At 40.4% G+C, this 286,259-nt stretch overlaps 8 protein-coding genes across 17 annotated transcripts in view; 5 read left to right on the top strand and 3 right to left on the bottom strand.

Moving 5' to 3' along the window:
- PIK3CD (phosphatidylinositol-4,5-bisphosphate 3-kinase catalytic subunit delta) overlaps positions 1-16,033 on the top strand; it is a 23,027-nt gene extending 6,994 nt beyond the window's left edge. For 2 of the 4 annotated variants that reach the window (XM_074161536.1, XM_074161533.1), the window contains exons 8-22: positions 2,019-2,115; positions 2,505-2,635; positions 3,544-3,603; positions 3,801-3,971; positions 4,767-4,888; positions 5,052-5,195; positions 5,946-6,045; positions 7,568-7,746; positions 7,939-8,048; positions 8,673-8,751; positions 8,977-9,144; positions 9,922-10,045; positions 11,718-11,863; positions 12,120-12,252; positions 12,808-16,033. In XM_074161536.1, coding sequence (XP_074017637.1) covers positions 2,019-2,115; positions 2,505-2,635; positions 3,544-3,603; positions 3,801-3,971; positions 4,767-4,888; positions 5,052-5,195; positions 5,946-6,045; positions 7,568-7,746; positions 7,939-8,048; positions 8,673-8,751; positions 8,977-9,144; positions 9,922-10,045; positions 11,718-11,863; positions 12,120-12,252; positions 12,808-12,945 — 1,902 coding nt within the window. In that variant the 3' untranslated portion in view covers positions 12,946-16,033. The remainder of the gene's footprint in view (positions 1-2,018; positions 2,116-2,504; positions 2,636-3,543; positions 3,604-3,800; positions 3,972-4,766; positions 4,889-5,051; positions 5,196-5,945; positions 6,046-7,567; positions 7,747-7,938; positions 8,049-8,672; positions 8,752-8,976; positions 9,145-9,921; positions 10,046-11,717; positions 11,864-12,119; positions 12,253-12,807) is intronic. The other 2 variants (XM_074161535.1, XM_074161537.1) reach the window with 2 other exon arrangements.
- Positions 16,034-20,466: 4,433 nt separating this feature from the next.
- On the bottom strand, positions 20,467-58,304 carry CLSTN1 (calsyntenin 1). The gene is made up of 18 exons (XM_074161515.1): positions 58,165-58,304; positions 48,140-48,262; positions 39,640-39,835; positions 37,447-37,655; positions 36,277-36,426; positions 35,993-36,178; positions 34,550-34,798; positions 32,711-32,832; positions 31,108-31,270; positions 28,890-28,940; positions 26,984-27,141; positions 25,944-26,092; positions 25,214-25,440; positions 24,622-24,792; positions 23,888-24,033; positions 22,348-22,483; positions 21,438-21,622; positions 20,467-20,747 (listed from the first exon to the last, which is right to left on the bottom strand). Exons 1-18 carry the CDS (start codon positions 58,268-58,270, stop codon positions 20,553-20,555), a joined length of 2,922 nt encoding a protein of 973 aa, XP_074017616.1. The 5' UTR covers positions 58,271-58,304; the 3' UTR covers positions 20,467-20,552.
- A 17,360-nt stretch (positions 58,305-75,664) lies between these two features.
- Positions 75,665-109,132, bottom strand: CTNNBIP1 (catenin beta interacting protein 1). 3 transcript variants are annotated; one of them, XM_074161550.1, is made up of 7 exons: positions 108,915-109,032; positions 108,244-108,290; positions 105,046-105,125; positions 93,319-93,408; positions 90,345-90,466; positions 89,766-89,856; positions 75,974-78,302 (listed from the first exon to the last, which is right to left on the bottom strand). In XM_074161550.1, exons 5-7 carry the CDS (start codon positions 90,438-90,440, stop codon positions 78,244-78,246), a joined length of 246 nt encoding a protein of 81 aa, XP_074017651.1. In that variant the 5' UTR covers positions 90,441-90,466; positions 93,319-93,408; positions 105,046-105,125; positions 108,244-108,290; positions 108,915-109,032; the 3' UTR covers positions 75,974-78,243. The 3 variants fall into 3 exon arrangements, with proteins under 3 accessions (XP_074017648.1, XP_074017651.1, XP_074017650.1); XM_074161547.1 differs by lacking the exon at positions 108,244-108,290 and having other exon boundaries at positions 75,665-78,302; positions 108,915-109,095; XM_074161549.1 differs by lacking the exons at positions 105,046-105,125; positions 108,244-108,290 and having other exon boundaries at positions 108,915-109,132.
- Positions 109,133-116,789: 7,657 nt separating this feature from the next.
- On the bottom strand, positions 116,790-124,013 carry LZIC (leucine zipper and CTNNBIP1 domain containing). Of its 2 annotated transcripts, XM_074161506.1 has the most exons (7): positions 123,930-124,013; positions 122,960-123,103; positions 121,700-121,835; positions 120,533-120,631; positions 119,932-120,027; positions 118,082-118,163; positions 116,790-117,345 (listed from the first exon to the last, which is right to left on the bottom strand). In XM_074161506.1, exons 2-7 carry the CDS (start codon positions 123,058-123,060, stop codon positions 117,287-117,289), a joined length of 573 nt encoding a protein of 190 aa, XP_074017607.1. In that variant the 5' UTR covers positions 123,061-123,103; positions 123,930-124,013; the 3' UTR covers positions 116,790-117,286. The 2 variants fall into 2 exon arrangements, with proteins under 2 accessions (XP_074017607.1, XP_074017608.1); XM_074161507.1 differs by lacking the exons at positions 118,082-118,163; positions 119,932-120,027; positions 123,930-124,013 and having other exon boundaries at positions 117,319-117,345; positions 122,960-123,060.
- A 69-nt stretch (positions 124,014-124,082) lies between these two features.
- NMNAT1 (nicotinamide nucleotide adenylyltransferase 1) lies at positions 124,083-132,620 on the top strand. The gene is made up of 5 exons (XM_074161505.1): positions 124,083-124,121; positions 127,214-127,388; positions 127,866-128,049; positions 128,548-128,693; positions 130,049-132,620. Exons 2-5 carry the CDS (start codon positions 127,265-127,267, stop codon positions 130,447-130,449), a joined length of 855 nt encoding a protein of 284 aa, XP_074017606.1. The 5' UTR covers positions 124,083-124,121; positions 127,214-127,264; the 3' UTR covers positions 130,450-132,620.
- Positions 132,621-135,460: 2,840 nt separating this feature from the next.
- Positions 135,461-140,306, top strand: RBP7 (retinol binding protein 7). The gene is made up of 4 exons (XM_074161625.1): positions 135,461-135,584; positions 139,217-139,395; positions 139,651-139,752; positions 140,059-140,306. The coding sequence occupies exons 1-4, from the start codon at positions 135,512-135,514 to the stop codon at positions 140,107-140,109; spliced, it is 405 nt and encodes a 134-aa protein (XP_074017726.1). The 5' UTR covers positions 135,461-135,511; the 3' UTR covers positions 140,110-140,306.
- Positions 140,307-145,004: 4,698 nt separating this feature from the next.
- On the top strand, positions 145,005-186,348 carry UBE4B (ubiquitination factor E4B). Of its 3 annotated transcripts, XM_074161516.1 has the most exons (29): positions 145,005-145,205; positions 151,162-151,348; positions 155,735-155,870; positions 156,412-156,499; positions 157,891-158,035; positions 158,883-159,111; positions 159,580-159,990; positions 160,854-160,967; positions 164,427-164,568; positions 165,056-165,156; positions 166,370-166,484; positions 168,346-168,429; positions 170,023-170,079; positions 170,854-170,970; positions 171,091-171,189; positions 171,662-171,775; positions 172,753-172,951; positions 173,182-173,320; positions 175,643-175,742; positions 176,518-176,645; positions 177,011-177,109; positions 177,897-178,132; positions 178,840-178,966; positions 179,251-179,395; positions 180,479-180,613; positions 181,128-181,319; positions 183,637-183,811; positions 184,081-184,227; positions 184,999-186,348. In XM_074161516.1, the coding sequence occupies exons 1-29, from the start codon at positions 145,182-145,184 to the stop codon at positions 185,058-185,060; spliced, it is 4,047 nt and encodes a 1,348-aa protein (XP_074017617.1). In that variant the 5' UTR covers positions 145,005-145,181; the 3' UTR covers positions 185,061-186,348. The 3 variants fall into 3 exon arrangements, with proteins under 3 accessions (XP_074017617.1, XP_074017618.1, XP_074017619.1); XM_074161517.1 differs by lacking the exon at positions 160,854-160,967 and having other exon boundaries at positions 145,027-145,205; XM_074161518.1 differs by lacking the exons at positions 159,580-159,990; positions 160,854-160,967 and having other exon boundaries at positions 145,027-145,205.
- A 5,021-nt stretch (positions 186,349-191,369) lies between these two features.
- Positions 191,370-281,671, top strand: KIF1B (kinesin family member 1B). Of its 2 annotated transcripts, XM_074161427.1 has the most exons (49): positions 191,370-191,662; positions 197,354-197,542; positions 213,774-213,850; positions 214,913-215,092; positions 217,188-217,253; positions 218,793-218,971; positions 219,713-219,824; positions 220,228-220,305; positions 220,527-220,592; positions 221,513-221,530; positions 221,795-221,870; positions 222,150-222,228; positions 222,765-222,907; positions 224,068-224,109; positions 226,525-226,736; positions 227,816-227,895; positions 229,878-229,953; positions 233,089-233,168; positions 234,594-234,700; positions 235,217-235,300; positions 236,916-237,096; positions 237,511-237,583; positions 250,268-250,361; positions 251,147-251,295; positions 251,888-252,066; positions 253,078-253,215; positions 253,965-254,213; positions 259,645-259,763; positions 261,561-261,646; positions 261,795-261,924; positions 262,424-262,583; positions 263,178-263,268; positions 263,853-263,971; positions 264,956-265,011; positions 267,713-267,821; positions 268,461-268,527; positions 269,786-269,870; positions 270,136-270,241; positions 274,491-274,605; positions 275,093-275,226; positions 275,762-275,823; positions 276,539-276,684; positions 277,058-277,297; positions 277,703-277,774; positions 278,042-278,163; positions 278,930-279,079; positions 279,582-279,774; positions 280,443-280,561; positions 281,351-281,671. In XM_074161427.1, exons 2-49 carry the CDS (start codon positions 197,437-197,439, stop codon positions 281,391-281,393), a joined length of 5,448 nt encoding a protein of 1,815 aa, XP_074017528.1. In that variant the 5' UTR covers positions 191,370-191,662; positions 197,354-197,436; the 3' UTR covers positions 281,394-281,671. The 2 variants fall into 2 exon arrangements, with proteins under 2 accessions (XP_074017528.1, XP_074017529.1); XM_074161428.1 differs by lacking the exons at positions 221,513-221,530; positions 224,068-224,109; positions 250,268-250,361; ... (24 more) ...; positions 280,443-280,561; positions 281,351-281,671 and adding an exon at positions 241,774-246,943 and having other exon boundaries at positions 226,603-226,736.
- Positions 281,672-286,259: the final 4,588 nt, after the last annotated feature.

The following is a 286,259-nucleotide window of genomic DNA, read 5'->3' as shown; positions in this document are numbered from 1 at the left end:
GCTTTTGTTGAACAGAATATCTGATTCATCCCCAGGCTGCATTTTTGTGGTCACACTGGAACAATTTTCAGTTTTGAAGCAGTCAGGAGGAAATCTTGCTATTCTGATTGACAAAACAAAACCAGCCTGGCTAGCTGAGTTGGTAAGAGGATCTTGTTCGTAGGTACTGGGGAAAGGTGGAGCTCTTGATATAAAATCACAGTATTTGCTGGAGCTGAGCTCTGCAGAAATGGATTTTTTTCCACATGCTGCGACTCTGAATAAGGTGCCCAGATCTGATTTAAAATGATTGGTAAGAGAAGGTTACAGTCAGGGTGCACCCTGGTTTTTGGTTTCGATTAATAATCTTTTTGCTTGCTTTGCTTACAGTACTGGGAAGCTAATGACATGCATGTTGTTTGTCTGTGCAGACTGTCCAGAGCAGATAGGTGGGACTTAATCATTTGCTACCACAAAAACAGGCGTGCTTGCAGACTGACTGGGATGAGTCAGAGAGTTAATGTCACCCAGAGGGCTGGCTTTCAGTGTTTCTGTAAGTCATGCAGGAGATATTTCTGTCCTTACAATGCTGAATCGTTGTTCTGCTGGACCTTATCCACCAAAAAATCTTGCCTTGTGTTTTGGCAGGCTCTGTGCTGTGGTTTTGATGTCATTTACTGTGTTAGAAAAGGTTATTGCTGCTGGTGGTGTTTTGTTTGGCTTTTCCCTATGATCTGGAAGCTGATGTCTCAAATGGGATTTTACTGAAGATACTTAGTCTAATCAAATCAACTCAAAGGTTTGCGAAGAGGCCACTTGGAAGTGATTAATTTTGTTGCATTAGGGGAAAATGCTGACTTTGCTACCTCTACAAAGTCTTTGGTGTACCTTCGGAGCAAGCCTGATGTATTCTCTAGAATGTCTCAGTGGAACAAAATGATGTCTCACTGTGGTTCCCTTCAAATATTACACTGTTTGTGGGTGCGTCTCACTAGAATTTTGCCTCCCGGCCTCTTTGCAAGTCGGTTTCTGTGCTAGCATGTGCTTAAGCCTTGGTGTTTTCTGGGCAGCCGAGTGAAATGCTGCTGTTGCTGACTGTTACATGAAGTAAACTGTTCCATTTGGGGAACCTGAGTGCAGGAAATCTTAGGTCACTTGTGGAAAATATGTGTGTCTGCCCTGGTGGCAGGGAACTGGGTTAGAGCAGGGAGACAGGCTCTCTTTTCTTGGCTGTGTCCCAGTCACTTTACTTTCTGGAGTCTCCCACCTCCAAAATGAGACTGGTTTGTGTGACTGGGTTGAGCTTTTGGGTTTTATTTTGTGGGATGGAGGGGCGATTTGCAGCGTAAAGTTTGATTTCTATAGATAGTGTTTATTATAGTACCAAGGCGCCAAGCCTTTTCTTCCCATTATCAGCTATATGTAGCATTCTTTGCCTAGTTTTCTGAAGTCATCCTGACTCTGTGTTCCCCGTTTCAAAATTAAGGTTCTTCTCCCTCCTCTCAAACTGTGAAATATATGAAGTATATATGTTATAGCTCCTTCAAATATCATTGAGTGTAGAGTTTCAAGACCTTACGAGAAACTTAGAGGTTCTTCAGCCATGCAAAATATTGGGTGATGAAGCTTTAGACATATTTGTGAGGAGTGTTTGGTGCCTTTCAGCGCTACACAAAAGACCCCAGGTTTTGGCAAATATCTGAATTTGATGCTGTCTTGTACTCTGATTTTAGGAGAATTTGAAAGGTAAGGAGACAGTCATGGCTACCTGGGGTGGCATATTCTTTACAGCAGCTCTTTGGTGAGGGGGTGCCTACATACTTGTGAATGGAAGGTTACCAGCCTGCAGCATTCTGTGTGGCAATTTGCAGAGATCAAGATAGTATATCTTGATCAAGATAATGTATTTTCTTATTCCTGGCTATGGTGAGGGCTTTGCTTTGTATGGGGATATCTCACTTTCTTGTTAGTTCTTTTCTTCCCTTCATCCAGCTTGTGCAGTTACAGCACCCGTGTGAGCTTCTCTCTTTGCTTTGCAGGACTGCCCCATCGCCTGGGTGAATGTCATGCTCTTCGACTACAAGGACCAGCTGAAAACAGGGGAGTGCTGCTTGCACATGTGGTCCTCCTTTCCAGGTATGTTGGAGATAGGGCTACTGTATTGTTTTGCATCTTTAGTCTCCACTGCGATGCCCTGGGCTCTGCATTGCTGTCCAGGAGGCTGCAGGAGGGGCCGTAACAGTTCAGACTAGCAGGCCCAGTGCAATTACTGCTCTGGATTATGATGGCATCTAGAGTCCTGCCATGAAGGCCTTGTTTTGCTTGGCATTGCACGTATGACATAAGAGGTTGCTGCTGTCCTTAAAATGTCATATATACTTCTCACGTGAGAGGTCAGGGAGATGAAGGGGGCTGCTGGGGCCAGGCAATGTCCAGTACCAGAGCTGGAGCAGTCTGTGCTCTGCTTTCTGGGCCCAAAGCTTCAGGAGAACAGGGTTCATGGGTTTATGTACTTTGCTTTTCAGATGAGAAAGGGGAACTTCTGAACCCCATGGGCACAGTACAATGCAACCCCAACACAGAAAGTGCCGCAGCTTTGGTCATCTGCTTCCCCAACGTTGCATCGCATCCTGTGTATTATCCGTCATTTGAGCAGGTAGGGGACAGGGACGCTGTTTTGGGGGCACAGAAATTCTCCAGTTTCGCTGGTGCAGGAACATATGGTGTCACTGTCTCTTGGGCAGCTGTCGACAGAGACTGGGTACAAGCAGACTTGATGAACAGATATTGTTAATTGAAAATTTGACTTTTAACTAAAGGACCTTTGAGTGAATACTTTTGCAAGCTGTGAACTACTGAGGTAAAGCTGCTTTCATAGATGAGCATTTGTTTAAGAAAGGGGTTTAACCGAGCTGCCTTTAAACTGCAGGCAGCATTAGGCTGTATAGGAAGGAAGAGAAATAAAAAGGGAAATGAGTGAAAGTAGACAACTCCCTCCCTTTCAACAGAGTGATAACATGCCGTGTGGTGTGGGGATTTTCCATCTGTCACTGCAACTGGCCAAACATTTAAAATGGAAGAAGAAACGTGGCTGTTACAGGAAAGAAAGGAGATCTGCTCTGCCAGGGACATGTACACATGCTCCCCCATGATGCATGTTTTGGCTCGGGAGCTTTGGTGCGTTGTGCCAGTGTGCGTCATGGCTTGGGCAGCGCTGTCTGCCTGGCAAATGCACGCCAGTTCTAAGAATCTGGAATGGCTTGTGTTAGCCAGGAGCTCGGTGACCCAGAGCCCCCATTCACAAACTGTTTGGGAGGAAGGACTCCTTCCTTCATCCTTGTTACTACCAGGGAAGGGGCTCTGCGGGCAGTTAGGTTACTCCTCTGAGCAGAGGGGTCCTGCTGGGTACATTTACCTACACCTGGGCTGCGAGAGGTGGGATTCCCTTCTCCAGACGTGGCAAGTGACTGATCCCTAAAGCAGCATAAATGCCTGAAGTGATGGTGAGCTAGAAGTACAGAGGGTAATGAGGAGCCTTTCTCAGACTCTTTATTTGTGTCCCAGCTGCTGGAGTTGGGGAGGAATGGAGAACAACCCCGTGGTGCACTAGAAGATCCCGAGGAGGTGAGTCTCCTGGCATCAGTTTTCCAGCTATGTGCAAGCCTGGTTTCATAGATCAAGTTATGTATTTCCACTGTACCCCCAATTCACTTTTTTCACCAAACTGGGTCAATGCCCAATTCTACAGGGTCTCTCTGGATTGACTAAGCCCTGGGTTGAGACTAAGCCCAGTGTATGCTCTTTCCTGTGATTCCCATGAGCAGAAGCTGCAACTGAAGGAGATACTGGAGCGGAGGAGCCACACTGAACTATACGAGCATGAGAAAGACCTGGTGTGGAAGATGAGATATGATATCCGTGACCAATACCCACAAGCTTTGGCAAAGCTGCTTATCATCACCAAATGGAACAAGCATGAAGATGTTGCCCAGGTGAGGATGCTGGGGTGGGCAGCCAAGGCTGCCTTTTTCATCCATCTTTCAGTGCCTGCATTCCCCTGTTGTGTTTGGGAGGCCAGCTTAGCAAGGGATGTTTCACAGTGCAGGTAGGTTTCTGAAGCTGGGGAAGATTTTCTGTTCTCAGCCAGTAGCTGTGAATGTATGCCGAGTGGTACACAGCTGAGTTGAGGTTTGGCTATTCTGGGCTCTGTTTGGCGCTCTGCACTGTCCCAGGCTCATTACTGACCAACAAGGTCTTGCTTATTCCCTCTGGAAACTGGAGGCCGGAAAAAGTCTTTTTAATTCATAGCAGAAATAGGATCTGGATTGGATATTCTTAACTGATGGTGAGAGACCAGCACAAGCTACCTCAGGGTGTCAGTGAATCTCTTCCACTCAGAATGTCAGTTACGGATGGTCTCGGTGCTGCTCATCCCTCCTTACTTCGAGAGCTGTGACAGGATCTTTTAAAGGTCCCTTGCTAGTCTACATTATATTATGCTGCAGAAAAGTGCTTTTCCCAAAGAACTTATTCCACTAATTGTGGTACAGCGAATGGTAACCCTGCTGTGGACTTGGATGGCTCCTCCTGTCACCCTTCTAGAAAGTTTAGATGGATGGTTTTTGACCTGGTGCCTGCAAACTTGCTCTGAGGCATCTATAAATAATGACTAAGGTAGAGGGTTTGCCCACCACAAAGGAGCTGCTCTTCCATCAGTAGAATTTTAGATCTCTATCCATTGTCATAAAAACCTTGTTCCATTTTGGTTATTTTTTTTGCCCTTACAGATGATTTCCCTGCTTCAGAGCTGGCCGGAGTTGCCTGTCCTGAATGCTTTGGAGCTGCTGGATTTTAGCTTTCCCGACCGTTATGTTGGTTCCTTTGCTATCAACTCATTAAAAAAGCTGACGTAAGTGTTATCCACAAGGGATATGCAGAGGCCCTTTCTATTTATGTTTAGGGCTGCTGAGGGGGACTGTGAACAAGGCTGACAGTCTTGTCTTTACAGCTTTTGCAAGTACACTTCTGCAGTAAAGATAAGGGTGTCTTTTATTTTTCCTTTCGGTCCACAGAGATCATGAATTGTTCCAGTACCTGCTACAGCTTGTCCAGGTGCTCAAGTATGAATCCTATTTAGACTGTGAATTAACCAAGTTCCTGCTGGACAGGGCGTTATCCAACCGCAAGATCGGCCACTTCCTCTTCTGGCATCTGAGGTAAAGAGCAAATGTTTTGGGCTTTTTCTCAGTTCTCGAGTGAAACCAGCGTTTACTGGTTTCCTCATTGCTCTGTGAAGCGAGACAGCGAGCATGTCTGTATGCGTAGATGCCAGGGGATTTATTTAAAGGCTATTGGCTGTCCTTTAGCTTGTGTCTTTCATCAAAGCATTGGTGGGATTTCCTTGCTGTGATTACTAAAACCCAGGAACCACTGCTTTTTATTCAGGAGACTGAATAAGGGATATTCCAGGAGGACGCAAAATCTTTGTTTGTTTTTGTTTTTTTCTTATTGTGGTGGGGGTTGCATTAAGTTCTGTTTTAAGAATTTATATTTATGTATGTATACTTACGCCTTTGAGTTGAAATTTACTTCAAATATCCATGGCCACCAGCCAGCCCTGAGCCATAGGTTCTGAGCTGTTCTTGCTCCTTAAGGAATGTTCTCAAAGGCGTGGTTAGCAATTTATCCATTTATTAATCCAGAAAGATGTCTCATCACTTCAAGTAAGGGTTTTTCTACATCACCTTCTGGGGTGGGTGAATTTTTTTTTTTTTTTTCCCTCCCCAGGGAAATTATAGAAACTATTATAATTATTATATTATATAATTATTATAGAAATAATTTAAGCAGCAGCTGATACCCTGCACCCTCCTCTTCCCCCCACCCCCTCTTGTGTTGGCATGAATGGGAGAATTAGTCACTCTCTGTGGTGAGTCAGAATTGCTTTAACCTCCCTTCTTCCCTAGGTCAGAGATGCATGTTCCTGCCGTTGCCTTGAGGTTTGGCCTGATCCTGGAAGCGTACTGCAGAGGCAGCACCCACCATATGAAAGTTTTGATGAAACAGGTAAAAATTATGTTTTAGCCTTAAGGCTGACTTCCCTCTTGCTTGGAGCTGGTTCTTAGCCATTTGCTTTTCCAACTTAATGTTATCAGCAATACAAAAAAAGCCTTTTAACTGCTATATTGGTTTTGGCATATCCTGTTAAGAGCCTGGAGTTCCCCATCACATGTGACTTTGCTAATCTCTTACTCACCCACACATGTCCCAAACTACACTATGTGTCTAGAATGGTTTGAAATGTTCAAAGGCCACTGCTGTTATTAGAAGAGTTGAATGAGTTACCATTTAGTAGGAGCTGATCGCAATTGGGTGGCTGATTCAGAGCAGTGCACTCTCCTTCAGTTGCTGTGTGGAGGTAATCCTCTCTAGAGCTGCTCTGTTACCTATCAAGGATCACTGTACCTAATTGGGACGTGAGGGACTCACTCGTGTATGCATGAAGCCGTATCTAAGATGTGCCCACAAACCAGTGCTGCTTCTCTTTTCAATACTGAGTGGTGCTTTTGCATAACCAGAACTCCCCCAAAGCACCAAAGGGCAGGGGCTATGTGTCTCATACGTCTTTGACTTTTCTAGTCAGTGCACCTCATTTCTTGCTTTTGGTACTTGATAATGTGCATTTTTCCTGGTATTTGGGACTGCAGCCATTACCTTGCAATGCATTTGTGCCCAGCAGAATATCCATAATTGATTATAGATCTCCCTCAAGCAGATACACTACTATACTTGTTTTGTTGCAATGTGTGTGTCCTGGGTTGAGCAACACAGGACTAACTTTTCGTCTAATGCTGGGGAAAACTGCACTCTTAGAAGACTCTAGTGTCTAAATTCATGAAAATATTTACTTTATAGCCAGCCAGGCTCTGTGGGATTCAAGGTCTCGGTATTTTCGAGCCTTGCCAGGTGCAGGGATGAGGAGAAGCCAGGCCTGGGCATTTGACCCAAGCTGCCAACAGGATTATTTTGTGCCATGAACATCACATTCAATATAAATTAGAAAAGTTTGCTGCATAGTTCCCTCTTCCTTGATGGCGGTGGTCCAGACAACTCCTTGCCCCGGTGCCGGACTCTGAGCCCTTCCTTTCCTCCTGAAGCCGTTGCACTCGCAGTGTCTGACATTTGCTGTCCACTGCTGGGAGTGCACAGCTTCCTGCTGATAGAATTGGCTGAGTATAATTCTTGTATATCTTATATCAACAATATTAATATTGATTCTTCAGTATTGCTGTTAATTATTTAGTCTTATTCTGTTAAATCTATTTATATTCCAACCCTCGTGTTTCTTTGTGTTCCCCCATTCCCGTTTACGGGTGGGAAGGGGTCATTGGGTGATAGAATAATTGTCTAAACAACAATAAATTGTTATGGGTTTTCTCAAACCATAACAGTGTGAAATTGCTATAAGTTGAAGAGAAGGTAAAAGATAAAACCATGGTTTACATTTCACAAGAAATTTTAATAGTTTTTTAACTTTCTCCAGGCATTTCCTATTTGTTAACCCTGTTCCACCCATCCCTTTTTTCAGGGAGAAGCACTCAACAAGATGAAAGCCCTGAATGACTTTGTTAAAGCGAGTTCTCAGAAGGCCACCAAGCCTCAAACCAAGGAGATGATGCATGTGTGCATGAAGCAGGAAACTTACCTTGAAGCACTTTCCCACCTCCAGTCCCCCCTGAACCCCAACATCATCCTCGCTGAAGTCTGGTAAGGAAAATAGCTGTGGCTCTTAATTTCTGCCATCAGCTTTGTCCAACAGTAGAGCCAGGCTACCAAGGTCCTTTTTTCTCATTGAAGTCACCAGTCTGTTGGCACTGTTGATGCTGTTGAATTTGCAGCGTAGATGGCCACTCTTTTAATAGATGGAAACTCTGATGGCAATATTTTTGTTTCCTCTAGTGTGGATCAATGCACCTTTATGGACTCCAAAATGAAACCTTTATGGATTGTGTTTAATAATGAAGAGACAGGTGGAGGAGGAGTGGGTATTATTTTTAAAAATGGAGATGGTAAGTCTTTAAAGGTTATGTCTTCGCAAGCATAAATAGTCTCAAATATTTATTGTGGTGAGTGGGCCCTATATATGGACCATTCAGATTTTGTGTAAATGAGGGCCATCAACGTGTTTGAATTTTTTGACAGTAATCTGAAGATATAATAAATTCTCCTATTTGTTTTACTTGATGCCCTCTTCATCAAGGTTTTAGCACAGTAGTAGCTGGATACCCCATGCACAGGAAAAAGGACCCTGATGTGAGGTCTGGAAGAACTACAGCAGTCCAAGCTCCGTAGGGCTGGAGTGGCTGCTGTTCACCGTCATGTCCAGACAGATGTTTTCTAAAGTGCTACATGGGGTGCTCCAGGAGGAGCTTTGGCAAAGCGAAATAGGGTGTACCTCCATCAGTATAACCATGTCTGAGTTAAGGTATCTGGTGTGGTGGCTTTACACTATCACTGCACCAGTATATATCACTCTGATGTTCTTCACTAGCTAGACACAGCAAGTGACAACATGGCAAAGGCCCGTCTACAAGCCTGCTTCAGGGGCAGAACAAGTGCTGCTTGCAAGAGCATGAGAGGAGGGGAGAATGGAAGATACTTATAACCCTTTTTTCATTTGTAATGCTGCACAGATCTTCGTCAGGACATGCTGACTCTGCAGATGATCCAGTTGATGGACATCCTGTGGAAGCAGGAGGGCCTGGACCTGAGGTGGGTGACGTCCTACTGCAATGATAAAATGTATGCGGTGAGGCCATTTTGTCTGCAAGCTTATTTTATCCCCAACAGGTCTGTCAGTATTCTGTAGGCAGCTGGTGGGGTTGGGTGGTACTGAGGAGTAGAAGTGCAGAGTAGATCTGGCAGACAAAATCTGAAAGTCAACACAACGCCATTCTGGGTGAGATTTCAGTGGAAGGGTTTCTTTCATCTCTGCAGGATGACCCCTTATGGCTGCCTCTCCACAGGAGACAAGACTGGGCTGATCGAGGTAGTCATGCATTCGGACACCATCGCCAACATCCAGCTGAACAAGAGCAACATGGTGGCCACCGCCGCCTTCAACAAGGACGCGCTGCTGAACTGGCTGAAATCCAAGAACCCCGGGTGAGTGGGCTTACCTTGTACTCGGTGCTGCTTTACGGCTTCCTTCCAGCTAGAGGCGTTTCTTCTGCTTTACTCAATTTTTTTCCTTCAGTTATGCTTATTTCCAAGCTGTCCCACACTATCTGTGGCTGCTTCGCTGCCTGACACACCGGGAGGCATCGTGTGGGTCTGGAGCTGAAATGGAGGCATCTGGGTTACTGTTTGCAAGCTTTTTTGATCTTTCATAGCTTAAGGTAGCACTGTCCACAGGCTGGATCCAAACCTTAATCTTCCCCTCGGTCCTGCTACCTTCTCCAGAGATAGATAGTCAGTGTGGTGGCAGCTGGAAGAGGGGCAGAAGGAGTCATGCCAAAACTGGGAGGTGAAAAAAGAAAGCATCAGAAAAGTGTGTAGCTGGGGGTTTTACTAGATACAGAAACAGGGAGCAGCAGGGCATCGGTGCTACTCTGATGTAGCAGGGCACCAACAGGAGGCATTCTAGGAGCCTACTTCGTGTTTTGGATCTGTGGAGATCTAGAAATGAATTAATTTAGTTGAGACTAAACCATTTTCATTGAGACTGTGGACACAACCGTACCCAGACCTCTCCAATTGCAGATAGCTGTTATTGCCGCTAGTTTTTGTAAAGCCTGGATGGGAGTAAAGCCTGTACTGCCAGAAATCTAAACATGTCATCCCCATACCTTTTCCTGCAGGTTATAAAAACAGCTTTCCCAGTGGTGAAGTACTGGTGTTCCAAGTAAAATTCTCTTCCAAATTTTTTCTCGCCCTCTTCAGTGACGCATTAGAACAAGCTATAGAGGAGTTCACTCTGTCCTGTGCTGGGTACTGCGTGGCGACCTACGTGCTGGGGATAGGCGACCGGCACAGTGATAACATCATGATCCGGGAGACTGGCCAGGTATGGGAATCACTGCTGCTGTGACGTGCTGGAAGAGGGGCAGGAATGCTACTTAGCAATGGCCAGATATGTCCCCATGCAATCCCTCTGCTGAGGAATGTACCTCACCTTCCAGCCGAGAGGCAGACTGGACAAATATTCTCAATAGCTTCTCTCATTAAGAGGGTAAATACAGTTCTATAATTTGAATTACAGTTCTGTGAGCATCACTGCCATCAGCCGCCACTGATAATACCCACTTTGAAATTACAGTGGAGCAATTCATAGCGTTCAGACCTAAAATTGTCTGCAGACACAAACACCGGGCTCATCAGTCTGAAGACTTACTTGGCTTCAGCAGAGTCACAAATCGCTTGTAGCTCCTAGAAAAAAATGTTGTAGTGTTTGTTTGCTGTTTTTTTTTAATGCATGCAAGTGTTCAGCATGGTTCTGATTTCACATTGATACCTGTACTGATTCCTTTGCTTCTCGATTCTGCAAGAATAGCTACCAGAGTTTGTATCTTCTCATACGCTGTTTGGAAGATAGAGGGCAAAACTAGGAAAAAGAAAATCCCTTTGATAACAGGACACGTACTAAATTACATCAGCAATATTTTGGTAAAGGGGGAAGCCTGAGTTACATTTCTTGTGTAACTGTAATTCTACAAAGCCATAAAACAGCCCTGTGCTAGACAGTGCAAGGTAAGTCTCCTGCAGGGCCAGTGAAGTCAGCTTGGCAGTTAATATTTGAAAGTGAGAAATTGTTTGCTGGTGTTTTGAGGTTCATCTCTCTCAGATATGCACAATTCCCTGCCTGTGCACTCTCTGTGTAGCATCCCACTCCTCTACCTCTTATTCCTATAAATCAAGCAGTCACGGTCAAAGAAACCTAGTGGTGCCTTTTTTTTGGTCACAGCAGGGACAGAGATACGGTGTCGTTTGCTAACAAGAGACTACCCTCCCTCCCTGGGCTGTGAGAGCAGCAGCCCCTATCTAGGACAGATTCTTTTCCCCGTTATAAAAGCTGCTGGGCAGGGAGGGAGGTCACAGAACTGCTCTGCAGAGCAGAGGCCGCTCGGTGGTTTGCCCACTTGGGGGAGCTGATGCCCCGCGGTTACAGCCTTGGGGTTTGTCTGGGTTTTTCCAGAGGCTCTGCAAAACTGCCAGCGTGCAAGGTTCTGCACATCATCCTCTTCCCATCACTGCACTAGTGGCGCGACCACTTCACTGTGCTTGGTATTAAAAAAAAAAAAAAAAAAAAAAAGGGGGGAAAAAAGCCCACCTTACCTGAGCAAGTAATATTTTGTAGCAACTTCAGACAAGGACATCTTCTTTCCACACGCTGGCCAGGACTGCAGGCTGCCCGTTTTAGTTCTGTTTTTGCTTCTACTAGTGACACACTAAGGCTTTACAAAAAAAAAAAACCCAGAAAATTCTTCAGATATACAAAGTATTGAAGAGGTAAGTCCCTTCTCTGTCCTATCCAACATCTAATTACACTGGAGAATATCTTGGCAAGTAAATGTTGCCTCTTTTGCCAAAGGAGTGCTGTGGAAGAGGTCATTTTTCTCCCTCCCAAAATCCTGTGGCCAGTATCTCTTGAATACAGTAACTGTGAAGAGAACTCAATACTGATCACCTAAAATAGATACTATTCTGAAAATGTTTTTTTTTTCCTTCCTTATTTTCAGCTGTTCCATATTGATTTTGGTCACTTTTTGGGGAACTTCAAGACTAAATTTGGTATTAATAGAGAGCGAGTTCCTTTCATCTTAACCTACGACTTTGTGCATGTCATCCAGCAAGGCAAAACTAACAACAATGAGAAGTTTGAAAGGTAAATGTTAGCTGTTAAACTTGACTTAAGCTTTTTAAGCTCTGAATTTTCGTAAGTTATTTCCCCCATTGATACGTAGCCTGTAGCCGTCTATACACGTGAAAGCAAATAAATTATTATCTACTTGTTAGAGAAGGTGGAGGAGCTTGGTAGTTATCGATGCGGACACCACGGTTCAGACTAATACCTGGTCTTGCTGAAAAAAAGGTACAGTTTACAGTCTTCATTCCTTTGCCTCATCTTCCTTTCTGAACAGATTCAGGGGTTATTGTGAAAAAGCCTATATGATCCTGAGGCGTCATGGTCTTCTCTTCCTGCACTTGTTTGCACTGATGAAAGCTGCTGGCCTGCCAGAACTCAGCTGCTCTAAAGACATTCAGTATCTAAAGGTAAGAGAAGCAGAGCCCAGATAGGGTTACAACTGAATACCTGGTTTTGTAGCTCAGCGAGGAGGAGTTCAGGGGGGACAGGCATATTCTTTGAATCAAACGATCTCCAAAAATCATGAGTAGACACTCACCGTTCACATGCAGGACATCAGAAATGCCAGATACTGGTGCTCAGGAAATAAGTTCAGATTCTGCAGCAGAAAGACAGTAGGTACCGTGTAGAGCCAGCTCACAGGGAAGGGGACAGCACTTTGGTTGTGTATCATTTCCTGTTCCCAGCTTCCTTTGAACTGAGAGACAGCAGCTTTGTACAAGAGCACTAAAAACCCTGCTGTTCCCTTACTCCCAACACAGGAGTAGGACACCTGTATTCATCAGAATGAAAAAACCTTGTGCAACTACCGTAACTATCTAAAACAATTAATGGCTACTCGTTTCCTACTTGGTGCTCCTTTCAATGGAGTAATTTCTTAGTAAACACCTTAGTAGTTGAACAGTTAATTGGTCAGTTGCACTTTCAGTGAGCCTGCACCAATTTCTGCCCCTTTCCTTCAGGATTCCCTGGCTCTTGGGAAGACGGATGAGGAGGCACTGAAGCACTTCAGACTGAAGTTTAACGAAGCCCTGCGAGAGAGCTGGAAAACCAAAGTGAACTGGCTGGCACACAACGTATCCAAAGACAACAGACAGTAGAGGAACATCAGCCTGCACACTTTCTCTGGGAGAATGTAATGCCTGTGCTGAGTCCAGCAGTTGCAGATGGGTTTCTAAAGACTGGTGAATGTTGCTCTGTTGAAGATCCCACACCCAGAGATCAAACATTTCTGCAGGACTGAAAAATTGTTGGACTGTCACCAGCCACACACCCATGTCTGCTGTAGGTCTTTGGGGGGACAAGGGAGAGACGTGAGGCAATAAAATTACTGCATACAGTGAAAGGTAGGTAGATGTTCTGTATCCCTAAGAACCTGTAAAGCTTCAAATACATCTCCTAATGGAAGAGTTCAGGCAGTGGTAACATCCTTCCAGTGTGTTAATGTGTCTATTTCTGTTTTCTTGAAAATTTAGCTGAACACTGAGAACCTACTGTCCCTGTAGCTCTTATCCTTTAGCCCATCTTCTAGGTCCCCACCATTACAGCCCAGAGGCATTAACTTCACCGTGTGGTTGCTCCTCCTGCCCTGTTTCGGTGTGACCAAGGTAGGTCAGTTTGAATCACCGCTGAAGCTGACGTGGATGATTTGTTTTACTCTGTGTTGTGACAGGGTGAACTCTCCATGCTGTTGTATTGCTCTCTCTGCTACAGAGGCCAAAGTGTTCCTCTGAAACTGAACTGGAACCCAGCTATTGCTGTCAAAAAACCTGATGCCACAAGAACAGGCTTGGATTGGCCAATGGGTTGGGTATTTTTCTTTGCTTTCCTAAGTCAGACTTTAGTTGAGCCTCAAGAAATTCTGCGTTCATACTGTTTTTAAGCCTGAAAACAGTAAGATTGCATTTTTCAAAACTGGCACGTAACGTTGGTTGTTACACATACCTCCTGCCGGGGTGCTTTGGAGCTAGGTTGCCACCTGGTTTCCCCGTAACACGTGCGTGCAGGGCACTGGCCTGCGCCTGCGTAGTCCCTGGGATACAGCACTGCAATTCCTGTGTCAGCTGGGACAGATGGTACCGTTCTGTGCCTGAGCTACTTGGCCGGTCTGCTCTCCCCCGTGCAAGGGTAGAGGGGTGCCAGATGAGTGGGTTTAACGCTGAAACACACACTTACACTCAGTTGCCTCTCGGCACTGATCTTAGGAATTTGTTCCCTGTTCCTTTCCACACTCTTCCTCCTCTCAACCATGGTACGTGACTCTCTGTCTGTTATTAGAGCTGGTGTGTCTGTGGGGGGGGTTCAGCCAAAGAGCAAGCTGTGGTCATCCCTGCCGGTACTTAAATGAGGACAGTCTGCTCCAGCCGCCTCCTGCTCTCACTGCCGCCTCCATCGCCCTCCCGAGCAGAATCTGTCCCCTCTCCCACAAGGTGCTGTAATCAATCACGTGTTCCTACTCGTGTGTCATGTTTGTGTCTCCAGCCTGGTGCCCTTACCTGGGGAGCCGTTGTGAGCACTGGTGTTGCACAGGGACAGGTGAACATGAGCCACTGCTGCCGCTCGGTGCCTCCCGTGAGCGCAGCTGCAGCCCACAGGTCCTGCTGGAAAATAGGTGGAGTAGCTGGTTAGTACCTTTAGCAGTTCCCTGGGGTGCTTCCCTCCATCTCCCCGTGTTCTGCACCACATCGGGTTCCCACGGAGGTGCTGTCACTCCTGCCTTTTAAAGAACAGCATGGTCTAATTTTCAGCACACCCCCGAAGCTGAATCCTGTATTTGAGTTGTGTGTCCTTAACTAGGTTGAGCAGTGTCCTTTTACTCACAGAATTGTTTAAATTTTAAACTCTTTTACTTACTCTTATTTAGGCAGGTAAAAGAACCCACACAGGCAAGGGATGTGTGTATTGTCGCACGATGGATTGCTCTCTCCTAAATTCAGCTTTCACGTCTGGTTTAAAATTCCCACAAAAGCAGTGAGTTTAGGACAGAGAGTGAACTGGCCTGTTTATTCTTACCAAGTCTTCCCTGTCACGGAATAAATTTGATTTGACCATATTTTTGCATCCAGCACATAGGTACGATGCTTTCCCGACTTTCAGATCTTTATAGTACTTTAAAATTACTTTAGTAAAGTACTTTAAAACTACTTTAGTGCTTACCGACATGGTTTTTTATCAGAGTTAGGTTGATGGTTGGACTAGATGATCTTAAAGGTCCCTTCCAACCTAGAGAATTCTATGATTCTATGAAAATTAAAATAATACTGCCCTATACTGGCTCTTGAAGTCCACTTCTGTTTTTAAGAGGACAAGTTCAAATATATTTGTTCTTTACCAGCTGCACAGCTAAGTTACCACTGCCTTAAAACCAGTAACTCCTACCCTCAGCAGAAGTGAGCAGCAGCAGGTAATCCGAGGTTTGGTCAGGGAATGGAGTATGAACCACCTTTGGCAAGGTGTTTGTTCCCTCCTTACCTTTACATACAAACAGATACAGGCGGATTATGATTTGGTGTCAGGCTGTTGCTAATGTAAATTCTGATTTCAAGTACTTACTGGTTCTTTTCATAAAAGACGTTATCCTGTAGAGTCTGTTCTGTACTGGTTTGTGTATATTGATATAAACCAGGTTGTCTCTCAGAGCACCTGTTCTATAGGAGCAGTTATAGAAGACAACTCATTTTAGCTGTATATAACCCTCGGAGATCCCCTTTTTCTACACTTTTCAGTGACTGGGAAGTGGCCAGAACATTTCAGGACAGAATGGCAAGTACCCTTCCACGTCACCCAAATTATTTATTAATACATTCCTCTAACAGTTCTTCAGCATATTGTTTAACAGTAATACTGAAAGTGTAACCGCTTACTGCAGTTACTGCAGCAAGTAACTGTTTTTAGAATTCCTGCTGCTTCTAGAGATTAGACTAAAAGAAACTCCCTGTAGCCTTTGGGTACTCTCCTCTCTGGAAGACGAGCTCTCCTCAATACACTATAAATTGCTTTCACTGATGTGGCTCCCCCGAGTCTAAAATACTCCTCACTGTTTTCTTAAACTGAACAGCAGATAGTGGGCTCGGCTTTAAAATTAATCTTAAACCGGTGAATTCGTATTTGCAATTGTAAATATAGTATTATGAATATGCAATTATAATATTTTGAAACTGAACCAGTCAATAAATTACGAGAGCAGACCATCAGGTGTATTTTTTTGGCCGTTTTAAGTATTATAAGTGTAATTTTTCTTTCCTGTACCAGATGACAGAGCCTCACGCTTCACAGGGTAAGGAGGGTGCTGGCTGTCAGTTTAAATCGGGAGTAGAAAGATGCCGGTCTCTCTTACATCCAGTCAAACAAAAACTCCATTACCATAAGGAGCCGGTTCTCCCCCAGCACGGTGCCGCTGCTCCACACGCCATCGGATGACTCTGGTGCTTGTATTTTCCCCCAGAAAAACAGGTCATGTGATGCTTCCCCCCGTTAAGGCGCAGGAGTAACGCACACGGCCGAGGGCGGGTAAGCACCGCACCGTGTCTGTGCATCAAACCTCTGCCTCGCCCGCTCTCTGGGATGATGCTTTTACAAGGTTCCACCACTGTCCTCTAACGACTTGATGTCTCCTTTTGTAATTCTTCGAGTTATTTTTGAAGAGCCAGATTTATGGAGACCAAGCACCCAAACTTAGTGGAATATAGAGAAAATTTGCCACAATCCTGGAATAAAGTAAGGTTGGCAGGGATCCTCCTGAAATGCTAAAAATGAAATGCAAAAGGAGAACAGAAGCCCAACGCTCAAACAGTAGTTTTGATATTAGAGGAAAATAACACAGGATTTGGAGCTCTTTGGATGCTCATCAATGAGAAAACCCTACGGCACCCATCCAAACCACTGCTCCCCCGTGGGGAGAGACAGACAGTTACAGCTTGTGTTCCCTCCCTTGCGGTGCTGTCTCCAGGCTCCGCTTGCAGAGCTCCTGCGGCCGCACAACTTTGCTCCATAACAGCTAAATATTGCCATTTCCTTCCTTGGAGAACTAATTTACGGAGCAAAAGTACATAAAAATACCAGGGCAGATGCAAGCCGAGATGCACTGACACCAGACCCCCCCCGCGGTGGTTTGTACATCCTCGTGGAAGAAACGTACTACAATCCCCTAAGTGTAAAAGCAATTCTCCTGCCTTGCCACAAACCGATAACCCAGGCTCCTGCCCGTCGTATCGCCGCGAGGCAGCGCTTACCTCACCCTTCCTTACTCCCTCCCAGGCAGGCGGTTTGCCGGCTCGCAGCAGTTCTTACCCTCAGCCCGTGCTCCGGGAGGGCGTCCAGAAAACTCAGGCGGTTTTACAGCAGTACAAAGCAGCAGTGGCTCATGTCACCTGTCCTTCCATTTTAGAAGTGCAATAAAATAAAAAGTTGTATCGGCGTAAACTGTGAGAACCGAGCGATTCCAAAGGTGTTTCTCAACCCAGCACAGTTCTGCAGAGAGGTCACCGAGCCTAGAAAATGGACTTACCCACCAGAAGTAAAAATACCAGTGAGCCGGCAAGTGGATCTTCTTCCTCGTCCGCCCCTTGAGCCAAACTCCCAGGGCTCTGTCGGGTCGGCAAAGAACCTCCGACTCCAAACTTACCAGGCGGCAGCTCACCTGAGAGCTTTCAGCGAGCTGAATTGTACTGAAGCTTGAAACTTAAATCACCTTCAAAAATAATTACATTTCACTATAAATAAGTAGCTTCTGATTTTGTAAATCTGCTCAAAGCGGGATCCCTTTCTAGTTCTATTTATTTAGAGATGTTTCTGTGATTATTTTTTTTAACTCTGTACAAACTGATTGTGCTTATTCTGTTGCCTTTGAAAAAGAAGTATTTTTTTAAGCCAAACCGTGGTTCTGTAAGAAGAGAATGTTTACATGTGAAACTTCTCAGTTGATTTAGGTACACGTTTTTTAAGTCAAAAAATAAACCAAATGATTGATGAATTGTACACACAGGCGCTGCCACAGTCCTTCTGTGCTTGAGAGATCAACAAAACCAAACCACAACTCTTCAACTGCCCCTATCAGAGGCAAATTAACACACAATTAATATAACTCGATTCAACTCTGTTCCATTCAGTAAGAAAAAAATGCCAACGACCTTTAGAACCAGAAATTTATTGTAGCTTATAGACTTTCCAAACTGACCTGTTACCGATATACACATCTGAAAAGTTATACCCATACTGGCTACAAACTGCATCAGGACATTTACAACCTTTCAGTATTAATTACCATTAAGTCATGATCAGTTTTGGTCTAAATACAGCAGCTACAGCAACAGTATATGGAAGGATAAGTCTTCTACACATTAACACAGGACAACTGTCAGACATAAGTTAAAAGTTTCCCAGTTTACTTAAAACTAGCAGTTATATTACCACGTAAGTAGTCAAAACCATTTCCCCATTTTAGAAATCTAAAATTTTACATTAAAAAAAAACAACAACCAAAAAAAAAACCCCAAAAACAGTAAGCGAGTTGTGTGGGTTCCCTTCCCTGCTCCCAGCTCCATCACTATTGTAAAAGGCACTCCGCAGTCAGGCGTCACCCCAGGCAACACCCGCCGTTAGGTCCCGTTACACACATCACCAGGTGACAATAGGTCTGCTCTGAACACCAAAACTACAGGAACACTTGGATCCGTCCTTATCTTTTGTCTCTTTGAATTATGACCCTTCGTGCCCCACCTTTTGGCTCCCGCGTTGCTCCTCTCGCACACTCACCCCGTGCAACACGTCCCCGTGCGAGCTGCGGCCTCCCCCCCCCCGCCCCGGCCCACAGTGAGCCCCGCGGTCCGTGCACCCGGAACAGAGCAACAACCGGAGCTTTGCTTACCCTGCCGAGGGGGAGCGGAGTCCTACCCTCCTGTCACAAGCAAAACAAGTTACTCTTTTTAATCCACCTCCAAATGTAAAAATATCAAGTCAGCAGATCCTCAATTGTTCAAGGCTCTGCGTAAAACCAAATAAAGTTGAAATAACCGAGACCTGCCTTCCCAAAAACCAGCCCTCTCCACCACGGGTCATAACTTCCTTTTCGTACCTTTCAGCTATTTCTTTAGAAAAAAGTCCTTTGCAATTCCAAGTTAGAACTTCGATCAGAAACAACCAAAATCACCTGGACTTGGAATAATATTACCAGGATTCCCAAGGTTTTCTGGTCGGCTAATTGATGCTATAGTTTTTCACCAGCAGGAAAACACAATTACTAAGTGTAAACAAAGGCTTGATACACCAACAGTCCGAGTTACTGTACAAGGGGCTACAGGGAACGAGCAGGAGTGCGTCTGAGAGAAATTAAATCAGCTGTGCCCCAAACCCTCCCACTACCGGGTTTTGAAAAACTGAACAGCCAAAAAAAAAAAAAAAAAAAACCCAACCCCAAACCCCCCTGTCTCTGTAGCCTGGAAGGCAGAGTGCAGAGGTACACAGGGCTCCCCAGCTGCAATTAGCAATGTAACAATCAACGCAATGAGTGACCCAGCCCCTCAGCTCTGCGAACAGACCATCGCTCTACTCCAGGCGGCCTCACCGTAATTCGTCGGAGCTGTGACACACACCCCAGCGACAGCACGCTGTTTGCCCACCATCCCAGTAGCGTTTTTTCCCTAATAACTTAAAAAGCCCTTAGGCCAAGACTTAATTGGAGAGGGAAAAAAAAAAAAAGAAAGAAAGAAAGAAAGAAAGAAAGAAAGAAAGAAAGAAAGAAAGAAAGAAAGAAAGAAAGAAAGAAAGAAAGAAAGAAAGAAAAAGAAAGAAAAACTAACAACTGTATTGCACAGGGCAGCTGAACCTCCGCAGAGGTTCCTAAAGCCTTTACAACGTCTCACAAGCTCGTCTGTTCCCTCTGCAAAAATAAAGGAGATAAAAGAAAAGGAAAGAAAAATGAAAGAAGGAGCAGAGCGGGGCGCGAGCGAACACGGCAGCCCAGGCCAATGACACTGTGTTACTGAAACATCTACACTAGAGAGCTGTGCCCGTGCTCCTGCTGCAGTGCTACGAGACTCGGAATAGTTCATGCTGCATGATTTTTAACTTTAGCATGTTTTAAACCCCAATCCCTGTTTTCACTACCACAAATGACATAATTACATAATTCCAATATATTTACAAAATATTAAAAAGTCTGTTAATCTTCTACATATTAACCTCATTCTGCCACTTTTACACATGCACTAATTTGGGGGAAAAAAATTAAAAGAAATCAACAGGCTGAAATGAGCAGCTTTACCCTTTGTCAACAAGCAATCTTTGCATCTTTTAGAAAGAGAAAAAGGAACAAAGCCAAGTTTGTTTCACTGAGCCAAAAAAAAAAAAAAAAAAAGAAGACAGTTCAGAAATTCATGTGCAATGGCTACAGAACCGTAGAGTCACTCAGCTGAGACGACACGAAGATAAAAGTGCAAGGTGGTTCCTCACATAGCGTAAAAAAACTCCAGTCACTGAGGCATGGCTGAAGGAAGAGGCGCTACCTACAATTCTAGGAACAGCAGCGGGAACAAGCTGACGGAACACAAACACTGGGATGTGTCAGGGTTGAACCTACTGGCCAGAATGATTTTTTTTTGTGTGGTTTTTTTTTTTTTTTTGTTAAACACCATGAATCCTTGGTACAATGGAGTGTGTTACAGTGGCGTCTTCTAGAGCAGAGACAGAAAGACAAAGGGAACAGCTAGAATCAATAACTGAGGGTAGAGTCATCCCATTCCAGCTGTTGCTGTCTATTGACATTCTGTTGGTCCTCCTCCTGCTCTCCCTCTTCCTCCTCGCTGCTTTCAGACTCTGCACTAGTGATATCATCTTCTTCTCCATCTTCACTTTCTTCCTCCTCCTCCTCCTCTTCCTCTTCACTGCTGTGTTGATCCTCGTAAGTCTGTTAAGACAGAAATTAGCTGTTGGTATCACAATGAACAATATTCTTTTGAATTCAGGCACAAGGCACTATATTGAGGAAGAGCTGTTACAGGTTCCTTAATAGTTTTAGATGTTCAGCAGTAATTAGGCAACCAGAGAAGAAAAAGGAAGCGGCGCTCCTTAAAATGGCTTTGGAACACCGCTCTCAATTCCTAAACAAACTAATTCTGAAGCCTGATCCAGTATTTCAAATTCTACTGGAAAAGGATCTTGCGGTAGAGTCACACACATAGCATTAAGGCTGCACATCTTGTTCCTGATTTTCTAAAAAATTCAGATGTCAACCACAGCAGAAGGAACCACCATAAACACAGATGTTTCAACAATAAATTACTTCTTACAACTTTGGGAAAAAGCTGACCCATGTTGAGGTTGAGGGGGCTGACCCAGGTTGAGGCAGCGTGCAGCACGATAAACACGGCTGTTGGACACTGATCTGTAAAACCCAGTTACGCATCATGAAGCTCTAACCCACACAAGATCCCAAACGTCACTGCTCTTGGGATTTGTCACTTTGGCACATCCCTTAAAAATTCACAGTTAACATCTCTGCTGTGTGTTCGGTGGTTGGTTTTGCTCTGCTGCCCCGTCCATGCACAATCATACCCACTGGAGCTGGAAAAGGGCATTTTTTGGTGAAGTGCTTTACCTCCATGGGGTTCACAGTGATGGTCAAAGCAGAGTCATCCCAGTCCATCTCATTTTCCTTCCCAGTGTCCTGGTCACGCATCGTTCTCTGATGTGCAGCTCGGATTCGGAACACTCCCAGAATAATCATAAAAACCAGGAAACTGACACAAACTACAATCACAACAGTGGCTGTACTTGGGACAACTGCAACAAGAAAATACAAGGAGTTTCTTAGATGATACTGATAACTAACTCTTACCCGATGCTAATAACTAGTCCTCTGTCCCCGTCACCCGCAAGAAGGAAATGGCATTACACAGATATTCTGTGTAGCTACACAGGGGCAGCTTGTCTAAGGCCACTTAAAAAGTCAGTTGGAGAATAAGAAGTAAAGCTTAGTTCCATGGTATAATTACATCAGTCTGCAGGACTGACAACACATGGAAAGCAGATTCCACCACACACAGACTCCTTTCTAAAATGCCTGTGTTTCTTCCTCTCACATCCTACACCCACGCTAAATTAATATAATTAAAACAGAAAGGACGGATAACACAACTCATCAAGGGAATAATGCTGCAGTTCTTCCCTCATGCCATTCAGAAGAAATGCTGTCCCAGTTCCTCACATCCTTTATCTGGGACTTACAGTCCCCTCGAGTCCTCGTACTCCTCCCGAACTCCAGTGCACACACCAACAGACAGCACACACAGCTCTCCTGCTGGAGGAAAAGCTGAAATAGCTCTAGTGATTCACTCCTCCCTCCCTGGGCAACAGCAGAACCAGACTGAGTCGCTGCTTAGATTGTTAGTCCAACGCACTGCTTTAAGCTCTGGGGAAAAACCTCTCTGCAGCAAGAAGCCCCTGTGATAGTTTAACACCAGAAGAAAAAAAAAAACAACCGAACTTCATTGACTGAGAATTCTTACCTGAAAACGGGTGAGGGTTGGCCAGGTTGTGGCCAGAGAGATCAACAAAGGTGTGATGCACTGGATGAACAAACTGTGGTTGTGCAGCGATGTGATTGGCGTGTTCAACAGGGTTAGCCGTGTGGATAACATTCACCTAGGAACAAAGCCAAAATGTTAACCAAAATGTTAAACTACTTACTTCTGAGGAGATAAAAAGACAAAGAAAAAATAAAATAAAAAAATAATCATCTGTTCCCCAGAGCAGGCATCCAATTCTCCTCCAACACAGCAACGGCTTGTCTCAGGGGACAATCACCCCGATCAGTAACTCCTCACACACTACAATTCCTTGTCACAGCTCTCACATCTGTTCGAGTTAAGCCTGGCAAGTTTGTGCACAGACACCAGGACTTCAGAATAAAACAGATAAAGCCAGTTTATTTTCAAGTCTGGTAGCCAGCCATTTTAATCCCAAAATTAACAGTATGCACTGTAATAATGTATAGTAATACATTAATTACATTTTCTTCATTCCCACCTTTTCTTACCCACATTGGAGTCAAAGGGTTAAGAGAAAATGATTGTTTAAAGCTTAACCCCCACTTAGCAGAGCTGGCTTTTAGGTACAACTGCAAGCTCATCATTTGCACAGCATTTTTCTGGTTTCCTTGCCAAACAAGCAGAGCTAAAAATACCCCTCCTGCGGTGGAACTCTGCGATACCGGGTACCTGACCAGCTGCACAACAGGAAGAGAGCACGTTTACTACCCAACACGGAAAGCATCTGCAGTTCAACTCAAGCTCACAGAATTTCCTCAGGAAACAAAACCACATCACTTAACACAAAAATTTCTATTCTGCAACACAGGAGGCTCCCTGGCCCACCGTAACCACCCAACTAGTGGGAAATACAATCAACTTCATTGTCACCCCTTTAGTCAGCTTGAAAATGTAGAAATTCAAGCTCACAGCTGAAAGATGCAGAGTTACGTGACAGTTCCTCTCAATATAAGTAACTTAATATTCTAGCACCTGAAATTTTAGTGCCTTTTATGTTATCTTCTGCTCTACTTCCATATATTTGATGTAATTGTACTAAGTCATAAATAACATCTGTTCTACTGCAGAGGAAAAGCAATTTTAGCCTGTCTGTGCTCTTACAGAAGCCCTCGGTATCAGGGATTTTAGCATCACCCAAGCAAAGCAGTAAAGGGGCCGGCAAGTTCATCTGCAGAACCCGAGGAGTTACACACAAAGGCCACTCAAGTCTACTCTTACTTTATTTGCTCGTTTTTTTGCTAAATTAATACACTGTTTTTCCAATTCAATCTTTTTGCCTTCCATTAGCCACACTATTTCTTCTACAGCACACCAGTTTCACCTGTTTAGACAGCCTTATTTAAAGCGGAAATGAAGGATTAAGAACACATTAATACATAAAATACAGCCTGAAATGCACACATTTACTAATATTTATTTACAGGGCAAAAACCTGAATCAGTTAAGGTAACAACTTCCATCCTCTAAAACCTCCCGGCGATCAGCTCAGCTCACATACCTCCACTTTAAACTCATTGCTGACATAGCGTCCATTAAGTTCAGAACAGACTAATTTGAACTTTCTGTCAAAGAGAGACACAGTGTGCCAGTTCCTGTAGCGTATCAAATGCAAAACTTCTTCATAATTAGCCATAGTATCAACCCCTGTGGAGAAAAACAAACAAGTAAAGCATTTACTTTGTTAAAGACTAATACAACATCATATACTCGACAAATATCACTCCCAGTAAGTTTTCCTGGCTGCCAGATTTTCGGTCAGTTGAAAAAAGTAACATCACAGACACACAAATATGTGGCTCCACTGAAATTCCGTGGATTGATTCCGTGATAAAATCCTAGACCCAGTTAGTCCTTAAAGGGATTCTGGCAGCCTTTCTTTCAGGTATATTAATATATTCTGAATATAAAACAGGAAGGACTGGTGCATGCTCCCAGGCACTGGATTATCTGTGCAAGGAACAAGCCTTTTTCTAGGGCAAAGTGTACTGCATTTCTCCAGAGGCAACCCACAATTCGGGACATGAGAGAAGAACAGAAAGGAGGTTCTAGAATGGCATATTTTCTAGAATCGCAGCTTTCCACAAAATAGTTGTAACACCTCCAAGCAATAAATTCTTGTCAAAAAGAAAGTATTTGGAGTAAGGTGTGACATACCACCTCCCCAGCACACTGTTCCCATTATCACTGTCTTCAGACCCCTGCTACAGAACAACCAGAAGTGGTAGCCCCTACCTGTGATTATCATGCCCAGGTTGGAACTACTCATCTCAATGCCCTTCTGCTGCAACCGCGTCATGTCGATCTCCAGGCTTTCTTGTTCCTGATTTAGTTCCTCTCCCAGCACTGTCACCTCGCATGTATCCAGGTTATGCATGATCTCTTCAGATACCAGAGACTCTTGTACTAAAAAGCAGAGAAAAAGCCAAAGAGTTAAGCAGAAACAAAGGTTAAGGAGACAAGAGCCCAGGAGCTGTAAGATGTCACATGCAAACTCAGCTCTTCTTCCAGAACAAACATTAAGATCTGGGCCCAAAGTAAAGAGAGCAAGGATTCATGAAACAGTCATTTTAAAAAAATACAAAATACAACCAAGGGATATTTACATTAAGATAACGGCCTGGTCTTACTACCACTTCAAGGTAAACTCTTGCTAGCCCAGAGCAGAGTATCTACACCTCACAAGAGATATACATCTTCTTTTCCCCTACTAGATTCATTATTAAAAGAGAAATCCACGCCTCTTTGCAGGAGGAAGATCCTCCAATGTGATCGCTGAACGGGGTGAGGGTTGGCAACAGTTCTAAGAGGAAAAGGATGTTGTTACCTGTAGGATCTTCATCTCCATCTCCCTCTGGTTCCACTTCCCGTGTAATGGTGCTTATTATGCGAAGCTCAGGAAAGAGGGAAACACCCTCAGAACTCTCAAACTCTGAAGCAGAGCGGGCAAAATGGTTGATGCCACTAAGGCTGATTTTTGGTTCCTCTGGTTGCAAGACCATTACATATCCCTCCACAGAAGGAATGGAGACACAGGCCTCTTCATTGAAACACCTACGAGATACAGAAGCAGTTTTGCACAGTCAAGGAGACTATTTTAGAGGAAGGCACAATTATGCAGAGTAATTGCTTTATGAATTTTTAAAAAGCTCTGTCTCAGACCCAAGAGTCTTAGATAAATTCATCAACTGCATTGGAAAGGAAGAATTCCCCACCAAGGGAGCAATCTTACAATTAATTTTTACTTACCGTTAACATTTGGCCCCATTTTCTACGCTCTAACAGGCACAGATAACACCTTCAATGAAGGCTGTGATACTGGAGACGTAGAGCACACCCTTCCCAGCACACCCCTGCCGTTCCTCCCTGTCTTACACACTCCTTACTGCAGTCTCAGGAACAAACTAAGAGTGCTGGTGCACAAAACTTTATCCATATTCAAATGTGTGACAGTTACACACAGCAAGACTCCTTTGTTTACCACAACTGAGATACAGGAACATTGTTTCAGGCTTCACCACCGTACAGAGACGTGTTATTTCAGCACTAGGACATACTTGACCACGCTGGTGATTTTAAGCCGCCGAATGCCAGGTGTTGGGAACTGGCGGGAATTCAGGTAGGAAATGTGCTGCATGGCCTTATCCACTCTGTCAATATCATCCCCTTCTAAGGTCAGCGTTGACTGACTTGGGTTCATGTGGACCTGAAACAAGACAGAAAATAATATAAGAGAATACTCAAACAGTAACATGAACAGGTAATTAAATCTGGAAGTTCAGCACTGCGTAGCCTGGTAAATGCCAGGATAACGACATCTGCATTCAAAGCAAGAAGGCCATTATTTACCAGCCTTGAGTACACTCTAACTTCCCCATTCCCTTCCTTATTCCAGTCAAATATATTTAGCCTTTTGTTCTTTAAGAAAAAAATCTAGGCACTTATATAGTTCTGATGTGAATATTCTAGTAACATGGAAGAGAGACAGCTAATATAAAGGAGAAATTCAGCTCCGTTCACATAATCTTGCTATTAAAAAAGGCACACAAGTTAGTCTCCTACTGAGCTGCTTGTTAAGAATCTCTTATCTTTTCTTAGACACCTTTGTACAGCTGGTAAAAGAGAGGCTTGCAAACATGGAATTTCTCTTCAAGACTTAAAGAGAACACAGTAACTTTCACTCCTAACCTCCACTAAGACCATGCCTATACAAGAAAGATTTCCTGGTTTTCCTGTCATTTTAATGCACAATAGATTAGCTCGTTTTATTTGGGACACCCCCACTAACTAGGTTCAGGTTGGATATTACGAAGAATTTTTACACTGAAAGGGTTATCAAGCCTTGGAATGGGCTGTCCAGGGCAGCGGTTGAGGCACCATCCCTGGAGGTGTTCAAAAGACAGGTTGACATGGTGCTGGGGGACATGGTTTAGTGATGGTTTTTATCAGAGTTAGGTTGATGGTTGGACTAGATGATCTTGAAGGTCCCTTCCAACCTAGATGATTCTATGATTCTGTAACCGTGCCAGCAAAACTTGTAACTATTATCAGCAAAGCAATAAACACGCTCCCCTTTATTCACGTGCAGCAATTTTACCTTCACGCCTTTGCCAACACCATCAGGCATTTGCAAATCCAGTCCCTCTTTGCAAGTGTACAGGCAATCTATCACCTTCTTGTTTTCCAGTTTACCAGAACGAATCATCAGACCTGCCAGATTGCCTCGGAAAAACTGCGCCATGTGGAGCTCACCACCTTCAGAAAGGGAGGAAGGAAAAATCTTTAGATATTTTGATTCCTTTAATTTTTTTTTCCTTTTATAAAACAAATATGCCTTCTGGTACCACAAAGTATTATATGCATGCGGGTTAGTTTTTATCCATTCTGGGTGTTAACCTTGTGATTATGCTCAGGCACAAAGAAAAAAAAAAAAATTAAACAGTTCACCATGCACATGGCCTTCAAAACAGCTGGGGCCATCTCAAACTGTGAAACTAAGGCTGGTATTTCCATAACACACATTTCAAAAGAAATGTCCCGTACAGCGAGGTGGTGTTCTTCAGAAATGGAAGACAGACCCAATGAGATGAACTATGAAACCTGAACCTTCATGCTGAGGTAACGCCTCCTACTAGATGTTCTCTATAAAACGGGCAATGCCCATCAGCACAGAAGATGACGGTGTGCTTCCTCTAGATGTTCATTATCTACATCTAACGCCATCATCACAGGCTCTTTGCACTCAAAGGACAGAAAGAAACTTCACAAAGTGATGCCGCTCGTTCTGAAAAAGGTGTCTAAGAATTCGTTGCTCCCCTGTAAAGGTGTCGCCTTTTCTGTATGGACCCAAGGGAGCAGTTTAAACTCAGGTAACTCACTTTTAGATATCCGAGTTAAGTCCAATGAATTGCAACCCAACAAGCCCCTTTCTGCTTATATTTTCTGAAGACGACATCATGATGTGTCTGTATCTTGCTAAACAATGGGGGCCACAGAACGCTACCCGGAAATTTGTATTTCAAGGTCACCATTTACTAAGCTACCAGATTTTTAGAAAGATGTCTAAGCTTGTTTTAAAGATTCTAAGTGATAAAAGATCCCTGGCATAATTTTTAGTAGTGAATTGTCCTTTTACAAATCATATAATTTCCAGTTTAGATCTGTACAGCTCCAACTTATAGCCCTTGGATTCTGTTACATCCTTGCCAAATTAAAATGTGATGCACAGCTAGAAACCTCTTGTCAATTATATCTAGACCATTCCAGGAATTCTTTACAGAAAGAGTACTTATCTTGAATACACTGTTAGAAATACATACTAATTTTAAGCGTCTCAAGACGCAAAACGCACCAAACTATCGCTAAAAATTTCTAAGAAAATAAAACCCTTAGCCAACCTGAAATACCCGGTAGCCGAAGCTTTTATGCCCATTCACTGTAATTAGAACTTTCTATCAATTTCTGACCAAGTGAGTACCCGCTGTACATTACAGCTCTGTTTGAGTTATATACAGGCAACCCAATCTAAATTTGGAATCACTCTGGAGTGGGGAGCAGAGCTACCTGACTTCCAGACGTCCTTCCCAACCTACTGAATAATTCTATGATACACACCCCCCTACATACATATATATACACATATATTTATATAGGATGAGGTGCGTTTATGTTTTAACAAAACTGGATTAAAGAAATTATAGCTGATATTTAACATCAGCAACTTACTTTACACCACTTCACTGCAATCACAATGGTTGCAGATTTGTACATGGATGTGCATTTGGGTGCAACCAAAAAAAACCCACCAAAACCCAAAAAGAAAGCAAAACAAAAACAGCTGATGAAGCTCTGGAAATAGAAGCACAATGAAGAAACAAGCCTAGGAGAGGATTATGTGAAGGTCAATGGCCTGAATGCAATGCCTGCATTTCATGCTGTGTGCGAGATGAAGCAATGTCTTGGCTTAAAAATGAAATAAAACAGTAGGGAAAAACTCCAGCAACCTGCAGAGGTCTCAGGCACAGTTTCATTGTCATTTTCATTTCCTGTATATTCTGTAGAAAAGCAAGACAAAGAATAGGACAACAGGGAAAGGATCAAGTAGTTACAATCTGGCAAACTCTCTTATCACAGAAAATACCCAGCAGCACTTCCCCAAAAAAGCCTTCTTATACTCGACCCAGCGTCTCAAGGATTGCGAGTCCTTTGAAACACTAACAGCTGCAATGCAGGGAAGAAGCATTACCGTGTTGGTAAAGAACATAACATTCAGGACAAGACAACCTGAAGAGCCCCACACGCAAGCTGCAGTAAAACAGTCATACTGGAGAACATTTTAACCACAGATACCCAATCTCACACAGACCACTATTAGTAATGAGATACAGCTCTATCAACTGCCTCGATTTATTTTCTCCTCTTCCAACTACTAAAGGGGACATTAAGGTGAGATCCAGCCTCTACCAGCAAATCACCAAAAGGCATTAAATGGTGATCAAAAGGAGCCATGACCAACAGAGATACTTTTTTTTTATCGTAACAATATATCATATATATTATACAGTCAATTTATCAGAAGGAAGCATCTGGGGAGAGAAGCATCAAAAATGAAAAACAGCTTTTAATCTTTTAAAAGAAATGTTAAAAGAACTTTTTCAAAAGCATAAAATATCTCCTTAGAGGTGAGCTGTACATACAACTCAGTGCAGCCAGATTTATTTTAAAATCTTGGTAAGACAAAGAGGATGGCCTTAAGCACTCACTTCACGCCTTTACCATACTTTTTTTCCCCTGTGTTCCAATCCCCTAAAAATCAGGCTTTTAGGGGAATTTTTAAAAGGTAGTGCCTCAAGTTCTCGCCCTCCAGACTTTTAATGCTCCTATTCCAGTCTGGTGTAATTAAAAAAAAAATTCATGTCAGAAGAAATCAAGGAATCATATAATGGTGCCAATATGAAAGCACAGGAGTTTTTAAACTAAATGTATATACTTTTATTAGGATGCAGAACATATATGGAAGCCACTATACAATCCATATACTTTGCTGGAACAGAGTTTCCAGGCTCCAGTTTCTTGAAAACCAGCCACTATAGATTCCCTTTGAGCTAGAAGAGATAGTTGGAAAGTCACAAACAGAATGAGATGAATTATGGAGAAAATAATTGACTCAAAGGAACGAATTTGGCACTGAAATAACATTAACACTGAAAGACTGAACTTGCCACAAAATAGTAAATCTGATGGAGAGGATATTTTGATAATTTAACCTTCATTCACACTTCAAAACCTTAAAATTCAAAGAGAAAAGAGACACTGAAGACAGAAGACTGTTCAATTTGATTAAAATGTCTCAAAGCTTTCCATTTGTCATTCATTCACAAGGTACTTCTGTGCATTACTGTGGATCACAACTACAGTCTATATTCTGAACTACAATAAAACATGAATGATTTAACACCGTTCTATCTCCAACCAAAAAGACCAGCTTTATACCAGCCAGGGTGAAATTTAATCATCAAACATTTCAGTGCAGGATTGGGAAGCAAGACCTTCGTTACATCTTTGTAACGTCTCTGGTCATCAACCTCCATGTTCGGATGCATTATTCTCCTTTCTCTCAAGCTCTTAAAAGTAGGTTTCACAAGTATTAAAGCACATGAATCGCCATTTTACAGCTTGCAGAGTAGCATGTTTTAATCCACAGTCTGCATACAATAAAGCAGATGCTTTCTATGTTTATTTTTGTAAGCAGAAATGCTAAAATACCCAAAAGACAGCATCAATGTGTTGCTTCACTGAATTGTCTGCTGGTCATGCTCCCATTTATGAGAACGCTTTTCCTACAAGACCCTTTTCAACCTACCTGAAATTAAGCGTTCTGCTTAGTAATCAGAAGTATATGATGAACTCTTACAACTGTTATTAAAAATAAGATATCTGCTTTCCCACAGTTACCACAAAAGTTACTTTGATGGAATGCTGCTCAGTGAGTAGCTCTGTATTTTATACACACCTGTGGCCAACGAGCAAAAACACACTCACGGAAAAAATGACTAAAAGAGGAAATATGTGATACTACCTAGGAACCAAAATAATCTGCAAAAGACAAAACAAGTTCTCTTTCACGCATTAAAAAAATCTGCGATGTACTTCTAGTTTAATCACAAAGATTTCACTTAAAAAAAAAGTTAATCAACAGTATTAACAATTGTAAATAATTACCTTGCCAACACGCTCCGACTACTAGCTGCGTTTCTATCTTTGAAGGATGAAGTGGGTAATCTTCAGTCACTGGGAAAGGATCATATGAAACACCGTCTACATAAAGAGTTACCGCAGGAAATTCAACATTGAGGACATAATGATGCCACTCTTTGTCACACACCTGAGTAAAGAAAGTTTTAAAAACACTACTTTAATTTTTTTTCTTAATTACAGTTGAGTGATTGATCTGATACTCATTTTGCATATACCTACATGCAGACATAGGGATAACCTGTAAACCTATATAGACATCCTTTATGTTTCACACACAGCACGCATCTGAAAAAAGCAAACTGTCAAATATCGTTTCTTCTTTTCTATTGCCAATAAAGGAAGCTGCATGTATTTCCATTCGTTTAATTTTTATAATATCTAATTACAGCATATTTCAATTTAAAAATACGTATCTACATGCAAACACATTCTGAAATACTATTATAACATATTGCTTGACAAAGGACCTGTATTTGCTGAGGGGGACTCATTTTGAATAGAAAAAAGCCTTCCATGACAGAATCATTTATAGTGAAAGCCGATTAGTTTTTTGGAAAGTAACAATCCTCCAAATAAGGACATATATGGGCATTTGACCATTAAAACAGTATAAACTGCCCTGCACAGAAAACAGGATATAGTTAGCTATGTTAGAAAGTAACTCGTTGTTTAGTAGCTGGAAAAACAGTTGCAATAGCAACCTAAAGCAACTAGAAGAACTTTGTAAATGTACGGATACACAGGGTTATTTGATCACTCCGATTCAAAAGCCTGGAAAAGCACACAAAAAACTTAGTCCCTTCTGTCCCATTCTTCGTATCATAACACCATGAATTCAGAGAAAAAAGTTCTGTAGATCTTAGTAGGACCAAACTAAAGATTAGTTAATACTGCCTTCACTTTCAAACATAATTAAGAATACATGACTGAAAGAATAGAACCAGACAGCTCCTCTCTGTAAATAGGAAGCAGAAACGACCTGCATCCCTCAGAGGCCTATTAACTCTATTTTTGCAGAGTAAAATCTAATTAAGAAAACTGATTTGTAGCTACTGCTTGCAATGTGTAAAAAGTCACAAATTTTATTTCAGTGTGAAAATGGATTAAGATGGTAAGTTCTTCTGTTACCCTATTGACACTTTGATCTTTAAGAATGTCGCATGCTCGGAAGTAGTTTAATGCTATAAACAAACTGGAATAATTCATGTTTTTTCACGCACGTTATCTTATAGTGTATTTAGTGAAGATAAATCGCAGCTAAAAGACTGACATTGGATTTTCACATATAAATCCACGTTTTACTACCTCTCAGGACAATGACTGAGTACCCCGGTGGGTTTAATAAAACCACTAAAGCAGCATGTTATATTCCAGATTAAAAGGGATAACTCAAATTATCTCTGATACTTGATCACAAATAAAATAAGCACTGTTGGGTTCTAGAAAACATAACATAAGGAGTCTGGAGCTGCAAAAAGTATTTATTAATAATTATACTACAGGGAATATAGTCTCCGATGGTCTTCACTGCATTCTAACACCCCATCAGCCATCCTTCCAAACTTACTTGATTTAGCTTCCAGTGAAATTCAGCAGGTTTGTATGTTTTTCCCTCTGAAGGATCTTGGCGGAAGAGGAAAACAAGTCGGCAATTGTGCACATAGAGTGTGTAGTGGTGCCGGTTCATATCTGCACAAGAGTTTTAATTAGTATCATTGTTTTCTGTAAACCTTAAGAACTTCACAAAAATGGCCTATTCTGTAATTTCATACATAAATCCCCAAGCAACTGATAGGAAGAAATAAACGTAGAAGTAAATCAGGCGTGTTAAGAGGAATAAGAAACATCTGTAACAGTAATTAGGGCAAACATTCTTGAACAACCCATGAGTAATACACTGTACAATAAACAGACACGTCTATCTCCAAATCCAATCTAAACCAAGGCATAGGACTAAAGACTCGGGGAGATAAACCTATCAGTGGGAGAGAGAGTTCCATTTGCAAATAGAAGAGCTTTTTTGTTACAAATGAGTAGCTTCTATCACATCTAATTACTGTTTTGGAACATGTACACATGATGGCAGGTGGACATGCTTTCCTAAGAGGAAACTATATTGTCGTAGCTCTAAGGGATTCAACATTTAAAATAAATACAAAAGGTGAGATGCTAGAGAAACAGGTAAGAATAAGAAACATTTTAGCTACATCATCCATTTCGTGGCATGGATGAGTCAAGAAAGGAGGGAATGAAAGAATACTAGAATCACATCAATCTCTCAGCCTGTCAGCATTAAATCTGACTGTATTGTTCCAGTGCAATATATTCTAAGTTGCCTCCCTCCAACAAACCTAGTTCCAGTCTTTCAATATTGTATAAAACACCATTGAAATGAATTGCAAATGGTATTTCTACTACCAGAAAACTATCTGTTGCAAATATTATATAGTTAGGTCAAACCAAGGAATAAAAAAGGAAAATTTGTTTTAAAGGTCTGCTTCTTTAAAACAGGAAAAACTCTATTTAAATTTGCCTTTTTTCTCCAGTTCACTCACTTCCATGAATCCGAAGTTTTGGGGCTTGATTAACAGGAATGGGTGAAGGTAGGGAAAAGAGAATATTTGTACCTGGTTCTGAATGACAGTCATTTTTCTCCTGTTCAAACAAATGCTTTTAGGATATTGCTAATACTGTTAAATCTTTCTTATTTTCAGATAAAATTTAATTAAGGGTGAGGGCTGCTGCATTTACTCTATTTTCAGCGTAATTTCCTTTGAAAAACCTAGCAGCATTTGAAATAAAGAATCCTTCTAATACACCGAACAAATGAATTGCTCCAGCTAACAAAGACAAGAATTCTTTTACCCCTTTAGACAGCAATTATGGAAACAGGGTTATCAGATTTCCTCCTTATTAATAGTATCTTCAAAATGTTTGTGTCTGTAGCACTCACAGAGACTGAAATTATGCACAGGGTGAAAAAAAAACTCCATCACTGGAGAAAGAGAAATTATCTCCTTCTAGAAAAAAAGAAGATATAGTAGCAAATGCCGCCACTAAACCTGATATACTATCAATGATTTTAGGCAGCATCAAGAATAAGGCTATCTTTGGAGACGCAAAGATCGAGACTGTGTTGCTGGAATAAGTCATCTACCACAGCAAAAAGAAATGCATAAAATAACTGAAATAGAATTACAAAAAAAAAGTCTGCCTAATCTAAAGCTAGATAATCTAAGGCCATGCCTTTACAGGTAAGCACAACAAAGAGCGATTTTTACAGTCCATTTCACTTCCAAGACAAACCTAACCTAGAGAAAAAACTTAAGGTGCTGCCACAGCATATAAAAAAACAAATAAACAAACCCCAACAATGAGACTGTTTATGTTTGAAGTATTGACAAACCTGTCTTGTCTGAATTGCACAGAATTGTCTCTTTCTCTTTGGTTCCAGGCCCATGCCTCATCCACACTGAAATCATGAAGGGCTCTTTTAGATTGACTGTGACAACGCCATCTGGAATCTTCACAGCTTGCGTGCCATTAAATTCAAAGACTTGGTCACTGTCATGGCCATTATCAGTGGGAAGTCCTATTGTCCAGTTAGCAGCACTACTTGGAGGGGGAAGCAGCTCAGCTGTGCCAGAAGAAGCACCTACAATAAAAACACTCAAATGAAAAAAAAAAAATCCATAGAAACTAAAAAGCTCACAGCTAGTTTCAAACCAAACTGTTTTTCTGAGCACTAATTTTTCAGCACCAACTGTCGGGATTATGCACTACCATCACACAGCAAGCAATTCTCCTTTTAATAATGTGGCACTAATAATGAACGTCTAATGCCACGATGACTGCCATAAATTTAACTTCTGGATAGACATCTAATCTCACTGAAATTGTTTCGCTTACTATCTCTGCAGCTGTAGAACCTTATTTTGCCTCTATCTCAGGAACAATTACATTAATACCATTTCTCCCTCAGGCCCATGAAAACGATGCCTTTCTCTTCACACTATACTAGTTTTAAGACTAATACACATCCAGTTGAAGAGAGCTGCATAAGCATCCCCTCCCACATCAGTGTCTAATAATATAGTCAGGAGCAAAGATACCCAGCAGGTACACGGTTGCTGTTTTTTCCCCCCACTTCAAGCCTAAATCATTAATGTCACAGTGACCTCGTCAGGGAACAGCTTAGGAACTGCCTGGGTCTCTAGGGTTACACTGTATTCACACTTTGTACTAACTTCAGCTGAAGCTGAAGACATAAATCATCAGTGGTGATTTGTCCTGTAATCAAAATTCTTCCATATTGGCTACAAAGGATTCATAAACTTTTCATAAGACCTTCAGCCAGAACATACAGGGATGCCAAGGCGCCCTTTATTCCTAGGGCAAGCACAGTGTACATTTAACTGATGCAAGTAAACTGTTTTTTCCAAACCACACTTCCTTGGTTTTCTCATCTACTTTTTCACCATGTATTTCTTACATTGCATCCTTCACATCCATCACGCCTCAAAAAAACAGAGAGGTTTTAATAGCTATACCCTTCCAAGTCTGTAACATTCTCTCAGCTCTTGAACATGAATCTCATGTGAGGGAAATTATTAGTCTATATAAGCTACTGGAGAGGCAGAAGAAAGAGATTCTTTACTGCATTTGAGAATTATTTTAAAAGTCACCTGCAGCCAGTTTCATGCTTTTTATTGCCTGCTGGGAAAAAAGCTGGAGGAAACTACATGCAAATAAAGACGATATCTACTCACTGATTTGTGGTCTAACATAACATTCAAAGAAAAACTAATAAGCAAGAGAGACCACTTTATTTTAACAAAAGCATTCTTACCACAGAGTCTGTGAATGGATTTCTCAGAGTAGGTGTCTCTATCACAGCCTTTGCCAATATGGTTGGTTTCTAGCTCAACCGTTGCTTGAATTGAGGTTATTGGCTCATCACATGTCTCCAAACGCATACTGGGGAAGAGAGCTAACGAACCAGTACCAGGCTCATATTCTATTCTTTTGCTCCAACCTGTAGATTTACCCAAAAAAACAATATTAAAAATCTCTCATGTTAAACCGAAGGTACTGGAAAATGCTAAAATAAGATAGAAAGGAGATCAAACTAACCTTGCCAGCCAGGCTTGCATGTAGGCTTAATGCTAATTTTAACCAACACATCCTCAGCAGCTCTCTTCTTCCCACAGTCATACGCTGTTACTGTCAGTTTATACTGATGCTCTTTACCATAACTTAACTTTTCTGTGTTTTTTATATAACCTGAGACCAGAAAAAACAAACAAAAAGCAATAATCAGACATCAATATCTAGTCATTTCTCATGGTCACTGCCGCATTAAATGCGCCCAGGTACCACCTATATACTTCATGCAGGTACCAAGACTTTAAGACACACCTGCAAGTGAACCAGCCCTTTCATTATTTGACTTTTTGATGCCAGACATTAGATCCAGATCCTTAAAAGTTACATACATCCAGAGATGAGCACACATACACAGAACAGCAGAGGTGTATACTTATCAGGCTCTTAATATGTATTATGTTACTCAAAATGAAACTGTTCATATGTGGTAACTGATAAATAAACTCTTTGGCATGTACCACGACTCTCAACTTTTTTTTAATTCGCACACTGATGGAAGTTATCCATTGGTAACACAGATCCTCCAAAAACTCAAACTAAAGCCCACTAAATATGGTCTCACTTTGCTTAATCAGCTTGCTTGAACCCCTAGAAGTAGTCTAGAGATTTTGAAAGGTCACAGATCAGTGGTGGAAATGAAATTACCTAAACAAATCACTAAATCACTACACTTCAAAGCCAATAACCATGATACTGTAATCTCCAGAGCCACATGAGCATCTCAAATGTGAAAAGCACACACATGGAATCCCATTTTTGAAAGCTAATTAGCAAAAGCTATCCTAATACAGAATAGAAAACTACAGGCAAAAAAAAAAGCAAGGCTACTAAGAGCTGGTTTAAAACATAATAGAGCTACCGTATTTCCTTCATTTTGAAAAGCATTTTTCAAGAAACAACACACACGCAACAGACCATCTGCTCCTTACCTCAGTAGACAGAACATGGTATTGGCACTGAAAGACATCTCACTTTTCATTACCAATTCAAACTGCTAAAGTGAACACCTCCTTTTAACTATGTTGTAGGAAAGGGTCAAACCAGGGTTGCTGTGGTTTTATGCCGACCAGTTTGAAGTCCTATTCTTAGGGCGGTAAATTATAGTAATTCCCACTCTGTCTCGCATCGCGTTCTTACCATCTTTGTCAATAGCGAAAGGTACATCTGGAGTTACAATTTCATAATTGCAAATCTGGCTGAACTGAGGCGAACAATCCGCATCCACTGCTTCCACTTTCAGGATGTTGTCGTACCTCTTCCCTTCAATAACCGTTGCCTTGTATGACTTCTCTTTGAACACTGGAGCGTACTCGTTAACATCGTTCACCTGAATATGTACTGTTGCTCTGGAAATAAAACAGAAAGGTCAGTTTCCTTTATATTGCAAAACTCATAATCACGCAAGGAATCTGATAAAACAGCTCCCTCTGTTAAAGACGAAGTTATCCTTCAGAATTTAAGCTCCCTGAAAGAAATTATTTCTTACTTTCATTAGTCACTATCTCAACTAATCTATCTAGGAAAAAAGCGGATGGTTTTCCAGTGTGTTGCTATATAATTCAGTGTAGTTCTAGGTTATTGCTTACTATTCCTGTTTATTTGCAAATAATATTCAAACCCTTTTAAATTGCCGCCATTTTACAGAAATACAACAAAATACAGCGGTGACAAAATAGGCTTTTACTTCTGTTAAAACAGTACAGTCCTTGTCGCTCTTCCCTGCTGTCAGAGTATTTGACAGAAAACACCCAATTTTTATTTCATGTGAACAAGAATGACAGTTAAGACCGGTCTTAGACTAAGAGCTCAGTCAAGCGCATTTGATTACCTTTCTTTTGCTAATAAAGTACTGAGCTTTTTTAAGTCGGTGAAAACTGGCTTAGTTCTTGGATGTAGGAATGAGATATCCAATAATTTAAATGGAAGAATCACAGAAGCAGAAGACATGCTTTAACACACCATATAGCTAGCTAATGCTCAACAGATTGGTTCTTGGATTCCGTCCGTTCATGGTTGTCACTGATTGTTGGTATGCAGAGAATATGAAAATAATACAGTTTCTGTCAACGACCAATGTAATACTTATGCTAAAAAAAAATAATATATATATAAAATCTTTATGGTTTTATTTTATCTTACATGCTAAATAAATGCAACAAAAAATGGCCTTCTGTACCAAACGCGTTTTATATTCCTGACTCTTAAGAGCTAAACTCCAAGATGGTTAAGAACCACAAAAAAAACATAACACAGTCATGGGGCAGAGAAATTTCAACAGTGGTTTGTAGGCGTAGATCTTGGAAACCCATCATTCTGCTGTGGGGAAAGACAAGTTGCAGAGCACGCTGCTAGGCCTGTACTGGTTCATTACACAGCCATGAATATGGATGGCCAACATCAATTAACCAACACAGGTAGAAACATATATAGGTAAGTTCTCCAGTGCGGAGAAAGAACCATACGCTATGAAACAGAACAAAGAATCTAATTCCAGCCAACCCAACAAAACATTTGCTGCCATCTTTCTCTTTGAACTCTTTCTTCAAAAGACACATAGAATATAAAGTAGAGTTTAAGGGCATACTTATTTTCCCTAAGTGTAATCCTTAAGGAGATAACTTTCTGCTGTGTATTTGAAGCACACAGCTCTAGAGTAACCAGCCTGTATAAGTCACCAGGATGAGTGCTGAACGTCTACTCCTCACTTACTTACGCCCTTCTTTGCTTCCCACAAACAGTAATCTTCCACATGTTCTGCAGATGTTTACACCAGGGTGTTAAACAGTTATTTTCAAGTGGATTTTCTAGAGAGCATTTTACATTGTGGTTTTTTCTTTAGATAAAGATTAGCTAAAGATTGCTTTGTTCCCATTCTTTAATCTAGGCAGAGAAGAACCTCATGCTATTGATCTTGCTTTTTTTTTGCTGAGCCTGGCTACAAATGACGGCAACATGTATTCTCTTCCATTTTGTGAAGTTTAATATAGATTGACTTCTTGAACCAGTTTTTCGATTTTAGCAACCGAATTCCCATGCAAACTTTGTCGACTCAAGCCAGATTTAACTGTATCAACAGTTTTCCTGCTTCTGTCCCCATACTATTTTCTAATGTAAACCCAGTGACATCAAGGGATAAATCAGTATCATCTACAATACAGCTAAAGAGATGTCAAAACAGTTTCATTTTGCTGCTATTTTTATTACCATTACACGACAGTCTTCCAGCATTCACACTTGGTTTACATTTACATATACAACGACCATAAATCACTACGAGCAGGAGATGGCTTGACACCAAACTTCCCCTCAGCCCCCCACAGCTTTACTTACTTGTGGGATTTTTTTGCGTTCGCTCCATCTGGTCCCTTTCCGCAGTCGTAGGCCTGGATGGTGAAGCTGTAGTCCTTCTGCAGTTCACAGTCAAGCTTTTCTTTAGAGCGTATTATTCCCTCACCAGTGGATTTATCCACTACCACTGCTTCAAAGGGAACATTTTGCCCGTGAATTTTAAATCCACAAATCTCACCTACAGATTCAAAGTAAGAGAGGTTAGAACTGGTCAAAATTCTTACATATTTTTTAAAATAAATGACCGAATATTTTGCAGCCAAGGGTTTGTGAGGGTCTGTGGACAAAGCAAGAGCGTTGTGCTTTAAAATGGGTGATTTCTGGGAACTTTAGTAAAAAAGAAGCATACGTCTGCCTTCCAAGCAACTTGTTTACTTTGCATCCATTCATGCAGGAATACAAAAGAGAAAAAGAGAAATGTAGACAGGCATTTCACAGGAGTACTTGAGATAGCTCTAGGGTAAAAGTAGATCTTATAAGAGCGTACAGCCAAGGCCACTGGTAACGTCTTCTATGCCAAGCTACTGGGAATAGCTGGGCAGCTTGTTTGTTTTGACCAGAGCAAAAGGTTAAAATGCACAGTTACAAGTCAAGGGATGAAAAAGCTTCAAGTACAGGTTCAGCACCATAATTACAGAAATTCTGTCAACAATCAAAGAACAAAGTCTTCCTGTGCAATGTACCTGGCTAAAATTAGGGAATCAAAATAAACTACTAAATGAGAAAGGTAGAAATACCAACTTCTCAGGCATCCATTTCAACTGCTATCTACTAACACAGACCAAATATGTTAGTCAAAGCAGCTCGCACATGGAAGGATTTAGTAGGCTTTCCTTTCTATGCCAACTCTTCATCCTAACGAACTTGCGAGAGAAATCCTTAGTACATCATTTTAAAACCCGTCTAAGCCTAAGACTACACTCCGAGAGCTCCGTTATGCGGAGGGAGCCCAGCACACCTCGCTGTGCTAACAAAAGCCACTCGATAAACAGTTTCATCACCTACACTGCGGTTTCACCTGTTTAACTTGTTACGGTTTGAAGGTGATTTTCTCACACCGACACAAAAGACTCTTTTGCTATTACAGTTGCAGTGGTATCATAGCACCACGAATGCACTCCTACTGTAAACATTTCTAGAGGTATTGAGAAGAGGTATTTGATTCAGATTTTAAACTACTGAAGTAGGTACTAAATGAAATTGTACTGCAGGGAAGGTGTTACAATGCTTCGGTAGTTAAATATTAATTTACAAAGCATATGAAAAAAAATTAAGATGTCCCAAAGAAGTAAGCTATCAGTGAAAATATGAGAAAATGCTAATTTCCCCAAAACCAACTTCTTCAGTGTCCATAAAATGTACAATAATCCCGAATGGTTCAAATGGATGTCTGATTTACAGATATTTCTAACCAAGGGTTTGGTTACATAACAGTTTTTATCAATAGATTTTAAAATAGAAAAAAACTGGGAGAATAAATGGGACGAAAGAGCATGACAGGATCTTCTGTTTAAGTGCTGATTCCCCATTTCATAACCGAAGTTAGTAGGTTAATATTCATAAAAGGGATAGAAAGAACCCTTTATCACCTTCTTTGGTGACTGTCACCTCAAAACTCTCTAAAGGGAGAAAAGATAAACCCAAGTCAGTAACAGGAAAGGTTGAAAAGGAGCAAATAAGGAAAAGGCAAAGATGCACACATTACACAGAAAAGCTTTGGAAAAAATGTATTTTAAAATTCCAGTGGTGATTTGCTGTAATTGTTACAATTTTAGAGTTTTAGTTATGTTAAATATGATTTACTCTTTTAATTCCAGGTTGTCGTTCGTAGAATTTTGAAGTATTTAATAAGTTTATCAAAAGGCTTTTTTCTTCTTCATTAATAATACCAACTGCTAAACAAAAGGTATTTTCAAAATTCCATGTTGATGAAGAATTATCCATAAAGCAGAATTTATCAGAATTTACTTATGCTATTCTATTTAAAGGAGACATTAAGTAATTTAAACAAGCTTTTCTCTATTATACTGAAACCACCATGTTTCTACAGTTAAAAAACTTCATACTCCCCTTTTGAGTTCCAGAAATTTTTAATTTTTTCTTTTAATAATCATGGGATTTTTGTGCTTCCACATAAATTTTTATTGGTATAGGTTGTGTTACACCTAGCATTTGTAAAATTTAAATTCTACATCAAACTCGACAGTGTTGCCATAATTCATGATTCAAACACGTACACATTAAACTGTGATCCTAATGAACACAAAATCTTTAATGTAAGGGGGGGAGTTACGTATTTTCGTAGCAGTATATTGCTTTTCCAGGCTAAATGAGTAATCGACAGCTTCTATCATTTTATTCTACTGCTGAAATACTCTAATGCTGGACAGAAGAGATTCAGGTACTCAAATATATCCATCTCCCAGTTCGGAGGATGCCCTGGAGCAGCCTGCCTTGCCACCCCCAGCCACTCCAGAAAAGCACAGGCTTCCACAGCGCCCTGCATCTTCCACTCTTATGAGGAGATCTCGGATATAACCGAGTTCTACAATGGGATTAGATGACTGTGACAGGCACCTGGAATGGTTTCACTGTTTTAATGAAAAGACAGTTAACCCTGTTCTTCACTCCCCTGGAAATCGCTGTTTGTTAAACCCCCAAACTATCACCTTTTACATATCATCCAGCATATCAATTTTTTCCTCATTACCAGCATCTTTGACCTGAATTCCAGTACAACAAAGCAGACCTGTACCCTTAAAATCACTTCTGGCACATCTCCTGGTAATTTTCACACTTCCAGTAACAGAGATATTCCAGTCTCCATTCTAGATTGGCCTTAAAAAGAGATGAGGCACTATAGTTACAGAGAAATACTTTTCTTTAAAAGGCAAATTCACGATTTAATATTGAAGCAGAAATATAATTAAGGGAAAATACCTTATAATGTGCCGTGATTTATAGTCCTTCATTTTAAAAGGAACCAGTTTCTGAAATAGCTCTTATTAGGTTCTTCCTGAAACTCACTTCAGGTAATCCCTAGATTTATAATCAGCTCTTTATTTTAACACACCAAGTATATGGACTCTTATGGCACCCACATGATTTATTTCGGTCTATTCTTACACAGGATATAAATATAATCCCAGACTTTAAAGCGTTTTGGCAATAGGATCATTCAAGAAAATTCTGCACTGCATAAATTCGTGGCTGACACCATTGATCCGCCACAAATGACATTCCAACTGCAAATTTCTAAATATTCCACATCTCTTACACCCACCTCCCTGCTCCCTTCTAGTAACTCTAACCTTGAGAGTCAAGCACTGGGTGTGAAACACTAAGATTACAGGGGAAAAAAAAAATATATGGCAGGGAACATTAAAGCAGAAAGCCTGCTAATGGAGAGAAGAGGGAGAAGTGCACTAATGCGGCAATTACCTATTTGGGTAAGGGGAGGCTGTTTAAAAACTGGCCAGTTCTTTATCATCGGAAATGACCTTTAACTCTGGCACCAACCCCAATTTGGCTGCTAGGAAGTTCAGGCATTATATTTTTGGCTCCTAAGCATAAGACATAAACAAGTTCTCTGGTAAATAGCTGTGTGTCTCCAGATGCTTTTTAGGGTGTAAAGCTTCTGTTCAAGGTGTACTATAGCTCAATTCCTGCCAGATGTTTCTCAGCACAATAACTGACCCGATGCAATCGTATTTTCCACTTCACACACGAGTAAGGTTAACAAAAAGCCCTTTTATAACTACACAGACACGGGTCTTGTGACTGAAAAAACTTATAATGCATAAAACCTACGGTGTTAGTTATGATGCAAGTGCTCTAAATAAGCAAATGCAGAGCTCCCAAACTAAGAGGCTTTTTAAGCTCCCTTCTTCAAAGTGTCTCTGCAATGAAAAGAAGCAAAAAGGAATAATTCTCTAAATTACAAAATATTTTGAAAAGTAAAGCTCCCCCTCCTTTCTCAAAAATGTATTAGATTCTTACACAGCAGTTTCAAGACAAGTAAGACAATTTACAGATTAAAATTCTCATATACAGATGACATTCATTGTCATCTCAGTTATGAAATGCATATATTTATATAGTACAGGTAACGCTCTTCTACAACTATAGAATTCTTGGCAGTGAATTTTTTCTACTGCATTTAAGTAAGCTGAGTCCCATACCATGCTCCCTGAGGTTAATGCTTTTTCTCATTTCATTCTGAAGTTGAGATACACTACTGAAATAGATTTCTACCTCTCCTAATCTTAGAACAGAAGGGTGATCAATCTGTAAATTAGTTTATATTTGATATATTAAAAACTGTTCAGTTAAATAAGCTGCAACTAGGACAGCACTTCACAGTGTTTCACTCAACTGTAATTACCGTTGAAAAAAACGTTTCATTTTACAGCTAACACAGGTTTGTGGAACTTAGGTTAGCCAGAAAACATACAGTAATTCCATATCCTAAGGGCATTCTGTATTTCTCCTTTCCTGTGTAGCACAAAAAAACAACAATGAGGATTTGGTAGAATTTTAAGGTTTTGTTGAGTCTAACTGTTTTATCCCTTTCTGTAATGTTATGATATAATGATGTAAAATACGTAATTATGTCATATAGCTACAGAAAAGGTTCATAAGATATTTAAACTTGATATGAAGTGTGACTAGACACTTTTCAAGCTCTGGAGTCAGCCATCCCTCTACATTGCCAATCCACAGTGGGAGAGGCAGTGTATTCTCCCAGCTCTAACCCTCCAGCATCCTACATGAGGATCATGGAGAGCATTCAGGAAAGCCTCCTGTTTAAATACCTGTAGAATGTCCTAAACAAGTATTTCTCAGTACCATACAAAACTTAAAAAACAAGCTGATTTTTAATTTCACACGTAGTGGTACCTCCATTTCAGTTTGTATTTGGTATGCGTGGTAGGTAAAAACCAAAATGTCATTTCATGAACGCCTTAAATTTGATGCAAAATTGGCTGAAATATGGCAGCAAAATTTTCTCTTAGGTTTGACAACCGGCTGTGGAACATATTTGTTGTACACTCATTGGGTGTGACAAGATCAAAATCTTTATGTGTTTGATTACACAGTGCCAGTCATCTTCTCTACGTATCATTTCTTTACAGCCATCACCCAGCCGAGCACGGCATCACCAACAGGACGTCAGCGCAGCTCCCTGCCCACGGCGATGCCACCTGGACCCCCGGCAGCAGCGCTCGCCCCTGGAACATGGGAACCCTGCACACTGCCAGGGAGAGGCCGGCAGAAAGTCTTGCTGGATTTTTGGGGTTTTTTTTGAAGCATGCATAGAGATTCTGCAAGGTCATTTTCAAAGCTCTATGCATATTCACGCTCCAAGCTGAAAAATTCCTAACCCCCACAAAAATATTTCTTGCATCCTAGATCAGTAACGGGAAAATAAAGTATTGTGGCAGAGAAGTGGTTTTCTCTAGGGGTGGGGGAAGAGGAATTAAAACCCTACCACAGACACATCAAAAAACACAAGGAAGTATTTCCTTCCACAAGGGAAACATTTCAAACATCTTGCTAGCGAGACCCTGCGTTATACTCTCAGAACACATTTAGAGATGTGAAGGCATCCGGATACAACACTGTTAGTTTCAAACGCAATAAAAATTCAGTTCCTTTTTGTATAGTAAAGGGAAATTCATATCAAGAGCTTCAGACATTAAACTGGTTTTACACACGAATTACTGTACAATAGAAAATGTAGTTGTTCTTTTATTTTTTCAGCAAAACCATTTTGGATCAAATTCCAACGTGACTCCATTTGTAATGTAGAAAACTTTCACTGAGGAAGGAGAACGGGCACTGTCTTCTCAGGCCGATCTGTAACACTCCTGATACAACAGACTGATTCCACAGAGTCTGTACGCACCAGGCAGTACAACCACACAACCTGGCATGACTACATTCAAACTCCGTTTTCAAAAGTGTGTCATTTCAGATGTAAAACTAATCAAATTACCCCAGAAATAAACGTCTATATAACCCTACTTGGTTTTGCACATCTGAATTTTAGGACCCTACCCACAGCACCGGGGAAGCAAAGCAATAAAATAATAGTTTTACTTGCCCCACAGTTCATCTACTACAAAGCATTTAAATGAACTAGTTTCAAGATGTTTCAACATGCTCAAAATTGAAATAAAGCAAAAAGGTCTATTTAAAATATTTCAAACCTGTAGACAGTTCAGAACTTTCACAGCTCACCTAGGGGGCACAGTTAATTAAAATATCAACCTTCTGAAACATGAATAAATTTGACTTATAAGTAAGAATATACCAGTTAGGGCTGAAACAGCCGTTTAATCCTGAAAATGCTTTGTTTTGCTGTGAAAACATGTCACTGATCTAATGGGTTTCTCACACTTAAACACCCACAGAGATGCTGCTGGACAATAACAACGCTATTCTTCGTCCTAGGACACGACTACGGCACCACCAACCAGAATCGATAACGCTGATTCAACACCACTCCCACACTTGGTCTCCTCAAAGACAGATTCAAGTATTGTTCCATTTGATGGTAGATGAATACTTTTACAGATTCCTATGGCACAGTCATTCAAAATTCACACAATTCAAATCCAGCAGAGTCATATCGAGGAAAGTTTCCTGACATTAGAGTGCTATATTCAGAAGTTAAATTAACTATTTTAAATCTATTGCTCTGCAGCTGTTTAACAATTGTTACTTTTGAAAGCCAAAATATATCATATTTATACAAACGTTTAATAAAACCAACTTCCAGTTAGTAAAAATGTTCATTAAATGAAAGTAGGTTCATACAATTTAGATCAACACAATGGAAAAGCAGTCTCATTTAAAGAGATTGCTTTGACAGTGGATTCTCCTCTGCAAATTTGCCAATATATTTGAAGACATTCTGCCAGTACTTTCTTAAAGCTCCATCGTACTCAGCACTCAAGAAAACTTTACTATTCACCAAGAGGTATAACACAGCCATTTCCAAAATCTGTTCAACGCTGTGAAACTACCAGCACCTACATTTAAAGCACTTAAGAACTGCGAGAGATGATTCATATTCCCCTAATCACCAAGCATGCAAGTCAGCCTTCCTATACCTTTTCTTACTTAACAGATTTTGTGTATCCCAACACAAGCTTCTGCATTTGGAAATGAAAAGTTTTTTCATTCATAGGCAGCAGTTTTATTTCCAGTTAAGATCACTTAAGACCTTCTGCCATGTGTACTCAATATATGAGGAAGTTTGAATTTCAGAGGTTTACCACTCTCTCTGCACTTCCTGAATTTGTAAAGGCAGCCTTGGAGACAATTACAGCTTTATGATAATGCAACAAAACTGTTATTTTAAGTACCACTTCAAGAAATTGTGACCAAATTGCCGTAATACCATAGCACCCAATGCTGTAGGCATGCTGAACGTTTCAAATGGCTGTTAATTTAATCACTCTCTTTTTCTGCCACTTCCTCCTTCAAGCTAGGCTAAGCAATGTTCCCAGAAATGGCTAATGTCACATCCTCTAGGTATTTTACGAGGACTCAAAAATTTTACTTAACCAAGTAAGCTTCTGCAAGTATCTAATTTAAGCTTGAGTTATCCGCTACAACTAATTTAAATACCTGCAAATGCCCGATGGTATTCTTCAAATACAGTTTTCTAACATCTTGTAAAACAAAAAACATACTTTCCATAGTACTGCATTCAATTAATGAATACAGTATTCTTAAGCAATAGATTCCAGAAAAAAAAAATTACGGCAGGAGTTTGTAAAACTGTCATCTGTGAGTCCTACGTTGAAAGTCAAGAGTTAGCCTACATTTTGCAAGTGACTTGTGTATCATTCTTTATATTCTGTTAGATGAGAAAAAGACTTTTCTTCAGGTAGAAGAGGCCATTCATTTTTTAAAATGCCCCAAACCGCTAAGCAAGCTCATCATAGGAAGCCTAGATTTCTACAGGAATTCTCAGTCCAAATGCTGCAAAGAAGAAATGCAATCTTAATTCTACTAATTACTATTAAGACACAAATCAAAAACACTAAGAAAACCAAAAACTCTCTTCGGAATAGTAAGAAAATAATCGTTTCAGAACTTCCAGACTGAATGCTGTGAAATGCGGAATCCAGAGAACTGACGAAAAGGTCAGACGCTATGCAAAGAAAAAAAAAAAAAAAAAAAAACAAACTCCAAGGAAACAGAAAAAATTAACATATATACATGAAATTGAAAGAAGCATAGAATATCTGTAATATAGAGTAGTCTCTGGTCTGGATATTTGGATACAGCTGTATATTGATGGCTGTAAACATGAAACAAAATTCTGGTCCATGTACAAACATTTCCTGGGGTCTAAAATCTTTGAAACATTATGTGACTGTTAGGGAGAACACACAGCAACACACAGCATTTGTCATCAAGAAAGCAATTCCACTTGTTAAAAAAGAAATGCAGATGAATTTTTTACCTGCAAAACGCAGTGGCGCATCTTTGTCCAGAGCTATTAAAGGGGGGTCCAGGAGCACGGTGTTGTCATTTTCTGTGACTATACCGTGATAGGTTGTTTCAATCCATGGCTTGTGCTTGTTCACTGAAAGGAAAACAAAGGACAAAGTCAAAACCTTCGAAACTGACAACTTCTTTAAAAAATGCTTTATAATACCAATTTCAATATTTTCCTCTTTCTTTTTTTCTAAATCTGAATCAGCATTTTACTAAATTAAAAAATTTGACATAAAATCCTGGCTAAGTATGTTCAGAAGAGTTCAGTGTCCCTGTAGGCTTTCAAAAGTTACGTGGAGAATCTAAATTAGTCTCTTAACAATGCTGGGATCTAAGATGCCCCTGAAGTGCAATACAAAAACCTTCTAACAGTGACAGGGAGCCACTGCCATCAGTGCCAGGTGTGACCAGAAAAATCTATATTCAGCACCAGACAAAAAAAAACGACTGGCTAACATGGAACACAAGGGTTTGTTCACACTTTACTTCTCTCCAACTTGGAAAACGGGACCCAGTTGGTGGACTATTCTTCAGGATAAGGCGGCTTTTGCTAGTTTCAGCATTTTGTCTTATATGGGTTTTTTTATTAAGAGAACGGGTGGAAAAGTATCAAACTTGCCGAGGAAACAAACGGGGTCACAGTCATTTCTGTCCCATTATAAGATCTATACCTAGAACCTTTGGTACATTTTACCAGTCATTTACACGGCATCCCAGGCAAAGGAGGACTCCAGGAGTTCTGCTGAACCTGGGGAACTATGTAAAATGCAAGAAAGGGAGCGAGAGAAGAAGCAATCGAAAAGGGGAAGACACCAGTTTGACAGCCCCACACCTCAGCTGCAGAGACACAACACAAGCTCCCAGCACAAGGTTCCAGGCCCCGCCGGGTCGGAGGACTTGTACGTTGTAGCCTTTAATCCAAAATATGCCTAATGCAGATTTCTAACACTACTGGAAGAAGGGATCAAAATCTCAGGCCTGTTCTGTCATCTAATAGAATGCCTTGAAATATAAGTAAATACTGACTACTTTTTATACCACTTATTTAGTAGCTGCTTTAAGACACTGGGAAACTCCACTAAAAGATCACCCATAAAAGCATTCTCCAACTCTGCATAGAAGAATCTGCAAACCAATCACTTGAGCATGTTTAAGATGATTGGTCTTCTTCATCCGCTGCAAAGAAATGCAGAGTCTTTCCTTGTCAGCTTGCAAAAATCACGAAAGATGCAAGACAAAATCTTGTGCTGCCTACTAGGTTATCATCTGCTACGTGACAATCCAGTGTGAGCGAGCCTTGATTATTAAATATTTATCTTTATGTTATGCTCTCCGAAGATGAACACAGCTCGTCCACAAAACCAGTATTTGTGGTGTAACAACTAATTCTTCTTGACAGTTGATATACATGGCTTCTTTTGGTCTAGCTCTCTTCATCCTGAGGTTCTACATGCATCGGTGTCACTTATATTGTTTTGGGCAATATATATCTGCTCCCTCAAAAAACCTCTTAGGCTAGCACATACTCTTGCTTCTTAAATTCATACTATTTTCCCAGATCTAATGCTGGAAGGTGGTATGTATCTAGTTGCTAAGAACCTATGGAAAACATTCATCTAGAGGGCCTGAAAACTGCTCCTTACCATACAAAACCAAGTCATCATCAGCAAATGATGTATATTCACATATAAGAAAGCTTTGATAGAGGTTGTAACAAACATACCAAACGGCATTCAGTAGATGACATCACCCAGATTTTGGTCTTCACGAGAAGGGTTAAGGTTATGAGTTCATGAGTATGTACTACTCCTGAAATAAAAGCCTGTGCTATCACAGCAAAGTATATACTACAGCTAGAACTCTGTTAAATAGACGGCTGAGCCCTGCTATTTCACCATTCTGAAGAGCTATATAAGCCGACTGGCAGGAGAGCCAGAGACGTAAGGTTAACCTAGACTTCTGAATCCTGCCTCTCCAACAAACTAAAATGGATTCGTGATGTCTGTCATATGCTTACCCAGGGGAATTAAAAAAAAAAAAAAAGTGATAGAAGGACACTTAAACAAATGATTAATCCTAGAGGTAGAGAACTCATAGAGGAAACCATTAATACTCTCCCAATGCTTTCATCTGCAATCTTTGACTGGTTAGTAGCAAAGAACTGATAGACAGGATATAATATCTTCATGCATAATAATGCATCAAAAGAGAACTCACAACAAACTATTTTAATGCAAACAGCGTTTAATTGCTACCATGTGGTTTTCCTCAATATGGCAACACTGTATCTTTATTGCCTCAATACACTCACATGGGCACGCTTTCAATATTCAGCATACCAAACAGCCAGCTAAACGGCAGCCCCACTGTTCTATTTACCCAGAGAAGTACAGTGCTGCAGCACCTTCCAAGGAACGCGGTGTTTTAAAACAAACTTCATCATGCTCCAAGGGACTAACACATCATTCCTCCCTCGGAGGGAAGGCACCAAGAACTGCTGAAGTGCGAGTCCCCAACCGAAACATGTCTCTCAATTCAAATCTGGTCTAAAGAAAAGTGTTTCACTAGTACAGTCACCCCTCAACTGAACATACCAAAGTCCTTTCGTGTATTCATCTTAGTCTTTGCAAGGACCTAGAATAAAATACCAGAACAGATCTCCGTCAGAAAACACTCCATCTCCATTCTAATCCTTCTGAAGGTAGATTACAATTTTTTTTTTTTTTTTAATGCATGGAGAAATCTCCTAATTTAGCAACCCACAGTAAACCCCACTACTGTAGGGTAGGGAGATCTATAAAAGCTTTAAGTACAGTAACCACATCTGTAACAGAATTATGAGCATACTAAGTATCTGCAGAGTCTAGAGAACCTTCAAACAACAGGCCCAGTTAAAAGCAAAGTCATCTCCTTTTATTGTGCTCTAGACAATAAAAATCATAAAGCTTAAACCCCTTTGTGTTTAGGAAGGCTAAAACATCACCAGATTTTAAAACATAAAGCTTAAATCCCTTTGTGTTGATGAAGGCTAAACATGACCGGATTTTAAAACACCAACCTTAGTGCTGAATATCCAGGAAAGGCCCGTTATCCACATTTGTGATCTACTGACTCCAGCATAACCACATGCTGTAAGGAATTCCCAAGCCAGCGTTTGAAATATGAGGCAGAGCTCATGAGCGATACATTACTGCTTCTCTTGAACCAACTGCAGAGCTGAACCAACTATTATTCTGATCTCACTTGGCTTAAATACTATTAAATGCTGGACTGAAAACTATGCTTTCACTTTTTTTCTTCTTTAATTGTCACAAAACTCCTGAAATCTACAGAGAAAGCTGTTCAAAGCCAGCCTGTTAATTTCAAATCAAAACAGTGGGCCTATTTCAAGCGTGACACTAACAAAATGCCCTGAGCTGTTAATCTCTTGCCATTTAACTGGGATAAACTACACTGGTTTCCTTGAAATACAATATTCACGCTATTTCTAAGTGCCTCAACTGGAATCTGTTGTAAATCCCAACTACCATTTAATCTAGCCAAGTGGGGGAAGCCACCCTGGCACAACACAGCAAGCTGACTTCTACTTAGTTTTTAATGGCCAAAAGAATTTAAAAGACAGCTAAGGCTGGCTCGTCTTCCAGGGAGCACACTGAATTGCAGAGCTCATGCTAGAGCCTTCACTGCTGCCAAGCAATGATTGAACAGGCACGGGCAAGGTGAGCACACGCCACCTGTCTAACTTGGTTTATCTAAAGATAATTGCCGCTAAGCTAGAGGAGGAAAGGGAATTGGTGCCTGATGTGATGTGCGCCTTGAACACCCATTTTTAAAATACCATTCGCTCTACATAAGCGTGCTCAGTTTCTCAGGAAACTCAACAGACCAGGCTCTAATACCGCCTGGAACTACTGCTGACTGTTCTGCAGAAAAGCAATGTCCCTTAAAGAGAGGATGCTTCACCAAGAGCAACGGCTGATGCTGCAGAATGCAATCCATCAGATGAACTGGCAGCAACATTTTCCTGCTGTTTAAAAGAATTAACAAATCTAAATGAGTATGTAGGCAGAGCAATGGGGTTTAGGGCTAGTATGGATACTTCAGTTAAAAGCTATAATCTTAAGACAATCGGAATTCATTCAATTCTAGCATTTGAAGGTGAACATATCAAAATTCAATGTACTTATTGAAGTCCTTCCTAAGGACTTCAGTTACCTTCTTACAAATGGTCAGAAGTTCATTTCATTTAAACAGCATCTGGCACCTACGTAACTGAAGAGTTAAGACACACCTCAACCAGAAAGGGCTGTAGCTGAAAATATTTTTCTTTCTGGGTAACTGCTTCTAGTATATAGTAATGTTTAGCCAGGCTACCTATCTTTAGAATGAGATCAAGATGATTTATGTCGAAACAAATTCTTAAGAATTAAGTAGTTAAAACAGGTTGAATGAAACTCAGTAACAAATACTAGTGACAGCAGATAAACATACAATATTAATTTTTAAAATCCACCTTTCAGACTTCATGAAAAATCCAGAGGTTGCATAAAGAGAGAATTATATTCTCTGTCAATTCAAATGAACTATGCTCAATGAACTGAGTAAACAATCCCTTACTCCTGTCCTGAAGGTCTGACAAAAATTTTGATTACTGTACATCTTTTGTTTAATTGTCTTCCTCTTGATGTAAGAGAGCACAAGCACGCCTTTCAGCGAGACAATAAAAACTCTAAAGCGTGTCTTATCTTGAATATTCATAATTTAGTACTGTTCTGATGCAGTTTCAAGCAATACCGTTAAAAGAACAAGTTTTTGTAGTATATAACCACAGAAGAATATAGCTCAGCCAAGAAGTAAAGATCTACACAATAAAATATGCCTTCTCCACCCTGAAAGTAAAGTTTAGTAAGAAAGGGTGCAGCATGGCCTGATTACAATGTGTGCTCTGGTCCTGCCCTGGACTCACCAGCCTGCAATTCAGAGCTGTGCCCCTATTCTCAATTAGAAAAGGGTTAGGATTAACTTTGTATATAAACAACTTGAAATATAACAGCAGTAAAAAAAAAAATATTTATTTTATTTGTTTATTTAATTGGGTCTTCTCATACATAGAATTTTATCAAAAATTGTCATTTTATAGCCAGGTATAAACAATAGGATAAAACCGAACACAAGTTTTGCTCAAACGCTGAGTTTCTTGATAGCATGAAACTTTCCTTACCTGTAGCACGGGCTTCTAAGAAAACTACAATTTCCATTACCGGGACATAAAGAGCATAGGCAGTAACAAAATAAAGGGCGATTAATCTGCACCAGGAGAGCGATTAAGTAAGGAAGGGCATGGGCATCCACTAACAGAAACCTCTACGGGTCCTAGATGAAAGAAAATGAGGTGGTTGAAATTCATCCCACAATTTCAGATCTACCTTGGATTCTTCACCACAGTTAAGGAGCACTCATCATTTGGGCTCTGGAAGCTCAACTGCCATACACTGGGAGCACAAAGTAATATTTATAAGTTTTCAGGTGCCTACAGTTTAAGCCTGTAATTAAAAGTAATTCTACAAATACCATATTCAAACTACTGGCTGTAGGAATTCAACAGATTTTATTAAATTATATTTCACCTAGGGAAAAATCTCTGGTTTATTACCACTTACACAGAGTTTCCTGTTCTACGCTGAACCAGTTGCCTAAATCTGATTTCATTTGTACAAAGATACGTGGAAGTTTTAACTAAAGTATATGCAAATCACTGACTAGAAACTAGTTACAATTTTTACTAACCACAACTGCAGCAGAAGTTTAGAGTACCAAAGACTTTAGACAGAGGATACAGTGACCAAATCTCAATTTTGGTCTGGGAGGGAAAACAGCAAAACAAAAATATCCCACCACAAAACAGACTAAATAGGATTAAGGCACACAGAGCCTTAATTTTTGAAGTGAAATTTAAAATGTTTTAAACTAAACAGAACACTGAAATAGGAAACGTAAGCCTCTAACTGTAAACATCCATTTAATAAATGTTCTCTTAAATGTTGCTAATTATAGTGCAAGAGTGGAAATCGTTTACTTTCTAACTGTTGTCATATTTATAAACTTCACTCCTTGAAAGGGAACCTTATTTTCAAACACAGCAAACATCATCTCAGTATAGCTGGCACTTCTGGCTCTACTTGTTGACTCCATTTAAAAACAGGGAAACCAACTGGGAGCAGTAGCAGCAACTTGTTTTCAATCTGAATACAAAGCAAGTGAGATGAGACCTAATACTATAAACAAAGGACAGACAGACAGTTCTTCAAAGGCGCTGAGGTTTTTGATAATCCTTTCTAAAGGCTCCTAAGGAGGTTTAGTCCCTACTGAAGCCAACGTGAGTAAATCAGTATGAATCAAATAAATTTGGAGTGCAAAACAGTATTTATTTAAGACCGACTTACTAAACTCTCCCATGGTTTGAGGTATCGCTTCTGTCTTTGACAATAACGATAATGCTACAAGATATATGCCCCTTAATATCATAACCAAAATTTCACAGACACTTGTTTGAATAAAACTAAACAGAATGAGAGATAAGGCTCAGAAAAATGGGAAAAGTGCTCTGTTCAGAAAATGTAAATGACTACAGAAGTTTTTTTTCCTCTGCAGAACAGTTTCATAGCTATGAGCCCCTAAGCCACCAGACACTTAGATTTTCATGGCAGAAAATGCCACTTGATCCAGAATATCACAATTCTAATTTAATCTGTTTGAGATGAGATGTTCACATTATGCTATCTATCCTGTGGCCTGATCTGGGTTTAACTTCAAGCCTTCTAACGTCCATGAGAAATAGAAGTCTATGATCCTAGATTATGTCCTCCTCCTTAAAAAAACCTCTTCGCAATGATCTGAAACTGGTGATTTCAAGTCTGCAGAAGCATTAAGACCTCCAACCAGAGATACATTTGCAAGTCTAGAAACATTTCTGTTGATAAATTTTCCTGATAACTTGGCACAGACAGCACAACCTGCAGTCTAGCAATATGGGAGAAGGCAACTGGCATTACAGTATTCCAAACACACGAAGTAAACCGTGCCTGCCCAGACCATCTCTCCTCCATTTCAATTTCCAGAGCAGTGTATTATTTTATGTAATACATACAGAAAAAGAGATTCAAATTGTTTGCATGAACAGATGGCTGTATATTATGCTTTATGTTATGCGTTATACATCATAGAAAGGTCTAGCACTGGTTAATTCTGTCTCTTCTCAGTGGTCTCTTACTTTCATAAATCCTTAGAGGAAAAAAAAAGCAAACGGCCTCCGTAAATAGTCAAATTGTCTCTTCATAATGCTTTAAGGTGGTCTTAAATTTCCTTGCCTCTAAAAAGGAGATAGGAACCTAACCACCAGCCCTGTATTATAAAGGCTGTTCCTGTGTCAAAGAAACATCTGCACTAAAACCATGGTCGTGAGAAAGTGGTTTGTGGTTTGGATTTAAGACATGCATAGCACCACATAACTTCCTGAAATAATCACAGATCAGCAAAGCTTCCTCAAGATAGTATTATTTTGATCAATACCCTTCCTATATGACAATAAGTTGGAAGAGGCCCAAGGCAACAGAGGTACATTGCTCTGCCTGGTCAGTAACTATGGAAGGAGCAGCCATTAGATGCACTGTCTTCTCCTCCGAAAAGTCACTCCATTCCACTCCCCATTCAGCTCTGTTGATAAACATCCAATTGCTTCACTTTGGCAAGCCCTATCTGAATGCACTGCTAACTATTGCTTTTCCACTGCTACACTAGGCCAACAAGCTTTGAGATACTGGTCAACTTGACTGATTATGAGGTAAATTCAGGTAAACCAAGAGTTCTGCATCAGCTGGACAAAAATATGCCTCTCTAGAACCTGAAATCACTCTTTGTACCCCTTTAACTACAGGGAAGATGGTATGTCAGCTAGCTCACACTTAACTTTGGTGTAAGATCACATCCCCGCAGAGATACTTCCATTTCTTTCCATCATAAGATGGAAACTACGTTGGAACAGGAGTGAGAAATGGTTTCTTTTCTCATGAATATGCAGGACTGGAGAGTGGGACTCACCACCCTGGTGTAGCCTTCCCAGTCCTTTTCCGCACATTACCGAACCAAGCACAATTCACTTTTCACCACTTAGGTTAAATCTTAGTGACCTCGGTAACTTAAAGTCACAGATGAAAAAGAATGAAGCTGTACTTGAAAAAAAAAAAAAAAGGAACTGACAATACTGCGCCAAAGTGAAAGTTTACCATAAATGTTTCCAAACAAATGCTCCTCCTAACAACAGAGAAATAAAAGTGAGTTGCTCTAGCAGCTTTCCAGGTGTTCTCCAGAGATTACTTGCCCTTAAATGCATCCATGTAAGATTATTAACAGGCCTACCTAGAACAGCCAAAATGTCGTGAGGACTAAGGCAACTGCACTCGCTCCGCCAAACCAGAGCTCAGACCGTAATTCAGTTACGTGTGATGAAGTTTAGCAGATCAGGACCTGCAGCCCAGCAGCTCTGCAGATTAGACAGAACAAGTAAACTGCAGAAGAGCTGACTGACAGAGCTGTCCTGTGCAGTGCTGTCTAAATTTGCCATTTGTTTCCAAGTATACATATCAGCTTGCTTTGAAAATTGTTTTTGATGTTACGTTTTATTCATAATTTCAAATGGTGGCAAAGCCTAGCAATTCAATGAAATTGTGCTTCTGTACTGGTGTGGTAAACGTTACATTTAATGGTTCCAAGAATACTAGTGAATGTGTTGTACCTAGAAGATCTTGTGCAGGTAAATTATGGCCACTACCTAAACAGCTGGCAGATGACTTACTAGAGCAGCAGCTTCTCGATCCTATGTAGGGAAATTGCAACAAGATGTGTCCTTAATGAGTTCGTTTTGTTTAAGATCAAGAACTTCCCCTCAATGCGTTTGCAAGCCATTTTAAAAGCCACACTTCTAATCTACATTCAAATTAAATGCACGATCTCAAATCTCCTCATCTGATCAGCTAAATCTTGCAGAAATGGCATCCTCAATTCAAGGGGTAACCTTCAGGTAAGGAAGCCTTCGCAAGCCTCTTACTGAAATCTGCTCAGGAGGAGACCTGCAATGCGTATGCTTTTACTCCACCAGATCAATCAATAGCCACAAGGCCAACGTTTATAAATGCCGTATCCCTTACGGTTTAGCGAAGCTGCCCGTCCTCGCTATCAACAAAACGAGTATTCTTCACCTCAGCCCGAAGGCCAGGGGCCCTCCCAGCTGCTTTATTTGCCCTCCCCAACCCGCTGGCCATGGGGGCTCTCCGGCCAGCCCAAACCCCCCCCGCGGCGGCCCTCCCCGAGCCCTGAGGAGAGCGGCGCTTCCCTCGGGCGGCCCGTTGCAATCCTGGCCGGGCAGGCGGCGGGTCTCGCTGCATTTCGCCCAGCGAAACCTACCCCTGCAACAAGTGAGGACCCTCTGCCCTCCTCGGGCACGGCGGCCGCAGCCCGGGCCGGCGCCTGAGGGAGGCAGCGGTTATGCAACGGGCGGCCGCCGCCGGGCCGCAGGGCTGAGGGGACCGACCTTGGGGTAGTGAAGGCCCCGGGGAAGGGGACGCAGGAGCCCGGCGCAGGTGAGCGGGGAGGGCCAGCCATCGCCGCCGCCCCCCCCCCCCATCCCTCCCCGCGGCGCCGCAGGTGCAACGGCCGCGGCGGGGTCACCTCAGCCACCCCCGGGGAAGGGCGGCCAGCGCCCTCCTCCCCTCCCGACGACCTCCTCCTCCTCCTCCTCCGCGCTCCCTCCCCCTTCCGAAGGACGACGGCAGTCAAGGACACCGTTCCCCCGGCCCAGCAGCTCCCCCCGCCCGGGTCAGAGCCCCTCAGGGAGCTCGGGCGCCGAAGCCGCGGGGGGGAGCCCCGGGACCCGCCGCTCTCCCCTTCCTCCCCCAGTGCCGGGCAGCCTCCCCCGCCCGCCCCGGCTCTGTTTACCTCGAGCGGCCGCTGCTCCTCCGCAGAGCAGCGCGGCGAGCAGCAGGCAGGAGGCGGGGGCCGGCAGCGAGCGCGGCATGCCCGGGCGGCGCGGCGGCGGCGGCATGGCAGCGCGGAGCGGTGCAGGGCAGCGCGCAGCCCCGGCTGGCGGGGCGGCTGTGGCGCCCCCGCTGGTCCGGGCTCCGCTTTGCGCCGGGCGGAGGGCTCAGCTCGGTGCCGAGAAGGAGGAGGAAGAAGAGGAGGAGGAGGAGGAGGAGGGAGGAGAAGCGCTGCGCTGCCCCCTCTCCGCTCAGCCTTTTCTCCCCTCCTCCCCTCCCGCCCTCCCCCGCCGGCGGCACCTAAAATGGCGGCAGCGAGAGCGGCCCGTCCTCCCCCCCCACCCCGGGCGCCGGGGAGCGAGGGAGGGAGCGAACCACGGGCGGGGGGCGCGGGGGGGGGGAGACGGCGGCGGGAGAGCCCATCTGCGCGGCGGGGCGGGGAGAACCGCCTCTCCGCAGCCCCGCGGCGACACAGGCGCCCCCGGAGCCGCGCCGGGCACTGCGGCACCGCAGCGGGGGCTTGTCCACCTCCGAACGGGGCGGGGGGGTGGGGGTGGTGTTGGTCCGGGGGATGGGGGCGTTTTTCGGGTTTTTTTTTTTTTTTTTTTTTTTTTTTATGGTTCTCTTGGTTTCCTTCAGATTTTCTTTTTCCACCCGCGTTGCCGCAGCTGCAGGCGGTCGGTAACGGGGGCTGAGCTGGTCCCCCCCGCGAAGCCTCACGCAGCTGATTGAAGCAAAGGCTGATTAAAGCCCCCAGCATTTCAGAAAGAGTTAAAACCCAGGGAACGCCATTGAAACGCTTTCACCCTAAGGCTCACCCATCTTTTCCGCAAAAAGCTGGTTTTTAACCTCCTGGCCCAGGAGGAGGAGGCACAACTTACAAGTATTACCTAAATGAAGGAGTTTCTTAAAATTAATTAAGTTGCATAGAACCTGTCCCGTAATACAAAAGTTATTTGCTCTTTGGTCAGAAATTTCAGTATGAAAATGCTCCAACAACAGGAAAAAAAAAAAAAAAACCAAACCAAAAACCACCACGATCAGAGTTTTGATAACTAAAACACAACCAACTTATTTTATAATTAGATTATGACTACTCATGCTTTGTACCTATTAGCCGTTTCACTCCCACAGCAAAATAAAAATAAAGTCCAGAATGTTCAAGATCCTAGAAGATGCGGTATTTCTTTATTTTTTGAAACACTATGCGATTTAAATACCAAGATTGATCTGTTCCGGGAAAACCTCCCCCTCCCTCCCAGGCAAGCCCGGTCCCGTCCCCTCCCCTGCGGGCCACCTACCCCCCCTGGGCTGGAGATGGGGGACCACAGAACCAAAAGGTGAGGAAGCCCCTTATTCAGGGACCCCCGTGACCAGTCCCTGAGGGCTTGGGAAACTGGGGGAACGGGGCTCGCAGCAAGCCTGTGCATTTGGATATTCAAAGGCAAACTGTTCTGCCTACCCAACAGCTTCTTCCATCCTCAAAACCTGCTGGATCTTGCTCATATGAGCAATTGCAGAGCGGAAAAGGAATTTGAAGAGAAATACGCCGTGGTCCGACCCAAGGAACACCCCAATCACTGTGCTGTGGAGCTACCCCTTAACCAGGCGACCGAGTTAGTCCACACTTACTTCATCGCCTGTGCCGAAGGCCACCTGCTCCATCAAGAGCTAAGACATCTTTCTGTTTTTAAATAAAGCTAAAGCCTCAGTCTAAAACCCCTTGATTTCTCAGCCTGTCTAACATATGCTGGATGGCAGATCATGTCAGAAGAAGCCTGTAGCCCATCTGTTGCCAGAGAGCTGAGTCTTTACATTCTGCCAACGCAGCTCCAGCTGACATTATGCTACATTAGGTATTTTTCATTTGTATGGAGAGTCAAAGGACCGTCCCGCTCAGTAGGACTCTCCAACTCCTCTTATTAACCTAACGCATGAGTAAGAACCACCCCATTAGTAAAGATTTGCAAGGTAAAAATGTCATCACTTAGAGATGATTGCCCGTTGATGAATACATGTTATCACACAAGTCTATTTGCCCCAATACTGGATTTCGATGAGGAATATAACTATGTACAGAGCTTGAATGTCAATAGAAAAGTACCTGAGAAGGGCTTGTAAGTCAGCGGCCAGATGACATGCAAATACACACACTCTAAACCAAAATAAATTATTATTACCTTTAAACTGGAGAACAACCTGCGTTCGTTATGTGTGGCAGAAAAAGACAGTTTAAAGAGCAAAATTTGCTCTGCAGTCCACATCATGGATTACAGCGGGGGAAAGCACACTGCCATCGACCACCGTAAGAGCATCGGGACTCATTTAAATGTTTCTGATTCTGCAGAATTAGGAAGGAGAGACATTTTTAAGAGAAGAAATGCCATGTCCAGGTAAACCTTATTTACTGCACAATGACACTGCCAGCACCAGGTTAACTAATCAGCTGAATCAGTCACAATGAAGCTGGGAAATTTCCAAGGAAGGAGAAGGCATCGATTGCATTTCACTCTCTAAGCAAAACTCCTCCGAGTCAGTGGTGACTCAGGCACTGATTCAGTAAAGCCAATAACTCTTTAGCCTGTATTTTGAGATCAGTTAGATGATTTTGTTTAGTTAGATGACTAAGTGGTTTGAACTGGCAGTTGTTGAGGACACAGACATTATAGGTCCTCCACCAGTGGTGGAAACAGCAAAATGAGATTCTGACCTGTATCACCACTGATGTTCCATTGGCACTAACTCTAGAAGTATGGCAAATACAACATCCTCTCAAATTTTGTTCACAGAACTGCATTTGATTTAAATTGGCCACTGTGAGACCTGCTATGCCCCAGTCCTATTTGCAGTTAAACAATAGCTGTACTGTTTGCCAGAGGTAACTGCATTTCACAAGCTGACAGAGATTCTCACTTTCTCCGAAATGCCACATGCCACTATTTCAGAGAAACTCCGAGAACTAACTCCAGCACCTTCATTTCTACCACCTATCTCACTCCTACTCCCTAGCCTGCTTCTCAAGCTCCAAAAAAGCATTGACTTTTATTTTATTAGTAAGCAACAAAACTGGAACAAATGGCTCCTGGCAGAACATGTTTTCTGTTACAGCTGAAAAACTATCGGACTGATGTCCTTGAAATGCACAGTGTGACTAATGCCCGGCTTGCAAGGACCCAGGAGGACACATTTATTGCACTTGTCAGAATGGAGCCGAGCAGCCAGAAATGAAAAGATAAGGTGATAGGTAAAAATGAACGCCTTTGCTTGCTACTTAAAGGAAGCCAGTGCATACCATAAATACAGAGAGAAGCGAGACGTGCTCAGTTAAGTCAACAGCAGATCTGGATCTGACTGATAGAGCTCAGGATCATAAATGATTTTGAATACATGCCAAATATGCACCATTACTTCTAGATGTTAGACTTGGACCCTTGTTCAGAAGGGGGGTGGGGGTGGGTATTGGGGAAAGGGTCCAAACTTCGAGTAGGCTAGAACTGGGCTGAGAAAACGGTCCAGTCTTTATTTAAAGAGGCTAGAACTGAGTGCGGGCTTCTTTTCATCTCAGTACAATTCATGTCTGCACAGTAGTTTGTTCCCAAATTATGATTGCTTTTAATGGGAAGTCAGAACTCAGAACCATGCTTTGTCTTCTCTACCGGGCATTTGGTCTATCACAGCTGCCTGAAACCACTTCTGAAAGGGGACCAATTGCCATAGAGACTATGCAGTAACGTCATTAAGCTCATGAGAGAGTTGCATGCACAGCCAAGCAAAATATTAGCTGAAGGCAACAACAGACCAGTTTCCGAGCGGCTGTACTGCAGCTCCACTCCAGCTCCTCCCAGTCCCACTACAGAAAGCAACAAGAGAATCCCAAAGTACTTTGGGAATTTGAATTAGAATATTTTTTTGGTTCTGATACGGCTTTATCAGTCTAAGCCAAGCAGGAAGAATGAACAACGATGTCACTAAGAAAAAGATAATTAAAAGTGAATATAAAAAAAATTAATTCTTCACAGCGAGATCTATGAAACGACAGAGTAGTCTTGTAAGGCAAGAGGCACAAGTGGCATCTTTTGGGTCATTCAGAAGAAAACTCCACAACAAAACACTAGAGCAACGCCCTCACCAGCCTGAAGAGAAAACACACAGAGATGACCCATTACATCTTTTCTAGCCTTGCTGTCCCTAAATACACAGTAGCAATCTTCTCAACATAGAGAGGCATAAAATTCATGTGTTTTTTGATTCAGTGGATGAAGATTTTTTTAAATTATTTTTTAATGCTTTGGAACCTGACTGTATATCTTAGAGGAGAAAGAATTATAGGACTGGTTTTCCCCACACTTGAAAATTTCCAGAACTGCTTTGATCATGTGTGAGAATTGATTTAGGGGATGCAAATGAAGGCCTTGGCAATCTGAAGAAGAAAATCTTCTCCCCTGACATTTCTGAACGTTCAGAGAATTCTCAACAAGCCATTGAAGTATGGGTTCATCAGAGAGACAAAAAGAAAATTCAATAAGCAAAGAAGTACATAAAAACAACTGGCTTCCTCACAAGAAAACTAGCAGCATTAGCAATCATTCTACCTTGTTTAATCCTTTTTTTTTCCTGCTAAGACTTACCTTCTATTGCAGAATACACATCTAGAAATATAAAAAGCAATGAAGGAAAGATGCAAGTATTTCCTTACAAAGAGAGAGAGACTGAATATTCTGCAACATCATTATAATATTTTACAACTCATTAGCACCTTCCATCCTAGGATCTCCAAGCATTTTACAAGCGTTAATTAATGCACCCTCACAATACTTCTGTGAAGTAGAAAGGCAGGTGTCTAGATATTGTGATGACAGGTGCATTACAATTGAATAAGACAGAATTCCTAGGCTTTTCATTTGCATATTTAGGAAAGCAGGGCACAAAGAGGATAGGTAAAATGAATAAGTACTGCAGTATCTTGAAATACTTTGAATTAAGAAATACCGTAATACCTTGAAATACCTTGAACAGACTGGCTTTCAAGCGCTTAGCTAAAAAGCAGTACTTGACTTAAGGACCTCAATAAAATTTAGGCTTTATTAACATAAGTCTTTGCATCTGATACCACAAGGGCTATTTGAAGCTGTGTTATATAAATAGAAGTGGAGTCTGAATGAAACTGGACCTGTTTCTTAAAAATTTATTTCCTTACTTGGAGGGGTACCGAGGTCTCCTAAGTCTCTGAAACCACTGTGGCCTCTGAAGAGCATTAAGTAAATTATTTGTTAGGCTTAGTAGGACACCACTAAAGGCAAAGAGGGAGAGAGTACAGAAAGTGAAACAGCATCAGAAATAAGTTACTTCACTAATCACCTTCTAACTCAATAAAACAAGAATTACAGTCAGGGGCTCTGGCTGAGCCTTTCTACGACTTGTGTCCACAAAAATACAAGGACTCTGGTGGTTCGATGTTGTTTCTGCATGTACTGTACTAACCTGTTCTGAAGAGCAGGATAATGGGCCGTGGCCTCATTAACAACTGCTTTAACTCCCTAATTTATATAAAAACTCAACTAGTGATTTATGCTGTGGCGGGGGGAGAAAAGAACAAAGAATGACGGGTTTCCTTTCCAGTTCTATCACATATGTCCCTTTGGGTCAGTCACCAGCCCCTACCCAACCTGTTGTCTTATCTTACAACATAATACAGTAACATACCACATATAAAAGGATGGACGGATAAACCAACTCAAATATTTTCACCAGGTACTGGTGACAATGTTTAAATTGCTCAGCTTACTGATTTTTTGGGTGTTCTTTAGGATCATGGTATTCAGCGAACATCTGGCCCTACAATAAGGTTTTCCTCTCCTCTATGCCTGCTTTCCTGCAAGGGAAAAGAGAAGAGCCATGTGCATGAGTATTCCCCTCCCTAAGAGCCATATGGGAATGTAAAGGCATTCTCTGAATTCATTACCCTGCCCCACAATATGATTCCGTCTTTGTACAGGCAAGAAAATGGATGTTAATTTATTCCTTATTGCTAATTTGAAAAGGAGCACAAACACAACAGTTCCATTGCAGAGACTTCTACCAAGGGTGTAGTTTAAGTCCAATTATGTGCTATTAGTACATTTGCTCTTTGTTCCTGTGGCATATTAATTACATGTCTGGTATTCTGATAATTAACACAATTATACTCTTATTTTCCCCTTTCGTTAGACAATATTCTTGCATTTTACTCAGATAAGTAATTTTCTGTAGGTAAAAGGAGCCAAATTATTACGTATTAATAAAATCAAGCAACGTGAGCTTATACAGAGGAGTTCCAGCAGTTTTCTACAGCAAAAAGAAAAGCAGATGCTTCTCCTGTTGGGCTGCAGTCTCTCTCAGAGGCTTCTAAAAGGAAAACCAAATTACAAGCCTCCAGTTGCGTATCCAGCATTATAATCCCTGGCTGAAGCAGCAGGGCCCTACGACTGTGCTAGTGCTGCCACACACAGCAATGTCATCGCTGCTGCTCAGAGGCTCACGGCCACCAAGATCTTTCCTCACCCACCGACAGCCATGAAACTCAATGACGTTTAGCAAATAAAGGTAAAAAGGGTCAACCAAAATGGTTTAAAATTGCAGAGATCACCCATAAACAAACACCAGATATTCCAGAGAGGAATTAAGGAACAAAAACGAACAAAAAAGCACTTAAGACAGTAAAGTGGGTAAATTTGGCTAAATTAAGTAGGTATAGATGCAATCTACAGACACCACAAAGATTATTTTTTTTTTTCCCCTCTCCAAGACAAATTATTGTTCCTTGGAAAACAAGTTACCTTTTCTCTATAGTTTTCTCTAAAAACCTACCTGAATCTCCACTAGGTCTCATATGCTCCTATGGCTAAAAAAGCCCCACTGTGGGAAAAAAAAGATAACCAGCAGTTTCCTTATATAAGTGCTTGTTTGGGAAAGAAGAAGGAGGAACAAAATATTACATCTTCCGGCAACAGGGTAGAAACTTCGTAGAAGGTTGTCTGAAGTGCTTGGCCCCCAAATCCCTCGTGTCCAGATCTCTGGTGGATCTGGCTGCAGGACAGGGGGGTGTCACCCAACAAACTCAACAAACAAACAATGTCACTCGCTCCTTCCCGGAGGCGACAGCTCATTACTTACTGCTCTCCAGTACAAGTTTTACCAGTGAGGCTTGCTTATGATGGCAAAGCGCCTTTAGTGACTGCCTCCATTATGGGGGATTCCCCCCAGTTGTACTGCGCTGCCATCGGGCCCCTTGGGGAAGAAGAGAAATAAAACCTCAGCAGGCAAATATTAGCGTTGAAAAAGCTTGTTCTGCCTTTCCTGAAAACACCATCTGGAATATTTTTCATTTTGAATGGTTGACTGGTAGACCAAAATTATCTAAGGGCTTTTTTAAGACTTTTTTTTTTTTAATTATTTCCTATACAGTCCAAAAATCACAGCAAGCCCCCAAAACCAATCTTAGAAGCCAATTGCACTGACCCTTTTCAGAGAGCACAGAGCTCTTGCCCTAAGTATTTGCAAAGCTAAGATTTTGAGACAGGACAGAGTCGCTACGTTCTCTTCCTGATGATGCCACTGACATTCTACCCACAGAGAAGCCCCTTAATCTCTCTATGCCTCATTTATCCTCTCAATTTAAAGCAACTTGCCTATTCCACAAGGAGGGAGTAAGACTTCATTAACTGTATGTAAAGCACTTTAAGATGCTAGGATGAAAGCCTCTCTAGAAATGTAGAGTATTATTATTTTAATTAAAAAGGCAGCATTTATAAATACTCTGCTATTAAATCACCATATATATTATAAACAGTCCCAATTTCCAAATAAATCTTGAGAAACACAGTCTGATACTATTCTAAATACACAATGCAATAAGAAATGTTCAGAACCAAGAATATTACAGAGAAGCACAAACCTTGACTGTTCCTTGGCTTGCAGTCAACGTCTAGATTTACCTGTATTTTCTTGAGAAGGTATTTTGAGTCAAGATTGCAAACTCTTCACAATACAGCCTAGACAAAAGCTGTCACGTTTAACTTGTTTCCTGGTATTCACGGCCTCATTATTAAACTGTATTGACAAAAATTACAAGGATACAGACTGCAAAGCTGCTTTTGTCTTTCCTGCCTAAATGCAGATATTTTTTTCTGGAAAACGTGTAACACTTCTTAGAGCAATTACTCATCTGCATCCAATGTTTAGACTTCAGACTTGCGCTTGAAGCAGCTTTAGAACCGATGTAGGGCATGGAGAGCTGGGAACAGTGGAATGCCAGAAAAACAGATTATTCAATATCTGATTCTTTCTCCAGTACTACTCCTTTCCAGTCCTCGTAACCAGCCTAAGAAGCTGAAATTATACCACTGCGTTACCATATTCACATGAGAAAAGGAAACTTGCATCTCCTCTTTTTCCTTTTAATGCTTTTAGCAGACCAAATCCAATAATAACAAAGATAAGGTGGCACAACACCACTGCAGGACAGAAAATCGGCACTGGTCTTCCCATGGTCAAACCTCATTCTATTGAGTTCTCCTGAGGGACTGGAAGAAAGGTCAGCATAGAAACTGGTTTATGAAAGACATCGGAAAGGAGCCTGTTAGGGTTAATTGTAGGCTGTTCATAGGTAAATGAAATCAAACTATCCTGCAGCAACTGAGAGATTCAAAAGACAGAGGGTCAGAACTAATTTTTCTTCTTCACCCAACAATGCCCAGATTTTCCCCAGAGCTCAGCCTTTTGAAAATGGGGCATTTTTAAACATTTGCCCACTTATATCTTTTAATAAAAACCCAATAAATAAAAGGTCACTATGTTCATTAACTGTCTACACAAAAACCATTCAGAGTAAAGGCTTTTTATTGCCCGTGCAATTCATTCTTCTAGGGAATGGATGCTCAGTGGGACAGTACAATAGGAGCCGATGCTGCAACCGGTGTCCCAAGAACAAACCCCTCTGTTTGCCCAGACCCCAGTTAAATTAGTGGCATCCGTGAATTGATTGCCAGGATCTGGACCACGGATTGTAAGCTTCCCAGATTTCCCTGGATCTTGAAGGTGTAATTTGAATACTCATCATGCAATAGTAGATTTCATATCATTAAATGCACGTGCCTCCTATTCCCGAGAAAACAGGGAACGGAATGGTGCTGCAAATGGGCCCAATCTTGCCGTCTCCAAAGCTGATGTGAACGCTATTATTTAGATGTGGAAAAATGGGATCAATTTTACTAAACAGTTCTTCTAAGACAGGGTTCTAGTTGCCATATTTTCCACATCACATATTTTTGTTGTTTAGAAAAAAAAACTAAGTTACAAACACGCCATTGTTTGTCTTGCCATCGGCTTCAAGCAAACTATTGTTCTTCCTCTACTTGTAGTATCTGACCCAAACTCCTCTCCACTCCTGCCCTGCTCAAATTCATCACATCCGGCAATAGCGGGCTGCAGCATTGCTAGACATTTTCCGCATAGTCTCAAAGCATTTCACACACCGCTGTATTAAAAGCTTCACAAACCTCTGCAAGGCACAGTCAATACCTCTACTGTCTGGCTGCTGAAGAAGATGATGAAGTTCTTGTGTATCAGTCACAAAAAGCGTCTGGGGCAAAATTCAGAATTGATGCAGACATCTCAGTTTATGTAGCTAAAACATGGCCTCAGAAATTATCTCCGGTGCTTTAAAAAGTCCCTTTCAAAATTATCTGGTCCAGGAGGAAAGCCCCTTTTTACTCTTTTTTTTTTTTTCTCCTTTTCTCTAGAATTCCAGTGCTCCTAGCTTCCTCCTTGCAGTGCCTTGGCTATTTAAGGTACAGTCTCACCAGACAGGAGTGCTGCTAAATCCTTTGTTATTTCACATATTTGTTTCTGCTCTGAAAGATACCCGTTGTGACCCTTCCTTGCAGTAAGCCACTGCCCTCCTGACCTTCGCTCTAATTGCAGATTTGCTAATCATGTTTTGATCACCCACCCATCTAATCGCTGCCTGCAAGCCACAGAGCCGGCCCTATTTTCAGGGGAGAAGAGCACAACACGCAAACGCCACGCTTGTGTTCGCGTCCGTATGGAAGGGATCAGAGGATTAAGAGGAACAGCCAGCCCTGATTAACGCTGCCGAGGGAACGAGAGCTCCTTGCCAACAGCAGGGGCCAATGGCCTCCCAGTGGGGAGCTCCAAGGCAGTCTCCCTACAAGGACACGTCTGTATGCTGTTTTTAAAGCTAGATGCTGCTTTCCATTGCTACTCTGCAATAGAAAGGGGGTTAAAAGCTGACAGCAGACTGTCCTGGGGTGGGAAGGTTGTGTTGAAGTGGAATACTCTTCTGGGAACGTACCGAAGATAAACAGAGGTTTGTTTCCATCACTGACCTACCACCAGCAGGAAAAGAGCAGAATTCGATTCAGGGGCTTTTGGACAGGCTGAGTAGGCGTTATGAGCATATTAACCTCAAAAGGGAGCCAGCAAAGAGCTGTATCATCTTAACAAAGCAGGAAACAAATACACTCTCAGAGGTAAGGCTCACGTACCCAGAAGAACCACCATCGCCATGGTTTGTACTCAGCAGGAAGGTAAGGATGGTTCCCCGCCCCCAACCAACCTAATACATGTAAGAATCTGAGTGATTTAGAGTAATTACCCCATCCCAACATGTGCTGCTTAATGTATCCATTAGATTGTTAACTCCATGTTTTCCTCTATCCAGTGAAGGAAGATAAAACATTTCTAGTGAGTCCTTTTGTAAAGGTTATGTGCCCACGTCTCCCGTGGGATCAGCTTCTGCTGGACCCAACGGGATCTCAAGGACCATCCTACAGCCCAGACAAACATTCAGCAGCCATGAGTTTCCATTCCACCTGTACCTTTTAACATTTCAGGGTTTATCCTGTTTTCAGTATGGACAATGAGCCTCCGATGGAAGACTTCTTATGTTTTCTCCTTCTGCTCTCTCCCATGTTCTTCTGTGTCCAACGTGGACCAGCTGAAGAAGTGGAATGACAAACTGTCTTCTGCAAAGGAAGTGGGGTGGGGATGAGGGGGGGGCTCTAAATCCCATGTTATGTTAAATGACTGAAGCACAGCACTTTTGCACGGTGTTCTAACAGCACACGTTTCTTCACGTTTACTCTGCTCCAATGATACATTGCCCGTTGAGTGTAAGTAAAAAGCTTATGAGATGAGACAAGCATATCATCCCGTCTGGAGATGGGCTTACACAGGCAGCTTCCTGCAGCCCGAGGAAGAGCCTCTGGGAACGACCGGTGTCTCTGTAACATTACATTAAAACACAGCTCAGGATAGGTCAAGTATTTATTGCCCTGATCTAAAAATGAATCCGAGTGCTCATTTTTTTGCCAATTTGAACAGGAGGGGTATGATGACAGGTAGAATTCCAGGGGCTCTGCAATGACTGAGGAGTCTTCAAACTGAGCAAGGTGCACAGGAGTTAGTCTTTTCTATTTGTTAAAGCCCTGCTTTACATTTAAGATTATCACATGGCATTTTAAATCCTAATCCTAGACCCTGAAGTAGCAGCGTAGAGTTTTTGACCGTTTTCTAGAGTAACATCACTAGTCACCAGTGAGACATCCCAGACAGAAAAGACATTTGAGCAATGAAGGGGAAAAAGATTCTAAATATCTGTAGAATAGCCTTTTTTTTTCAGTTTAAGGCACACAAAGCCCCGCATCATACACTAGATACGCACAAGAGAGTTCAGCATTAGAACATCTTCATACCTTTTTCCCTCAAGCATCTCTGCTCCCTTTGCTTCCCTGCTCTCATTCTGCCTGACAGCTCCTTAATCACAGTATCTCTGTCACATGCATAAAGTATTATTTAACCTCCAGCACAGAGGAAAATGCATTTATAACCTACTGGGTTTTCCCCTTTTATCTCTCTCTTTCCCCCCTTACTGCTCCCCCTCTCTTTTTACTAGCTCTAAGCAAGAATGGTGCTAACAACCTTCAGAAAGGTTTATTCAGGTCCAGACAGGAACCAATTCTCTGCTCTGTCAAGACAGGAGACTAAAGAGACGACACAAATGACTCTTCTTTCTGCCACTATCCCACCAGATCACAAAAGCAGCGTGGCCTCTCCTGCAAAGACCTCAGTGTGTGTCATTTTAGAATTACAGAACAAATTTAATTGTGGCTGAAGCTCAACCAAGTCACCACCCAATCCTGCACGTGGAATGTTGCTTATGATCCATAAGTGATATCTATCTAATAGCACTTGTGCTTCAGAGGTGGTTCTGTGGCTTTGCTCTACAACAACCCGACACAGTTGAATTTAATGCTCCTTCTGAGCTGAACTCAAGGTGTTGACTTTAAGCTGTGAGCAACTACCAGGTCTAGGATCTTAGTACGTCAAACACCTCATTAGCTGTGATCCATCTCACCAGTACTTAAGCCACGGTGCTTTTTCTGACAGATTCTCTATTTAAACCTCTAAGGCCAGAGGAAAGGTTGTTCCCTACAGGAGGATATGAGCTGTGAATCGTCACATACGTAGCGGTGTTGCTATGCTAGTCTACTGTTTACTATAACAGGTACATACCTGAGCTCTGCCAGTTCTGTCTGCAAAACCCTTAGAAAGCCTTTCCTGTTTGTTACTGGTCTGTAGTTAATCTCAACAATTCTCCAGTTATCTAGGCCTTGCCGCCTCCTTTTGACAATGGCACTGAAAGTGAAAAGATTTCGTTTAATTCCCTGCATCGCTCCAATCCTCTGACACCTAGACATTGCTACATTTTGAGGAGGTAAAAAAAAGGAATCAAGTCAAAATGACCATGTAGCCAGGAGAAGTGCAAATGTCCCCTTTAGTTTCAGAAGACCACGACCTGAGGGTGAAGGCCAGACTAAAACAAAAGGCTGTACTCTATGCCCATATGGCAGGAGCAACTAAGCATGGTACAGAACCAGCACGCAGCACAGCTCCTTTTAGAGGGAGGCTGTGAAGTCTGGTGCTGCTGGCGAGGCAAGTTGAAAGCTTAAGATTCTGTCTAGTTTAATTACCATCTTTCTCCAGGCTCAGAGAAGCTTATGAGAATACGCTTCCACCTACAGGAATTCATCCATTCCAGACCTGTCCTTATCTTCCTCCTCACGCACCCTTAGAGATTGAGCAGCATCTAGCCATTAAAAAATAACCCATAAAATAGAGGCTGCACTGTGACCTGTTCTACTTGGCAGGACAAAACTCCATGCCCAGCTGTGACCAGGCACAGACATCAGGCATTCACTGCAGCCATCGATCAGGGGACACACAGTTAATGTCTGTCTGCTGCAGGCACTCGAGGTACATGACAAAAGACGGAAAGAAAATGCTTGGCTGCCACTGTCCACTCCAATCACATTCAATGCAATTTACACTGTGCACCCTGATTAGGAGGTCACACGTAAAGCTGAAAATGGATTACAGTGCACAGTCAGCAGCAACACAAGCTTCTTCCCCTGCTTCATGGGATAAATGTATGTATGCAATAAAAAAAAACACCCAAAGTTACTCTCTTCTGAAGCAGCACCCTTCCTCTGAAATCACAGAAAGCTTTCCATCCCTTCACACAGCTAAAAACCCAAAACTAACCCCCCAAACCATCAGTGACAAAGCAGTGAAACCGTCATAGTCCTCACTCTACATTATAAAGACACCAACTAGTTCCAGGGACATCCTCCCTTGCTGCTGCAGCTGAACACAGGGCTCCCGTTTACAAACTAGACACGATTAAGCTCCATTTCAGTTCCAGTCACAAGTTGCTCTGCAGTCTTGGATCACGATGATGCATTTGGCTTCTCTGGAGGGAAAGATTATGGGCAGGAAACAAAAGCGACTTTTGAGGTCTCGTGGCAGCTTAAAACCAAACCCCACAGGTAGAACATCTAAAGAGCAAGGCTTTAGGAGCCACGTCCTTATTCTGGTGTATCTCTCCATCGAACCTTGATCGGAACTTATCCAGTTCAACTCATCTCACAAAGTCTCCCTCACTTTCAGAAAAATATTTTCAGAACAATCATCCTTCTTTCTTACATCAGTTGGAATATTGCAAGCATCAGGACAGCACCCAGTTATGGCCATAGACTGTATCTGAGAAAAGCAGCAAAATCACTTTCACTTGACTGCAAGATGGGAATGTGTTTTATGTGACACGTGGACTACAGTGTAAACACCAAACCCTGCATGCTTGAATAATTATAACTTGAGGAACTTAATTATGATTTGTGCCTTCCAAAATTTGAAGTTAGGTATAGAAAAGTGGTGTGCAGTGCAAGTAAAACACAGGGAACGAACTGTTTATTTGGGGCTAAGACCCTAACAGTTAAGCCCAGAACATTATTAAATACCTATTCAAACATAACTCTGGCTAAATGGGTCCCTAATATTGTAAGGCTCTCAACTCAGAACATGGATCTAACCTTAGGATTGAGATCAACCAACGTCAAGCAACAGGTTAATCAGAAGTATTTTAGAGCCTTGGAAAAAGTAGTTATTAGCCACCTGTGTTACTCACAGAGCAGGTAAAGGGCCTTTTCCTCTGGGGGGTTGCAAAGAGCTCAGGTGCTGGGTAGCAACGACACTCACAACACATGGGGAGAGTCTGCTTGCTATGAACCCAGCATCTCCAGCTGCTCCCATCAAGGCTACAGAAGGGACCTTCCGACCCCGTAGGGATTGCTGGATTTGTAATTGCATCAAAAAAGGGCAGCAATAATCACCTATGGTGAAAAACTAAAGAAAAGTATAGATGCATCAGTGCACACCTGGGTTGTTTGTTACTACTGTAATTGTTAAACAAAGGCTGAAAGTTTATTTTCTGAGTTTCACAGGCCTCTGGTCACAGATTAGCATTTAGTAGCAAGGAGAGTTAACCCAGAAAATGTCAAGACAGCAAAGAACTCTGTGCATATAACTATTTCATGCTGATACATGAGGCAACTTGTGAGCCCGCCAGGTTAGAAAGCTTTTAAAAAAAATATATAAAATTTCTCTTTTCCAAAATAAACAATCCCCAAAATTGAAGTGCTTCAGGCTACAAAGGAAACTAGCCAGGTTGTTTATAACATACTGCAGGAATTCTGCTTACGGCAAATCAGCTGCAAAGAAAATGAAAGCAGAGCTCAGAAGACAGAAGGTGATTTCTTTCCTGTCTTTGTATGGGAACCTAATACAGTCTGACAGGGAATAGATTCCAGCTCCTCTCTTACCTTGGTAACTAACAACAATGCTCCTCCCTGTATACAGCCCTTTTCTACATGTAAAACTGTGAAAAGCATCAGTAACAAGAGGAGGTTAAAGGGAAACTGGTGCAAAGTGTCTGCAGAGACTTGCTGTATTCACACAGCAAGTCCCAGGCAGATCTGGAAGAGCCACAACAATCCAGTGACCTATTTACTGCCGCTTGGAAGAAGTCACAGGATACGCAGGGTACAAAATCTGCAGGATGCAAGCCCTACAACTACACCTGAGGTCGCAGGAAAATAGTCCAGCCAGCAAACAGCTATCAGCACTATGCCTGGCTCATGACTACCAAAATCTGACACATTTTAACACCCTAGAAGCTTTATGGAAATAATTCATCCAGGCCTAACTGACATGTTCCTTAACACTACTCTGCAGCAGAAGGTGAAATGCAAGAAGCGAAAACACTTATCTAAAAGATAATAAAAAATAAATGTTACTTGCTGTTGATGCTGTGAAGAGGGAAGGATTTGCCCTGCACACCCCACAGACTGACTGCAGCGCCGGGGAACACACAGTTCCAGTTTCACTCAAGTGTTGAACAGGCTGATGCTGACGCTATGTGTACACCGTATTGCAATCCCTCGATTTAAAAACCAACTGCATTCAGCAAATATCCCACCAAGGCAACAACTGTGCAACACGTTACTGCTCCTGTTCCTCTTACACCAAAAACAACTATTCTGCAATTTTAACAAAGCTTCTTAAAAGCTCTTTATTAATAACTAAGCTTTGGAATACTTCATTACTGATGAGTACCAGTGGGAAGAGATGCTTACTCACTACGGACTCTTTCTTTTGTAGAGACTGAATACAACTGAAGATTTCTTAAGCCTCCAGAAATTGTTCATACTGCACTGTTGGTTTCTGCTGGCTCCGACACCCCGCAGCCTTATTTGCTGTCAGCTCTGCCACACAGTCCTTCAGGAAGCAAGAGACCAAACAGAAAGCTGAAGGACCTATCTTAAAATAATCCCAATCATGCATTCCCCTCAGTGTCCCGGCACTCAGTATCTTTCATATAAATTTTTGATTCAAGGCTTTCAACTTCTGGCCTTGATTATTTTTTCTCCTCTTGCATTATAAAACACCGATAACTTTAAAGATGGCACTGCTCTATTCTTCTAACACATTCTCAACACCCATAGAAATTTATCCCACACATGACCCTCAAGTCTTATTTAGGATGATCTCTTCTGTAGGTGACAAGGGTCTTTGAATTTCATGGGCCATTTAACCTTTAGCCCTCACCAGAACTATTTAGGCTGCTGGTGAAGTAGAAATATAGACCTTCAGAAACTGAAACAGATTTAATGGTAAAGCATTAGAAACTTTCACACGGGCCACTGAACAGCCAAGAGAAGGAGACAACTTACAGTAACTACTTACCTTACAAAGGAAAGGGAACAAGAAATCCAAGGAGCTTATTTTATTTTATTAGCGGTCCAGCCTCTTTCAGGCAATAGCTCCTTCCAAAAGTTGCTGCGCCACCAGCTCATATGTTCCATTACTCCAGGGTTTATTTTAGGACCTGGGAGAATCAATCTAAAGGCCTATGTGAATGGTGGAATCTCATTTTCATTCACAATGGGCAATGCTCACAGATACAATGACCTACCGACAAGTACAGCAATTGCCACCCATCTGGAGAGAGATGAGAGGAGTATCTGATTCGGCTCTAAATCTTTTCCTCAAGCTTTGGAAAACAGTGTGTTGGGAGAGGTTGTTGACGAGCTTGGTAAGAGATGAAGTACAAGAGCACATTTTGAGTATCTAAAGGAACATTTCTCCCAAGATAACCGCCCAAAGGATGTGTGCTTTTTTGGAAGATGCCTCTTAAGTTTTTCCGTTCCCTTACTGAACGCCTTAAGCACTATTTGGCTGGTAGTTGAACTATTCAGCCTTTTCTACTTACAAATATATTTCAATTTAGATTTATACTCACCTTTGATCCCTAAAACATTAGATTTCTTATTTTTAATCAGTAATGGTTTGCTTGAGGAGGCAAAAGCACAAAAGTAAAGCTAGAGAAATGTGTACATACAATAACCACGTGAACCATGCTGATGTATTCTGTGCACATTTCTCTACCTCCCAATTAATCCAGGCACCACAGCGGTAATAGGATTTAGTTTTCATAGCAAGAAGATAAATACTTAGAAATATAATTCAAGGGGAATATCGGAAAGCTCTCTTGTCCACTACTTTCTCCCTGGTTTATATATGAATTCTTTATTATAAATCTTCTAGCCCCGGTTTAAAGTTAAGAAATTGCCAGCGGGGAGGGTGCAAAGGTAACGAAGCAAGCACAAATATTCTCAAGAGACTCCATCTCCTCCAGTTTCTGAATCCCAGATCACGTCGTTATACAACACATCGCCATTGCTCAATAAATCCTTCTCAACATATTACTCAAGACTCCGAGTTTGGGAGTCTAAATGGAAGTTTTCCACAAAGGTGAGGCACGTATTTTCCATTTGACAGTTGAGCAATATAATAAATCAATAAGAAACAAGAGGAGCTATTAAAAACTGTATTTCTCCCCCCCCCCAGCAGTTACATTTTTAGTGAAAAGATTAAACCACATAAACACTTCACTTTTCTCCTCAAAAAGATTTAACAGCTCAGAAATGCCATAGATACACATGGAGGATGCATGTTAGCTTGACAAGGACAGGCCACCACAACCCAGCCCACTCCTTCCAGCCAGTGGCCAGAAACACACACAGCCCCTCAAATTAACCCTTTAGGGGCCGCCCCCCCTTTGCGCCAAAGATAACATTAAAGTGCCTCTTGGGCAACCAGGTCAAAATTTCAACGATCTTTTGGGCTTATTCCTGGTTTATTTTAATAAAGAAATTTCTTAGCCATCCCCAACAAACAGGGGTAAAAGATTTACTTTCACATTGATCTTTACAAAGCTGCAACTGAATCAAAAAGGATCTTTTTCACAAATAGATGTACAGTTGTTCTCATTACACAGTATTTATTTGCTCAAGATCACTTCCCTCCTCGTGCTCACAAGTCCGTTCTTCCTTTTGCATATGTTCCATGGTTTCTCTCAAGCTTCTTCCCCATTTTGAGCCCATAACAGCATCCTGTCATCATAATTTCTTGCCATGAAAACAGTCACATTGTCACAGTCAGATTCTGGAATTGTTACTTCAAATAATTAGCAAACATATGAAAGGAACCGGGAACAGGTGAATGGAGTTCTGCTTTAATAGATTTTGAAACATCTTAGAGTCAGTGCAACCCACAGGAAAATCAAGAAGTATTGTAAAAATGACCTGCACATACGAGAGAAAATGAAGTGCTAGGCTTTTTTAGGCAGCAGTGCTAGAAGTGTTATGTGCAGATTCCTGAACAGTCAGTGCACTTCGGGAATTCCACTGCAGGTTTTTCAGTTTGTAAATGCGCGCGTGTGTGTGTGTGTGTGTGTTTTAAGGCCCTGCACCTACTAACAGAGTAAACCTCAGTGTCACCTGTACACTCACTACTGGACAGCTTAACCCAGCGCTACTGCCTCTTGGAACAGTGCCTGAAGATGGTGTTCTTATCTTAGGGTCCAGATTATCTCCGTATCACCAAACGGTTGCAAGGAGCCAAACCACATGCAGTTTTTCAAGTGACTAGAAACTTAGTTTATTAAAGCCCAGTGCAAGTTGGATCTATGGTAACGATCATTAACTTTTCCTTATGCGAGAGCTAGTCTTGTGCAGCAATCAAAGGGTTAAAGTGGAACTATATGTAGTATTTTAAACAAGTTCACATACTCTCTATACAAATTTGGCAAATTCATGTCACAGCCATAGATCTCGTTCTTGCAATTCCTGCAAAATATCTACAGCTCCTCTGTCAGAAGCAAAGAGAGAAGCCACCTGAACAGCCAGGTCTACCAGGAGTTCGTGGTAGAGCCCACCCGGCAGCACAGAACGGCTGGTGATCTCCCTGTTCCAGCTAAAACAGGTAGATTTATTGAACTAAATATGCTTTCGACACAATGCTCCCAAAGGAGCCCGAGGCCACAGAGCAGATGAGTATGGAAAAACTGATTGCATCAGAAACGCTGCAGCCAACAGGAAATCAAACACATGATCTCAAAGCCAATCAAAAAAATAAAACCAACCCAAAAAAGCAAGCATTTATATGTGTGTAGATGTAATAAATATTGCAAAGCACGTTTGTCTTTTTCCCCCCCCAAGTCAGTAAGTATAAAGAAATAACCAATGCACCAAAACCATCAGCTTTCTGCAATGAAAATGTCGAAGTCAGCAAAATACCTGCAAGCAACTGAAGAGAAAGCATTTGCATTGTCAACCAATCACAAGTTGCTTCCAGTTCTATGCAGCCAAATCAAACCCTCTTCAAATTCACAAGTTTGACCTAAATAAGCACCACAGCATGAAAAGCTTCTTTAGAAGTAGGATGTCAAGAGACTTTCTTTAAAATATAAAATAAAATGTGAGATAAAAGGTTTTCATTGGTCAAGTTTGAAAAACTGTCTTCCGTTAGCCAATCACAGTCTGTCCCTTTGAGCCAATCAAAACCACACCTTTAGGTTTGTCCTTAATTAACACAGCCCAGCTGAGTAGCAAAAACTTACAGGAATAGACGGCTGTGAGATGCATTCTGAGGGTTGGGCGAAGGGAAACAAAATTACAAAGGAGAAGGAATAGCAAGGAACAATTAGGGTGGGCAAAGGAACTTATTAATGCTCAGCCATCCTCCTCTAGCTTCAGGAATCTCACTGTCCTCTCTAGGTCTGTGTTGTTCAGGTATCCCGTAGTTACTGTCTTCTGTCTTCTGTCTCTGATCTGGAAAATGCCATCACAACGTCCTCAGCACCTGTAATGACAACAGATACAGGAAAACGTGTGCCACAATTACTTCCTTTAACGAACTGGGGGTAGATGCACTACCCAAACTGCTGTTCTACACATCCATGACATCAATGGGAAAGGAGAAAGAGGACAGAAATAACAATGTCCTGTGTTTTCTTATTTTTCTGGGACTGGAATCTGAAGTGGTCTAAACATCTCAACAGTAGATTTAAAATGATCCTTTGCAAGCCTAAGGAAATAAATTTGTTTTTAAAGAAAACCAAGAATTCCTTGCTTTCACATATTCCTAAGAAGCAAGATTTAAAAAAAATTAAGTTCATAGGATTGTCACCACAGGCATGTAGAGATAATCTTTTTTTCTGGTTTCATTGCCCTGTAAACTCTGGCACGGCATAAGAGACTTACGGAGCTTCTCTGAAGTATAAGGAACTCAACCGTTCAATAAAATTCGTACTGCTCTATGCATCACATTGTCCTTTTAAAATGACATTTAAATGTTCTTTACTTTATCTTTACATCTAGATATTCATTACCCTTTGCTTTTAAGAATAAAAATTGTTTTAAACAGGCCAGCTGAATGGTTTTTGCTTTTCTCCCCCCACCACTGAAAATCACTTAAACAGCCTTCATAAACTAACATGTCTTGAAAATGTTCCACTCTCTAATGGAAGCGCAGTATTTTCTTTCAAACTGGAGGCTTCCATTTGCCCAGGGAACAGACACAGCTTTGCGAAGTAATGCTTTTATCCTTAGCCTGAAGAAATCTTTTCCAGAAGAATTCAGTGTGTGGACTTTCTCAGTTATTAGATTATTTTTTTTCCCCTTCAATTGAGGCTATCAACTGTGTATAATTACCAACAAAACCCATGTCCCCTAAGCACAGAAAGATGTTATTACCTTCCTATAACCATCTCCAAGTCTTTAGAAACTCATGTGGTCTTTCAAGTGGGCATTTATAGCAGAAAGACCTGAATGGCTTGAGAATCACGTCTGATACAGGCTTGTAAAGTACATTCCATGCTAAGCTCTCATTCTTCAAAAAGATACCTTGAGATCTTCAGAGAAAAAAAAAAAATCAATCAGCTCTCTGGACTTTAACTATAGAGCGTGGCCCAACAGGCACTTAAAAAGTAATGTCTTCAGGACAATATGGAAATAAAAATACATCATACATTATCGTCAAAGCAGTGGTTTAAATCAATCTCCCTAGTTTAGACAAGAACTTGAAAACAACCCTGAAGGGCTGAGTGCAATATTTTTAATTTCTGCAAAAAATTTGATCCCTGAGAAAGTCAGATAAAAGTAAACGCTTCTTTCATCTCTAGGTGCTCTAACAGCATTTATCTAACTGATTAGAAACTGAGATGAATCCTCCAGTCACTGCCTATATAATTTCTAAAAATGATTTCCTCCATTCAAATGATCCTCAGTGTTTAAGTGCAACAGATGACTCACAGTGACCGTTTTGGCCTTCATTAATTAATTCAGTCTGCTTGGGATAATTTTGCTTAACAAGTTTCTCTTCAAAGCTTCTATTAAAGGATTAGACAACAAAGTAAGGAATGCCCAGAGCAACGCCGCCTGCCTGTCCCACTCAGGTAACTGATCAGCTCCATAGAACTGGACGGAGCATCAGCACATAAAAACTCTCCAGTCTCTTACTTGAAGCTTATCAAAAAGCAGATTTCAGCTTTGTGCCCCGAGCAACTTCTGCCTATACACCTGCATACAAGGGAAAAGAAAGAGCACTAATAAAAATTCCTCATCTGGTATAGTTATATGAATTCCATTTTTCAGTTAACTAATTTGCTCTTTGGTTGTAATATAGAAGGGAAAGTGGCCAAAAAAAAAGGGGGGAGAAGAGAAGGTTGTAAATTCCCCTTGCTAATATCCTTTAAAAAAATAAATAAATGCTTACGGAACACAACTACATTCCTCTTTATACATTTCAAAACTTATTTGTTATTCGTACTCAAAGGAGGAAATATTAAGGACCAAGCAGCCGTTTGTTTTTCATATGTAGGACCCATATCTTGTAGAACTACATCAAAAAAACTGCTCTGATGCTCCCTCTTGCCAACACTCGGAAGCCCTGCAGTCATCTCCCTTTTCATCTCCCCTCCACTAACTGTTTTTTTCCTTGATCAAAACATAAATGATATATAGCACTAGGATCCAGCTCTGAATTAACAAGTTGCCATGTTGATTTCTTTTTTTAAATGCGTAAGAGCTACCAGCCTCTACAAAAAGAAGCATTTTTATATGCAAGGATTGTGAAAAACAAGTCTATGCTAAAAAGAGGAAGGAGTAAGGACACTTAGAAGTGCTAACAAAGCAAATGCATGTAAAGCATAACCTATGTCACTGTGTCGTCCGTGCATCCTCCTTTTTTCTATGCATCCCCCTTTTTTCCATGCATCCCTTCAAAGCCAGGGAGGCATTGCTATGGGAGCCCAGAGCAGCTGGAGTAGCCTAGCAACCACCAAATCACAGCTGACGTCACATCAGCACAGGAGATGAGATGAGCTGGATTACTTAACAGATGTTGATTGTTTTCCCGGGGTCTCCCCTTCCCACAGTCTAAATATGAAAAAAAAAATAAAATATGTATTTCTTACAAGCATCCTTACAGGTTTCAGGCAGAAAAAGGAAATTTCATTCCAGACAGTCACGCAACCCCCCCCCAAACACACGGGGCAGTATTTCTGCCTGTCCCCAACAGTTCCAGCTCTCGGCACTGTTCCTCCGCACAGCCCTTCAAACACATGACGAGCAGAAATAGCTTTCTGCACGAAGGATGCCGGGAGGGAATTCTGCAGTTCAGTTTTTGGGTTTCACAACCCACGTAGCTAGCGCCGAAGAGCAGGTTCACACTCAGCCAGCTCCTCTTCTCATTTTCTAGGCCCGCTTGGCGCAGCTTCAATACCAGTGTCGCTGTCGATAGAACTTGCCGCTTGCCTGGACTTTGAATAGGAAAAGAGAAGGGAGAATTTCCAGTTCCTTTGAATAGGAAAAGAGAAGGGAGAATTTCCAGTTCCTTTGAATAGGAAAAGAGAAGGGAGAATTTCCTATTTCTTTGAATAGGAATAGAGAAAAAAAAATACAGCTTGTCAATACAACAGAAAAAGCCAAATTTTAACAGTATTCTATTTGGAGGGAGAAGCAAGAGTACAATAAAGAACACGGTGTGAAAATGTGGAAAATGCTTGAATACCTGTAGTATTACTGAATTATTATTATTATGTGCATCCTAAAGGAAGAAGTAGAACAGTGGATGGAGAATGGGTCTAGAATTCGAGATTTTGGTCTTTGACAGCCGAACCTAATGGCACAGTCAGTGTGCAGTACCCCCTGTTTTATCACCGTAACTACATTTTTTAAATTACCCGAATTTGTGAACAAAGTGCATAGGGGTTTTACTATTATTATTATAACAGCATCAAAAAGCATGCTGCCTCTCTGATGTTCTTTAGCACTTTATAATACACGGTGTCACATACGGTACTTTTAAAATTAAGATGGGCAATCAGTACAAGAACCAAGGTGGGTAAACAATTTAAGGAAAGATAATGAATTCTCTTTGAAAGGATAATCATTGGGCTGAAAAGGAGAGTATGACTGCACTTCCTCAACGGTTGGCCTTTGCACCAATTTTACTTAATACTTTCATAAGTGATCCTGGAACAGAAAAGTAGTCATCTATTAATGAAATCTGACAGCAATACAAAGTTAGAAAGTTCAGCCAAAACACCAGGGAGCAACAAAACAATATACAGGAACGAACAGGATGGCAGAGAAGAGCAGAGGTGGCTAAAGGGGTTTAGCTATTCATTTTAGAAAGGAAGAAAAAAACAAAGATCAAGATTAGAAGTGATATATTTCTATGTCCCATGGTAGTTTTAAACAAGATTAGTAAAGAATGTATTTTATGCACAGTTCTTAACAGTTTCATCTCCTGCTCCCTCCTCCTCCTCAGCTCCTAGCTGGTAGAACCGCCAATGTTTTCATTTGCGGGAATTACATTCTAGAGCATTTGCAAGAGCCTCAGGCAATTGCCTTTAAAAAGACAATTTGGTCTATCAAATAAAAGATACTTGCCTACTTTGAAGGTGGTATTAAGTGGGTGGCTACGCCGTGGGCACAACACCCAACAGAACAACATCTTGCAGTAAAGACTCAGGCCTATGACGATTTCTTTTATTCCCACATTAAAGATCCAATTTAATCCTTAGTGAGGTGATGCATTCTTACAGAGAGGAAGCCATCCTTTGCCCAAACAACAGCAGCCACATCGAAAGTTCTTGCAGGCTCTCAAATCTGACACTGGCATGATGTTATGAGTCCAGGACCATCTACTTCACGCCAAAACCGATGGTTCCCAGACAGTGTCAGCCCATCACTTTCAACACATGTATCACTGCCCGCCAAGTACTGCGCCTCACGGCCTTATTTTATATTCACTAACAAAAGAGAGAGTTCATTGTTCAGCACTTCTCCGTTTCATCCAGGAGCACTGTGACTCTTGATTGGGATATGAAAGGCAATAGTATTTCCCAGATCACAGAATGGTTGGAGTTGGAAGGGACCTTGAAGATTATCTAGTTCCAGAACCAGTTTGTCCAGGGGACTTGCAAAAAGGGAAGATACCTTCATGTCCATAAATCAAATAGTTATAATATAATGATGCCACAACCTCTGAAGGGGCCGTTAAGTCCTACTGGTTTTAGCTGAGCATTTCAATGATCTGAAAACAGAATGGAAAACTTCTCTGCTGAACTGGAGTAAGTGAAAGAGTGTAGTAGGCAAGTGACAGGGATACTCTCACCAGTGCTTTCAACCTTCCAGAGGCCACTTGTGGAACATGATTATTTCTGAAGATATCCTGTAGCAAAAAAAAACCCTGGGTGACATTTGTCCAGAAAAAGGCCATCCACACCCTCATTTCTCAGCACAAAAGCAGGTTTTGTTTAAGTCCCGTCCTACAACCCAAGCTATCCAGAGCTAAATGAAACCAATCTAACAAGTCTGCTCATTAAGCAATTCTACAGTCGCCTGTGCTCTTGTACAAATACAAACATTTCCAGAGAATAGAGCAGGGATTTCTATGCGGTGAAAGGAAAGCAGGGATTAAAGTACTAGTGAATAGAGCTTCTGCTGCAGTCCCACTTGGCTCCCACAACGGATGTTTTCTTTCTAATCAAGTAAGAAAAAAATTAAAAAGCAGAGCACAGGTTATAAAGTTAAGCTGCACATTGCCAAAAGCCTGAAACTAAGACAATAGGACGGTGAACCATGTTTACTTTTAGCACATCCTTCCCTGAGCTCTGCACTTCCAGTAATTAATGTATAGAACAATAAAAAAGGCACACTTATACCTGACCTTCTACATTCTATACGTACAACTTCTCTCTCCACAGGCTTCCCTTTTCTGAGCACGAATTTCTACACCGAAACACTTACATATACCCAATAAGATATTCCCCCATCTTCTTTCATGAGCAAAGCATTAATTGCCACAAACTTTCAGACATGCAAATACTTCTCCCACTTCTTCTGCCTTACACTTTCCCACCCTCATCCTTCCTAGAAATTAACAATAATTAACTGGTAGGCCTATGCAAAAAGCAATAGCGACAGTCTTACCCCACTGACTTTCCAAAAAATCCTGCTACAATTATGTTCTGATTTCAGTTGTCTGGATTGCTGAGTTTAGTAGTTCTTCAACACCACTTGGACGTCAGTCTTAGCAAGCCAAGATGATCTGAAGGGCAAACTACTTTATGGCACAGCAGTACTGTAGAGAGCCACTGAGCTCAGCACAGACAACTGCTCATCACCTAAGTTCCAGAAACTGTCACCGAGACGACTGAAGCTCATGCTTTCCACAGCAAGTACTCAGCTGTGGTGACATCCAGGCTGTAGGGTACAAGCTGGACTAAAACCACACTACCTTAACACAAAGACACTAAGTGAAGTGTCTAACAGCTGTAATTTACAAGAGTTCTTTGAATGATGAATAGATACACGCACCTGATTTGTTTGTAGTCACCAGCAAAATGAATTAAACCCGAAAAGCCTTTAGAGATCAGAAGGTTAAGCCTATCATGAAGGTCTGAAGGCTGCCAAATTAAAAAAAAATAAAAAATCTTTACTTCCCTCAAGATCTTTGTATACACACATTTCTTCAATCACCTCCCAGCAAACTATTCTATTCTATCTTCTGAACATTAACTTTTCTCTGAAATTTCCAGCATTAGTATCCTAGTCTGGCATTCTAAAAAAACACCATGTGCTGCCAAGAGGAGGAGCACATTAAAACAAGCCTTGCCTTCCAAAGAATAGAACTACACCGAGAAGGGCTCTATCTCCCTTTCTCCACCACTACCTGATATTTTACAAGTATGGTCCCCCTCCTCAACTCCACAAGCAGCCTGGGTTCGTTTCTAATGCCCTGCCACCCAGAGAATGCCTCTAACCCAGCCCAGGCACGCGTCTGCATCTCAGCGATGCCCTCCCCGAGGGACCAGCTCTCCTCACGAACCAGCACGACACTCCTGTTGCTATAGGAACAGGAGCTGTAATCACCAAGGTCTCAGTATAATTCACATACCACGCTTACTCGCTGCGCAGCTTCCATTTACAGATTTGCCAGAGCAGCGACTTAAGAAAGCCAAGTGCCAGCCTACCATTTAGAAATGTAAATAACTGGCAAACAGGAAATACGTTTTTTTTTTATGCAGAAGATGCTTCTGTGCATATAACTTCCTGAGAGGCATTTTGCACGTATTAAAAATATGTGAGAAAGCCTTAATTTCATCATTTCAAGCTGAAGAAACCTAATGAGTCTGAGCTGCGTTAGTTCTTGCTGCAATGCAGGGAAGACAACTAATATGTTAATATCCCAAAACAGCTCATGATTATATCCACCCTCTGGCATAGACCCTGGTTGAACAGAGATGCCTTTGGGTTCCTCGGTTATTCTTGGAGCCATAAAAACAAAACAACAAACAACCCACAGATGTCAGCTAAAAAGCTCCTTGAGTAAAGAAAAATGCCCTGTATTTTGCACTTCCATATAGGTGTTAACAACATTACAGCGATGATCCAAAAATAAAACCGGTATAAAAAAATGTGAGCATGAGATTAATGTTTAGTCTCTTAATTAATACTAAATTTAGGTATTAAATACATCAGCCTCGAGTTTTATAACTGTTGTTCAGGCTTTCCTGGGTTACCGAGATCTCATCCCCTCTGATAGCAGTTCACCTTTCAATGGATAATAAAATATTTTTAATACATCAGATAAGCCTCATAACTGTCATGGATCCAGACAGTAGCGTTGCACCAGCTGAAGAACAGAATGGGTGAACAGGCCAAAGCATTAATAAAAATAGCTAAAGTATCAGGCTATGAATGGAATCCAGACATCTGCATTGCCTGTATGTTCCTTGCTCTTGGTGGACTACAGCCCGTGAAACAGCATCTGTAGATAAGTGCATCAAAGTCAACACACTCTGGGACTAAGCACTTCCTGAGATTCTGGAATACACTGAAAAAAAAAAAAAAAGAGCAAATAGTGCTGGAATTTAAAATAATAATAAAAATAGATTATTTTAAGACTGGAATCCACGTCCTGGTGATTCAAGATGCCTTCACAGATCTGTTGCTCTAATATAGGCTGTGGCTATCAGTGTAAAGAGCTCAGAAAGATGTGCACTAATGTCAATTTGGTATCTGCTACAGCACTTTATAGAGCCCTGGGCGTATGTCATCATTACCTGATTTACACAAAAGATATTCAGTAATGCAATCAGAACAACTTTGAGCTTCCTGTCGAGAAAATAAGATTCACTTCAACAGTATACAATGTAGGTGCTTTCAAGAGTGAAGGTATTCTAAATGTACATTTCAAATGTAAATGGAGATCTGTAAACAACCCTAAATCACAGTGATTTCGTATGTCTGAACTGATACATTCCTTTTGAAAGCAAGATGGGAAATAAAAAGATAAAGAGTTTAATTTCTCCTCTTCCACAAAATAAGCACAAGCTGAAGGGGAGTCTTAGGCTTCAGGCTTGCTTAAAAATGACTGAGGTATTCTAAGATGCTTCAATCAAAATTCGCAATTAACTTCTATTGCTGAACCCAAAGACAGTAAGCAGAGTATCTTGGAGGAATGTTAAATGCCAACAAGACTGTTATTAACAGTGGCTCACTGAAGGTTTATGGCACAAGCACGTGAATTCATCGGGGACAAGTGTAAACTTCTTTCTTCAATGTAGAGTCACATTGGTGCAAATTATCTATTGGACACGTAGGTTGCAGTGACTCCCTGTGGTCAAACAAATAGACTCAAAGAACCTGACAGATCTTTATCAGAAGCCATAGCAGGGAGCACCACATAGCGATAAGCTCAGCCATCCTGCCCCAGGTAATAACCAGGAGGCCACCAGCCAGCTGAAAAAGAAAAGCATAAAAATAGTACTAGAGGATGTGATACACTTACAAAATTCTAGATCATCCATCCTCTATGCTCTCCCCCCCAAAAAAAACACCTAAAAAACAACAAAAAAAGAAAGGAAACAACCTTTCACTAATTCTGGAGCCAGACCAGAGCATTTTTAAGTGACAATGCAAAAATCTGCAGGTCTATAACAAAGCTTTTAGAGTGCTAAGGCCAAGAACGTCATACCCTTTTTTGGCACAAAATGGGGATATGAAATCAGCTTTCTGCCTTTTGTGTGCCTGCTGGAGGAAAATGACTCTAAAGATAGGTCTGCTCTCAGCCTGACTTGTCCCAATCTGTCCTACTATTGGAAGAAAAGATTGTGAAATGCACTAACTCTTTGTAAGTTACTCCTTAAATAGCAGAAGTTTTAGTTCTTGTGTAAGGCAAGTTGCATAAAGGCAAAAAAAAAAAAGAAAAAAAGTCCTCCAGAGGAGATTCAATGAAAACAGCAGAGAAGTAGGGAAGAAAATTCCTTTAAGCAATCTTGAAGGACACAAAACATTAAAGTGCCTCAGTGTGTGGATTTGGTAAGAGGTTTTTCAGCACAAGGTAATGCCATCTAGTGGAGACAGAATCTCCCTTACGATGACAAATTAGGTACCTCTGCAATTTGTATTCTGTATTTCCAATCATTTCATTATCAACCCTTCCTGTTTCACCAACACCAGGAGACAAAAGGTACAGCCAGACAGCAACAACTGCTGCCGTGTCAGCTACCGTGCTTAAAAGCAAAAAGGAACATCACCGTAACTGACTGTTTGGTTTCCTTAGAAATCTCTCCAGATCTCTAAGTCCTGAGCAATAGCTTATAGTTGCTTCTGTCTATACAGCAAACTGCAGTTTCATCTTTCTCCAAAGGACGAAGGATTTTGCTGGGTTTCCTCATTTTCATTTGTTCTTCATGCTATTCACTATGTAATTTGAAGAGAGAGCATATCTGAATATGAGAAGAACCAACATCCTTTCCCACCACTCTAAATATTGAGCCATCATCTGTCTTTGTTCTTTTTTCCCCTACTAAGAAAAATCTTAATGGTCAGACCACCAGTTTAATTATAATTTGGGAGGATTGAAGGTAGATTGTGGGGTCAAATCTCCCAGGAAAGACAGCAGTCTCTCAGATTAGATCAAAGCAAGCATCAACAGAGAGAACTTCACTTCCCTATGGTCAAAGTTTTTGGAATCATCATGAATTTTAAGAAAAAGATGACAGAAAAAGATCAGTTAGTGTCTGTTCAAATATGGCACAAAGACAACTTTTTGAAGAATGTATGAAGTTCTTACATTTCCTGTATTGCGTGATTAGCGAGTCTAGAAACAGACTAAGTAACTGTTGGTCTCTGTTTTGATTCCATTTAAAAGTTACAACAAAATTCAATTTTTTGTGTCTCCGAAGTGAGAAAAATGTAATTTTGCAAATAACAAAACCAGACAGTTTAGACAGGAAATTTAGATGAAGCTGTGCGGGAGTACAGCCGTACAAAGTATCTGTATCCCCTGGCCGGTGCTCCGATTTTATTATCTCTTCTTTGCCAAAGCGCGGGTAACTGAGCATATATTTTCATTGTGAGAAATGTAACTATTTTAGGGATAACGCTGACAAATGCCAGCTCCAACTAAGACAGTCTTTCTTAAGTTAATGTCTACCTCCGTTTTTGACGAGAAACCAGCAAATTTTTACTTTAGACCAGCAGAAAAGTTAGAGAATTCTGAGCCAAAATATATGAGTATATTTATCTCCATCAGACACTGAGCTATGTGAGGAATGAACACACAGGCTTAAAACCGACGAGCAAGTTTGTGCAGGTTGTGTTTCTAATGGTTTTATAAGTGTCTTAGATCTATATTAAATTTCTGCTCAGCTCAGTTCTTTCCGGCATACACGTCTGACAATACTCCTTCAATACCAAATCCTACATTACGGATGTGATCTGGCACCAGGCCTACGAAGGGGAGGAAGCAAAGATTCAGGTTCAGAAGAGATTAGTCGATTCAGAGCAGCGCCACACAACTGTTCACCAAGACTTTCGCAAAGAATTCCCAAAAGCAGCACATACTTCATGCCCTTAAGGGGAATCTAAACAAACCAAAGCAGATTTGTAAACTTATTTCACATCTACTGCCCCTGTCGGGGAATTATGTTGCGCAAATTAAAGAAATGCAACATGAAACAAGTTCCTCCTATTGCTTGCTCTGAACATTGCACTTCCACACTCATGGAAATGTGAGAAACCAAAGATGTCATTAGATGATTCCTTTTTACTTTGTGAGAAAAGTGTTATCAAGCAACTAGAGTCACAGTAACTAAATTATCATCTACATAAATTGCTTTTGTACTTTGGAAATCCGTATCTACTTTACATCTTATTTTGTTATAAAACTTCCAGTTTATAGTGTGCAAAGAAAGTGCTTGCCACCTCCAGTCTTGTTCCTTTTTAAGCACACATGTCCAGTTTAAGAATAAATCCAACATTTAGATGGAAGTTGTCTTATGCAGATGATTCACAGTGAATACAGTCAGACACACTCAGAACTAGAGAGATCTATGCATACCTGAATTTAACTTCACCTATACCAAAATATCAACCAGGTTAAAATATATTTACATCTCATGTGTTACGTAGAGTAGGAAGCTGTATACATGCATTTAGTTCAAAGGACTTTGGCCATCAATGTTTTGAGTTATCAGAGAGAATAAGATGTTGAGCAGTGCTCTTCATCCTAACGAATCTTGGATATAGCCAAGACTTTACCTGGTGAAATAAAACCGCCTGTTGAACAGTCCACTCTAGCTCTGTTCCAAAGATACAGCAGGCAATGACTTGCAGATCCCAGATTTCAGGAGGGGCTTAAGTGGGTGGCACAGTATTACAGAAATACAGGACCCTAAATTCGCTATCTTCCGAGCCTGTTTTCACAGAATTAAATCAACACAAGGCACACAAAGCCAGTACTCACCCTGATCAATTGAGTGTTGAGGGAGCTGGCTAAGTTGGCTATTCACTACCCCTGCGTACGTGCGCAAGAACTCCTCTTCGCTAGCAGTCAGCTGGAAACGTACAAAGACACAGCAAAAAGGAAAATGAAGAAAGACTGAAGACGTTATCTCCCACTTTCCAATAAGAAACATCACAGTTGCCTCTATCCTGCTCTTCAGCAGTTTAATCTGACTGTTATTTGTGCAAACGATACCACCAGCAAGGACACAGCAGCAAACTGGGACATCATGCACTCATGGAGAGACTCAAAGTAGCCTTAAACCAGTTGCTTTATTTGGCTGTTTTTCCAGTAATTAAAACTTTACTGTATGTAGAGAAATGATCAGATGCTCAGATTTAGTTTCAGGCATCACAAGCCTCATAATATTTAAACAAAAATCAATTGCATTTAACTGCAAATAATGGTTAAATCAATGATGGCTAAAACAATCCAGCAATAAAGCCAGACCGTCACCTGCCCACCCCAGTAAGCACTATCCCAGTTACTACAAAATTGTGTGGAAAGCCACAAAATATGGGCAATGACAGCGCATCTTACATTTGATCCCATCTTCCTCAGCATGAGCAGGACTCTCACTTTCTGCTGAATATACATCTCCTCCGGACTCTTTCCGGGGACGCCCTCACGGTTCATTCCCCTCCTGCCAGCTCCTGGATTTCCTGAAGATAGATGAGAAAAAGACAAACTCACATAGGTAATGGGGTATAATAGGAAAAGTTTCAGTTCCAAACTACCTATTTTTCACCAGTGGGCAGAGCACTTCATAAGCTGGGAAAGTAAGGAATCAGATGCTACATCAAAAGAAATCCTTGAAAATGTGAACAGCTAAATGGGGCGTTACATATGCAACTCAAACATTCAAAGAGGCTGATGCTCACATCCCTACTAGCTCATTATCTGTTGTTACATTACGGCATGAGTAGAAAAAGAGAATTCTAACAACTAGATGAAAGAATCACACCGACAGAAGAGTCTGTGGTTTCGGGTTTTTCCCATAAATAAGCACAACCAGAATGAAAACAGGATGCAAAATGCACAGCCATTAAACCTGCAATGGCTACACAAAAGCTGGATGATCTCTCAACTCTTACGTCTTTCTCCTCTCTTTTATCCTATTTGTATTGTATAAAAAAGGCCCTTGAACTTTTACAAAAGTTAGTACAATTTATAAAATGGTTTTGGAGACAAAGAAGAGTTAAGAGGAGCGGGGAAGCAGTAAAGTTTATCATCCTTTCTCGGATCATTTAAAGGCTAAAGTTTTGCTTTTCTGTTTTAATAAATAATAATTACGTTACGGAATAAACAGACTGTGTTATCTGAAGTCTATAGCACAGACTATGATTATACTTTGTTGTCTGAGTGTCTGGTAATTATTTAAGTTCCAGATTATTTAAGGGTGTTTACCAAGACAAAAAAAAAAAAAATTTGTGTTCAGGCATACTCTTCAGCTACTATTAATAAACATGCTCCAAGGTAATTTTTAAGTCAACAGTAGTAAAAATGTTAACTTCAAATAATACACTAGTAGAGCAGCATAACAAACGAAACCAACGCGTCAGAAGTACTGTGTTGGAGAAATGTAACCTCTATTAAGGAATCTGTGGATGGAGGTGTAAACCAGCCACTCCTCCATCACACACAGCTCAGAGAAGCGGCTCCAGAACAGTTCTCCGATTAGTTTTAATTCACAGAACTGGGTCTGGTCCTATATTAATCTAGAAATCTGCTTTCCTGAACCTTAGTAACCAAGGGAATGCACCACACACAGGTCATGCTTAGTGAAGCCTGTACCACAGCAGTTCAAACACACTGTTTTCCATGTAATGTTTTCCTGTAGTCATTACCAAACTCTCCCCTCTCTTCATTTTCATTAGTACTTTTAAGGGAAAGTAATCTGGGTGTGGAAGCAGTTTAAAATTATATATGGTCCCTCCTGAGTGAGTCAGAAGCAATGCAAACTTCAGTAGCAGCCACTGGGATAGGCTTTACCACCCACATTGCTCAGCACGAAGATAAGAGGAGTAGAAAGTGGAGAAAGCTCCATCACCAGTCCTACTTGCTTAAGTTTCCAGTGGGAAGATTTGCATTATGCTGATTTCCTATAGATGGAAACCTGCAACCCGTAAGCGTGCAAGGTGATCATGTGTTTTGGCTATCAGCAGCAAACTGCTTTTTGGAGAGGGAATAAAACCATCCCATATTTTTGTGTAGTGTCAACTAAAGTAAGTAGATTGGATTATGTCACTAAGCATACACTCCACAGTGCAATTTACTGAGCGCTGACAAGTGATGTCAATAGTGAGACAATTAACAAAACAAGACAGTGAACAAGAGACATTGTTATGCATACACAGAGATTAATACAACAATATACGTTTATCAAGATACCAACTAAGTTTGAAAGGTTGTGACCAGTTCTTAGTATTACACTAATACATACTTTTTTCTTTTTTCCCCCCATTTTTTTCATTTAATACTGTTACTTTTAGAGGGAAGGTGCTGCACAAGTAGCCAAAGGGATCAATTTAGAAAAGAAAAAGCACAACAGCACAAGCCTGAAATGTGCTAACACACCTATCATTTATAAATGGAACAAATTATATGGGGTATCTATCAATAGGTGGCACCACACACAAGGACCAAGAAAATGCCACAGCTGCCCCCATGCCAGCTTGGGAGACCACATTTCAGCATTCCTCTACACATCAGATGTAACAGGAGATTTGTAGTCTATACATGTCATTATTCATCATTTTCCATTATAATAGTCTTCCAGTAGTTTATTAATTTTTCTAACTTTAAAAAGGGGTGATGGAAGTTCCTGTCTAAACCCGGTTCTTCTAAAAAAAACTTCAGCCAAGATGGATTTATCACGAGGCTACCTATTTAAAAGGAAGGATACAAATACTAAAGCCTGGCCCTTCAGTGACTGCTTCACAAAGTTAGTAAGCAACATGGGGGAAAAACAACACTCAATATGGCTAAAAAGCTACCAAAATATATGTACCAATACGTTGAATTAAGATTACAGAGCAACAACGATTTGCCCCTCATACACTGTGCAATTATTTTGGGCAATAGCCTCAGCCACCACAGCTTTTCCCACTCGGTGACGCCAGAGCAGAAAGACAAAAGTCTTAAGACAGTCCTGAGACCCCAGCACGAAAAACTTCACCACATCTGTTCCTGTTACACAAAGCTTTTATAAGACACGGTTTAGGATGACAATAGCATCCAGCATATATTACATCAAATATTACCCATCATGTATTACATTTTGGTGTGCAAAACCACTTACAAAGCTACACAGCACAATCCATCTCTATTATGAAAATCTTCAAGTGTTCATCAACTTTGCTTTCCCAAGAAAGCTACATTAACATGCTACACGTAACAAAATGTTACTTAAGCAGAATTTCCCTAACCCTGCAACTCTTTCTGGCACATAGATGAAGTCGTCGTCCCCCCATTCCCAAGCAATAAAACAGCAGAGCTTTCCCTGCCAACGTACCTGCTTCTAAAAACCACAGAAGATCAGATAACCCACGTGTTCAGTCCCGATTAATGATCGTAGCTGGAAAAAATGTACGAGGAAACTGCCCTGTGAAAACAAATGAGTAAAGCATTACAGAAATATACAAAGCTGAAAAGCAGAAAGACCCTTCATTCAATGCACTTTGAACCACAGTCTGCTTTAGAACACAGTCTAGCCAAAATTCCTAAAAGTGTAGGCTTATCTGGAGTTTGTAGACCCTTTTTATTTTTAAAGAATAAGTTTTTTAAAGGTTTACACCCTGGCCATACCAATGCCATTCCCAATCACTTGAGAATGGAATGCATTCAGGCTTTGCATTCTTTAAGAAGCTTTCAGCATAAAACCCAGCTCCCTGGAAAAACCAATAAAGGTTGTAACATGTAACTAAAATAGGCATAAGCTTACCAAAGATTTGAGGAAAACTAGAAAGAAATGTTAAGCATGCTGATTTTGACCAAAATTATTGTTTTGAACCATGCATATGTTATCTGAATATAGCAATTGCAAAAACCAACTGGAAAACCCTCTGCATGGAATTTTCAGACCAAGCTCACTGTTCAGTCAGCTAACACTTAAAGCCTTTTTTTTTTTTTTTTTTTAAAGACTTGTGACATATTTCTGAACATATTTTAGAACTGACACCGGGTATCAGGGCATGGTAAGAATTTGTAACTCTTCCTGCCCATCACATTAGGCTCTAAGACAAGCAGCTCAATCTCATAAATGAAGTGACAGTTCAAGCCCTCTAATGAAACAAGAAGTGCCTGCTACTCAGGACAGCATCACAGCTAGAATCATGTAATTAATAGCATATGTTGCTGTACTTAATTAATTAAGAGTTTCTGATTAGGGAAGATATGCATACTGACACCATTTACTAATAAAGTCCAGTTTAAGTTTACCAAACATACTTTTTTGTGTGTGTGGTCAACAAGGGAAGGCAGACCTAGACTAATTCAATTCCTTTCATGGCTGTTCACCACCACGTGCAGATGTTGTTACCCGCAGGGAAACCAGACAAGAGTAGCTCGAGTTCCTCAACTGTTCTGTATCCTGGGTTCATCAGAGAAATGCTGAACCCAAAACACCTGCTACCTTCACCCATAGGTTCTCTACAGTGCCTCTTACTAACAAATGCTGGAAGCAGCAGAGCTTTATCAATGGCTTAAAAGAATCATTTCACCTCTCCAGGGGAGAGAAATTGCCTGCTCTGAAAGGATTATTTAAGCCCTACCTCACTAATTAGTTCCCACTGTTCTTGCCCTCTAAATATGCAATGCAGTCCCAAGTAAGATTATTTACAGCACTGACAACAGGACCATTTGCAGTAACTAATTGCTGTTCTCTTTTCTATGGACTTCAAAGACACCCCACCATCACCACCACTGTACAAATACTCACCATGCAACTGTGCCAACTCCTTCCAAAAGGAAAAGGTTAGAGCATGGGAGGTAACCGCTTCCGAGACACCGTTCTGTCCTACTGATGGCAACAGCGTACTCAAAGTGACCATTAAAATTCCCCACACACACCCCAAATTGCAAATAATAGTAATCTATGCATTTGTTACATTTAACACCGAATGCAAACAGAAAGATCAAATGTCTTCCTAACCCTGTAAATTCAGAGGAATTCAGCTGAGAATGGGAACAGCCTCCACACAGCCCTTCTCCATGACCAGCCAGAAGGCTCATACCATAGACAGGTTCCCTTTCAAGCACAACTCCAATGGAACATCAAGCTTGCACACCAGAACCGGAGAATTTCTCTGCTAAACCACAAGGCGTACCCTCTGAATGACAAGCACCTTCACTGCTAAAGGCTCCAAAAATGACTGGAGCAAATAAATGAAAACATTAATCAGGTTTCAATACTTTTTCTTAAAAGCATGAGAGAAAAGTAAGACTAAAAGGCCTCGTGACCAGTCCGAAGTCACAAAAAGGTTCTCCTACCAACTCCTTCCTATCTATTCTAAACGGCAGTCCACACCTCCAACGTTTTCAACTGCACATTCAACATTTCCACATTCATCTCTAACGAACCCTAAGAAATAAGATCTAAAAATATTTCGCAACTGTGTATTTCGGGGATGGGAGGGAAGAAGTGCAAAACACGAGAAAGAGTTTCGCAGGACAGCTGAGGAACAGCTGAACCACTGCAAGCACGAGTCCTGCTCACAGTCCTAAGAGCCCCAACTGACCTGTGTGCTACACAGTGATCCATCCCGAAGCGGTTGTCAGGTCAGGCAATTCTTTGCCTCAGCTGCAATTACCAGCTGTGAATTCTCTTTCTTTGCTCACCTACACCCACCCTCTATTCCTGCAAGGTCAGAACATTGTTTATTTTGCCTACGCTCAGTTACAATCAAAATTATTCTTGTAAGTGGGCTTACATTCCCAGCCAGGATTTAAGAACAGATAAAACCATGCAAGGTCCTTCACCACGGAAACGAAAACTATTCTAAGCACAAAGACCCCAGTTTCCATCCATCCTTATCCTTCTACTTCCTTACAATGGTTTACACTTGGTTCAGAGATTGTTACAAAGAGTATTTTTTAATATACAGAAAAAAAAAAACCTTAAAAGCAGTGAATCTCAGAGATGTCCATATGGGAAACAGAAAAAGGTCCAAGTCTTAGCTTTAGTTTCTATCACTTAAGAGCTCATACTGCTTCCCCAAACATTGCTAGCTTAAATGAGTTTCAGCTAAAACGTAAGGCACGCTGAGAAGAAACCTGTTTTTAAAGTACATGTCAGTGAATTACAACAGAACGAGGAAACTGAACCAGCATCAGGATGCTCCATGCCAAACGCAGGATGCTAGCAGCCGCACGTCAGCCGATCAGCAGAGATAAAAACAAATTTCACACATCCCGTACGTCATAAGCAAACTTCTACCAACAGCACTAATGAATCCTAGTGTTTGTAGATAAAAAAAATACCTATTCTTGCCAGATGTATTATATTGTATGAGAAACATTACCTGCAAGGTAACATTTCAATCTGTATTTTCAGCCCAAAAAGCCAGACGGGGAGATAGAAAAAACAAGAACCGCCGTGTAGTGGACTGAAGGAATCCCCACGGCAGCCACAGAACTCAACTGGAAAGCTCTTCATTCAAAGGAACAAAGAGCCAGAGCTACTCAGAAGCCCAGTTAGACGTTTACTGATACTTACTGGCCTAAGCGGAGGAATACTGGGATCTCAGCTGCATTTCTGGTAATCATATCCCGAATTACCAGCACCAAAGGAAGAGATGCCAGAGGCTGATGAAGCCCTACAGAACGCGCTGTTCCATCGAGTCTGGAACTGGTCTCTCCAGGTATGGGCGAGGCAGATGCACAAAGCCAACAGGGAAGTCCGGGCTGCCAATACCTTATCTACCTTGCAGCCAAGCTGGTTCTGCTCTCCAATGCCATTATTCAATTCCTTTCTCACGAAAATGACTAACCTGTGCTGGAGTTTTAGTCTGAAATGATTACATTCTTCACTAAACTCTGTTAAAAGACAAAATCCTACAAGTTTGTCCTTCTGCATCCAACACACTGAAACTGGACATAATTGGGTCACCTAATTTTCCCGTGTTTGGCAGGCATAGGGAATGAAATTTAGTTCTCATTTATTTTTAATACAATTCACAAGACAGAATAATAAATGAGAAAGATCTATATATTACAGCCAACATTTGCCAGCCCAGCTGCCAAAAAATTTTGAGTTTAAAAACATTCCCTGCCTTTCCCAAGCAGCAGAGGAGGTTGGTTAGAAGAAGAAAGGAAAAGCTGTCCTGTTCTTCTCCGCTTCATCCCCCGCGGTGCCTGCAGCGGGGCTGGGGGAGGATGGATGAACGACTTCTGCTTCCCAACGCCCAGCGTGGGGACCAGGCAGAGCCCGGCACATCCCCATTCTGATCCTTATCTGCCCAAACCCACCTCTCAGGCTGGGGAAAGAGCGTGCACAATCCTGTCCCCTCGGCAAGAGAAAGTATAAGTATCGTGCAAAACACACCAGGTTGAAGTTACACTGTCTAGCAAGGCAGTTAAGTCAGAGATGAGAAGAAACTGGACATGGGTTTGGATCCAGAAGATGCGGGTATGTCTACGTCGAAAAACAGCTGGGCTACTTTGCAAGTATGTTATCGAAGGGGATTAACTATTTTTAACTTTTCCACTAGTATCAAGAGATGCTTCCCTCCTCTCCACACTTGGCCTGAACAGTTTATAATGAAAATACAATATAATCCTTCCCAAAAGCGAACTAGGAGACCATACCAACTATCTCTTCAATTACTGACCCTGGACACAACAGCACAGGACGTAATGAAAAAATATTGCCTCCGCAGTTAGCTTATCCTCTTTTTTTTCTTCACTAGATTTAGAACATCAACTACTGCGTTTTCACTTTATAAAAAAACATAGACAGGAGAACTCTGTACTGAAACAGAGTTCAACTACTCTGTTTTATGAGCAGATGGAAACAGCTCCTAAGGAAACTCAAGCTCACTGGCAAGAACCGTTTTGACTGAATGCTTTCAGGAGAAGGATTCCAACACACAGCAACTGAAAATGACAGTATTTCCCTCACTTCTGCCCATACTTTTACCAATTCAAAACCGGGAAGGCTTCTCTGTTGGACATTACCACAGACGGGTTCATAATAAAGAACTTCTAACTTACTCCCGACTCCCCTCTCATAATCCCTTTTTAAAAAAAAAAAAAAACCAACCTGAAAATTCTCACATCCCAACAGGAATAAAAAAAAAAACACTTAAACTGTATGTCCATAAATTTTGCATAAGGCAAACTACTTAAGTATCCCATTTAATTTTAAAGACATCCTTATTTAATGCAATGAGAAAGCAACACAAGCTTTTGTTCCTTCAAATTACCTATTTCCCCCAACCCTGTAGTCCTCTGTAACGCTGCAATTCCTAACATCCACACTTCATTGATATAGGGAAAAAATAAACTGAAGTGGAGGAATTTGTACAGCCTAAATTAAGAAGGGAAAAAAAGGCAGTCAACTGTCAGTAAAAGTGAGTAATATTTTACATATTTGGTCTTAATATTTTAGGGTACTTACAGTGACCATCTGGCAAGCCTTTTAAAATTTAAGTCAGAGTTGACTACCTCTTCAATATCGTGTATCATTTCCAGTTATAGCCAAAAGAAATTCAACAGGAGTTGGTTCACCTACAGTGTGGTGTGTTTTTTTTTTCTTGAATCTATCTGGTTCTGTTCAAGGTGGCTAAAAACCTCAATTAATGGGACAGGATTATAAAAGCTCAGATAAGGAGTTATGGTGAATAAAACCAACCGCTGCAGGCTTCCTTTGCGCTACACAAATTGAGTTAACAGCCAGCGTGAAGAGGTCCCTTTAGCTCCACGACATCATTATCCAAGGTTAAGCTATTAGCCTCCACAGTTCCACGATGGAGTACTTCAGTGGTTAAAACACGGTCACACTGGGAAGCTTGTCAGTGCAAGGAGATGCTGCACCTTTAAGCCTTGTTAATTTGCAGATGACATTTTACAGAGAACAGCTAGAGCCCTAAAAACCTTGCAAGCTGGAGCCTGAAACCTGAAGTCAAAACCCTGCTACAAATTTTCCTCTAATTCAGTCTGACTCATGACCTTCAGTCACAGGCAGCTGGAGACTGGATTAATTCCCATCTCCAGAGGGATACGACAATGAAGAATTCATAACAGCTCCCTATTTATAGGTGAACAGTGAGAGTTGAAATATTTAATGTGGCGGGTTTTGTCTTCGTTTCTATGCTCAGTATTACCTTTTAGCTGACTTTAGAATCTGAACCCCAGTGTCAGATTTTGGTCAATTTACAGCTGGAACTCCAGGCGCAGGTTCACATCTCTTAAATGTTAGATTTAAATTTTTTAAACAAAACAGTACAGCCCTTCCTCTTGAAGGGCGACGAGAAACAGCCCAAAACACTGCCATTTAAACATGAAAAAAAAAAAAAAATCAATAAAAACAAGCAGGTGGGTTTCTTTCCAGTGCTGGATCACCTTTGAGGATTTCAAAGATGACTTCAAAATTAGTAACAAAGTGCATTCAAAAACGCTTCCCAATATACTAATCCAGTTCTTACATCAATGATCAAGCTAACTGTAAAAAACAAAATAAACCCTACCATTATAATCACCATTTTTATGAAAATTAATGCTTGCCTCCTGATCTTCAGGCACACACAAACCAGATATTTATTTTTTAGCAGCAATCTCTCAAGAAGCGAGATCTCACGTCTCGTACAGTTAAAAAAGACAGCACAGGTTTTTGGGTGGTTCACATCAGTCAACTTGAAGCCTCTGAAATTTAATGTAGTAACAGCAACAAAACCTTAAAAAAAGACTTTCATTTCACAAAGGCATTCACACTTCAAAGATGAATTTGTCAAAAATTCTTTAGAAAGGTGACAAAACTCGGTCACCTGAGTGAGCTACAGCACTTTATACACAAATCCTATCCCACTCAAAGTACCAATTCTGAAAGAATATTCAATATTCAAAATACGATACTTTACTCAAGGTGGTCTTCAACAGCTGGACTGAACGAGCGCTGCTCTTGTCCTCACCATCCGCAGGGTTCACAGAGGCTCCTGCGCCTCTTCCCCTATTTATAACAAGGCTACAAATCCTCCTGACAGGAAATTGGGCACTAATGATAGATAGTCCGTGATGTTAACTACCAGGTATCCCACACAAGAATTACTGCTGTTAAAAAAAGTGTTACGTGTCCCTCATCAAAACCCAACTGCACGGCAAAGCTTTCTATGGATCATCAATATCTTGCCTTTTCAGAAACAGCAAATGAAGTTTCCAGCAGATAGGCATAACAAATTTGAGATAATTTCTTAAGAACAAGGAAAAAGCATCTTTATTTTCACAGATGGATTTTAACCCGAATCATAAACCAGTGAAAAAAACAGTAAGTAAAAATTTTATCAACAGCTTACAAGAATCAACAAATTATTTTCAATAAATCTATCCCATTTCATATAGTAGGCGTGCTACACACATTGTACAAATATGCTCCCATATAACACCTCCACCTATGAAGTATCACCTTTTTTGACCATTAATTATCGACACCAATGACAGAGGAGCACGTCTGCTCTATGATCACTGCAGAAACTGAACCAAGGCCAATACACAAACACACGAGAGCGAGACCATTAATTGTGGTCGCTTCGTTTCTCGTAATGTCAATCAGCTTTATGACCAAAGTCACGTTTTCAGAGACGCTCTGTAAGAAGTGGTAACGCTGCACCCACGGTCCTTCGAAGACTTATAGACCATTAGCATTAAAACTGGCCTTTACTGAAGACTGCCATTTATATGACAGAAACTAAACTCAACAGGCTAAAAAAATAACACATGGACACGAACACCCTACACTCCTGAAGCATAAACACTGATAAAGAATTAGTTGACTGTAGAAGCAAGAAATTGGTTCCATTCTCATAATGAACCTAAAATAAGCCTATGCAGAGTCCAATATCAAAACTGATGCAGGTATGTGTGTGTATGCGCCAAAGGTGCAGAAGGTTTTTTTCTGCCTTCAGTAATTCTCAAGTGGCTTGAAATGGAACAGGAAACAGAAACGTGCATGAACAAGGACACATTCAGAATCACCAGCAGCGCTAACGGAGAAACACATCAGTATTTGGTATGCTTCCAACCAAATTGTTTCATTAATACTGCATTTGTACTCAGATTTTTTAAATTAAACTGCCTTGAAATTAAAATACGTTTAGTGCAAAAATTTGACGTTTCAGTCAACTGCAACAAAAAGGCAAGTGACACCACTAACCAATCACAAACCACTACAGAACAGCCTACAGCCAGAACAGGCCAAATTCCAGTAACTATCTGTAAGCAGTTAAAATAACAATAACATTTAATTCCAGTTTACAGGGATGCAGTAAAAGCCCCCAAAAAACACAAGTACCATATTTGGAGTTGAACTGCCTGTGGTCTAGTGACCAACTTCTCAGCAGCTTAAGCACCGCATTGTTATATTTAACCAGAAAGGGCAGTGACCGTGAGCAATGCCCACTGGAAGGGCTTCTCTCCACTCCACCATCGTATTTATAGGCGTTTCTTCGGTACTCACCCACAGAGTATCTCCCTACAGATGCCCAGCATATTAGAGATAGCTTGCAATATTAAATCGTGACCTACGCTGCCCTGTAATTTATACTGACATCTGAACATCATTAATGCCAGATCATATACATTTTTACACTGAAAACGCCTACAGATCTTTTACGGTCAAGAGATTATGGTTAACTAGATTTTTTAATTTTTTTTTTTAAGCAATTAAGACTTGAGCTGTTATTAGGTTGGTGACTACTTAGCACTTTAATATTTTGCAATATTCTATCAAAGTACAGCGTTAGGACCACAGACTCTTAGATTAATAGTTCTTGACTACCAAAATTGCCTAACCATTGGACAACATGACATGTTGTGGCCTCGTACATCAATAAAGTTTGCTGCAAAATAGTGACAAATACAGCCCTTACGACACCTACTTATCTTGCCCTTTTAGAGAAGGAAAACAAAAAATTTTAAAAATCTTCTGTGCTGCTTTCCCCATGAGTGCTCTGCATAACCCAAAACCAAAAGTAGGTTCAGTTTTGAATCAATGTATGCTTAAGTTTTTAAGCTATGTAGAGAGGTATTTTAGGAATAACTCTTGCTGAAAGTCAAACTAAGAATTAAGGGCTATTTGCGAAGATGAATATATTCCTTGGTCATCCTTTTTTGCACTAACCACAACACAAAACCTTTGCCTCCCAAGTGACATGTTAGCACCATTAATATTATTGGATGATATGGGCAAGAGACCCCTGCTCCTAGGACCTTCATACAACAATATTCCTTGAGAACTTTCCTCGGTAGCGTTTCATAAACTGGTCTGAATTGCCATTCTAATCATATGCGCAAAACTATGGCAGTTCCCCTCTTCTCTGAAGGACTTACTAAAACCAAAAATCACAAGAAAAGGATTTTTGTTACCTTCTTTAGGTCACCAAACAAGACCATGCTGCAAAGATATCTGATGGAGAGAGGAGGAAGGAAAAAAATTCTTGTGAATTTCAGGAGATTTTTTACCTTCACAAGTTTAAAACAAATTCCTAATTACACACCGATTTTGCCAAAGACATTTTGCTTTCCACGGTTTTTGGTAAAGTAGGATTACAAGAAAGGAAACCTTGCCTTCAAGAGCTTTCCTATTTGTCAGGAAAAGGGATGCAATTTCCTTCCTCCCTAGCCACAATTTTGAATGTTACCTTAATTACATTAGCCCTGAACTGTGAAATAAACCTGTCTGAGGTCATTGGTTTGACAGCACAGATCTCCTTTTAGCGCTGCTGTACAGACACACACACGAGCTGGAGAGAAATCAACCACTGACTGCAGAGCTTTTTTAAGGGTTATATCAAGCCCCAATCAGTGCTGTATCTGATTGATTTCAGAATACAAGGAAAACTGGAAGAATCACAGGCAAACCCAAAAACGCACATACGTTGAAGGCGACCACGTTGAGCTGCATGGAAAACTGTATGAGGAATTGCATGACAAGTTTGATTTATTCAGAGCTCATCACCGATGAAGTGAAATACTTAAAACTGATTGCTTCAAGATCTCCTATATACGTAAAATTCAGTGCATTTACAGGACAAATGGCAATTGCTCCCCTGAGAATGGGAGCATCTGCAGATGAAACAGTAACTATTTTGATTAATCCAACTCCAATATATACCAATAATAACAAAGGGTGTTAGCCCAGAGACCATTATCAACAATGCTCGAGACAAGTTAGAAGTACTGTAAGATTCCAGACAACTTGAGAAAGTTTCCAGGAGCAGGACTGTACGCAACAACCACCAATTTAAGGCAAGAGGGGGAAGAGAATTACTGGAGTTTTAGACAGATTTCTGTACTACCCACACCATTAGAACAATTACAGTACATCTTTATTATATTTAGTTTCTCAACAAAAGGCAGGAGCTTATAGCAGTTATGTCAAAAATTGCAGCTACCAAGAATAGAACAATTAAATGGGTATATTAAGAACAAGGTGCCAAAACTGTATTTCCTCACACACACACTATTACACATACAGAATTTTATTTAAGGTTTAGAACATATTCACCTTGTGAACTAAGAATCATGACAGTGAAACATTAAGAAAACTGTTACAGTGTTATGTGAAACGTGAAAGGTTTATTTTGCAGAGTCCCCTGTAGCTGCTGACCAAATCTTCAGTAATAAGAGTTCTGTTTAAAAAACCTGATGTCTCTGACCCCTGAAGTAGAGCAAAACCTTTCACGAATTCCACATAAACCAGTGAGTATTATTTGGCATCTACAGACATTCCTGAAAAAAAGCAGCTAAGCAGATGTGAATGCTCCCATTTTTCTCAATTTGGCAGCAACTCCTAAAGTTAATTATATTTTAAGTGTGTTATGGCTGATCGTTTTTGCATAAACATTCAGTTACTGTGTTTATTTTGAAGTCTGACATTGCCTCCCCTGACCAACTAAGCCAAGCTGCCAGCACACAATGAAATTTGCAGTTTTCCAGCACACTCAAAGTTAGGAAACTCTCTTAAAATTGCATTAGTGCGGCAACAGGCACCAGAGATCCCCAGAGATGCACTAACCCCTTCTCATTTCGACAAAAAGCCTTCCATCTGTAGTTCAACTGAAACTCTTTCAGTATTTGGGCTGCTGCTCTACAGAAACTCTCCTGCAAAAATTTAGGTCACATCTCCTTTAAGTGTGGATGGGGGTGTGTACATGTATGCTTACTTAGAGCTCAATGAAATTAATTAAAAGCTCCTCACCAACTTCAATGTGCATTGAATCAGGACCTGGATGAGTTCAGAGGCAAAACAATTACACTTTTAATTAAACACCTTAACATTCTTGTGAAGCAGTCAACTAATTTTATAGAAGGATAAACTGAGTCAGAAAGTTTCAGAGCTTGGTCATGGTCATAAACAGAGTTGATTGCTTAAGTTGCTTCCATATATCTAGTTACCCTCATAACATAGGGAAAATGGACTTTCTGAAAAATATCAAGTAAATTCTTGGTCTACATACTTGCAGAAAATAAAACAGAATAACCTGAGGCAAGTGCAATGGTTGTACAAATCTACTGGCTCCATTTCTGCTCCCCAATCAGCAGCTAGTTTAGTCAGTCACAGGAATTCCAATAATGCAAGAAGTTGAAATTTTTAGGAGTTTTTTTCATGGTTTATCTCCAGATAGGATTTTTAGGCTGTGGAGTCTGTTTGTTTGTTTTTAAAACAGCATTAATAATTATGATATATATCTGTATTATTTTTTTAAAATGAAAAATAGACTTGGCAGATTTGATATTCTGTAAAACAGAAAATTCTTGAAAATACTTACTGAAAAGCAAGAAGTATGAGTACACTTCCTAAATTCAAACGAACATTTACAGCACACATAAGCACTGTGACATCCTGTCACATCACCAGCAGCGAGCAGAAATAAGACATTAACTTTCCTCACTTTTTTGAGCATTCATTACATCATGCTTCCCCAACACCGAGTCTGAAAACAAATCCCAGAGTCAGAAGAACGTTCTCCTTATTCAATTACCAATTAACTTTTTTCAGTTATTTTTCTGATCTTTGGTTTCTTCTCACCTATTAACACTCCGTAGTTTTGCTCATTCTGGTCTATCTGCTCTCTTATGCCAATCGAAGTTCACAGACGGGCCACGGCTCTTTAAAGGGAAAAAAAACTGTAAGTCTCATCCATTCTCAGAGATCCAACAGCATCAACAATGCTAAACAAAGTGTTTTGGGTTGGTTTTTTTCCTAAATGAAATTAAGTTTGTTGGTAAAAAGTTTTTAGTACATTTAAAAGCTATTTACGTATCATTTCTCACACATATGTCATTAGAAAACCAATCATTAAGACCATTAGACTACCAGCATTTCTTAGCAAGTGGAGCAAGTGACAAAATGTTTTCATTCCAATAATCTACGTCTTTGGTGAACATCAGCGTCAAAACATAGACAGTATCTGGGCCTATTCGCGTACTTCTATACATGCAATAGCTTTACTGGAATTAAATTAATGGATACGATTACTTTACCAGCAAATCAGAACTCTCAAACTAAACGAAAAATAATCTCTCTTTAATATCTGTGATGCAGAGAGTTACTTTAAAAGAAAATTTTTAAAGGCACAATGAATATGAATTACGTATGGTTTCTGCTTATATGATTTAACACAGAAGACAAGAATAAATCAAAAAAATACTTATATATGTATACATTCAGAGAATCTTAGAAGATATGACAGATTTCAGTTCGTCTATAGGAAAAACATACAGAACTAAGCGCTTTTTTAAAGAGGACTCAATTAAAACTATTAAACACTATGATTTTTGACATCTTTCTTATTACAAATCAAGGTCTATTTTGGGCTGAATATCCCACCATACCATTCCAGAAGTACCCTGTTGACAGTTTAAATAAAGAACACGATCAATCAGCTTTACCATCCTGACTATAAAAATACAGCAGAAAAAGTAATTTACTCTCACTATCCGAAAACTGAATTACAACCACCTTCTAGCTATAAGACTTACACCAACTCCCAGAATAGAAACATTCGGCTTATTTATTAGGATTACAATTTTTCCAATTAAAACCACTAACATCGGGTTCCACCGCTTCTGCACTACGTACACAATGGTGTGGTACAGCTGTAACAGCTGCTACTGCCCTTGTTGCATTTCAGCAGGAAATCCAATCTGATGACAGCTTGCGATAAAAAGAAATACAGTTTTGCATTCGCACATATAGAAATATTCCTGAAGATAACCAGTCCTCCTTTTTTGGAAAAAATAAAAAAAAAAAACCTCTACTGGAAGTTTCTCCAAGCATATTCAACAGCAGCCTCCAAAAGCCTACTGCCTCTCTGTAGGCACAGCACTCGGGTGCATTTTTGATGCTTAAAACTAGGTCAGATGCTCAGGAGCGATGCTTTGTAGTCAACAACAAACTCACCAACTGAAATCCTTCCTAAAAATCACATATGTTTATGTTGGTTACAGATGACAAACACTCTGGAGAGGAACTCATATTAAACTAATAGAAATAGAGCTATTTCACAGAAGTTGTTTCCCAGGCAAAGTATTAACATTAGTTTCACCGTATCAGTCGCGTTCAGACGTCGGCTTTATCTGCCTGTACGCGACCGCAGGACAATTTTTAATTTTTCACAATAGATGTATATCACAGTCAATGTTTGCAATTACAAAGCTTAGGGTTTATTTCAGTTCACTTTTGTTTTTGTTTAGAAAATAACCCAAAAATTGTTTTGGAAACTTTTCTCTCCTCTTGCAAAGTTACAGTACTCTCCAACCCTGGATGGGGGAAGGAGGGAAGTGGAAGAAATTCATATAACTATAGATTTCCCATAAAACTAGGGTTCAGAACTTCATACTTAACAGGATTATGTTATGTATCTAGTGAAGTACAAGACTATTAACCAATTCTCGTTAACACAACAGACACACACTTCAATTCACACGGTGAGCTAATACCCCTCTCTCCCCACACCCCTGCACTGCCGGTGCGCTACACGGAGCTCCTGCGCACAACCGCAAACAGGCATTCAGGCAAACCACAACTGGGATAATTCCTGATATGTACTTATTACAATGACTCCTATCAGGTTATGGGATGATTTTCCTGGTGAAGATTTCAGTATCTTCCCACTTGGATGTCAAAAAGAATCCTGAAAGCACTTTATGTCCCATATAACTTTTCCTAACTTTTGTTGCAGTACTTAAAATGAACTAAAAGAGAGCTACTGCTTTGAAGCAGTTTTGGGTAAGCCATGAAACTTCAGCCAACCAAGTCAACTTGTTCACAATGGCTTTTACTTTTGCATTTGTTCAATCCTCCATGCTTCCTTGGAGATTTACACTATTACAATGCACCACACCAACTAAGAGAACGTGCAAATCATTTACCAACAATTCTAAATTATACTGAAGAAGCCGCCAATTTCTACCAAGATGCCAGAGACACAATAAAAGAGATGATGCTTTTTTAGCTAATGTCAACCTGAAGCAACTCCAATTTATCTCAAGTACCCCTGACACCATTTTTCACGCAAATCTGTTTGTCAAGGCAAACAGTAGCTTTTAGACTGATAAGAAGATGTCTGCATTAAAAAAAACAGTAGTTATACATTGCTTCCTATATGCCCCCTCACCTTCAATACCCTTACTTTCAAAATAACCCCCCAAAGTACACAGTGTAGCCTCACTTTTCACAATTTACATAGCATTTATCCTTCATCAGGCTATTTCACATCACACGTGAGCTCCAAAATTACCAAGCTGACAGCTTGCAACTTCAGTAGCCAACAAAAATCAAACATAAAATTTTGATTTTTGTAAGTGTATTAAAAAATTATATTCGTAAAACACTCAACAGACATGCCCACCGCCACACTGGAGCCAACTCAGATCAGAACACCTAACTTGCCTCCAATGTCTGTTGTTTTTTTTTTTTTAGTTTGGTGGTTGGTTTTTCTTTTCAAACCACCACATCTGCAGAATGTCTCGCTCCCATCTCGCAGAGCATCAAAGCTTAATTTGTTCAACGTGCCAAGATGAGGAACGGTCAAATAAAAGATGATATACAACAGAGCAAAATAGTCTCTTCTTGAGGAGAAAGCAAATGCAAGTCTGGAAGTCAAACGTATCCTGATGAAGCACATCTGGATGTTCAGCAGAAACTAATGCCACCTCTCATCTGCTTTCTGGAGCGCTAATGTATTCTGATTTGGGAAGTGAGGCTGTTAATTCTCTCGCTTACCTTTCCAAGAGATACAGCGCTATCGTGTGCCAACAAATACCGCCCATCTGTACACAAAATTAAAAGTTGCAGAGTGCTGCTTCAGATGCTCTAGAAGCACAGTTTTTAGCCAATACAGAAATTACCTCCCCCTCTATTAAATGCTGGCCAAGAAGCATTTTTCCCACGCGGGTGACCGGCGTCTCACGCCGAGGGCCGGTCGCCGTGCGGTATCACACACTTTTTGTGAGATAAACGGGGGCTGCCCGGAGCCGGCCCGTCCAGATGTTGTGTTCTATCGCCTGCTGTCGCGACACCTGCCCTCCCGACGGCTTTACGGGGGAATGACTTCACCTGCCGCAGAAATGCGGCCATTGCTGGGGTGGGACACCGCCGCCGTCAAACAGGGTGCTACATGACGTAAGGGATGATGCCAGAAAATTAAAAAAAGGCACCTCCCGTACCTGTGCCGCGGGGCCCACGGCCTGCCAGCGCCCACCGCCGCCGCCGGGCTCCGGGGAGGCGGGGAGCCGCGGCCGGGGAGGGGGCGCGGGAGCCGGCGGAGAGGAAGCGCGGAGGCCCGGGGCCGGCGGAGCGGCGGCCCGGCCCCGGGGTTGGGGGGGGGGGGGGGGGCGGGGGGAGAGCCTTTGTTCGGGGCCGGGCGGCCGCGCACAAAGGGCGGCCGCGCTCACCTGCGTGCGGGGCCGGGGCGGCCCCGGCGGTCCTGCGGCACGGGCGGCGGCCGGGCGGGTGGATCGGAGCCGTGAGGAGCCGAACGGAGCGGAGCGGCCGCCTCCTCCGTCGTGACTCAGGGCGGGAGGAGGGAGGTGCCGGGGCGGCTCCGGGGGAGGGACCCGCCGCCTCCCGCCGCCCAGGGCAGCGGCGGCGCCGCAGGCACCACCCGAGCGCCGGCCGGCAGGAAGGGGCGGGGCCGGGCCGCCGGGGGGCGGGGCGAGGTGGGGAAGGGGCGGGGCGAGGCGGGGAAGGGGCGGGGCCGGGGCGAAGGCCGCCAGCGCGCCCCGGGGAGAGGCTCGCCGGGAGCGGAGGGGGGGATCCCGGTGACGGACGCGGAACAGACCGGTTGCCGGTGTCAGCCATAGGCTCACCTGAAGGAATATCCTCTGAAACGACGTGGTGAGGAGCGTCCCCGTGAGTTCCCTCAGTTCAGCAGGGCCAGGCTGAGGAGCACAAGTTCCCCGGGTAAAATCACATTAATGTTGAAACAGGCGACGAGACCACTGCTCATTAACACTGTGCTACGCAAGTTAGAGACACCGCAAAAACTCAATACAGCCGAATTCAAGCTAATCCAGCAAATGCCATCTTCCAAGAACCTCCAACCAGAATGAATATCCACTTGGTCACCCAAGCACTCAAAAAAATAAAAAGGAATCCTTCCCCTAGACAGACTGGAGCAGAGCGAAACCGCAGTGAACGTGGAGAGAAATTAATTATTAAAAAAAACTTAAAAAAAAGCGGAAGCCATCAAAGGCTAATCACCCCTGATGTGCATTTTGGCTTCCCAATGGGCTGAACAGTAATGCTGTGTACCTATAATATGCATTGATGGGGTCAGCAAGAATATATATAAAACGTAGAATATACACATTCTATATAAAATATAGAATATACATATTCTATATAGAGAATTCCTGTAGAATATAGGAAATACATAATTCTCTCGAATTCCTGAAGATAAAAAATGCTTTGTGCAGTAAATGTCATTCAGTAAAACACATCTGTTTCCTACTCAGTATTTAACTTAATTGGATGAAAATAGTCACAGTAATGAAATAGGTGGCACTTCCTTTAACAGCTTGGTACTTAACGACATCAAAGCCCGCTGCCACTGAAATCCATACCCCACCGCCAGTTAATGAAGGTCTTAACATGAAAGGCTCGGCAAAGAGCGAGCCCAGGAACAGGAATGGTGCAAATATGCTGGGATCCGAGATCACTAGCACATACCCACAGCACAGCAGGCAGTAATGATTATTAATTATTTAAGAAAAGAACATAAGAGCTCCAGCATAAGCTTGAAAAAAAAAAAAAATATGCAGAAGCATTGCTCTGGGATCTGCCAGTTGGATTACTGTTAATTAGCGTAGTACCGAGTCTGAAGGAAAGATCTAAAAGCATCTTATGCTGGTAGGAGCGTATAATTAAGCCATCATTTGCATCTTTGCAATAGTATGAATTTTCTTACTGATAACATCATGGGCAAAACACCATTTTATGACTAAGTATTGTCTGGCTGCCCGTACAACAGCCCAATGCAACCTTCTACAGCAGCAATTTAACACCCTGCACTTCTTTAGACAGGGTTTTAGCAGACACAGATACCATAAGGCTTCCTCTGCCCTTGGAGGATTTTAGGTTTATTTGCTTAAAACAGAGTCTAAACCAACTTCTGCCCCACCTTAGTTTGTCACCACCAAGCTTACCGAGATTTAGCTATCAAGCAAGGTGCCCTCTTGCCATTGTAAGAGTCTCTTTTATCACCGTAAAACACGACAGATGCTCAAGAGACCTCAACTCCCACCTCTGCAGCAGATTCAGCAGAGTATTGTTCGTGTCTCAGGGGAACGCACAGACCTTCACGAAGCAAACAGAAGACACGAGTGCACTGTTACCTTACTGTCACCCTACTTGCCCCAACTGCAAAATGGGCATCCTACAGCTTATCAGCAGCAGGGAAACTTTAGGAAGTGTAATTATCTAAAGGTTAAGCCTTTCTAACATTTTTAGAAGTATTGTATAAAGATTGGATATTATTTTATAAAAATCTAACAGATTAAAATGGATTTTTCAATATCTTCTAATCTCTTCTGTTTCATGAAGCTGCCGTTTGTCCTAGTAATCCAAAACTTCATGAAACCTTCTCCTCTGAATCCCTGCTTGACTTAGAAAAATTCTCTCAACTCACCCTGTCCTTTTTCTTAATCAGCTCTGAAATTCATTTAGGGTTCCTTCACAGTACAGCTGCTTCCACCCTCCAAGTCCCTCTGTATTTGTTGGCATCTCCCTCTCATTAGGGGCTTCCAGCAGCATCTGTAGACACAAGCCCTGCTTTCATTGCCCAGCTGATTTAACCACAGGCAACAATAATGCAAACTCTTGTTACCCTCCAAGATGCGTGTGGTACCCAATGAGGGGATTGTTTCTGAGTGGGGAATCTTTCTGCTTTTGGTAATCTTTTATATTTCAGACTTCAGTCTGACAATGCCAATCCATCAAAATCACACTCAGATGGGGAAACAGAAGTGTTTCCTGAAAAGTAAATGCTGTTCAACCGATCAGCTCTTTGCTTACTCAAACCGGGACAGACACTCTAGTAGGTGATGCAGGGTCACAACAGGCAGTTGACATTTCCATGACAAGTGGCGAGCACAACTTGCATGGATTAAGAGAGACTATATCAGAAAACTAAAGAAATAGTTCAGCTGCCTTAGTTGCAACATTTAATGTTTCTACAGACTGCAGTGGGGAGATATGCAGAGATAATTTGATGGATAGACAAAAAAAAGCCCTTTAGTGTAAAAAAGGCTATGAAGGCTATGACCTTTTTTTGTTAATCCAGACTTAGTTTGTACAGTAAGAAGCCTCAGCTGCATATTTTATTCAAAACCAGAAGTGTTCCCAGATTAAATCTGGCATTTACAAAGTTGCAAAGCACACTCTCTTACGACAACATCACAGAACTTAATTTCTATCTCCACCTTACAAGGATATCAACTGGACAATGAAAAGCGATTTACCCAGACGTTAACGCTTCTGTCCATGGGATCCGCAGGTCCTGCCTGATGCTTTTCAGTACATCTGCAGTTATTAACGACTCATTTTTGGAGGCGTGTTGAAAACACAATCCTAAACATTATCAAGCAGCAAACTATTATGATAACAAGATAAAAAGATATATCCATGATTAGAACTTGTTTTTAAAAGAAATCTGCTATTAAATGTATCTTTATCACATTAGTGTGTTAAATTATAGTAGACATTTCACTGCATGATACAGCAACGGCTTACAAGTAGTTATATCCACTAACCTTACGTCTGTATTTCCTCTTTTAAGACCTTATTTTAGAGAGTACATATTCTGAAACGTTTTTATTCATCTTGTCAGCATTAGATACTTTAGGCCACCTTTTCAGACGCTCTGAACATCTGCAGCTCCCGCTTGACTCAGGTGAGAAGCCTGGATGGTTAAAAGTTATGGGAGACAAATCTTGGGCAACATCAAGTCCAGTAATTCCCCCCCCCCTCTCCCTCACAACTGTAAAAACCCTATTAAGGTAAAGTTAAAAACCCCTACAACCTCATAGCAAGGCAAGGTGTCACATTTTCCATGACTCCTAAAGAAAAACTCCCGTATGAGCACTCCTATTCCCCTCCTGTGGGTAGCTCAGACAGAATGGAAATAAGAGCTTACTTCCCTAATAGAAAAGACTTCCCCAGAACACAGAGAAGATAATTCAAAAAATGATGGAAGTGGAGAAACTAAAAGATGACTGCAGGGTGACTTTATTTGTTTATGATGTAAAAATTATATTTGTCCTTATATAGAAAGGTAATGGCCATAACGGAAACAAAACCAAATGGTTATATTTTAATTTGCCTACCATTTGAGTCACTCATGACACGGCCTTACCTGTCTGATCAGTAGAGTATCATTAATACAGAATTCTGTATCAAAACTAATTTGATTTTAACAGGCAAGGTAACATAACGAACTAAAGGATCTCTTAAGAAATCTGGTATTTTTCCTTTAAGACAAAGCTAACTTGCTACTTTTCCATTCAAGATCAAAGAAGGGAAATAACACAAGGAGACAAAGAAGAAAGAGAGACGGAGCATTTGAAGCTTCAATTGTCTAACACTTTTTCTTTCAGATGAGTACAATCACTAGATTCACCCTATAGACAAAGAAGATTAAAAAAGGGAGGTTATATATGGCCAAAAAGAACTCTGGGCAACTTCACTGATGTGTTTAAAGCCACTGTACTTTACAATTCTTATTTCAGAAGTAAAATGATAAACAGAAAACAAAGCACTTTTAATCTTCAAAGCAACATATGATCAATAACAGCTTCATAGCACTCAATATTCAAGTATCATACTCTGTATTTTACTCCAGGAGAGAAAGATGTGTAGAGAATAAGCAATCTGCCTGGGCCTAATGCCAAACCAGGGATGGAACTCCAACCTCACCTGCTCGTATGTTAAACCATAAAACCATGCTTTTGTTTAGCAGTTGTTCTTTTCTTACCAGTTTTTATTTGGGCAAATGATTATTGTAATAAATAGCTTATGGACTTATTTCCAGCCCCTGCAGAAACTTTTGAGATACTAGTGGAGGTACATCCCAGGATTATTTGGCAAAATATTTAGCACAACACACCAATTAACTTACTATGCCTCTGAAATTAACCTAACCTCTTCAAGTGGGTTACTTAACTATTTGCTGGGGTCAACACAGGAACAGCTTCATAGTGGCAACAGCTTCCTTGTGAAGTTACATTTACAGTCAAGGCATATCAAGCCACTGGGTTAGAGCTACGCCTTCTGACCCTTCACAAATTTTGGGGGGAAGTCTGGCCTGACATACTGAATCTTGAAATAGTATTGGTCATGGATCTCAATCCCATCTTTGTCCCTCTAAATCATGAGAGATCTTTTCAAAAGCAGGAGGACCACAAGGTTAAAAAGATATTCAGTCAAGGATCAATTTAATAGGAATTTTACTACTGCCTACAGTACTGAAATATTGAAAAAAAAAATAATGAAATATTTGCAAATCAATTAAAAAAAAGTTTCTCCTGGAAACATACACCTCTGTAAAACTACAAGGAAAAAGATTTCCATATTATTGTACTATACACATAATGCAGTCTGTGGTAGTGCTGAGAGATTTAATTTACATACTAATGCTGCCAGCAGGTTTAGGGGTGTGGGGGGAGAAGAGTTACTTAGCACCAGTAATGAGCAGACAGGAAAAGGCGCCAGCTACAGTCCCCATGGACTGTTTTGTTCTCAATAATTTTAGACTGCCTAATAAAGTCTTTTAATAAGCTGCTCTCAGCTATAAAGCTGCAATCAGCATTTGTCACAGAACACTATACTGCCCCAGACAGGAAAATAGTTCTGATATAATGGACAAAAGACCCCAGCCAAATAAAAGCTTCTTAAAAAAAAGGAGAAAAAAGTTCCATCAGTGAAAGACATAGATTATGCTGTCGATAACGTGTATCTTTTCATTTCTGAAATACTAGACTTCAAAATTATATCTATTAAAGCAAAATACATTCTAAAAAGCCTACATTTTCTGGTTTACTCTAGTCCTAGATTACTATTAGACAAACTTCTTCATTTATAGAGTATTTATGCCCTATAAGTGCAATCTAAATTACAACTGATCACGTTAATTTTCTGTTTATAGTCAATGCTACCCACTTCTAAGCAACTACTACATGACACCGAGATTAACGCTGCAATAGGCTGTCTAAATTTAAGACTATTTCTGCTCCACTCACTCAATTTAATGGGAGCTTTCACTGAAGCTCAAGTTTAGCTATAAAAGCCTAAGATATATATGACAGGTAAAACACAGATCATCTACTCCATTAAACACAGGATTCCTCACAACAACAGGTAACCTTCACCGCTGACAAATGAGGGTTCAACTCCATTGTTGCCAAAACCAGTCATGCCACCATACACTGGAACTGAGTCTACGCACTTGGGTTTAAAAGTTGGTTTATTAACCATTACTAATTCTAAAAGAATCCATCCTTTCAGTATATCTATTTCTTAATTTTTATAGTTCAAAGCACTAACAAAATGGAAGCAGATCACTTTTTTCCTAGGAATTCTTCTGATCTTTCCAGTATTATCACCATCCTTTTCTTGCCAGCAACAGACTTGCTGTGATGGCAGTTATCACATTCTACAGATCAGTTCAGAAACATGCCTAGAACTTAAGTAAGACACGTTGTCAAAAAACCACCCGATCACTAAAACCAGCTACACCTATCACTTTAGCAATATAGGCAGAGATCTCCGTTTAACCTCTTTGTAATGCAATGCGCTGGAGACTCAGCATCAACCACTGTGGCATTTGGTTATTGTACTTTGCTCTCATCTAAAAAAAAAAATATCACTTCTAAAAAACAGATAAGCTGTGGAGTTCAAGCAGCAAAATGGTAGCTTTCTTCTCTTGATACATTTCTGCCCCAGCTTATGGGAAAGGGAAGTGACTGTATCTGTGAGTGGCAAGTCACACTTTCTCCGAGGGGTGCCAGATAATAATAGCACGTCAACACGCTCACAGCCAACCGCTCCTTTTGCCAATGAAATTTCATAACGCTTCCTCCACTTCTGAAGCTCCCTAAAGAAAGGAAGTGTGAACTCCCTGTTAAAACATATAGTCCAAAGGACCCAAAACTGTCTAATGCTTGAACCCTTTTTGCACAGATAGAGGGAAATGACTTAGTTTTTTTAGCATGGAGTTACTTTTTTTGCATGAAATTTTTTTGCCCTTTTTTTTTTTTTTACAGCTAGAAGCTGTAAGCTGAATAGATATGTCTACATGCAGCTACACTGTGTTAAAAAACGTATGATTTACGGCTTCTAGTTCCAGACAAAGCAACACTCATAAGGAAACATCAAGCTCTTCTTCTGTTCAGAGAAAGAAGATACAGTTGGTTTCTTCCCATATCCTTTTCTCTAGCTAGGGATAAAATTAAAAAGGGAACAGGTATGAAATTCAGTTAAGAAATGTCTTTTTTTTTTTTTTGATTGCCAGAATCATTCTATCAGTGCCTGAGTTTATACCAAGGGTAGAACAGACCCGAAATGCGCATTTCTCAAGCTGAAAAAAATTCTTAGTGGAATACAGGCTTCCAATCAGCTCAGACAAAATGCTAACAGGTACTGAATTAAAGTAAGAAGCTGCCAGTACTTTAAGAACAAGATCCCTCATATTGATTTTACAAAAAATAGTTTTATCAGGAAGTTAAACACATCTAGAGTCCCAAGTAATTTCTTCACACTCAGAGCTAAAAACTCAACAATAAGAGATTTTAAGTCTTCCTACAACGTGAGATTACTCAGGATTCTAACTTCTCTGTGGAGGCACAGACACACACCCCCCCCTCCACAGCACCACCGCCTGATAAATAGACTGAGTAACACTCGTACTGATCACGTTAACGAGAGCTTTCCCTCCCCTTTTTAAACTTGTTTCTACTCACAAGCTATTTCATGCTGTCTCAGCAATACTGGGAAATAACAGTAGCATGTAGTTATAGCGAGAGGTCGCAGAAAGGGCTTCTCATTGCCATTTCCTAGCAATTCCCTGTCATTTCGATAGACAAGGTTAAGCGACTCCAGAAGCCTCCCTACAGGGCTCCCATTGTTTGTCACTCAAGGCTAGGACACAATGACACTCATTCATGCGCACAGCAAACAGGCAGCTCAGGGCCAACGATCACCACACAGTCTCATTTTGGTTCTTCTGCAAACAGTTTGTAGAAAGATGGCATTTCAAACAAACTATGTCAGTTTTTCAAAGCTTCAATGCATTCCTAGTACAAACTACTTAGTAGGGAGTCCAGACAAAAATTAAGATAACTTGACAGCAACTTGGAAGAATCACCCAAAAAAACCCACTTGCTTATTAGGACTGCTCCTGAAAAAGATCTCCTTGCTACAACCACATGCAAAAAGACTACATTTTAATAGTTAGAGAAATACACATTGAGAAAAGTTCGAAATAGCTGATTCTTTCCAAAGACAGTCATACCATGCTTTTGTTGTTAGAGTACCACTTAGTGTTCAGCCTCAGAGCTTATGTTACTGAGGGGTACAGACACCGAGGTTCCAAAGTGCACTTAAGGCTGTTTACTTCATATCTTCAGGTTAAGAACCCAAGAGGTTTAGGGTTTGGGTCTTTTTGTTTAGCTTTTCTTTTTTTCAGCATGTTAAAAATAGAAAAAACCAAATGCAATACGACAGAAGTCCAATGCTGCTGATAACTGGAGAGACACAAGCCTCACGCACCTCTTCATTGTTTTGCCTTTTCTACTTCAAAATTTGCTAGAGCAAAGACTTTGTCTCCTGAGCCTATGGGAGAAAAAAACATTTTCAGTAAGTACTAGTAGCAATTGTGAATTTCCTTATATACAATTTAAATCAAAGTAAAACATTTAAGATCAAAAGAAATCAAAACTACTTTTCTGAAAACTAGAACATCTGACTTATTTAAAAAAAAAAAAAGAAAAAAGATATACTGGCTTGACAGGTCTGAAATCAGCCACGTTGTGTTGAGCTTGGCTGGGATGGAGTTAACTTTCTCCATAGCAGCTCTCCTAGTGCGAGAGTGCTATAACGCTGTATTTTCACAATGTGCCAAGAATTGCCAAATTCTCTGCATCAAACAGAGGAAAAAGCTCTTCTAAAGAGAGTCATTAATGCAAAATGTGCATTAATCTGTGTTTAACTGTAAGAGCAGCATCTCTGCTTGAGATAGACCACTCAAGCCTTCAGCATCTTTGGCAGCATTAGGTTGATGGTTGGACTCAATGATCTGAAAGGTCCCTTCCAACCTAGACTATTCTGATTACGGGCAACACTTGGCATTTTATGGATATTTGGCACTGGATTTATTTACTGCATTACTTTTTGTTCACAGATAGTGTATCAGAGTTTCATCCGTAATAAAACAGAAAAATGTACATAAAAATTTAATGGCATAAATATTTTGTTCGTATTTTCTCTTTCATAGGGGAATCACAGGTATTTCTATTAACCAGCGTTCAATGGGGCAAAGAAATTGGAAGTTGTGAGAATGAAAACTTACCAAGGTCAGTAGAGACTCTCTCAAACTGGCTGAGGGCTGTACCTGCATTTGCTGACAAGAACATCTCATCATCTGAAGTGAGCTAAATCAAAAAAGGCCGTAACTGTGAACTTGGTACGTTATCTGTGCATTTTTCCCACCTTTGTAATTCCCACCATCTACATGGGCACATACATGAACTATGACACGTTGCAGCAATTGTGAATTTGCAGTTTAAGTGGTAGCATTAGCTAATGTATTAAAAGCCAAACTAAAAATGCAAGCCACTCCCCCCACCACTGAATTTTTTCCTCAATGGCATCTGTCAGCCCAGAGAGGCCAGCACATCTGACATCAGACATGCCTCTACATGCACCACTAAGTTTCCCGCTGACCTCCAGTGAGAATTCTTTTTGAAGAAGTCACACTGTAACTCTACCAAAAACTATGCAAAGGATGTCAATTCCTTTCTGTCACGTGGCCAATACAGTAGTGAGCTCCCTTCATATCATCTACTGAGGAACGTGAAAATAAGCAGTCACTGCCAGCTTTGACCATGTTAAGAGTCAGTGACCCAGAAATGGTTCTCTTCCTTTCAAGTGACATTTGCACATGTATGTTTTGCATTTATATATGTGCTCTGTTGCCTTGTGACAGACACCCATAAAATATTTACAATAATTAAATAGTAACCTACATTTGAAAGGTTCTGATATTCCAAGTTAAAACTCGCTTATTTAAGTAGCCTCAGATATATATCCTTATTAAAGCAAAGCGTGTGTCACACTGTTCAGTGTTTGTGTCAGTTTATTTATTAAAAATATAAAAATCAGGTACAGACATTCAGAATGATGTTAGAATAAAGGAAAAAGTATTAGTCACCTGCCTTTGCAAGCAAGCCTCTACTTAAGACTCTGCAGTACTGTGCAGACAAAAGTGTAATATTTACCATAATTTTTCACATTCAGGACAGATGTGACACTACTATCCAAGCAAGTCTTCTGTAAAGTAGGTTACTGATCATTTCAAAAGATAGAGAGGCTACACCAAAGCACGATGAAGTGGCTTATCTGAAGTGAACCAAGGAACTCCTGCCAGGAGGATTAGATATCTTCATGCATTCAGTTCACAGTCTCAACTAACCTTTTAACCTACTTCCAAAACATTTTTTTCCTGACAGTCAAGCAATAAAAATATTCTGAGGGGAAGCATTTGCTAATATTGTCTACCTGGAATGCAGCTCCTTTAAGTACTGCATTTGATCTTTTCCTAAGAAAGTTTAAGTACAGAGATACACAGCAACGCACTGTCTTCATATACCATCAAAAAAAGAACTAACTTCTCTTCCTCCCTCTAGTGGTAAAAAACCCAGGGATTGTTCTGCCACTGATGTACTCATTGGGGAAACAATCAGTTTACCACTCATCTCTCCAATTTACCTCACACTAAGAGGTAGGTATGTATTATCACCAATATAAAAGTAGGTAAAGCTCAACATGCGTCAAAAGTCTTGGACGGTTCCTGCCAGGTGGCAGTTAGCCAGTAAAAGAGTTGTTTTGTAGCTTTTACAAAAATCATCAGCTTGTACCAGCTTATAAGTGCTTCATTCATACAACCCACCAAAGAAAGCTTTTTATAGTATAAACAGCCTTATATAAGTGCACAATATATATAAATGCACTACTTAATACACATTCAATAGTGAGTGCTTCAAAAAGCTTAGCGTTAAAATGGAAGGACATTCACATACTACAAAAACAAGCTGCATTTTATCATTTGCTCATAAACAAATGTTGTAATTTCTTATTTTAATGATTTCAAACTCCTCTTCAATATATAGATAGACATTTCTTATCATACCAACACCTTACCTTCTCACCAAGCTTTCTGAGGGCAGTCAGGATTTCCACTTTCTGCTGTGTGTACAGGTCTCGTCCCAACTTCCCAACTATTAAGTCTCGGTCCATCTGTTTATCAGGGGAAAAATACAAGTCAAAATATATAAGCTCCCCATTAGTTTCACTCAACACAACAGCAAGAGCAATGCAACAGCCTAAAAACATCATGGTACCCATGTTAAGTGATGGACAGAGCCACCCATTATTTAAAAAACGGCCATGAAGATTTTCTGACCATTCTGCAAATACTCTTTGCACTTGATCTTCGCATTCTTGATATCTGTGAACTTGAATCTCTTTTCATCAAAGACTGCTATTCATTCAGAACTATGAATTCATCTATCACTGATACATAAAGGAATCACATTTCATTTCACTTCATCCCGATCTCACGTTCAGTCTAGATCTCTGAAACAGAGTGCACTCTCCAGCCCCTCAATACAATCACAGATTCATACTCTTCAGATTTTCTATTTGCAGTTATGCTCAGTTCACATCCGTTAATCACATTTTTCTTTTGAAGCAGCAAGATAAAAGATAATTCGAGAATTATTATTATATTAGAAACCTTCACCTCTGCCAACCTTGTCCTCAGTTGCCTTGGTTGCTTCTTCGCAAACATCCTAATTACTTCTGGAGTTTTAAACGCTTGGCTAATGGCTGCTTGTATTGCCTACAAGGAAAAGAGCAAGAACGACCAGAATAGCAGTCACAAGCTATAGCTGCATGACAAGATCAATGAAGGCTGGAAAGCATCATTAGTATCCTATGCATCGTTTGATAAAGACAGCTTTTCTTTCTTTGCTTAACCATGAAAGTGAGATTAAAAACATCTATGACCTTTATGCAAGGCTTGAAAAATCCACTGATTAGTGCAACTACACTGAGAAAGAGCTGCGAAACTTTTCATTAGAGTCCAGGTCTTAATTTCTAATCATTTTCAACACCTTCCTGATATGAGCACATTACAAGCGGATGTACTGTGCTATCTTTAGCAGTTTTAATGGCACACTGATGATTACAGCTCTTGTAAGGGTAAACAGAATAAGTGACGAGGCACAGCTACTGTTACTCAAAATCCTCCATGGAGTACCAAAACTATTATGATTAAATCTCACCACAGTTATGTTTGGATAAATCATGATCTTTCTGGAAACAAAACCCTAAAACGTATGGCTCAGAGGGAACAAATAACGCTTTAACTAAACATCTGAAAAGAGAGAAAATAGATCAGAAGTCTGGAAGTCAGCATAAAAAAAAGAACACTAGAACAACTTTAAGTTACACAGTCACTCCTACAGCCTTCTCATTTGGACTGGTATATGAATCTCTGAAAAACAAATCGGCGAGAAGAGCACAGGAAATGCTATTGTTACACTTTCTAACAAACAGGCATGAACTTCACTTCTCACAGTATATATTGTCCTGGATTGTCCCTCGCACCTTCTATATTATTTTGTATTGTTTTATGTTATTTTCTACTATTAAGGATCTGATCTATTTAGTACCTGCAATTTCCCACTTTTTCCTACTGTTATTGTTGTAATTCTTCAATTTTTTTTCCTTTTAAAATGAAGAGACCTAATGAAGTTTTTATACATACACACATATTAAACAAGATACATAGATCTAGCTTTCACACGTGCCTGTCTAATAATTATATTGAACCACTTTTATCTATTTTCTGTTTCATTGAGTCCAGGCAGAAGACGAACTATTTTTAGTAACATATTATCCTTACCAATTGCATCCCGCTGAGCTCGTCCACCAAAGTCATATCTCCAGACATAATCTTCTTCAGCGAGTCATTGATCTCACTCAGCTGTTCTAGAGTTTCTTTTTTGGTCTCTTCATACTCATCTGCATCTAGCTCCTCTCTAAAGAGAATCCAACAAGACATATTAATTCATAGGACTAAGCCTGAGATGTAACATGGAAGAAGGGACGTCAGGGAATATCATGAAGCATGCTTCCTCAGATAGCAATGAAAACATTCATACCACTTCAGATTATTCTCCTCTAGCCCTCTTTGCTGTAATTTAGCTAATGCATATGTAGTTTTTTTGGTTTTGCACCACCTCCTAGCCATCCATGCACTTGTGGTGTTTGTATAAAGTCACTTGTACTAAAAAGGCCCTGACAACTATGAGATACTCAACACCTGGTGCAGTATTTAAAAGTGTATTTTGGATCTCAACAAAAATATGCGGTGAGATTGTCTTGCTCAAAGCTATGGTGAATTAAACTATCCAAAAAGTCCATCTCCTCATGCAAAAACCACCAAGTTATTCAGGAATAACTGATCCCGTTATCTAAACCTTGCTCAATTCAAAGAGCAGCACTACTAACCCTTGGCAGTTATAACTGTTCTTGAAAAAAAAAAAAAAAATGTACTGTGTGGATAAGTCAGAATTACAGTTAGAGAAAACATCTAAAAACCACAAAGGATGTTTAAGTGCAAGTAACAAAACAGAAAAAAAAACCAAACCAACATTTCCTTGGTAATTCAGTGTCTTTCTCAAATTTTATTAACCCACAAAAAACTTCACACAAAATTGCATGAAACGAATCATGTGAAAGTGTTAGACAAGCTAAAAAACCATAAACCCCAACATCCCTAATTATAAGACAAAACAGAAAGAAAAGTTATTTGCTAACTGCTATTAAAGAAAACCCATGTGAAAATAGTGAATTTTGTGAACAGCTATTAAAAGTTTAAAAGTCACACAGAAATACAAAATTTCAAAGAGAACAGTAACAAGTATTTCTGCCCGCATGTTACTCAAGAAGAAGATAAATAGAATGATCTTAATAAAAAGGGGTTTTAAACTAATCTTTACTACCTAACACAAACATCCTACCTAATTTAAAAACATAAAGCCACAGCAAAACACAAAATAAAACAAAAAACTCCACAAGATTTTTTAAACATATCACTTTCTTCTGCCAACCAGTTCTAAAAAACATTACCATATAAGAGGAAATCATCTATTTTTATTACCTGCACTCTTCCAGATCTTGAAGCTGCTGCATTAATCTATCCAACTGCTCTTCCAAGTTTTGTTTTAGTTTACTGGTCTCCGTTGTTCCTCTTGAAGCCATTTTCTGTTTTCACATGTAAACTGTAAGTTGTTACATGACACGCCTAGGAGAAACAAAGCTTATTTTAAAATGCTCCAAGTATCAATAAAATTATGCAGTATCTTGATGATGGAATGTCTAATCAAAACACTCTCGAGAGCCTTGCAGTAGAAAGACAGAAAGAAATGTTATGCTGGGTCTATAGGATTACTCTCTTTGTAGCAAGAGGCAGTTCACCAAGGCAATAACTCAAACAGCCACAGACAATAAAACCAAGTCAGTCTGAAACCAAGCAGCAATTACTGAAACACTGAGGTCCCGCTACAGGAAACAACAGATTCCACTCTTCAACTGCCCTTTGGGAAACTATTTCAGAGATAACAACCCGGATGCAGGTGTCTAAAGCATGCAAACACCTTAGAATCATTAGCTGTAGAAAAACAGAGAACTCTGGAGACAGCTGGTGCTTCCTTGGTTACCGACAGAAGCAGCCAGCCAGCCAATCCATGGGATGTTCATCCGTGGGATGTTCATCCCTGGGTCACACACCAGCACCTTCTGAAGTTTGCTTTAAGGCCAACGGCTCCCGCAGCCAGAAGACGATGAAGGCAAGACGACCCTCCCCCGCTGGAAAGGTGCGAGAGAAGAGACCGAGCAGGAGGCCCGGGGAGGAGAAGCGAGAAGAAGGAACTCGGGCACGGTCCGGGAACAGCCCGAGGCCGGGGCTCCAGCCCGGCTCTTCCTACTTCGCGGAGGTGAGCCCGCCCAGACCCACTCCTGCACGCACAGGAAGGAGCCCGAGATACCCTAAACGTCCACCTCGGCCCTACGGGCCACCTGCCCGCCTCCCAGGCCCAGTTCCGCCCCGCCTCGGGCCCCCACCGCCTCACCTGGGGCAGGCCGCGGCGGGTGAGAGCGCAGGGCGAAGTGAGGGAGAGCGGGCCGCCTCCCTCCAGCACCGCTTCCGGCGCGCTGGGGCCAATGAGGGCGCGCCGGCGCAGCGCCTGGGCTAATGAGAGCGCGCCGACGCGGCCCCTCCCAGTGCGGCCCCTCGGCGCGGAGCTAGCGGTGCGGCCCCGGCGGTAAGCGCGGCGGTGGTGGGGTGGCCGGGCGCGGTAGCGGGGCCGGTGGCGGGGGCGGGCTCGCCGGGCTGCGCCCCGATCCTGCGGCCCGCAAGTTGGGGGGCCGCAGCGTGCAGGCCTCTGGCGGCGTGGAGCTGTGGGGAGGAGGTCGGTGAGAGGGACCGAAACCAGGAGTGCTTGGCACGTGAGAGCCTCCAGCGACAGCCTGCGCACTGAAAACTTAACGTGTAATGATGTTTATATGCTGCAAGTATATTATTAAGCGTGCCTAATAACTATTTACCTCTGAAATATAGATGGGATTGACCCAAGTACACTCAAAATTACTGGCTAATCCGCAGAAGCTGACAGGTTGGTGGTCAGAACCATCCCAAAACCTACTGCCGGCGTTATTTGATGGGTTTTAGTACAAATGCGTGTCCAATCCAGCTAAGCACCAGCAGCTCTGCAAATAGCACACACTAAATACTGGTAAGGTCATGTGTAAACATGATGGGATTATACATGAGCACATATTTAAAGGGCACGTGGCAGGACACCTAATTTTTCCTTCTGAAGGAGAAGGGAAAACGATCCAGGATGTCCCGCGCTTAGGGACAATCTGAGTGAAGGCCATATGACTTTCTTTTCCCTTCTTAAATCTCTGTAGGGAGGGTTTACAAATATTTCAGGTACTAGTTGGCATAAGAGAGCATTCGTTATTTCAAGACTGACCGTTCTCAGTTTTGTGAAACTAAGCACTTACCTGGATCCGTGTCTCTCTCACCTCTGGAGAGCAGGAGCCAGGCTGCTCGTTTGCGTCTTGGGGTCAAACTGCAATAATTAGAGTTGTGTCAAGCAGTGCCAAATGATACGTAATTAATCAAAACTACTTATGTCAATATACAATACAAATAGGCATAATTCAAGACACAGCTCAGGCAGCGGCTGGGCTTTAATCATCACTGGAACCCACTCTTCTTTTTCTTGCCTGGGATGTGCAAATTGCATCGCTTTCCCCAAAAAAGCTGGAGCTCTGTGAAGGTGAGTTCCTACCAAGCGGATCCCAGCTCCGACGGTGCGGGGTTGGTGACAAGGATGAGGTGACAGTGAGGGTAATCGTGGGATGGTACCTCTGTTGTTTCCTCCGCTCTCCACATCAACTGGGCAGCTCTTTTCTAGGCAGAGTGCTAGGCAGAGGATGTCAACGCAGATCAGGAAGCTGAGGGTATGTGCAAACTACCGAATTATTTATATTCTCAATTTCTAGGCAGATAGGAAGCGCTACAAGGTGAATTTGTGGTGCAACAATTGCCTGTTTCTGAAGACTGTAAATTCTGCAAGCAGCATGCAAAAGGACATTTGACCAACTCCAGAAAAGGCACTATATATTTTCATCTCAAAATTTTCTATTATTTTTGCCCTTGCTTTTCTTTTTTTTAAAGGAGAAAACCCTTTTCAAATTTGCAGCCTGAGTCACTTTCTTTAGAAAGTAGGGCTTTATGCATTACAAAGGGAAGTGTAACTCCTTTCCTTGCCTGTTCCCATGGGAACTCCCAGCCGATGCCCCCGTGAACACTGCATTCCGAGCGACACCAAACCCTTCAATGCTGAACTACTCTGCAGTAATAAAGAATGTTTTAAAAATCTGTGAAACTCTTGAAAGCTCTGAAAAGTACCAACGCTTGCAAAATGCGAAGCCTTGCGAGGCTTCCTTTTATTCAAGGGCTATTTGATGTTGGTAGATAGTAGCTGTTAAGAGATTTAGCTGTGATGGTGTCTGAGCTGCTCTTTGTAAAGGAGAAGGAATGTGCGGGTGACCTTGGGGGGGTTTTGCAGCAGGGATGTTGTAGAAACAATGGGAGACTCTTCAGCGCCCAACACAGATGTCACGCATCTCACAAACAGCAGGCAGGAGATGGGCCCATAACATATTCCAGTTGTCATTTGTTCAGGGCCAGGCTAGGAGAAACCATCTTGGCAAGCCAGAATGTTCTCATGAAAGAAAAGAACATCGAGAAGCAAAAATCCACGTAATGGTGAAAAAGACAAGTAGTGACGTTTCCTTATTTTCACCAGTTCTTAAGCAGCTTTCTGAAACTGAAGTTCAGAATCGGAACAGTGCTGTTGTATTTTAAAAAAGGGAAAAGAAATCTGGTATTTAATTACAGCTTTCACTAAACTTTTTTAAATGCAGTATTCATCTATCAGCTCTTCGCTGGTACATCTACCATATACTTTCTGCAACGCAAAGTAGTTTGGCTGTTTTCATGTTTAGTCCATAGCACTCTCTTCCCACATACCGAGAGTACGTAAAATGTAAATAAATCCCGAATGAAAAATGCTAATGCTCCCTTCCTCCAGAATTTAATACAATATAATGTTAGTTCTAGAGGTTTTGCTGAAAAGACTCACTGTGATTTAGAGTAGCAGCTCTGGGAACTGTCACAGGATGTTCTATTGCCCCCTGGAAGCGCTACAACTAAGGAAGTTACTCAGAAGGAAGTTATTTGTAAGGAAGTTCCCTGCAGATGTGTCTCTTGGCAGTTGATGGCGTTGGCCTCTTAAAAAAACCTGCAAAGTTGTAATAAGGTTTGTCCCGCAATTAGGACCAATAACCTCTCCTCCTGCAGTTTTTTCTGCATAGTGGGCAGAACGCGGTCCTCTCTTTAGGCAAACAGCCTGTTTTCAGTGATTTCATTTTTAAAGATGTTTCCCCTTGCGTATGGGAGGGAATCGCAGCTGCTGTGATAATATATGGGCAAGGCAAATTTGGGTTCATTTATCTATTACATATAACTTCTTCCTAATACACTCTCTTGTCTCTACATCCTCGGTTTCCGAAGCCTCACAGAAGAATTTTCCTCCTTTCTGCAACATAACGCACTGCTGTCTCAGCTCCTTGTGTTGTACCTCTGTCCAGGGATAACCAGAAAGAACTGGAGGCAGTGGCTTTAATCTCTTAAAAATTGGATAATGCAGTATCACATGAACAATCGCAGGCCAAATGTTGATGGAAGGAAAATACAGTGTTCAGTTTTATCTTGGAATCTGCTTATTGGCAGCACAAATAAGTAAGAATAACTATTTTTTAATCTCATCTTTTCTTGTAGCAGCTGATAACTAGCACCAGCCTTCTCCAGTTGGCTCTGTAGCTGCGAGGAATGGCTATGGAAGATCCTGACAAGAAGACTGAAGTTGTACTGCTGGCCTGTGGGTCCTTCAATCCCATCACCAACATGCATCTAAGGCTCTTTGAGCTGGCTAAGGACTACTTTCATGAAACAGGTAGGATGGTCATTTATATCGTTCAAAACCGCTCTGATAACTAGACACTTCAGGTGAATATTTTGTGTGTGTGAACACCTGTCTGACAGTGACAGGTATTTTTGGAAATACTAATAAGATATTGAAGCTAGAACGCTTGTATGGATCATACAAAATCACATAGGCCAAATACATGAGAGAATGGTCTTACATATGTGTTGTTTATTACTAATTTTAATGAGCTAAAACATGAGTTTTATAGCTTTTCTTTATAGAAATATATCTTTCTAATATATCTTACTAAATCTTTAATCGTGCTGCCCTGTGCAATGGCAGTTGCATACCGTACTTTTCCACTGGGCTGGCTATCGGAGCTGGCATTGGTGTTCTTAGAGATTGCAGTGAATAATGGTTATGCAATAGCTTAAACACAATACAGTGGATGTAACGTCTGCTCAACCGCTTTTCACATTCTTGTGTGATGTGTTTTTTCCACAGGAAAATACAAAGTCATCAAAGGAATAATTTCACCAGTAGGTGATGCGTATAAGAAGAAAGGTCTGATCAGTGCGAATCACCGAGTAACTATGGCAAAACTAGCTACAAAAAACTCAGATTGGGTGGAAGTTGATGATTGGGAAAGCAGCCAGAGTGAGTGGTTGGAAACACTAAAAGTTTTAAGGTATTCTTCAGCCAAACCCTACAAAGCCTCAAGAACCTGTAGAAGGATAAGGAATGGTGTTACCTCTAACAAGTTAGAATAATAGCAGCCTGATCCAAAATCACATGAATAGACTCAGTGAAGTCTATTCCATTTATATGAGCATCGTAAATGAAAGCTGTAGTTAAAGGCTGGCATGAGAATTGCCTGAAGGAGTATCTTTTTTTAAAAAGTTTTACATTTTCCACTCTTTCAGTCACTAATACTTCATTGAGGTTCTTCTTTTTAAAAAGAATTTTCACTAAAAAGAAACAAACCAACCTTGTAGTTGTTGCTTTGAAGTCTTTGCACTTTGACCATTTTATGACCCAACTCTCACAAGTCCCTGCTCCAGCAGATCAGTTCTTGGATGGATTGTCTGGGACAGAACTGCAGGAGAAAGTGGTGAAGGATTATTTAGTAGCTCTTCCCTATATTCTTCTACATCTTTAAAATACCTAAAATACATCTGTTTTGCAGGTACCATCATCAAAAGCTTTTATCTCCCGATGCAACTAATATTCTGCAGAATGCTGTACCTTTAACTAAGCCAGGTCGGAAGAGGAAACAGGAACCGAATAGGCATGACCCAGTTAAAAAGAAAAATCAGAATCCCGATATAAAAAGTTAAGTCTGTTTGCAAATGAAGTGCTTAACAATACTTGCTCTTTCAAGGGAATTGCGCTGATGAGTAACTTTTTTTGGATGCTATTGATGCTAGTTCTTGGTTCTGATTTCACTGAATGGGTTTATTCCCTGAGATCCCACAACATAAAGCAGTAGGCTTTGTAACAAGACAACTGTAAGGATAACATATAGAGGACATGAAAAACACTCAAGATAATAGAAATTTGAACTGAAACAGGTGTGTGCTATCCATTTACCTACAGAACTTTGCTATACTGTAGTTACAGCTGGAAATTTTGGATCACATTATAAGTTGCTGGAGGAAGAAAGGACAGGATTAAGTCCTGAAATTCAAAATGTATATGGGCACAGGATCATTTTAATAGTAATTTAAAATGTCATACAGCAGACATAGCTTGGCTTTGTAATTTTAGGTAGCATTTATTTTGCTTATTGCTTTTAGAGCTTAATTTTAGTTCTTTAGTTTAACATGTACAATTATATGTATTCATATAGAATTTGAATGGCCTTGCATAATGACCACCTTAATCCTTTATATTAGCAAATCTTGACTTTTGCCTGACTTCTTCCCTTGAACCTTTCCAAATTTTACTGTTTAATTGATAACGTTTTAAAGCAAATGTATTCAAAGAAGAGACCAAAGAGACCAACAGCATCAGGCAAGCTTTTTTCGTGTTGTGTGGACAGATGTTTTATTACATTTACTGCATTGACTACTACCCTCTGACATTACTGGAAGCTGCAAATCTGTAGCACTCTCCATTTTGCTTCCATTACTTTAAGGTGGTTTCTATCCACATGCTTCTCTAGATTCCCGATAAAACATAGTATGGAAGAGACTCCCCTGAAGTCAGGTCACACTGTCCATAGGGGGGTTTTTTGGTCATATTTGGTTTTCTTTTACACAATGCCCTCTGTCCACAGTCCCTTAAAAGCTAGCTCTGCTTCTGTAACTATGGAATGTCACATAAAGTTTTAACAGCATTACAGGATCCTTTCATACTTAGCTATTCTGGAATTTTCTCTATATTTTCTTTTACTTTGATCCTCACAGTGATTGATTCACCCCAAGGCTAAATGAGCATATCAGAGTTTATTTTCCAGTCCTTTTGAACAAAGGGAGTCCCACAGCCTTTTTTTCAGAAAAATTCTATATTGAGACTACTAATTATAAATGTTATGCTCTGAATCTTTTTTTTTTATTTCATTCCATTGTCTCATCTTAACCATTAAGTTACAGAGATGTAGCCTAGAAATCAAACATCCCCATCAAGTTAGCTAAAATCTGGTGGCCTAAACCAAGCCCTGTTTCTCACTTATTTTTCTTTTTAAGGTGTCCCACAGGTTAAACTGCTTTGTGGAAGTGACATGCTGGAATCTTTTGGGATCCCCAATCTGTGGAAGTTGGAGGACATCACTGAAATTGTGAAAAGTTATGGCCTTGTATGCATCAGCAGGGCTGGAAACAGCGTTGAGAAATTTATCTATGAATCTGATATTTTGTGGAAACATAAGAATAACATTCACCTTGTGGAAGAATGGATCACGAATGACATTTCCTCCACCAAGATTAGGAGAGCACTGCGGAGGGGCCAGAGCATTCGTTACCTAGTACCTGATGTAGTTCAAGCATACATAGAAAAAAATAATCTCTATAGTCCAGAGAGTGAAGACAGGAATGCTGGGGTTGTCTTGGCTGCTTTACAGAAAAATGCAAGTGATTCCAAGAACTAGCAGGCACTATACAACTAACTTTTTGCTGTGAAAAAAGCTAAAGTTCAGTACAGGAAGATGTGGGTTTTGGGTTTGGGGTTTTGTTTGGTTTTTTTAAGTAAATAGTAGGCTAATGCTGTGGCTTTAGTACATATTAGTTGCTGTTGAGGTTTGTTGCACTCAATAACTGAACCTGCACAATCGTTTTTAAATCCATCAATAAGATTTTCATGTTTAAACATTTTTTCACAGTGCAATGAACTAAGTACAAGAATTCACACTTGCATGTGAGAGTTAACAAACAAACAAAAAAAATGTTCTGATTCGTTTTAACTCAGACTGCTCTGACTGCTATTTATAAAATATTTACACAAGTATTTTTAATAACTTACAGTGTCTTAACAAAGCCATTTAATTTCAAAATGGTCCGCTTACTGATTGTAAATCTATGTAACTCATTTTTTAAAGAATTGCCACATGTGGTGCATCTCAAAGAAATAACTTAGATCTATAATAATTTTAGAGGGAAATATTTACTCCTGGCTGAAGTGGTGCATTGCCTGCCTTTCAAATATGCAGCCTGTTCATCTGCTGTCATGCAATTTGCTCACAGAAATAATTTGTGCTTTACTTTTCCACTTAAGTTCCAGAGCTGTACGTTAAGCTCAGCACTGTTTCTCATGGATGAACAGATATACTTCAGAAACTGGTTTAGAGCCATTGATTTAATGGGTAGAAATTAATAATAGTATCATTGCACTGATTCTCAGGCAGTTGTCCCTTTATTTCAAATAATAAATGAGCTTTTACATTTGAGCCAAATGTATATAGCCAGAATTGTTTTCTGCAACTGGAGTTGAGAAGAAATGGTACAATATTAAGACTGTAGAAAAGTGAAATGTTTTTCTTTGCTAGAAATCTGGTTTTGAATCTAACAGTGTACTGTCTATATTATGTGAATATAAACTAGAGAAGCACCGTGAGTATCATGGTGATAGAATTCTACCTCCTTTTATTTGCTGTCATCTCATTTTTGTTTGAATTATGTGCCTTTTTAAAAAGGTTTCCAAGTTGCTACCTAATGGGTCAACAGCTTTTTCATGCTGTTTCCACAAGATGACTCTGTTCACATTTTTGACATCCACAAATCCAGCAGAATGTAAGACTCCCAGGGCAGGAAGCCTAAATGCTTCTTGTTGGGCAATTCTAGAACCAGGGATATGTTCCAGGATCATAACTGTGCCAACCCGCTTCCCTAGGAGCTTAGGGAAAGTGTGGAAGCCAGAAGCCAAACACAGAACATCACAGGTGGCCCTAGGGCCTGCAAGGCTTGTATAAAACCCAGCAGGGGAGTTGAAACGCTATTGGGGAAAACCTATAACACACGGTGGAGCAAGCGTTGGGCATGCAAACTTTGGAGCCCCACATAAAATTCTGCAATTATGATACACTAGAACATCCATGTTCTGCTAGCTCCAGCCTGTAAAGGTGACTGTCTGCAGAGAATCAACAAGGAGATTAGTAAAATAAAATCGTCACAACTTAGAAGTGCATCTGTAACTGCACTGTGATAGAAAGGAGCGTCAAGAATTCTTAGGTTTTTTGTTGGTGATTCCTGCATCAAATGTGCTGGCTGCCATTTGTTCCTCTAGAGCTCAGGCAAGCTTGCACTGTCCTTCCATAATGAGGCTTTATCATCATAATGTATCATCAGTAGTAATAAAGGTACTGAGGCGAAGTATAATTTATACCCCCTGTGACACTTTAGCAGTAAAACTGCCATAACTGATAGAAGATAACTGCATTATTGATGGACAAGATTTACTTCTCTCTTTTGCTTACTGTCTTTATTTCTGACAAGAACAGAGGGCAAGAAAGATTTATTTTCAGCACTGAAGTAAACCAGTGTGCTTCTGAATAAACAGAGCAGATCTTTCTAATGGGAAAGCACCCTATTTATGTGGCCACCTTTCAGAGTAAAACTGCACTTAAGCTAAGTTTATTCTTCTAAATAATGATGCTGGTGTGTGTTGGTGCACTTTGTGTAATTCTAGAGAAACTTCAAATTCAATAGGATGTTTTATAAAGGTTTGGTTTAACATATTTCACTGGGTTTGAATGTAGTTACGTGTGATAGATCTTTCAAAAAAATAAATATAATATGCTACTTTTAGTCCTCCTGTTACTAACCCAATCTGATGTCTGATGACTGTGTGATTTTTAAGTAGACAGAATGATGTCGGTACAGTTTTGTCTTTACAAAATAGAACATTGTTCAAAAATTACACTGACTGCTGAATATGGATCTTTTGTTTTACTAAAGGGATCCAGAAACCTGCCTGTTACAACAGTAGAAGTAACCACACACTGACAATCTACTGTCCCAATCAGTTATAAATATCAGCATCACAGTCAGTGATGTGGCCTATTCAAAAGTTAGACAGGTAAAACTTTCAAGAGTGGACTAGATCTAGAAGAGAATCTATATACTTCAAAATGTAAGGTTTGCGAATAATGCAGTTCAGTAACTTCTTTATAAAAGTTATAACGCATTCACAGATGTTCTACAAACAAAAAAGAGGTTTGGGTTTTTTTTATATCACTGCATTTGGTTCTCCTGTATTAAGAGAACATAGGGCCCTTATGCCACGTGTAATTCAGACTCAAAATATTTTATAAATACTGGAAAAGCAGCAGAAGCCACTTTACCTCTGTAATGAGGCCACATCCTTAATGCAACGTGTTAGATGCACAGTGCTGCACAGCAATTAAGATGGAAATGGAAAAAAATTCTTTCCACAAAAAGGGATTTGTAAGGGAGAAAGAAATGAACCATCACAGGACGTGGCCAGGGCACTCGGCAGCTTTTACAAAAAGGCCCATAGGCAATTCTTTGGCTGAGCCTTGAAACAGTAACCCTAGTACTCTTTTGTAAGTCTTAGTTTGAGATCAAGTACTGATTTACAGAAAGAAGCACCACATCCCGGACAATCTGCATAATCTTAGTTTTAAAGTAAAATGTCATAGCCAGGCTTTCACACACCACTTATCCAAGTACTAACTTCTCTTTACTTGGAAGAGTCAGTAATATTGCAACAGTGCTTTACTACCATAACCTCGTAATAACAAATTATGGGTGAAATGTTACTGTTTGAGTCCAGAGGAAACAATTTGCATTTCTCTGTGTCATTCCTAGTTTAGTATAGGTTAGAGAACAATATCCATCTGCAAACAGGAAACAAGCTTTGACGTCCTAATTTCCTAGTCGTGTGATTCTATGAGTCATATAGGTCAAACTGTCAGCTCCAAAAATGTAGCTAAAGTTCAGAGAAATTTAATTTTCTCTGCAAAATATTATCTTTTTATTCAGCCTAACCAGAGTCAGTAAATAGATAAATGTAGTAGCTATAGGTGAGTTTCCTCATTCGAGATTCAGAATACCAAGTTCCCTTTTCACTGTGGTAGAAACACAGTTAAGATTTCCCTTGCCCATCAGTTTGGGGTTTTTCTTTTAATGTAGCCTGCATTGTGGTGCTCATTACCGTCCCATCTCACCCCTTAAAATGTGGGATTAAGCTAATGCTCAAAATGTACATGTGACTTTGGGAATGATTGTTTTCTCCGTTATTACCGATGAGGAAACTGAGGTACGAAGTTATCTAGCTCTCCTATACTTAGCAATTCTAGAATGCCTAGCTGTTCAGGATTATTACATTCGTATCTCTCACTTGGTAAAGGGTAACAATAAGGCATACAGTTTGCAAAAAGTAACCACAGATGGAGGAACGGCAAGAGACTGGAGAATTCTGTATCTTCTAAAGGAAATAAAACCTCACTTCAAAATTCCTTATATATCTTTTATCTTTGAAGTCAAGCATTTTTTATTCACTTTTCAAAACACACTGATGGGTCATCACTTAAGAGATTTCTTTCACTTCTTTGCTGAAGATAAAGTCCAATACTGCAGCTTACCTGATCCATCCTGTGCTCTGCCCTATATGCCCTATATGCTCTATATGCTCTGCCACAACATATAGCATCTAATAAAGCATCAGTGGGAATAACTTCTGTATCATCTCTCCCTTAGGGTATGTGTCAAGAATAAAAAGCAAAGGGGGGAGCTACATCTTCTATATACATGAGAGTATTTTTTGAATTCTTATTGGCTATTTTTAGGAGTTGAAAGTGGATTGCAAGAACAGGTATTCGTCCTCTTTCACATCTAGGAAAAGTGATAAATACAGAGCTGCTTAACTGGGAACAGAGCTCAGATCTGCTCTCTCATGCCTGTTACACAGATTTTCTGGTTGGTAAGGCATCTGAAAAAATAAAGAATTTTGTATATGTATGTTCATTTAACTAGGATATAACTAACAGCATCAAAGAAACCAGAACACAAATAGGTAAGATGTAGCACAGTAGAGCTTGTGTTGAGAGTCACACCAGAGAATAACATATACAAACAAGATTTGGCTTTCACTTTTCTGTTCTAACCACTAGACAATGATGCTGCCAACTTTTCACTCCAGACATAAACCAGCAAGATATACTACTTATCTCTATTACTGTGTCATAGGTACTGCTTTAGAATTTGCTGATACGATACCATCCACAGTTTAACAGTCGTCCCCTGACTGTTCAAATATAGTGTGTATTTACAGCGGGTAGATCACCTTTTCAACAAATATGTAGACTTCAGATCATAAAGCCACAGATCTCATATACATGCAGGGAATTTTAGTAATGACAAAATCTGTCCATGGTTCCCTTTAAAGTATACAAGATGAACAGAAACAGTTTAAACCAGTTTTTGGTTTGCATTGTGACTCTTGGGCTATTAACATTTGCTCCACACACAGATTTCAGAAACTGTGAACTTTTCCCTCCAATGCAGCTGAAGCTGATCTACAAATACCCTCTCACCTATTGGCTCAAAAATAGTACCCTTCCCCTCCATCAGAAGGGCTCTGGGGTGTAATCCCACCCACAGCCTTCCTTATATAAGGCCTGGTTGGAAAATTACTTCTTCATTTTTGCCTTTTTTGGCCAGAGAGTAACTGTATCTTCTTTCAACAGGCCGGCAATGCCTGTGGATTTCAGTGGAACCTGGAACCTTGTCAGCAATGACAATTTTGAAGGTTATATGGTGGCACTAGGTAGGTGAAAATACCTGATTCTATCCTTCTTCCCTTCCCCTGTAAGGGTCCTCCTGAATTTTAAGAGTCTGAGTTCTTCTGAAGCCTAGATATTGCTAAAGCTTTTTTCTCTGAAAAACAATGGAAGGATCTTTGTTTATTGGTAAAAAGACAACATTAATTATCCTTTAGCCTATCACTGAAGTGTCCTTGCAGCTTTCAGGAATTTCTCAGGCTAGTACTTGTTAAAAGTAGAATTTTTGTATGGCTTTCGTCAGAGACAGGAAGACTGTCCTGTCCACTCAATTTCTGTTGCTTTTTTAGCACAAACTTACAGACCCTATATCTAGGGTTAATTAAATGTTAAATAACAAAAAATAGTGCTTGGGTATTTGTGACTTCTAAGCAGTTGTTTAGCTTAAGGTCATTTATCTTTAAACAGCTTACAAAATACTTCTCTCCTTATTGTGACTTGTCGTTAAGTCTCTCTAACAGTCCCTTTTTTGAAGTGCTTCAAGGTAGCCTCTTACCTTGCTCAGAGAGACTAACTGTGCTTTAATGGGGAACTAAGGAAGGTCTCAGTACTTCATTAGCTTTCTTGTACAAAGTTCATTTCAGACTGATAGCAGGAAGCCTTGTGCGTTGCCTGCTTTTCTCCCTGCCTCTCCCACCCCTCTCTGCCTTTTTGACTTGAGTAAGCTGGTGACCAGCAGTGTCCCTTGATGGTTATTGTATACACAACTAGAATGAAATCTGTTCTCTGGTTGTATCTATGCTGAGTGACCTACTTAAATTGTCTAGTTGGTATCTTTAACGTGGTGAAAGAACTCTACTCTGTTTCTAATCCTGCTGTGCTCTCATTTAGAAAAAAAGGAAAGGGTGCTCCCATAATGAGGATTTATTCCTCAGTTTGAATACTGAGTAATACAGTCATAATCTATTAATGTTTTCAAATGGAGTAGAGAGTCTGTCTGTTCCTTGATATTAAACATTGTCCAGCTAAGTAAAGGGCTTTTTAAATGAAATATAGCTACCAATATTCTGAAAAATGCCTTTTTTTTTTCAGCATGTAATTGAGGGAACTTAATTAAAAGTAAAGGCAAAGAATCCTGTTAATGATTTACAACCTATCTTTAATTACTTCTGCTTGGTTGCCAGTATACTGAACAAAACAAAGACAGAAAGACAGAAATATTGTAGAGCTAGAATTAAAAACTTTTCTGCCAGGGTAAGTAGAGTGAGGAGGCTAATATAATCTGAGTAACTAGAGGGTTATGGATAAGGACATGGCTATTCCAAGCCTATCCCTTCCTTCAATTTAATATCTATCCCTAAAGAACAGATTTATAAATAGTTTGTATTTATACGTTCTTAAAACCATGTGTTGCATTAAGAGGCGAAGTAATTTTGGCAGAAAATAAACCCCCTTGCATTCTAACACTCCTCACCGAGGTGGGAGGCTAGGTGCGGCTAGGTTTAAATTCTGAGTGATGCCCAATTCACCACTATCAGTCCAGTTGCGTTCAATAAATTAAGTTATCACGATTCTGGATACACTAATAGCGGACCGCACCTTCAGTCTAGTCATGCTCATGAACTAGCACGGCCACTCTCAAGTTTTTGGTCGTGTTCAATGAGAAACCAAAATGACTAGCTACTTAAGCAGTGCAGTTTATTCAAGCAACATATATAAAGGTTCTTATGGATTGCCAGTGATAAATACACTGCCTGCAAAGCAAGTGCAAATAAAAGTATTGTTAATTGTACAAAACGTGCAACAAGTTATAAACAACACAGCCTGCCTATAAATCTAGAAAAGTGACTCTCTAGAGATTGCTAAGTTTCCCGAGGAAGCACTTAGTATAGTCTAAGTCTTACCCAAAGGTGTCCCTGTTGGGGGGAAGAAAGGCTCAGCCCGTCGATTGGTCCTGGAGGTCAAAGGCACCCTGTGATAGACTCCTCCTTGACTTGTTCACGATGGTGTCTTCCCTGATATCCCCCCTTTCTTGGGCCATTTGTATACTATTTTTTACCTTCAAGGTGGAGTTTGAGTGACTCTACACCAATCATAATAAAGGTATTTATGACTAAAATTCTCTCAACTCGCCTTTAAAGGTATAGTTTACAAAAAATTCAGGGCACAGACTCAAGGAGGAGTGGTTGCACCTTGGAGGCGGGTAGCCTTTGGGATGGAGGTGTGTTTTGGTATTATAATGACATTATAATGAGCAAAGTTTGCACAAAGGACAGCATTTTGTCGAAATTTGACAGACTGTTGGCTCAAGGTAGCAAATATGCAGCTTATTAGTTCCATAGGACCATCTCATTCCCATATCTGCTGTATTATCACTGAGTTTGGCCGTACAATCTCCACCCTACTCCATCCTCCATGTTGCTTTGCAAGCAATATCGTTCAGGGAATCACAGATGAAGTGGATTCCTCACATACCAGCTGCAGCTGTATTTCACCCTGGAAACTTTTCGATTTTATACCTGTCGTTAATGTGTGAACCATGCTGTATTTTTAATATAATTTCGTTTTAGTAATTATTCCACACCATGTTAAGGCTTAATGGGTTTGGCTGTTGCCAGTACTGAATTCAAACCCCTCTATGCTAAAATAAACTGGTAACTGTGTAAAAACATGACTGACAGATTCTGACACTTCAGTAATGCATACAGTAATGAAGTCCCACTTCAAACAGACTGCATAATGAGCCATATGGTTCAGCACATGGTAGTTGAACATACCCTGTCAAGAAGATCACAACCCCAGCCTGCATAAAAGGAGAAACTTTCAGTGGTCATATAAAATGACACTTTTAAGCTAGGTGAAGAAAACAACTGAATTGATTAATATACAGCTCCCCATTTTACTCACACCCCCCCCCTTCCTTAGAAGCCAAATCAGAGCATGCTATTGGGATGCAATGTAATTCAGTTGCCTGCCAAATAAACGGCCTGTTCCTCTAAAGAAACACACATTCACTAGAGAAATAGAAAAAACTCTAGAAGCGCTGCTTTGAGCTCAGTATTACCAATAACACCAGGATTCTGTTAAAGGTGACTGATCATTACAGACAACCAGGAAATCTGTTGACAAGTGTGGCGTTTGCTAGTTGCACTTAATAGTGTGGCATGTCCTGAAAACAAGCCTGAGTAATTCATTTCAGGACTGCTATTTATTTTACCCTATTTAAGGCACAGAGTGCAAACATTTCTTGTTAATTCACACAATGCCTATCCTTTGTCAGAGGAAAGGCATTAACTATTCCATCTAGCTAAGCAGGGGGTAAGCCTGAGACCAAGCTTGGGGTATCTATGTTGGGGGAAACCAACTCTCCCCCACGCCCAAAAGGACTCTTCTGACTCAAAGTCCTAGAAATCTTGCATAGGAATTGTGCAATGATTGAGTAAACTGGTTACCAAAGAGTAAAATGTACAAGAAATGACTTGATCTGTGTAACATACAGCTTTAAAAAAAAAAAAAAAAAAAGCCCCACATAACCACCCAACAAACCAAACAACAAAACCTTGCATAGCAGTAAGGTCAAACTATCTAAGAAATTATTCTAGTAGTAATAAAGGTAAGTCCTGGCTGTCAAAATGGCTGGTGACAAATACAACTCTGACCTTTTTTTCTCCTGTCCAAGGTATTGACTTTGCAACACGCAAGATAGCAAAAATGCTGAAGCCTCAGAAAGTGATCAAACAAGATGGTGATTCATTTCATATCCATACCACTAGCACATTCAGAGATTATTCGCTTCAATTCAAAATTGGAGAAGAGTTTGAAGAAGATAATAAAGGCCTGGATAACAGAAAATGCAAGGTAAGACTGAATAGATAGATGAAATGGAGATTCTGTGACAAAATTAAGATGCTATGATCAATGAGCTGGAATTGTTTCAAGAATGCTATTTGTAATGCAATGCAGAGGTAGGAGCCTGAGTTAAAGATAGTTCCACTTTCCCTCAGTAGTCATATTTAGATCCCCTTTTATCCAGGAAAAAAGGACATTGTCTACAAGTATATTGCAGTGCTGAGATAAAGGCATACAGAAACACTTTTATTTCCTCTTCCACAGAGCCTAGTTACCTGGGAAAATGACAAACTTGTCTGTGTCCAGACTGGTGAGAAGAAGAACAGGGGCTGGACTCACTGGCTTGAAGGAGATGACCTCCACTTGGTATCTAGTTCAGTTTTCTGTTAATTCTGTCTCTCTGACAAAAATAACATCTATAATGTGGTTGTGGTGTGCACAAATCTTCTAGGTCTGTAGTATTTGCACGTAGTAAGCACATTCTGCACTGTTTTTAGTTTAGCTGGAACAATTTGTTTCACTGTCTTGTATAGCTACATTCAGAACATTAAGCATAACTTAGCATGGCAGCAGAGTGGTGCTCAGCAGTCATGGCAAAGGATCTACGTTCACTTCTAGAAGCAGTTCCTTTGATTACTATGTACATCTATGCTTTTGTTTGTTTTTTGGTAGGAGCTTCGCTGTGAGAATCAAGTATGTAAACAGGTCTTCAAGCGAGCTTGAGTATGTGTACCAGTTCCTACATGGAGAGACAGCGATATACAGGAGACTATGCATCCTCATGTCCAGTGACGGCTGTACGGACAAGAACTGATTCCTTGTACCTATTAACCTAAATAGTCTGATGTTTCTGGCTCAGGAAATAAATCTGCAGTTGCCAGTGTTCAAGATCTGATTTTTGCTAATAAATGCCCAAAACCAAACCAATCTTAAGTACTTGAGTTCCAAATGTGTTTTTTGGAGGGGATAAAAAAACAACCCAAAACATAAGTGATATGGCTTGGGTCTCTAGTTAACTAACAATCTAAATGAAAACAACAAAAACTGCCTATTCTAAAGGGGCATGCCAACATAAAAAAAAACAGGGGGAACGAAGGTAGAGAAGTGGAGATAACAACAAAGGATACAGATTTATTATTCAAAATGCTTCTCTTTAATATGCAGAGCAGTAGTTAACTCCATTTGCTTGGCTCTTATATGTGTAATGTAAGGTCCTATTGTGCCGTAGCTGCTTTGTTCTCAAAATAATTAAGTTCAGCTTACCAGAGGAAACCAGCCTGTGATCAAATCCCAGTACAATGAACACAGGTCTTGAGTAATCCATATCGATTCCAGTCTGCAAAATAATTGAACCCTGTAAGCACATACACATATAGAGTGAAAACAATGCTACTTTAGTTAAGATTTATTTGCATACATCTGTTCAATTAGGTTAAATGTTTTTCTTTTTGACCTTGTGTAATGTTGCAAAGAGAAGGAGGTTTTATTCTGATTTGTGTAAACACATGAAGTGGTCACATCGACTTGGTAGTTACACGTGCAATGAGTTGCTGCACGTTGTTGGTAACACAAACAGGGCCTAACTACAGCAATCTTATCACTAGTGAAAAGAGAAAAGAGTTTGATTAAATCTAGCTTAAGCTTAGTAATTTAATTACTTTGTATGCAAAAAAACCCCAAAACAAAAACCAAACTCTAAAGTAATTCCTGACACTTTAAAGCACAAGTAACAGTGCCTTTCTGATATTTCTTGTTAGTTCAGAATCCTTAAAGCTGCCACCAGAGGCAGACAAAATCCGTTGAAGCTTGGAGGGCTTTTTGTTGGATTGGACATCCCCCCCAGTTACTAGTGGTCTATGTAAATTTAAGCTAGTTTTTCAAAATATTAAGAAAATAACTAGTTTTCCTTATACAGTTACAGAAATCTGGGAGGTAAAATACCTGGTGTTTATTCTATGGATCCTGCCAGTGTCTTCCTTCTGGAACTGAGTAGTTTAAATTTATTTGAAAACAAAATAAGTGTTACTATGTTATTCTAATATAATAACAAATTCGTGCAGCAAGCCTCCTCTGCCACAGCTCCCGGCAGTATGCAGCCACAGCCGCGTAGACTTCGCTACGCCACTAGATGGCATCTCTGGAACGTATTACATCTTTATTTAAATTGTAGAAGTTCCTAACAGCGGTAATTTTAAGTGTTAAATATTGCAGATACTCAAACTCCACAGCTTTTGAGCTGTGCATTCCAATAAAATATGCATGAGAAACAACACAGCAAGACAATGATGACCTTGAGAACTCCTCTAGTACAAAGAGAGGCTCCAAGTAGAAAGAAATCAGAAAAATGTGATCTTAGAAACCTGTATGACTAGAAGCATAATTTTTCATTAGTAAGGCTGCTATTAGGAAAGGCCTTACTGTAAGAAATACAGAAGAGTTATTATCAGCAGTGATATTACTTTTCTTATTGCTACTTTCCTACTTCAAATTACTGATGGGAAAACTGGTAATGCTGTACAGAACCTGCTTGAGAATACTTTGGAGATCTTGAGGATGAGAGAAGCTGCTACAGTGACCAAACTGCTTATCCTAATTTTGCTTATATGCTAACCGATTCATGTGCTTTCATAAAATACAAATTAAACATCTTTAAATGCAAGGTGCAAAAAAGAAAGGGAGTACTCACATGTTCTGTAAGGGGGGGCGGGGGGGAGGAAGACACTAAACCTTTATCAAGAAGATATACACTTTAACTTTAAACCTGAAGGACAAGAACAAAACTCGGAAGCACTTGAAGGGTTTTATTCAAAGGTGTTTCAGACCACTTCAGTTATCTTACACTATTGTTTTGATGGTAAAACTTTTTCATCAACAAACCTCTGAGTTTTTTAGTGCAACTGCTGACCATGTGTATTATAACGATTTTAGGGTATGCCACCTGCATGTGAAAGTACTTCACAGATAGGTGAACAAAAACGTGTTGCCTTCTGGATTCTACAATCAAAATAGACAATGGAAAACCAAAAGAACAGCCAGGATTCACAGTCTCTAAAACACTTTCTCGAATGATAATATGAAGAAAAAAGTTTTAAAAAGTTATACAAAATGTATAATCTAAGGAGTCATATCACTGAATGTAGTTTGCTATTACTGTTCCTGAAAGTTGGTCTTCATGACAGACTTATACAGATTACTTTTAAACAGAGCATGTAACACTTCTCCCTGACATCATCAGAAGTACCTTTAAGGTTACTAACTTTAAATGAAAAGCTTTTAAGACAATTTTTTATGTAGTTTCCTAATAATTTTCTTGCTTAGTATTCTGTGCAATGGCTATATAATATGGAATAAACCAACAGTTTAGCATAAGAACAAACCAGCAAGTGAAATCAGGTAAAAGCCTGTGATCTAGATTATGGCCCCAACTCCACTGGAGAAAAAAAAAAACACCATCAAAATGAAACATAAGACAAAAAAATACAACATCAAGCATAATCTAAAAATCAAAGGTAACAATATGCATATGTTGTACAAAAAGACTGGAAATATATATTACGATCCACTTATTTATAAAAGAATTTGTTTCCCATTGTGGGCAACTTGGTTAAATCATCAAAATCATTGGTCTGGTTCAAACACCATTAAATTGATACAGTACATTAAGGAAGATGGATACCGAAACACAAGACCAAATATTGTATCTGCCTCATATATGCCAAAAAAGAAAAATCTGTTTGACTTTATTTATAATTATTTGCAGTCATTATGGAAATACGTCTTAATTCTATCCCTTGTTCATACAGACCAGTTTGCTTCCATCTTAAAAACACCCTGTTGTCATCCTTTTATGGGATTATTTCACTCACTGAGTCAAACTATGCTGTGCTGCACATAGCTGTCTATTAAGATCTTATTACTAGTGACTGTTCATCCTGGGGCAAAAATCTGCTGATGCAACTCCCAATTTTTTGTCCTCTTCCAGAAGAGCAATTTCTCAAAATCCTTTTTTTTTCACCTACATGTATTATAACTGATTGTAGCTGGAAGTGAACATCCAGTCCTCTTAAAGTCAACACAGACCCTGGCTGTTTTTTCCTCCAGCTGGAGTTTCATTGTGAGGGAAAAAAAAAGAGGAGTAAAAGATGAAGAGTTTTCACAGGAATATCATTTTGTGGTACAATGAAAGAACTAGGTGCAGAAAAGTTTGTGTTTTTACAGAAGAAAGGAAAGAAATACTTCAGGTTCAAACTAGGCTTAGAAAGGGCTAAGGCCAGGTACTCACTGGGTGCTTGCTTTTTCCTTTGGGGTGTTATACAGATTGGAATTCCGACTCTACCCCTCTACTCTGCGCTTGTGAAATCCCACCTGGAGTAGTGTGTCCAGCTTTGGAGTCCTCAACACAGGAAGGACATGGATCTGTTGGAACAGGTCCAGCGGATGGCGACGAAGATGGTCAGAGGGATGGAGCACCTCTCCTATGAAGACAGGCTGAGAGAGCTGGGGTTGTTCAGCCTGGAGAAGAGAAGGCTCCGGGGAGACCTCATAGCAGCCTTCCAGTATCTGAAGGGAGCCTACAGGAGAGCCAGAGAGGGACTCTTTGTCAGGAAATGTAGTGACAGGACAAGGGGTAACGGTTTTAAATTGGTAGAAGGGAGATTTAGATTACATACCAGAAAGAAATTCTTTCCTGTGAGGGTGGTGAAGCACTGGAACAGGTTGCCCAGGGAAGTTGTGGATGCCCCATCCCTGGAAGTGTTTAAGGCCAGGCTGGATGGAGCTTTGAGCAACCTGCTCTAGTGGAGGTGTCCCTGCCGATGGCAGAGGGGTTGGAACTCGATGATCTTTAAGGTCCCTTCCAACTCTAACCATTCTATGATTCTATGAATAATTACACAAAAAGCCTGTAGTATCTCGATCACTCGTCACTGAGAGGCAGGCTAACACCCTAAAGGAGCGAAGCTCGAACAGACCCAGTAAAACGGGAAGATTTCAGTAGCCTGACCCCAGCTTGGACCCCGCCGTCTATACCTGAGGGGCTGCTCCGGCGCCTGGGCAAGCGGCGACGCCTCTGCCGGCTGCCACAGCTCCCTCCTTCCCGCCCTTCTCGCCCCCTCATCCCTGAGCTCCCCTCACCTCAGCGTTCCCCTCAGCGCCCCGCTCCCCTCAGAGGCCCCCCTCAGCGTCCCGCTCTCCTCACGACCCCCCTCAGCGCGCGCTCCCACCCCTCACGGCCACCTCCCCTCAGCACCGCCCTCGCGCCCGTTGCCATGGAGCGCGCGCGGGCCGCCCCTCCCGCCCCGCCACGACGTGCCGCCGGGGCCCCGCCCCTGCCCGCCTCCCCGCCGCTCGCCATTGGCCGGCGCGGGGCGGGGGCCCGGCATGCCCGCTTCCCTCCGCGGCGCCGGGCGGCCTCACGTGATCCCGCCCCAAGATGGCGGCCGCTGCCCTCTTGTTTTGATGAATAATCTCTGCGCGGGGCAGGGGCTGCGGCGCGGGCGGGGGCCGGGGCTGAGGGCCGCGGGCGGGCTGGGGCAGCCGGGGGGGCGGTTCCCTCTGGGCTGCGGCGGCAGCTGAGGCGCGGGTGGGGAAGGGGCTGCGGGAAACGGGCCGGGGGCGGCGGCGGGGCCGGCTGCCGGCGGGCGAGGCGCGGTGCGGCGCGGCCGCCCCGGAGATGCCCTTGTGAGGCGGCCCGGGGAGGGGGGTGTCTGAGGCGACAGGAGAGCGCTTCCTCGGAGCTGCCCCTCGGCGGGGCAGAGGAAAGCGCCCTCCCTCCGTTCACCATTAAGAGGAAGGCGATGGAGGAGCTGAGCGCGGATGAGGTGAGTCGGCGGGGCCGGGGCCTGAGGGGGCGGCCGGGCCCCGCGGGGAGAGGGCGCCGGGCTGTGCTGGGCTCTTCTCCTCACCCCGGGGGGGACTTGTGTGTGTGTGTGGAGCGGGGTCGCTGAGGCGCTGGGCCTTCGCCCGGTGTTGGTGTTGGGCGTTTTTCGTGCTGCCCCCGACCTGCCGACCCCCGGCCGGCTGCTGGGGTTGTGTTGCTTGTCTCTTGGTTAATTGTTTATTCTCTGCTTCCATCTGCCAGGTAGTCTTTGTCTGGAGGACGTCTCCTGTCTCTGTGCAACGCTAGGCGTTTTGTTTGTTTTGTGTGTGTGGTTACCAGAACCCAAAACCTTACTTTTTAACATAGTAAACCACTTAAAATCTTGCTTTCTCAGACTCTTAGTTGAGAAGCAAGGGGGATGTGTGTGTGGTCTTACATTTAGTATCATTTCTTCTTGAAACGATTTGAAACAGGCTTGCCAGTTTTCCAATGCTTCTTTTGATTTACTTTTAAAAAAATTATTATTATTCAATCTCTTGTTCTTTCTCTTAAGAGTTATACATGTTATTATTCTGTTCCCTCCCCATGGCAGGGGGGCTTGGAACGAGATGATCTTTAAGGTCCCTTCCAACCTAAACCAGTCTATGACTATGTTGTGATTGACAAACATGGAATAATATGAACTGTTTCTTGTTTCTTCCTTTCTTCTTCTGTTTTTTGTTTGTTTGTTTGTTTTTCTAAATATAGACTACTGTCTTAAGTTCAGCCTGTTTATTGGAGGACTCTCAGATGAATTCTGTTGTGGTAATCATCAGGACGTAGGAAGATTCCTGCTGTCTCAGTGTAATGCCCAAATCATGTACAGCTTCATATCTTCCCTTATCTCTTTAAAATAATATTCTCCTGTTAAAGTGTATTGCTTACATACGTAGTCCACGGTATTGGGCCAGCTGCAGCATAGGCTCATTGCTGTACTTATACTCCAGGGATGATCAAAAGAAGTTATTTTTGTTCTGTGCCATATTTTATGGTGGGATTGTAGAACAAGGTGGCTGCGGTTGTCATTCAGATCTGTATTCCATAAAGATAAGATGTTTTTGATTACGCTGTATATCATGATTTAGCAATCCTACTGTGTTGCAGCAGGAACTAGGAGGAAATACTTCATGCTATTTACTTGATTAAGGTCCTTCCATACTTTATGGAAGTGTTGAGAAAAGGGAGTACAATTCCCATGTTGGGAGAGTGGGACAGGGCACTAATGTTGTAATTGATACCTGCAAAAAGGGATCTCTAATTACCGGTGTATTTCATGAGTACTTTGTTTACATGCAAGTCTTCTGATTGTTAAGCTACATCTGATTATGAGGTGTTTTATGATTGATTTCAGGATTATTTAACCTATGTAAGCTTGTTTGTGTCACTGCTTCAGCAAATTACTGACATCATCAAAACCACTGCATTGTGGAACTGAGACTGCAGAAAATGAGTTCTCCAGCAGGGACTCATCTACCTTTTCTGGCAAAATGTTTGTCTTGAGTGACTCAAGTTTTTCTACGTCTTTCTAGTACAGGTCAAGTAGGATCAAAGCTGACTGGTCTTTTAGGTGATTGCTTGAGACAAACTTAACCTTATATCATTTTAAGAGAGTCACACTGTCACTTTTTATTGTTAATGGTTCCCTCTTTGAAAAGTCAGAGCCAAATCTACTGTAATATTCCTCCCTTTCTCCATTTTACTGTTTCTTGGCGCAGTGGACCCTGGCTCACAGGTGGACTATGTGGAAAAATAGCCTTCTAAAATACACTGTATGTGACTTCGGTCCAATTCAGACTTTTTATCTGGTGATGACTGAAGGTGAAAAAACACTTAACTAAAGTTGAAATTAGTTGCAAGCCTCTTGTAGATTAGGTTATATTCTTACATTGAACCATAATTAAGTATAACAGATGTAACTTAAAAAGAAGAGAGACAGATACAATTGAGGATGGCTTTGGGATTATAGGATATGTTTTAACTTCAAGAAGATATTTTCCACTGCTGTCAGTAGTGTCTGTCACTGAAATATTCTCAGTGTTTACTTTGTTAAAGCACTAGAAGTTGTCATTCACTACAGACCATACTAAAATCTTCAGGAGGGGAGAAAGGAAAATTCCTTTTTAGTGTGTGAATTTTAGCACGAGTGATAGGTAGCACAAGATGAGAATAGGGACTGCGTATCAAAAAGGCAGAATCAAGGCAAATGTGGCATCAAGTGAGAAAGAATGATGTGAACTTAGCATCTTTTAACATTTACGTAATTTCTGAGTATTGTTTTCTGAGTGAAGAACATGACCAGCGTCACCAGAAAATGAAGCATTTCTTAAACCAATTTAACATACTCTAATGAATCCAAGGAAAATAAAGCTATCTGTTCAAATTACCCTTTATTGTACAGGTTTGGAACTCTTCTACAATTGTGGTAGAATACAAAATTTCCTTAGTCTCACTGAGCAGTTGCCACTAAAGCAAATGTTGATACAGAATTATTTTTTTTCAATTGAGAGTGTGTGAGCCTGAGAGACCAGTCTCCCTGGTTGTATCTCTATTGGTCTGCTGCAGAATTAAATTATCAGCTAACCGTCTTTTAACAGGGTGCTATTTTTACATTGTTTGTTTTAGTGTGTCCAGTTAACAGATTTTAAGAAGTCTAGTAGGATCAAAAAATGTATTTCTGAAAACTACTATTCGAAGACATAGTTCAGATGTTTCCAGCAAAAACTGTGCTAATTAAAAAACAATGTGCTTTTTACATTCAACCAATTAGGGTTTTTTATTAACCTTTTTAAACAGTACGTTATGGAGTTGTGTTCTGTAGGGAAGATAGACATCGTTTGTTCTCTAGCCTATGTAATAATTAATACCAAATAACTTGCCACTGTTAGGTAAGGTAATGACGCATCACAGCTTTGCCATATGTCACTGTTGCAAGTACTTATTGCTGACATCAAGGTATTATTGAGGTACCCTAAACTTGGCCAAGAAAATACTTTAAAAAAAACCCCAGCTATGTGTTTCTTCATGCTAATTTGGAGAGTCATTCAGTCTGAAATGAGAAGGGGTCACTTTGAACTCTCGCAATTTGAACATAGGAGATTGGTGTTACGGGAAGGTGACAGGTTGAGGCCTCGTTACTGTGCGAACAAGCTACATCTTCGCGGTCCCTGTGGTGGGCCCTGAGCATAAAGCCCATCTTCCCTCCTCTTGATGCCCTTTAGTCTTCAGGGAACGGAATTCACTGGATAGAATGTGTGCACCAGTTTTATGCTGTATTCTCTAACTTCTCTTTCCGCCTGCACCTTGGCCTTCTTAGCATAATATCTCTGTTTGTCATCTTTTTCTCTCTTACTTAAAGCTTTCTAATAATCAGATTTCTGTGATAATTTTATGTAAATCTAGAGGAATATGACAACTCAGGGTATCTAAGAACAAAATCTGGTCCTTTAACAATTGCTTAATGTACTCTTAGTTGTGAAAGCTGTCTCTTTCAGCGGAAAAAATATTTAATGTTAGTTTGTTCAGCAGTGAGGAAGAAGTATAATTTGCCTGTCATCCTTAAAGGGGCAGGGAAAAAGCTTGCATTAGTTTTAATTGCAATATCTTATCTAAAAGCAGCTTGGTGCCTGGGCAAATCTCTTTGTTCCATGCCCTTTTCCGAATTTTTTTCAGGACACGTTACTGCGTGGGGGATTGGCCCATAAGAGAGATGGGTGGTTGGACAGACGAAGAGTGACAAATACAGGGCAGAAAGTTCGTCTTGGTGTCCTCCTGTTTCAACAGCAATGATTGTGGCTGGGTTTGATGTAACTTTGGCATTGATCTGGCCAAGCACTATAGGTGAAGGAATGCTGGGTGGCACAAGTGACCTCAATTATCTGCTTGAAACTAGGAGATAATGAAGATAGGTTTTGTGCAAATCATACCTTGTGAGGGATATAATCCTGTTTGAGTATATTTGACTGTATTTGAGAATTATTATCTTTGCCGCCTTCTCCTCACGTATTTCCTTCCTAACATCAGATTTGGAGCTGACCAGCAAGAATGAATATGAACGCTTGTAAAAAAAGTTTCAAATCACATTTATTTTTCTTGTTTTTTATATAATTAATCTTCCATTTTTCTCCCGCAGTCACTTCTGCATATATGGGCTGTTTGCGCCTGTTTTTTTTTTTCCACTCCCTTCCTCCTTGCCATTCCTTTATCTGGGAAACATGGTTATAGATCAATTGAATGGTAAGGAAGCAGCTTTGAAAACTTTAATTCAACTCCTTAATTCAAAGAGATTTCAATTTAGCTAGGTGGTTTTAACTGATAATATTTTTGGTACAGCTTTGTGAGCTATGAACATTTCATTTGGATTCAGCAATAGGGAAAACGGCTATGGGGATATGTAGCTGATGTTTTCTCAGGTATGTCTCTGAGGGGTGAGATAGTTCTGTGGTTTTTTTTCAGATAAACAGCTGAAAAATTAGGATTATAAGATACAAGTGGCAAAAAACTAAGATATTGTTAAAAAACTTCTTACTGACCCTAATATGTACAGATTTTAGTTATGGCAAAGCTAAACAATTTATCTATGCAATAAGCTCCCCTGTTTCTCTTGGCGAGGAGGAGGAATTAAGACATTCTACTCATAGCCTTTTTTTTGTCTTAAGAACAAAAAAAGACAATTTATTTTCTAGCTTCCTTCCACGTTCATGTGGTGACACATGTCATGGAGGGAGATATAGTTCCAGACACAGTTTTCCCACAGTTTTTGAAGTCTGATTTAATTTGATCTGTTCTTCTTCCTGCTGGGGTAGGTTTCACAGGCCATTAGATGACTACAGTAACGTAGCGTAGACATTGTCTTGACACAGACTTTTGTTCACTCCTTCCCTTGCTTGGCAGTTCTTTAGGATTATGAGCAGAAATGAAAACCAATACATTGTATGCAGTGCTTGAATATCATCATACAAACAGGGAATAAGATGAATTACTTTTTTTTGCAGGGAGTGGACACCCTCAAATATGATACTTTTATATTGGGCCTATTTTGAGCTGAAAATGTAAACTTTAGGAACAGATCTAAGGCGGCCTGTGATAATAAATGATTTCTTTTCTGTTCTTCATTTATGCTTCAAGTTTCACTTAAAGAACTTACAGATTACGAGTTTTGTAAGTTTTACTTTGTCTATTTATTTCTCATGCATAATATTAGTGTTATGTGGTCGCATGCTAATTTTAATAAGCAGGTTCATAACAGTTTTCTGAAGCCAGATTTTGTCTTGCCGTTAACATACCAAAACTGTTTTTTAAATTCTATGTGGTGGAAGGTCTCTAGGTGGTGCGAGGATGTTATTTACTGTCTGTCTTTACTTCCCAGGATGCTTCTGTCCAGCAGATGCATATTTTTAGTGTTGCAGGTCTGTTTCAGATTAACTTGGACAGCAGTTTTCTTCTATAGCTTACAATTGGATCTTCTTTTTTAGCATGGGTGTTTTTATTAGTATCATGTGGTGTGAAATTAAGGCAAAGGTCGTGTTCATATTGTCCCATATATCAGATTAATGCAGCTTGCTTGCTTCATCAATTGCCAAAATAAATGGGGAGGAGCGTTCCAGGTTTTGAAATTGCTGAGCAGTAAATGTTAAATGTGTCTTGCACAACCGTTTGAGGGACAAACACAGTACTCTCCAGTGCAAATGGTTTTCCAAGGCAGCAAATGCATACTGAAAATCTAAACGCCAAGGGTATTTTAGGATTGTCACGCAGAACAGAGGAACGGCAGCAAGACGCAGCTCCATTTAGCAGGTTATCAAGGAAAGCTTCTGTATTTGCAGTTTCACTGGAGTGAATAAGGCAACCACGGCGGGTGTGTACACATGTACATGGAAACTAACTTGTTCATTTGCTGTTATTTTATCTCCTTTGTGAAGATTCGTCGAAGGCGCCTTGCTCGGTTGGCGGGTGGACCATCTTCCCAGCCAACTACGCCGCTCACGTCACCGCAGAGAGAGACCCCACCGGGACCACCTGTAGTGGCACCAGCCCCGGGGCCATCCCATAGCCTAGGTCTAAATGTCCACAGCATGACCCCAGCTACCTCTCCAATCGGTGCATCAGGTAGGCTGGCACATAAGTCACAAAAATTATTATTATATGTCTGCTGAAAGCTATTATGCAACTCCTTATCTTTAGAACATGAACATTATCACTGGTGTTATTTCTGCCATTACTAAAAATAATTTTCAGAAAGAAACAGTCTTAAATGGTGAATGAAGGTACTTTGCATTTTCATTTTCCAGATAATAAATGGTTAGGTACAATTCCAGGTATCAGTAGACTAATGGCACTCAAAACATGGGTTACCAGAGCTTGAAGTTTGTAATACAGGTTAATACTACAGAAAAGAAAGCCAAATCTGTCAAGGAGACAGGAAAAAAACCTTGTCAGTCTTGCAACACAGTTTTTATTGATTGGTTTCTAGGTACATATTAGCAATCAGTCCCAAGTTCGTTTTTGATCTTTAATTACTAGCATTTGGCACAACTAAAAATAGTAGGCTGTGACTCTGCATTATCAATATAAGAATGAAGTATTTGCTTTCTCCTTTTCGATTATTTTGCCACTTTCACTGTTTACTGGAGTGAATACAAACAGGATATGTACAAATCGTGTTTATTTCAGAAGATACAAACAATACCTGATCTATTGAAGTCAGATAAATTCAGAAAGCATGGGAAATTGGGAGGGTTACTTTGTAGAGAGATGAAGACAATATTCTTATATATGATACTACTTTTGACCTTAAAAAAAAAAAAAAAAACCCAAACAAACCCTGATTTCAAGCTGGATATCTTGGAAATCAAAAGAAATTGGCACAATTTCCAGTATTGTGATCTTTATCTGAAAACTTAAATTGTTTTACATGTTGTGTAACTGAGCTGAGAGGTTCACAAAACCTCTCTCAAAACAAATGTCAAGATTGTTTTAAACAGGTTTTCATTATCATAGAATTACTTAGGTTGGAAAAGACCCTTAAGATCGAGTCCAACCGTTTGATGGCCTTATATTGAGGTGCCATAAACTGCACACGTTGCTCAAGGTGATTTCTAATGATTTGATAGGAACAGTATTTTTGCCGGTGCTTCTTGATGAGCATGCAGAATTCTTTATCTATTTTCCTATTTACTTTTTGAAATTTTGTGTTTTATCCTTTGTTAAGTACAAGCTTAAATCTTGTAATTTAATTACAGTTCTGAAACACCTAGAAGTGGCTCCTTCCTGCTTATTTTGTTGCCTTGTATCCAGAGCAGGACAGAGAATAGCTATCAAAAGCATTTCTGAGGAAAGCTCATTGCAGATGGAATTTAACACTGTGTGTTGTCCTCATGATTATAGACAGCAACCCAGAAGCAAAGGTGACTCTTTTTTTCCTTAAGAGCAGTGCAGAGGTCACTTACTGGGTTGGCCCAGCCTGTGGTTACAGGGCTATTTTAACCCATCTTAGGCCTGACTCTTGCTGAAAGGAGTATTTCTCACTGTCTCTCCCTCCGCTGTCCTTAGTGACCGTGTGGTGAGGTGGATCATGGACTTGATCCAGGTGAAAACTAACCCAGGAAAAATATCATTTATACAACTGTATAAATGATAATGCCAACAGAGCAGGAGGTGTGGAATCGTGTACCTGGAGGTAGAAATATTTGTGTATTGGCAGACAGGTTTATCATGGTTTGAAGTGGTCAGATAGCGAAGGCCTGAGAGACTTCTGGTTGAAGAATTCATCTGTGTGTACTGGAGAGTACCTAATTACACAGACTAGACTGTTTGATGACCAGAACAGAAGCTACCTGGTCAGTTTAATGTTCACCTCCTATAGTGCTATTCCTCGCAGCAGTTTAATAATGCGTTATCTCTCTTGTGCCAGGGTAAGAGATATGGTTAAATTGGGGAACAAATCAGGAAAAAGTGTTCACAACTGATTATCCTGTATTTATTTAGCATAAATGAAGACTCAGCTAATGCTGTGTGGTTTGCAGGAGTTCCTTTGAGCAGTCGACTAAAATGACTGCAGAGGATTTTAATTCATTTGGACATACAGAGAGCAACCCTGGCAGGATAGTGTCCTTCTAAGCACCCATTTTTATAAGGAGTTGTGTCTTATGGTGAGATCAGAATTAACACATCAATTTCGTGGAAAATATGATCACTATTTTAAATGTATTTTTAAAATATTTTGGGGAGCCTAAAAACAAATCACAGCCACGCACACAGGGTGTGTGGTCTTCATAATTTTTGCATGTCTCTCTATGCTGTTGTATTTATTTATTATTTTTTTTAAGGAAAACTGGAGCTTCAGGTGTCGGGTATTTTTTGTATAACTGATCCAGCAAAGTACAAGATGGAAGTAAATTTGGGAAGATCTATTGTGCTAAGGTGGTAGGTAGGACAGTGTGTCTTAAGAGGCCTGTTAATGAGTGCTGGAATATAACTGTTAAAGTACATTTTCCTGGCAGTGGAAGTAAGAGCCCAAGGGGGTGTAGAACCACGCGCTTCTGGTAAGCCATGTTTGCTCTGGTCTCTTTATCCACTGACTTGGGGATGTTTCTTTGGGAAGAGGGAGGAGGTGAGAGGAAGGACTCGTGGAAGACTGCCCCTTTATTATCGGTGATGGACTGAAGGAGAACAAGGCTGTGACTGGGTATCTTAAACCAGCGGTGTGCTGGAATGCCCTGCTGAAATCAGCCTTCCCCAGCCACAGACAGTGTATTTCTGCTGGGTGTTATCTCCAGGGAAGCTGCAGCATTGAAGTTCCACTTTTGAAAGTTGCTTTTATTTAACCTGATTGACCTCAGTGACTTTGCTCAGTTCAGACACTATATGCGATATTTCTATATTCTTCATTTTGTGGAGAAACTGTATGAGGCTTTGGGCATCTGCCTCGTGCAAGGACTTTGTGTCAAAGCTGTAATACGCATCACTAAAATTCCAGGACTGGAGGAAATAGCCTGGAACCCCAAGGAAATGGAGGTTTTCTTGACATCTTCCTGCTTCCTGGGTGAAATCTTCTGCAGACGTTTAATATTAGCATATAGGTGGTTAAGAGAAATCTAACTTTTCTTGGAGGATCTTGGTTCCTATCTCTGTTCTTCTTTACCTAGTGAAAACCGAATGGGCTCAAGAATGTTGTTTGAATGTTGTTTATGAATGAATTAAATATATAAAGCATAGAAGCCTTGAACAAAACTGAGTGAAATTTACATTTAGCAAGTATTTTCTGGTATGTGCAAGTTACATATGTATTTTATGTTGTCCTGCTACACCTTAAAGCGCTTTTACGTGTCTTCAATTCTAGAATATAACTGTTCAGACAATCTGCTTGTTAAATTCTTTTCTGAATATCAGTATAAGTTAATTTTACCTGACACATCTTTTCCACTCTTTATTTGAAGATTTGAGTGTTTTCTGGATACCGACTAATTTTCAGCCTAATATAAGGAGTGAAATGTAAACTGGTTTTATACCCAGGGAAATAAAACAAGAGTTTCAAAGCAGCAGAATGAAACAACTTTTCCTGCCTCCCATGCTGAATATCTAGTTGTTCTTCAGCAAACTGGCTTCTAAATGGGATTTTTCTGCCTTCTGCAGTTTTGTTACTGTAAAAGGAATTGTTTAAAGACCTAAAAAAGTTTTGGGAAGGGTGCTTGAAAGCAAATAGGTTCTATCAAAGAGCATAATCCTGATTTGTTCTGTTTTGCTGCCCCCACCGTTAAATTCAGAATGTGTTGCTGTCATAAGTGTCGGACAGTAGTAGCACTGAAACACAGCCAGTGCTGGATTTCAAAAATAGGTTGTCAGTCTGGTTTTACACTTCTCACCTGAAACCTAATACTGTTTGGGGAATGTCTTGTAAACTGCAGGCAAAAGAACCCAAAGAGTGAAATTGACTGCTGCTTTCTTCTTAAACAGACAAATAATTAGTTTTTTCTGTTCCTTGAAGGAGTCTGTTTACTGATATGTAAATACCTGGTATTGATAAAACTACAGTTGCAGCTTGCAATTAATGCTACTTAATTATAAACCAGGACTTCCAGCAGTGTCACTAGGCACAAATTTTGGGATTAGTCTACACTTGAGAGCCCTCTCCATTTAGATGTTTGTAGAACTCATTCAACTTCCATTGTTATTGCATGTAAGGCTTGTTCTGGATTATTTGGAATTATGCATATAACTTTCCTCCTACCATGCTAGTATCTAACACTTCTCTGAAGAAGAGAAGAACTTCTCTGAATGCAGGTAAGTGTTCCTACACTGCTGCTGCAAGGACAGGTAGAACATGTCATTATCTGTAGTCAAATGTGATTATTATTAACATTTATTTCCTAGTGCGTTACTAAGAATGCTTAAGAGCTGGATTGAAAAACAATATTTCCTCTCCTTTTCCATCAAATAATTGTGTAGTGCCTTCTCTTCTCTGTAGAAGTAATCTTGGTGGTGCCTTTTCTCTAGGAGTAGCCCACCGAAGCCAGAGCAGCGAAGGAGTGAGTTCACTCAGCAGTTCTCCATCTAACAGCCTTGAAACACAATCTCAGTCTCTCTCTCGGTCTCAGAGCATGGATATTGATAGTGTCTCCTGTGAGAAAAGGTAAAAAATAAAAAGCCGGCAAATATTGCACAATGCTAATCATCAAAACCACTTACCCAGGAAAATATTCTGCCATTTCTCACTTCCAGCCGTGTTAATGCAATAGGGTTAAATGCTTGAAAATGACACACTATTTAGACCACTGTAAACTTTTTCTAGTCTGGTTTTAATGAGAATTTGTGACCTAAAGTGATAAAAGACAAAGCATTATCTTAGACATTAAGGGATGAGCATGTCTGGTGGGGATAATTCAGCTATTCCATTTAAAAAAGGAAAGGTTAGGGGATATGATAGCTGCGTAGTTTGTATTGCCTCCTGAAGAAATTTAGTATTATGTTTCTTGAATTCAAAATAAACATAATATGAGAAGCATTTATCAACTAGGGGGTTTAATTGCTGTTTGTGCATATGGCTGTTCTGTTGCTTTGGTTTTTCTCTGCTGTTTCTAGTTAAGGTGACACTCTTTCAGTCAGCATCTTACAGAGGACTGTCTGTGGCTTTCTACGCGTTGATGGGGGGCTTCTTTTATTTCCACTTGCAGTATGTCCCAGGTGGATGTGGATTCAGGAATTGAAAACATGGAGGTTGATGAGAATGATCGCAGAGAGAAAAGGAGTCTGACAGATAAGGTTGGTCTGTTTTATTAGTGGCTTTTCTCTTCCAAACTCTGTTATTGTAACATCGAGCTTCAGGATTCCGTGGGAGACACCTGTCCAGATCATGCAGTTTGGAGTTAACAGTGCTCGGGTTTGGGTTTCAGTTCAGAACAGGAACAAAGGATTTAGGGTGGAGGAGTGATGCAGAATTTTGGCTTGCAGTGAGTTCAGTTATTTCCATATTTTAAGTACGTGCTTTAGAGGGTGGAACTAGTCCTCAGATGTCATCTGTGGAAAATTTCTTCACTGCCTTTCCTCATAAAAACTTGGGAAGGAAAAAAAGTCACTACTTCCAATATCAAAGCTGCATTCTGATCATCTCAAATATGAATTATATTTGAAAACTGTGAAGAAAACATTTTTGTTATATATCCTGCAACAGTAACCTATTAATGCCCAAATCTATTTTTAATATGCAGTAGTCCTGAAGAAATATTTAAGACACTTCTGAAGACTGTTGCAGCTTATTTGTGTAGCGTTTAAAGGTCTGCTAACAAAGTACTGCTTCGAATATTTTGTATGCTGAAGTTACATAGCATTCTATGTAGTAAGATTTTCTTCTTAATGATGTTACAAGAAAATAAATCAGAATATTTAGCTATCAAGGTTTGGTCAGGTGGTAGAACTCTTTAAAGTAGAAAAAGCAAGCAAGCACAAAGCTTTAAATCACTCCTAAAATAGTCCTCTTTGTCATTTGATTTTAAGGCCCATGTGAAATAAAGCCATAAAGAAATGGGACTTCAGTGTAGCGGAGCGAAGTTTCTACAACAGTTCTTGCAGTGCTCATTAGATGTCTTTGTTTATTCCCGCACTGTCAGTAATAAGGTCAGTTGGTGAAAGCCTGGCTTAAAGCCACGTAGCGACATCTCTGCCGCAGAATCCTTCCCCGACGGTTCCGGCAGTGGGACAGCTGGCATTATGCTACTGTGAAGTAAAGAGCTTGGAATCAAGGACAGTGTTGAAGGGGGGGAAACACACGACCAGTGGAAAGTAAAATAAAGCTTTGCAAACTTGGTTCAATTCCGCTTACTCATTTGGAGACACTAGAAAGTGAAGTGGACAGGAGAGAGCACAGTCCTCGTTTATAAGCAAAAACAATTTTCTTGCCTGGTTATCTGCATGCAAAATGATGTCACTAATAGTCTCTTGCTGCATCTTTTCTGCATCTCTTTTGTGTGTTTTTAGGTCTTCTTCCAAATAAATGTTGACGAATATGTCTATATTCCTTTATAAATACAGAATATCTGCCAATAAGAGTTAGTCTGAAGCCGTTTAAAGACCTGCATTTGATAAAATGGTGACTTGACTAATACAATTGCATGTAAGTTGATTGTTATTTTTTATTTTTAACCCCCCTAACCAAGGAACCTCTGTCTGGGTCTGAAGTATCTGAGGAGCAAGCTTTACAGCTGGTCTGTAAGATCTTCAGAGTCTCTTGGAAGGACCGAGACAGAGACGTTATCTTCCTGAATTCACTGTCTGCCCAGTTCAAGCAGAACCCAAAGGAAGGTGGGTATCTGAGCTGTTGTCTTTGTTAGGGATTGTTTCAGTTGAGTGACGTGTTCTCTACTCTTATTTGTAGCTTTTTCTCTCTCCTGCTACAATGCCAGAGCCACCTTCTAGTGGTCTTTGCTTGATTTCAATGTCTGCTCTCAGCAGATGTAGCAGGAAATGGGATCCCCAAAAGGAAGATGGACCGATTGGTCCATACTCCTGCTTTAGTCAATTGCTGTGCTCCTGTTGCTTATATTCTCTGTTGTCAAACTAGTGTCTGATATTGCAGTGTTGCTGGATTTATTATTTCTTCAGAAGCCTTTTACTGGCTTAATGGGTTGTTGTGCATCATAATAGACACTTGGCAGTTAAATTGATAAGCTGAGAGTTCCTGATTATTTTACATAACAAATTATATTTTATGTCAGCTATAAGATATGACCAAATTTAAAATTGTTACTTTATGTGTGGGCATATGTGTGTAGGGTGTGTTTGCATGCATTTTTTTTCCTTTCTTTATGACACAACTTGCCCAACTCAACTGTAGCGGAGAGGAAATTCAGTAGGGACGGACAAGACAACTTTAGTAATCAACAATAGCAACATTAGGTCATCTATGATCTTTTGTTTTTTCCATAAAAGTTATATTTTTATGTAGCTGTAATTGCAGAACCTAGTTAATATAGACAGAGTGATAGTTATAAATGTCAGTCTATTGTTTTTGCCAAAAGCAACACTTAATTCACAGAAGTAAATTACTGTCCTTTTTAGATGAAAGCTCTGATAAAGTTTACATCTCTGACTAATGTGTAGATGAAGACAGTAGGTGAGGACGCTAACTTTCTTCTTTAATTCTTAACAGTGTTTTCAGATTTTAAGGACTTGATTGGGCAGATTTTGATGGAGGTGCTGATGATGTCCACCCAGTCAAGGGATGAAAACCCGTTTGCCAGCCTGACAGCTACATCGCAACCGATTGCTGCAGCTGCCCGCTCTCCCGACAGAAGCCTGATTTTAAACATGGGCTCTAACCCAGGAAGCAGCCCAATGTTCTGTAATGTGGGCTCCTTTGGTTCCAGTTCGTTATCCAGGTGACTTCTGATTATAACTGAATACTCATTTCACTTGAGTATCGATTGGTAGACTAGAAGAGGGAGAGGGGCATAGAAATGTCCCAAGGACAATAAATAGAATACATTTTTAAAGTTCGTCACTTTTTCATGTGAATGTCCCTCCATTTCACCATTTTTGATTACATTGCCACGGCTAGAAGTGTATTCAATAGGTTAAAGCCATGTAGCTGGTTCCTTCTGAGAAGTATCCCTAACTTGCATCAGTGAAGGGTGTGACTCTTAACTTAAAAGCATGTATATTGTGACATTGTTTTATTCAGCGATAGTAAGAAGGAATAATATGTGTGAGCTGCAGAATTGTTGCTGAAGAGTCATCAGAAGGGCAAGGGCTTCTCTTGCTCATTTTATCTTTTTCACCCTTTTTCTGCATATCCTAAATCATTGCTTTTTTTTGTTTGTTTTCTTTTTCCCCTGTAACTGGTTTAGTCTCTATGGGACTAGTCCAGCTCCTACTACCAATTTCACAAGCTATGTACCAATGACTGGTTCATCTCTTACCCCACCAGCCAGTTCAGTTGCCACTACATCTGTGCCTTCCATTACTGTCAGCTCTCACCTCTCAGCAACAAGCTCTTCTTGGATGCAGCCTTCCTCTCCGAGGTACCGGCCGTACACTGTTGCCCATTCTGGAGGCTTTTCAGCTTCTTCCATCCCGCGTTCCTTGAGTATTTCCATCCCATCTAGTTCTCCAAGTCCTCCAGCCGTGGCTGCTAGCCCTCCGGCCGTGCCAGTCATCGCATCCAGACAGAGACCCACAACAATGGGTCCACCTTTGTTTACTGCTTCACCCAGTACCTTGCGCAGGCGTTCTTCTTTACTGAACAGGATTCCTTCTAGGTATTTCACAAGAACAAAAGAGTGTGTTTAATGTGTGCCGTGCAGGGTGTGGCATAATCTGCAGTTTGGAAGAACTTCTGTTTGTGCTGAGCTCACCCTACTTACCCCAAGTTGATTTCTGCATTTTGGTTTGTACTAATAGGTTGACTTGCTAACAAGCCAAAATGTTAAACCCGCTTCTGCAAGCATTTGAGGTGTGATGTAATCACTTTAAAGGTAGCAATATTGTTTTAATTTCCTCCTCTTCTTACATCCATTCCAGTTCAACTATTAGCTTTCTGTTCGGTTGCTACTGCTGGATAGTAAACCAAACAACTCCTGCTTTGAAATCAGTTTTCTCTGTAGGACTTCAGCAGATTTGTTGAAAGCTGTTACTTGCTGGACTGTGTTAGATTTGGTTCCCTTGTGTACAGATTTAAATTACAGATTAGCCTATTTCAGTACTCCAGGCTGAGTACTACTGCATTTTCTCTGTTGGCTGCTCCTGGAATCCCCAGTCCCTGCCGGAGGGAGAAACGAGCACACACGGTTTTGAGACCACCACTTTAAAGTTCAGTGGCTTAGAACTGTAATACTTATTACTCAGTCATGTCTAAACATTCTCACTTCAGCCGTAATTTTTATTAGGTCTCCAAAATTCTTTTTAAATTTTGGGCTGCAAACGTGTGGTGTTTTGATTTGTGAATAACTTGTAGTAGTGCAACAGAGCATGTTAGTATAGTCTTGGTTTTACTAACGTGGAGTTATCCATTGTCTGCATGTTTATAGAAGATGTTTTGGCAGACTTACAAAGAAAAGCTACCATTTACTTTTTCTTTTGGCTTAAAAAAATCTGATGGCCTTTTTCATTTCTGTTGTGGTAGTATATACGACAACCCTTTCTCCCTCCTCCTTCTTGCCGTTTCTGATGTGTCTGAGGACAGTAGTGATGAAGAAAATGAAGATGATGATTTTTCTTGTGTCCAGTTTGGGTCCAGGTATTGGAGAAAGAGAATGTAACCTGCATGTTTGGTTGCGTAGGAACTAACAGTCTGTGTAGCGTCAAGTGTTCTTCAAAGTAACTTGGGAAATGACTAAAGCCAAGAAGATGACTTGGATGGGTTTTTAAGATGGTGCATAAACACGTATAATGAATGCCAGTTAGTCAGCTCTTTTTTGAAGACATGACTAAGACAATGTAAATGTTAATCATTCTGCCTTGTAGGTTTAATGAGCACAGTTTCTGAAATGATGTTTGAGTGGACCTCCTCATGGACTGTATGAGTAGAAGGAATGTTATTCACTCATGGTTGTAATTTTAAAACCAGTGGTACATCACGTGCATGTTTTCCTATGAAAAATTAGAAAATGAGGACAAAGGTTAATGTTTAGAAAAAGATACAGTGGCAGATAGCCAGCTGATGCAAGCAGTAGGGCTTGGTTGAAGATTCATTGCTGTTTGGCATTTGAGGATCACTCCTAGTCTATAAAGAAAATACACTTCAAAGTTGAAACTGGTCCTTTGACATGGGTAAGTAGTAGAGGCTGATGTAGTTGGAACAGCCAGGAATGGAGAGGGAGGAGTAGAATATTTTACTGTAAAACAGAGACTTACGAATCGTATAGTGAAGACTTCATGTTTGTGTGACATCAAGATGCACGAAAACAAAACGGGAATTGATGTTAGTGAGTTCTGTTTGGAAGCTGGCCAGATAGCTGTGCAAAAAAACCCTGCAGAACACTGGGTATGCTGAGGAAAAAAAGCTTTTGGAAATACCGATGCAGGGTAGGGTCTTCTCTAGTTTTACGTTCCATTGCAGAGTAATGCTGCAATGTCTTGGCTGATACAGAGATGTTTTCCTATTAGGACTGAGGTTTTGGTGTGAAAAATGAGCAGACTTTCTATAAAGCCGTTTGTCATTTCCAAGTGATTTGTGTTCTTTAATAGTCTGGTGAAAATGATTCATTTCTTTCTTTTCCCATTAAAACTCAACATTCATCAGCTTCATCACATGCACCAAAACTCCCAAAGAAATGCTCCATTCTTTTGTACCAACACAAATTGGAGAAAGGAGTAAACATTTATATAAAACGTGTGTAATTTGGGAAGACTGTTCTGAAAAATGAGACTTGTGTAGTCGTTATGCTCTATGAGCATTCAGACCCCTGATAATGATTGGTAGTAATTCTGAGTTATAATTTGCAAGTGTATAAGGGAAACAAGATGAGAATTTTAACACGCATGTTGAAAAACTGGGAGGAAAAGAGTTCCTCCAGGACTTTCAGTCCCCTTTGAAGTACTTAAGTTACAGCAAAAGTCAGAGGAAATCTGATTGCTCAAGCCTTCTAAAACTAAGATTAAGACTTCAGTAAGTACCTTCTGATGTCAGGGAGTGCCCAAAAAAGACTTGGTGTAAGGTGATCTTTTTCCCCACCACTGGCTTTTTTTGTCTATATTTGTTCCTGCAGGAAGTTGGGACACTGCTGCTTAAGCCAGACTCTCAGCTAGAAGACCTTCCAGTAGCATCTCCTCTTTTCCGTTCCAGTCTAATTTCAGAAGAGTCAACTTGATAATGCAGGTTTAGGGTATCTTGCGTATGTGGAATTTAGGATTATTTTTCCCTGCTGTTTTGTTTAATTCTTACCCTGGTGGCAATTTAATCCAAATGTTGGATTGAGTTGCAGAGCCTTTGGTAGGGATTTATGAGGCTGCTGTGCTTCTGGAGTCTTGGTTTGTATATGAAGCCCTGGCATTCTGCAGGCAGCAGTAAGATGTTGCGTTAAATTATAAACACAGTGACTGTACAATTATGCAACAACTTGTATTCTGAAAATACCGAGGCATTCGATATGTGTGTGAAGGATGTATGAGCTTTGCATTAGGATAATTTCAGTTGCTGCTGCAGTGAAATCATTAACAGAATGACTAAGTATAGAAGTAGTAGGGTTTTTTTTTATATAAATGGATGATTTTAAAAGGGTAATTTTTAAGCTGAATGTGAGAAGTCAAGAGGTTTAAAGGAGACTATAGAAAAGAAAAGGTGTGTATGATTTCGTGGTTAAGGAGTAGTGTTTTAATAGCACTACATTTTCCATGGATTAGTTTTAATTGAATAATTGAAAACAAATTCTCTCTGCAAAAAGAGAATGCTGCTATTAGAAGTTACATTTCTTAACACGCTGAGCTACCAGATGCTTAGTAATAACCTTTCCCTGATTTATTGGCTGGACTGCAAAGCTTGTGCAATGGATTTGTACAGCTCGGTTATTAAAATGTAAATTATTTTGCAGTTTAAAGGAAATTCCAATTTTGTTACAGTTTGTAGTTTTAAACATGCTTTTAAAAAGCTGCGTTTAAGAAAACAAATATCTTATCTTATTTTCCAGTTTAAGATCTGGGGCTTATAAATTGGTCTTCGTTTGAAATCCACCCTCACTGTAAACAGACTTTTCTTTGAGGAACAGCAGTAGACCATCCACATAACTGCTATTTTTTTAATTCCATTTACATAAAGTGAATATATCTTGCCTTAATTCCCTTCTGTAAAATGTGGATTTTGCTTTTAATTAGCTTTGTCAAGCTGTTATGTAGAGAAGAGTTCTGTTGAGATAACAAGTCTGAGATTGAGAGTCATGGAGTCTGTTCTCACTTTTGTATTCAATTTCTGTCTCATCTCAAGCATAGTCTATTTTTTGTGGATTTAGTTTTCGTGTTTACAATATCAGTGTTTCCCCTCCCTTTCCCCCCCCCGAAGTTGTGCTACTTCATGAAATGGGATATTTTACTGTAAGGGAACTGAAATGAACTGAGTTGAGGTTACATGATCTTTAATGTGAAAATTTGAAAACAGTTGCTTTGAGGTATTGCTTCCAATTGTGTTTATTCTCCTTCCTTAGAATATCTGTAGTGATTGTCGGTAGCCCTGTCTCTCGGCTACAGTCTGTTCTCTGCAGTGGGAGGACCTTACCTCCCCCTGGGTTGGCCAGTGTTAGCAGAGCTGGTGGAATTTCTACCCTCTTGAATGCTGTACACAGAGACTGTGCAGAGGTTGCATCATGGCATGGAAGTGTTGTGATGTCCTGAGCAGCCAAACAGCTTTGATGTCAGGTACAACGTAAAGGGTGTTGATTTTTGGTGTTGCCATGTGAGAAGAGGATTTATTGATTCCCATTAAAGTCATGCACCGTATTGCTATCTTTCAGATAGTTATTCATTTAATAAGAGAATTGGTTCTTCAGTCGTGTTACAGTACAGCTGAACTTCCAGAATTGGACAAGCTGTTAAATGGAGAGCTGTTCATAGATCACAGAAATTATGTTAATTATTGAGCCGTGTGTGATGGGATGGAGTCTTCAGAAAATTGACAGAGGAACTCAGGAGCTCATGAATTATTTGATTGTGCACAAATGAAGAACTGTACCTAATGCTTGCTTTCTTCTTTTTGTGTGTTTTAAAGTATGGGAGGCTCTGGCAGCTCGAGTGTTTCCGATTCCTGCAGTGACCACTTCACCATTGAAAATTGTAAGGAGACAGAGATGCTGAACTACCTCATTGAGTGTTTTGACAGAGTTGGAATAGAGGAGAGAAAAGCACCAAAGGTACGTTTCAGATAAGTGAAGCTGTATCAGTGCTGTCACACTCCAGAAAGTTGCTGGAAATTGATAATTCTTTCTTGATGGCTTTGTTATAGAAATAGATTTATAGAATTTATAAGGTCCCTTTGACTCTTATTAATTTATCCTATTTGAATCGTGTGTATACGTTTTACATTTCTAAAATAAGCATTGTGTTAGAAACTGTCCTTCCTTTTTTGATCTACTGCGTTTTATCCAAGCTTATTCCATAGAAAACATGCTTTTGTAAGACCAAATCCCTCTCACCATTCTATATTCTGCCTTCAGCTTTTGCTTCCAGGCAAAAAACCCCACCACTTTGTATATATAATCTGAAAGGTTTTTAGCTGGTGTAGTGCTAATCTTAGTTTGCATAATACATTCATATTGCATGAATAAAGACGTTTATCATATTTCCTGTCCTGTCTCTGAATACTTTTCGTTTGTATTAAAATAAAGTTATTTTTATCAGATGTGTAGCCAGCCAACAGTTAGCCAGTTACTGAGCAACATCCGATCGCAGTGCATTTCACATGCTGCTTTGGTGCTACAGGGATCCTTAACACAACCAAGGTAAATACAGCTCATGTTAGTCCTGAAAGTTAGATTGTTCCGGGATTTTCTTTTTCTTTGGAGGTTTAGATAAGAAAACTTAAGATCAGTTGTTGGACCGGGATGCAGTTGTGTGCCAGAGGAGTAGTTTATTGCTTTACCATTAGAGACTGTTGCTCCCCCGCTACGGTAGTGAGGAGCAGTTTAAATGTTTTCTAACTCTGTTTGGGTAAAATCACCCAGGTTGATTTGACCAGTTTAAATGGGGGATCTGAATTAACCAAGCTGTTTTCTGCCTTACCTCATGCATAAACTGTTTTACTTGCAGATTGTTGGGGCACTACTCCTGTGACAGTCAGTAACCTGTTCAGCTGCAGCTGAGAAACAGTCGTATCAAAATGTGTAGCAAAAACTGCTGAAGTGGTGCAGCACTTGTTTACTTCAGAGAGTTTACCACAACAGATTTGGAAATGTGTATCTCTGTGTAGACATTCTACGCTAAATCAAGACTCTGAGATTTCAAGTGCTGTTGTTTCAACAGCAGTTGTTTAACCAGCAGCCTCTTTAGTTGGAACAGCAAAAGGTTTTTAAAATAGGCCATGTGACTTTTACTAAAATCTGCGTGATTTTGTATTTGTGATTCCAAACAATACTTCTGTAATCCTTAAAGGTGCACTGATTTTCCACTGTGCTTTGAAATTAGTTTTTTTCTTTGTGTGAACCAATGTTGACATTAGAATTAAGTTTTATTCTTATTTCATTTTAGAATAATAAGGGGGAAAAAAGATACTTTTTAAAAACCTCCTAGGGAGCAGTTAAAAGTAATGACTGTATTACTTCAGAGAGAGCCAGTGTTACGTTCTTTTCTTCATCTGGAAAAACAAACATCAAAAAATGTTGTTCTTTCACTAGTTGAGCATAGCAAAGGGTCTTTTCGTTAGAGAGGAGTAGAAGGGAGAACCAATTACTACGCAGAAGCTGTTATTTTCTTCCAGTCTCATTAAACTAAAGTGTGATGTTGGCAGCAGCATCTGTTTCACAATAACCTTTCCCCAAGTGGCTTGAGAAGACAAGGTTAGTTACTCCTAAGAGGAGTAGGTGTGTCTACCAGTTGCTAATCTGCTCTCTGGCACATCCTTAGACATGATTACTCTGACATTTTTGCAAATACTGCTACAAATACTACTGGAAATAATCAGTAGTTTGGGATATGTGTTTTTTTATACAAATAAAGGTCATTGCAGCAGCAGTCTCTGCTGGTACCGTATATGCTGTGTAGGAATCTCCCATTTGGCTTCATCCAAGAATTGGTGAGAACAACTTATCAGGATGAAGAGGTGTTCAAACAGGTAAGGCATAGGTAAAAAATAAATAATTACGTCATATGATTCTGTTCTCTGCAATATCCAAGAGTGGATTTCCAGAGGTTTATTCTGCATCTCTCAGTTCTATACCGGTTACCTCAGGGGGTAGAGACCTGCTGAGCACTTAGAGTTTGGTTTTGCTCGTTTTTAACTCATTTAGCATTTTGTGAAAAAGACTGACTTTCATTATTTACTGGTTCTAATTATCAAAAATGCATTTGTTAATAAGCAGCGCACACTTATGTTATGTTGAACTACTTGGAATATGTGCAGGCAGATTGATCTTGGCTTTTCATCCTTCTGTGCTTCTGTACACAATATCCTAAAAACATATGTCTAAGATAGTGATCTTTGTAATCCTACTCAGAAAGATTTATTGTTTTTTCTGTTTTGCAATCCTTACCCTTATTTCCAACTTTAATAGTTTGCACGTAAGGCGCTAAGAGCATTTTACAAATCCTAGTCCATTAAGCCTTCGGTATTTTAGAGAAGAGATGACTGAGAAACATTATATGGTTTATTTTGTGTGTCAGAGTAATTCACTGAGATAATAAAAAAAAATTGGAACTGATGGGTCTAGTAATTAAGACAGCTAGCAAACTTCTAGCCCGTATAATGTTAAAGTAGATCAGCAAGGTTGTAATTCTCTCTAATTAGCGCTCCTGTAGTTTATGTGACTTAGCTCTAAAGAGGCCTCAAGATGGCATTTGATCCTTCCGATTCTGAAAAAAATGACATGAGCTAGTTTGTGTGTGTAGTGCAAATATTTTTCAATAATTTATATCTCGGTCTGGACAGCTTTTAGTAGAGTTCCTGCAGTTGGAAGTACGTGTAATACTGTCAAAAAGTGGTTATGGAAAATGTTAAAGGTCTCCTACCCTGGAGAAGAGAACCTTTCTGCTGAAGCAGAAAACCACCTCTTTCTAGTCCTTTTCTGTAATTCGATTTAATAAGATTTTTTTTCTCTTTGTAGAAGCAACACAATATACTTAAAATTCAGTGGGACCTCTTGTTGTTACTGTTGCAAAATTATTATAAGGGTTCATTTTGTGAGGGTATAGTTGTCAGAGCTGTGTGATTGGGACTTAGTAATTGGCTATAATTACTTTTGATTAATAAGTTCCTGTTATGCCACTTCCTCGTTCATGACAATCCTTGACTGCTGCTTATTATCTTTGCTCTTACCACAGTTACAATTTACCAGGGCAAAAGCAACTTGCTTACACGACATGCAAAATTAAAGCTATGTTATTACTTCAAGTGTATAGGCGAATAAATTATTACCCATTTGGGCAATCAAGTTGTTGGAGACCTCTGTAGAACTTGTGCTCTGATTTGTGGGTGTGATATACATTCTTACACACATGTGTACAGTAGCTGCAGGGATGCTGTGGGAAATGTGTTTAGGCTTCCCCGTGGGGGTTCCTCACGCTCAGAACTTGATGGAACACCACCAGGTTTTTGTCAATACGCTGACTTTGCTGTTTTTCAGCTTGTACCTGGGGTTATTTGGTTTGCAACGTAAGCATTTGGAAACAAGTTAGAATGTGATCAGGAAAAATACATACAAGTGCTTGGAAATAAATTTTTATGGGTAGGTCGTTATGCTCAGGCATCAAGTCGATACGTTGCTTACGCTATTTCAAGCAAGTTGCTTATTAGCTTTGAATAATCTCTTAAGCATTCAGGCTTAACTGATATAAATTTAAAGAAAATATCTCAGCTTTTTTCTTTTGTGGAACTTGCAGTATCTGAAGGATGAACAGGCATTTCATGCTGTGAAAAGCAATGGTGTCATTTGATTGCTCCTACTCTTGAATAAAGTAATCTACTTCTGTTTTTACAGATCTTTATTCCCATCTTACAAGGCCTGGCTGTAGCTTCCAAAGAGTGTTCCCTTGATAGTGACAATTTTAAATATCCCCTTATGGTAAGCACTGTTTGTTTCTAGAAGCTGTTTCTTTATGATTTTTGATACCACATTAAGCTTCCAACATAGAGTTTAATAATAACCCACTAACCAAGCTAAGCCCAAACAGGTTGAAATACTTTATCTTATGTGGAATCTACATGAGGTATGAGATGTGTAAAAGATCATTAAAAAATCCAGTAGAGTCTGAGGCCAATAATACCTTAAGCTTATTGTATAGAGATTGTATAGTGGGCTATTCAAATGTTGATATGTATTGCTTTATATAAGATTAATCAAGTGTATGGATTCCATCATAGTTAGAATACTCTGGTTATAAAATCCTGCTGAGCTCCTCTCAATTTAAATCTGGGGAATAAGGCCCCATATCCATACCAGTGTTTGTTAGACTCACTTTTGTTTGTTTTGTATGTTAGACTCACTTTTAAGCTCTATTACATTAAATCCAAAATTGTTTGAATTGGTGACTAGCTACTGTAGGCAAATTTCATAATATTCCTTGGCTGAAAAGCTGGGTCTTTTATTTTTAGATTTTTTTTTTTTTGAAGTGCATGTTTTAGTCCCTAGATCTGCTGCCCTCCTACTGCTTTTATTGACAAAACAAGAAAGTCTTTTGAAAAGCATGTTAGGCCACAAAAGAGCAAGTTAAATTCTTGGGTAAATTGAGCATTGTCAGCTAACACCTTCAGATATTTTCAGCGTGTGATGCCAACAAAGGCTGTTACGTCTCCGGTTTAATTTGTACTTCAGGAGATTAACTGGACTGGCACGCTGCAAATCAAACTGACTAAGCGACTGTGGTACTTTTGCAAAAATAATAATTTTTGCTGATTCTTTGTTTTCCTGCTCTTCTGTTATTTCCCCCCAGTTTAAATTGTGAACTGTTGCAAGTTTGGCTGTTGGCTACAAGTAAGGGCTACCTGAAAATGATACTCCATTTTTATCATCTCTAGTTGGCACAATGTGCACCAAAAGGATGGAATAGTAATCAGTAGCTGTAGTATAATTGAAGAATGAGAACATATAATAGAGGAGAAGCGGGATACGTGAAAGCCTACAGTATTCTTGTGTTTTCAGAATCGTCTCGTAACTGCTTTCCTTTTTTCTGTGCTGCAGTTGAAAGTGAGTTAGAGATCTTGGATAGGATTCTTTGTTTCTGGCTTCTGTGTTCATCTGACATTTTTCCACTGATTCAAAAGACAAAGGCCGTGGTGTATGTATAGAACAATTGCTCTATTTATTATTGTTACTGACTTCTCTGTGGCAGTTCAGGAGTCCAGCAAAGGCATTGTTATGTTCTGAACAAACAATTTGCACAGCTATTTCTTGAAATAAGCGCAATAATTTATTATCCTGTGAGGCATGTTAGCCTTTTTGAGACAATTTGGAACAGATGTAAAAGCTAGAGTGGGAGCAGGGTGTGCTCTAGCTCTTTTTGGACCTCTTTGCCGTTGTAGAAGATAAAAGTTTTTCCACTGATTAAGGGGAAAAGGTTTGACTCTTTCAGCAGTTTACCATGTTAGGCTTATTATTTGCAGACAGGTTACTTAGGGATTACACACAAAAGTGATTTTTCTTGGGATTTCTTTATAGGCACTATGTGAACTTTGTGAAATCAAGTTTGGGAAAACACACCCTATGTGCAGTCTGGTAAGTGTATCCAGTCTGATTATTGTGTTGGTTTTTTTTCCAAGGTTTAAGAACCATGTAACATACTTTGTTATATCATTTGATCCACATCTGTAATGTTCTTCAGAACTGTAAACTGGGGCTACTGTAGTGTCTCATTCTAAACAATAGTTTAATGTAAAGTGGTAAAGGAGTTCTTTTCCCTGAGAATCTAGAAAAATGAAGGCAAAAATTACAGGCTGAGAGAGTTGGGGTTGTTCAGCCTGGAGAAGAGAAGGCTCTAGGGAGACCTGATAATGGCCTTCTGGTACCTGAAAGGGGCTACAGGAGAGATGGGAAGGGACTCTTTATCAGGGAATGTAGTGACAGGACGAGGTGTAATGGTTTTAAATTGAAAGAGGGGAGATTTAGATGAGATATTGGGAAGAAATTCTTTGCTGTGAGGGTGGTGAGACCCTGGAACAGGTTGCCCAGAGAAGCTGTGGCTGCCCCATCTGTGGAGGTGTTCAAGACCAGGCTGAACGGGGCTTTGAGCAACCTGGTCTGGTGGGAGGTGTCCCTGCCCGGGGCAGGGGGGTTGGAACTCGATGATCTTTAAGGTCCCTTCCAACTCTGACCATTCTATGAAACAGGATTTGCTTAGATGCTGAGATACTGAGGAGACGTTTTCTTTTAGCTATTAGCATGACTGAATGTTGAAGAATCGAGGGCCTGTGGCAAACATGGGAAATTCGGGTAAAATAGTATGGCTGACCCGGCTGCTTTCATTAACTTCCTGTTTCTCCTGTTTCCTAGGTTGTCTCTTTGCCCTTGTGGTTGCCTAAATCTTTAAGCACCGGTGCAGGAAGAGAACTGCAAAGACTTTCCTATCTTGGAGCCTTCTTCAGTCTCTCTGTCTTTGCTGAAGATGATGTAAGTGTTACGGAAGGATGTAGGTAGTAGTGTCGTGGGGTTTTCTTGTTTGGTTGGGTTTTGGGGTTTTTTCACTTCCCCAACGTTTGATACATTTGGCAATATTCATTCTACTTTCAGAACAAAGTAGTTGAAAAGTACTTCTCAGGGCCTGCAATTACTCTAGAAAACACCCGGGTTGTTAGCCAGTCTTTGCAACATTACCTGGAATTAGCAAGGGTAAGTGTTTTCGTGTTTAAAAATAATGTAAGAATATTGTGGGGTTTTTGATCTTGACATAGACGAAGAATGTAACAAAACAATCTTGCTTCTTTATTAAACAACAAATCTGTTAGGATGTGGCTGAAGGGAATTAGGAAAAAAATTAGTGCTACAAATATTTCTCTAAGGCTGTAAGCCAGTTCAGACAATAACAAAACAGTTAGTCATGGGTTATAGTTTATGTTAAAGGATGAGTAAAAAAAAAAAGCATACTATATTAGTAGTGTGTGTGTTGCACTAGTCTATATACATTTTTCTGTAACTAATTTCATAACTAATATATGCATATAATGTTTAAAATAAGACCATAACAGAGGTTGTAGTTAGTTTTGTGGAATTTGTAGAACATAAAGCTATAGAGCAGCAGAAAGCAGGAATGCAATGTTGAGCGGTATGTGCAACCTGACACAATCTTGACTTGAAATTCCAGCAAGAGCTGTTCAAGATTCTACACAGTATTTTACTGAATGGTGAAACTCGGGAAGCGGCTCTCAATTACATGGCAGCTATTGTCAATGCCAACATGAAAAAGGCACAAATGCAGGTAAATAAAAGAAATGTTCTTCCTGTAATTAGTGGTCCTCGTCAGTGCACAGATAGCACGTGGTGGCTCTGGAGTGGAGGACAAAAGAATTTTGAGTGCCTCCACAACAGGCAAGAAGCCCTGTCGTCAGTCTTCATCTCTTTCAATAAGTTTCCAAAATTATTATCTTATACCGATTTGATCAGTTTATGTTGTCTCCTGTCTTAGGACTGTCATGTCACTTCATTAACAAGGATTCTATATTACATGTTTAAAGCTTTGTACTCCCCCCTCCCTCCCCTTTGCTTCACGGGGGCGGCATTGATCGCAATTGGCTATGTTTAAAAAGCGTATTTCCCAGCTGCTAAGTGGCTGAGCTGTGTTTGTGTGGCTTCTATAAAAGGAGTAATGCAGCTATGAGCTGGCGTGCTTCCAGGGAGACAGCGGGGATGGTATTTTGGTGTTGTTTAATTAATGCATCGCACTTACTTCCTGGGATTAAAAACTGTGCATGAACCCTGAACAACTGAAGTTTGCATCATTGTTGTCTTCACGTCCCCTTCTCAAAAGCAAACATCTGGATCCATTGTAAGAAATATTTCTGTGAAATTCCAGTGAAGAAGTAACGGAAACTTTACATTTAAGATATAACTTAAGAAGTGAAGCTCAGCAGCTACTTGAAACTCTTCTGTTGCTGTCTATATCTGTGACAAACCATTCTTGAAAGAGGCCCTTTTAATTTCTTAGATCTTCTACTACTTTTCATATGTTTGTTTAGTGTTCTTGAGAATGACTACTTGAACTGTAAAGAAAGATAATATCTAAGTTACTAAGTGACCTTCCTGTTACCACGAAGGTCTCCTTATGATGAAGATCCACGTTCTTCATTTCTGGCTTTTCTCGAGCTTGTATATTTCATCTACGTTGAATACTGCTAGAGCAGCAGAAAATACCCTTCTGAGCTTACGTCTTCAACTCTTTCCTTTCTTATTCCACAGACAGATGATCGTTTGGTATCTACAGATGGCTTTATGCTCAACTTCCTATGGGTACTACAGCAACTGAGTACGAAGATAAAGCTGGAAACGGTTGATCCCATGTACATATTTCATCCCAGGTGTCGTATTGACCTCCCAACAGATGAGACAAGAGTGAAAGCAACAATGGAGGATGTTGCAGCCTGGATTGCTGAACTTTGTGAGTACTCCGAGGTGTTAAGCATTTGCTCTGCCTTCTGGTTTTGATACTTGAGGTACATGGAATTACTTGATTCCAGCAAATAATTCCCCTCTTCCTAAATGTTTTTCCTTGATGCTGTCTGCTCTTACTTGTTTTAAAGAAAGTTGAGTTCAAGGTCTCTCCCCCAGTAAAGCAATTAGTCTTTTAATTTATTCCATCTAAACTGCTTGTTTGTTTTTGTTTTCTAGACAGGGATCCGTCTCCATTTTCTGAGCCGAAATTCCCAACAGAATGTTTCTTCCTAACCCTGCATGCCCATCATCTCTCCATCTTGCCAAGCTGCCGTCGGTACATACGTAGACTGCGGGCCATCAGGGAACTTAATAGGTTAGTTTTTAATTATCTAATGCATCCGAGAGTCCTGGCATCCTAGCGATGTCATCTTCTCACCGTGATGGCAACTCCCACAAACTTAATGGGAATTAGAACGACAATTTGGGTATAACTGCTGCTTAGTACAAATCACCTTAACTATTCATCTATCTGCTGCTTTTGGTCCTTAAGGATTTGTGCTTACGTTGGGGGACTGTGGCTTGAATTGGGGAATTCAAATACTGATGGGATGGAGGATATTGGTTACACAAGGCAGCTCAAATTGTGGAGAAGACCATTCTAATGAAAAGACAATTGAACTATCTTTAGAGCGTTTCAGCATTCATGACATTACTTAACGCTGGTTATTGTAACTTACCGTGTGGTGTAGTTGATGGTGTGGGGACATCGGTGCCTCAGGCCCCTTGACATAACTGTAGGAGTGTGTGTAAGGTTCCATGTCTGATAATGAAGTCATTATAGATGACTTGTGACTTCAGAAACAAGACATTGTTAGTTAATGCCTGTGCTGTTTTGTGTGCCCTGGAAGGTATTTACCTTTTTTCTCCCTGGCTTCTGAGGTGGGATAACTTGTCGTACCCTTGGGGAGGAGATGAAGGCTTCAGCAATAAACTCTTAATGTTGTTGGTGTACATGTAATTCAGCATGTGGTTTTACCATTTTAAAAATTGTAAATAAAAGTTATGATGTTGACATGAAGATACTGCTCTTTTCCATTTCTCTTGGCACAAATTTAAACAGACTTTTATAGTTGTTAAACCTCGAAGAATACTCTGTTAAAATTAGAACAGATTGTTGTATCATCAGTATTTTCCATTGTTTATAATTGGAGTCATTGCATTTTGGTAAATGTTCCTTGGCAGTAATACCACGATTCATTACAGGATTTTTGGACTGCATTTGTAGTGATTTCATTTTTAGTTTTTAAAGCACATGCAGGCCAAGAACCTGGGAAGCTGCAGAGAATGGAGCAGGAAGAATCAGTATATCTTAAAGAAAAGAAGTATTTTCATAGAAGAAAAGTATTGTCTTATAGAAAAGCCTGTGGATCACTTGTAAATAAGCCATACGTTTGGCTTGGAAAAGGAATTGCTGTTTTTTCCTTATTTAGAACTGTTGCGAAGGAGTTGCTTATGCAGCAATCTCCATCTAACGGTGCAGAGTGAAGAGCTCTTGGCTTTTACTGACATCAATAGGAGCTTAGTGCTCAGCGTTTTCCACGAATTGCTTAGTTGCTTGCAACACTGAGCAACGTAATTAGATGCCGGTGATAAAGAAATTAGGCTGGATATTTTTCTGCTGTAGGCAGAGATTGATGTGCAAAAGAATTTGTGTTTAGAGGAGGGATGAAACGGGATGGTATTCAGATAGTTGAATACATATATATTCATATAGTATGTCAAGTTTTGTTCCGATCAGCTGCCCTTCCTGAAAAGGATTAAGATACGGGAATACATAGAGTTTTTGAAATGTAAATGACATGAGTAATGTACATTGAAGTTCTCTCTTCTGTGGGGCAAAGCGAGAAGATGGGGTGGGGATGGGAGGTAATATCAAGCACCTTGATTTACTGGTCCTTAGGCTGACAGGGAGACGATAGACTGTTCAGGTGTTGTACTCCTCTGCAAACCTGAACTTCATGGGGAGTGGACCATGAGAAGGGTAGAAGAAAACTGCAAAGAATCATGTACAATAGTGGGAAGACACACGGGATACAGACTTGTACCTTTCTTGGGAAAGGGAAGGTATTTCTAGCTAGTCTGGCTCTCAGCCACCTTTTTCTTCCTTAGCCAATTCTCTTTTCCATTTTCCTTTCTGATGTTAGAAGACAAATGAGACCTCTGAATATCTCGTTAACTGGACCAGCCTTTCTCTGTGTTAGGGTTCATTTTAATTACATCCTTTTAACCTTCCTTTAAAATGACTATAGGCTTTAGTGTGAAAAAAAATAACAAAGGCAAGTGTGCTTTTTTTTTTTAAATACAGTGGATAAAATCAGTTTGTCAGCAGGAGAGATCCCTTCTGTGTTCCATCCCTTTTTTTTTTTCCCCACTGTTCTGATTTCTGACAGGCGTGTGTGTTGAGCTGGTCCATGTCACGCCTTCGAAGGCACACTGCAGATGTTCGGTCTGCATTTACACAAGCAATTTACTTTTGTTGTTACGATGATGGGTAACTTCTATGAAAACGATTAGCTTTTTCCCCCCACTTCTCAATATTTCCTCTGTATTTAGCAGATAAATGGGTCAAGTGCCTTTTAGTTGGCAGGACGTATCCCCTCTTTTGTGATGACCAATTATTGCATGTGGTTTTCAGGACTGTTGAAGATCTGAAAAACAATGAAAGTCAATGGAAGGATTCTCCTCTGGCGACCAGGCATCGAGAAATGCTGAAACGTTGCAAGACGCAGCTTAAGGTTTGTAAGTGATTCAGTTCTCAGCTCAATGCTGCTGTCAGCCTGCTGCCCGGTTTACTTTGTGTCCTGATGTTTAAATGCAACTTCCCCACTGATGCTTCTTGAAAACGGTGGGTTTGAATCTGTGAACCATGAGATCTTGTTAAAACATTTTTGACTGCACTAGATGGTGGTCGTGATACAATATAACATTAGTGGTGAATTTAAAATTTAAAGTAACACCAAGATTAACTTAGCCAGTATTCCTTAGAAAGAAAATAATATCTCCTTTTATTGGAAAGGGAACAGCAAAGGGATTGTGATTTCTTCAGTGGTAATTGTGCGTGCACAGTCCGTGCCCCAAGTGGAGATGGAACTCTCAAATCTCAGGTCTCATGTAGAATTCTCATCAAGATGTGTATGTTGGAGTCTTCTCTTTGGAAGAGACATCCTGCTTACGTCTTCCTAGTATAAATTGACACACATTTTCTGAACTGTATCTCCACAATGACTTTAATTATACATTTTCCCACTTTGATTATTCCTCTGTTATTCCTGTCATTGTTCCTATAGAGCTTGTAAAAGCCTCCTCTGTCCTTCCAGCTCTGAATTACGTGCCTGTTTTTGTTGATACACTGGGGCTTAAGTGCCCTGTTTTCTTCAAATAAGAACGTATTTTAGGAAGACATTACTGTATAATTGTCAGGATTCATAGATACGTTGATTAGTTTGGATTAGTTTTGGCCCTCCTTTTATGTTCTTGTCCTGGATTAGTTTTTGTGTGTATATTCTGCAGAAACTGGTGAGGTGCAAGGCTTGTGCGGATGCTGGCTTGCTGGATGAAAACTTTCTCAGGAGATGTCTGAATTTCTATGGCATGGTGATTCAGCTGATGCTTCGCATCCTTGACCCTGCCTATCCCAAGTGAGTGTCAGAATACTCCGTGTAAACTCTAAGATTTTTCAGATTATGTTAGACTGGTTACTGAATTTAGCAGTTCTAGAGTTTTAATTGTGGTGGGGTTTTTTATTTATGTCAGTGTCATACATTCTTGCATGGAATATATGTCTTATTTATAGTTTAAGGTTCAGTTTGGGGGCGGGGAAGGAGCAACTCTCGGGTATTTTTAGTACACTTGAAGTACTGACATAGATTTAAAAAAAAAAAAAAAATCAGTTTCAGAACTCTTGTCAAGTGTTCCCATAGGAGAATTCCAGTAGAGAGCTGCTGATGCTTTGGATTTAACCCTGCTATTTTACTGTCCTGTTGTTGTCTCTCTTACTCTACAGCATAAAATTGCCTTTAACTCCTGAAGTTCCGAAGGTATTTGCAGCATTGCCAGAGTTTTACGTGGAAGATGTTGCTGAATTCTTATTTTTTATTGTACAGTAAGTAAAGTTTTATCTAAAAGAAGTTTTCCTAACCCCGTAACAGGTGCTGTGCATGTAAATTTTGGATGTGAAAGTAGTTTCCTGGCTATTTTTTAGTTAATGCTCTCTTTTTTTTTTTTTTTAACAACAGCCATAAGATTGGCAGGCATTGCTGCAGATGTAATGCCTCAATGAGCTCCAGTCTCCCTTCTAACCTAATTCTTTCTTGGAAGAAAGTTGAAGAGTTTTTTGGTTCCCTCTCTCCAAGAATTTTCTTTATGGTTTGGAATTTGCCAAGTCCTTTTGACCTCATGATATGTTAAAGCATCACTAGAATAATACTTCTTAAAAGTCATAACTTAATAAGTAGAAAATCATTTATAAATTTGCTGGGATGAAATACATTTGTATAGTTTTAGGAGCTTAGATGGGCACGAATACTTTTCAGATGTAATCCTGGAGTTCCAAACTGGTCACTTTCTTCCTGAAAATGTGCCTTCAGATTCAGACTGTTTGCTTTTGCCTTCCTGAGGTGCTGTTATAGTGGTACTTCATAGCAAATTCGCTCTTATGGACAACAAAATAATATGATAGTGCTAAAATCCAGCTTCCAGTAGTGAACAGCTGGTAGGACCTTTAAGAGTAAAAATCAGTTTCTGTAAAGAGTGATGGGAAATTCTGGTAAAATGACTAAACTTTTCCTGCTGCTAATGAGCGATCTGAATTTAATTGATGTATGTAATAAATCTTCGGCAGACAATACAGGGTTGGGGTTTTTCATTTTGTTTTCCTTATCTCTTTTCAGATATGCTCCTCAGGTGCTTTATGAGCCCTGTACTCAGGACATAGTCATGTTCCTCGTTGTGATGCTGTGCAACCAGAACTACATCCGAAACCCTTATTTAGTAGCCAAGCTGGTGGAGGTGATGTTCATGACAAATCCAGCTGTTCAGCCCCGGACGCAAAAGTTCTTCGAAATGATTGAGAATCATCCTCTCTCCACCAAATTGTTAGTCCCCTCCTTGATGAAGTTTTACACAGGTAAGTTCTCTGTCCGTACTTCACTGAGCGTACGGTAAGCAATGAGTATTATAAGGCAAAAGGCTGAGTTAGCTGTAACCTTTAAAAACAAAACAGACGCACGCCCCAGGTAGATCTTGGGTCTTGCAAAGATGAGGCTTTGTTGCTCAGGAGTCAGGGGAAATAACATTAGATGGAACCTTAAGAACTCCAGTCCTTCCACAAGCTGCTGAGCAGTAGCTCTGTAGATTGATGTGGTGATTGTTTTTGTGGTGTTTGGATTCCAAACAGCAAGTTTTTTGTTCATTTCATAGAGAGTATTGGGATTTTAAAACTTCTGATTGTGGTTTTGCTACTCCTGTAGATTTGGATGCTCCAAAAGGGCTTTGCACTTATAGAAATAACTAATTTTGCAGCGTTCCCAGAGTTTTCTTATTGAAATTTCAGACTGTGGGACGAAGAGCAGAGTGGAGTTGAACAGAACAGGAAGTTTTGTTTTCTGAGGGTTTTTCTTAGGATATGAGGTTGGTTCTGGATTACAAAATGGACAGTGTTTCTTTTAATGGGGACTCAGATGGAGACTTCTGAATGAGAATTGACTTTCGTCTCTTAAAGCTTGGTGCTTGAATCTCATCATCGGAGACAGTGGGGGAGAGAGGGGGCGTGTGCAGGTGAGTCCTGGTGGGAAAGATTTTCATTTCAGTTCTGGGATTTGTTTTCTTTCCCAGATGTTGAACATACTGGAGCCACTAGTGAATTCTATGACAAGTTTACGATCCGCTACCACATCAGTACCATTTTCAAAAGCCTCTGGCAGAACATAGCCCACCATGGTACATTTATGGAAGAGTTCAAGTGAGTAAAAAATTGTGTATGATGCTGCTTACTGTTGTGCAATGACCCGAGGAGTCGTTGCTGTTGGGAATGGTTGATGCTGCTTTCCATGGTATCTTAAATGGCAACCGCTTCCAGTAAAACTGGAGTGTTTCTGAACTGAGCTCTGGACACCACAATCAGCTTGGCGTGGGGAATGGGATCGTTGTTTGAAATATACGGTGCAGGAGGAGTGTTGCTGGGGCTGCAGTCTGGTCTGCACACCCGTCTGCTCTGCCGCCATAACTGTGTTTCAATGTTTTCAGCTCTGGGAAGCAGTTTGTTCGCTACATCAACATGCTGATAAATGACACAACTTTCTTGCTGGATGAGAGTCTGGAGTCCCTAAAACGTATCCATGAAGTGCAAGAGGAGATGAAGAATAAAGAACAATGGGACCTGCTGCCCAGGGTGAACAGAGCTGTTTTTCAAAGTGCCCTTTACTTATTTTTAATTTTTTTAATAAAAGACTATTAAAAACTTTTTAATAAGGGGCAGCACCGAAGAGCTGCTCATGAGAAGCAGTTCTCGATGCTTTTTCTCGCTGCCAGTATGGCCATGGTCACTCTGGATGACATTCTGCAAAAAACATCATTCTGCGTAGTTATGTTGTGGCTGGCAAAGAGTGGCTGGTGTGAAGTGGAAATAGTATAAAGTTTTAAATTACTGTGCACTTAATTCTAAGTGGAGAAATTGAGACTTTAACCTTCTTGAAGGAGGTTTTGGAAGATGCACGCCAGTTGAATTGACTTCAAGGAATAGAAGCTTTTATTTTGTTAATGCATTGATCCTGGGTAGATTTGATGCCGACAATTAGAGTCCTATACCTCAGTCCTTAGCCTGATTAAACAATAATTGTGTGTGTTGACCCACCAATGTCAGGTATTTCTATTTTAAGATTATTGATTTCTAAAAGGAAAAAAAAAAAAAGAGTTTGAAAATAAAAGCTATCAAGGTCTTGTTTGTTAAACTTATCCTGGTTTGCTCCTATGGAGCCTCCATTCCTGTCGGTGCCTACTGGCAAGGTAAAGCCATTACTGTAGTGCCACAATGAGCTGGCACATCATCTCCAGATTGTCCCAGTTCATTACTTAGGATGGTGCATAAATTAGAGAGAACCTCACTTGGCTCTCGGATCCCAAGCTGGTTTTGAAGTATTGGCATTTGGATGGAAAGGAAGCATAACGCAGTTCTGCGGCTGCGAGGAGCAGTTACAGGATGGGAACAGACTCAATAACCGTGGAGTCTCGTGACACCGTTTGCATTCATTTTTAGTGTTGCAGAATTCTGGAAGATTGGTGTGGACTTTTGGTTAGTATTAGGTAGTAAAAGTGAGCTATACCTTAAATTAAAAAATGTATCACATCTGGATTTGAATTGTGGTCTGTCCTTTTGTCTGCCTAGACCACGTTAGCATTATGGCTGTTCAGGTGTTGATTGGGGATGACGTAGGAAATTCTGTGGACTTGTAACCACTGAATGTTTATTTTCTAGGATCAGCAACAGGCTCGGCAATCGCAGCTGGCTCAGGATGAGCGTGTGTCTCGTTCATATCTTGCCCTGGCAACAGAAACTGTTGATATGTTCCATATCCTTACCAAGCAGGTTCAAAAGCCTTTTCTCAGACCTGTAAGTCCTGCTCAGATTTAACTTGGTTTTTGGCTTCTCTAACATCTCTACTGTTGGAAAATAACCTGGAAATGTTTGGTAGCCCTTCATCTCCATTCTCCAGCCCTTCATCTCCATTCTCCAGCCCTTCATCTCCATTCTCCAGCCCTTCATCTCCATTCTCCAGCCCTTCATCTCCATTCTCCAGCCCTTCATCTCCATTCTCCAGCCCTTCATCTCCATTCTCCAGCCCTTTCTGCAGCTCATTGAAATTTAATTGCTGTTGAAGTTATTTGATGTTAAGAGCATTACCTGAGTCACTTGGATGGTGTGGTCCTTCTAGACAGAAGCTGTTTGCATGTTTTTTTCTTTAATGGAAAGTATGCCTAAAGAAAAGACGCTTCCTGCAAGCCTACAAAATGATAATTTTATTAGTTAATCAGTTAATTCCTGATCTTGCTGTATGCCAACCTGGTGATAATCTTCTTTATCACTGCCTTCGTGCTGTGATCAGTGTTTTACTTTGGTCTTGTAGGAACTTGGACCGCGATTGGCCGCTATGTTGAACTTTAACTTACAGCAACTCTGTGGCCCCAAGTGCCGTGACCTGAAAGTCGAAAACCCTGAGAAATACGGGTTTGAACCAAAGAAGCTGTTGGACCAACTGACTGACATTTACCTACAGCTGGATTGTGCTCGCTTTGCTAAAGCAATTGCTGATGATCAGGTGAGCTCCAAAAAGAGGAGGGGGGGGAAAGGGCAAAAGCACTGTGGATAAACAGGACTTTGCAGAATACTCTAGAAGATTTTTATCTTTTATGCTGCCACCCAGTTTGCATCATATGTGCTTCCAGTTTGTTTTCTTTCAGCAGAACATCTCTGCTTGTGTTCTATCTGCTCTTTGTAGATGGTTACGTTTTCAAAGTGTTTTGCAAACCTATAGACACACGGAAAAATGTCAAGCATTTCACACACATAGGAAATTTCTTATTACACTATTAGCTACAGCCTCACGGTAAATTAGCAGAAATACTTTGTCCTAATTTTGCAAGTGGGAAAACCAAAACATACCAAGAGTTTCGACTCCCCCCTCCCTTCCTCATCAAGAACGCATGAAACAGGCAGAGCTGGGGCTGAGAATAAGAGCCTCATTTAACAATCCAAAGTTCACTTTCTAGATGAACAGCTTCCAGATAGTATTCCCTTTCATATTATCACATGGCTGTGTAATAAACTGACAAAACACAAGGCACGCGAGACACCTTTGAACTCCTCAGAATGTTAATCCTTAAGGTAGATAAGCTATCTCTCACCTCTGTTCCTGTAAAGTTGTCGAACTGCTGAATCGCATCTGTCCACGCCTGTGTCTTATAATACAAACTTTTCCAAATCTAGAGGGGAAAAAAATGCTCTCGATGGCTACTTGAAATTCTAGTGGAAGCTGTTTTCCAATACATGAAGCTGTATTTGCATGTCTAGCGGAACAGAGCTGTCGGAGTAACTCACGATCATTTTTTCTGTAATTATTTAAGTTCTTATAATTGCAGATAATGTCAGTAACACTCCTCAAACAGACTTTATGTGTTTCCACTGCATGCTCATAATAGACGTGCAATTTTTTATGCTGTTCGGAGTGTAGGAAAGTGAGAGTGTTACCCATCGTACATTCATCGACACTGGCCGCAGCAAAATGCACAGCAATGACGTAGGGATTAAAAGGAAAGCAGCCTGCTGGTGTGGGAACTGGAATAAAGCTTAATTAACAAAGTAGCCCTTCATAAAAAGTTGGGGGGGGGGGCGGGCAGTGACTAGTGTCTTGGAAACTGTCAATGACAGGAAAGAAACACCAAGGAAATGCACAGTTGGTTAATGGCTACTGGTATTAAGAGAAAAAAAACCCAACAAAACGAAACAAACAAAAAGTTGCTTGATCATGGCAGGGTTTCTCTGAAGCATTTTGATACATCTCCCGTTTGCAAATCCGCGCACGTATTAGCAGGAATCTGAAAACGCTTATAAAGCCCTGGGCGTATTGCCATAGTCCTGTTCTCCTTTGTGGACTAGAAAGGAGTTTGGGTGGGCACTGTGTGTCCGAAGCAGTGAATGGTATTTCTTGGTGCGATATAGTGTAGATGAAAGAAGTAGGGCCGTGTTGAACACTTTAAAATCCTCAAGGAAAATAGAAATCTGTGAGACTTAGTGTGTTTTGGCGTTGTCGTTTAATTCAGCCTTGCACTGCAGTGCAAATAACAATTTTTATTAAAAGCCTTATATCAAAACAGGGCATTGTGAACTTCTTTAGAACGTAAGCAGCTTTCCAAAGTCCTTGCCTAACTTTTTTTTCTCTCCATGAAAGCAACGCTTGCTTCAGTTGAAACTCCGGGCTATGCGTTGGGTCTCTCTGGATGCTGTTACTGTGGGGCTGCACGGTCCTTACTGCACCAGTTGGCGAGTGTCCAGCCAGTTTGAGCTCCCTCAGAGCTGCTGTACTATTTTTTTTTTTTTGCAACATCACGGGGTGGGTTTTTTGTTTGGTGGTTGTTTGTTTTTTTTTTTGGTTGGTTTGGTTTAGGAGCAAGAATCACTTCTTTCCCAGTACTGCCTTGCACGTTGTCAGAGAAGTTAGGAAATCACAAAAAGCTTCTCATTTTATGCTATATTTTCAGCCAAGACTTGTGAGAACAAGAACACAGACAGGAGTGGCAAGACAGATGTTTTGTCTAAGGAACAACCCTAATAATTCTAGTCCGTCTCTCCAAGTGTCGTATTTATTTTGATTAGATGATGTTGCCTTTTTTTCCTTTTTTTTTTTTTTTTGGGTCCTGAACAGTTCCACAGTAGCGCCGACCAGTAAAAAACCATAAATCTACCCCAAAGTTGACATTTTGGCGCTAGAGGAGATGTTATCTGTCTGACATAATGCTGAGGTTTCATTGATCCCTCCTTCTGCACTTTAAAAAATGCATTAAAAGATCTTTAGAATTTTTATGGCGTGTCAGGGTAGTACAGCTCAGCAAAGTTGTCTCTTTATGCTTTGCTTGTAGAGGTCCTACAGTAAAGAGCTCTTTGAGGAGGTTATCTCCAAGATGAGAAAGGCTGGGATCAAGTCAACCATAGCAATAGAGAAATTCAAACTGCTGGCGGAGAAAGTGGAGGAAATCGTTGCCAAGAACGCCCGGGCAGAGATCGATTACAGCGATGCTCCCGATGAATTCAGAGGCAAGTTGAGTTTTCTAAATACTGACTTGTTAGGAGAAGAGGGATTTGGTTTGTTACTTCGACTCTAAATAATAGTATATAAATATAGACTCTATATATCATTTATGAAGCCTTGGATCCTGCTCTATTTCAATTAAATAGTCAAGTAAATAGAGAGAGCAAAGAGTTTCTTTGTTTGTTTTTTCCCTGGGATTGTACTGTATTTTTGTGTGCGGATAAAATTTGTACCTATTGTCATCAATGTAACGAGGAGACGCTTGTGCCTTCAGATCCGCTGATGGACACCCTGATGACTGACCCCGTGAGGTTGCCATCTGGAACTATCATGGACAGGTCAATCATCCTGCGGCACCTGCTCAACTCTTCCACTGATCCTTTCAATCGCCAGACGCTGACGGAAAATATGCTGGAACCAGGTATCCATTTAAGAGTTAGCAATGGAACTGCTGACTGGGGGAAGCAATTTGTGTGCAGTTTGTTCAGAAAACAGTGTAGAGGTAACAGGTCTTTCATCTCAACAGCGCAGAAAAGTTCATTACTTCTGTTTTGCCTTTTTCTGGGGAAAAACCCACATCCTTGCCTTCGTAACTATGGGGCTAAATGATACTGTTATGGCAGGTAAATGAGTAATGCATTTCATAGAACTGCAGAATGGCTGGAGTTGGAAAGGACCTTAAAGATCATCGAGTTCCAACCCCCCTGCCCTGGGCAGGGACACCTCCCACCAGCCCAGGTTGCTCAAAGCCCCCTCCAACCTGGCCTTGAACCCCTCCAGGGATGGGGCAGCCACAGCTTCTCTGGGCAACCTGGGCCAGTGTCTCACCACCCTCACAGCAAAGAATTTCTTTCTAGTATCTAATCTAAATCTTCCCTCTTTTAATTTAAAACCATTCCCCCTCGTCCTGTCACTACGCTCCCTGACAGAGTCCCTCCCCATCTCTCCTGGAGCCCCTTCAGGGACTGGAAGGGGCTCTGAGGTCTCCCCAGAGCCTTCTCCAGGCTGAAAAGCCATTTACTCAAACCTGTGCACACTGCATACATTGATAGAGAAGCAAATAGTAGTAGATATTCCTGATCAGGTTCCTAGAAAAGAAATTGCTATTGGTCATGAGGAGCTTTAAATAATGTTAACTGCCACCTTAACCATTCTTTTTTCTTTTTTTTTTTCCTCTTCTTTACACTCTTAGTGCCAGAACTTAAAGAGCAAATCCAAGCCTGGATGAGAGACAAGCAGAATGCTGACCATTAAAGATTCCCTTGCAGTGCACGCCAACAGCAACGGGCAGAGCGGGGCGTGGGCTGTTCTGGGAATAGTGGAGCAGATACACCTGGAGAGCGATTGACGGGATTGGGGCTGCCAGTGCCCGCTGGCGCTGACTGCAGGAGCGACCAGAAGCATGTCGACGAGGAGAAAAGCGGCTTAATTCTTGTACATATATTTAAGTGATAACGATGGTCAATAACATGGAGGACAAGCTAGGAAGTTGCTTATGTTACAAAACTGTCCTTCAATATGTCACATTTTGGAGTTTTTACAGCTGAATTATTTTAGCGAAGATGAATGGATCAGGGCAGCATCCCTTCAACCTTATTTTTTACAGCCAGATATCCGTTAATTTGATTGTGGTTAGAACCTTGGACATTTTGCTGCTAAAGTAACTTTTTTCCTCTTTCCCTCCCTTCTTCCTCTTCCACCCATCAATCCTGCACTGCTGTCTTTTTCTTTCTTTTTTTTCTTTTGTAATGCAAAAAAAAAAATATCCCTGTGAATCAAAATCATTCCCCTGCCCTCAAAAGAACATATTCTGTGCGATAACTGTGCCTGCAACAAAGTGTTAATCTCGGGATCGTATTTTTATATTACACATATTTGCATATTTGGTTTTTAATTGGTGTTAGACACAAGGATAACTTAAAAAAAAAAAACAGCAAAGACTTCACACATGGATTTTAATTTCTGTTCTTTGAAATGTCCCTTTTCTTTATGTTGATGTAGATGCTCTGGTATTTTTGAAAAGCCTTGAGATAGAAATACGTTTAAAAACAGCTGCCATGAATGAGATGCTTGGGAATACCAGGATTTCAGTGACTTTTTAAAAAATAAAATCCATTCTTTTAATGCTGCAGATAAGATATATGCTAAAGGACAGTTCTGAGCCATTAGAGCTTGTCCGCCGAAAGCAGATCCTTTTATTCTTGGAGGCTGCAGTTTGGGGCAGGGGTCACTTTTTTTTTTTTTTTTTACGTTGCGTACCAATTTGTATCCATGGCTTGGCCTTACCAAAGCAGAAAGGGTGCAGGAAATGTAGAATTACATTTTTAAAAAAAAAAAGAATAAAAAAAAAATATTCACAAACATTTTTGTATTACTGCCCCCTGCATATGATACTTGAATTTCCTTTTTAAAAAGGATTTGAAACCACAGTGTTTTAAAATTAAGTCTGAAAAAAAAAAAGGTTGTTTTTGTTTTTTTTTTTCGCTGTGTCTTCTGTTCAATTCCTGACTCTCTTGAACTACAATAAATGATACACACTCGCACAAAATGTTTCCTGTGTCTTTTCTTTCCTTTAACCGTGTCAGTGAAAGTATAAAAAATTCAAAGGTTTGGGTCACTTTGTTCAGGTTTGTTGATAGTAATTTAGGATCTGGAGAGAACTGGAGAGTAAATTATGTAAAAAATTCCTGTGCACACGGATATCAGTAATACTTCAGACTCATGAATGTTCCCAAGTGGGTGACTCTTGTACCTATTCATAGCCCCATGACAGTTGGTGACAGGCTCCAAGAGGAATTCCACTTCGGTTATATATAATCCAGCGCTGACCTTTGAGATGTGCAAGTAATTCTGAATTAAAATGTGAAGATGAAGTGTTTTGGGGGGGTTTGGTTGTTGGATTTGGGGGTTTTTTTGGTGTTCCCCCCGCAAGTGTTTGTGTGTGTGTTTGTTCCAACAGTCCATGCGGACACAAACGTTGGGATCTTCCTCTTGCCCTTAGGGAAAACGGAGAAGCTTGTTTGTTGACTGGGTTTAGTTCCTTAACCCTCACTTCTTCCACAAATTCAAATCCCCCCCTTATTCCCTCTTCAGAAGTCACAGAACAAAGTCCGCCATGCTTTTACCTGCAAGCTGTCACCCAGCAGCCACAGCCATCACGGTTTCTGAACATCTTTCTGAACAAGTTATCAGCTATAACTTTCAAGGTGTGTTTTTCCTTTTTAGTAGAGGGGTAATTATATTCTACAGAAAACCTCTTACATTTTCCCCTGCTGCCTCCTTATTAAGGATTATAGCATGAAATCTCTAAAAACATCCCGGAACTTATACTTTACTTGAGGGAGGACAACTGTACATGGAGTCTATTTGTTTTTACTGGAGGATATTGAGCTGCTGTGGTTTCACATGACTTTCTTCTGTAAGTTAATTTTATTGCTTATTGGAAAGATGGAAGAAATGCTTGCTTCTAATTTTCTTCAGCTATTAAAAATCAGACACACCGCCACCTTTCGCGAATAAGGCTGCTGTGGAAACAACGAGCAGCCTTAGAAAAGGAGGAGAGGGCAAGCAGAAATAAATAATCCATCCTTAAATTACTCGTAGCTAAGTGTATCCTGGGCAGGGCTTGAGGTCTGCTGTTCTCTAATAGCTCTTGCTATTTCACATTTGAAGTGTTCCAACTAATGTCAAAGAGGGTTGGGACTGCAAATGTTTTAGCAGAAAATCTGTATGGAACTAACTCTAATGCAAGTATAAAATAAAAACCCTTTATTTATTCCACTGTACCAACTGAAAGGTTTGTTTGAGCACATTCAGGATGTTTCTCCTAACCTTGTCTGACAGGAAGAAATAGAAATATTTACATTTGGTATAGGATGTGTTAAGACAATGCCCTTCAGAATCTGATTTTATATGTATTCTGTCATCATTATCAGAGTTTGACCTGGGGAATATAAATAGCAGAGTGCATTACTGAACTGTTTTGTCTAATTATGGGATCCATTTACCACTTGAAAATGTGTCAATGCAGATATTACAGAAGACGCAAAGGATATCATTAAGTGGCTAAAACAATTTTATCTAGAGAACTAGTATCAAGTGTTTCAAAGGTATGAATTTAGACAAACGCTCTCCCAAATTCAGCATTCATGGGCAGAATAATGAAATGTATTTTAATATGAGCAACTGAAAGTACCATTATATCGCTGTCTTCTGGTCACAAAAGTGAATCAAAACCCAGTGGAGAGTGGACATTTGAGTAACTGAAAAGGAAAGCTGAAGTTAGCTTTTGTGGGGGATTCAATCCAATACTATCAGCTGTGTGATAATTCTTAGTTTAATTCATCTAATAGCACCTGCACTTATTGGTGATTTCCTCCCCTTCCCCCCTCAAATAATGTCATTTACCTTTTTCAATCCAGCCGTCAGCTTACTACAGTACAGGCTTCATATTAGAGATCACAGAAAGTATCAGTTGATCGAATAACCTTTGACATTTACATGCAGCTACAGAATCTGGATAGATTGCTATCTATCTCATAGATAGATATCCGTTGCTCATCCCAGGAACGGCTAACTCCCGTAAAGGTTGCAAAATGTGCTTTTCTTGGAAAATTTGAAGTTACAAGATTTTATTGCTGGTCTTTACTTGCCCTCTAGCTACGTGACTAGCGAAACTACTAGGGCAAGCTCTGATGTTACAGCAATACCATTCAGTACAATTGATTCTATTATATCACAATTTACACTTATGTAAGAGCACAATTTACATCTCTGTCAACTATTCCCCGCTGGCAGCAGGGACAGCCTAACGCTGTTAATAGCAGGATGACAATGCTGCTTTAGCCAGCAACAGATTGACTCTAACAATCCCCAGGAGCGTTGCCGTCTTCCTTTTGGTTATCACTTAGCTTAAACTTACCCTCTTTCCTGTAATTAAACAGCCTTCCCAATTCTAGGTAGCACATCTCCGTGCTTTGAGTAGCCTGCTCTATTTATTTGTACTAATAAATGCAAGACGTTTTTCACATTACTACTTGCTTTCATTTTTCTGCTATAATAATGCTCAACGACACTTTTCTTGTGCTGGGGACCTTCGTTATGTGAATATTTTCTTGAAAAGGAATGTTTAAATTCTAAACACACACGCTTGCAGGGAACTGGATCTGTTTCTGCTGGTTTGCAGGGTGATACGGTATTGGTTAGAAGCACATAAAAAGAGTAAGAATGGTCCCTTTCCCATAAGGGAACGGACACTAATTTTTTAGACATGATTTACAGGTAGAACATTGCAATGGAATTCCACTTAAGTACATTTTTTATTAAGTTAATTCTAATTTACCCAAAGGGACTTGACTTTCAAAAATGATATTGAGAAGGCTAGTCTAATTAAATTGAGACAAAACGCCCAAGTTCTATAATTAAAAAGGCATCCCAACCAGCTAGACGAGGACTGCCTTAATACATGACCATCTTTCAACTCCATACTCGGATACTTAAAGCGGAATTTTCCTCCTCTCCCTTTGCGGCGAGTGACCTCCCAGATGCTGCACAGCCCCTGTCACGTGCCTGCTACCGTGTTCTTTCTCAACATGTAACTAGACTTTCTCTGAACACTTCCAGCAGGTTTTTCAAGGCTCTGTAAGCAAGCAGCTGAATTAACATACTTGAGCTATTTATGCGAGGACTCTCCAAACTTAGACATAAGACAGTGATGCAGGAGCTACTGTTCCTAAGAGACACGACACAAACTTTGCTGAAGTAAAATTAATCACATTGTCTATTACCACAGAGGACTACAGCACACACCCAGTATTCCAATAGTTTGCAGAGGATTTCAAAACAGGTTTTGGTTTTTGGATTTTTTTTAATCTTGTGGTTTTTTTTCAGAGACACTATAACCAACCTAATTCTGTATGGCCCAAGATAGAAGTTAGCACAGGTACACCACACTAAAAACACCATGAAATCCTATGTCCCATCATTAGGAAGTCTTCCAAAGTTGAACTAATGGCATTTTCTACGATGTATGAAAGCCACTTATTCTTGCTTTGCTGGTTCTGCAGCGGTATTTCTCTGCAAACCACTGTTCAGCTACATCTTGTTAGGCATTTGTAGGCGTAACTGCAGATGACATGCACACAGAGTGAAGTTTGCATAGGGGAAAACTCACTTTTCATCAAACAGAGAGTAATAAATACCTCATTCTCCCAAAATCCTAAACCTGATGAGGAACACAAGAGAAATGGTGAAGATTAACGTAGTAACAGCCAGGGGCCTGTGAACAAACATAAGCCTTGTTGTGAAATGAGAGATCTTGGGTCCCCAATGTTCTCAACAGCTTAAATCCAATTAATGTATGATGGTATGTGTTTGGAAAATAGGTAATTAAGGTATTTAACGTAATGCTATTTTCTTTAAAATGCTTATAAGCTTAAACATAAGCCCATTTCTAATATAGAATCATAGAATGGTTTGGGTTGGAACAGACCTTTAAGACCATCCAGTTCCAATCCCCCTGCCCTGGGCAGGGACACCTCCCACCAGCCCAGGTTGCTCAAAGCCCCCTCCAACCTGGCCTTGAACCCCTCCAGGGATGGGGCAGCCACAGCTTCTCTGGGCAACCTGGGCCAGGCTCTCACCACCCTCTGAGTAAAAAATTTCTCCCTGAGATCTAATCTAAATCTACCTTCTAACAGTAGAAATGGACAAAGTACTAATGGAAAGGAGGAACTTGAAAGCTGCAGTTTTTGCCACAAAAATAAATTTTTACTATGAGAATATGTGTGAAATTATTGAAAGTGCAAGAGCTAATACATCACCATTAACTAAACCAATTTAATCACTTACATAAAAACCCATTATGAGATCTACAAAATGTATCTTAGGCTGCTCAAAAAACCTTTTGAAGGGAGAGAAAGGGAAAAATAACCCCTCTCCTCAGAACTACCACCGTTAGGCCTCGTCCAATCTCCCTGGAGTTGGCGAACCCGCTGCCTCAGCCAGCAGGCAGACACGCCTACCCCGCTCCCGGGCCCCTCGAGTCGGGGCCGCCAGCCAGCCGCGTACATTAAACGGCTTTTTTCAGTCACAAGTGCCCAATTTCTGCTCACGTCTTCGCTGGCAACACCCCCCGCTCTCCGGAGCGCAGGGACCCGCCTCAGGGAGCGCGGACGAACACACCGCGGCGGAGCGGTGATGAGATCGGAGTGTCCTCGTGCCGCTCGTTATTGGTTAAATCAGGGAGGACGCGGATTCCGTCCCGAGCTCTGATTGGCTGGGGGTGGAGAAGAACCGATTCCCTGTGTCCTCGAGGCTCGGCGGAGGGATTGACTCAGAGGGAGGAGTGGGGATCGTCACTGCGGACGGGCATTCCCGAGTTCTGATTGGTGCGTGGCTGTGTCACCTTGTGATTGGCACAGCGGGAGGCGGGCATGCGGCGACTCTGCGCCTGGCGATTGGTGGAGTGCAGAGAGGAGGGAGCACTGGCGCGCGGCTATTGGCCGGTCTTCCGCTCCTCCCCCTGCGGAGGCGGGTTCGGGCGCAGAGCCCCGCGATCCTGTCAGTGTGGGAGCGGCGCTGTGGGGAGTGCGTCGTTGCGCTCCCTCTTCCCGGCGCGGCCTTTCTCTTTCCTCCCTCCCCCCTTCCCTCCCTCGCCCTTCCCGCTTCCTTCCTGGTGGCGGGGGGGGGGTGTCTCCCAGCCTCGGCTGAAGCGTGATGGGGATGGCCGGGCTCTTCTCTCTCCTTCGCCCCGCGCTGCGCTGTTTGGCCGGCCCCGCCGCTTCCCCCAGCTGCTGACAGCGCCGGCGGCCCCGCGCTGCCCGCGTCCTGCGGATACCCCCCCGCCCGTCCCCCAGGTGAGGGGCGGCTTTGCGCTGAGGGAGCTGGGGTTGGTAGGGGAGGCGCGGAGGGGAACGGGCGGGCGGCGGGCGGGGTGGATGCCGTAATGCGGTGGGGGAGGCGGGGGTTGCCGTTCGGCTGGGGGAACGGCGGGGGGCGCCACGGGTGGGATGGGGCCTGGGAAGAGGAGGGACGGGGGAGGTGGGGGAATGGGGGGTGTTTGCGGGACAGGGTGTCCCGGAGCTGTCAGGGCAGCGGCACAAGGGCGTGGGGCCCGCCGCGGCCTTTCCGCGCCCGCATCTGCCCGATGCATATACTTGTCCCCCGGGACGCTTCCTTCCCCTTTCCCCCAGGCGCTCCGAGCCGTGGCGGTGCGGCCGCTTCCCCTCCTTTTCCTCCTCTGAATCCCGTCCGCTCTGACGGTGCCGAATATCGCCGCGTTTCGCCGTTTTTTTTTTTTCCTCATTTCTAGCTCGGATGAGGCGGAGACGGTGATTGCATGTTCAGGAGGGAGGCATAGCCCCCCAGCCAGCTGGAAGATGCGAGAATGTAAAAGGATTGTGGTTCTGAGGGTGTTTTTTTGTGGACCCGTAGGTAGTGGATCTGTCCCTGGATTCAGTACAACACAATTACCGAGGCAGCCATGTTGGGATGATGATCTGACAATCCTCTGAGCTAAGTCAGGAGGCAGGCGGCAGGAGACAGGATGACAGGCCTGGTAGTTTTGGGGTCATTGGCAGAATGTGGGTATTAAACTGAGATTGGAAAACTAGAATTCACCAAAAAGCAGATAGTGAATTTGTATCTCTTCTCTGAAATGTAAAATACGTTCATATCAAATTAAAAAAAATTTTTTTTTTGTTTCCAGCTCCTCCCTAGCCTAGTTCTTTTTGTTGTTGCACAATCCAGTACATTGGCATGTTGATAAATAGCCATATGTATATGACTGGATTTTCCGTGCATTGGCATGTTCTGTGCCCCTGTTTTATCTGGCACCTTCACTTAGTACAAAGATAGCAATTGGTAGTGTGTGAGTTCAGCTGATATATCAGACTGTCATCACTACCTGATCCTTAGCGGAGGACCTAAATTTGGATTCCCTGTGGTCTTCTTGTTCATAACCCCCTGCTGCCCTGAACAGCTGTTTTGCTAACTTTCCATCTACTAATCTCTATCCTTGTTCATTTTCTTTCTTTAGAGCTGTTGTACTGATTAAGTTACAAGCAATTTTTTTTTGTTTAAAAGTTAGCACATTCTCTATACTTATGCAAATATGACACAATTTTAAATAAATTTGATGCTGCTTCAATTCTCATGTGTGGTGGGTTTTAAATTTTTTAAAAATTCTATTTAAATTTTATTTGACTGTAGAGATATGGATGCTGAACGTTGTTTTTGTAATCACGTTGAACATGTTGCAGACTTCTCTGAATATGTAAATAATAATTTGACTCTAAATCCCTGCTCTGCCTGTAACTTGATTTCAAAAGATAGCAATATGTTCAGTGTTTTGACGTTGCATACAAACTGGTTTGCCAGAACTTTCAAATACATCCAAGGATCCAAGTCTTAATGAACAGCTTGTTTCTTTAAACATTTGTATGAAAGTCCAAATCTAGTTACAAACACCGAGAGATGTTGGTGATTGACCAACATCTCTCTGGGTTTGTCGGCTTGAATAACTGAAAACAGGCAAGGTATTTAGATGATTTGTTTAATGACACACTTTAATATTAAAAACCTCACTGTGTGACTTACAGGGTGGATATTTTTTAATAATAGTTTAAAATAAGTGTAAAATTAATGTGTAGGGTTTACTTTTGTGCTGATGGAGTTCACTAAACAGTTCAGATATTATCTACCACCTGTTTTAGAGCCAGTGGTGCTCCTTCTTTACTCGGTTCCTGATTGGATTCATACAGACGGAACATTAAAAGATACACAGCTATTAGACTTGTTCCAAGACATTAGGAGAATGATTCATTCTAGCATGGCTGGCAGCCTTCTAAGCCTATAATGAACATAGAAAAGACGTCTCCATTTTTTTGAAAAAGGTTGTTCTAAATCTGTACTATCGACTCTATTGCACATTTTGTTTTGTTCTGTTGCAAGTTATTTCTCCTGTTACTGCTCTGTAGGCAGCGTTTTGTAGTAGTGAGCGATACTACTAGGAAATGTGAACCCTGACAAACCAGTTGCAATTTGTTATCTGTGATGCTGTGCAACTTGGAATCATTTTGCCTTACCGTCCTGTATGATGAAGGCAACACTGCCTTTATAAAATGTTACAACCAGTTAAAGTTGCTGCTAAGTGGAAAAGAACCCTCAAAACCCCAGCAACCTAAATTTATGGGAAGCTTGGAAAAATACGTATTTTTTAGTTAATTTTCTTATTAATGAAAATTAAATCTTGCATAGTGAGATGGTGTTGAAACCATCTGAAATCCATGTGCATCTACAAGTAGGCATTTTGCTTCAGCTCTGAAAAGTAGTAGAGTTGAGAATGAATGAGATGCAAAATTACACCGCGTTTAATTTTCTGTGAGCATAAAAGGGCTGGGAAAAGTTGGTAATTGCGAAAGTCTAGTAGTTTTTTGCTGTTGTAGGTGATTTTGTGACCTGTTCTGTAAGAATTTCTTCACGGCTGTGTTTCAAACAAGGCTGTCATTTACCTAGTGCATGTGGAGTCTCTGGCGGGGTGCTTTTCATGCTTTCTTGTTATGAATATGATGTTCAGAGGTACTCGAGTCTTTTTTTTTTTTTTTTTAAAGTAGATGATTCTTTCACTCCATCTTATGTTTGCCAATTTCTTATGTATACTAATTATCTGTAGAAATTAATGTAGTGCTCTGAGAGGCATTTCTATGAAAACATAAGAAAAAAATCTTTTTTTGTGGAAATTTTCAGTGAGAAGGGAAAATAAGCTTCCTACACTCATAAATAATACTATAAGAACACATGGGTTGTATTTTTGGTTTGTTTGGGGTTTTTTTTCCCTTTTTTTTTTTTTTTTCTAAAATCCTTGGCATTAATGGCCTTATGTATATTCATTTGCCCTTGTGGGAAGTTGACAAAATTATGGTTTTCACATTAATATGGATAGACGGGGAAAAGAAAGATGAGAACCATTAATCTGATGTCAGGTAGAGTTTCAGTGATTTGTTACACCCTATGAAAATTCCACCTACGTGTCTTTTTCTGCAGTCTGACACAGTAAACCATGTCACTATGAACTTGATAATAGCAGAGGTTTTGCACTTGATAGATTTCTTAAATCGTATTTCAGAAACAGAATGCTTAGTGGTCGCGTACAGTAATATTCCTGTTTTCTGGCAGTGATATTCAGGGTCAGTTGAATAATACTGCTGGGTTGTATCAGGATTAGTATTGTCTCTTAGCTCTGTGTGAGGGCACAGGTACTTACGCAAGGGTCATGTTAAGGAGGGAGAGCAAAAATTCCACCCAGTAGGTACTCAGGAAGAAGGTTATAATCACGGAATTGTCAGAGTTGGAAGGGACCTCTAGAGATCATCTAGTCCAACTGCCCTGCTGAAGCAGGATTGCCCAGAGCACATCACTCAGGGCTGCATCCAGGCGGGTCTTGAAAATTTCCAGAGAAGGGGACTCCACGACCTCCCTGGGCAGCCTGTTCCAGGGCTCTGTCACCCTCACGGGAAAGAAGTTTTTCCTCATATTTAAATGGAACTTCCCATGTTCCGGCTTGTGCCCGTTACCCCTCGTCCTGTCACTGGAAACCACTGAAAAGGGTCTGGCTCCATCATCCTTCAACCCACCCAACCATTTAATAATAATGAAGCTCCATATTTGATACACTTTGTTACACGAAAAAGTAGGCACCTCTGAGCAAAAGTGAAAAAAGTCATCCTCTAAAACAACCCAGAATCTCCATTAAACTTTGAAGATCTTGCGAATTTGTTCACGTTACTTCTTTGCTCTATTCTGTGTTTAAGTTTTTAGTGAAACTTCTTGAAATTCTGTACTAACCTAAAGCTGACTGTGTGGGTGACTCATGAGTCATTATTCTACCAGTTTGCTGTACCACTGACATTGAAACTCAGTTGGCTTGTTCCTAAAGACTTATTCTTCTAGTCTGGTGAGATACCTCAGGTACCTGCTAAAATAAGGAATGCTTTAAATTACTTCTTCTACTTGGTGGAGTAATTTAATTTCTGCCTTCACCGTGTGGTGGCATTAATGAAGTAATGCAGTTTTATTAAAAACTTGTTGTACTGTGTGAAGATGTGTCATAACTTGAATTAAGCATGTATTTTTACCAGCTGCAGAACTTACTTTAGAGCTGAAATGCTTCTGCTTTAGATCTGCCAGTAAGTTTTGTGCTTGTGTGGCTTCGTGATTACAACCCTCGAATGAGCATTTCATTGGACGTGTGGTTTATAGATAACCAGAAAAAAGATGCTGAGATTTCTGGGCCATGCGTGGTGACTTGTGCAGGATAGAGTTGTGCCCATGGTAACTCAGATTCAAGACAGAAATGTTTGTGTTGAGTCAGATCAAATATTCACTTGGCCCTGAATCCTGTCTTCAGCAGTGGCCGTAGCAAGTATTTAGAATAGAAAGATAAATCAACCATGTAATCATGTTTTCTCAGTATAGTCTTCCAGGTTCTGAGAGTCTGTGCCATGGAGGTTTCCTAGCCAAGGGTGGTAGCTTCTTACTAGACCTTGATGGCTTTTTCTTTGAATCTGTATTATTGCTTTTTGAGTCTGTTTAACTTCAGTACTGACGGTGTCCTGTGGCAGTAAGTTAAACTGCTTAATTGTAGACTGACTGAAGAACTTTCTTCTAATGGAAAAGGCTGGTCGAGGAGAATCCAATTGAACCAGTCTTTATTAAGCCTACATTTCAATACCGTCTCAGACGTGCCTTGAAGTTTGGATTATGGCTAACATGGGTAGTTTCCTGCCAACTGAAGTGCTCCATCATTTGCATGTGGTAGAATCTGAACAAGTATTTTGATAATGAAGATAAATTTACTGGTGAACATTTGCTGAAGATAGTAACATTTACCCTGAAGGCAATAGTTTTTGATTCCTCTTTTTCCTTATAGAGTAGCGTGTCCTTTAATCACTAGATATACAAGTAGTTAATGAGTTTTTCTTTCCTTTGGGAAGAGGACTTTCCCAGGACTGCAAAGGGTTCTTTAAGGTTGTTTGGTACACACTTTTCTCTGGAATGCTGTGAATATTGAAAGTCAGTGGGATATAGCCCATGACACTTGTGTTAGTTTTAATACGGCAGGAGGGGTTGACAGCTACAGAACCTAGATACATAGTACGTGGAAGCTGCATACATGCTGAAATCTAAGTAGCTGTATCTTTACTGCTAAAATTGTCTTTGTAAGGTTGAGCCTAACACATGTTGCAACCAGATCTTCATTTTGGTGTTGGCATCCCTACTTTCTGGGAAGAAAACCAAGTAATGAAAACAAATATGTACACTTCAAAAGAACTGCTTCGGATGACAGAAACTTTCGATTGGGAAGACTGTGTACAGGTGCTGTTAAGTGTATTTCCAGCTCCGTCTTTGCAGTGACAGCTTTTAGAGGGGAAGAGTGATTGCAGAGCAGAAATTGGAGTTATCAAAAGACTTTGGACCTCCCTAATTTTATCAACATTTTGAATGCAATAGCTGTAAATAACTTAATTATATATTTTTTTTTTCTTTAGAAAACACCAACGAGAAGGATAACTTGAAACACTATTGACCCCCTTTCACTTTCAATTTCTTGAGTGCACTACAAGCAACCAGAATGTCGGGGGCTTCAGTGAAGGTGGCTGTTCGGGTCCGGCCCTTCAATTCCCGAGAAACCAGCAAAGAATCCAAATGTATCATCCAGATGCAAGGCAATTCAACCAGTAAGTTAATTTTAATCTTGTAAAGGAGTCTTTCTCGCTCCTCTCCCTTCCTGCCTAATCCTCTTTTTTTTTTTTTTCTCAGACTGCACTGAGTACTGTGTACATTGTATCATCTAGAATTGCTCTTTTAGGGAATATTCTCTTCTGATGCTGTTATTACAAACTAGACTGTCTCTGAATCTGACTAGAAAGACTGAAACATGAGTATCTTGATTTTGATGCGGTTGTTTGTGGTGTTTGCTTGTGGCGAGTTGAGAATTCTACAGAAAGGTTAGAATACCAAAGTGAAAACCTTTTTGTTAACTTCCGTGTGTGGGAATATTATGCAGTGTGTGCTTATTCTGCAGTCTGTGCCTTTGCTTAGCAGCATAATTTGAGTGAGAAAGCTAAGGGGAAAAGCATGTCAAATTTTATGCTTTTGAGATTAGATGTCTAAACAATGGCAAAATAGCAGATTACAATAATTTTATTTTTTAAATAATTATTTTGGGTCTAATTTGAAGAAGGCTCTTCTATGCGAAAGTGAATACGGGAACGCCATTTATTGATTTTTTTATTTTTATGTTTTTATTTCATGCTTCTTAAGGTCAAGGCAATATTGATACCATTTGGTGCAGTGTCATTGGCCACGTGTAGACTAATGGCTCTACCTATAAACTGCTGCTTTTGTAGCAGTTTTTCATTGTTAGGTAATGCCGTAGAGTCGTCTTGTCTATAGCTGTAGGAAGTAACACTCTAAGAGCTCCGAGTTCCTTTGCTGTCTGATTACACGAGTATTTCCTCATGCTTGTTAATACAAAGGAGGTTGCATACAGGCTCCTCCTTTTTGTTAGCGAGGTTGTACTTCAGCCTGCTTCTGCAATGGAATTTGTCCTAATTGTGGTTGCTTAATTTATGTACAATGTTTCTGGTTTCATTGGAAGAGAGGCATCATATATAAGAGATCTTGCTTTTCAGTGCGCTAAGTTCTTATCTTCAGACCTTTTGTGGAATATTACCTGAAGAAACTTGGGTTTTGGTTGGGTTTCAAGATTTCCACTTAAAATGGGGAGAGGGAAGTTTAAAAGTAATCTCACGTAGAAGCAGGTGCTTGTATCCCAACGTTGCCTGCTAACTTCCAGACCAAACCAGTGTAGGTTATGGAAGAATATAAACTCCATTAGATGGCCTTTGTTATGGAACTGTCGCCACGCTCTGAACTACAGCAGCACCACTGGCTGCCTCTGTAATGGGTTTTCTTGCTGCTGTCGTGACACGGCAACAATAGTTTTAGACACTTAAGATTTTTGAACTCTAGGAACCAGTGGAAACAGCTTGTTTGTGGTACAGCGATGAGTGTGACCAGTGAATCTCTGACAATCTGTCTGTCGAAGTTTGAAATGTGTTGTAGGCAAAAGACACTGATTCTGTTTCTGAGTGCTAGAGCTGCACTACAGAGACACTTATATTTTCAAGAACCTGCATCAGCTTTCAAAAGGAGAAAAATACTTCCTGTTTTATCTAGTTGGAAATTTCTTTACAGCTTTTGCTGTATTTTTTTCCTCTGGAAGTGTTCTAATCTGTAGCCTTCTGTTTGAGTCCTATGGCTCTGATACAAAATGGGTGATATGACAGATGGTCAGGTTTAAGTCATCAGGGGCCATTACAGACTGTGGGAAAGGAATCAGTTGCAATAGTTACACATTCTTACAATCTGTGGGCTATTTTCTTTTTTTTTGCTGTATTTCCCTCTTGGAGGAGAAATACAGAAGAAAGCAGTAGGTAGAGGAGTAATTTCACTCATTGAACAGAAGAGGATCATATAATAAAAGATATGAATAAGGCATTGTTTGATGGGGGGAAAAACCTGAGCAGAAATCTTTTCTCCAAAGAGTCTTCCTAACCAAGTTGTCTGACATACATAACTTCAAGCTGAAATTCTTCTGGTATGCTTTTAGGCTACGTTTTAGATTTGGGGGCATAAGTACTGTTGCTATTTCTGCCAAGGATTCTTTCTTTTTCATGATCCCTCAGTCTTTGCAGCCTCACAGTTACATTATTTAACTCCTTGTTATTAAGGTCTGAACTTGTTGGCTCAAAGCTGACTACAGAAAGTGACGTTAATGGATCTGACTCTCGTATACTTCATATTTCTAGCAATTTTAAAATAAAGGGAATTCAGTAGTAATTCTTGCCTATGGAGTTCCTGCTTCATACCTTCAAATGTGCTAATGAAATAATCAAGGCTTAGATATCTTGCCTGTAAGAAGGTTATTTTTTCATTTGTGCGCTAATCAAGTTGACAGGAGGCAAATCTGGGAGGCTGGTGATATGTTGGGTAGTGACTATTTTAAGCCTCCAAGACAGTTAAAAGTTCCCTTATCTTGGAATTAAAGCCTAATGGACTATTGTGATGAACAGGATTGATGGGACAGTGTGAAGTCTGATAGCTAAGAAGGGATTTTGACCATTACCTGAACTTTGATTCTTTATATATTTATTGGTTGAGGTTTGCTATGAATCCTTTGTGGGTCCTGAATTTAAACTTTGACAGAGTCTGAGTTTTGTAAAGGTATTGGCTGATGTAGGCAGAGAGTATGTTATAGTGAAACTGAGGGGAAATGGTTAGGATGATTTAAGGAAAACAGTCTGGAGTTGTAGATAATAAAGTGTATCACAGGTGTACTCCACTTCTGTTTTTTCTAATGAATTTATGAAAAAAGGAGTGTTTTCTGACATCCATAATGAGGTATATTCTTGAAGTTGGAATGCCACTGGGGTTGTTGCCTGACTCGCTGCTTTTGTTTGTCATTTTTTGTGTGAATTTGATGGTTTACAGCTTTTGGGAGTGCCTGTCATTGACGGTGGGCTTGCCAGCAAAACGGAAAATCCTCGTGGGTTAGACAGCTTATTCTCAATTTTGTTACACAGTTTAACTTTGCATTAGAAGCAAAAAAAGTGTAATTTTGTTGTAGACTTGAGGTCTCCACCAGAATTAACTTGTTACTCTATCTGGCTTTTATGTAATTTCCTTGTAGAAGGTCAAGGCCTTTAACCAAGATCCTAGTAGATCTCCATCTTTATAATTTCTCAGCATTTTAAAAATGTAGCTGAATATAGTTCTATATATGTCTTAGTCTCAGAATAAGAGAATTCTTACAAAGGTCTTTTACCCACAATGTCAAAAGCACTTAGTATGAGTAATTAGGACTTCTGTTTTTCTGCTGGAAGGATGCAAAATACGGGAATTTTGAAATCAGTCCTTGAAACATATTGCTTGTCTCTTTTTTGCTTGTTTTTGGTCTAGTATACTAAGATGACAAGACTAGATTATTTTTTTTTTCCCTTTATGGCTGCAGAGGTATTGATCTCCAGTAATACAGTATCTTGCACTTAAAGAATTGTCAGTCTTCATGTTTTTAAAATATCTGTTCCAAAAATGAAATCCTGCAGTCCAGCTGAAGTCACATGTGCTGACTGCATTAAGGGGCTGGGATTTTGGCAGAAGGCCTGTGCTGCTCAGATCGTATCTAATTGCAGATGGTATCCATTTGAACAATACCGGCAAAAGTTCTTCTGTGGAAATGGAAGCAGTGGGGGCAGGAGAACAGAAGATAATAGAGGGATTCTTAAAGACAGGAGAAGTTACAAGCTGCAAAATCCTACTAGTTAAGTTAATTTGGGAATGCAAAACGCTTTCCAAAGAAGAGGTAATGTCACCATCAAATTAGTAATTAAAAACGCCTACCAAAACAGTAACTAAGTAGGATTAATTTAAGAAAAGACCATCGTTGTTGTTTATTACTATCAGTTAGATACAACTTTAAGAAACATAAGATTTGTTTTCAAAAGCACCTGCTATGCAAGTGGATTCATTGACCTAAATGCTTTAAAATCATTTGGAATAATGTTCTGCAGAGCAGGTCTCTGTGGTCCCTGGTCCAGAGGTCACTGGTGGATCTGAGCGAGTGCCTGTGTCTCCTGTGCCGGTACCCACTCAGCACTGGGCACTGCATGGCTGTGCCCTTCCTGGTGAGAGAAGGGAGAAGTTAGTGAGCTCTGAGGACTTTCCATATTGATAATTAATTCCCTAGGGTGATCCCTCTGTTAGCAGTTCTTACTCTCAGTTAGCTTGACCCTGCCTAATATATTGTTTTCATGTTCTGCTTATTACAGAATATTCTCAAGTGAAACTTGGCATCAGTGGACTGTTAAGTTGCTTTTTTGGTGTTTTATTGATAAAATCCCATCTAATACTGAAACTTCTGAAATAACACTTTTGTCTTTTCCTCTGAGATAACTTTGTCACTCCTTTAAATAAATTTGAAAATTTATTTTCTTTAAATTATTGGATAGGTGGTTTATTGTGCTTTAGGTCAAACTCACAACTGGCTTTTTGAAATTAATAATTCAAGAATATGTCATGGGTGTCAGCATATCTTGATTGAATATGTTTTGTCTTTAACTCCTGCTTTTTCACTGTTTTGTTCAGAATGATTTACACCGATGCATCTTACCCACAATATATTAACTACTTACTGTCTGCCCCCTCCATAAATTACTGTTTTTGTGGTAGTGGGAAAAAGATTCTGCTGTGTAATACATGGGATGAAAGGTGAGCTATAGATCTAAGAGTAGTTTCTGTGTCAGTAGTTCTTGGACTCATTCTTGGATCAGGTTTTCAGATGTAACAGATATAAACCATGTTGGCAGCTGCTGCCTTGGATTATTGAAATTGAAAAGCCAAGTTATTCTGTGCCTTAAGACTTCCCCAGTGTTGCCTTGTTCTGGTGTGTGTTTTTGTCGCTGTTTGTTTGGCTGTGGATTTGCTTGGGGTTTTTTGGTGGAATTTATTTGATAATCCAGTCTGTAAATAAATAATGCATAAATAAAAACAAATGAAAATGAAGCAGGGGTTCAAGCTAGCAGCTACAATGCAGCATTTGGATACTCATCACTAGCAGAGAGTCCAGCTAGCTTCCTCTTTTAAAAAGCTGAATAATTATATGGAAAACGGAACTAATGAAGCAGGGAAACACGGAAGTATCCTACTTGGGATGTGTCCTCTGCAGTTGATGTGACATTAAGTGTGCACTAGATGAATGAAAATAGGGTTTAGCATCTTGTGGGTGCCAGTGACAGAGTAAAACAAAGTTCCCAAAGTGTAATTCATCTGCTATTGTTGTATTGTTGTATATTCTGATTTGCCATCAGCCTACACTTGGTGTAGAAGTGCACCTGCACAGTCTGGGTTATCTTGAAGGATATGAGTGCAACTGGATCCTCAGGTTAGGAATGAAAATTACCTATTTGGATTCTAACTCGGTAACAGTCTCTGTAGCTTGATAAGGTCGGAAGGTTCTTTTTGGACTGCTTAAGGTATTGGATGTTTAATGAAAAAAGACACAGGGGAGCAGTCCTGTCGTCCGGGAACAATAGTCACAGCTGCTGCTGTGGACATATGGCAGCCGGGTTCTCCAGCAGGAATCCCTGGCATTCAGAAAACTTCGTAAGGCATTCTGGAGTTAATTTGTAGAGGTTGAGGGGGGAAAACAAATATTTTTCTTCTAATGATTGTTTGTTTCATTTTTTTTTCTCTAAGGCCTCTAAGCATCTGGTCTAAACCTAAGTATTTAAATAAAAAAGAAGAATAGAGAAACATCTCATTTGAGTTTCCTTTCTGTTTGGTTTTTTTTTTTCCTCCGTTTTTTTTTCCTTTCAAGCTGTGTCCTGCTTTATGCAGTTGTTCTGGAGCAAAATAAAAATGGGTGGGAAAGCAGAACTTAACTTAAGGATTTTGATTTATGATGTGTTTGTCTAAATTAGTGATATTTGAAATACAATACTAAAATTGCTGATATTTGAAAAAGAAATCAGAACTATTCCAAGGTTCATAGAGCAAGATAACCTTATCAGTAATTCAGTCAGTACTTTATTGGTATACATTGACAGGGGATATTGTTAAATTTCGCCTTTTTCATTGTTATGTAGCTCTAAAAAGTCATAACCTCTTCACAGAAGCTTGATTGTAATGGGGGGGCAACTATGGTTTGCTGATCTTTTTCATTCTGATCTAATTTTTAACTGTTTTCTGAATGAAAAGACGCACTGAATGGAAAAGAAACCCTGTTGTGTGTGTATGTCCTCAGGAGAATTAAAAGTTTGTAAGTCTGGCTTTTGTAGTTTCACTAAGGTACTTCTATTATGGAAATAATCTTTGGTCTAAATTACTGATGAGAAAAATCTTTAAAAGAAACTGGCTTTTATTTAGACTAGCACTGAGTACATGTAGATAGTAAAATAATGGGAATTTATGTAGCATATGCTAGATAGGTAGAAAAGGCAAGCAAAGGCGTTCATTGTAGTGTCTGGCCTAATAGCTTTCCTTTTTTTTTATTTATACTTCTATTGCTGTGTCATTTTCAATGGAAGTGCAGAATAGGTGGGAGGATTCCTTTTCATAGATAGATTTCAGTCTTGACTCTCAATCTGTCTCTGAAAGAGTATGAATAATCTTAGATATGTCAAAAAAATAAGCATACCCTATTTCTGATGACTTCTGCCTGACAAAAAGCATTGGTTCTAAAAGCATGTTTTGTGTAGTGTTTTTTTTTCTGCATACAGCTTGTTTTTCTTTTTTTTTTCTTTTTTTTTTAAGTGTTTCCCATTTTTTATGCTTGCATCATGCACAATGGGTTGTCTTGGGAAAATAAACAGCAATGGAGGAAAGTCACTTAACCCCTACCCTGATTTTCTCATCTGTAAATCCTCCCAACTGTGGTTAAAACTAAGTGAATGCTTGTCCAATATGTTAAATATTACATTGCATTTATAGTAGATGTGTTATCAAAACAGGCTATTTTATGGGAACATAAATTATGTGTCATGTGGAGGATGCATGAATTGTCTTGCCGTTGAGGTTGAATTGGGAACTAACTGGAGAAGAGAAAAAGTACTGGAATTTTTTTAGGTGCTTGTTTTTCCTTCTAAAGCTTTTCTCATGATTGTATAAAAATAACTTGAGAAGTGTTCATTCTGCAAGAAAAAAAAAAAAAGAAAAAATCTGTTTTGGAAGATGACTTTGGGAAGGTGGGAGAAGATGAAAATTTAATGATTTTAAAATGTTAGAAGTACAAATAATGAGCATGGAGCGAGACTGTGGGATGGCTAGAATGTTCCAGCCAGTGTTAAATGTAGTTGGACTACATTTAAAAAAATGTCATGGAGTTTGTACAGAACTATAGTAGAGAGAGATAATGTTACTGATGAACTCCAAAGAGTTTTCTGTCAGTGGTGACTAAAAGGGGAAATCCTGCCCCTTCGGAACTGGTGCCCACTGACACAGAATTAGGGCTTTAGAGATGATTCTTTTTATCAAATGCTTAAATAATGTGCCACCTTCCAGTATGCAAGTAGAAGTAAAGAAAACGCAAATTGGTCACTACTTTAAGGATTGGGTATTTTCACTATATGAATCCTTTAAGATGTTGAGGCTGGCAGAACTGACTCCCCAGGATTCCAGTGCTACGTGATGTCCTCTTAATGCAGCGCTGGTGCGTGTCTGAAGGTCAGAATGGCCTTTGGAAAAGACCATTGGCTCTTGGAGATGGAGTCATGTAAAAGCAGGGGGTGAAGTGAGATACTGTTTTATGTGCCTTGAAGCAGAAAACATGTGAGGAAAGAATTCAGCTCAACTCCCAAGCACTCAGCCACGTACATACACAGACCTGATACGCATCTTCTCTAATAGGATGTTTTCAGGTAATCAGTTGACCATGGAAGTTTTGGAAAGGCTTTGGTTGAGCGTCTCAGCGAGGTAGAACAGTTTGGTTCGACTGGCTCCTGCTTGGTGCAGAGCCTGCTGGCGTGCCCTTCTCCCTGAACACCAGCTGGAGAGATGGTATTTATAGCACTTGGATCTGTAGGAGCAGCTGAGGATGAGCGCGGCTTTCTAGCAGCTTCTGGGAGTGAGCATTTGCCTTGCTCTGGTGCTATTGAGCCCAACGCCCTCCCCCATCCAACCTTTTTCCCAGTACAGGGTTGAAATTCCACAGTGGGGAGAGAATCCGGTTGAATTCCAAATGAGCTGTTCTTAGCTTCTACTTGGTTTCCTTCCCTTTTAATGATTTGAAAAATGCAAACAATGCTTTGAAAAGCAAGCGCTGCTTTACAAGCTGGAAGTGTCCATTTCCCTTCATTTATCTCTTATAATAACAACCCTGAAACTCTGTCTTATAAAAACAGTATAGCCATATATCTGATTGCAACGTATGCCTAGGAAAGAAGCCTGTATTAAATGTGTCTTTGGGGTGTTATTCACGTTCCAGCGAATAAAGAATGCCTGCTCCACCCTGCTCTCAGTAATGAACGTGTTCTCATTGTTGTCATTCCAGTCTACAGATGGCGCAGATATATTTTCCAGAGCCGTGCATTTTAAGAGACTGTGTATATTTAATGTTAATTTGCTCTTGTGGAGTCAATTCTGAAAGCCCCAGATCTTTTATGTTGGTTAAATTGATTATTCAGCCATAATAAAATAAAACTACTGCTTATATTGATTCAAATAGAGTTTAAAGAAGGCACAGAAATGAATTATTTGGTATTTATTTCCCTGAATGTTACCCCTTCCAAAGTTCTGTCTAGACTAGTGTGGTTTTTTGAAAATTTCTGCCTATTTCTTTACCATTGATTAATGAGAACTAAAGCAAAGACAGGACAGAGATTTTCTTGCTAGCTGTTATCTCCCAATACGTGTTGGCATTTGGTAGGAATGTGTGCTCTGTGCAGGTTACTGCTGCCACTAGGGGAATTATTGAGGCTGGTGTGGTGCCTCTTCCGTGAGATAAAACCTGATTTTATTTCATATGTAGAAATTGAAGAGGCTTTATGCTTTCAGCATTGACCCTTAGCAATGGAAATGGAAGATGTAAATGACAGAAAGCAGGCTGTGTTGCAGAGTGGTGGAAATTCACTTCCTCCAGTTTCATACCTGACTTTCACCGTTACTGGGTTTTATTTCTGATTAGTAATTGCTAGTGGGTTTTTTTGTGGTTGTTTTTTTTTTTTTGTTGTTGTTTTGTTTTGTTGTTTTTTGTTTTTTGTTTTTTTTTAAATATTAATCTATCAGTCCGTCTGTCCCCCAGCACAGACTGTATATAAGCTAATCCCAGGATTTAGCCCAAGTTAAATCTGTCTGCTGGTGTTTATCTGAAGGGCAAACTGCAGTTAGCCAGTTTTTCACTGGAGCACCCTTTGGTGACTAATGTGTGGCATGTCTGATGGCAGAACGCCCTGTGCTGTGACTCCGCTCACGGACAGAGGTGGAGCTGTTGAATCTGGAGAGTTGGCTTTAAATGCGGTGAGGGGTAAGAGAATAATTACAATTCTTACCTCTTCTGTCCTTTGCGCTCTTTTTCTTTCAAGAGCTTATTGGAAAGAATTGCTGTTATCCCCAGACACTGAACTGCACGTCGTTTCCAACCTGTGAAATGTGTGATGTGCTGAGGAGCAGTGCTGACTGGGATGAAAACAGATTAGGCTTGGACTGCAAATTCAGTCCCATTATAATCTGACATAAGATTTAAGTGGTTAAAAAGTAGTTTTGGTCGTTCTTTGTGCCTGCAAAAATATTTATGTGGCTGAGTAGATGGGCTGATCTTGGCTAAACTTGCTTGCTTTTTTTTTTTTTTTTTTTTTTTTCTCTGTAGATTTCCCACTGTCTGTTTAATTGGTTAGTTTTAATGGAGAATAGAAGTGTAAATCCAGAAATAAAGGCTTGAAGTTGGAATGTGATTGTGTGTGTGTGTGTGTTTAGGAAGGGGTGTGAAGACAGAGAGCGCTGCTTCCAGTTTAAAGTATCACAGAAGACTGTAAGTCCGCATCAGCTCTCCGTTGTGCGCCACGGTCTGGTTATAATTGTAAAAGAAAGCGTTTATTTGAATTTCTTTTTGAATTTCAACCTCAACAAATGAGGATTGGATTGTAATAAAAATGAGATATCCAAAATGACAATAGGAATGCAAAATAATGTATTATAAAATACATGGGTACTGTTTCAATAACGAAGTGATCTTTCAAAGTTTGCTAACAGTTTTTGCTAAAATTAAAAACTAGCAATGATTTTGACCTTATAGATTTGAAAGGGTGAAAGTGTATGTTATTTTTGTGCTAGCTGATAAAGCAGATGGTGGATGGTTTGGAAAATGTTAATTAAGGAAGAAGTAGGATGGGCTGTGGAAGTACCTTATGCCAAGAGAAGAAGTTGCCTGTTTAAGTAAGGGCATGTTAAAATTCAGATATATTGTGGAGATTGGTTTGTTACTGTTGATACAGCACATCTAAAATCATAATTCCTTAATGGATTGTGCTCCCACTTCCTCCTTATCTTTTATTAGGCTGTACTGCTCCTATGATATACTTATCCTATACAAGGACTAATTAGTTGAAATATGTGCATCTTATGTCATGATACAAAATTTGAGATTATTTGCTGTGAAGAAACTTGTTTTAAAACTGTCGGTTTCCTTACCTTTTGGTCAGTGATATAAAACTCATATTTGTAGTTACAGGTATCAAGAAAACCCAACCAAAGTAACACAGATAGGCAGGTAAAAAGAACTGTTTAAATTATTTGAGCTTCAGGGAATATATGGAATACTCCTGCTTAGAGGCACCTTGGATGGCGGGAAGCAGCTCTGTATGGCTTCCTGTGTAAGTGTAAGGAGAAATAAGATTTACAAATGCAATCTGTGTCTCTAGGTTGGGATGGCAGAGGATATTAAATAAACTGCTTCAAATTAAATGGTAATGCTGCATAGCTATTCACACAGTGTACTTTTATTTGAATTTTATATCCATTTATGGCATGTAATTACTTCTGCTTATTCTATTTGCTTACCAAGGTAGAAAACTGATGCAAATATTATGTCTTAAGGTGAATGAAGCATATTATGCAAAATTTCTGGAAATTCATAATTCAAATTAAGAATGAAAAAAGGAATAATGTGGGCATTTATCTCCCTCAACCAAATCAACAATCTGTAGAGTATATTTTTAAAACATGAATATTTCCATGCCTTTTTCTCGGCCTTCCGTTCCAAAGAGAAATGCTGGACATTAATCCAAACTGTGGTTGTTGCTTTGATCCGGGAAGAGTTTATAGACGCTGCAGAAGGAAAATAGTATCTTCAGCTTGTTTCATCCCTTCCATTTTCTGTTTGGTGCAAAAAGCTTAACTTGTGGAAAGCTGAAAGAATCCACATGAGCTAAGAAGTTGGCTCTTGGTGAAGGAAGGGGCCTGAAAAAGTGATTGAGTTTCTCAGAAACTGGCCGCTTAGGCTGACTCCAACGCTCAAAGTTGCTCCGGTGCCGTGCTGATGGTAACTAATTATAGCTGCAGCACAAAGCCTTAGTGTCGGTTTGCAAACAGAAGAGTTAATTGCCACATTGGACCTTTGAAATAGCAGATAAACAAATTTATTCTGTAAGATAAAAAGGCCATTAATGTGTTCCTGCTGTGATCGTCTGCTTTATTGCCTTTCTCATTTCCTGAGGCTCTGTAATTAAACCATTAGCTTGTGTACCATGCCGTCAGTCGGCTGTGGTGAGAGGAGATAGATGATGACCTATTTCATGATTCACTAATACAATTCATCTTGGCCTTGCATGGTTTAAAAAAACAAATAAAATAACCAAAAAGCTTTTAGTGTTCTTGTGGGTACTGGAGACACTGGAAACAGTCCTCTTAACTTTTAAAATTCTATTTGTTTTCTTGTTCAGCTGAAAACACAGCTTGCTGAGTAACATGGTGCATAAAATCAAGGTTGCCCACTCAGTCTCATTTCTGCATAATCATACTTGTTTTTTTCAATTTGGCATATGAACTTTTAGGATAACTCTTACCTGTACTATAAGAAGTCTTTTAATTTCTTCAGGAATATCCATTAGCTTCCTTTTAAAAGTAACTAGATTTCAGGCATTTGCTTGTCCCTCCGAAGAAGATGCTTGGTGCCATAGACACCTTTGAGTCAGGTCAGTTGCTTCAGTTTGAATTCCTGGCTTCTGAGCTGCTTCATCGTCTTCTTTCAGGTCTCTTATCTCACATTATTGCGAATCTGATCACTTGGTTGAAACTTGGACCACATCAGACAGGACTGATTCTTGTAGCTACCCACTTGGTGCTCAGGATTCCAACTGAAGAGGGTTTCAGTCTGATCAAAATCCATTGAGGTCGTAATCTTATATTTTCTCAACCAGCTCTGCTGGGTTCATTTGTAGACAGACTGAGAACTCTGTTAAACCAGTGATTCTGTAAATGGAGGATGTAGAGTCTGTGTAAGAAACAGGAATGGGAATAAACAGACTTCAGGCTTGGACTAGGAGCTGTGTGAAAAGGCTTTATGACTGGATGGCAGTGGTGAGGGACAGCATGTGGAGTTCCTGGCAGCCAGGAGGTTTTCTCTGACCCCTTTCTGTTGCAGTGGAAGGTTTTGGCCAGGCAGCTGCATTCCCAACCGCTGACAGAGCTGCCTTCTTGCATGTTAATCTCCCTTTCCTGATATGCTTCTCAAGATATGCTTTGGAAAAACACACGTCCGAGAAAATAGTTCTCAAAATAGTGAGCTGGACGTGGAACTTAGGAGGAGCTGAGGAAAGCCTAAGAAAATAATAATAATAACAAAAAAAGGGCAGAGTGGAACCACTTGTATAAATCATGGAGCCTGAACTTCACGCTTCACAAATGTGGTGGATGAAATTTAAGCTTGAAGCAAGTAGGGTGAAGCTGTAACATCAAGCTTGTAGTGCCTTTCCAGACACTAAGCCTGTTGCATAGCTAGAGATCTTGTCTTTCATGGGTGGTCAACGTGCCTTTACGCACACCGAGCTGAGTGGAAAAACTAGCTATTCTTCTCATTAAGAGTCTGGCTTCTTTGCTTGCTTTTTTGGAAGTGGTGGACATTTCCTAGAGATTTTTAGTTTTTTTAAAAACAAATAGTGGGAAGTGTGTATTTTCACTTCAAACCTGGTTTTGAATAATACTGGAACTTGTGCTGGTCGTTCTGTTTTCTGTTTCTGACGCAGTAGAATCCTAGGAGGCAATTTAAATCTTGATTCCTTGGAAGGACCAAGTGCAGCTTTGCCTTGGCCAAGAGAAATGTCCCTTTTGTTTATAAACAACAATATAAAAATGGAAAAGAAAAAGACCAATGAATACTTGCTTATTTCACTGTTGATTCTAAGAGGAGACAAATCAATCATGCCATGAGATAAAATAAGTGAGATCAAACCTCTTTCGTGATTGCATTTGCACCTTAATTTGCACCAGTTTTATTAATGTGCCGATGTGACATGCAGGTAACTAATGTGTGTTTTTAGATTGTGATTAAAAACACGATTCTTGGTCAGCAAAGCTGTAGCCAGGTTTCTGCTTGTCTTGATTCCCTTCACAGTTTGCCAGACTGGGAGTTTCCCATTTCCAGGACAATGTTGTAAATGCACTGTACCAGTAAAGATAGTTTGCTCCTCTCTTTCTCCAGCCATGACTCCTCTCACAAGAGGAGTATCAAGAGTTTGGGTTAAAATCATTTGCTGTTGAGATTAAGGAACAGAATGTATATTGTCAGGAAAGGTGCTGGCAATAAATTTTTTTTCATATATCTGCTTAGAATTGTGTTATACAGTACACAGGAATAGGTTCTGTTACATAGGAATGGGTTCTATTTATTGCTGCTTTTGTCTACTTTTAATGGTTAGATTACTCTTCCTTGAATTTATAGCCCAAAATAATTGACGAAAATAATGTTGTTCACCCCCAAAGGTTGTTACATTGAATTAATGTGGAGATTGGTTTTTATTTGTACTGCTTCTTTGGGGTAGGAGTTTCTCAGTACAAAGCATTACTTCTTCCTTACCCTTCAGAGTTTTGACGTTAAGTATTAAATGAGAAGTTGTTGAATTGTAGCAGTCTAGATTACACTGAAAAGAGAGAACTGATTTAAGTTTGGGACAGGGGAGCTGTCTTCTGGGATTTGGTAGTTGTTCACTTTAACTTTAGAACTGGTTTAATAGTGCGTGCTGTAGATGTACTGCTGTTTGGTCAAAACCAGTAAAGGGAAACTAAAGCCATATGATTGCTTAGGTTACCGGTTTGTTATGTGTTGATGCCCGTGTTGCTATCCAAAGCCACAAACATTTTTGCCATTTGATCCTGTACTGGTGCAAGGCATATTATTCATTGGCTTTGCATGTCTGTCAGCTTGTGTAAGGCAAGAATGTCAGCACAAGGTGCATCCAAGTGAAATGGAGTTGGCCCCAAGAAATAGAGTAGCAACTGTTGCTATTTGCAATCCAGGCAGTGATCTTTTCTCCACATTGTAATTTTGGACAACAGCCCTGCTCAGGGACACAGCATCTGGTAGAGGAGTGATTTAATTTTAATGGGGATTCTGTAACCACATTTTCAGAGATTTCAGCACAACATGATGTTAAGTTCATGTTTGGAATGGGAAGAGATATGGGAGTTATGATTTTTATTTATCACAGAAGGAAAGGGAGAAGCCCCTGTCTCCCAAAGCACAGCCTAACTGGAACGAATACGTGAGAAATAAGCATCCTTTGTTTAGGATGACAGGTATCAGGATGTAAACCATCCCCAGGAAGACTGTCACCACCTTTGTATAGCTTCTTTGTAGATTTTTTTCGCACGTACCATAAATTAGTGTATCACTGCCAAAGGTAGATTGCTGCTTTACGTGCAGATGGGTATGTGTAAATCTAAGGTGGTTTATCTAATTTTGATATCCTCAAGAGTATGCCTTTTCAGAATTCTTACTTACACAGATGGTGTTGAAAACAGCTGCTGGAAGGAATAGATTTAAGTATTTCCAGCACTGCAGTAATGAAAAGAAGAAAGCAGTAGCTCTTCACTTCTGTAGCAAGAGCTGTGCTTATAAACTATCCTCCTTGGAATATAGAAAATACAGATGTTCTGTATGCCATTAAAATGACAGCTGAATCCATTGTATATTACTCTCCTCCAGGCAGAGGTTATAGAAAGCTGTTTTGTTGCTGGGAAAGAAAAAAAAAAAAACTAAAACAAACAAAAAACAACTCCCCACAAAAAAACAAACCAAACAACCTAAAAGGAATCTGGAAGATCTTTCATTAATTGTGGGGAATGCGCATGTGTGGGTCAAATATTGAAAGAATTAGAGGACCTGAGAAAAGGAAAAGGGTATAAAATTTCCAGATGTACTGACATGAAGAGAAAAAGTGGCATTTTTTGGGTGGTGTTTCCCCCCCCCCCCCCCCTCCCCAAAGTGTGGTTGTTTGTTTTCTGGTATTTGTGAAGTGCTCACTGACTTAGCTTACCTGAAGATTCTTATATATGAATTCCTTGGAAAGCAAATTAAGTCAAGGATTGCAAGAAATGAAAAGGCAATTAGAGATCAGCTTTTTGAATGGGACTTAAGAAGGCCATAACATAGGAACTGTACACAAGCATTTTTTTTATTCTAACTCTTTGTGTGTATGAAACTCATCATAGGGTCATATATTATATGGAAGTTCCAAAGACAAAAAGTGCACAGGTTGGTTGGAGGTCACTGTGGGATTCAGTGGCTATATACACTAAGAACACTTATCAGTAATTTGGTTGGTTCAATTAATACCAGTCCTATTAAGAATCTGCCTGTAGGCTTTGTGTGTGTAAAAGAACATTGAAATAAACTATGTGGATAATCCCTGAAATGTCTGTAGATCCCAACTTTTTTCATATCTTCTTCAATACCCTGAAAATACTGAGCTGCTTAAAGCAAATCCTCCTGCAGTGAGCCCTTGTACTCTGTAACGCGTATTTCGAAATAGGCTTGAATCGCGCTGCTGTGAAATCACCAGGGATTCTTGAACTCTGTGTTTTGGGTCTTCCTTCTTGCTAATGTCCCTCAGCTCCTAAAAGCCTGTCCCATTCTTAAAGCCAAGGGACCAGGATGACCTACTTCTGGCTTTCTGTCCGACAGAATAATTTTCTGCAGCAGCAGCAGCATTCCTTCTAGGAATTTTTTTCCTTGACTTTTTTCAAATGAGGCTTACAGAAATACCGTGTTAGGAAGCTGAGTCTATTGCTTCAATCTTACTACTCGTGTGCAGTGTGGCAACTCTGTGAATACTCAGATTGATGGATTGAGTGTTGGCAAGCTCATTAGTTATGCTCCTAAATGTTGTTAGCTAAGAGTTTGAATTTTATTTCCTGTAGGTATTATCAACCCAAAGAATCCTAAGGAAGCACCAAAGTCCTTCAGCTTTGACTACTCTTATTGGTCCCACACATCGGTAAGTTCTTTGATTTCTTAAAATACTCTCCAGCAATGTTCTGTTCTAAATATTCGAAGGATGCTCTTAGAGCAGTTTTGCCCTTAGACAAGTGAAAGCTGCTCAAGGACAGATGTGGTCTGGGTTCCTGTCGCGGTTTGGGCCAGTGAAATGAATGACAGATGCTCTCCCCAACCTCTCCCTTCAGGCAGAGAAGGATGAGAGAAAAGAAGACTTACAAGTTTAAAAGAAACTAAACTACTTTAATGAAAATATTAATACTAAAATCTAATAAGAAAATAATGAAATATATTCTCTTGAATTAAATGAGTTCCCTTGGCGTATCTGGAAAAGACACAGTAGTGATCCATGTGTCTGATAGCTGCAAAAGCAATAAACTCTCATCTGGCTGCTCTGCCCCACCCTCCTGTGAATTGGTGCTGAGCTCTTGCTGACTTCCAGTAATTGTTCCACAGCAGAACTGTGTTGTTCTACCATCTACCCCTCCCCTGCCTTATTTTCTCAAAAGATATAGGAAAAAAAAAAAGGGATAATGCATTTGTCCGAGGTTAATTTTAGTAACTTGGATGGTGCAAATAAGACTTAATATTTCTGAGCAAATCTGTGGCCAACAAGATTGTTTTGATGATGTTTTTGTAGCTGACAGTCCTTTATTAATTTTTACTGACTCTTTGAACTCATTTTGATTTTTCTCCCCTCACTTCCGTCCTCCCAATACCCTAAATCTGGTTTGTGAGTGATCTTGCACAAAACTTTTCCAGTAGTGTAACAAAGTTCACCACACAGAATTGGCTGGTTTCTCTGTGGAGGCTGTTTCCTCAGCAGCAATGCAGTGGCCCTGCAAGGGCTGTCATTGCCGTTCTTCTCCAGCTGGTGCTGCCTTGGGAAAAAACTGTGTGTAAAAAAAAAAAAAAGAAAAAAAAAGAAAAAAAAAGTGCTGTTTGCCTCTTCCGAAGGGATTGCTCCACAAAAAACAAGTAGGAAAAAAAACCTGCTGCTTTTTCAAATGTTACTTGAACGATAGGATAAGACTCTATTTATTCTGTTTTCATGTCTTTTCAGCCAGAAGATCCCTGCTTTGCGTCTCAGAGCCGTGTGTACAATGATATTGGGAAGGAGATGTTGCTGCATGCCTTTGAGGGCTACAATGTATGCATTTTTGCCTATGGACAAACTGGAGCTGGGAAGTCCTACACCATGATGGGCAAGCAGGAGGAGAGCCAAGCAGGCATAATCCCCCAGGTAGACCAAAACCCAGAAAAGGAATTTGGTTTTTATAGCATATTCAGACACATACTTGCTGATACGTTCTTTTTATATGGCAATAACGGTTAACAGCGAATCACAGCTTACTTCTGAAGCGAGAGAAATCTAGTCGGGGAAAAGCAGCATTATTTTCCCTCTGTTACCTTTTTTTTTTTTTTTTTTTTTTAAATTGTGCTATACACTCTGCATATTTTTTTCCTACATCCAATTTCTCCACTTCCCCAGCAAACTAGTAAATCAAGATGTCTTGTTTCCTTCTCTGACTTGAGCTAGGACAGCACTTAAGCAACTTGATTCAGCAGGAATTCAAAAGGTGGTATTACTGATGAACATACCAGAAACTTTTGTGGAAACAAGTTTCCCAAAGCTAAAACCAGAATAGTATATCTTGGTAAGAAGTTAAGAGTATCAAAATATTGAGAAAAAATATTTAGGGTAACTAAGCACAGCCCAATGCTATTTTCCCCCTGAAATTTGTTTTTGACATTTGCCGTGAAATCTGAAGAAGTTGAGATACCCCCACAAGCAATTTTGGCTGGCAAGAATTTATACCGTCACCATGAATTTAGCATTCTATAGCTGTGTTGTGTGGCACTTGCTCTAAGTCCAGGCCTTCCCCAATGTGTAGGTGCTGAGAGTGGTCCAAGTTTCTTGGAAGACAGTGCATTCCTCCATTCCCAAAATAGAAATCTGAGGTTGGGTTTCAGTTTTAATAAATAAATATGCTGAACAGCTTGAGCCCTCACTCTGCTGCTGGTTTGCAGTAGACCTTGGCCCCGTGCCACAGGTGTGAAACAGACAATACCGTGGGCATATGTGCTGAAATAGGTTGCAAATGTTCTGGTGATTTGCTTAAAAGAATGTTGAAAGAGCTAATGTGATGAAGGACAGAATTGTTATAACTAAGTATTTTGTTTTTAAGAGAGTAATGTAAAGTGACAGTGTAACAGGTGAAATGAGCTGAAAATTCATGACAACACTTTCACGCTAGAACATTTTGTTGTAATCTTGATATTCCTATTTGTTTTTCTGAAACTTCAAATACATACAAATTAAACATTGTTCTAAAAAAACCCAACTTAATAATACTGCTGTAGATTTAATAATGCTCCTTTTATCTACTACCATTTTAAAACAAAATCATTTCTCTCCAATTTCCCTGGGAGGCCTTCTCATAAAGGTACAAAATGAATTATGTGTTCAGGGAGACTTTGTTGAATGTTCTCTTTCTTGTCACATACGCAGAAGGGAACAGCACAATCAGGTTCCAAGTAATGTAGGTTGTTGACATTAAATTCATACGTGTTGGCAAAATTCCCTGTCTGCCAGTCCCTAGTGTGAAACTTTATGATACTTTAACCATGTGTTGACCGAATACTTCAGAGTGTATACCTCAAAATGGCCTGTATTCTTCATGATCTATTTATTTTCTGTACAGTTGCATGTAGATATCTGTTCCAGAAACCTCTTCCTACTCCTATTCCTCTCTGTAGCCATAGTTTTTCACGTCCAAATACATATCCATGGCTTGCCCACTGTTCATTTCTTCTTCCTTTATTATCTTAATTTTAGGCCTCTCAGTTCTTTGTAGACAAGCACCCTTGAAGCAGTAGGCTGCTGATAGTTTAAGTATCCTTCGTGTGAAGATACTGCTAACAAGCTTTGAAATAATTTCTGCCTGTTGATTGAAACCTGAGTCCTGGAACTTAAGCACACTGAATAAAGAGACTGTTGTTTTTGTCAGACTAGGAGAGGGTTAAGGATTTTAATCATTCCTTTCTAAAATTACTTCCAATTTCAGTTATTACAGGCTTTTTCTAATTTTATAGTACAGAATAATAATATTGGTTAAACCTAGAACAATTGCTGAGATACTATATAAAATAAGGTTGATTGATAGTGATGTGGAATTGAGATAAAGTGTCTTCCCAGTGAGGCTGTATGTGGTTGATGGAGTAGGTTCTTCTTCCCCCTGCCCTCTCTCTGAAGCCAATTTTATGACATGTCATAGTAGTTACTTGTTACTACTCAGTGAAGACTAATTTCTGACTTGGGTTTAATCTCTTTCCAGCTCTGCGAAGAACTGTTTGAGAAAATCAATGACAACAGCAATGAAGAAATGTCATATTCTGTAGAGGTGAGTATGGTGAGGGATCAAAGAATATCTATGTGCTGGGTATCAGACTGAGCTCAGATGCTGTAATCGATAAGTAATTGATGTGGCATTAAGATGCAGATTTTTTTATTTAATTTTTATTAAGCTTTTTGTCTTTTCTGTTTCATGTTTGAGGCAAATGTAAATAATACCTTTCTGGGACTTCTTTTTTCCCCACCAGAAAATTAACATACCTTTACCTGTGTAGCAATTCTGAAAGAAATGATGGGCTGAAAAACCTCAAGATGCATTTACAGATTTTTTTTTTTTTTTTTTTTTTTTTTTTTTGTCTACCGGATGGAAGACTACCTGTTTCTTGCTGATTACCGTAGTCATAATTTATACCCTATTTCTCTACAGGACCTGTTTAGAGTAGCTTAGTCATGCAGTCTTACCTGACATCTGTTAGTAAGTTTAGTTTACATAAAAAATTATTCAAGCCATGCATACATAAGAAATTTGTCAGTACTTAGTTTCTCTGAATTATTATCCTTACTTAGATTGGTTTGGGTTTAGAAAGTGGTTTTCATATGCTGTCATGCTACCCCCTTTCTTTTTCAGTCTTGTCTCCCTGCCCCGCTCTAAAATAAAATACAAGCGGCAGCTTCGTAGGAACAGTTTTTTTCTTTCTTTTACTGTCCAAAAGAATGAAAATCTCACAAATACGCAGAGGAGGGAGACAGTTAGACAGAAATAGTGATGGGTATGGAATCTGTTGGATATAGAATTCATTTTCTGAATTGTACTTATGCAAAAAGAGATCTTCAATCTCTAAATTTCTAAACCTGCTCCTTGTATCTAATCTTTCCACAGAAAGAAAGTGAATAACTTACTGTCTCTTCTAATATTAAATGTCTTGACTGCTGCTGTAGCGGCTAAGTACCTGTTGAACTGCGATAAGCCTAGTGCCATAAGAAACATAAAAATTAAAGAATGCATTTAAAAATGGTCTTAGCTTTATAATTTATTTTAGAGGGCGCAGGTTTAAGATTACTTTAGTTTGAATAATTGTGCTGCTCACTCGGGAATATAGCAGGATGTGGGTACAGCTGAGAAACAAAAGTTGCTTCTGGATCCAAAGAAATTAATTGTTTTCCACTCTTAAGTTTGCTTTGGAAGTTTGTGAGAGAGATTCCTTGTAGGCAGACTCTTTTTACCGTCTGTCTTGTTTGCCTCTTTAGAAAGCTGGTTTTGCTGCTGTGTCATATTAAAGCTGTTAAGATGATTGTGAACTCAAGCGTATAATTTTTAATTAAAACACCAATGTTTTTTGAAATGGTGAGGGATCTATATGTGGATGCAAGGCCTGCAGCTTGTGTTGGAGTCTGATGCGTGAGACAAGTGACTCTTCTTGCCTTCTGCCGTTGTCTCAAGCTGTTACATGAGCTGAGACACCCACCTACAGCTTTCCCGTAGTGGACTGGGGGAGTCTCTGCCAGTGGCACCCTGAAATGCTGCAGAGCTGCTTGCAGAGGAAGCCTTAAGAAACACTAAATTGTCCGTGCAAATTCCTGTTTTCAGGTGAGTTACATGGAGATTTACTGTGAGAGAGTCAGAGACTTGTTGAACCCGAAGAACAAAGGGAATTTGCGGGTTCGAGAACATCCTCTGCTTGGACCATACGTGGAAGATCTGTCCAAGTTAGCAGTCACGTCTTACACAGACATTGCAGACCTCATGGATGCTGGGAACAAAGCCAGGTAAGTGATGGTAGCGTGTTACATGTTTTTCTCTCTGTAGGGATATATGGCATATAGCAGCAAATCTAAAATCTCTTCTGTGATGCAGTAGCACTTTTTAAAAAACCTCATGTCACATGAGGATTATTGCTGAAATATACACTGATGAATGCTATTAAAAGGCTGAAATTGATTTTTGTGCTGAAATAGTGCTGCAAAATGCTGCGTAGATATTTAAACCTTGTAAAGCCTTGAGATAAAGTATGTAAATAATTATACTGGCTTTTAGTTCTGCCTTCGTTGTGTGCTGTATCACTATATGGGCATAAATAAACATGGGAACCCAGTCTCCTCTTTCATTCATTCAAGTGGTCAGGACTGAAGTTGGCTTCTAGCTTTAGGTTCTGGTTCATTAGTAGTTGTTTTCATGTCAGCTGTAGGCTCTATTTAACGATGTGTGGGAAAGACTGATGTAAATGCTGCTCCTGTTATCTTGGGTGTTTGAGTGTAAGGTAGATTGAGTACACTGATTGAGGAGGCTCTGTTTAAACTGTGATGAAGAGGGGAGTAATTCAGGAGTGGAAAATCAAAGGGTTTGATAATGGTATTTGGTGTGGCTTGGTCTTGGTTACAGGGCAGAACATCAACGCTGTGGCCTCCTGGTCTCATTCCTCTACAGCTGCGTTCAGCCCTACGGGTAGTTGTACTTGCAGCTCAGAGGCTACTGTTTTCTGAACACGTCTGTATCTGTTCATGTTACAGGACTGTGGCAGCTACCAACATGAATGAAACCAGCAGCCGCTCCCATGCTGTGTTTACAATTGTCTTTACTCAGAAAAAACATGACACAGAAACTAATCTTTCCACAGAGAAGGTATGTTACAGATAAGTGGCGTTCTGACTGTTTGTCACAAATCTTCCCAGCAGTGACTTAACTCTTATTGGCAGTATTATGAGAAAATGAGAATGATTTTTTTTTTTTTTTTTTTTTCTGGTGTTTTGTTTAAGGGTGAACTTGCTGTATTCCTTGACAGAGCCCTTTTATTTCTTACAGGATTTTGTTTGAGAGCATCATCTCAGACACTTCTTATCCATAAGACAACAGCATCAAGCTAATTGCTTGTGAAAGCTTTAACTGTCATTTTAAGCACACTACAGTGATTTTTTTTTTTTTTTTAGACAGTAGAGTTTTCATGCCATAGAATTCTTTGAAGTTTTGTTCTTACTCTAGTTCACCATGAACTAATTCTCATTATTAATGTGCGTTCTCTCTTCAGGTCAGCAAGATTAGCCTTGTGGATCTAGCTGGGAGTGAGCGAGCTGATTCAACTGGTGCCAAAGGAACCCGACTAAAGGTATTGGGCCGTTGGTGTATGGGGAAAGACAAGTGGGTGCACAAGCATCATGTGTTGGCTTTGCTTGACAAATAATAAGGAAAAGAAAGGATTGCTATGATAAGTATGGAAAAAATAGTTGCAAAACTGAAGACTTCCTCCCCTCCAGCCCCCGCCAGTCTACAGAGGTTCATGGCTGAACAATTTTAATTACTATATATTGCTGGATTCTGTTTTCTCAGGAAGGAGCAAATATAAACAAGTCTCTCACAACTCTGGGCAAAGTGATTTCAGCATTGGCTGAAGTGGTAAGTACAGCATTTACTTACCTGCAACAGCCTTTCCATAGCTAGTAAAACTGAGACAGTAAAAGCCATGGAGTAGAGCGAATCATTCACTGTTCCTGGCCTGGCATTGCCAGCCAGATTCCCTGTGTGTATTTTGGTAGATGAATAGTGTTTATGGTGTTCTGTGAATGTCATACAAGCTGGTAGAAGTTTTATTTGTCAATAGATTGAAGCATTGGCTTATTTAGCTGAGAAGAGGCCTTGCAGAAGCAGCCTGTGTTTGTGTAGAAGACATGTTCATGTAGCAAGCGTTTAGTTCTGCAGGGCAGTACTTTTATTTGTATTTGAAAGAATAATTTTAGAAAACTAACTGCAGCTTTGTTGTTAAAAATATAAGAAATACCAGTGTAATAATTTGATTATCACTGGCTTTTTTTCCAATGGCAAGACTTAATAATGTGTTGAGTTGAGTCAGCGTATGTTGACCCAAACAGAATATTGTAGGTTTAGAAAAATACTTTGTCTTTTACTTTTATACTCAACTACTTTTTTTTTTTTTTTTTTTTTTTTTAAATAACCAAACCACAAGTAAATTATTGCTGTTCCTTTTAAAAATGAGTCCTCAACAGCCTGGACAGGTTGAATATACTTAGGTGCTTTTTAGAATCATAGAATCATAGAATCATAGAATGGCTAGAGTTGGAAAGGACCTTAAAGATCATCTAGTTCCAACCCCCCTGCCATGGGCAGGGACACCTCTCACTAGAGCAGGTTGCTTTTTAGATTTTTTTTTTTTTTTTTTTAAATGAAAACTATTCTCATTCACTGGGCTTCTCAAGAAAAGAAAATACTATCCAAACTAACATGGAAATTATATATAAAGCTCTGTTAAAAAGCTTATCTTGTATCTTCTTCCTCTTTCTTTAATGCTTTCAACTTAGGATAACTGCACCAGCAAGGTAGGATGGTCTGAGTAGTAGTGCATGTTGTATTTTTTTGCCCGAGTGTAAGATTTTATTCTCTTCACTTTGGAATCAAAGAGCGGGGATCTTTTATCAAACTCAGTAATCACTTGTACAACTGAAGATGGGCCTATCCTCTGTTTAGATAGCATATGGATATGCTGTCATGGTACTTTTAATAGTTATACTATGATTTTTATGTCTTAAATATTAATTTTTCATTCCGTGTCTATTTTTCAGTATTGTGTTCTTTCTTTGTAGAGTAAAAAAAAGAAGAAGACAGACTTCATACCATACAGGGATTCTGTACTAACATGGCTTCTTCGAGAAAATCTAGGTATGGCCAACTGATTCTTGCTGAATTTTCTGATGGCTTTTAACTCGCTTAAATTTGTATCAAGTATGAGGTTAAATATTTTAAGTAGTCAAATCTGAGTCATACGGTTCCACCTTTTGTTTAAATTACAATTCTTTTCCCTATGATTTTTCTATGTTCCTTAGTAATGTAGAATATAGTTGAATTCTATAATTTATTGAAAATACTGATATTTAGTAGGTAACTAGTGTCTAGACTGTGCACTGTACTTTCATCTAAAATCTTGCCTGTTTGTTATAGGTGGTAACTCCAGAACTGCGATGGTTGCTGCTTTGAGTCCAGCAGACATAAACTACGATGAAACTTTGAGCACTTTAAGGTACTTTCTTTTTATCTGAGATGGGTATGGGTAGCTCTTAGCTCTAATGGCCGCTTTCATACCTTTGGGTTGTTATACTTTGAGGAAAATCTGTGGGGAAGAAAACTCTATACTGGCAGAACTCAATTACCCTGAAAGAGGAAAAACAATGTATTGTATATGAATAGGGACCTAGGGATTTACTGCCTACTCTTAATTTGAAAAAACAAACTCGTCTTCTTGTGTTCATATGTTCTTTTCCAGTGTGGTCCCTACAGTTGAGCATATTAGTCACACTGAGACTTCAAAGCACTGAATAAAATAAAAAACATGTTGTCTGTTGTACATATTGTTAATTCATCTTGAATAGGACTTGTCTTTTTTGCAGCAATATCTTGTATTAAATCTGGATTATATTCCACCATGCATTTGAATTCATGATTCTCTTCTGACATACAGCTGCAAGCTAATGATCTCCTGTATTGCTGCATTTCTATGTTGCATATAAGCACTTAATGTGTTCATTGTAAGGTTTCGTTGTTTTGGTCTGGTTGCAGATATGCTGATCGTGCAAAACAAATTAAATGCAATGCTGTTATCAATGAAGATCCCAATGCCAAGCTGGTGCGTGAGCTGAAGGAGGAGGTGACAAGGCTTAAGGATCTCCTGCGTGCCCAAGGGCTGGGAGATATTATTGACAGTAAGTGGATTAAACAGACCTTAACATCTTGAGGTTGGCCTCTCTTGCAGAGTCGGGAGAGCTGGGCCTGTGAGAGAAAGGGCTTTAAAACATGGAAGTTAAATGTAGGTGCTGATATTATTTTTGAACGTGGTTTTAGAAGTGGTAACCTCTTCTGTCTTTAAGCAAACAATCCTAGGATTGTCTGTAGTGTTGACAGGCCACCTTCAAACTCTCAAGGAAGAACATGGAGATTGAGTTTCCTGTTACTGTAGAAATGATTTTGTGTAATAGAATTACACATTCAGGAGTTATCCTGGTGAGTTATGGAGGACTTTTTGTCTGGCTGCCAATAAAAGGGGGAGAGTTGAGATACAGAAACTTTATTTCATAGTGAGAAAGAAAGCATCTTTTCTTCCTCCTTAAAGGGTTAAAGTGACTAGTTGATACCTGGCTTCAATGCCATCCTTGCTGAGAAAAGAAAACGATGAGTAGTTCCTGTTAGACAATGCCCTGAGTGACAAACCATTTGTCATCTCAAAATAACTAGCTGTGAAACAGCTGCTTGTGAATAAATAATGAATCCTCTTGGGGCGAGATTTTGAGTTAGGTTGGCAGAGCAGTTTTGGACTGACTTGCTTTGCCAACAACCTCTTAAAGCACCAGAACACACTTGTGCCTGAATTATTTCCTTATCCTCATTCCAAACAAGGCAAATAAAGTACAATTTTAGCTGCTACATTCTTTTGTAATATGAACAGTGATTTAATTCCTAGTGATGGAGATGCCCATAAAAACACAGAGTGTATTCCAGTGGATTAAAAGATTCTTTGACCCAAAAAAAACCCCAAGTGAATATTGCACTGATTTGTCAGAGCTTATTTGCCTGTGAAGCAGAAGTCCTGGCTTAGTCACAGACTGCTTACAAAGATATGTATCATGTATTTATCTTTTTGTTTGCTTGTTTTAAGAGAATGGGGCCAGAAGACAATGAAATGCAGGTGTTTTCATGCTTGGTACAGTCTGTGTTTTTTGGTTCTAAATCAAAACTGAAAAAACCGTGTTACTGAAAATTGTGTTTTGTTTCTTTAAACATCGAGTAGTATTCTATTCCCTTCCTGTGTCACTGGTGAACCTTCAATTTTGATCCTTCTTGTATTTTCCCTCCTGCTTCCTTTCAGTTGATCCAATGGGAGATGAATACTCTGGAAGTGGAGGCAAATGTGTGTATTGTGTGGTTCTCTTTTTAACCTGCTTTCTCTGGGTCAGCTTTTAACTGAGCTTTGCATGCCAGCATTTCTCACAGGGAAATCCCAGACAGAACACTCACTGGGGAACGCAGTGCAGTTTGATAGAAACCAGCTTAACTAGAGCTTCTTAGATTGAGTCCACAGTGAACGAAAAAATGCAAAGTTTGAAATGTAACATCTGTTCATTTCTTGCTTTCTGGCAGAATATAGAAGGGAGAGTAGTGGTTCTTAAGTCTGTTTTACAACAAGCCAGCACTTTAGATTCAAAACAGAAATTCTTTTTCTCGAATCTTTCTCAAGTTATTCAATTGAAACAGCTTCTGCTCAACTACCTTCCTCGCCTTTTAACATCTCTTCCACCTAGAAGTATTCGTTTAAACGTGCCAGTTGTTTAACTCAAGATGAAATGTTACCAGATCCTCCTGGAGACTTAGATTTATTTATTTTGTATAGTCTCTTTAAAAAAAAAAACCAAACAAAAATTAACTTGGACATCTTATACTGAAGGTCTCTTATTTGAGCTCAAATACTTGGTTGCAGATGATTAACTTAATAGGGATAAAAACAGTCAGCAAATAGCATTCTATTTCTGTTCCACTGTTTTCTTATATGAAAAGGAAATATGTAGTCCATTGCAAGAGAAGTGTATTCTATGTAAATTTTGGGTTGGTAGACTTTTTAAACTTTTTCAGTCAGTCGTCTTCACCCCCACTCAAACAATATCAGCTGGAAGAGATCTGTCTGAAATTTCCTAAAACTAAAGCTACTGGTGGTGTAAAGACTCATCCTGGCCTTGTCTGATGTTCTGATGCTGCTTCCAGCGTGTGCGTATGTCATCCGTGTGAAAGCTGCAGGCTCCAGGAGAAGCGTGCATGATGTCGAAGGGTTTGGGTCTCTGTGGTTACGGCGACTCTGACAGCTATCGCAAGCGCCACTTCCTTTATCTTCAGGAGTGCATGTGTCTATTGGCCTTTCGAGACTTCATCCTCCCTGCTCTGTCATGCCTGCTTTCCTCATCCCGATGGCATTCCCTTGCCTTAACCTGCTTTTCTTCTATTAAAACTCCCACCCCTGCTTCCCCGGATTTGCAGATGGTGGTTTTCAAACTGACTTGATGCAATCATTGGTTTCCTGGGGCTGAAACAGCAGGTTCAATGTGGAGTGAACTAGGGCACAAGGCTGACAATAGCAGAATTGTTCAGGGGGGGAGAGTAGAGGAGATGTAGGAGGACGTGGAAATTTATGCAATGTCTGGGCGAGGATCTCACTTTTGTAAGTGTGAAGCCCTTGTTTATAACTTGGAAGGTCTGATTTGACCTGTTTATTTCCAAAGGATACTAATTTGAAAGGATTTTTTTTTTAAATAGAATTTAAAACTATCAAAATTATTAAAACTGAGCTATTTAGTTGTCTGATATTCCATGGGGGGTTTTTTGTGTGATTATTCTGAGGATATGGTTTACAGACATATCTGAGAAGCTAAGTTAGATTAAAATAAATAGCCTTTGGACACTCGTTCTTAAATCATTCATGCGCCTTTTCCTTGTTTTCTGTCTTTCAAAGAGGCATCTTTCAGGCCTTTGGGTTCTAAGGCTACAAAAGCTGCCTCTTTACATTTTGGTTATTTTTTGGGCCTTCCTCATCTAAACTAAGACCAAAAAGCTTTAAAGCCTCTTTTGAAGTATGAGAGCCTTATCAGATATTTCACTGAGCAGGTATCTCAGATTTCAATGTTTCAGATAAGGAGGGTCAAGAAGTAACAGAATGATGTTGTTGGGAACTTGTGTTCTCTCCTCCCCGTCACCAACTGACAGGAGATTTACATACTTTCCCATGAGAATTTAAGGACGGGTAGTTCTTTATCCTTGTGGTCGGGGTGGTTCAGCAGCAGAACCGCTGCTGTGATAAAGATTTACTTAATCATTATTTTAGATTAAAGGAGTCTGGAAGAGAATGTTTTGCCGAGTTTGAGGGGTTGGTGTCTATTCAGACTTCAGCCCAAAATGTTACTAAATTCATGAGGAACTGAATCTGCTCCTGGTCTGAGCCTCGAGGTGCTCAGTTTAGTGTTCAGTTAGGAATAGGGTGGTTTATTTTTTTGGCAAGTGCGTAATTTATTTTTTTCAAGCTTTTTGGATCAAAATGGTTTATGGTGCAGTCCTTACTAATAATCCTCAGGGTCTGAACTGACTTATCGTTATGTTATGGATACTAAAGATTTGTTTCAGAACTACCATCTAAAAATTACAAAACTTGTCTTGTTGCTGCTTAAATGCTTTCCTCTTACACTGGTATTTCCTTCCTTTCCTTTTTCCTCTTCCTTCCCTCTTCCTATTTTCCTATTTCCCGTCTTTCTGCCTTCCCTCTGTCTGTGTGTCTCTCTCCCAGATTTGAAAGATTTTCAGAACAATAAGCATAGATACTTGCTAGCCTCCGAGAATCAACGTCCTGGCAATTTTTCCACAGCCTCCATGGGGTCCCTCACGGCATCTCCGTCCTCCTGCTCTCTCAGTAGTCAGGTGGGCTTAACCTCTGTGTCCAGTATACAGGAAAGAATCATGTCAACACCTGGAGGAGAAGAGGCAATTGAACGTCTGAAGGTGAGTATCGCTGTAGATTAAGGAGGCTGTTATTTTGGTCTTTCCCAAGGCTAAATAGCAGTAAAACCCGGGAGAGCTTTCCTTCATAATTATATCCAGTGTGCTACTGTTTCTGAAGGAACTTGTCTGAAACCCACTTGCGCGTTAAAAAGGACACGATGGGCTAGAAACGGGGTTCATGCACGGCCTTTCCTGTAAGGATTACTTAGGTTTAATTGTAGCCTGGAGCTACAACTAAATTATAAATTAAAATCTCAGTTCTTGTTTACAGGTCATCTGGTGCAGTGGTAATTGTGGAAAATTTGTCCTAAGTATAGACTTCAGGAGGCCTGGTCAGCACTAGTTTGGACAAAGTCTGACTAGCAAATGCACTCGGCTTTCAGAAAACCAAATTACCCTAAAGTTGAAAAAGGAGGAAGAATAATCCTGCCACTGTTGTGTTCGCCCAGCCCCCACAGATTAAAATGTGAAGCACACAGAAAAGCATGCTTTATCCAGACAATAGCGGCCTTGTCCCAATTCTGCATGGAATTGAACCGCATCAAAAGTGCATTACAGTGAAGTATTTCTTAATTTTTATGAAAGCTCCCCCAATTTCCATGGGTGGATGAGTGGGGAGAGCTGGCTGTGTTGAATCTATGCTTCATTCTCATGTCTTGTCCATGAGACGCTGCCACAGGGACTGGAATGGGCTGGAAAACACGCTGCATATCCCCTTCCTATTGGAAACCTGCTGTTGCCATGGAAACAACAGTGTGGTCTCTGCAGTTCCTTGGCATCCAGTTACTGAATGATGTCTGTAAATCAGATTTAAAAAAAATAAATAAAATGAGGTGGGTCAAATTAACATCTGACTGTGGTTAGATATGAAGTCGCCTTTTCTTCTCAGCTTGCCTTTGGGGCTATTTACCCTTTTAAAAATTAAGGAAGACGACTTAGAGTTTTGAAGTGCTGAGGGTACTTTTTATACCCGAAAATTAATGTGAGGTCTAGAACGGAGCACAAACTTTAATTGCTTTGTGTATTATGTAATGAGCTTTTAGAAGGATCGTAAAACAGCTTCTGGGATTTTCACACAGGAATCTGAGAAGATCATTGCAGAGCTGAATGAAACATGGGAAGAGAAGCTGAGGAAAACTGAGGCCATTAGGATGGAAAGGTCAGGAATCGGAAGTGCTGTAGATGTGGATGGTATCTAAAAAATGGTGAAGTGTGGAAAATAGGGAATGTTACTCTATTCAAAAGCAATGGAACAGCAGAATAGTGCTCAGTGATAATTCTGCTGACCTTTGTGTTGTGTATAGCAGTAGGGGCAATGCTGAGAGAAAGCCATATTCTTTCCAATGTTTCCTACAGTTAAAGCGTTTCCCATCGTAATTCAGGTAATGTCCTAAGCTGCGACGTTGACTTCACTGTGAAGCAGCGGGGAGTCCTGGTCTCTTTCTTCCTGCTTCCATCATTCTCTTACATTCCAAAAATTCTGGCCCTAAAGTTAAGCAGAAAAGATTAAGTTCTTAGCATTGGAAAATTATGAAACAGCTCCAGCTTTTCCAACTTTGGTTTGAATTGTGTCTTAGAGCCACAAGACAGATGCTTAATACTTGTCAGAAATTTGGGTGCAACCAAACGTAATCACGGAATCATGGAATTGTCAGAGTTGGAAGGGACCTCTAGAGATCATCTAGTCCAACTGCCCTGCTGAAGCAGGATTGCCCAGAGCACATCACTCAGGACTGCATCCAGGCGGGTCTTGAAGATCTCCAGAGTAGGGGACTCCACGACCTCCCTGGGCAGCCTGTTCCAGGGCTCTGTCACCCTCACCGGAAAGAAGTTTTTCCTCATATTTAAATGGAACTTCCCATGTTCCAGCCACTGAAAAGAGTCCAGTTCCATCATCCTTCAACCCACCCTTTAGGTACCTGTAAACATAGATAAGGTCTCCCCTCAGCCTTCTCTTCTCCAGGCTAAAGAGCCCCAGCTCTTTGAGCCTTTCCGCCATAAGGGAGATGCTCCAATCCCTTAATCATCTTAGTTGCCTTGCATTGGACTCTCTCCAGTTGTTCCCTGTCTCTCTTGAACTGGGGAGCCCAGAACTGAATACAGTATTCCAGTTGTGGCCTCACCAGTGCAGAGTAGAGGGGGAGAATGACCTCCCTCCACCTACTGGCCACACTCTTCCCTATGCAGCCCAGGATCCCATTGGCCCTCTACTTATTAGAATATTAAAAGCTCGCAAAATATGTGAGGAGAACATCTTTGCCTTGAAAGAGGGTGACTGAGCAGTCCATAAAATCATGAGAGGTATATGAAGACAGTGGATGGAGATGGATTATCCACTGACAGAGCTGAGGGACTCTCCGGGTAACAGGCGATTTGAAACAAATAGGAAGTTCTCACAGTACATGGATGAGCTGTGGAAGTCTTTACTGCATGATGTTGATGATGCTAGGAGCTGAATTAAAAAAAATAGATAAAACCTCAAAAAACAACAACAAAACCACTTGGGATAGCTGTTCAAAAGAAATACCACCATTAATTCTGGAAATTCATTAGGAAGAAATTGGGAGACTGTGAAAATACTTTGGAGAAAATATCACAGTGTTTGCCATGTTCTTATTTTTCTGTGTTGACGTCACTGTTGTGCTTTGTCAAAGCCAAGAATACTGTGTTACATGAACAGTTTGACCCAATACAATCCTTTTTATGTCTTAAGAGGGAGAGAGTACTTTCTATATTAGATCAGGAAGAGCCAGTTAAGTCTTTGCAAATTTATGAGTAGTGGTAGTTCCTTTTACCTAAATTAAATATTTACATTTAGAACAGACTTTAACTTTCTTTAAAGAAGTAATGAATGCAATGTCCTAAAATGTCCTTATCTTGTGATACGTTATTGCACTAAATGCTGTTAAATCTCAGTACAGTTTTTGCTTTTGCTGTTGCCGTTGTGCAGGCCTATAAACTCCAGGATTACAGGTTAGAAACTTGTCCGATTGAGTTACAAGGTGGTGACAGTCCTGGCTGGTTGGTCAGCGGATAGGCTGGTTGAAAGTCTTGAACGTATTTCATTGCATGGCTTTCATTTGACTTTATTTTGTCTAAGAAGCCTAAAATGTGGTAAATATCTTGCTTTTTCTCTCTCAGGGAGGCGTTGTTGGCAGAAATGGGAGTTGCCATTCGGGAAGATGGAGGAACACTGGGAGTCTTCTCACCTAAAAAGGTAGAGTATTTGATAACTACTGCATCATGTCTCCAAAAGGCTGATCAGCGTGGCAGGGGAGGGTGATGAGGGAGGTACCAGTCACACAAGGGCTTGCATTCGTTTAAGATACAAAGGAACACAAGTGAGGACTGGACCCTTAGTACGTTCCTTTTATGATATCTTTTTGGAAATAGCTTTAGTGTTAGAATCTATCAAAACACTCTACATTTAAGGATTATTTTGCCCCTAATAATGAAGCTGGACGTTGCTCCTCATGTAAGTGATACAACATAGTACTTAATGTTTTTAGAGAGCTGTGGAAAGAAGTCTCCTGTGGTAGCTTCCATTGGTTGTGAAAGTGGGGAAGCGTGTGCTAGCCTAATACGATGATGAAATAGGAGCAGTGTGAAAAGTTCATGGGGAGACTTCTGATATCAAAAAAATGGTTGAACTTTTTTGTACCTTCCTTTAGAAAAACTTGTGCTGCAAATAAAAGCGTGTGCAGCTCCTTGAGTATCTGTTGATTCGGTAGCAACTCAGAAATGCTGCCTCTTAGATTGTGGTTGCCATTTTCTGCTGTAGCTCTGCGTGACTTTTATGTACTCTACCTATTCTTCTTTGAGATACCCAGAAAAGTTTGAGGTCCTCTTCCTTGAATTTGTTAATCCTTTTTTCCCTTGGGAAAAGGGATTGTAATCTAATGAACCACTGAACATAAGGAGTGCAGGGGAATGTTTCTTTCAGTACATGTCAATAGTTCTGTTTTCTGAAATTTGAAAGAAGCAGAGCTGTGCAGGAAAAGTGCGATAAATATAAATTGATCAAGTTAGTAAAGAAGCTATCTATGCAGTGAAAGCAGAATTATTGAAGAAGTACAAGGAAAAGAATGTACTTTCTTGTATCTCTGTAATATTTGAACAAAGAGCACAGTGTAATATTTTAGCCTGAAACTTGCACGTGCAAGTGTGTAACAAACTCAATCTCGGGTTCAACCTATCTAGAGGCATTGCACAGAAATATAGCACAGCAGAAGTAGTTAAAAAGTTTAATCCTTTGGTTAAAGTAGCATTAGACTGTTACGCTTGGAGTACGTAAAACTCTGGTTTGCTTTTGGTACCTACTCCAGAAGTGCCCAAGGTTTGTAAAGACGCTAATTCGTTGAGTGTTCTTTACATTCCTTTCTCTTCTGTTATGGATCCTCATCTTTTAGATTTTCCCTCAGAGGCCCACAGCTCTTTTTGATGACTCTTTTGGTGCATTTTCAGCTGATCAGGTTTGTGTGTAAATGCCATCTGGATTAAGTAGTTGCTTTGGTAATAGATAGTATTTATTTTTCCCTTGTAGGATTTATTAGGAGAAGTAAAACTCCTGACCTAGTCCTGTCTGCTTCTGTTCCTTGCTATCCCTGCACTCCGGTTTCATTAGTTTTCCTTCTAGTAACTGTGGTTGCTATTGTGAAAAATTAGAAGTAGATAGCAAATTTGAAATTTTTTTTATAAAGACTTTACACTTCTGAGGTACCAGTATATATCTAATCATATGTTACTAGGACAGCACTGTGTTTTTACTAGCTGAGCTGTAAATTTAACTCTGATTTTACCCACTTAATGAATTAAAAGGTATTACATTGTGCAATTACTGCTGTTTCTACCAGTTTTGCCTTGAGTGGCAGGAAACTTTTTGAAATGGATTGTGAAAATTGAATTGTTTGTGCTATCGTCAAAGCTGGGAGCAGGGAAAATCCTTCAGCTCCTGCTTGAGGAATGCTGTACAGGAGAAAGCTGAAGACACAAGTGTCTGTGGATGAATGTACATGTTGCAATAAGTGAATACTCAGTTTTGCTAACATCATCTTTCAAGTTGTTGAGGTTTATTTCTTAAAAGGCTCTCTGTTGCCTGTGAAAGACCCTTTCAGACTTTGATTTAGTGTAGTAAATGAACTCAGGTGCTAAAACATGTATGTGTGGGGTAGAGCAGTATTTTCAAAGTGTCCAAATGCTACAAGTCATAGTGGTGTTACAGCACTTGACTGTCTGGGATTTGGTTTCTCTCCAGTTTTCTCTTGATTTAAGAGCTTTATACAGCTCCAAACGTTGATTTGAATGCAGTGAATAGTGATGATGGCATGGGACATCTTCAGCTGCGGTTTTAGGTGGCCCTATATTTTTAGGGGTGGAAAAGGTCTTGTTTTTTCCCCCTTTCTTTATAGTTAAGTCTTCCATTGGGCAATTGACAATCAGACTTCTTCATTCAAAGTCAAATTTCATTGTGAACATCTAGTAATTTTTGAGCTTCTGTAAACTGACTGCTGTTAACATCTCTCCTAAGTAAACTTCTTTGCAGCTGGATTAAGTTGATGGAAGCAATGTTCCCAAAGAATCTTAGCCAAATTTATTTCCTTTTGCTAAAAGGGTAATGAAGGAACAGGTGACTTAAGAATAGTTTTGTTTCTCTTTTATCATCTTTCTTTTTTAATTCTGTTTAACCATTTTTGCCTTTTCTTTTGTGCTTGTGCTTACTGCTATCTCACTGGCTAGATTTTCACACCAAGGCCTTGTGACTTGTTTGCTGATTCCAATGGGGTTTTTTCACCAAAGAAGGTTGGTTTAGTAACCGTAGTGGATTTAAATTTAGAAGAACTTTAGATTAAGAGCTTTTTAGCTGTTTGTATCAGAGAATGTTGTTAGTTTTAGATTTTTAGATTTTCTTTTGATGTTAACAGATGTTGCCTGATGAGCACCTGACCTGTATTGCCCAAGAAAAGCCAAAGTTGATCCCGCATCAGTTTCAAAATTTTACTGAAGCAACCCTTTCTGCTGTTGGACTTCCTGTATCAAAGTTTACAGAGACTTTACAAGGAATCTTTTCTTCTTTTTTTTTTTTTTTTTTTTCCTTCCCCCAGCTGAAGCCTTTATCCCTCTATTGGTTGATATTTCAGATAACTAAGCCATCTCAGCTGCATTTCTGCTGGTACTTTGGGATGCTGTTTGGTACTGCAAAAGGTTATGTTTGAAAAAACGCGTTATGGAATAACCTGGATATACTTCTAAACATAGCAAAACTGCTGCATTAATGTACATCCTCCACAGCTGTGGGAAGAAGCCTTACAGTAGATCCTCAGTTCTTAATTAACTTTTCTTTTTGTTCTTTCAGACTCCTCATCTTGTAAACCTTAATGAAGATCCACTTATGTCTGAATGTCTGCTTTACTACATCAAAGATGGTATTACCAGGTGAGCATTGGTGCTAATATGCTGTGAAGTCTCCGTCTTTGCTTGCTTAAATCCCCGTGCTGGAGACACCCTTAGCTTAAATAGTGGTTGTGCTTTGAGCTATTCAACTTGCAGCTACAAATGAAGCATGAGATTGCTGTAGGTGGGAAAAAGTACAGAAATGCGTTTTCTTTTAAACTGATTTTGTGCTTTAAAAGTAAGATGCAGTCACTCGGATCTGTAAGAAGTTTGTTACTACACCTGTGCAGTAAAAGAAAGCCTGATATCCCTTCTAAGATACAGGAAAACAAAAGTACTGAAACTTACTGAAAATGCCTTTGAGATTTTGATGGGTGGAGGACTGAAACCCATAGTTCTTGATAAAAGCAACTGGAATATGGATGAGTATTCACTTAATTATTTCAATAAACTGTTATCCATGCCTCTGCACAATTAATGTATTCTGCATTCACATATATGAGATGAAATTGAATTGCCAGATTTGGAATTTAAAATGGATTTTATTCCAAAATGTATCAAGACATCTCGTAGAAGAGAGGTAATTATTGTTATCTTTGGAGCACTAAGCAGTGTTTGGCTGCTTAGTTTGTATATTTGTGGGGAAGAAATGGAGAAGAGCACACAAACAGGTGCTGTTGTATGATACTACTCCGATAGGCTTTGCACCTACTGAAAAGGCTGTCAAACTTGTCAAAAATTCAGCACAGAACAACGAATAGAAAAGCTTTGGGCTTAAGAAATCATTATAAATATTGAGGCTAGCCTAGCTGACATCAGAAATGTGTGGAGTATTAAGTAAAGCAAGAGGTTCGTAAACATTAGGATTGAAAATTAAGTTGTCTGTATCTAGAATTGCTCAAATGTTTGAGTTTGGAATGGACATAAATGTTCGTGCTCCAGGGATACAGTCAAGCTCTCGCTGTCTGGAAGCTGTGTGGAACTGCTTGTGGCATCAAAATATTCAGCAAGAGTCTCCTGAGCTGTTTTTGCTCCATTGTTGAAGTGCAGATGGTGATTATTGGCGGGATGATCACTGTGTGCCCACTGAAATGCACTCCTGCAAGCTCCTCTCGCTTTTTTTTTTTCCCTTCTGCATTCCTTTGCTAAAGGGAGAAGGGGCTATACAAGAGGGAGGGAAACACATTATATCTCGAGGTGTTTAACGTTTCGATTATCTCTTTAAATTATATGTTTTAAGAGAAAGAAATCTTCTATTTTTCTTATGTCAAGCTGTTATTTTCCAGTTCATGGTAAATCTGGTAAGTTCTCCGCAACTCAGAGTTAAGCGCTAGTTCAAACCTTTAAAATTGAAGGATAGTTTTAATAGTTTAGACTTTTTTCCTGGGTATTTCTGGACTGTATTGTCCTATACAGAGTTGTAGAAAGTGTCTGATTTGCTCTTGAAATATCTTCTGTTGGACTCAGGGTTGGCCAGGCTGATGCTGAGCGAAGGCAAGACATTGTATTGAGTGGGGCTCATATCAAAGAAGAACACTGTATCTTTCGAAGTGAGAGGAACAACAATGGTGAAGGTAAAAAAAACCTGATTTTCCTAGCAAAGTATTGCTGAATCTTTCACTCCTCACTTGATAGCTGTCCAGGGAATACTGGGATTTGAAAGTGTCTCTTACCTCAAGAAAACCATCAGCTGTGACTCGCTGTTTTCTTGAGTCTTAGGGGAAGAAAATAAAATTGGTTTAAGTTGTAATAGCTTAAAATCGCAGGCTGCAGTCAGTGTAAGAGCTAAGTCCTAATCCCAGTTAGCTATAAACATGAAAATTCAAACAGAAAAAATAATAATAATTTCCAACTGCAATGTGTGGAGGTGTCAGTAGGTATTGATTTTCTCTTTATTATTTTATTTATTTATTTATTTTATTTCTTTATTTCTTTTTTAACCAGCATAGCATCAAGGAGTGATTCATTGTACCTTATTTTGGTGTTAGTAGGAAGAGAAGCAGAAAATGAGAGGCCTCTAGGGTTTGCACGCTTCTGTTTCTGTACAGTGCTGCCTAAAGTCTCATTCATCAATGTTGTTTTCTTCATAGTTATTGTTACTTTGGAGCCTTGCGAGCGATCAGAAACCTATGTTAATGGCAAGAGGGTTGTGCATCCTGTACAGTTGCGCTCAGGTAAGAAATGTTAGAACGCATTTATTTTTGTAGACTCTCCATCTAAGAATTGACCATACATGATACTGAGATCATAGGCAGAGAATGCTGGGTCCTGTTAAAGGACAGCAGTGTTACCTTTTCAGAGTGTAGCCTTTAAACAGAAGTTGGTACCATTCTTGCCTTGGCAGCAGTTCATTTTCTTTCATTCTCTGCTGCACTAGCTGTAAGTATACTTAAACACTCACTGCTGCGTGGTGGCTTGTCCTTTTGCTTACCCTGATATTATTCAAATACGTTCTTGCCCAAGCCTATTGCCCTTGGCAGTCTCAGTGAGACAGAGCAGACAGACTGCCAGTTGCTGATGGAAAATTCCCGGTTTCCTGGCAAAGCCAAGATATGACCCTCTGCAGGAGTACAACAGCTTCTCTTTGCTCTCATTAGATTTCCCACTCAGTCCCCTACATTCCTTTAGAAAGGCATGTGGGGGAAGAATTAGAGAGGAGGGAGTGACTTCCCTAAATTACGGGTTTTAACCTATCTCTCAAGCTATGGTGCTTTCTCTGTCTTTCCTGTATTTTTCTACTGGTAAAAAAAAACCAAAAAACCCCCCACCTCTGAATTATTTGCAGCAAGTAATAAGTGAGTACTTTCATGGAACCAAGTGTACTGACTTCAGCACATCTGGACAATGAAGCAAGAACAGTTTTTGCTGTTCTGTGCCTGCACATGGCTCATATTGAATACCACAACTTTGTTATTTAGTAATTACTTTCTTTAAAAAAAAAAAAAGTAGGTTTTTTCCTTTTCTTCTGCATCTAGATAATTGAGTTACTAGAAGAATATAGGCATGGTTTCTAACATCTTTAAGAGTTTGTATTTTAGTAATATATTTACAAGGACAGTTTTGGTTATTTGGAGGTCTGTTTACTAGAATGCCTTTTTAAAATTTTAAGTACATTAATATGTTCTCTGGAAGAGCAAAGGCATTTTTCTGTCTTACATCACGCCTGTGTCTCAGGCTTTGTGGACATCTGATATCTCTAGGATTTAGCCGAAAGATTTAACGGTATTCTATTTCTTCAGCTCTTTTTGCCAGTAGTCTAAAAGAAGCTGTAAAATCCTCCCATAAATCCCACTGATTTGGACTCCAGTAAAATCAATACATGTAAACCACACTTTTAAAGAAAAGCAAGCCCCGTGCAGTCCAGTGTTTGAAGTTTGGATTTTCCAAGCTGAAAATTCTGCTGAAGTGTCTTTTGCCCATGTTTCAGCACTGTCGCTGGAGGAAAGGAATGGGATTTAGTGATGTGTTTTATTTACTGCAGCTGTTGATCAATCTCCAAGTTTGTCCTTTAATTTTAGATAAACTCTGCTGGGATATTAGATTGGACCCCGAGGGTGGTGGTGTCCTCTATGAGCACTGTTTCTCATCAGCAGTTGTGGCTTCGCTACAAACCAGGCATTCTTTTTTTTCTTGTCACCTAGTTAACTTGAACATACACAGAAATCCTTACAGGGCAATCTTTTCTCATGCTGTCCCCCAACAGGATAAATGGGATGAATCATTCAGTGATGTTTTTAAATGGTTTTGGAATCCTTACCCGAAAGAGTTAACTTCTGTTCCTATTTTTAGGAAATCGTATCATCATGGGTAAAAATCATGTCTTCAGATTCAACCATCCAGAGCAAGCACGAGCAGAAAGAGAGAAAACACCATCGGCTGAGACTCCCTCTGAGCCGGTTGACTGGACGTTTGCTCAGAGGGAGCTTCTGGAGAAGCAGGGCATTGACATGAAGCAGGAGATGGAGAAAAGGTAACAAAATAACTCAAAATTTCCACCTGCAACAAGGAGGAGTCAGCTGTAGGTTATTTAGGCGGTGTCAGTGCAAAACCCAACCCTAGGTTCTGCCACGTAGCATCTCTGCTACCTAATGTGAACATTCAGAAAGCTTCCTCGTTATTTTACGTCAGTGTTTCAGTGCTTTAGCTCCTTTAAAAATCACATGTAAAGCACCTGCTGCTAACTCCATAGACCTTTTGGTGAATGACTGAACGGCAGCTTACAGGAAGCTTCACTTCTATTGTACTATGATAGACAAATAACAGTTCTTTTCAAGTGGAATGACATTTGCTCTTGTAACAGTAATTCAGTGGGCTGTGTGTAGAGTAGCACCAACATGAAAATAACGACCTCTTTGACTACTTCTGTTGTTTTGTTCATCTTCAGATTACAAGAAATGGAGATTTTGTATAAGAAAGAGAAGGAGGAAGCTGATCTCTTGTTGGAGCAGCAAAGGCTGGTATGTGTCCTTCCTTCAGATTAACTATACCTTTGGCAAACAGTAATTCCTGTCCTTGCTTATCTGAAAGTTTAGAAAACCTGCTTGGGTTGTCTGCACAATGCAGTTCTCCCTTTGCTTTCAAATACTTGGTGTCTACAGTGAATTATTATCAGCGTGAGTGAGCTCCTTCATGTTAATTCAGAAATTCTAATTGACAATGAAGAGGCTTTAATCAGTTCTTGTTGGGACAGGTTGGATTTCTTGCAACTTAGCCTGAAAAAAAGGGCATTTCTATGCTCTTGTGTTTTTTTTGAAGTTCCTTTTTAGTAGTCTAAAACAGCTACTTCTTGGGATGTTTGCCTTGATTTTTGTCTTGGATCACCAGAACATACTAATTTTGTGCTGCCAAAGAGATTCCTAGAACATTGATACACTAGGTTTATTTTTTTGAATGATGTCTGAAAATGTTGCTGCATTGTGCATGTTTTAACCCTTCTCCCTCCCCCTGCATGGAGTTCCTTGTAAGGGTCTTAATGGTACACATACCCATGGTGGGGTTACGAATAGGGAGCAGTGTGCGAAGGGAATGCTAACTCCTTCAGAACAATGGGAATTCCAGTATTCCACCTATTTCTTAAATAGGAAGTCCGATAAATTAAGTCTGATATAGGGAGACTTCAGCCTTACAACAAAAACCTCCTTAAGTGCATTACAAATAGAAATATCTTCAAGCACCCTGTGAATTTTAAAAACAAGACCAAGCCCAGGAATGAAATCTAGATTTCCTTAAGAAACCTGAGTCTCCTGCTTCTGCTTTAACTACATTGGCTTGTCCTTTGGCCAGAATGCAATTGGAGTTGTGCCTGAATTCTAATAAGTTTCAAATTTGTGATTCATTTGTTTGTAGTATTCGTTTGAGACCACTGAAAACTGCGGGTTAAAAGCATGCTGGGTTTTAAACTGTAAAGTTCTTCCCCTTCTCCCAAAACCAGAATGAAGCAAAGCACTGTGGCTTCCATAGGTAGAAGCTACATCATTTTTTAAACTTTATATTATACACTTAAAAGACTTCTGCACCTCTAATTATTTCATCACAAGGGACTAATTTCTTGGATGGAGAGGAGTGGCTGCAGACTTTGAATCAAAGCAACACTTAATTCAGAAAGGAAGTTAAATGTGACTAATGTCATGTCTCATCTCTGCAATTTTATAGTTAAAATTAGTGTAGCTGGAAGTAGTACGGCAAAAATCAGCTCAATATGAAAATAAAAATAGTTTGAGTATAGAGTAAGTTTCAGCTACCTGTCAAAGGAGATGCAAGTAATGGAATTCCCTCCCTTAAATTTTAGCTGACAGGCACAAGCTATTGTATGAATTAAAGACGTGAGAATTGGCTGTCTGGGGAGCTACTTCAAATAAGGCTGCATTTATAAAAGTGTGGTGAAGGGAATTTGTTTCCCCATGTACTTAAGATTAAGGGAAAGTTCTTTAGATAGTGGGTTGTTTAATACTGTAATAAAGCCGCTAATTTCTTCAAGCTTGTTTTGGTTTTGCTGGTTTCAATTAGTGGACAAAGGTGGAAGACGATCCTACAGGCATCACCAATGTAATTCCTGAAGGACGCCTTTCCTAGTTGTAAGGGATCACACCAAATGAGATCATGGTCTGTTAAGCAGTATCCTGCTTATCCCAACGCTTAATAAGACTGTTTCAGATGACAGGAAAACTTCTTGATGCATCTTGTCATTTGTGGGTCACCGTATGCAGAGTCTGGAATGGACAGGAGTAATGCATTCACACAACAGTAGCTGAATAATGATTGGGAAATCTGGGAATGCATTTCAGCTTGTGTACCTTAAAAGTATTTACATTGCTGCGATATCCAGCTGCAATATCAGGTTCTCTAATTTACTGCTATGTAAGACTGATACTGAAATATAAATACTCTTCTTGCTCTAAATTGGAGTATGATGTTGGCTATAAGAAGCTGGCTGATCCTTTTACCAGATTGTTTTGGTTTTGTGCTGAGATTCCAACCAATTTGGGTATTTTGTTAGATGTGTCATACAAAAAAGATAAATAGCTCTTATCCCCCCAAATTTACAACTAATATATATAATTTGTCTTGCTAGTAGTACTAGGGAATAGAAATAATCGTTCTCCATTTTACAAATTGAATGTGAAAATGTGTTTAGTAGAGCTAAAATTATCTTCTTGGTTTTCTTGGTCATAATGCCTTTGCAGTGACCACTTGCTATTAGAACGTGGGTACATACCTCTATTAATTGGTCTGGTTAACCTGAGCGCACACAGGGCGATGACCACGTAGTGTCTCTTAATCAGCTTTTTCTACGCAAGACATGCTTTACCCATAAGTAGTAATATGGTAATTTTGTAACCTATAAGAATAATCCTGTGGAACTTGTGACTTAATGTTTGAGTAGTTCGTGTTTTGCCTTTCCGGACGTAACCTTGAATGTGTAGATTGTACAGTGTCTTCCTCCAGGGCATCTTTTGTTTCCACTGCAATATGCAGTTTCTTAGATGCTGTTTCCTTAGGCCACAAATTTTGTCGGCTGTAAATTCATAAAAAGGGTTTATGTTGTGTTTCTAAACCAGTGTTTTGCTTATATTTTGACCTAAATTCGGAGAAGTTGATTCTCTAGTGCTATTCATAAACATTAAAAATACATAAGGTCACAAGAAGCTCAAATAATGTGAATTGTAGGCTATAGAGCTTGCTGACCGTAGGGCAGAACAGGATTTCTTTCTCTCCCTCTCATCATTCCCGAAACAAATTATGTTGTATTCCCCATTCTTCGTGGTCTTCTACCCGAAGTCTTAAGTCTGGGAACCTGTGGTTCGGAGTCAAAGACCAGGGTTTCCTTTGGCTGTTTTTATTGCTGATTTTTCATGTATTGTAATTCTCTACGTGAAAAATAGGGATGTTAGATAGCAGTCGGTCTCTAATGAACCTCTGTGTTTTATTGAAGATGTTTGGATACGTAGGACTCTTTGTTTGGTAAAGAGATGTCTTAACTTAGTAATCCGTTAAAGAAAAGTAGTCCGACTTTAATTCCTGGTTGCAGTAAGCAATGATGGATATCCTTAACTTCTGGTGGCAGAATACCTGAACAGACATTCCTAGCATATGGAAACCTGAAGCACTGCTTATTAAAAATCATTTAGCAAAAGGTGGAAAACTTGTAATGAAGAAGCAAAACACGCATAACTCTTAGCAAGTGTGTGGAAGCTCCAGGCTCTAGGGTTTGAGAAGAGGATAAATCAAGGATATCAAATAGAGAATTCGTATTAAAACAATTTAAAAAAAAAAAGTTATTACTGCTACATTCTTCTGAAACTCATACTTCGGACAGACAAGACTGTTAATGTTCTTTTCCTTTAAACTAAGCAACAAGGTGACAAATGGGAAAAAAAAAAAGACAACAAACAAACCACAACCCAACTCTGAAACTTTGATTCTGGATATCTTTTAGCTTGTAGCAAGTCTTGGAGTATGAACCACTGTCTTCACCTGTCATAGTGGCACTTACGGTCCTTTTAACATTGAACCTTTTGGCTGCTTCTGTTTCATTTTTTCTTATCGTCTAACACTTCTCTGGCTGCTGTTGTAGTGAAGTGGATTCTAAACTTGAGCATCCCTGCAACCACGTGCAACGTTACTAACCAGTGTTAACCCAACTTACTCTGGCTGCTCGTGACATCTCCTATGGCTGTTGTGTTCACCTACCTGGGGAGGATTTGCTGAAAGAAGCAACAGCAGTCACCAAGGCAAATGTGTGTGGCGGGGATTTGCATGTCTTTGTAGCATGTGTGAAGTGCAGTTTACACTTGGTTTTAAATATTTTTTTTTAATCAGGAACTTGGTTTTACTTGATCTATTTAAAGATTCTGGAAGGAATTGGGAGGGAAGAGTTTAGATTACCTGCTATTTTGAGATGACAAGACTTTTAAATATAATGTTAATCTTAATTAAGTGAAGAGCTCCAATTTTGACAGTCCATGACTCTTGAAGATACATTTTAATGTCCTAACACTCAGTCTTCAGGGACTTCCTTATCACTTGTTCTATTTTGATTTTTGATTTAGTTTTCTTTGCCTGCTACTTCTTGTTTAGCTTTTCCATTTTCTTACAATTTTAATTTTGGTTATTTTGGGGCCACTTCTTGATTTTTGTTTTTCCAAAGGATGCAGACTCTGATAGTGGGGATGATTCGGACAAGAGATCGTGTGAGGAGAGTTGGAGACTGATCACTTCCCTGAGAGAGAAGCTGCCCCCCAGCAAGCTCCAAACCATTGTAAAAAAGTGTGGCCTCCCCAGCAGTGGGAAGAAACGAGAGCCAATTAAAATGTACCAGATACCCCAACGTCGACGCCTTAGCAAAGACTCCAAATGGGTTACCATCTCAGACTTAAAGATTCAGGCTGTGAAAGAGATATGCTATGAGGTAGCGCTCAATGACTTCAGGCACACTAGGCAGGAGATTGAGGCTCTGGCCATTGTTAAAATGAAAGAGCTTTGTGCCATGTATGGGAAAAAAGATCCAAATGAGCGTGAATCGTGGCGAGCTGTTGCTCGTGACGTCTGGGATACGGTAGGAGTTGGAGACGAGAAAATTGAAGATGTCATGGCCAATGGTAAAGGAATCACTGATGTGGATGACCTTAAGGTGCATATAGACAAATTGGAAGATATTTTGCAAGAAGTGAAGAAGCAGAACAACATGAAGGATGAAGAGATAAAAGTTCTAAGAAATAAGATGCTAAAAATGGAGAAGGTTTTACCTCTCATAGGTTCTCCAGATAAAGCTCAGTCAACCGTAGCTAACTCTAAGTCTCCAAACTCTGCCGGTGTGGTGGATGTGGACAAGAAGCCCACAGATGACTTAAAAAGAAGCGAGAATGATGATCTTGCTAAAGAGGAGCGTGTTTCTCAGTTAATGGCAGGTGATCCAGCGTTCAGACGTGGGCGATTACGTTGGATGAGGCAAGAACAGATTCGATTTAAAAATCTGCAGCAGCAGGAAATAGCGAAACAGCTTCGTCGACAAAATATGCCTCACCGATTTATTCCACCTGAAAATCGCAAGCCCCGCTTCCCTTTCAAAAGCAATCCCAAACACAGGAACTCATGGAGCCCGGGCACCCACATCATTATCACAGAGGATGAAGTTATTGAGGTTAGAATTCCAAAAGAAGATGATAAGAACAAAGATGAAAACAAAGAGAAAGAAAGTAGAGCCACTTCTAAAGACCCTCAGCAGCTGTGGAATCTTTATGGCCCCCAGAGGAATCAAGATAATATCCAAATTAACAGGCAGCAGTTAAACACGCAGCCACAGCCAAGCAGCCAGCAGCAGCCGTCGCCTCAGTTGCGCTGGAGAAGCAATTCTCTCAATAATGGCTCTCAGAAAAGCCTGCGGCGTCAGACATCGGGCTCATCTGAATCATTACACTCATTCAGCGGGCAGCAGAATCCCGACCTCCAAACTTTCCAGCAAAAACGCCACATCCACCAGCACCGACAACCTTACTGCAATCACAGCAACGGAGGCAGTGCAGAAGGCAATACAACTAACTCCCACCCAAAACAGACTGACCGGCTTAACCACTATAACCAGTTTGTGACGCCCCCACGGATGAGGCGCCAATTCTCAGCACCTAACCTCAAAGCGGGCAGAGAAACTACAGTATGATTAGTTGGCCAAGAGTAGCCTGGGGGAGGAGGGAAGCAGGGGCAATTCTGGCTTAGCGTTAAGAAACAGCCAGAATTGGCTTTGCCGTAAGTCTTGGGGTTTTGTTTGGCCAGGTAGAACTTGAGTAATTCGACATAAAACCACAAGGTACTGGCCCTTCAGCCCGTTCCATTTGCATGTGACTTTTGTTGCAGTTGTAACGACATTGATTGGAAGAACATTCTGAAAAATTGTAAGAACTTTTTTCATAGAGTAGAAGACTTGGAGGGAGGGATGAGGAGAGGAGAACTTCCCTGCTAGCTCATTTACCAGGGTTTTTTTGTGTGTCTTGAAGTATTTTTCTAATGCTGAAAATAATGTCTGGAACTCACAAAGTGCTACCTTCCTCCTGTGTTTTATGTAGACAATCAAAAGAGGAATTTAGTTTATAGCGTTGAATGTTTCTTGTGACCTTTTTCTTAGCAATAAGGAACTGACCATCTGTTTTTTAAATTGATCTGGCTCTTCAGAACGGTATTTTCCACTCGTAACCGAAATTATTAATAGCAATAATAATCTATAAACCAAAAGGTGTTGGCTGACAAGATATGTGGCTTTTTTAATAGGAAAATTCAGAAGAGCTATTGGGTCACAACAGTCCTGCTCCTTGAGTAGGAGATGTCTTTTCTCCTTCTGCTTAAGTTCGTAATTATTGGTATGAAATTGCTGTGACAGTTAAACCTGCCTGAATGGAATTTTATGTCAGAATATATATATATTGCTAAAGCAATACTTTGGAAATAAGCTTTTTCTAATTCCCATTGTATCTCTAAATATAATCATTTTTAATTATTATACAGAGATTGTGGAAAGGAACTAGGATTTTTCAACACTCCGGTGCAGGAAGAAGCCTTAAAAAGCTAATTATTCTTATTTTATGTTTTCAGCTCTCTCGGGCATGAGTCTGAGAATAGTTCTTGAAATAGGTATTCTTAGGAAGATTTATAGATCACTACTTTGAATAGGCTGAATTCTCCTCAAAGACAGGAGAATTGAACCGTTTCATCTGAATGTGATACCTCATGATAGTGCCTCTGGTCTTGGATTAAACCCCTTTTCAAGACTTGTTTAATAAAGGAGAAAGTCACTTTTAGGAGAAAATAAGATTAGTTTTCCTTCTCCCCACACTCAAAATGCAAGTGAAAATTTTAAATATCTATTTTGATCTGAAGAGGTCTGCACTTGCAGGTGATTTGCTGTAAAGCAAATACTTGCAATCCCTACTTCAGATTTTTTTTTTCAAACAAATTACAGAAAAACTGTTTTTTAAGGAATAGGCTTTATGAACTTGGGGATTTATCTCAATTGGAGACTTCCAATTTTAATTATACACTTTCTGAGTTTCTTAAAGCACAAGATAAAATTGTGTATAGTTCTGAAAATCTGCAGACTTAAGTATAAGCCAATCTAAAGTTTTTCAGGACTTATTTTGCTTTTAAATGTAACTTGAATAGGAATTTAAAAACAAAATAGGCTACTGTGCCACATTTGGTAAGATAGGTCCACTTTGCAGTGTATCTGTAGAGTTAAACGATTTGTGCTGTTTTGCACAAATTTCCTTAATTTACTTGAGGTTGGTTATTTTTGGATAAAATACGAGCCCTCCCGGTAACGGTTACTTCTGCGTGTTTCAGCATAGCTGTAGAGGAGTAGGAAGTGCCTCAAGCTTACTTTCCATCTCGGTTTTGTTTCCTGTACTATTTCCCGTGTCCCCCCCGAACTGTGCAAGGTGTAGGAGCCGGTTGCAACGCTCACTAAGTGGCAGCCGTGCACCATCTACATATCAGTTAATTAACTGTCAACTCTTCAGTCTCTGCACACGTATTACTGATGGGATACTGGCCCTCTGATATAGGAACTACAAAGTCAGTCCTCGAACTGTCTTGAAAGAATGAGCTGGTCCCATCGCTTGGGACATTTATTTTATTATTTTTTTTTTTTTATGGCAGGTTTAATTTTGTGTCCAAATATGGCTTTGTATCTTGCATTTGTCTCATGCTTTGGCCTACTTGAATGAAGGAAATAAAGCATCATGTCCAAAAATGCCTTGATTCTTAAAGAAAAGAAGCCTTGTAGATGGGTGATACTTTTCTTTTGAGCTTGAGTCAGAATTGCAAAATGAGTTTTGGGCTGCAAATAATATTTTGCTGTTGCCTTTATTTTAGAATCTTGTTTTAGCAGTGCCTTGCACTTTGGTTTTGTGCATGTGGAGAGTAATGAGTTCTTTCATATCCTCAAAAAGGCTTGGACTCTCATAAAAATGAATCCTCGGGAAAATCCTCCCGATTTTGTAGGAATAGGTGAGCCGGGCAGAGTTAGTCTGCACGGGACAGGGCATGAGAGAAGACCAGAGCAATTTTCTCTTATGTCCCATTTCTGTTGAGGATTGTGGCTCAACACGTGTTCAATCACCGCGTGAAATCCCCACGTGATTGAACAGGGAGGAATTTTGAAGTCCATGCAACTACACGTACTGACGTGAGATTAAAAACTCCCACTACTTGATATTTTAACGCTAGACACTAAAAAGTTTTTGCCAATTTATTTCAGCTTAAAAATCTGAGAAGAAATATCCGTATATGCCTGGGTGGGGGTGATGATGAGGAACAATAAGTTGCCGTCAGTCTGTCTTTACCCCACTAGAAAAACAACCCTCCTTATTCTCTTCTTGTTGTATGTTTTGACAAAAAAGAAAAAGGATAGTCAAGGCCAAAAAGGAGTCGTCTGCTCAGAGGAAGCAGGTTTTTTTCCTGGCTTTTAGGAGGATATTATAGAAATGAAACTTGGAAAAAAAAGTCCTATAAAAAAAAAAAATTATCCACTTGAAGATTTGAATATTAATTACAGCGCAGTGCCTCATCTGATAAGAGAAGCAATGTGAGAACTTGTGGATCTCCTTGCATTACTGAGAAATACGCACACCCCTCACTCCAAATTCTGTGTTAATAGAGTGAATGAGCAGTGACACAGCTGCTTCTGTAGGAGACTGTGTGAAAAGGCTTTCAGGTTGATGGAAACGTGGCATCCGTGATAGCAGTGCTGGTTTAATAAGCTTAATTGCCATTGCTAAGTGCTGATGTGCTGCGTGCTTTGACAGCTGGCTTGTATCCACCTGTGCCTTAGTGATGAGTTCTTAAATATCCTCTAGGATTCACTAGGGACATGTGGATTTGGGGGGGGTAGGGGAAAACGCATGCCACTAACGCTCCTCTGATTGACTTCAACATCCTTTCTCAAGCAATCTGAATTTAGGGATCCGTCAAATTGGAGGATGCTGTTTTTATCAGTACATTCAGCATAGTTCCAATATCTCCCTCACTGTTTGTCCTTTATCCTTTATATGTTGAAACTTGTTCTTTATCCTTTATATGTTGAAATTTGACTTGGATACTTCCCATTGAACCACTTCAGGAGCTGCGACATGAGAAATCTATGCTGTTGTACCCATTTGTACTGTAAAGCAGTGAGCTGCCTTTGAATTAAATGGGATTTTCAGATCTGTCCACTGTTTAAGAAAAAACAAGTTTTGGATTGTTTTAAGAGCAAGCATCTGCCTTGTGAAAAGCAGAACTGGTTTGTATTGTAACAAGTGCTCTTTCAATAAACTATGGAATACTCTTGTAAGTGTCAGACTTGTCTCAGTGAAATGGAAATGAAACTTGATTACAGGCCTGTCCTGATTTTATTTTTTTGTCTTGGGGTTGGTATTGTTTCAGCAGAGTTAAAAAGGTTTCTTTAATTGTTCCTCAGTGTGATTCTTGTAAGTCTGTCCACCCTGATTTTGCTGCTGTTGTGTGAAAAGCAGCCTGCACAAATGTATGTCTGCTGTCACATAGAGCTTTTTTTTTTTTTTTTTTTTTTTTAAAAAAAAGAGCTTTTTATAGGGCAAGGGAATTACAAGCCATACTCCTCTTCAGGGCTGTCCCATGGTACCATCTTGCATGCTGATCATGTAAATTCTGGAAGAAAAGACAGAGCGGACTGTTCTCTATTTATTCTCTCACTGAAGACAAAAGAAACTGATTTTTTTTATATGCATGAAATACAGGAGGGAGTGTACACTACAGTACCTTTGCAGACATCACGTAGATCCAAAGAATGTGAGTTGTTATGGCACAGTGTGAAAAAGCTGGTCCAGTCTGGTCTTAAAAAGCTTGGCCTAGTCTCAGTGTATGATTACTTTTTTTTTTCTTTTTTTCTGTTTTCAGAAAAATCTATGATTGTTGTGGCTTTAGATATTTCCATGCCCCTGGGCAAAAGAAACTTTGCCTTCCCTTTCTCCACCTTGGTGGAGCTAATGATTTCAACCAGTTTGAAGCTGTAGAACAATATGCAGTGGGTTCCAGGGAGGCTGGGGCATGGACCTTCAGGGCAGCTTCGAGGTGCAGGGTTTTTTCTTTTCTATCAGCTGAGGCACCTGTACATCGGTACTAACAATTACGTGTGTATTATCACTAATCAGATTTGGAAATGTTTACCTGGAGACCTGACCAATCTCTCAGTAGAGCAAACCAAGCCCTTTGCAGGGCAGTCAGTGCACCTTCTGTGCCAACCAACCCGAAATTCATCCTTCAGCTGTTGCTCAGCACCAATTATTTTTAAATACTACTGTAGTATCAAGTTCCAGGAGGCAACCTTAGTCCTGTTTTTCTGCTCAGGGGAATGGTACCTGTTTCTTTTTTTCATTATGGGAAAACAAATGTCAGTTCTTTTACTTAGTTTTCAAAGTAATGTTTATTAGTGTGGAGTCAATTAAAAAATGCTTATATTAAGCATTTATTTATCTAGGTATTTAAATGTACAGAAGATACACACACTTGGCTCACAAGTCTGAAAATAGAGAAGACAAGAAGCAGGTCTTTGTCTTTGAATGTGTTTAATGTGCCTGGGTTTGTTCATGCTGGAAGCAGAATTTTCACAGTGGAATGTCCCTGATTTTTGACCGTTGCCTCTGCAGCTTTTCAGTTTCTCCAACAGAATCTGATCAAAGATTCTACTTAAATGCTACTTGAAGAGCTTTTCATATCTACAATCTAGCCACTCAAAATGACATTCTCAGATTACCTACTTCAGACTACAGGAAAATAAATTATTTTGCCCTTCCTTGCAAGTAAGAGGAACTTGTTTCTGTCAGTTCGCATCTGGCCAGTTTTATCTTGGTTTCAAATGTAAAAGCATAATCTACATGGATGAGGGGGGAAAAAAGTTCAGAGAGTGCCTTTATGTTAATGAATTTTTAAGAGTAAGCTGGGTATTTCGGATCTGTAGATAAGCCTGAAACTTCTTGACGAGTTTAGAATAGTTTTTTTGATGACTCATTAGGAATTTTAGAAGGAATATCAAAAGAAAGGATGTACTTTTTTTGGTCTGTAGTTCTTTTGCTGCTGGGCTAAGGTTTACTTGCACTGTAAGTATGGAGCCATCTTAGAGTGAATGGAGCAGACACGAAGAAGAGGGAGCGTTTTAGCCAAATAAAAGTTCAAGAGAAAATTAGAAAATTAAAACACAGCCCTCATACAAAGACCACGTATCTTTAATAGTTCAGTTTCCTCTCCCTAAGGGTCATGGGTATTGAATTCATGGTATTGAAAATTCTGCAATTTCTAAGAGCACAACTAAAGTTTTTTAATGCCACCTCCAGGAAATATGATTTACAAACTTAAAGAACATGCTTCAGGTTTATCTCCTTTCCAAATGCCATCTAAAGGTCTTTCTGACTGAACTTGGCTTAAATTTAACGTAATCACATTGTGGCAGTGTTAAGAACTATACTTGCTGTATGATAACAAAGTAATGCAGCTGCTGAGGTGGGATGGTTAAATAGGATAGGAGGAAAGTGTAAAGCTTTCCTTCTACAGCTGTTAGATTTAGAATGCATTACCGCACGCAGGGCATTGGAGAAGAATTTTATGATTTGGAACTGGAAGAGAGAAGGTAGGAATACAAGATGAGTGGCTTCAAGAATTCTCCTTAAGAACTCTGGAATGCTCTTAGTGAATTGTTGTAATTCTTGTATAAAAATCTTGAGAAGCCAGTTCAATGTGTGTAATACATGCCAAAGGATTATCTGCAAAAAATAAAATCCAGTCGGGAGGTAGGACCTGAGACGAGGAACACAGTGACTGTGTCTGTTCTAGATATCTTGAATTTGTATTTGTTTTACCAGCAATAATAAAAGGGTCATTAAGTATTACTAGCATTTATTTCAAGGCGTGACTATGCTGAACAGGAGGAAAATGCTCTTACACCAGAAGGTATTGCTGAAGTGCTTCTTGTGGGGAAACCTCTGCACAGACTTCTCTGCCCACGTACCAGGGCGGTGGTATTTTTGTTGTCTTCTGACACTAAATACACATGTGAGAGAGTGATACTTGCATCCCAGGAGGAAAAGCTAATTGAAAACACAGTGTGTATTTTTTTTTCCCCTAAAACCTGAAATGATTTTTTTTTGTATCAAAAGGCAAATCAGTGATGCTGTTAATCCTTCTGTTTGAGAAAATGAAGGTGAATAACCCTCCCATTTTAAATTTATTTCTGTACTTTTCTCTATTTCTACCTCTTTCTTACCTACCTGAAAGCAGGAAGCAGGTTCCCCAAAAAAACCCCTTTTTTCAGTCTTGAGCAAAAAAAGAAAAAGCTAAACCTTTCCCTCTTACGGATCCTATGAGCATGTATATCTGATGATTTTGAAAAGCAACACTAATATCTTAAAGGTCCCTCCCAACCCAAACTATTCTATGAATTGTTTTGGCCTCTGTCTTCTCTCTTTTCAAGGGCAGATTGTACTAAACCAATAGATGTTGGTATGTGACCCCTGAGCATTAATGGAAACGTCCTTACGTATTTGTTCTCTGTGTCTGTCATTCCATCTGAGGTGTTAGTCTCTCTGAACTGTTCTCCTTGCTTCTGTCCGTCCTCCTACACGGTATCTCCTCTCTCCCCGCAGGACTATGAGAGTAAGCTGCAAGCCTTGCAGAAGCAGGTAGAGACACGGTCCCTGGCAGCCGAAACAACAGAGGAGGAGGAAGAGGAAGAAGAAGGTGAGTTTTGAAGCTAAAACCGATGTGGGTATTAGCCAAGCCTAAAAGAGCAGTTGCTACAGTATCTCTTGCAATCGATAGAAAACTCGCTTTGGAAAGCTGCGAAACACTTCGTAACTTCTCGATCTCTAATCTTCACAGCATAAAGATGCAAAATACCTACTCGTAGAATAAGTGCCACGTAAACAGTAGAAATACATCCTCAAATTTAATTTGACGCGCAAACTAGATTAGTTTAACTACAAGGTTTGATTTGGTGGTCTTGAATTGAAGGAATCTCTCTCTTCTTGGCACTAACAGAGTTCAGATGGCTTAAACCAAAATAATACTGTTGCCTTTGTTTCCTTGTTTTGATTTTGAAATGTCATTTTTCTCCTTGGTAGGAATTCTTAGAATTCATGCTGTGACATGTCTGTGTAACTCCATTTCTGGACAGTAGATAGAGTTCATTATTCCCATAACACTTGGGTTCATTCCACTGTTTCAGCATTTGGCTTTGATAATTGTTAACTAGTTTAAAATAATAGCAGTGGTATTTGTTCTGTTTTCTCTGTTCCAGATCTCCTTACTCGATCATTATCTCTCCGTTGCTAGTGGTGAGGAAGTTTGAATCCAGTTTTTCCTCCCCAAATAATAAAAAGGCAGGGTTTTGTTTTCTGTTTTTCTCTTCCAGAAAAGGTGTTGAGAACTTGATGCCGCAGTCAGCAGTAGTGTTAGGTACTGCGCGTGATGGTTTAGAGAAGCAGCCGCAGTGTTTTATTTCTCTGTTTCTTTGTTCTTCCCAGTGCCCTGGACACGGCATGAGTATGAACTCGCGCAATGGGCTTTCAGGAAGTGGAAATTTCACCAGTTTACTTCACTGAGGGACCAGCTCTGGGGAAATGCAGTGTATCTAAAAGAAGCCAATGCAATCAGTGTAGAGTTAAAGAAAAAGGTAGGGACACGCAGAGTAGCTTTTTGAATTTTCTGACTGTACAATCCTGTTTTGAACACTCAGAGTTACTTGTAGTCTTTAAAGTTATGTCTCCTACTTTTTAGTTTGGGCTTTGAGCTTTAAAAGGGTTCAGAAAATCACAAGTCTCTGATTCAGAACAACCCCTGTAAATGTGGTTGATATATTCTCCTTTTCTTCATTTCCCTTATGCTGTTCCTGTCAATATTGTAAACACATGTACACGGACATTGCTCCAGGGCCCTGTCTCTTCCTTTTTGCTTTTATCTTCATATGGTAGTTCATCTTTCAAAGAGAAGTGGGTGCTGCAGGGTGTGCTAGGTTTATAGTTTTCCAGACCTCTGCTAGCTGTGACAATAAAGGCAAGGTATCTGTACTCAGCTGAAAAATATGCTTTATGCCAACGTGAGACCAAAAAAAAGTGACGTAAAAAAACCCCTGAATCTGTTTACAGAGATGAAAGTCAAACTGGCTTCCTACATTGCCTTAGGTTAGGTCTCTGTCCAAAGCTGCCCTTTGTGATACTGATGTTGTGACTTCTCAGAACTAAAGTAAGTTTTCTTTTTCCATGCAGGTGCAGTTTCAGTTTGTGCTGCTGACAGACACCCTCTACTCACCACTGCCACCAGAGCTTTTGCCCACTGAGTTGGAGAAGACGCGGGACAACAGGCCTTTCCCCCGTACAGTGGTAGCTGTGGAAGTCCAGGATCTGAAGAATGGAGCAACGCATTACTGGTCCTTAGAAAAACTCAAGTATGTAAATATTACAGACAACAAACTTCCTGAAGGAGCTTCACAGAAATATTTCACCCCTTGCTGTTTGTTCCCTGCTGTACTTGTTATTTCTCTGTGTCCTCCCAAATGCCAACTTTCCAGACAGCGTGATATGTTTTAAATACCAGCTTTCTAGATTCTTTAAACAAGTGCATTTGTTCTCCAAAGTCTTACCTCACCTCCACAATTAATTTTTTAACTTGAGGTTAGATTTTATTTTTTTAAATCTAATAAGGCTCATCACCGCTCATCTCTCTGCATTAATTTTTTTCACGTTCCTTTCACTGCAAAAGTTTCCTTACCGCCTGCTTTTATATAACTTAGCAGTACAAGGCGTAATTTATAATAAAAAGTTTAAATAGAGAAGATTCTATTTCTATGGCAGGTACACAAATTCTAACTGCAATCTGAATTATTTTAATGATATTCTTGCAAATAGGCAAAAGACATTTGTCTTTTCCCCATTCTCTAAATACTGACTGAAGAACTTTTTTTTTCCACTAATGACTTCCAGACAAAGGATCTTGTGATGCAAAACACTTGTTTTCTTCAATAAAATAAATGAATAATTGAAAATCTATAATGGAACCAGTTCATTTTTGAATCAAAATGCCAAAATTTCTGGAGTGGAATGCAAAAAACTGCCTGAATTACTCAGCAATGTCTGATGCAAAAAAAAAGAAGCAAAAAATATGCCAGAATTAGATGCGAAAGAGAAATATTTAGAAGTTTGAACGAAACCCAAGATTTACATAAGCTTCTGCAGTGACCTTGCCTCATGCTTAGTGGGCTTAGCCTGCAAAATTTCTCCCAGGATCCCTAACACGTCAGGGAATTAGTACCGAACTTAGTGGTACAGTCTCCCTGTTCTTCATTCTCCCGTTCTGCGTGTAATTTGGTACAGGTGAAGTCGGCGCACCCCACTTTGTGTTCCCCGCTTTTTATTTGCTCTCTATTAATATTTTTTTAATCCTGCTTTCTTCTTTGCAGGCAGAGGTTGGACCTGATGCGTGAGATGTATGACAGAGCCGGGGAGATGGCATCGAATACACAGGATGAGGGTGAAAGCACGATGACAGGCAGCGACCCCTTTTACGATCGCTTTCATTGGTTCAAGCTTGTTGGAAGGTAGGTGACAATAATCTCAGCTGCTGGTACACCGGTAACTCCTGTCAGTTCTGGATGAACTTTGACTTTGAGAGTGGTTCTAAACTGTGTGGCCACTAGTGTTAGTTGTGTGCTATTTTCAGGGACTTCTGATAGACTTAAAATATAGCGAAGAGCAGAAAATGCTCTTTAGAATGTTGCCGGTTCTGGTGTAACCTTGTAGAATCTGATTTGACTGAACCTTTAGTAAGTTATAAGTTCATTTTAAAAAAAAAAATGTAGTTAGCCAAGTTCTATCTAAAGTCACTGAAGAATATGAACATTGGAAACTGAGGGGAGAAGTGGCCCAGGGCCTGCCTTACATATGTAGTTCAAATAGTTTGGTTATACCCTATGGGAATACCTAATATCTGATGGGATTCTTTAATACATCCTGATGTCGGCTGCACCTTTACAGTATTTTGATTTACAAAATTGCTTTGTGTTGGAAATAAGAATTGTAGCTCTCTTAAATGGATGTGCTCTCAAGATCTGTATGTTCGGCCATGTTTATATTAATTTTTCATTTGCTTTCTGCTCAGTTCAAGGATGCTCTTTTTCCTGACTTGGTTAGCAGTCCCTTCCCTTACGTTTCATTGCAGTCCACATGGTTTGAAGCCTTTGCTTGTTGTTCAGGTGGTCTCTGTGCTGATGGCAACAGACGGCTGTTAAATGAAGCATTCTTCTTTCCCCTCACTCTGTTAATTGGTATTCCGTTAACTGATATCTAGCTCCCCCATTTTCCATGGCTGCGTGAATGAGCGTCTTGCTGATCGCACGCCCTCCCCCACTTTCTCCACGGCTGACTCCGACATCACTGAACTGGCTGATGAACAGCAGGATGAGATGGAGGACTTTGATGATGAGGCCTTTGTGGATGATACTGGCTCCGACGTTGGAACTGAGGAGGGATCAGACCTCTTCAATGATGGGCGCGACCCGTTTTACGACCGATCCCCTTGGTTCATTTTAGTGGGAAGGTTGGTGAGGTTACTCTGAGAATGGCCAAAAGGGACCAGCTCTTGCTGTAGGCTGCAGTGGCTTTGCCTCATGCTGCACTGAATAGCTGTCAAGCCAGCCAAAATACTTTTATGCATAAATTGGAATTGCCAGAGAATGAGTGTAATTTAACGTTAAGTTTTAAGTTCCCATGTCAGAAGCCATGAAGACCTAAACAGTAATTGAGAAAATAACCCTTAGATGTGACAATGTGAGTAAATGTATTTCTATTTCTAGATAACTGTCACAACATAGAATGAGCGTGGGTTTGCTTATGTACAGTATCTAAGCATTATTTATAAGAGTGCTCTCTTTAGCCATTGCAAGATCACTAAGATAGTATTGTAGCATGTAATTTTCTCCCAGAGAAGAGAGTCTCAGAGTATGGTGGAAAGTCTTTAAGTCCAATCCAGTAAATCCATTTTTTTGAAAACTCATCTAACATCCTCTCTGTCTGAAGAGAAAAGTTGACATGAGGAGAAAGAAGAATGTCCCTTTCTGGATGAGGAAAAGAGCGTTCTTTGAGATGATTTGTCTTCTTAGATCGTGTATGACTTTGGGTAGCACGTAAGGGAAGGTAGTGAAAGGGCATTATCATTAAAATTCACTGGCTGGTGGTGTTTATCAGCACTTTCCCCATGCACTATGATTGAATTTCTGAAACAAGTTTAATGTATTTTAGAGTATTATTGATTTTTGCCAAGATATGATTAAGGCATCATCAGACCCCAGGCTGTGGTGTAGACCATAAGGAGAGCAAGTGGCGTTAAAAATGTAGTACTTTGCACTGTTTCTTCAGAGAGAGTCTTGCTCAAACACGTAACTCATGACAAGAAACAGGAGGGTTTTACTTAGTGACTTAGTTCCCCTCTCTTCTGCTCCCACTCCCCCAGTTATCCTATTTTTTTTTTGTATATTTGATCGCTCTGAGCCAGTCTGCTTGTTAGAACAGTACGGGAGGGGGTCACCATAGGCCTTGTGCAAAAGAGGGGGTCAGACTCCGTGACCGGCGGAAGGGAGGAACAAAGAAGGGACCAGAGCTTCGCTCTCCTTTTCCGTGACTAAGCAGGGGAAGGATTCATGGTCAGGAAGGCGGGATCTTTCTGTAGATTCCTCAAATGCAGGAAACTTGATTGCACTGTTTGGGAAAATGAGGGACTGAGTTTGTTGGTCTTTTATCAAGCCTTTAGATCCGTTTAGCTGTATTGTCTAACCCCATTCTTTGTCTTTAGTGAACCTGTTTACAGACTGTGATCAAACTTGGAACTTCCTCGATCCAGTCTTTGAAACAAAAATTGCAGTTACTAAAGATGCAAGAAACTGCATGAGTTCTCTTTGATCTCTGTGAATTCATGCTCTTGTGTGCCATGTCTGATAATGTGGGTTACAAAATTTAATTCTTTCAGGTTAATCTGATCCCCCAGAGTCAGTCTGGGAGAGCCACCTTAACTGGCTTGGCAGTGGTTGTCAGCTGGTTAAAGCATCCCTGCGCAGTCTGCGATGGCAAGGGCTGCTTTCTTGTACCCGCGCTGGCAAACTCGGCGTGTTCTCCTGTTGTGCCTGTTCTTTCAGAGCGGGACCTTCAGTGCTTGGGAAAAAGTTGAGCTATTCATCTTCATTTCACAAACTCTTCAGGAAGCACAACACAAGCTGAGCAAATACAGTGTATAATGAAAACAGTTGTGCTTCCTGGCAATTACACAACTTGCTTCCCGTTTCCATGTATTAAAAAGAATACTGAGCTCTGTCTGTAGCCAGACGTGGAGCTGCAGCAGTTAAGGGTACACGAGAGCTGCACGTATTGAGGAGCTCTATTTGGGTTGTAAAGTGTATTGAGGAGTGAAACTTAGTTTGTATTATCTCCCAGCAGAGAGCTGAATGACTTTATCCCAGTCGTTGGTTTCCATTCTGTTCTGTTTCTATTCCTGTTCTGTTCTATTGTGCTGATTCTGTCAGCAGAAAGCTGTTGGACTGTTCAGCGCCACTGAGTAGAAACTGTTTGGATTCCTCAGTCTCTTCCAGCGTGTGAATTCCACTTTTGTGGAACTCAGTGGGAATCACAATATCAGAGGGCGCATCCATCTACATAGATATTGTCTTGAGCACAAGGTAGTGTTCAATTTATAAAAACCCCAAAATTCTTTAACGATTTTAACTGTGGACTGGTTTATACGTTGTGGAATGCGTAGGACAAAACTAAAATAATATTTTTTGAGGGGATCATCAGCAATAACAAGTCCAGGTCACGAAGGAGAGAGAGGAGGAGAAGCTGATCATGTAGTTACCCAACTCCTTGGACATCAGAGTATTTTTTTTTTTTTTTTCTTTCTCTGTGCTGTGACTGTCTTTTATTTATACTATATCTATTAAAGAAAAGGAAAAAAAGAGCTGGTCCCTTTAGCCATCTCTTCTGGCATGCTGGGTTGTCTTTAAGGCTGATTCCGTGGAATGGTGTGACACACCAAGCATTTGCTGTGTTTTTAAGGGTGGTGGGAGAGGACTATGGGATATTTTATTTAAATCTCAAATTGATGTGTGTGTTTAAAAAATATCCATCATCATTCTGAGTTCTGTTGGTTTTGTTTTCATTTTTTTTAAAAAACAACTTGTGTTTGTTAGATTTCATTTCTCGTTTTGTTGTGAGTATGCCATTTTACCTCACCAATCTTTCTGCTAATCCAGCTCCCCCTCTTTCAGTCTGCTGGGCTAAGGTGCAGGGGGACACTTGCGTATGGGCTCTTTGGGGAGTGGGAGCGCTCCCGGATGCGGGGAGAGGAGGAGGAGGAGGAGGAGGAGAACCTTAACATTTCATCCACTCCTGACTTGGTGCTGTGTTGTGACGAAGCAGATGGAATGGTGCTGGAAGGCAGCATTGCTGCAAAACCAGCTCTTTTCTGCCTACAGCAAATGTGCTATTGCTCTGCATCCTACAGAAGAGATCCAGCATTTCTGTCACCAAACAGGAAGCTTAAAACATTTTGCGTTATTTCCTTTTCTTTCTCTAAGTTGAAATGATTCCAGTGAGCGAGGTGACTGGATGGAAGGAAGTTAAGGAAGATAAATACTTTTTCTTTGCGATTGACACTTTGCTGAGGTGACAAAATTGTAGTTGCTCATAAAGCTGAATGCTTTGGCTGTCATATGTTGAACAGCAGCTTCAGAACTTCAGCCGTGCTAATGAAAATATTTTTTTATTTTTCATGCAGTTAATGCTTTCACTTTCCACTAGTTTGAATCGAAGTAGGAAGGCTTCTGTAATGACTGCCTCTACTAGTTACTGAAACTGTCTCTTGCTGTGTACATATCAATTTAAGGCTATTTAGATTCTGGTGGGGGGAAAATGTCCGTTCTCCTTAGCTTAAAATGTGGTTTTCAAACTGTGTGTGTTTTTTGTGTTGAGCATATAACTACATACCTTCCTGAACTCCATCCCTCGTCCGGTCCAAGTGAACGATTCCAGTTTGCTAGTGTGGGGGACTGTTGTCCTGTATGGTGGGATGCTGCTTTCTCAAATGAGCGCCACCTGAAATTTCCAAGCTAAAAATGAAAATGTTTTCTTAGAAAAGAAAAAAAATCAACACAACTTCCCGTTTTGTTACTTTAAATTTAGTCTCTTCTCCCTTCCCCTGCGTTATCAGTGCTTACCTCACTTTGGAGCAGACTGAAAAGGAATTAGATCCTAATCTTAGTCAAGTGTTATGTTGCAGTTGTTTTTTTTGTTGTATGGTTTTCTTCAGTTTTTGTTTTGGTACTTTTATAGCCTTATTAATCATTCTCTTCTCTATTGCATTTTGTCACCACTTTAGTTTTTAGTAGCTTTTTTTTTTTGTGTGTGTCTTTGGTTCTCAACTGACACCTGTTTGACTCCCTTGTCATTTCAAGAGAATTCATTCGTTCTGGGAACGGGCCCGTGAACCCACGGAGAAACACTTCCCTTCCCTAACCTTGGTCCTTAGCTGGGGCACAGGGAGCTGAGGTCGGATCAGCCTCGCTGTGTTCACAGAACAAACTCTGCAGCTGATGGCTCCTGACAGAGGCAATGAACGTCTTTATTTCTCTCTCAGTCCTCTTTTGTCCTGCAGGACTTTCCCTAGGAATGTTAAACAATAAGTTACAAATTTGAGGAATTCTACTTTCATAATAAAGTCTAGTAAAAGGGACTGCAAGAAGGGAATCCAGTTAAACAAATGACTGATATTTGGTATAATTTAATATGCATAAATTCATAATAATTCCATACATAATTTGTTAGTCACTTTAAATCTAATCACTGGTAAAACTATTGGTTAAACTTCTATATCATCTCAGTATTCTTAGGAACTTTGAAACAGTTCACTCAATAATTCAAGCCTTCCATTTTTTACCCCTTGTTGAGAGCCGTTCTTTACCTGACTTGTCAGGCTTCTCAACATTTGGAGTTTTGCTCAAGCTAATCACACTGAAGTGTCTGGTGTTCAAAGAACTTTTGCAATTTGTTGCCGAAAAATAGAATAATAACATTAGTCTAACCTTTGATTCAAGATCTGTACAATAAAATTTGTGAACTTTATTGTTCCAAAATAGACCCTGCTTGTATGTAACTTTAAAAGTTAGTGTATGGCAGGATCATCCGGTACTGGGCCTTAATGCTGCTTTTCCTATTGTAAACTGTAATTTCTACACAATTAGTCTCAAGTACTGTTGTGGTGATTCATCCTTTGTGGGTTTTTTGTTTGTTGTTTTATTTTTTTTGTTAAAGAAACAAATATATTACTCCTAAATATATTTAGCTGCAAAGACTATCAGTCTTCCACTATCCGTACACTCAGTGAATCTTCCAAGAAACCTAAGAGATGACTTAAGGTTTATTGGGGATTTCTGATTACTCTGTATGCAGTGTTATCAAATGTACATATAAAAGAGAAAACATTCAGTCAATCTGTTTTGAAGAGTGTTTTCATATGTTCAGTACAATAGTTGAGGCTGCGTGAACACAGTAGATCAATTCCCTTTTCATTTCTCACTTCAGACTACACTCATGGAGTGGAAAACTCAACAATTCTTGATAATCAGTAGTTCTGTAGCAGACTTCTACCATCTTGCTAACAGCTCCGTTTACCACTGTAGTGCCTCTAAAATTACCTTTTAGAAAGCCATCATCTTAAATCGTCTCCTTCATGTGTTTTGTAACTCACTAATACAAGCCCTGTGTCTCCAATATACTCTGATTTAGAGCATTTTGTAGCTTCCCGTAGCTTTGACACTGCCGAAGAGCCCTGTGTGGACAATATGGATACACGGCCACAGCGCAGGTCTAATAGAAGGACTAAAGTAGACTGTCTGAAGATTTGAATGTCCCGTTACCCAACCGATTACTGCAGTCTGGGTTTGCAGATGATTGCCTAATGCTGTTTGTGTTTTCTTTCCTTCCAGAGCGTTTGTATACCTGAGCAATCTGCTGTACCCGGTGCCTCTTATTCACAGAGTAGCTGTTGTTAGCGAGAAAGGAGAAGTGCGAGGATTTCTGCGAGTAGCAGTTCAAGCTATAGCAGGTGAGACACCCCGAGAGCTTTGTATTGCAACTCTCTGGTACACTATGAATAGCTGCAGCTTTAAAAAACAAACAAACAAATAAAATCTGAGTGTTGATTTGGTTTAGTGTTTTTAGTGTTGCAAAGAACACTTGTTTTTTATTGTTAACTTGCTTTTGAAGTTTTTTCATTGCTGTGAATCATATGGATCAAGCATGAATAAATCTTGAAATACGACTACTGATCAGAAGCTTTTAGAATGCTGGTGTTGACCACTGAAGTTTATACTTGGCAACTAATGCTACAGTGCTTTTTAAGACAGTGGAAGGGTTAACTAGTGTCAGTAAGTCTAAAAACTAAAAATAAAGCAAAGGTTTTCTTTCGGGCTCCCAGTATAAAGAGTGGACAAAGGTTTATGCAAGTTCAGTAGTTGTGATGACTTGCAGAAAAGTACCACATGTTTGCTCTTCTCAAACAATCCTTTTTAAATGATGCCCAGAAATGTGCTCCTCTGTTCTCTGGCTGAATAGCATGTGAAGAAGTTCCTGAACTGACGCTTGTCAGCATATTATAAACAGAAATCAGCAGCAGTTTTCCATTTCATTGCTTCACTAAAACGTGCTGAGACTTAGAAGCTGCTTTAACATACTGTTTGATCACCAAGTATTATCAGCTTTTCAGAAGAGAAGGATAGATGTACGGGGATGGGAACTGCTTCAGCCAGTTTTGAACTGGTCCTGTATGTGTGCCAGAGCTTAACTGCTGTCCGTTAGTCAGCTGCTAATACTTTATACTTTTCCAGTGTGGGGTGAGCTAGTCGAGTTTTGCTGTTGGTAGTTAGCCACATCTTATCCATGCTGGTGAGAGCACAGATACTTCCCATCATTTGTCCTTTCTAGCAGTGGCTGACTGCCAGCTTCTCTTTATTGTTTAGGTAGGGTAACCCTGGAAGCTCCGCTCTCCATGGGAACGTATAATGAAATCTCAGAGCCTGAAGATGTGTAAGAATTACTCTGGCAGGGACTAAACCAGCAAGTGAAAATAAAATCTATTTTAATGTGTACAAAAGTCTCATTTCTAGCTTGCTTTGGTTTCCTTAGCATTGACCGAACATTTCCAAGTAAATATTCTGTTATCCATACAAATAAAAAGAATACCACGACTAATAGAAATTGAACTGGACACATCCCTTGAAAAAGGGCCATGGCATTATTTGGTCCCTAAGCAAAGTTTCAGAGCACATTCCGGATGTTGGGATTTCTCCTGCAAACATGCATTTATTGTGGAAAAAATACCTGGTGCTTAACCAGGTCTCATTGTTGTTACTCCACAAAGAGGAGGAGGTTAAATGGACAGATTGTATGGACAGAACCGCCTTTCAGACTTACAGCGGGTACGTGTGAAGCTGTGCTAGTGGGACTGCTTTAGTTTATGGCTACAGAATTTTACATACCAGTTTAAATCAATGTAAGTATACATTCCCATGTGGGTCCTTGTATCATGGTATGTTAATTCACCTCAGCTATAGTAATCAGAAGTAAATAAATACTTAAAATGAGTACTGAATTTGTTTTGCATTCAAAATTCTCTAAAGTGTATTTGTGATGCAACTTCATAGCTTGTCTTGTTTTTCCACACCTGAGTTCATGATGGATAGATTTCTGCTATGATTTTTTTCAACACATTCTAATCTGTTACTGGATGACTGGAACTCTTCCGCTTTATGGACTGGTTCCCATTGTAATCAGAATTTCCATTTAGGTAACTCTGTGGGTTTTTCCTTTTCCTCCTCCTCATTTTTTTCCCCCTGTTTTTCAGCTGATGAAGAAGCCCCAGACTATGGATCTGGTATTCGACAGTCTGGCACAGCTAAAATTTCATTCGACAATGAATATTTTGATAAGGTAACAACTCTTTGAAAATTGAGCTAAATTTCTTTGAGTGCAGTAGTTTGTGCTTCTACATAAAGAATAAGTAATGTGGGGGAAGAAAGGGATGGGAAATCCAGAAGCCGCAGGAATCTGTTACATACAACTTCATTTATTTTTTCAGAATGATTTTTCTTCAGTTGCAATGACTCGGTCTGGACTGTCGTTGGAAGAATTAAGAATTGTGGAAGGACAAGGACAGAATTCGGAGGTTACCACTCCTCCAGAGGAGATCAACAGAACGAATGAGCTAGGTGAGCCGGAAATATGTAGTAGTTTTGGAGAGCTTAAGGGAAATGTGGGACACTTTCAGTCATGGTAGAAAGGGGTTCTGAGTGTCCTTCAAGAATATGAAAAGTAGGGAGCGGTGTAACCGATGGGTTGCGTATGATAGATGCTGGAGTTATTCACTTGAAGAACTGTGCAGAAAAAAACTGTTCCCAGGTATTTGGAACTTTTGATTATCAGCAAATAATTTGGGCTCAAAAGAAATAATAATAGGCTGCCCAGGGAGGTGGTTGAGTCACCATCCCTGCATGTGTTTGAGTCGCTTAGATAGAACTTTGTAGAGTGGGGTTGATGGTTGGACTCGATGATCCCAAGGGTCTTCTCCAACCTGAATGATTCTATGATTCTATGAAAACTAAAAAAGTGTGATGGGACTAAACTGATGCCTGAATGAATATTTTAAGAAAGGAGAAAAAAAGCCCAAAAGCAAAGTGATTTCATGTGGGATGTTTGTGTCTCCCTAAGACTTGAAGTCAGCCACTTTGGACGGAAAGATGACTATGGAAGGATTCACTGAGGAAATTGGTGATCACTTGAAACTGGGCAGTGTGTTTACCTTCCGTGTGACGGTGCTACAGGCCAGCGGCATCCTTCCTGAATATGCAGATATATTCTGCCAGTTCAAGTAAGAATTTATCCTTATTTACATCAGGTAATGAATTTGACAGAGGGTGAAAATAATAATGGGCGATGGAGGGTTTGATTGAGAGCTTTTCCAGTCAGTGGCAGTGTGGTATAGCACAGAAAAACACCTTGCCAGTTACTGGGATTCCTTTTACCAGCAGTACCTGCTTTGTGTGAGTATGGTGTTAAGGAATAAAGATTTGCAGAAAGGATCTAGTTATAGATATCTTAAGTTTTTGCTTGATAATGGCTTTTAATGTGAAAAATTTGGTATTAGATTGCACATATGCTCAATTGTACTGAAAGCTATGTCAGCCTTAAGTATCTCGGTAGCTCTCCAGTGAAAATTTTCTTTGACTTAGTTTCTTAAGAAAGAGAATGAAAAATGGGAGTAATAAAGACACAAAGTAAGCACAGGAATTGTAGTCCCAAAGACTAGGGTATTCCTAGCTTTAGGCCATCACTCAATTCCCTGTAAAGTTCTAGCAGAATAAATTTTTGGGTTTCATTTCGGTGTCGAGTTCACAGCACAGCAATCTTCACTGAACTGTTCTGTGGTGGTTTATTTTTGGTTTGTTGCTTGTTTGTTTTAAAGCTTTTTACATCGGCATGATGAAGCTTTCTCAACAGAACCGCTGAAAAACAATGGTCGAGGGACTCCCCTTGGCTTTTATCATGTTCAGAATGTAAGTAAAACTCTCCATGCATAGTCAGTGCCTGGATTAGCACTGGGAGTTGTGTGTTTCCTTCTTGTTAAACTCCTGAGGTATATGGGAAAGGGGGGCAAAGGGAATTGTTAAGAATAGACAGTAGGAGGAGTGATGAGGTGAATGATGTAATCCCCAATGGAGAACAAAATATGGAATGATTCTGTGTGGCAGATTTAACTCTTCTGTTTCACCTCTACTTCCTGCCCTTGAATTCTCTGTTTCCTTTCCAGGATGTTCAATGAAAGCAGTCTAGAATTCAGGAAATAAAATATTTGTGAATAGCAGCGCTCATGATCTCAGATGAACTGAATATGTCTATTTTTATGAACGGTGTAATCCTTTGGTTACATGTACTTCCTCTTCTACTTAAAGTGCCTGATGTTGAGACTTTCATTTTCTCCTTTAGTGGAGAGTGAAATTAATGCCTAAACCAAAAAGGAATGCAGTTGCTTTTACTGTGAGTGATACTAAACTGTATGAAAAATACAGACTCCTAGAATTCAGACTTAGAAGACTTCCTTTTTGTATGTCTCATTTTCTTCCCTTACTTTGCCTAATAGATTGCTGTGGAAGTGACGGAATCATTTGTGGAGTACATCAAAACAAAGCCTATTGTGTTTGAAGTCTTTGGACATTATCAGCAGCATCCTCTCCATCTGCAAGGACAGGATCTCAACAGGTATTGGTCTCTATTCTGGCAGAAAGGCTTTGTGGTCGCGCTCAGGTTCGCTCTGCAGTTCAGGCAGTGTTTTTTCATACTCCTGAAATTATACAGCCAATCCCTCACGAGTTGGATTCCTAACGGAGGTGAGAGCACTGGCAGAGGCCTCTTTACCCAGTGTAGTATGTTTTGTTAGCGAGTGATGGAATTGTTCGGCCATCTCAAACGTGGGAAGCTGCTTTGCCAATACAGCTGCATCCACCCTACAAACACTGTGGTGGTAGAACATTGTAGTCAGAACTTCAGTGGTGATCTCCAGTGGGTTCTGAGATCAGTGCTCCAAGATGCAGAGTTCCCTCAGGGCAAGTGGCCTCATGCATAAAGGTGGGATGACAAAAGAAGAAACCGAGAATAGAAGGAAAACAAAAGGCTCTCAACCTTTTGACGTACTAGTGGCAAAGTTGCTGAGCATTTGAATTTTTGGTATGGGGGGAAAGGACCCCTAGTCGTTTTTGTCATCTTCATAGCTATAGGAAGAGCCTGTTGTCTGGACTCTCGGCCTGGTTCACCCTCCTGCTTGGAGGCAGCAGCTGCAAAGAGGAAGCATGTGCTGGTTTTAAGAGGATATGCCAGCTGAGGCTTGTTCCTTTCCCTTTAGTTATTCTAGGAAATGCCTGTTACCTGCCTAAATCTTCAGTGCAGAATGGGGGTAGAGCAGTTGGAAATCATAAATTTATTTATTCTTTTTTACTGACAGCTAGGATTAAGTTAGAATAGAAAAAGGACATAGGTTAGTCTGAGAAGTGTGCTGAGTCCACTTATTTTCCTGACAGGTGATATCTACCTGTCTTTGTGGGATTGTGAGGATATTTTTAGAGAGGAAAAATGGGTGGAAGGACTGTACTGGGGGTGTGTGTGTATGCATACATGCATGTGTGTATTAGTATATGTTTTTTTTATGTTTAGCTGCCTCTATATTAATAACTCTTCATTTCTCTGTAGTCCTCCACAGCCTTCCCGAAGATTCTTTCCTCCCCCTATGCCACTCTCAAAGCCAGGTGAGAACAGTTCTGGAATTCTGTACATCACATGTCTGCTACTCAAAAGGAAGGTTGAAGTGTATTCCTAAGCTATTCAGGACACCAAGAAATGTAATGGAGTGAAGGTTGCAAAGGGCATTGGAACTATCTTTGCTGGCCATCTTCCTTTTTATGTATTCTTTTCAACCTCCTCTTGTAGAAAGTGCTTCTTGGTTCATTAAAGGGTAGAATTACATTCCTGAGGTGCTGACCGTGTTCCATGAGATCTGGCCATGGCTCTGTATGTGCTTACTGAGCACTTGACTGGAAATTTGCTTATTCATTAACCGTTTCATCTTTTTGCTCCCTAACATGCTTGTTTAGTGAGTCAGTCTTGTTGATATGATCCTTGGTTTTCTTTGCTTAATTGTAATAATGCATGCTGAACTCTTGTGGTTGTTTTCCATTTCACCTTTTAATTTCCTCCTTCTCCAGCTTTCTCTCACCTGCATATTTCTACCATCCTCTTTTTTTTTTTTTTTTGTGTGTGTGTGTTCCATTCCGTTTGCAGACCATGAAAGAAAAATTGAGTTGATTAGGTATCTTATGTCTGGCTATGTAAACGTGCATGTGCTGAACACGCTCTCCGAGCATGCCAACGTGCTTGCGTCCTCTGCTGTGGCTGCTTTCCAGGATGGAGCTGACCAGCTGCCACCTTTTCTCTTTCTGCCTATTCCCAGTTGTCAGAGTGAGCGGGCTCCTAAACGAGATGGTTAGTAGCCAAACTTGATCTATGGTAGATGTAGACGTAGTTCCAAAACGTGCTTCAAAATTCCTTTTTTCTTACCTTTATCATGTAGTATTCCTGGGACTAGAAACTGCCGTGGTTGTGGTCATGGAAGGATGATGCTGTGCTTAAGTTTAGGGCTATTCTAGAGTGAACCATAGAGAAAATCTATGAACTCCATTGTGCTGGGTATCACAGATTTTTCTGTGTCCCTGGATCTATTCCCTGAAACTTCCTGGACCTCTAATTTTTTTTTTGTTCTATGCATAGTTTTATGAGATTAGGATGAGAGATGCTGTATATGAAGAAGCAGCTAGCTGTAGAGGAAACGTTCTGCTGTGTTCTATATAGGTTTCCTTTTTGCTCATCTTTTTTTGCCACTAACAGTGCTGTTCCTCACTTACATTTTTATTTTGTTTTATTACCAAAAAAACCCAAAGATGACACACTGGGTATTAATTACAGCCACGCAAGTCCATGAGAACTTCCAGAACCAGCTTTCACGTTTAGTTAAATGTGTCTTTCTGTTGTTTTCCTTTTCTAGCGCTTTTGAGTTTCTCTGCTTAGCAGTAAACTTGAGTGATTCAGTGTGTTTGATGTTGCTCTCGCTATCAACAGCGTTGAATCCGGCTGTAAGGAGTTCATGTGCAACTACATGATGTGATGGGTATAAGAGAGTGACTACCCCGAGTAATGAATGGGGAGAGTAAATGATGACACTGAAACTTGCAGCCTAGCATGGTGGAGTCGTAGTGCTGTCAATAACTGATTCTTACAAAACCTGTCCCTCTGAGGCAGCTGTTCTTACCCAGAAAAGAAACAGAATTCACTTTTTTTCCTCCCAAAAAAAGAGATCACACAGGCGCACCTATAAGGACCTTTTCTTAACTGGGGACTGTTATGCCCTTCCAGTGCATGGGGAGTTAAGGCACGGTGGAAGCTGGAGGATACAGAGGTGTGACGATAGGAGAAGCTAAAGAACACTTGAGCAAGGGAAGAATGGGGCTTGAGAGGCTAGAAGGGAGAATAATTAATAAAAGCAATGAGGTTAATATGGGAAAGGAGATAAAATGGAAAATCAGTTGCAGAGTTACAGAAATACCTGTCAGAGTACACAGGAACTAAGTTTTTAAAATGTTCCCATTTCCAAAAATGAATGAACAGATTAAGAGAAGTCATGTAGTGATAGCTAAAAGGTGTGATTTAAGTATGTGTGAAGGAATATCAGGTTATTTCTAGGATTTCAGTTATCGCACTATTTTTTTAGCATAGTTTATTCCTACATTTGTATTAGAGGAGTTAAAGAGGATCTGGCCATTAGTAATCAGTAATATTAAAACATAAGGAGTCCAGAAACATACTTTGGCAGGATTATGGCTCTGGAATAAGTCTCGTTCAGCCTTTTTACATACACATTCTCTTACCTAAACTGGTGCAGGAGACTGGCAATTTGTAACACGAAGAAGTGAAGACCGAAGTTTTAAATTCTTGATTTTTTTTCTTTTTTTTTCTTGTGTGGAGAAGGGGAAATGTACTTTCTGGGTGAGTAATGGTGCAGATAAACAGACCTAAGCAATTCTGAATCACAGACTGTTAAGTCAGAAAGTAACTGATGCACATTTGAGGAAACTCTTTTTTGGTGGATCTAGAGAGATTGCATATTTTTACAAGCTTTTTTTGCATACACTTTTGTTTCACTATTTAACTGTTGTTTTTGGTTTTGTGTTGTTTTTTTTTTTTAAATCTAGTAACTTAGGTCTAAAAACCAATGCTTTGAGAAATAATGATTGCTGTAAGCAACATCATTTTCTTGGGAAAAGAGGTGGTCTGCATATGTACATAGAATGCAAAGGATCACTGAAATGACATGTTTCTGTGAGCCCTCGGGTAAGCTTTACTTGTTCAGTCTTTGTAAACCATTCTTTTTTTTCTTCTTTGTTTTTTTTCTTTAAGTGCCAGCTACAAAGCTAAATACTATGAGCAAACCCAGCTTGGGCCAGAGCGTGAGCAAATACGACCTCCTTGTGTGGTTTGAGATCAGCGAATTGGAGCCAACAGGGGAGTAAGTCCCATATTAATCTTTCTTCCTTTAGGAACAGTGGTTTATGGGAGTTTGATCTTTCACCTTTGTTCTGTTCAGGCAAGGCTGATGTTTAGCAATCGTTATTGGGCAGTGGCCTGGCTTATGTCAGCCTGGTGTCTGGCTGGTTTGTAGTGATTGGGTTGTCTCCATTGGAAAGGACTGAACAGACACAATGACGTTCTTTCACACCTGAAGTGATCTTCCCACTTTGGAATCCCATGCACACCAGTTGAACAGGTGTTGGGAAAACTTAACCTACGTAGGCCATGAGTTTAGATTCTTTGGGTCACTAGAGACTTCCTGCTTCAGAAGTCATCTAGCAGACCCTATTTTACGTTCACCTCTGCTACAGGGAAGGTTTTCCCCTGACAGGTCTTTTGGGATTATATTGAGAAGTGAGTTCCACAGAGTTTTCCAGAAGTACTGGAAGAACAGTATATGATACTTCTATATTTCACTGATACTGTGGTCCCATAAAGAGTCCAGTCTGAGAGTCAGCAGAAACACTCTGATTCCTTCAGATATGATATGGAGAGGTGACTGTTGGCAGCAGAATACAGAGTAAAGTTGCTGTGCTGGTGTGTCTTTCCTGCCTGTTGATTGCACTGTCTCACACAGGTATATTCCTGCTATTGTGGACCACACTGGAGGCCTGCCCTGTCAGGGGACGTTCCTGCTTCACCAGGTACTAATGAAGGCTGTAGAACAGCAAGTTTCATCTCTGGGGGGGTTAGAATGCTAATGACTGCATTTTGCATCTTTCATGTCTCCTTTTCCCACGCAGCTGTGTAATGATAGCTGTAGGGTCAGTCATCTCTCAGCCTGTACTTAGTCTGCTGGCTTTGGGCTACGAGGAGAAGATGTTTGGCCCCTAGAACATTGCTGTTTCCTTTGCTTATCACTGTGCATCCCACTCACGATAGATGAAAGCCTTTTAAAAAGCAGAAACCTTTGGGACCAGATTTGTGCCTTCAGTGTTCTCCAGCATCTCTGCCAAGAACACAGAAGGATCATGTGGACTCAACTTCCACTGATGCTTTCTCACTGTGTGTGGCAATGAGACAGATCTACAAAATGACCGTGTCTCAGTGCATTTTAAATGCCTGTAATAATCCTTAATAATAATTTGTCTTTAGCTAGATTCTAAAGATAATCCTAGTTAAATATTGTTTATAGGTTTATGTTCTGTTTTTTCTACTCTCACATTCTAAGTTCCTTTTCATAGGACCTGTGACTTGCATTTCCTTTCTTAAAATGACAACATCAGGTCTTACAGCTTAGGAATAATGGTCATATTCCAATAATTTCCTTAAAAAAGAATGAATAAAAATGCTACCCAGTTCTGGATTTACTAGTGTCCTCGCCAACACCTGAGGAATTTTTCTTTTTCAGATGTGGTCTTTATTTCTATTCTACAATTTTACCTTCTTCCCAGCTATTACAGAGTTTCATTGTATTTTGACTTGTAACAGATAGATGTGACAAAGGAGGAGAATATCTGCATGAGTAGTTGCTATTTTCTAGTAACTTCTTTTGTTGTATAGACACTTTTTTCTTTTGGTGTATATACACTTTATATGTAACATATAAGTATATAAGCCCACATCACCCAAGTATTTGCTTGGTTTTGTGGTCAACTCTGGTATATTTCAGGGACCGTACATATCTTTGAGAGCGTAGCAACAATTTCAGAACTATTTTAGGCTAAAAAACTTCTGCCTTTGTGGAGTGAGAAGGGAGAAGTCTTAATTTCTGTTACACGTGAGAATATAATGTTCCTCTTAAGTTAATTGTAGAGCCCTGAAACACATAGGTGGTTGTTCACAGTTACAGACCAGTTTAAATGATCTTATTTGCTTCATTTTTGCAGTTTAAGTGAAAAATAGATGATGTTTGTGTGTGTGTGAATATTTCACCAATGTTTTGTTTCTGAACTCCACCAGGGAATCCAGCGTAGAATTACAGTCACCATTATCCATGAGAAGGGCAGTGAGTTGCACTGGAAAGATGTGCGAGAGCTGGTTGTTGGTGAGTATATTGTTTTGCACATCGCTATGTAAGGAAGAAAAAGTTCTAAAATGGTGATTTCTCTTTGTATCAGGTTCCGTCATCTTTGAGTACTGGCTGTGAGAAGAGCATTTTGAACAAGATGCAGAGGAAAAAATAAAGTTTTGCAACTTCCAACTTATAGCTACTTGTTAATCCCATAGTCTGAAATGATATCTGGGGGAAAACAAATTTCTTTTGTATTTCAGGTTTAGTTTTAATTGATTCCTCCTCCTACTCTTTTCAGGACGTATAAGAAATAAAGCAGAGGTAGATGAAGCTGCTGTGGATGCTATTCTGTCTTTGAATATTATCTCTGCAAAATACTTGAAGTCTTCTCACAGCTCCAATAGGTAAGTGAATGAAGTGAGCACTGGGGCAGGAGTCTGAAATTTCTTTGACCTCTGAGGTATTGGCAGGAAGTTTGGAAAGCTGAGAATGTTGAGAATTGTTAAATGTAGAATTCCGTGGGCACAGGGCATACAGATAGAGAATGAACGTTACCATAAATTCTTGCGAAAGCTGAAGTTCATTTGTCTGCGTGGAGGATTTCTTGTTAATGCATTTGAGTTACTTTCCATTTGTAAGCACCACAAAGGGAGGATGGAAAGAACAGCTTAAGGGAGTCTCAGAATTTAACCCAGAGCTTCTAAACTAACATCAAGGTTTGTTGCTAGAATACAGCGTTGAAGTACAAGAGCAATCTCAGGGGATGTATTTATGGATATGTACATACCTACCTATGTTATTCCTGGAATAAGCATGTGACAATTTAATCAAGAGCCGTGCTTTGTAAATTAAGCTTCGTAATTTGTGCATTTATACAGATGTATCAAATTGACTCCAGTTGTAATAAGGAGGTGTCTGTTCCATGTCCCTGCAGCCATTTGGGCAGTAGCAGAGCCCCTGTCTGAGAGCTTTCTGGCTGCCTGCGTCTCCTCATTAGGGTGCTTTGCTGTGAAGATCAGTCAGACTCCACATTGTTGCAGACACTGAAGGAAAACAAAGGGCAGTGAGGCAGAACGCGGCCTCTCCCTCCTCTGACATCAGCCAAGTCACTTGACCACGCCGTGGCTGTGTTCTGCTGGTGCAAAGCAGGAATATCTCTGAAATTTAACTCTGAATGAGTGCTTCCGGAGGGGAGGGGGTTGTTTTGGGGCCCATCTCTGGTGCAGCTGCTGAATGCTGGAGGCGGTGTCCTTCTTGGCACTGAAATGGCTTCTCCCTTCTCCGTTAGAGGCCTGGACTTTGAAATAGCGCTGAGATATTAAAGGTGGATTCAGGACACGGCTCCTACCAGCTGAATGTCTCCCTGCCACCTAGTGTCTGTAAATGCACACAGGGGTTTTAGCAGTTATTCTTTGCCTCCCACAGAGATGTGGGTATTTTACTTGTAGTGTAATTGGATTAACGGATCAGTCTAAGTGGAACGTAAGGGGACTGTTGCTGGTTTCCAGTCTGATACTATTGGATTTGCAGTACGGAAGCCCTATACTTTCTGTTCTCTAGCAATTCCAAGAAATTCCTGTATAGCTCTGTTGTTTTCTATTAGGTGGGTGAATGATGAGTGTGAGTGAAGTGAAACTATTGACGACCTCTTCCCAAAATGCCAAGGTTTAAGTTGTGGGATGAGAGCAAGGCAGGCTGGTGGAGTAAGGGATGTGTCTTCTGTTTGCTCATTGTCTGCAGACTTGTTTTCTGCTTGGCGTGTCTTGGTTTTTCTTAAGTCCACTTGTTTTGCTCCTCTCAGCTGTTGCTTTTTTGTTCTGCTTTTGGCTGCACTAACTGAAGCTCTTTCTGTGTTTTTACAGGCTCTTTCTTGATAAGGATATGCCTAGGTATTTTCTGTTTGCTTCCTTTGTACATAAAGGTTCTTGAAAATAGAATGCTTTATGTCTCATTTGTATTGCTGCCACTTCCCTTTTAGCTGTTACTGAATTCTGTTAGCATGCCTCCTAGCTCCTCCAGAAGTAGTTTACCTCCTTCTCCTTTGTGTCAGGGCTTTATTCAGGTACAATTCAGTGGGGGACTTGTGAACTTCAACTTTCCTTCATGTGTAAGCGAGAGCTTCCTTCATTCAGTCTTTCTGATTCTCAAAATGTGCCATCAGAATATAGTCCCGATTTGTAGCCCTTGCTATTTTCTTCCTTTGTTCTGTATCAAAGAACTAAATTTGGAATTGCTTACTGTCTTTGACTCCGTAACTTGCCACGTTTGAAGTACCAGTCAGGGGCTGAATGATTAGGTTACTTGAAATTCCAGCTCAGAATTGCACTGAACAAAAAGCAGTGGCTGCCATGTGACTGGCATTCAACCTCTGTTCCGAGGCTGGATTTGCATCTGAAATTTAACCATGTGGTTGCTACTTCTTCGTTTCCCAGTTGGCAGAGAAGCCAGACGTGTAGTAGCTGCTCAGACTGGATTCCTCTTTCTTCTTCCAGACTGGATCCCAGCCAAGCGGGCTGGCTGTGCGGGCTGCGACAATTTGCACTCTGCTTTCTGTGTTCTGCCTCTTTGAAAAAGAGAAGACTTTAAGCGTTCAGTGCTGTCAATTCACCGCCTTTCACTGATGCTAAAATCCATTTACAAATCAGTTCTAACTATACGTTGGTGCCTTTAACGTGTTTCTCCTGTTTTCCATGCTTTGCCTGCTCTGTGCTCCACTTTCCTCCATGTGCTATTGGTTATGCTGAAAGAAGTTTGTCCCTTCTGTTTTTTGTCTCCCTCTGGAACTATTCTAGCAAGTTCTGGTTTGGACAGGCAAGACTGGGTATATTTAACTTCCTGGCTAGACGAAATCCAGTAGAGTAACTGTCTCGAAGCTATACTTGACTTCAACTTGGTGTTCATCCAAAAATCATCATTTTGCTAAAGGGGGGCCCTTAGTTCTGCGCTGATGAACATCTACACCGGTGTTCTCTCTTCATGAGAAGTTCAAACGGTGCAGAGCTGATTGAGGGGCCGGGAAGACTGGCTTTCCCATCTGGGGTCAACTGGCTTTTACTACTTTTTTCTTTCACCCAGATTGTAGATCTGGAGCTTACTAAAAGTTTAAAAAATTGCTCTGGTAACTAAGACATGACAAAAGATTAAAACATCGGGACTCAACACAGGTTTGTAAAGGGTTAAAGGACAACCTGTGGTGTTTGCCTGATCTAACTCAAGTAAGGATTATTACGCTACCACGCTTTTAAAGTTACCAATTACTTAGCCTTTAGAATGTGTTTCTCTGTGGAATTTTTAATAGAAGCAAGACATTTAGAAGTAATTTCTTCAGTATGCTGCTTCAAATATACAGTATTTAGCAATATTCTCAGATTGTATTAATTGACTGCACAGTTCATGGTGCCTCAATGGCCAATGAAAGGGCATTCTTGGGAACTTTATTTGAGAGCAGAACTCTTAGTTTCTGATACCTCTGCTCTTAGGCCATTTTGTGTTTCTTTTTGTTTTGTTTTTTGTTATTTCTTTCTCCCACCCCTACCCTGCTTTTTGTCGTTTGTCTCTGGTTTCATTTTCTGGTTTTCTGAGTTGGCCTTGGGCGTTAGTACAGAAGCTCTTTAGAGGTATAACTTGTTTTTAAAAAAACAGTATTTGTGAAGCACTTTCTTGCTTTTAGTACCACATCACTTGGACTCAGGATGGAAAACCTCAAGGGCAAGGGGATTTGGGAGGGTAATTATATGAAGGTGATGAAGAATTAATACCTTCTTTTTTCTGTTACCAGTGTAGAAAAGCATGCTATGTTCCTGAGTAAGGGTATAGGACTTCTTTCCAAAGGAACATACATGAAATCAGTCTCTGCCTGCGAGAAAGGAGAAAGCTCCTGTTAAGAGAGGAGAGAGTGTAACAGTGACTCTAGGTCTGAGGATTTAGCTCTCCTGTGCATGATGATGCCTCTCACTTTTTACTTGAACAGATGATGTTTCCTGATTGCTGGAGTAGAACTGTTGGGAACCTTCAGCTCCTTTCTTTCCATGTACCAAATTGAAGAGACTTCTTACAAAAGTTTGTGTTAGATCAGCAAGGTATTACTTGAAGCTAGTAGGGACTTAGAGAGAAATCTTTATCACTTGAATATAGGACTTATCCCTACTTATGAGTCATTCTGATTTGCTATCAGAAGCTACTGGTTTTATAAGACTAACTATTAGGGGGATCTCTTCTGCTGCTATATGTTAGTCCTAAAATACATTGTAGAATGAGTGTTTCTTACAAAAAAGAATTTTCCCATGCACTTTGGAGGTCCAGCAGGGCTGAATTGCACCTGAAGCATTAGAGAAGAATTCTGTCTGTTTAGAAACACTGTTCTTTAGCGCTGACTTCCCTGTAGTGTTAGGGCAGCTTTTGTTCTCTACTGTATTTCCTCTTTTCCTTTTTAGATGGGTCTTTTTCATAACAGGCAATCATTTCTTATGCCACACTATTTGAGGTAGAAGTGATCAATCTCGGGAAAGAAGAGAAGGTTTTTGTTTCAAGTATTTTTTATGGATGCCACTGAGAGTCAGAGTGGATGATATCAAGGAAGAGATGCTTTGTGCTGACCGATGAGAGGGCTGCAAGGAACTCTTACTATTGAGCTTTTGCTGTACTTTTTTTCAGGACTTTCTATCGGTTTGAAGCAGTTTGGGATAGCTCCCTGCATAACTCCCTGCTCCTCAACCGAGTGACACCGTATGGAGAGAAGATATATATGACCCTTTCTGCTTACCTGGAGGTTAGAAACCTGTTCCTTTTTGCTTGTGACTGAAGTGTAATTATTTGAGACAACAGACAATGTGTACCCGAGATAAATACTTACTGGGCTAGATGATTTTGAATCCTGAAGCCAGTGAAAGCCTTCATTCATTTTCTGATGAAACTGGTGATCTCCTTACCTTTTTGTGCCTCATTTTATCTACCTTTATATCTGAAAATCCATTGAAATCAGTGAACGTTGACATGTAAGCGCTACTAGTGTTACAAACACTGGCCTAGCTCTTGGCTTTGCATGCAAGACACTGTTGTTTTGTGTAGTACACTTATTTCAGCCACAAGATGCATCAAGAAATTTGACAGTTCCCTTTCAGAGAAACACATGAAAAGCTTTCACCGAAGACCCAAACAAGAACAAATTTCAAAAAGCTGTCCCACTAAAAGAGGGAAGCCGTATAACTTGGCATAGTTGTCTGCAGCCACTCATTCATTACTGTTTTTTCTCTTAGCTTGACCACTGCATCCAGCCTGCCGTTATAACAAAGGATGTTTGTATGGTCTTTTACTCGCGAGATGCCAAGATCTCCCCACCACGATCCCTACGCAATCTCTTTGGCAGTGGCTACTCCAAATCTCCGGATTCGTAAGTTCAGTTACCAATTTTAGGATTGATGTCTTATGTCAGCATACGCTGACAGCTTTTTCTCTTGGAGGACATGGGGAGAATGTAGCTTCGTTTTCTTTATTTCTTCCTTGAAAGTCTACCTTATTAGAGTTCTCCAGTCTGGTTTTGAACTTTTTCTTGCATTTATTTCAGTGAAACTCTGGTGGCCTCTCTCTTTACTGACCCCTTTTCCAGCCTTCTGACTGAGCAGTTGGGAAGAGAGATGCATTTTACAAGGCTGCACGTAGATGACCCTGATCCTGACCTGGACTTTACTGCTGCTGCTCTCGGAGTCTAATGGGGGGGTGGGAGAGAAACATGGGGGAAATGTCATTTTTGGAGATCTTGCAGTCTGTCCTGGCTATTTTATGTCAAGATTAGAATTCAAATGTAGTTCTGTGTAGTTCTAACTAACAACTGTACTTACACTTCTAATTTGGGGGCTACAGAACTAAAGCTAGTGTACTTTATTTCTGAAGATAACAGGGTTTTTTTTCCCCTCTCTTGTGAACAGCAATCGAGTAACCGGGATCTATGAACTAAGTTTATGCAAAATGGCAGACACAGGAAGTCCAGGTAAGCAGTGACTGGGTGTTCAAGCAATAAAGATGCTGCAAACTGAAATATCGCAGAAAATTTCATAGACAAAAGAGAGTAAACACTTGTATCCTGGTGGGAGGCAGTTCCTGTGTTTCATAGGAGCAATGGAACATTGCTATTGTATAAAAACCTATGCAGGCTTTTACTTTTGACTTGGTTCTGTGTTTACCACTGGTGAACCAAGGATTCACTCATGTCAGAAAATGTGAAGTTCTCAGTGGATCAGGAAACTGGGCGTGTACCGGAGTCACAGACGTAGGGGGCATAATACACGGCTCGTGACTAACACAGTCGAGACTTGGTTTTGCAGCAATAGAATTTTGTCTTGGTATTTTGAAGATACTGCTGATATCTGATGCGAGTTTGATAACTTGGAAGGAATGTAGTTCATGTAGTATCAATATATTTTTCCTCTGAGATCTAGCAGTTGAAGTTCTTGTGTTGAATTAGACTGAACAGGAGCTTGCATTATGTTGTGTCAATAGAAAATATCTGAATGAAGTAAGAAGGCTGGACTAGATCAAATCTCTTTGGGATGTGTGATTGCTGTTAATGAAATCGTTGCCTTCTGTATTTCCAGCCAAACAGCACAAGTGTTGGCTCTTTGCAGATTGCCAATTGCTGAGTGTTTCTTAGTGGCATCCCTCTGGCTATGTTTTTAACATGTCTTATGTTGTTTTTTAATGCTTAGGAATGCAGAGGAGGAGGAGGAAGGTCCTGGATACATCTGTGGCATATGTACGAGGAGAAGAGAACCTGGCAGGTTGGAGGCCCCGGGGTGACAGTCTCATTCTAGAGCATCAGTGGGAACTGGAGAAACTGGAGCTGCTGCATGAAGTGAGTAAAGAGATCAGGGAAGTGAAAGGAAAAGCACAACTGTACCTCTGAATCTGCCTTCAGTCTGCCTACTGAGAGACCTTCGGAGCTGCATGGGTTCCCAAATCAGAGTTTGTTCTCAAAGTCAAGATTTAAGTAAATTCTCCAACAGAGAAGGTAGAAAGTGTGTGGCTGGTTGCTGAGTAGAATCTTCAGCTCAGAGTCTCAGCATATTCAACAAAGGCAGATTCAACTTCTAGTGCTACTGTAAACTCCTCTCCCCAGGGACAATGGTTGCTGGTGGGAATCTTAAAAGAATGTATAAGAATTCAGTGCCTGCAAAACAGGCAACATCCTGGAGCAGATGATACTGACTGATTTCCTTTCTTACCAGGTGGAAAAAACCCGACATTTCCTTCTGCTTCGTGAAAAGCTTGGTGACAGCATCCCCAAGTCCCTGAGTGACTCACTGTCTCCCAGTCTGAGCAGTGGAACCCTCAGTACCTCCACCAGCATTTCCTCACAAATTTCAACTACGACGTTTGAGAGTGCAGTGACGCCCAGCGAGAGCAGCGGCTACGACTCCACAGACATAGAGAGCCTGGTGGATCGGGAGAAAGAGCTGGCCACCAAGGTATAACATGAGCAGAGCATCCTGGGTCTCAACTGAGGTGCCAAAGATGATTAAAGATTAATGATGAGCTTTTTAGATAGCATGGTGAATATCCAGTATTGTGTGAGTTTCATTTTAATATGCTCTAGAGTGAAATAATCCATTCTCACCAGCCAGTGCTGGTGGCTGGGTTTGTGCTATGCCTGAACCTCATTCCCTTTCATTAGTAGTAAATGAGACTAATTTTATCAAGAGAAGTGATTATTCCCTCCTCCTTCTGGGATTTTTCGCAGCAATTTAGAATTTATTTATTCTTTCTTGAGCTGCCAAGCATGTCTTGGCAAATTGCCTTTTGTGTTCAAGTTTCTCTGAAAATCTAAATGTAAAACTCTTTTCTGTGTTTTGTTTGTTCCCTTCCTCCCTTAGTGTCTGCAGCTTCTCACTCACACTTTCAATCGGGAGTTTAACCAGGTGTACAACAGCATCAGTGATTGTAAGGTAAGTATTTCATGCAATACAATACACGATATTTATAGTACAATAGCAATATATTTGTAGTTTGTGGAATCTGTTGATACTATGAAGAGACAAAACACTTCATACTAATTTTCTTTATTTTGACTACTGAGTAGGGAAATGGCTAATTGAAATATCTTCCTATTACCTGAGCCTTCCACATGCTGAGTGCTATTTTTTAGCCAGGACTGAACACTAGCTACAAAAAAACCTCTTCTGTAATATTTTTACCTTTATTTGTCTTTGTAGTTGTCGGATATTTCTCCAATTGGGCGGGACCCATCAGTGTCGAGTTTCAGCAGTGCTACCCTCACACCTTCATCTACCTGCCCTTCGCTGGTGGATTCAAGATGCAATTCAATTGATCAGAAGTAAGTACAGGGTGTTAACAGAAAAATGTTACTTCTCAGTGCTTCACAAATCTCTTTGCTATGTTTTCTGATTATTTTTTTCCCCTCTTCCTTTCCCCTACTTTCAGATATTTCTCTGTACAGCCCCTTGCCTTATCTTCTCCAATCACTCTGCACAGTTATTTGTCCCCATTTTGTTCTTTTGAAGTGTTTTTTTTTCTCTTCGTGCTGAAAGAACAGTCAGATGCTTGTCATTCCAGTGAGCGGTGCATCTTCTGTGTGTAAAGTCCACAAGCATTTTTTTCAGAGGTCTGTTAAAAAGTCCTACTGACAATAACAACCCAGAATAAACCAGTTTGGCCAGTAATCTCTGTTTGTTTTTCTCAGCTGTATCTATAGAAGATATTTTTGATGACATTGGGAATAACTACTTAGTGAAAGATGTGTAATTTGTACCTTCCCTGACGAGTGCTGACAAAGTAGTATGTTTTGTACTAAACAACAGTAAGATGTATATCCCTGTTGTGACTGTGTTTGGCAAGAGAAACGAGGGAGAAGTAGTGGGTAAACAACTTACTAGCAGTTATTGTAGATTGTATTCCACAGATTTCAAGGGAAATGCTATTTGATACTGTACAAAAGGATCCAATGTCATGTAAAATACCTGGACTGGATGATAAAACCTGCGAGATGGGCTGGGCTGTAGATGCAATTTAAATTCCATTGCATATTCAGTTGGTTTGTTGTGATTAACTTTTCTTTCTTGGCTTTTTTTTTTTTATTAAAGGACACCAGAAGCAAATTCTCGTGCCTCCAGTCCCTGTCATGAGGTGGAACAGTTCCAGCTAATACCTACAGTGGAAACTTCCTATCTTGCCAGAGCTGGAAAGAATGAATTCCTAAACCTCGTTCCTGATATTGAGGAAATCAGACCAGGGTAGGTTTTTTACTGTCGTATGATTGTGGCTTCCTGAGAGCTGTCACAAGGGCGTTCTGAGACTTGTAGTTTCTTTGCCCCGTTTGAGGAAGGTAAATTAAACAGGTGACAGCAGAACTGCAGAGTCCTGTGTGATGGAGGCAGGATTGACAGGGGTTGTGTTGATATTTGATCTCTGTAGCATTCATTCCCTGTATCTACTTAATGAATAGGATTTCCAGTGACTTAAATATGTTATCATCAAACCCATGGCTGAAGTTCACTGAAGTAGAGATCTTTGTGGGTCCATCTTCCTGTCAGACCTTTGCATAGTTCTTGAAGACAAAATTCAACGTGCTACAGAAGAACTCTTTCATAATACCATGGCAGACAAAACGTATTAAGGACCAAGTGTCTCATACAGTGTTTTGCAGTTAATAGGGATACTGAGTAAGTGCCTTATTTAGGGGAAAAGTATTCCTGTTTATCTGTGGATTTGTTTTGATTGGAATTTTTTTTTCAGCTCTGTGGTCTCAAAGAAAGGATACCTCCACTTCAAGGAGCCACTCTCCAGCTCCTGGGCCAAGCACTTTGTGGTGGTTCGCCGTCCCTATGTTTTTATTTACAACAGTGACAAAGATCCTGTAGAAAGAGGAATCATAAACTTGTCCACAGCTCAGGTGGAATACAGTGAGGATCAACAGGCAATGGTGAAGGTCAGTCTGAGAGCCATTGTTTATTTATTCATAGAGCAGGAACGTTACGGGTAGTAGCGCATCCGTACCATCCTGTGTGTCATCTCTGGTCTGAGGAAAATGCATCTGTGTCCTGGAGAATGTCTGGCATCTGATGATTCTGCCCACAAAGTTACCAATTTGTTGAGGTTTTCTTATGTTTTGGACACAATTATAGAAGAGACTGAAACTGACTGCTGTTACGTGTGGTATTTGCTTTTATGAACAAGTGTTGGTACCACCACTCTGTGTGTTTGGGTTTTGAAGTTTTATTTATGTGGTGTTTGGGGGTTGTGTGGTTTGTTTGTGTAAAAAAAACCAACCAAACAAAAAAAAACCAAACAAAACCCACAACAAAAAAAAAACCCCAACCAAAAAACCAAACCAAAACACACAAACATCCTGCAAGGGATCAATTTAACTTTACTGCTCCATCTGAGCAGCTCAGGAGTTAAAACTATATTGTGTAGAAGATGTCCCATTTGACTGACTGATATGAATGTCCAAATGACCAGGGAAATTTAAGTGAAAGACCTTAGGGCTTATGGTTTTTAGGAATGTGACATAGCAAAGTCTTCCTCGGAGAGGAAGTGCGCCTCAGCTTCTGTGCTTGTAGACTTCAGTATTTTAAATTGTCCTTAATATTCCAGACACCCAACACATTTGGTGTATGCACAAAGCATCGTGGGGTCCTGCTCCAGGCCATCAATGACAAGGACATGAATGACTGGTTATATGCCTTCAACCCACTTCTTGCTGGCACAATACGGTAAGAGGCAGTTCGTGGGCAGACAATGCTGCAAAGCATGAAGATGGTGAGATAGTCATAAGCAAATAGTTCCTCACAGAATTTAATCTTGTTCTGAAGAATTTGACAAGATGGGTGAACTGGAGGGAGGCGGGTGGGCAACAACAGTAGGCTCAGACAAGCCCTGTATTTCAGGAAATGCAGTGGCTGTTGCTTTGGCTTGTGACATTCTTGACAGATGTATCCAGTCTGAACATGTGTGCTACCCTTCACGCAATACTACATTTGGAGGCCACAAAATGGTTTCTTTGTATTGCTATTTTGCAGTTTTATACAGCTTCTTACTGCCTCTGTGCCGGCGGGTCTGGACTGCCTTTTCATTCTCTTCATTGGGAGCTACTGCAGAAATTCTCATTTCCTTCACTTTTTTGAACTTCTCTAGAAGCCCTCCCTCCCTTTAACACCGGTCACAGACATCTCCTGCTTGCTGGAGAGATCTTACGATGCTACAGTAGCTCTTCCTTTCAGTTAAAAAAAAATAAAAAATTAAAGACTAAGCTATTACTGTACAGCATCAATTAATTTCCTAGCAGTGCGGTCCTTAAAGATCCCCTCTTCCTTTAAAGGAGCACAGCAGAAGAGTGAGAAGTCTTTCTCATTGCAGCCCTTGATACACTGCTTTCTAAACATATGGAGTAAAGTAGGACTAAGTGAAAGATTTAAAAAAAAAAAGGTGGAGAAACTGTGGGGATGGAAGAAAAATAAAGTTCCAGAATTCAACAAATAATTTTTTGCTTCTTTCTTGTGCAGGTCAAAACTGGCGCGAAGACGCACGGGCCAGCTGAAGTACTGAGTCCATGTAATGTTCTCATCTGTTCTCCCTAACTCACCTTCCGATAGATCAAGTGTTACCTCTCATTTTCTCTTTGTGATTCTTGACAGTTTCTCTTGTATGTAATCCTGTGGCTTAACATCCCTTACCTTCCCAGCTCCTTCAGCACATTTTCTAGGTATTCTAACCCTACCTTGTTTCTTTACACTTGTACTGAGAATCATACTAGTAGCATGTGGCCAAACAAAAAGAGAAAGAAAAAAAAAAATCAAAAAAATCGAGTGATTATGCACGACTCTAAAAAAGGAAAAAAAAAAAACCACACATTTATTTTTTTTCTTATAACAATTGTTTTCCCATTTCAACTGACCTTTTGGTGTCTGTCCCACTGTCCATTGTTGTCTGTCTAGACTGCTCCAGGTTTTTAATTCAATTTGTGACTTGGCAGTAGTCGTTGAGTTCCCTCAGGGCAAAGTTCTAATGCCAGGGAAAGATAAATTCTTCTCTGTAGACATTACCCAGCCAGGAACTGCAATAGCTCCTCAGGCTTTCTGGATCCAGCCTCTAATTTAAACTCTGTTGAAAGCTGATATTGGACAAATCTATCTGGGCAGACTGGATTTTGGACTTGGTGCAAATTTTTCAGTTTCCAGGGTCCAGCAGGCTAAGGCATGAGCTGGGAAAAGGTAGGGAACAAACCAGGAGGGGCTGGCTGGAATAATCTGCCTTTGAGCTCCTGCTGCGGGGGTGCAGGTGAACAGGGCTTGGCTTAAGTCTTTCCCGACACCTTCACACTCACTCCTCTGCCTCTGAGCTGAGGAGACAGGACTTGTGCTGATGTGAGGAAAAATAAACCACATCGCTGAAATATTAGATATAATCTCTAAAGTTTTAGATGCTCAGCCTTGTATTTGTCAGATGGAGAGTGTGAAGCGGAAACCCGTGTGGTTGTTCCCTGGAGCGCTTTCAGGAGATCACCACAGGAGGGCAGTGTCTCCTCTTTCTGCCTTTAGTCCTGACTTCTGAGCTCCTGTAGCAACAGTTCTCACCTCCCCTGGAAGAGATTGAGGGTTGTCGTTGGTATGTAAGGATAGACTGCTCTAGGGCATCAGTCTGAAAGGCCTGTTTTATGCACCCTTCTCTGTTATAGTCCGAAAACATCCCGTCTGCTCGTGGGGAAGCTGTCCTCTTTTCTAGACCTCTAGCACTTGCAGTATTTTCCAGGGAACAGCAGGACACTTTCACTTCCTTTTGGAGTAACTGTTGAAGGCGGAAGGCGTCCTAATTTCTCTGCTACAGTTTTCATTAGCTAAAAGCCCCTAGTTAGTTTTAACTTCAGAATTAATCCTTCCTGGAGGATGGATCAAGTGGACTCTGGTCCTGGTCAGTGGGATGTAATAATTGGCTTCTTGGAGATGAGCTGGTAGGTGGTAGTTCTTGACCTGCATTCCAAGTTCTCCTTGTGGCCAAAGGTTTAGTCCTTGCCCCAAGAAAGGGAAGCAGAATGAATTTCCTGAGATGTGAACTCATCTTTCTTAGGTTTGTTTTCAGGGAGGTTGTTGTTTCCTTTTACTATGTCCCAGGCTGCTGCGCTGACTTTCCTGACATACCTTGGGCAGCGATAGGGCCAGCTGTACCCTGGGGAATGTACAGGAATTTCATCCTGAGGTTCCGACCTCTCGAGGGAGAGGTAAAAGGACCTTGTTCCACTATTACAGTAGGCACATCTAGGAACACTCCAGCTCAAGAAGGTCGTTCTGATTCAGCTCACTCAGCAGCAGGTCGTGCCATGCACTGGGAATTCTGTGGAACAAAAGTCTGTGTGGGACTGGCATCAGTTGAGCAATTTTTTAGCTTTATGGGGTTTTCATTCTTCAGTAAAGTGCAATGCATAATGAGACCTCCTAAAAGCACGGTAGGCAAAGGAGCAGGGAGATGGAGCCTGACACTTGCTAGGACATATCTTTATATATTTTGAGATAGTACTCAAGCTAAATCACGTGCTCATGCTATCTTCTATGGTCCTCAGATTTATTTCAGAACTGGAAGCCAGAGCGAGGGAGCATCCTGGGGACCCAGGAGCATTATAGGGATGTGTTTTTGTGGTTGGTTTTTTTTGTTTGTTTTTAGTTTTCTTCTGGTTTTGTCTTGTTTAATTGTGTGTGACTCTTAATACAGTGATGATATTCCTTTGTTACGCAATGGATGATAATGCACTTCCAGTGTGTGGATGCGTAAGACTGTTAGTGCTGCGAGAGGGCTCCCCGAGCTGGAGCTAAGCTGATTTTCAAGAAGTAGATTAATTTTAAGCACCAAGTTGTTGCTGCCATCACCACCGTTTGTAATGAAAGTGGAACCAGTTTGAGGAGGGGTAGCAATTTAGGTTGGTGACATTTTGTGACACACTGACAGCATTTTAATTTTTTCTCTTTTTTTTTTTTTTTAACTAGAAGAAAACTAGTTTGCTAAGTCTTTGCTTTGGATAAGCCAGAAAATTACCTAAGGGGATAGAGGCATTGTATAGAAACATGATTAAGGGATCTTCCTTTAAAAGCAGGAAGAGACAGGTGCTTATTTTATACGGAGCTGGAAATGTTACAGCTGCGTTGCGTAAATGTTACTCTTCTATCTAAAGACTTTGAGCAGCTTCTGATGACTTGATGTCTGTGTGGATAACAGATCATCAGAAGAACAAAATTCTGTTTTTAAGCATCAGTATCTCTTAAAGCTGCATAATCTGTGACAAAATAGATTCTCGTTGTGTGGAGTTCAAATGGGCATTACTATTTTCGGGTCTGACATAAAGACACAGAGTTACGGTTTTTCACCATTTATTGAAGACCAGTTTGAGACATCAGTTTCCCTGCTTAAAACTGGACTGAAATAAATTCGAGTTTTATTTAAAGGAATAACAAAGTAAAAAAAAAAAAAAAAAAAAAAAAGTGGGTTTCCATTCACTTTAAAGCTTTTTTGGTCTAGCCCAACGTGTTAGAAATTTCTTTTTAGAAACGGGACAAGAGGGGAGAAATGTGCCGAAAGCTGCCTTCTCTGGACAGTGAAAGCCCCGCTCTCGGTGACCTGCTGCGTGTGCGGGAGGTCCTGGAGTCAGACAGCTCCTGGGACTCCGCCGCTGCAGACCAGGTGTCGTGCCGTGGGCCTGCCAGCCCACTCAGCACGAGCACTGGGAGTACCAGGGGGAGGCATTTCTCAGAGAGAATCAGTGTGAAACTCTGCTGTCGATTGGGTTCTTTTATGTCCCTCACTAAAAGGAAGAAGAAAATTATCATTTTCTGTCCATTGCAAACCACGTCATTGCTGTTGGAGCTTCCTGGGTATTTTAAAACTAAACTTAACCTCCTATACTGTATTTTAGAAACGCACTTTAAGTACCTTTTTAAAGAAGATTCCTCTATTCTGGGATGCAGAAGGGAAGGGAGTATTAATTCCAGACCACTGAGAAGGGGTTTTTTTTTTGGTCAGTCTCTAACAGTCCTTATTACTGAATAGCAAGGTATTTCAAAGCAAAGACTTTCCTTTTTGCTGCTTGTTACCTAATTTACAGGGATTTAATTTTATGTAATGTATTGTATATTTATACATCTGTAATTAATTGCACATTAGATAAGGAAGAGGATTAGCTTTGGAATAACACCCATTGGTACTATACAATCAACTAATACTGCCTATGCATATGCATCTTTCTGTTACTCTTGCACAGCCTTAGTTTGTGTTAGTTTGTACCGTGGCGGGTGTTTTTGTGGAAGATGCAGCTGTGACCCTGCTGCTGGAAGGAAGGATCCTGATGCTGCTCTGGAAGGGTTTGCTGAATGTACTGTACAATGGGTCTCTAACGTGTGTGCGTTGCATCTCTCCATTGTGGTTAATAACCCCAATATGTGGTCTGAACTGTACTGTATGTAGCAGGAATGTATTAATTTTGTGCTTCCTTGTTTAAAAACATCAGCTGTTCAAGAACAGGATTGACTCTCTTTTTTTGTTCAGAAGGCCATTTATGCGTTCTAAGTATTCGATATCAAAACTAGTCCAACACTAACCAGATGGTTGTGTCCAATGTTATTTGGAACAGGTTTTAAATTACCGGGATCAGCTGTGTATTCAGAAAACTGAGGGTGTGGAGGTGTAAGTCTTAAGTCAATTCCTAATGTTGCCAAGTTATCGGCCTGATCCCGGGCAGCGCTGAACTGCCTCTGGCTTGCCTTGGATCCAGGGACGAGGCGCAGAGGGAGTCCTGAATGATCAGCGCTTCCCAGGATCAGTTCTTAATTTTCCACTCTGCTTGTTCATACTTCACGTGCAGTTGATTAAGGTTCCCGAATTTGGACATTAGACATGCTGTTGCACTGAAATATATACTTTTTTTTTTTAATTGCGCTCCCCATTTCCGTGTTTAATCTTTCTATACTCAAGATATACAAGGTATATGCTGTATAAGTGGCCTTCTTGAACAAATCTCTTTGCAAACTGATTTCATCCCAGCGAAGGAGTGTATCAGCAACACTGTACATTAATTTCAGGTTTTCATTTTCTTATTTTATTTTGTAAATATATCCGATATTTGGAGCTTGAGTATACAAAATGTAAATATAGTTCATGTATTTGTACTAATTCTGATCCATTTGCTGTATAGCCTTAGGTGTGCAATGCAGATATCTAACTGTGTATGGTAACCTTGCACCACTGAATTGTTAGTGAACGAGGTGAAACAATAAAGGTACAACCAGTGCATTAGCAGATACAACGGGTGCTCCTTTTATTGTCATTCAATTACTGGTATTTTATATCGAAAACATGTCCTGAGCAAGCTTATGCTTCTGTGAAAAGAAATTTGTCTCGGCTGTTCTAGAAAAGGTGAGAGGCCCTTCTTAT

Source organism: Numenius arquata, chromosome 20 (assembly GCF_964106895.1).
Source record: "Numenius arquata chromosome 20, bNumArq3.hap1.1, whole genome shotgun sequence".
In the NCBI taxonomy this organism is placed as follows: Eukaryota; Metazoa; Chordata; class Aves; order Charadriiformes; family Scolopacidae; genus Numenius; species Numenius arquata.
The sequence above is the reverse complement of the archived record's forward strand: the minus strand, read 5'-3'. Positions and strand labels throughout refer to the sequence as shown.

What these genes read in the sequence shown, in the direction of transcription:
- CLSTN1 (XM_074161515.1), bottom strand. Translation starts at nt 58,270, where the DNA reads ATGCCGCCGCCGCCGCGCCGCCCGGGCATGCCGCGCTCGCTGCCGGCC. An exon ending in ATCCATTCACAGACTCTGTG is followed by an intron (nt 34,799 to 35,992) that starts GTAAGAATGCTT and finishes TTTTTATTGTAG; the next exon opens with GTGCTTCTTCTGGCACAGCT. An exon ending in CCTGGGCATGATAATCACAG is followed by an intron (nt 24,034 to 24,621) that starts GTAGGGGCTACC and finishes TTTTCTCCACAG; the next exon opens with GGGTTGATACTATGGCTAAT.
- CTNNBIP1 (XM_074161549.1), bottom strand. Translation starts at nt 90,440, where the DNA reads ATGAACCGTGAGGGCGTCCCCGGAAAGAGTCCGGAGGAGATGTATATT. An exon ending in TGAGGAAGATGGGATCAAAT is followed by an intron (nt 89,857 to 90,344) that starts GTAAGATGCGCT and finishes GTACGTTTCCAG; the next exon opens with CTGACTGCTAGCGAAGAGGA. An exon ending in TCAACACTCAATTGATCAGG is followed by an intron (nt 78,303 to 89,765) that starts GTGAGTACTGGC and finishes TTGTCATTACAG; the next exon opens with GTGCTGAGGACGTTGTGATG.
- LZIC (XM_074161506.1), bottom strand. Translation starts at nt 123,060, where the DNA reads ATGGCTTCAAGAGGAACAACGGAGACCAGTAAACTAAAACAAAACTTG. An exon ending in AGCTCAGCGGGATGCAATTG is followed by an intron (nt 120,632 to 121,699) that starts GTAAGGATAATA and finishes TTTTCCTTGTAG; the next exon opens with GCAATACAAGCAGCCATTAG. An exon ending in TCAGAAAGCTTGGTGAGAAG is followed by an intron (nt 118,164 to 119,931) that starts GTAAGGTGTTGG and finishes TTTTTGATTTAG; the next exon opens with CTCACTTCAGATGATGAGAT.
- NMNAT1 (XM_074161505.1), top strand. Translation starts at nt 127,265, where the DNA reads ATGGCTATGGAAGATCCTGACAAGAAGACTGAAGTTGTACTGCTGGCC. An exon ending in GGACTACTTTCATGAAACAG is followed by an intron (nt 127,389 to 127,865) that starts GTAGGATGGTCA and finishes TTTTTTCCACAG; the next exon opens with GAAAATACAAAGTCATCAAA. An exon ending in GAAACACTAAAAGTTTTAAG is followed by an intron (nt 128,050 to 128,547) that starts GTATTCTTCAGC and finishes TCTGTTTTGCAG; the next exon opens with GTACCATCATCAAAAGCTTT.
- RBP7 (XM_074161625.1), top strand. Translation starts at nt 135,512, where the DNA reads ATGCCTGTGGATTTCAGTGGAACCTGGAACCTTGTCAGCAATGACAAT. An exon ending in TGGATAACAGAAAATGCAAG is followed by an intron (nt 139,396 to 139,650) that starts GTAAGACTGAAT and finishes CCTCTTCCACAG; the next exon opens with AGCCTAGTTACCTGGGAAAA. An exon ending in AAGGAGATGACCTCCACTTG is followed by an intron (nt 139,753 to 140,058) that starts GTATCTAGTTCA and finishes GTTTTTTGGTAG; the next exon opens with GAGCTTCGCTGTGAGAATCA.
- UBE4B (XM_074161516.1), top strand. Translation starts at nt 145,182, where the DNA reads ATGGAGGAGCTGAGCGCGGATGAG. An exon ending in GGTTCCAGTTCGTTATCCAG is followed by an intron (nt 159,112 to 159,579) that starts GTGACTTCTGAT and finishes TAACTGGTTTAG; the next exon opens with TCTCTATGGGACTAGTCCAG. An exon ending in ATGAAGAGGTGTTCAAACAG is followed by an intron (nt 166,485 to 168,345) that starts GTAAGGCATAGG and finishes CTGTTTTTACAG; the next exon opens with ATCTTTATTCCCATCTTACA.
- KIF1B (XM_074161427.1), top strand. Translation starts at nt 197,437, where the DNA reads ATGTCGGGGGCTTCAGTGAAGGTGGCTGTTCGGGTCCGGCCCTTCAAT. An exon ending in ACAATGAATATTTTGATAAG is followed by an intron (nt 261,647 to 261,794) that starts GTAACAACTCTT and finishes TTATTTTTTCAG; the next exon opens with AATGATTTTTCTTCAGTTGC. An exon ending in TGTGCGAGAGCTGGTTGTTG is followed by an intron (nt 269,871 to 270,135) that starts GTGAGTATATTG and finishes TACTCTTTTCAG; the next exon opens with GACGTATAAGAAATAAAGCA.